We start from the raw sequence: 288,358 nt of genomic DNA, 5'->3' as shown, positions 1-288,358 counted from the left end.
AAAGAATCTGCCTGCAATGTGGGAGACCTGGGTTTGATTCCTGGGTTGGGAAGATTCCCCAGGAGAAAGGAAAGGCTACCCATTCCAGTATTCTGGCCTACAGAATTCCATGGATTGTATAGTCCATGTGGTCGCAAAGAGATGGGCACGACTGAGCAACTTTCACTTTCACTTTCGACCTTTTCATTCTGCTCAGGCCTTCTCCTGACCATGTGAGGCCCTCACACATTGGTGAGGGCAGTCTGCTTTGCCGACATTACTCTGAGACATTACTTTGCCAACAGAGGTCTATGTAGTCAAAGCTATGGTTTTTCCAGTTGTCATGTATGGATGTGAGAGTTGGACTATAAAGAAAGCTGAGTGCTGAAGAATTTATGTTTTTGAACTGTGGTGTTGGAGAAGACTCTTAAGAGTCCCTTGGGCTGAAAGGAGATTCAACCAGTCCATCCTAAAGGAAATTAGCCCTGAATGTTCATTGGAAGGGCCGAAGCTGAAGGTGAAGCTCCAATACTTTGGCCACCTGATGCGAAGAACTGACCCATTGATGCTGGGCAAGATTGAAGGCAGGAGAAGGGGATGACAGAGGATGAGATGTTTGGATGGCATCACTGACTCGATGGACATGAGTCTGAGCAATCTCCGTGAGTTGGTGATGGACAGGGAAGCCTGGCATGCTGCAGTCCATAGGGTTGCAAAGAGTCAACACAACTGAGTGACTGAACTGAATCTACTTTACTCAGCCTAAGGATTCAAATCTTAATCCCACCTAGAAATGGCCTTACAGACACACCCAGAATAATATTTGACCAAATGTCTGAGCACATCCCATGAAATGCTGACACAGAAAACTAACCATCACAGATGCTGCTGCTGCTGGTCTTTGACAAGGCTGACAAGGTTTTGAAACCACTGCTGCAGAGTGTCTGCTTCCTTTGGGGATGGAATTAGACCATTATCCCTCCTTCCAGCCCTACCCTCACAACCTAAAGGGGAGCACCCATGACTCTAGGGCAGGAGTTACAGCAAAGACCAAGCTTGACCTGCTGGCAGGCCATGGGATATAGAGAGTGCTTGGCTGAGTGGCAGGAACCCTGCATTGCCAGGCACAGGGCCCATCCAACCCACTTCACCTGCTTGACCTTGAGCTCTTCTTAGGGGTCACAGATAAAGTATCACACATCATTACACTTAAAAGTATTTTGTTTTTATGAAATTCAAATTTTACTAGGCATCTTCTTTTTGTTGCACTTTATTTTTTGCTAAATTTGGCAATCTCAGTTTCTTTGGGAAGTGGGATGCTGCCAAAGGGGGTGTGAGAAGCCATCAGATGGATGCACAGACAGGATGGGCCACTGCGCCTGCTGGTGGCACGGAGACAGCTTCTGGTCCAGGCCACCAGAGGGGAGCAGACCTGTTCCTCTGGGCTGGAGGGAGCCCAGCCTTCAACCCTGGATCAGGGCTGCCGGGGTGGATGGGGAGGATGCGGGGTATGAGTCAGCCTAAGAGGAGGGTGGGAGAGGTCACAGGTCACATTCACCACAGAAGGAGGTCCCTTCAGACCAGTCCTAACACTGGCAATAACATGAAGTTCCTTCCACCCCTTCTTCTGGTCAGGGTTGAGAAGATTCTAAAACAGGATTCAGAATAGTCGCTGATGCTAGCGCTATGCAACCCCAGCCTCCCAACCCAGTTCAGTTCAGTCTTTCAGTCATGTCCAACTCTTTGCTACCCCATGGACTGTAGCACACCAGGCCTCTTTGTCCATCACCAACTCCCAAGCATCCTCTGTCATCCCCTTCTCCTCCTGCCTTCAATCTTTCCCAGCATCAGGGTCTTTTCAGATGAGTCACTTCTTCACATCAGGTGGCCAAAATATTGGAGTTTCAGCTTCAACATCAGTCCTTCCAATGAATATTCAGGACTAATTTCCTTAAGGATGGACTGGTTGGATCTCCTTGCAGTCCAAGAGCCTCTCAAGAGTCTTCTCCAACACCACAGTTCAAAAGCATCAATTCTTCAGTGCTCAGCTTTCTCTACAGTTCAACTCTCACATCCATACATGACTACTGGAAAAACCATAGTTTTGACTAGACGGACCTTTGTTGGCAAAATAATGTCTCTGCTTTTTAATATGCTGTCTAGGACGGTCATAACTTTTCTTTCAAGGAGCAAGCATCTTTTACTTTCAACCCAGAGGTACATCCAGTTTTCCAGCTCCCAGCCAGAGGAGACCCTTGCACCCAGTTCCCTCCCTGTGCTGGGGCCCAGACTGAAGAGAAAACTCCAAGCCTGGTCTGGCAAGAGGAAGGGTTCCCGCAGGCTGTCGAGGTGCCCAGGAGGACGGGGTCAGGGTGACTGGTGTCCCAGCCCTGGGTGGTCAGCTTGCTGGCAGGTCTCACGGCTGCTGTGCTGTGTGTCAGCATCTCTCTGTCCCATAGGGCCTGGTGAGCCCCAAGGTCATGGGAAGCATGGGGTCTGTCAACAGTCTCCTACTCTGCAGCCCCACTCCCTCTAGACCCCATGTCTAGCAACTGGAGGAATGAATGGAGGCAAAGGCATGGTCAAAGTCTAGGGGCCACTGGGACTTCCCTGGCAGTCCAGTGGTTAAGACTTCATACTTCTACCACAAGGGGTAATGGTTTGATCTTGGGTCAGGAAAATAAGATCCCACATACCGCACAGCCAGAAAAAAAATCTGGGGGCCACTAGCACTGAGGGGGAGACTGGTGGGCTTCTGTCTATGGGGTCGCAGAGAGCTGGACATGACTGAAGCAACTTAGCAGCAGCAGCAGCAGCACTGAAGGAGGTATGGGATCAAGGCACCCCCTCCACTGGGCACCCAGGAGCCCAGGGGGAAAACAAGACAGAAATTTGGCTCCAGGGGCAGACCACTGGCCACTCTGCCCACTTGGTTCCTCACTCACTGCTTGGCAAATCACTTAGCTGCTCCTGATCTCAGCTTCCCTTGTGAGAAGTAAAGAGGTGATACTGACCCTACCTCCTCCTCAGGCTAGTGTAAGAACCAACTATTAGGGAAAGGCCTTCATAAACCATAAAATGCTGAGAACGTAAGAGGTGCAAGTTTGATCCCTGGGTCGGGAAGATCCCCTGGAGAAGGGCGTGGCAACCCACTCCAGTATTCCTGCTTGGAGAATCCTATGGTCAGAGGAGCCTGGCAGGCTACAGTCCATAGGGTTGCAAAGAGTCAGACATGATGGAACAACTTAGCACGCACACACAGAAGGGCTCTTAAAGTCACAAGTGTGAGAAGACCAGCATAAACCAGATGAGGCAAAAGAGGACTCTACTGGTTCAGAGAATCAAGAGCAGAATCAAGGTGATGCTCTCCTCCTCTCACCCCTGCTTCTCTCTGCAAAGCAGCTTCTTTTTCTCTGTCTTCTCCTATAAACCTGGAGCATCTCCCAGTTCTTCACCTGCCATGAGGTGTTCCCTCATCTATTAGTGAAAATGCCAAAGAGGGTTCTCATTAGTCCCACACGGGTCATGTGTCCACCGTGAAAGCAGGGTGTTTTATGTTTAGCACCTTTCCTAGATCTGTATGTTTAGCAATCTGGGCACCTTGGTTCCATAAAAGAAAGGAAATATTATTCCTTCTATTCGGTTCAGTCACTCAGTTGTGTCTGACTCTCTGTGACCTCATGGACTGCAGCACTCCAGGCCTCCCTGTCCATCATCAACTCCCAGAGCTTACTCAAACTCATGTTCATTGAGTTGGTGGCAACATCCAACCATCTCATCCTCTGTTGTCCCCTTCTCCTCCTGCCTTCAATCTTTCCCTGCATCAGGGTCTTTTCAAATAAGTCAGTTCTTTGCATCAGGTGGCCAAAGTATTGGAGCTTCAGCTTCAACATCAGTCCTTCCAATGAATATTCAGGACTGATTTCCTTTAGTATTGACTGGTTTGATCTCCCTGCAGTCCAAGGGACTCTCAAGAGCCTTCTCCAACACCGCAGTTCAAAAGCATCAATTCCTTGGCACTCAGCTTTCTTCACAGTCCAACTCTCACATCCATACGTGACTACTGAAAACCATAGCTTTGACTAGATGGACCTTTGTTGGCAAAGTAGTGTCTCTGCTTTTTAATATGCTGTCTAGGTTGGTCATAACTTTCCTTCCAAGGAGCAAGTGTCTTTTAATTGCATGGCTGCAGTCACCATCTGCAGTGATTTTGGAGCCCCCCAAAATAAAGTCTGACACTGTTTCTACTGTTTCCCCACCTATTTGCCATGAAGTGATGGGACCAGATGCCATGATCTTCATTTTCTGAATGTTGAGTTTTAAGCTAACTTTTTCACTCTACTCTTTCACTTTCATCAAGAGGCTCTTTAGTTCTTCTTTACTTTCTTCCATAAGGGTGGTGTCATCTGCATATCTGAGGTGATTGATATTTCTCCTGGCAATCTCGATTCCAGCTTGTACTTCATCAAGCCCGGCATTTCACATGATGTACTCTGTATATAAGTTAAATAAGCAGGGTGACAATATATAGCCTTGATGTACTCCTTTTCCTATTTGGAACCAGTCTATTGTTTCATGTCCAATTCTAACTGTTGCTTCTTGACCTGCATACCGATTTCTCAGGTGGCAGGTCAGGTGGTCTGATATTCCCATCTCTTTCAGAATTTTCCACAGTTTATTGTGATCCACTCAGTCAAAGGCTCTGGCATAGTCAGTAAAGCAGAAGTAGATATTTTTCTGGAACTCTCTTGCTTTTTCGATGATCCAGCTGATGTTGGCAATTTGATCTCTGGTTCCTCTGCCTTTTCTAAACCCAGCTTGAACATCTGGAAGTTCACGATTCATGTACTGTTGTTGGAGGATTTTGAGCATTACTTTGCTAGCATGTGAAATGAGTGCAATTGTGTGGTAGTTTGAACATTCTTTAACATTGCCTTTCTTTGAGATTGGAATGAAAAAAAAAAAACCTGACATTTTCTAGTCCTGTGGCCATTGCTGTGTGGCCACAGCAAGTTTTCCAAATTTGCTGGCATATTGAGTACAGCACTATCACAGCATCATCTTTTAGGATTTGAAATAGCTCATCACCTCCACTAGCTTTGTTTGTAGTAACGTCTCCTAAGGCCCACTTGACTTAGCATTCCAGGATATCTGGTTCTAGGTGAGTGATCATACCATTGTGGTTATCTGGGTCATGAAGATCTTTTTTTGTACAGTTCTTCTGTGTATTCTTGCCACCTCTTCTTAATATCTTCTGCTTCTGTTAGGTCCATACCATTTCTGTCCTTTATTGTGCCCATCTTGGCATGAAATGTTCCCTTGGTATCTCTGATTTTCTTGAGGAGATCTCTAGTCTTTCCCATTCTATTGTATTCCTCTATTTCTTTGCAGTAATCACTGAGGAAGGCTTTCTTATCTTCCTTGCTAGTCTTTGGAACTCTACATTCAGATGCTTATATCTTTCCTTTTCTCCTTTGCCTTTAGCTTCTCTTCTTTTCTCATTTATTTGGAAGGTCTCCTCAGACAACCATTTTGCCTTTTTGCATTTCTTTTTCTTGGGGATGGTCTTGATCCCTGCCTCCTGTACAATGTCATGAACCTCTGTCCATAGTTCTTCAGGCCCTCTGTCTATCAGATTTAATCCCTTGAATCTATTTGTCACTTCCACTGTATAATTGTAAGGGATTTGATTTAAGTCATACCTGAATGGTCTGATGGTTTTCCCTACTTTCTTCAATTTAAGTCTGAATTTGGCAATATGGAGTTCATGATCTGAGCCATAGTCAGCTCCCGGTCTTGTTTTTGCTGACTGTATAGAGCTTCTCCATCTTTGGCTGCAAAGAATATAATCAATCTGATTTTGGTGTTGACCATCTGGTGATGTCCATGTGTAGAGTCTTCTCTTGTGTTGTTGGAAGAGGGTGTTTGCTATGACCAGTACATTCTCTTGGAAAAACTCTGTTAGCCTTTGCCCTATTTCATTTTGTACTCCAAGGCCAAATTTTCCTGTTCCTCCAGGTATCTCTTGACTTCCTACTTTTGCATTCCAGTCCCCTATAATGAAAAGGACATCTTTTTTGGGTGTTAGTTCTAGAATGTCTTGTAGGTCTTCATAGAACCATTCAACTTCAGCATTACTTGTTGGGGCATAGACCTGGATTACTGTAATACTGAATGGGTTGGCTTAGAACAAACAGAGATCATTCTGTCGTTTTTGAGATTGTACCCAAGTACTGCATTTCGGACTCTTTTATTGACTATGAGGGCTACTCCATTTCTTTTAAGGGATTCTTGCCCACAGTAGTAGATATAATGGTCATCTGGGTTAAATTCACCCATTCCAGTCCGTCTTAGTTCACTGATTCCTAAAATGTCGATATTTACTCTTGCCATCTCCTTTTTGACCACTTCCAATTTACCTTGATTATGGACCTAACATTCCAGGTTCCTATACAATATTGCTCTTTACAGCATCGGACCTTGCTTCTATCACCAGTCACATCCACAACTGGGTGTTGATTTTGCTTTGGCTCTGTCTCTTCATTCTTTCTGGAGTTATTTCTCCACTGATCTCCAGTAGTATATTTGGCACCTATCGACCCGGGGAGTTCATCTTTCAGTGTCCTATCTTTTTGCCTTTTCATACTGTTCATGGGGTTCTCAAGGCAAGAATACTGAAGTGGTTTGCCATTCCCTTCTCCAGCGGACCACATTTTGTCAGAACATCCACCATGATCCGTCCATCTTGGGTGGCCCTACATGGCATAGCTCAGGGTTTCATTGAATTAGACAAGGCTGTGGTCCATGTGATCAGTTTAATTAGTTTTCTGTGACTGTAGTTTTCATTCTATCTGCCCTCTGATGGATAAGGATAAGAGTCTTATGGAAACTTCCTGATGGGAGAGACTGAGGGGGAAACTGGGTCTTGTTCTGATGGGCAGGGCCATGCTCAGTTAATCTTTACTACAATTTTCTATTGATGGGTGGGGCTGTGTTCCCTCCCTGTTGTTTAACCTGAGGCCAATATGGTGGAGGTAGTGAAGATATGATGACCTCCTTCAAAAGATCCCATGCGTGCACTGCTGCACTCAGTGCCCCCGACCCTGCAGCAGGCCACCACGGACCCATGCCTCCACCGGAGACTCCTGGACACTCCTGGACTCCTGGGCAAGCCTGGGTCAGTCTCTTATGGCGTCACTGCTCCTTTCTCATGGGTGCTGGTGCACACAAGGTTTTGTTTGTGCGCTCCAAGAGTCTGTCTCCCCAGTCCTGTGTAAGCTCTGGTGGCTCTATGGTGGGCTTAATGGTGACCTCCTCCAGAAGGGCTTATGCCATATCCAGGTCTGCTGCACCCAGATGCCCTGCCCTTGTGGCAATCCCCTGCTGACTTGTACCTCCACAGGAGACACTCAAACACTCAAAGGCAGGTCTGGCTCAGCCTCTATGGAGTTTCCTCGTGCATACAAGGTTTTGTTTGAGCCCTCCAAGCATCTCTGGCAGGTATAGGTTTTGATTCTAACTGTGATTTCACCTCTCCTACCATCTTGCTGGGGCTTCTTCTTTGCCCCTGGATGTGGGGTATACTATTTTGGTGGGATGCAACATTTCCCTGTCGACGGTTGTTCAGCAGGGAGCTATAATTTTGGAGTTCTCATGGGAGAAGATGAGCACGTGCCCTTCTACTCCGCCATCTTAAATGCCTCCTGTTCCTCCTCCTCCTCCATGGGTATCCTCCGACAGCTTGTCAGATCTGTTCAGAACAGAAAATATGATGGAAAGGTATCCACTATGAAGGTCATATCTTATCAGCAGTCTTATTATCATCATTGGCATCAACTACATAAGCTGGCCACATGTTTCTAATTCCCATCATCCCTGGGCAAAATAGCAGCTAAAGCCACAGTCCCTGGCATTCAGACTTCCTGAATTCAAATTTTAGTCCTACCACTTTCTACCTGTGTGACATGAGGCAAGTTGCTAAACCTCTCTCTGCCTTCGTTCATAAGTTTGTGAAGATTAAATGAGTTAATAGGTGTAGAATGTGAAGAAAAGTGGATGGTACCTGCCAGGTATTCAATCAATGCTATTCATTACTATTGTCAGAGGAAAAAAGTGGCAATGTCTGAGAATCCCAGTTTGGGAGGTAAACAAAACCATCGCTGCTCACTTAGTCCCTAGCTTTCTTCCAGAGAGCGCTTACAACTTCAGAAACTAGAGTTCACCAAGGACCTCCTGAGCTGTGTGATCACCCTGAGGATTTTACAAGTTGACAAAATCCCTCTCATTCAGAGGTAAGGGGACTGACATACAAAGAAGGGGCTTTCCTGCAAGCTTGCTTATGCTCTTCAGAAGTGGATGCAAGTTTCTGTAGGAAACTGGGAGGACACTGGGTCCCGAGGAAGCTTCTGGGAGGAAACCACAGCTGAGCTGAGACCCAGAGGATGGGCAAGAGTTTGTGGAGCAAGGGCAGGTGGGCAGGACAATGTGCTAGTCAGTCCTCAAGCTGTGGTGTCTCCGCTCCAGACCCACATGGATTCTCTGCTTTGTGCCGCTAGCGTTGGAGCCCTGGGATCCTGCCTGTCCCTTATCAGTGGTCCCTGGTAGGTACTGCCAGTCTGTGGCACCAGAAGCAGACTGGCAAGTAGGTGAAGAGAAAGGACTTGCTCCCTCTTGTCTGCTCAATGTCCTGCCAGCTTCTCCCCTCCATGAGTTCTTCAGCCTGAGAGCAGAAGCAGAAGCCTCCAGGTCTCTCCAGTCTCAGTAGCTGAGCAGTTGACAAAAGGCAGGAGACAAGAGGCTGTGCAGAGAGCACCGGGGTAAAGCAATTGGCGTGTAGCATCAGAAGGGATCCCAGAGCAAGATCAAGTGTGCAGATGGCCCTCATACACAGCACTTGATATCAGAAAGGGGCAGCTGGGGACCAGAACCAGCCCCTGAGCAGGTCAGAAACAAACCCCAGGCCTTGGGAAGTGAGGTTGAGAGATAGGCTCTGGGTCAGGGTAGCTATGGTGCCAAGGAGCCCAAACTGCCTTCCAAGCACTGGTGGTTTGTTCAGACATCCCCAAGGCCAGACTTGGGGCCAGGACTCTAAGAGTGGCAGGTCTGGGAGGGACTGCCCTAAAGACAGGGGGCGAGACTGCACCCCCAGACCACAAGGGAGCTGACCATCCTAAGTGCCTTGTTGCCTGCATGGACCAAACCCCCTCCCCCTCTCCCATATTAAGAGGAAAGATCTCTAAGAGCTCCTCTGTGGGACGAACTCCAGGGGGGGCATGAGTGTGGTGACCCATATGCAGAAAGCGTGTACATGTGTTTCTACAATGGAGTGTGGGGGCTACTTTCAGAATAGACCTAATAGATTGCTATGAGGTTGATCATTCACTAAAACATCTTGTTTGTGGCATCAATAACTTCTGTCTTCAGCACTCTTATTCACTCCTATGGCTTCCATTTCCCCCTTTATTTCTAAATATGCATTTCCAGCCTTGACTTGGTTTTTGAGCTCCAGATACACAAAGGCCCTAACCATCTTCACAGGAACCACTCACAGTATTTCAAACTGAACAAAGCAAAACACCTGACCTTCCTTCAATCCTTCCCCTCCTCCCCTCTTCCCAATTTCCAGGAAACATAGCACGCACACCAAGTCACCCAGAGGCAAACCCTGAGTCCTGGCTGACATCTCCACCTCCTCACCCACAACCAAAAGACCAGGCAGTCTTCCTTGCCGTATGCCCCAGGTCCCGCCGCATCCCTCACACCCTCTGCCACCAGCCCAGGTCCCCTCCACAGACAGCGCTCACCCTCAGTTCCTTCCAGCACAGGGAGCCAGATTCATCTTCCAAAGCACCACCCTCCTCCCCAGAGATGCACTCTAACTCCAGCCCGCATACCTCACTCAGGGGTCCCCATTGTCTGAGCCAAACTGTCTCACAGCCTTTCCCTCTCTAGACCAGACAGGCCCCACCACACTCCCAGAGCAGGCCAGCCAGGGGCATGGTCCCATGTTGGAGGAGGAGGCCGGGTGGTACAGACTTTAGCCCTGCCTGGTTGCCCGTAGTAACGGGATGGAATCTCTCTGTGTCTGAGTCTCCCACTCAAGAGGCCCCTCTCTGGGCTGCGATGATTAACAGTTGTGAGTGGCGCCAGGATCCATGAATCACAGACAGAGATGGATGCCTGGAGCAGGGTCAGGGCACAAAGGCAGTAACTCATGTTCCCCCAGGCTCACACAGTCTGCCCTTCACACAGTCCCCAGGCCCCTGTGAGGACCCAGGACATGCCTGTGCCCAGTGAGAAGTGAGGATGAGGCCGGTGCTCTTCTCTGCCAAGGGGCTATCTTGTTTCCGGTTCTTGTCTCACTATCTATTTCTCTGCCTTTTCGTCTCTGTCCAGATCACGTGGCATTGGTGACGCATTGATCAGATCACCTCTAATGGGACACTAACTCTAAAGATGGCCTCTTTAAAATATATAATATCAATTTTCCACCTTAAAAACTGTAAGCATACCTAATTCTAAAATGAAAAGCTGCTGCTGCTACTGCTAAGTCACTTCAGTCGTGTCCAACTCTGTGTGACCCCATAGACGGCAGCCCACCAGGCTCTCCTGTCCCTGGGATTCTCCAGGCAAGAACACTGGAGTGGGTTGCCATTTCCTTCTCCAATGCATGAAAGTGAAAGGTGAAAGGGAAGTCGCTCAGTCGTGTCCTTCTCTTTGTGACCCCATGGACTGCAGCTTACCAGGCTCTTCCGTCCACGGGATTTTCTAAATCTAAGCTTTATTCCCATAATAAAAGCTGTTTCCTAGGGGCATATGCTCAGAGATGGTTAGCAAAATGCTATATTTTTTCTACCTTTTTATTTTGCTGTTTTAATGGTGTATCATTTTATCCCAGGACCCCAGCTAACTGGGCAGCCACTGGAAGACTGCTAATCACCAAAGCAAAGGGAAGTGGAAAGTGCAGGAAATTGCACCCTGGAGCTTGAAAGTTTAGCCTTGAAATGACATGTAACAGTTCAACTCATTTTTGGGGAAGGGGGCTGTGTTCCCCAATCAGAGACTGAATCCAGGCCTTGACAGCGAAAGTGCCGAGTCCTAACCACCGGACTGGCAGGGAATTCCCTCAACTCATGTTTTAGTGATCGAAACAAGTCACATGTTCTCATCTCACTTCAAGTAGGCGGGGAAATGCAATTCTACCATGGACTTAGAAGGAGGGCTAAAAATAGCAAACTGCACAAATGACCAGCAGTGGAGGGCTCAAATCCCTGGCCTGTGGATGGAGGTATGAAGGGACAACTGCTTCCCCTCAACAGGTCGAACTACCTGTTGGTTCCACCTGTTGAAACCAGCTACATGGGTTGTGATTTCCCCAACAAGCAAAACAGCAGTGGACTCCCTTCCATGGTTTACAAGTATGTATAGACACTTTCCAGAAATAAACAAGGAACCTGATTGCTCTGCAAATGGTGGGTGTGGAGCAAGAAATTTTGCCTTTCACTTTATATCCTTTGCGATGTTTGAAATTCTAACCATGACATTCATTTGTGCAGATTTATCTATAGGATGGGTTTCCTTGGTGGCTCGGTGGTAAAGAATCCACCTGCCAATGCAGGAGATGCAAGTTTAATCCCTGGGTTGGGAAGATCCCCTGGAGAAAGAAATGGCAACCCACTCCAGTACTCTTGCCTGGAGAATCCCATGGACAGAGGAGCCTGGACAGCCACAGTCCATGGGGTCATAAAGAGTTGGACAAGACTTAGTAACTAAACAACAACAATAATCTATGAGACTCGTCTTCCCTACTCAGCAGAAGAGAGTGCAAATGGCCAAAGACTGAGTGCTTATGATTTGGAATAACCAAGCTTTGCCCAAAATAGACCATCCATGTGCTGATGAGACTGACCTCGGGTGAAAGAGCACTGCCCTCCCCCCAGGAACCCAGCCAGCTCCAGCCCCAGCTATTTCCTGGTATTTGATGCTTCTCTGGAGGAAACAGTAAGGACTCCAGCCTTTGTCCTCAAGACTCAGAACATTTCTTCTCAGTCCAAATGACACATTATACCATCTCTGGACTTAGAGAAGAAAAGAACAGTGGACACCATGACCATGGCTCAGAGCAAGCAAGTCCAATGTACTAGTTTCTTAATAATTCTCAGATTTTCATCTTGGATTGCTTCCTACTACCATCTTGGAGCCCAAGAAGGGGTCCTGGGCAGGACAGGAGTTCAGGTAAGGTGTGCTGATCAATTGCAGGCAGCAGGAAGCTGTCCTCCCAGAGCCTGGCCCTGGGGACCCTTTGTGTCATCACTGTAGGACTAGGAGTCAAAATGCAATTGGTCATGGGAAGGATGGGAAGATGGGGTCACAAAGTGAGAAACAGCCTACCTGGGGTGCATGACCCAGGGCCAGTGGTGGTCCAAACCCTACTCTGCTTTCCACATCCAAGCATGCATCCACTGCCAGCTAGAGGGGACTGCTCAAGACTCAGAAGATGTCCCTCGTCCTCAGACAACCTTCTCAGAACAGGGCCTCAGAGCCCAGGGCAGAGCAGGGGCAAATGGGTAGAGAGTGCAAGTCATTAAAAATAAAGATGTGATATGTTCCTTTATCATTCAATAAATAGTTCGGTATTTTGATTCACCAGGCATTTTTGATTAGCAAGGAGCCCAGGACCAAGATGGGAACTAAAAGACATGCAAACATGTCTAAGAACTAATCCCCATCCTCACCAAACCCACCACCCAGAGGGGAGTATGACCCAAAACCAGACATTGGGGTGCAGGCTCCAATGAGGCTGACAGAGTCACACACAGAGGAGTCACCTCTCCTGACATTTTCAGGAGCTGCATCTTCAGCATTTCCAGGTATTGAAGTCATTCCTTCCTGTCCCTCATTCCTACCTGGGCAGCCAGATACCTCTCCACTTTAGTCCTAAATCATATTAGTCTTCTGGTATCTCTTCTTTTTTTTTTTTTTTTAACATTTATTTGTTTGTTTGTTTGACTGTACCATATCTTAGTTGTAACATGCAGGATCTTCAGTCTTCATTGTAGTATGTGGGATCTAGTTCCCTGAGCAGGGATCGGAACCTGGGCCCCCTGCATTGGGAGTGTGGAGTCTTAGCCGCTGGACCACCAGAGAAGTCCCCTGGGACCTGTTCTAACTTTTCTTCCTTTCTTTGAGAAATTTGACTGGCCTCCCTTGTACCCAAACCAAATAAAACCCCTCTTTCCCAAGGATATGCCTCTTGCTTCTTTCTCTGTTCAAGCAGGTTATCAGCTTTAAACATTAGCTGAAGAATCAGGACTTCTGGAACAAGGTTTGTCAGAACCAGAGTTTTTCTAGTTGTAATAAATAAGAATCCATTCAAACCCACTTGAGCCAAAATTGATTTATTATAAGTATCAAGTTGTTCCAGACAATCAAAAAGCAGGTTTTCCTAGTTCTTGGGGACCACATAATTTCTGAACACCATCTCACTATGTATCTCCTTCATCCTTCCTTGTTGACCTGGCCACACACATATCATGTGGGATCTTAGTTCTCCAATATCAGGGATCGAACTCATGCCTTCTGCGTTGTTAGTCTTAACCATTGGAATGCCAGGGAAGTCCCATATTCTTCATTCTTCTCTCCATGGTGGCTTTCTCTACTTCTCTACCCACATCATGGAAGATCCCAAGATTTACAATTCCTCAGCTCAAGCAACCATCAGAATTCTAGTCTCAAAATTTCAAAAGAAGGGCACGTGTTTCAAGTTGTCCACCTGAAATATCAAATAACTGTGACCTAGAGAGACAGTCATGTAATTCCAGCACGACTGTGAGATCCACCTGTGAAGATGGAGCAGCTCTTACAGAAGAGAAGAACACTGTCCTGGGCAGATAACCCCAAAGTCCACATCACCTGCATCATGGCACTTTAGGGACTTATTAGGATTATGCATAGTTAACCTACAGAGAAGCTGGCCAGGCCTCTTGTGTGCAGATAGGGGTGTCTACAGCAATGAGGGTAGTGCCAACCTATCCAATCCTTTAGTCAGCATTCTTCGTGGTTGGAGCAACTTCCATGAGTAGCTGGAGATGCAGGGTGACCACCTGCAAACACTCGGGCTGGTACCGGAAGTAGACAAACAGGAAATAGACCAGGAAGCCACTGAGCAGGAACAGGAAGACATACAGGAACTCTGGCTGGGGATGGGCCACGATGGGCACCAGCACCAGGTAGACAGATGCAAAGACCATGGTGACAGGGATGATGATGGGGACCTGCAGGGACAGAGAGACCTGGATGATGAAGACGTGCCTGGGAGGTGGCACAGGGCGCCTGGGCTCTGTCCCTTCTGCCTGCCTGCCTTCCTGCTGCTTCCACCTGCCACCAACTCCTCTCTTCCAGAACCTGCCATAACAACTTGTCAGGCCAAAGGAGACACCTGTTGGGTTACAGAGGCCCCTCCAGGGAGCAGAGTTGGTGCCCAGCCTGATCCTCTCTGTTACGTGAGTCTCGCTGGGTGCGTGCATCCTCTCTCTGTTCAACTCCCACTGTTCTCCCTCTGTGTCCTCTAGAGAAGAAAGGCATCCCCAGCAAGGAGAGTCACTGCCTTGTGCTCCAACTGTCCCTTACCCCCCCAGGACACACAGAAATTCCCTCCCAAATACAACAGTGTTGACCACTTTCTTTCTTTCTCTGGGCCCCAAGTGAGGCCGTGGTACAACCATCTGCGTCATGCAACAGCTGATAGTTGAAAAACAAGCCCATGTAGGTCCTGAAATCTACCTTGTAAGGTCAGGGAAGATTCTTCTTTACCCGCAAGTACAGGAGACAGCTGAAGGTGATTCTATAGGTGGGCCAGCCAAGGAAGCTGAAAGGCAAACGTGAGCCACTTGTTAACAGCCCCCACCACGGTGGGGCTGGCAAGAGGGGCCGGCCTACTAAGTGCAAACCTAGAGTAGAGCTGCAAGCACATCGGGACCTCTCAGCCACCCCCAGCTCCCCTGATCCATGCGGCCGAAGGAAAGAAGAATTCAAGGCTGGGGCACTGAGGACAGGGTGTGCTGGAGGGCCCAGCTGGAGCTTTGTCTTCAGGCACAAAGGGGCACACGCACAAGCCCACCCATCCACGAGGCTCCAGATCAGGCCTCCTTTGACTGCCCCTGGCTGGCTGGAAGAGGACAATTTCAAAGGAAGGAGGACTATCGTGTTTCCCAAAGAAAGAATCTGGTGGAACCTCAAGGAAGGCTGTGTTCCCCTCAAGGGCTGCACACTCATAGCAGACTGCGCCCCCTGGAGTTGGTGATGGGCACCCGAAAAGCCTCTGGCCCCTGTGTCTGATGTAGGTCTGATGTAAACTCCACACAACTTGGGAGGCCATCTCTTGAGGTTGTCCAGATGGGGAGATATGGGGCCCTGGCTGACATGAATCATCCTTGAGTTCTCATCTGGGCCAGGACATTTCTCTGTCACTCTTCCCCTATCTCAGGCTGAACACCCTTAAGAGACACCACGGATTTGATTTTATCTTCACCCTACAATGAGTTTTTTCTTTCTCACGGGAAAAAGATGAAAAGAAAAACAATGTCTGTTACTTAATGTTCTGAAGAAAGGGACATCGAGTACTATATATCCTGTTCCAAAAGATTAGTTACTCTTAGGACAACAGAGGAAGAGAACATGTGAGGCTTGCAAAATTACTCTGAGAAGTCCTCTGCCCCAGACATCATGCCTGCCTGGTGGGTTAAGAGTCTGCTTGTTGAGAGAAGTTTAAAAATGACAACTGGATATCACAACAGCCCATCATTTCTGCCCCAGAGCAGGCAATAAAGGGGGTCAGAACATCTCCCCACTTTAATGCGATTCCGGAGTGTGCCCACACAGCTTGGCTGTGGGTCTGCCCTGAGTTCAGCAGAGCTCTGGTGGGTCAGATCCAGAACAAAGACCAGACTACAAAGGAAAAATGACACCAAGCCAAAGGCTGTGAGTCATGTGAGTGAAGCCTGAGTATCTTTTCACATTGTCCTGGAGACAGAGTAAAGGGACAAGAAAAAAGAAAGAAAATAACAAAGACAACACAAGACTTTATTTCTTGGTGAAAATTGGTCTCATTGAATTTATGGAAGCAGTGCAAGAGAGGAGGGCGCTATGTTTAATTTTGGAAACTTAATTGGGAGAGAATGGTTAAAACAGTGTGTGTGTGTGTGTGTGTGTGTGTGTGTGTATGCAGGCGCTCTGAGCCTGAGCTTCCAGAAGTGTGTGCATGTGTTTCTGCGTGTGTGTGTGTGTGTGTGTGTGTGTGTATCATAGGGGCTTCTGGAAATGTGCATGCACATAGGAGTATATACGTGTGCATAGACATGAAGGGGTACACATAGGGGCCATGAGATACTCAGCCTGAGGGGGCAGTCTCACTTGCCTCAAGAAGTTCATGGTGGTGTTGAAGTTTCCAGAGATGACCAGGATCAAAGCCATTGCTGTGGTGAACATCAGAGCTGGAGCTAGAGTGAGGCGATGCACGTGAACCATGGACAGAAGTTGGGGCTGGGGAGCAAAGTCAGGTGTCAGGTAACCTCCAGTGGAGCCGCACTGGGGGTCTGTCCCCAGAAATTCCCATCCTCTTCTCCTGCCAAACTCCCTCAGGACACCAGGGTACCCAACCAGATAGTCCCCAATTCCCTTGGCTTCCTTCCAGATGTAGGTCACTGGGGAGTGATCAGACTCAGGGGGGCAGGTTGGAGGGGGGCCCATCCTTTTAGACCATCCAAGACCCTGTAGCTTAGGATGTGGGGTTGCAATGTGGAGAGCTGTAGCCAACCAAATCTTTTGACTTTCTATTGCTCCCCCTGAAGACAGAAAGAGGGCCCAGGAAGGGAAGACTGAGGAGGAGAGGGGAGAGGAAGGGCCAGGTATGGGTGGAGCATGGAGAGGGATACTGGGTTACAGTGTAGACTGTGTTATCCTTCAGCAAATACTTAGTCCCCTGCTCTCCACCTCTGTGGAAGAAATATATTAATAGTTTCCATCCACTGATTTGAGCTTGCCAATGAACTGTGAGCAGGAGAGACCCACCAGAAGTTCTAAATACGTGTGTGTGGTTTGGCTTGGTCTCTTGAACCCCTGCCACCTGCCATGGCAAAAACATGCCCCAGGAGCCCCTATGGCTTGGGTCCCAGGATTAGAACAGACCTGCAGTTAGAGTGAGAAGATGTGAACACAAGCCCTGGCCTGCAGCCGAGCCACTCTGACCCTTTAACTCATGAGCAACATGGAATGTCTGTTGTCCTAAGCCTCTGGAATTAGGGGCTGTCTCCCGCACAGCATTACTGCAGCAAAAACTGACAGAGTGACAGAGAGTCCCCCAGGCACGGGGGGCCCAGAGGGTACACACTGGCTCCTGGGGCTCCTCCCCACTGCCCCGGCACCACTGTTGCACAAAGATGTCCCTGTCACCCACAAACCTCTACAGCGTGACCCAGCATGGCAATCTCCCAGAACCTGGAGGTAAAAGGATTGGAGTATAAGCGGAGAGGTAGGGAATACGTGAGCGCTACTCTCAGCAGAAAAGAGGGCTATGTCTTTCGAGGAAGCCCTGCTGCTAAGTCACTTCAGTCGTGTCCGACTCTGTGAGACCCCACAGACAGCAGCCCACCAGGCTCCGCCATCCCTGGGATTCTCCAGGCAAGAACACTGGAGTGGGTTGCTGCCGGGGGCCAGCGTGAGGAATTCCGCCCATGGCAAAGGTCATGAGGAAGGAGGCTTGGCATACGCAAAGGCGTGATCAAGCCTCAGGAAACCCCCTGTTCCCGAGCATCTAACCCCAAAACCAGAGTCTGTTTTATGCTCTCACCTACACCTCTGACTTTACGGGGGGCTCTCCCCCATAACCATTTCTCTCGGAGAAGGAGTAAACGTGCAGCTCCAAGGCAATAAAAATTCTTGGGCGTGACAAGAGTGTTTCAGCTTACGGACTCCTCTGAAGGTTATCTAGCCCACCTGTATAGGTTTGTCCGGCCACATGTGATTGCTTACAGCCTCCCAACCTGAGAGGCACGAGATGTTTTAGACTTACTAAAGGCAAATTATTTTGGGGAGTTAAAATTATTAGTATAGTTGGTTAGGAATTATATTGGTGAAGGGTCTTTTCATTTGTTGTGTCAATAATTGCTGCTAATTCCCTGCTCTGCGTGGGACAAGGATGTCTCAGGTCAAACCTCTCTGCTGACAGACTAGCTTGTGTGACAGGATTATCCTTACTGCCGCCACTAGGCACATGACTGTTTACTACCTCTCAACCATAAACAGCACAGAGAGTTTTGGAGTATTTTGAGAGTCTTAATTAGCGTAGGACTTTCTCTTCTTGTTGAGTCAATGATTGCCGCCAGGCCTCCATATCCTTAGGCACCTGGGAATATATTAATCAATGTATTTGGAATATAGCAAAGGAAATATGGTAGTTTTTGATGTTAGCAATACTAGACTTTTTGAGTTAATGGATTTTCTCTTTTGTAATAGATCACTGTACTTTGTTATATATCACTGTGTCCTTGCTGTGTAAGAATGTAACTTTATCATATCTTAAGACTAAATAGATCTTAAGGGGAGCATTGGTGAAAGGATTTGCATTTGTTGGGTTGATGTTTGCTGCTAAATCTCCATGTTCCCTACCCTTATAATGAATATAACTAGCATATAGGAAGAAATAAGTATTAACCTTTAAGCATATAGGAGAAATAAGAATTAACCTTTAAGACTAATCATGTTAACCTTGGGTTGAATAAATTCCTTTCTTGATTGTAACTCACTACACCCTCACCCTATAGGAATGTAACTTTATTTGGAGGGTGGTGCCTGGTTTAAGAAAAAACACCCTTGGAAGAAATAAGTTTTTTTGGTTATCAGAAAGAAAGGATCATAAAATGTCAGCAGGTCTCACTCATGGCCAGAAGATGATGTAATATCCCTAAGACCTTTTTTAAATATATTTATGTGAAGCACCTGATTTTGATAAAGGTCAGGACTGCTGACCCCCACGTGACTCTGTATTCATCCCTATGTGTAACAAAAGGTATATAAGCAAACCCAAAAATAAAGAAATCGGATCAGTTTCCGGAAAGACTGATTCCCCCATGTCGCTTCTTTCTTGCTCCCGTTTTTCTGGCTGAATTCCCATCTGGAGCATGGATGCTATTCCACGTAATCCAAGTTATTCAGCCTCTTTTTCTCCACTAATCTTCCTACTACACTATCCATTTCTAATCTCTCTCTATCTGTGATTAAATATGTATTTTTCCAAAGACGCCGACTCCGTCCCCACCTTCGAATCACCCTGGATCCACCGGGGCTGGACCCCGGCAGGTTGCCATTTCCTTCTCCAGTGCGTGAAAGTGAAGTCGCTCAGTCGTGTCCGACTCTTGGAGACCCCATGGACTGCAGCCCACCAGGCTCCTCTGTCCAGGGGATTTTCCAGGCAAGAGTACTGGAGTGGGTTGCCATTGCCTTCTCCGGTCGAGGAAGCCCTGGTTGGGGCTAAATGCTGAGCTCCGGGAGGAGAAAGCTTAGCTGGCTGTCCTGAGAGGTATGTCCCCCAACAGTTCCTTAGTTCCTGCCTCACTGTTGTCCATATGAGATCAACAGTTTTTAAAAGGCAAATGTTTTAAACTCTGTACTCTGTATTCTCCTGCTGCCCCCATCACCTTGCCCAGCGTGCACCCCATGTCTCACCAGGTGGCCCTCTCTGGCAGCCACATAGGACACACGGCTTCCGCTGAAGAACGACCCATTGACAGAGCTGAACGACGAGAGGGCGACAGCCAAGGGCACCAGCCAGGCCCAGGCCCGCAGAACCTGGCTCCTAGGACAACAGAGGAATCGAGGGAAAGATCTCCAGCAGCAACCTGGAAGACAGCCTCAAGGCCACATCAGAAACAGAGCGAGCAAGTTCAGTTCAGTTCAGTCGCTCAGTCGTGTCCGACTCTTTGCGACTCCATGAATTGCAGCACGCCAGGCCTCCCTGTCCATCACCATCTCCCGGAGTTCACTCAGACTCATGTCCATTGAGTCCGTGATGCCATTCAGCCATCTCATCCTCGGTCGTCCCCCTCTCCTCCTGCCCCAATCCCTCCCAGCATCAGAATCTTTTCCAATGAGTCAACTCTTCGCATGAGGTGGCCAAAGTACTGGAGTTTCAGCTTTAGCATCATTCCTTCCAAAGAAATCCCAGGGTTGATCTCCTTCAGAATGGACTGGTTGGATCTCCTCGCAGTCCAAGGGACTCTCAAGAGTCTTCTCCAACACCACAGTTCAAAAGCATCAATTCTTCGGCTCTCAGCCTTCTTCACAGTCCACCTCTCACATCCATACATGACCAGAGGAAAAACCATAGCCTTGACTAGACGGACCTTAGTTGGCAAAGTAATATCTCTGCTTTTGAATATACTATCTAGGTTGGTCATAACTTTTCTTCCAAGGAGTAAGCATCTTTTAATTTCATGGCTGCATTCACCATCTGCAGTGATTTTGGAGCCCAAAAAAATAAAGTCTGACACTGTTTCTACTGTTTCCCCATCTATTTCCCATGAAGTGATGGGACCGGAGCAAACCCAGGGGCAATTTGGAATACTTATGGGGGACTTTACTTCCCCAGGGCGGGGCTGTGAACAGGTCACATGACTGACTCACTCACCCCCAGCTCACAGCCATCACATCGGTGGAAAGGATTTCACTGGGCGAGAGCACTAGCAGGTAACTGACGTTGGCCAGGATGTACAGGCCAGTGACTGGGAGATGGAGATCATCAGTGCCCACACCAGGTTCTGCTGCAGAGTTGGGAAGAAGAGGCCACGTGTTAGCCCATGAGGTCCTTCCCAGGATCTCCGAGCAAGCTCAGGAGTGCAGCACAGAGCTGATCCTATCCCCAGGGTCCACACCAGGCCAGGGGGCACTGTCTGTGTGTACCTCCTCCTTGAACTTAGAGTCCCACGGCATGGACAGGCCAACCAACAGGTGTGCTAGGAGGCCATGAGGAGGACTCACAGTCAGAGCAGTGGAGGTACAGTGGAGGGTGGGGACCCGGAGAGGGGGGAGCCATCATCAGAGTTTCCGGAACAAGCAGGGCCTTATGCTGGGTTCTCCTTGCAGAGTGGAGGAGATTCCGGCAGGTGGGAAGCAGGGAGGGGCGTTCCCAGCAGGGGCACCTGCAGAGCAGGGGCACCTGCAGAGCAGGGGCACCTGCAGAGCAGGGGCACCTGCAGAGCAGGGGCACCTGCAGAGAAGAGGCAGGAAAGTTAGAGATCTCCACGGTCATATGGTCCCTCCAGCCTGTATTCCAGGACCCACAGTGCCAACTCTGCCTAGTGTCTGGGTCCCCAGGACACAGGCCCAGACTGAGGGCCATTCCATCCAGGGGTTCTCTTCTGACCCTCAGTCTCCTAGAGAAGAAATTGGGAATCACTGGGGATCTGTGAACTGTGATTCCCCACTGTCCCGCCTCTCTGCAGGGTGTGAGGATCAGCAAAGCGGAAGGGAAAGGAAGGGCCTGGACACAGGGACTGTGGGCACTGAGACTGGTTTGCATTGTAAGAGCCTCAGCACCTAGCTGACCCGGGCCACCCCCAAAAATATATTCAGCAAGCATGCAATAAAAATTGAGGAATGCATGAAGTAGGTGAAATCAGAGTGTGGACTGCTCCCTCCCACTCCATACCCCTAGTTCTGGACATCATTCTGGAGCCAGGAGCAAATGGAGGGAAAGGGCCTCCCTCAAACTTGACCCAGCATTTCCCTAGGCTCAGACTAGCCCTGCATAAACATATTTAGACTCCACAGTAAGAACACACTTCAGAGTGGGAGAAGCATGTCCAGGGCACTCCCAGGTCTCCTGGAGGGCTTTCTCTAGAGGTCTTTTGGTTGACCTTGGGAAGAGCAGGCAAGCACTGAAGAATGTACAACCCCTCCCTTCATTACCAAACGGTACAACAGAACATGGCATTGCTATTCCTGACATGTGAAACAATACAGAGAAGCCACCCTTCCTCACTAAGACACAAGGAGCTCTCTTTCAGGCTTGGGATGGTGCTGTCCCTGTGTGGGCTGCACCAGTGTTCCAGGCAGACCTCCTCCCCACCCCTAGAAAGGACACTCTCTCATGTAAGCATCTACCCCTGATGCACATATCTTCTGTTCTCCAATATGACATAAAAGGCAGTTTCTATGGGGCTCTGTAATAACCTAGAGGAAAGGATGAGACGTGGGAGGGAGACTCAAGGGGGAGGGGACATATGTACATTTATGGTTAATTCAGATTGATGTATGACAGAAATCAAACCAATATTGTAAAGCAATCATCAATTAAAAATAAATAAAAGAAATATTTAAGACTTTAAAAAGCAGTTTCTAGAGCTTTCTGCCAGAGCTGTGATCTGCCTGCAGAAAAGTTTGGAAGTGGGTTTGGGAGGAAGGGCAGGGGGCATGGAAGATGAAGAAATAATCTCGGAGCCCACTTCTGGTCCTTGGGGTCAGCCTGGGTGCTGAGCCGGTCCTCAGATATCACCCCAGACCCCTTGTAAAGTCCAAAGCTTCCCACTCCCTCCCAAGAGCCCTGCAGACCAAGCCCCTCCCAAAGCAATGACTAGCCAGCCCCAGGTTCACAGGTGGAGTGAGACAGGCAGGACTGGCTCGTTCTTCTGTCCCAGCCTGAAGCTATGTCCTGTAGTGGCCTCCCATGCTTCAGCAAATATGACTTATGTATCTACTGCAATGTTCCAGAGAGAACAATCCAGGAGAGAGAAACCTGAGTCATCAAGCACAGCTTCTTACAAGGGGTCTGACATCCAAGTCACTCCCCCTTTCTAAATCTCAGTTATCCCACATGAAAAATGGGATGATAATATCTACCTTCCAGGAAAGCAAAATGAGCCCATGGATAGGAAACAATAAAGCTCCCCCCTTACTTGAGAAGCTAGAATTCATATAATTACATAAACTAATCAGAAAATACGTTGGGCTGGCACTTTAGTCCCATGAGTACAGAAAGAGAGCCCCTCTTTTCAGCTGATTTCTCAGAGTCTTTGCACAAATAACAATTATCGGATCTATTACCGTTTGGAGATTTCAGCCCCTAAAGCAGTGTCGTGGACTCACCTTTGAATTCTTGAGTTCCTCCATCACCTGGCTGAGGCTATTCCAGCCATCAAAGGACCACAAGCACTGGTAGAAGGCCATGCTGATGTGCCCGGCCTGCTGGGACGTGTTGTGGAAGGCGGCCAGGAGGGCTTCCATGCAGCCTCGGCCCTCGCCCAGCACCACGGCGCCACCCACCACGATGACCAGCAAGAACACTTGGGCGGTCGTGCACACGTTCATCAGCAGGGCAGCCATCTGCGAGCTCCAGCAGTTGAACAACATCAGCAGCAGGATGCAGGTGGCAGCCACAACCTTGAGCATGGCCTGGGGCAGCGAGGAGCAGCCTGGGTAAAAGGGGACTAGGACATACTCGGCAAAGCTCAGCGAGATGGCTGCAATGGTGACCGGTCTTCCCACCAGCACAAACATGTAGGTGACCAGGAAGGTGGGTAAGCAGCCAAAAGTTCGTAGGATGCAGGTATATTCCCCTCCAGATTCGGGAACCAGAGCCCCCAGTTCAGCATAGCACCGGGCACCCAGTGTGGCCAGAAGGCCACAGACTGCCCAGACCAAGAGGCTGGCCCCGGGGCTGCCCATGTAGACCAAGACGCCCTGTGGTGACATGAAGATGCTGGAGCCACAGGCCCATGTCCCTCCTCAGCCTCAGCCCCTCATCCCCTGCCTCCTGCTCAGCCATCCTCTCATCGCCATCTCCTTGCTGACTTCTCTTCATCCCAGAGCTTCAACAGTCATTGCAGCTAACTGAGCAGAAGCAGATGCTCTGATACCTATCAGGCTCATGGGCTTCCTGCAGGAGTTAATGATTACAGAGCCTGGAGGAATCTGAGCCAGGGGCCAGAGAGCCAGAACACAGCATTCAGAGGGGACCACGCCTCTCCTGATCTCCCAGTCCTTGTCCAGCCAGCCAGGACAGGGAGACTGCAGGAGCTGTTCAGTGATGCAGCTCAGGAAAAGTTAAGGAAAGGTTTTAGGAGGAATCCCTGGTGCCCAATTCCACAGCAGCATGTCTGTGGAATCACAGTTGGCTGAATGCTCCGTGCCAACAGTATGACTGCTGAGTTACTGCACATTAGGACCCTAAGAAACTTCTGGAATACTTTTATCAGCTTTATTCAGATTCAGTATAATCCCAGCTTTATTCAGATTCCAAGAAAAATGACATGAGTCCTGTTCTAAAGCAGAATGAAAATGTTTAAAGAAGAGGATCCAAATAGTTTGAGAGAGAACTTGTTCCCCCTGCAGGAAGGGAATAGGTGGTTAAACATACAGGGTCTAGAGTGGAACCATCTTCGTTCAAATCCCAGCTCTAGTTCCTCACAGCTGTGTGACCTGCGACAAGGCCTCTGAACCTCACCCTATTCACCAGTAAGCTGATTACAATACCCACTATATAGGGTTACTCTAAGTACCAAATAACTTAAAACCCATTGAAAGTAGCTAGAATAGCAAGTGACATATAGTAAGATTTCCTTATGTATTAGCCATCACATCAGCTAAGAGTTTCATTAGTTTCCTAAAGATAGATAGACAGATTGATATTTAATTTAACATAATTTTATTGACATATGGACGATCATTTCAAGATATGGTATATAACTTTTTAATTGATCTTCCCTTATATTTTTCAAATCTTGACTTATGAATGTCACTGATATTGTTATGCAGAGTCAATGGAACTCAGTGGTATTTGGGGTCAAGTTGCTGGCATCCAAAGTGGGCAGAGGGGTACTTGCAGTCACCTGAACAGACTGGCCTGGCTCAAGCCAGCCATATGGACTGCTTGGATCTCATGTGCATGTGTAATCAATAAAACTCAGGACGGATGCAAAGGGCGTTGCTGTCACCGATTCCTGGGGTATCCATCCTGCTTCCTCCCCTTGCTATACCGAAGCCCAAAGGGCAGCAGTCTTCAAAAACTACAGGGCCATCTTCTTCAGAATTAACTCTGGAGAAGGGGCCCTCCAAGATTCAAAAGGAGGTCCTCCAACATCCTTACTCAGTAGGAAGAGAAAGAAGAGGAAAAAGAAGCAGATAAGAAAGAAAGTAGATAGAAGAATTAATGGAAAGAAGTTAGGAAAGAAGAGAGTACTGGAGGCTTGGGAAGGGAAACCAGCTGCCTTTCTGGTCATAGCTAAAGAGTAACCAAGACACTCAGACTTGCCTTTCTCCAGGCACTGCTGCTGGTGGGTATTGTAAAGGTCAGCCAAGTGCAGAGGGTGAGAATAGTCCTCAAGGTCAGGGTCACCTCTCACACCACTGGCAGCTCTCAGGGTTTCCAAGAACACCCTTGGACTCAATAACTTGGTAGAAGGACTCACAGAATTCACCAAAAACTTTTTTACGCAAGTTATGTTTTATTACACCTAAAAGTAACAGATTAAAGTCAGCCATGGAGAGGAGGACAAAGCCCAGAAACCGAGGGTCCAAACACAGAGCTGCCAGCCCTCCTCACCCAGTGGAACAGGACATTGGTATTCTCCTGCCATCAGTGTTGACAACACACACATCACACTGCCAACCAGGGAGGCTCTCCATGTCCACTCTACTGGGGTCCCATCACTTAGACATGGCTGGCTGCTCCTGTGGCTGACCTCAGTTTCTAGCCCCTCAGGAGGTCAAGGTGACATTTCATGACCCAAAGATCCCATCCAAAATCACACCGTTAATACTATCTGGTTGGCCCAAGACTGCCAGGCAATTCTGATCAAGCATGACATTCAAGGGCTTAGAGATTACCTGCCAGAAGCTGAAAGTAAGGTTCAGACCTCTGTTGGAGCAAGGTTAAATTCTTTGCCACACAGATATGGTATTTGTGAGCTGAAGAACATTATGAGCACATAAATATCGGGTTGTGTGCGTGCGTGTGTGCGTGTGTGTGTGTGTGTGTGTGTGTGTGTTTGGCTGCACTGCGTCTTTTTTGCAGCCCACAGGTTTCTCTAGTCGCTGCACCAGGATTTAGTTGCCCCAAGGCATGCAGAATCTTAGTCCCCCTACGAGGAATTGAACTCACATCCTTTGCGTTGGAAGATGGATTCTGAACCACGGGACCACGAGGGAAGTCCCTAAATATTGTTTTTAATGACTCACCTCATGTGTCAAGAGAGGAGGCCCTGAATGCCAGACTAAGAGGCTGGGACTAGCCAGGAATGGGAAGGAGACAAGTGGAAGGGAGAGTGGGGAAGAGCCCACTGCAGGGTCTTTCTGAGATGGGAGAACTGGAGACTCCAGGGCTCTGTGGGCTTCAGTTAGCAATTTCTGCAGTCTTTCCAGAATCTGACACAGCGTGGTCTTTAGCTCCAGGTCAGGGTCTGCCTATGAGCAGGGACCACCCCCCCCCCGAAGCAGAGCCAAGCTCAGACGGCATCCCTGTGCTGCCACCACAGGTGGAAGTGGTGGCCGATGTGACCCAATTTGAGGCTCAGCAGAACAGATGCAGCGAGAAGAAATTCAGCATCTGAGAACCAGAGCGCTGTCTTCTCCATCACTGTGTTCTCAACAAGATCTTCATTAACTCAACTTTCCATCACTAAAATGAGGATGATCCTCCCACAAAAGTGCTCATGAGAATAAGCCAGAATCCCTTGTATCCCACCATCCAGGGGAGATGAATGGAGTTATATTATCAAAAACTCAATTTTGGAACTTCCCTGATGGTCCAGTGGCTAAGATACCACGCTCCCAGTGCAGGGGGCCCAGGTTTGATCCCTGCTCAAGGAACTGGATCCCCTATGCCACAACTAAAGATGCCACATGCTGTAATGAAGATCAAAGTTCCCATGGGCTGCATATTCTCTAGGCCAGAATACTGGAGTGGGCAGCCTTTCCCTTCTCCAGGGGAATCTTCCCAACCCAGGGATTGAACCCAGGTTTCCCACATTGCAGGTGGATTCTTTACCAGCTGAGCCACAAGAGAAGCCAAAGAGTACTGGAGTGGGTAGCCCATCCCTTCTCCAGCGGGTCTTCCTGACCCAGGAATCAAACCGGGGTGTCCTGCATTCCAGGTGGATTCTTTACCCACTGAGCTACCAAGGAAGCCCAACTAAGACACAGCACAGTCAAATAAATACATAAAAATACTTTAAAAAAAAGAACCTCACATTTCCTGCTCTTGCCCTCAATCATGCCTGATCTCAAGGCTCCTGCCATGTCTCCTCAAGTATATCTGAGACATCACTAGAAATCTCACCTGTGCTCAAAACCAGCCTGCTAGCCTCCATCCATACGTGGCATCCACTCCGCTCCCCGTCCTGCTCTAATCTAGCCTGTCAGTGCCTGATATCAGGGATCAGCAGCTCTTTCTGTAAAGGACCAGATAGTAAGGTATTTGGGGCTTAAACAAGAAAAAAAAAAAAAAAAAAAGCTGAATCCTGGTCAGAACAGGAAGCTTTGTGAACTAACTGGCTAACCACTAGTGTGCCCCTAGTACATACACAGAGTCCATCTGCAAAGACTAAGAGATATTGTTGATATCAGCCGTTGAAGAAACTCTCCTTCTGATCACTGGCTGCCTACTAAGCTAATAGAACAGAGAACTTAGGGGCCACACACAACCATATAGATATTATAAAATAGTTCATGCTGCTATGCTGCTGCTATGTCACTTCAGTTGTGTCCGACTCTGTGCCACCCCATAGACGGCAGCCCATCAGGCTCCCCCGTCCCTGGGATTCTCCAGGCAAGAACACTGGAGTGGGTTGCCATTTCCTTCTCCAATGCATGAAAGTGAAAAGTCAAAGGGAAGTCGCTCAGTTGTGTCCGACTCTTAGCGACACCATGGACTGTAGCCTACCAGGCTCCTCTGTCCATGCGATTTTCCAGGCAAGAGTACTGGAGTGGGTTGCCATTGTCTTCTCCAAAATAGTTCATAAAAGTCACTAAACAAAGAGCAACTTCTACAAGCAGCACCAAAAAACCCTTGGAAGGCAATCGTATCTCCAGATTTGCCATATTATAGTATTTAAAATGTCCAGTTTTCAACAACAGCAAATAATGGGGCATGCAAAAAAAAAAAAAAAAAAAGAAAATACAGCCCATGGATGAAGGCAGCAAAGGCAAGTCATCAATGGAAATTATCCCTGAGGAAGCTCAGATATTGGACTTACTAGACAAAGATGTACATCAGATGTTACATTTTGAGTACATGTCAAGAGCTAAAGGAAACCATACCTAAATAATTAAAAGAAATTACAAGATAATGTCTCATGAAACGGAATATCAATAAAGAGAGAGAAATCATAAAAAAGTAGACCTTCAGGCCAAAATGAAAGGTCACTAGCTAGTAACGCAAATACCCGTGAAGAAATAAAGAACACTGGTAAAAGTAATAACACAGATAAATATTAAAAAATTAATGTTTTTTTTGTCTTTACATCTTCCTTTTTCCTACCTAATTTAAAAGACAATCACACACACACACACACAAAAGACAATCACAAGTGGTGCTGGGGCACTGGATAGCTACATGAAAAAGAATAAATTTGAACTTGCATTTCATACCATATACAAAAACATAACCCAAAATGGATCAAACACCTAAATGTAGGAGCTAAAAATATAAAACTCTTAGACGGGAACATACTTGTAAATCTTCATGAACGTGGATTAAGCAATGGTTTCTTAAATATGCCACCAAAAGTACAAGCTACAAAAGAAAAAAAAATAGGATTTGATCAAAATTTGTGCATCAAAGGACACTATCTTGAAAGTGAAAAGACAACCCACAGAAAGAGAGAAAATATTTGCAAACAGTATATCCAATAAGAGTCCAGATCCAAAATACATAAAGAACTCTTACAATCCAACAACAAAAGACAACCCATTGTAAAAATGGATGAAGGATGTGAATATACATTTCTTCAAAGAGGACATTCAAAGAGGACATTCAAATGGCCATCAAGTACATAAAAGATGTCCATCATCACTAGTCATTAGAAATGCAAATCAAAGCCACAAGGAGACACCTGCTCACATCTACTAGGACGGCTGCAATTAAAAAAACAAAAATAAGGAATATTGAGGAGGATGCAAGAAATTCACACACTCAATACGACTGAATCGTCACACGTTCCTCACATAGGAATATAAAATGGTACAGCCTCTGTGGAAACCAGTTTGAAGTTCCTCAAAAATTTAAAGATTAAGTTACCACATGACCCACAAAGTCCATTTCTAGATACATAACCAATAGAATTAAAAAATTATATTCACACAAAAACTTATATATGAATTTTTATAGCAGATTATCCTTTTAGCCAAACAGAAAAACCAACTCAAATGTCTATCAACTGATGAATGGATAAATGAAGTGTGGTATATCCATGTAGTAGAATATGATTCAGCCAAAGAAAGAATGAAATACTAATACATGTTAGTATATCGATAAACCCTGAGAGTATTATGCTAAGTGAAAGAAGCCAGACACAAAGGGCCACAAAAGGAGCCAGACATAAATGCCACGGCAACTGCATTTATATAAATCATCCAGAATAGGTAAATAAGTGGATTACTAGTTGCCAGGGGCTGAGAAATAACTGCTTTAATATGAATGGGGCTTCTTTGAGGTACAATGAGGATATTTTAGAGTTAGATAGCACTGATGACTGTACAATATTATGACTATACTAAACTGTTAAAATAGTTAAAATGGTAAATTTTATTTATGAATTTTATCTCAAATTTTTTTTTAATTAAAAACAAAATTAGCTGCTGAGCTTTGGAAGGGGAATATGCAAGTTCAGGGTCCCAAAGCCTGAGTTCTGTTAGCTTTAAGGAAAATCTACCCTGTCTCTCCAACGCCAAGGTAGCCGGAGGTCCAGTCTTCTCCTGTGGCTCTCCTCATCAGCTACCCACTACGACCCCGGCTTTTTGCTGCTGTCAGCCTCCTTGTCCATCAGCCACTCTGCTGGGAGAGTGGAAAAGCAGACCTGCCCCCTGTGGTCAGATGCTGCAGCCAGCGCAGCAGGTAGGAATCGACACACAGTTTGGGAAAAAGAGACTAGGGACAGAATGAAAGCTTTAAAGATGGGCCTGGGGGACTCAAGACCTCTTGGATCTAGTGCCCTGTTCCTCAGAGCCACATCACTTTTATTTAGTGTCTTGGCAAGCAGAAAGTATCTGTTGTGCTACGATGAAGTCAGCCTCCCGTGTCCCCGGTCATGTCTCCCATTCTATTGATTACTTCAAACTATCTTTGTTCTTTTCTTGTACAAGGGGTATCACCGAGCTGGAGGTCATAGACCTGCATATGCCTTAGGAAAACACCTTGGCGTGTACACAAGAAGCATTCTGAACTTGCGCTGACCCGGTGTTCCAAGGTTCACCCTGTGTTTTTCCTTAGCTTAGGAGGGCATGACAATGCCAACTGATCAACCCGATGTACTTTTATTTGGGTTATGCTGTATTGGTATATTTTGCTTTTATTCTTTTCCCGTGGTGATTTTCTCATGGTTTAGCCAGAGCAACAGGCAGCTGACTATTAACCCCTGCGGTCAGACCTCACAATTACTACAGAGAGCCCTGTCTGCATAACGTACCCGCAAGTACCCAGAAAATGCAGTGCTGTGGATACATGAGTGTTTATAAATGCAAACTTTGTATCTAAAACGAACTAAATATTAACCTGTCCTCTAGGAGGCACTATCCTAACCCCCTCATGAGCTATGGGAAGTACAATTTTGGCAGGGCCCTGGAGGTGAGCTGACCCAATAACATCCTGTTTACTGGTGCTGACACTACAGTGCAAAGTAGGGCAATACAGAGTCCAGGTCCGGAGCCAGCCAGAGCCTCCAGCCGTGCTGGGTGGAGTGACTGCAGACTCCATGCACATTAGTGAACTCTGGTCTCAACAGAACAGATCAAGACCAAAGTGGCCATGTCAGATGGCCCTTCCAGAGATTTCTCCCTCTTCTGAATTCCAGTATTCTTGCCTAGAAAATCCCATGGATGGAGGAGGCTGGTAGGCTAGAGTCCATGGGGTCGCAAAGAGTCAGACATGACTGAGAGACTTCACTTTCACTTTCTTTCACTTTTCGAACTTCAGTAGCTTCTGTATACCTCCTATGGCACTCCTCCTATGTTTCATTTTCTAAGTATTTGCCTCTTCTTTTAGCTTCTCCTCTCAGACCCTGATGCTGGGAAAGGTTGAAGGTGGGAGGAGAAGGGGACAAGAGAGGATGAGATGGCTGGATGGCATCACCGACTCAATGGACATGAGTTTGAGTACACTCCAGGAGTTGGTGATGGACAGGGAGGCCTCGAATGCTGCAGTCCACAGGGTTGCAAACAGTCAAACACGACTGAGCGACTGGACTGAATTGAACTCACCAGATGAGCTCTTGAAGATGGAAATAGGTCTCATTTGTTTCTCTATCTCTTACAGTTGAGCCCAGCAAGAGGGATCATGAAACATTTCCTAGAGGGGTGAGAGAATGAATGAGCTGATGAGAGAATGAATGAATGAGTGAGCAAGTAAAGAAATAGATTAGAGCTAAGTGAATGAGTCAAAGTATGAATAAGAGCTTGTGTGAATGCACAACCTCCCCACTAAGCTCTGAATTCAGGGATCAGTCTGAGAACCAAGTGATGGTGTCCATGGGCTCTCTGAGATTTTACTAATACTACTTGGGTTGCCTGCATGAGGTGGGAAGGAGCTTGGAAAGAGCTATCAGCACTACACAGCCTTGGGGAAGTGGCCCTGAGAAGCTCAGTGTAAGGAGACAGTAGAACGTACCCCTGGGCAGAGCCCCCAAAGATGCTACCTGGAACAGACCAGAAGAGGTTTGGCTGGTCCTTCTCATTGCTGACCGGACAGACCCCAGGCTCTCAGCACAGGCTTATCTGTGTGGTCTCTGATCTATGAAGGGTGATTTAACCTCCTCCCCTCCCATGAGCTTGGAAGTGCCCACACCTGATGAGAAGTTTAAACAAGGCTCCTGCTAGGTCCTTGTGCATAAGTACATGCCTCTCTCACTCCCTGACATCAAGGATCCTGACCCCTGTGTCCCTCAGTCTCCAGATGGTCAGCCCCATGCCCTTTCTTCTTCCATACCTGACCCTGGCTATATAGAAACCCTGGGCTGACATGGCTTATGGAACCAGTCCTCACCCCTCTGCCTGCTCAGCCCTTTGTCCATCAATTCTACCTTCAACTTGACTCCTTTGCCCAGCTATGGCTTGTGCTTTGGGCCTTCCCAGAAGGAACATAAGGAGCAGATAAGTGAGATGTTAAAGACGTTCTATCTCTTCTACTTGATCAGAGAAAAGGAAGACCAGGGTGGGTGTTTATGGAGGGAGCTGGTTCTTCACTTACCAAGAAACTCCACAGTGGGTGGAGGGAGGGCGGAGAAGAACCTATATAAAGATAAGAGGGTCTGAGAACCTGGGACAGACAACACCTTGGGCTCAGAGGGAAGGAAGGACGAAAAGAAAAAGCACCTGTAATTCCAGTACCCAGCATGCTGTCACGTGTGGACATGCGTTCCTGAAGTCTTTTTCCCCTGCATATATGTTCTGTTAATTTATAAATACCAGATTATACTGGATATGCTATTTTTTTATTGTGGCAAATATACATCACATAAAATTTACCATTTCAAGCATTTTAAGTGTACAATTCAGTGGCATTGTGTATGTGCTAAATTGCTTCAGTTTTGTCCAACTTTTTGCAACGTATGAACTATAGCCTGCCAGGCTCCTCTGTTCATGGGATTCTCCAGGCAAGAATCCTGGATTGGGTTGCCATGCCTTCCTCCAGAGGTTCTTCCCTGACCCAGGGATCAAACCCACATCTCTTATATCTCCTGCCTTGACAGGTGTACTCTTTACCCCTAGTGCCACCTGGGAAGCCCCTCAGTGGCTTTGATTAAGTCCATTCAAACTGTTGTGAAACCATTACCATCACCCATCTCCAGAATGTTTTTATCTTCCCAGACCAAATCTCTGTCCCTTAAACACTAACTCCCCCTTCCCCGCCTCTGCACACTGTTGTTTAACCTTTTGTTTTGTTTTCACTTAAAAATACCTTAAGAATTGTCTTCAGTGGCTTTCCCATGACTATTCTCAAAAACAAAACAGAACTTTCTTTCTCTGGGTCTCAGCCCGTGTGACAGGTTGGATCAGCCATGGTGCCATCTTGGTAGAAGATGTCAGCACGAGTTAACCAGCCAGCGTTAAGGGAAACTAAACTTTTAATCAACAGAGTCTTCCGGGAGCATATCCATCAAACACATCTTCCATCTGGCCTGAAGCTTAGCCTGGCCATCCCTCACCACTTTGGTGACACCACATTGCCTCCCCTCAGTGGCAACCTACTGATTTCCCACACAAGGACCAAGGGCATCCTGCTGCAGAGCATGCAAGAACGTCCAGATCTTTTCCATTCTATATGGGGATTTGGGAGAGCACTAGCTCGGGTTCTGCCCCTAACAACTATACATGTGGACATTTGCAGAGTCTGTCCCCATTTGCCAAGGTCACTGTGCACACCTTTCTCCTCCCAGAGTTCCAAACAAGGAGGAGGGTAGAAAACCCTTCTGTTTTCAGTTTTTCTTTTAATCTGTGTACCTATATAGCTCCCAGACTCTTTTGTTGACCACGATGGCTACTCCATTTCTTCTAAGGGATTCCTGCCCGCAGTAATAGATATAATGGTCATCTGAGTTAAATTCACCCATTCCAGTCCATTTTAGTTCGCTGAATCCTAGAATGTTGACGTTCACTCTTGCCATCTCTTGTTTGACCACTTCCAATTTGCCTTGATTCATGGACCTGACATTCCAGGTTCCTATGCAATATTGCTCTTTACAGCATCGGACCTTGCTTCTATCACCAGTCACATGCACAGCTGGGTATTATTTTCGCTTTGGCTCCATCCCTTCATTCTTTCTGGAGTTATTTCTCCACTGATCTCCAGTAGCATATAGGGTACCTACTGACCTGGGGAGTTCCTTTTTCAGTATTCTATCATTTTGCCTTTTCATACTGTTCATGGCGTTCTCAAGGCAAGAACACTGAAGTGGTCTGCCATTCCCTTCTCCAGTGGACCACATTCTGTCAGACCTCTCCACCATGACCCGCCTGTCTTGGGTGGCCTCACAGGCATGGCTTAGTTTCATGGAGTTAGACAAGACTGTGATCCTAGTGTGGTTACAATGACTAGTTTTCTGTGAGTATGGTTTCAGTGTGTCTGCCCTCTGATGCCCTCTTGCAACACCTACCATCTTACTTGGGTTTCTCTTGCCTTGGGCATGGGGTATCTCTTCACGTTTGCTCCAGCAAAGCGCAGCCACTGATCTTTACCCTGGACGAGGGGTATCTCCTCACCACCACCCCTCCTGACCCTGAACGTGAAATAGCTCCGTTAGGCCCTCCTGTGCCCGAGAAGCCACCACTCCTTGGACGTGCGGTATCTCCTCCCGGCCACTGCCCCGACCTCGGACGTGGGGTAGCTCCTCTCGGCCGTGCTACGTGCGCCATCACAGCTGCCCTCGCTTTATGTGCTATGTGAACAGAATGATCTCTGTTTGTTTCTAAGACAAACCATTCAATATCACAGTTATCCAAGTCTATGCCCCAACCAGTAACGCTGAAGAAGCTGAAGTTGAGCGGTTTTATGAAGCCCTACAAAACCTTTTAGAACTAACACCCAAAAAAGATGTCCTTTTCATTATAGGGGACTGGAATGCAAAAGTAGGAAGTCAAAAAACACCTGGAGTAACAGGCAAATTTGGCCTTGGAATGCAGAATGAAGCAGGACAAAGACTAATAGAGTTTTGCCAAGACAATGCACTGGTCATAGCAAACACCCTCTTCCAACAACACAAGAGAAGACTCTACACATGGACATCACCAGATGGTCAACACCGAAATCAGATTGATTATATTCTTTGCAGCCAAAGATGGAGAAGCTCTATACAGTCAACAAAAACAAGACCAGGAGCTGACTGTGGCTCAGATCATGAACTCCTTATTGCCAAATTCAGACTTAAATTGAAGAAAGTAGGGAAAACCACTAGACCATTCAGGTATGACCTAAATCAAATCCCTTATGATTATACAGTGGAAGTGAGAAATAGATTTAAGGGCCTAGATCTGATAGATAGAGTGCCTGATGAACTATGGAATGAGGTTCGTGACATTGTACAGGAGACAGGGATCAAGATCATCCCCATGGAAAAGAAATGCAAAAAAGCAAAATGGCTGTCTGGGGAGGCCTTACAGATAGCTGTGAAAAGAAGAGACGCAAAAGGCAAAGAAGAAAAGCAAAGATATAAGCATCTGAATGCAGAGTTCCAAAGAAGAGCAAGAAGAGATAAGAAAGCCTTCTTCAGCGATCAATGCAAAGAAATAGAGGAAAACACCAGAATGGGAAAGACTAGAGATCTCTTCAAGAAAATTAGAGATACCAAGGGAACATTTCATGCAAAGATGGGCTTGATAAAGGACAGAAATGGTATGGACCTAACAGAAGCAGAAGATATTAAGAAGAGGTGGCAAGAATACACAGAAGAACTGTACAAAAAAGATCTTCACGACCAAGATAATCATGATGGTGTGATCACTCACCTAGAGCCAGACATCCTGGAATGTGAAGTCAAGTGGGCCTTAGAAAGCATCACTACAAACAAAGCTAGTGGAGGTGATGGAATTCCAGTGGAGCTGTTTCAAATCCTGAAAGATAATGCTGTGAAAGTGCTGCACTCAATATGCCAGCAAATTTGGAAAACTCAGCAGTGGCCACAGGACTGGAAAAGGTCAGTTTTCATTCCAATCTCAAAGAAAGGCAATGCCAAAGAATGCTCAAACTACCGCACAATTGCACTCATCTCACACATTGGTAAAGTAATGCTCAAAATTCTCCAAGCCAGGCTTCAGCAATATGTGAACTGTGAACTTCCAGATGTTCAAGCTGGGTTTAGAAAAGGCAGAGGAACCAGAGATCAAATTGACAACATCTGCTGGATCATCGAAAAAGCAAGAGTTCCAGAAAAATATCTATTTCTGCTTTATTGCTATGCCAAAGCCTTTGACTGTGTGGATCACAATAAACTGTGGAAAATTCTGAAAGAGATGGGAATATCAGACCACCTGACCTGCCTCTTGAGAAATCTGTATGCAGGTCAGGAAGCAACAGTTAGAACTGGACATGGAACAACAGACTGGTTCCATATAGGAGAAGGAGTACGTCAAGGCTATATATTGTCACCCTGCTTATTTAACTTATATGCAGAGTTCATCATGAGAAATGTTGGGCTGGAAGAAGCACAAGCTGGACTCAAGATTGCTGGGAGAAATGTCAATAACCTCAGACATGCACGTGACACCACTCTTATGGCAGAAAGTGAAGAGGAACTAAAGAGCCTCTTGATGAAAGTGAAAGAGGAGAGTGAAAAAGTTGGCTTAAAGCTCAACATTCAGAAAACGAAGATCATGGCATCTGGTCCCATCACTTCATGGGAAATCGATGGGGAAACAGTAGAAACAGTGTCAGACTTTATTTTTTTGTGCTCCAAAATCACTGCAGATGGTGAATGCAACCATGAAATCAAAAGACGCTTACTCCTTGGAAGAAAAGTTATGACCAACCTAGATAGTATATTCAAAACCAGAGACATTACTTTGCTGACTGAGGTTCGTCTAGTCAAGGCTATGGTTTTTCAGTGGTCATGTATGAATGTGAGAGTTGGACTGTGAAGAAAGCTGAGTGCCGAAGAATTGATGCTTTTGAACTGTGGTGTTGGAGAAGACTCTTGAGAGTCCCTTGGACTGCAAGGAGATCCAACCAGTCCATTCTGAAGGAGATCAGCCCTGGGATTTCTTTGGAAGGAATGATGCTAAAGCTGAAGCTCCAGTACTTTGGCCACCTCATGCGAAGAGCTGACTCATTGGAAAAGACTCTGATGCTGGGAGGGATTGGGGGCAGGAGAGAAGGGGACAACAGAGGATGAGATGGCTGGATGGCATCGCTGACTGGATGGACATGGGTCTGAGTGAACTCTGGGAGTTGGTGATGGACAGGGAGGCCTGGCATGCTGCAATTCATGGTGTTGCAAGGAGTTGGACACGACTGAATGACTGAACTGAACTGAACTGATATAGTTCCCGCATCTGATATGGAGATAGGAAGAGGAAGTCCAGACACACATACCCAACCTCTTGTTTCTGTTATCCTCCCTATATACTTCTGGGCCAGAGAGCTCAGCTCTCCACCTCCAGTCCGGATGGAACATCCTGTCCTTCTTCGTCCCTCTGGCTAGAAGCCTTGTGGAAGCAGCAGCCATGGACTGAATGGAAGCTTTCCTTCTTTGAGCGAGAAGCTCTGTGGTGAGTATATCAAGCTTATTCTTGAAATGAGAGCTAGAGAACATTCAGAAAGCTTGTGCGTTTGTGCTCAGTCGTTCAGTCGTGTTAGACTCTTTGCAACCCCACGGACCGTAGCCTACCAGGCTCCTACCAGGCTCCTCCATGGGATTTTCCAGGCAAAAATATTGCAGTGAGCTGCCATGCCCTACTCCAGAGGATCTTCCAGACCCAGGGATTAAACCCACATCTCTTGCTTCTTCTACATTGGCAGGCGGATTGTTTACCACTAGCGCCACCTGGGAAATCCAGAAAGTTTGAGGTTACCAAAGACATTGCTTTAAGATCTGCAAGTGCTACCCTCACCGCTGACAAACAAGCAGGATCTCAGCAGGCCAGGGGGCCCCTATTCTGTGCTACTTTAAGGGGAAGATGGCAGAGTCTGATGAAGGGTGGGCCAGCTACTAGAGAAACAAACACTTATTCTGTTTTGGCAAATTTAAAGAAAAAAGAAAAACCAAAATGAGACAAATTTTTGAAAAATGAAGAGAGAGAGAAATTTGGTGAAACCAGATGCCCACAAAACCTCAGGGCTCAACTCTCCATCAGGGACATCATGGCTGTTGCTGAAATGAAAGCAGTCGGGCTTGTGGAATCGTGGATGAGAGGGGCTAGCCTTGCATTGGCCCACGTGCGCAGTTATGCCGAGGCCAGCCACCGGAAGCTCCATTGCTGGCCTTCCCACGCTCCAGCCAGGGAAGTGGTATGTCTTCTGTGAGTGGTGTTTCTTAGACCTTGCCTCTTGCTGGGCTTCCACCTTCTTTTGGAAGGAATAGGAGCTACAGAGCCAGCCATGTCAGCTCAGCTAAAGCAGGAGGAATGGACTAGTTCTGCAGATTGGTGTGGCTGAGCCCAGAAAAAGTGACCCCAGGATCCAGGGATCTGCAGGATGCTGGTCAGGGGCCGTGACTTGCTACCAAAGGCCCTGGCCTCCCAGACCCGGGTCCTCAAACTCCTCTTGACGAGGGCTGTTCTCAGAGCCCAGAGGAGCTGAGGTGCCCCTGGGTGGTCACAGCTTTGAAGCTGGCCTATGTGTGCACGTGTGTGTACATGTGTGTGTGCATGCATGTGTACGTGTGTGTGTGCATGTATGTCTGCATGTATGGATGTGTGCATGAATATAAGTATGGTATAGGCGAGTTGAGGGAGGGGCATGGGTTGCAATTGGGGCCTGACCCCAAGTAAGTGCTCTGTTGCAGGGGTTTCCTCCCAGGACGCCCCCTCTCCCCCCATAGCATTCCATATTTTCCCCTTCATCTGGAAAAACTTAGTTTCTCTTGGCCAGACCATGCTCAGACGCAGCCTCTCTGATCTGTGACCACAAGGAGACTTTGAGGGTCTCAAACATGGGGTCTCACACACCCAGGCAATCAGGCCCAGGTGAGGCTTCCAGGTGGGGTGGGATGGAGCAGCCTGGGGTCCAGCCTGGGCTTTTGACACCCTGGACAATCTGAGAGCCTGCATTTCCTGGAAGAATCCTTTCAAAAACGCCCTGGGACATGAGCACTGGGGATAAGGCCCAGTTCCAATTTCTAAGGCTCTGGAGCCCTTGAGAGAGCATGGGAAAGGGACTGTCAACTCAGAGATCTTGAGGAGGCCCTGGCTCTTCTCTGAGCCTGAAACAGCCCATCTGTCCAAGGTCGTTCAGTGGGCTGCTCTGTCTCTCTGCTTTAGTAAAGCAGTGAAGGAGGAGTAGTCCCTGCCCCCTCTACTGAGCATGGCGTTCCTACCTCACCCCATCTATCCTACCCTCAACCTCACCCCTAGACAGAGGCAGAGCACTGGCAGAGGCTGGGAGGGTGGACACTGGGTCTGGACTGTGAGTTGCTGCCCTCTAGTGGGCCCAGAGGGAGGGAGGGAGAGAGAACTAGATAGAAAGGAGAGAGTTGTGAGAGGGAAGGGACAGGGAAAGGGAGACAGAAAGCCCTCAAGCAAAGGAGGGTAGAGGAGGTTGGGGTGGGGGAGGACACAGGAGATGGAGCAAGCTGAAGAGGAGAGGTCTCCATGTGGGCATCTCCGCCCCTGGGCAGCGCTCTTTCCCACCACATGGTCCATGTTCCCACCTGACTTGTACACCAGCCACCAAGAGCTCTTATCTGGTTGAGTGCAACCAGGGCTCTCACTCAGCTCCAAGAGCTCCAACCAAGATGGGAATTCCTGAACCCACTGGGGTTTCTGCTGGGTTGGTCCAGGTGTTTCCTCTTGAGAGGCCCCCTCTGAAGGGCAGCAGCCAGACAGATCAGCTTGGGTTTCATCTCTCCATGCCTCCAACTGCCCCATTGATCCCTCTGATTCCCACTCCACATTTATGTTTCTGCTAAATCTGTATTTCTGTCCTTGAGATTCCTCCAGAACTTCAGATCTATACACCCAGCTGTCTACTGGATTCTCCATCTACCTCTCCCTTAAACACCTCAAAACTCAACACATCTGAAACCGAACTCATCACCTTCCCCAGGCCCTCTTTTCCTAGCAGCCCTGCCAGGATTCCTTGATCATTCTCCATTTTTTCTAAGAGGTGTACCCTCTCGTGGCCACCAAGCTCTCCCTCAGGAAGGACAGGTTTAATCCCCAAATGCTAGGAGTGCCGCTGGCAGAAAGCCCTCAGCTGTCCATCTGCCTCAGGGATATCATCAGCAGCAGGGACCCATCTTAGCTATGCCCACTTCTTTCCCAGTGAGGTCTACATCCAAAGAACCATCACTGTGGGAATCGAAGGCCCCGCCCCATTGCTGGGGTTGGCGCAGTTCTGCAGGGTCATCCACGTATGGTCAGCTGGGCTTGCTGTTGAGGCTGCATTGTGGCTCACTTGTCCATCTTCCCATCATGCTTCCTTTCCTTCCCTCCTCCGGGTACTGATGGCAAGAGAGCTACCTAATCAACCTGTGGAACTGGAATCTGTCTCAGAACCCCCTTTCCAGGAAATGCATTCTGGGCACAAACCTGAGTCCTGGCTGATGTCTCCTCCTCCCCACCCACAATCAAAAAAAAGCAGGCCAGTCTTCCTTGCCATATGCCCCAGGTACCACCACATCCCTCACACCCTCTGCCACCAGCCCAGGTCCCCTCCACAGACAGTGCTCACCCTCAGTTCCTTCCAGCACAGGGAGCCAGATTCATCTTCCAAAGCACCACCCTCCTCCCCAGAGATGCATTTTAACTCCAGCCCGCGTACCTCACTCAGGGGTCCCTATTGTCTGAGCCAAACTGTCTCACAGCCTTTCCCTCTCTAGACTAGATAGGCCCCACCACACTCCCAGAGCAGGCCAGCCAGGGGCATGGTCCCATGTTGGAGGAGGAGGCCGGATGGTACAGACTTTAGCCCTGCCTGGTTGCCCGTAGTAACGGGATGGAATCTCTCTGTGTCTGAGGCTCCCACTCAAGAGGCCCCTCTCTGGGCTGCGATGATTAACAGTTGTGAGCGGCACCAGGATCCATGAATCACAGACAGAGATGGACGCCTGGAGCAGGGTCAGGGCACAAAGGCAGTAACTCATGTTCCCCCAGGCTCACATAGTCTGCCCCTCACACAGTCCCCAGGCCCCTGTGAGGACCCGGGACATGCCTGTGCCCAGTGAGAAGTGAGGATGAGGCCGGTGCCCTTCTCTGACAAACGACTCCATTTTTTCTTTTCTCATCATCTAGACTTTTCTTTCTCTTACAGCACTGAACTTTATAGAGTCAGCTCCTGTGGCACTGATTGCTCTTACTATCTCATACGTAAAATCAAGCCCTTAAAAGTCACTCACTCTGAGATTCAGAATTCTTTTTCTTTCTATATTTTTGCGGGTTTTCGTTTCTAACTTTGGCGGGTATATAAAAATTGTTTTAATTTTTGCTCTTTCAGTTCATTTCAATTCAGTTCAGTCGCTCAGTCATGTCCAGCTCTTTGTGATCCCGTGAATCACAGCACGCCAGGCCTCCCTGTCCATCACCAATTCTTGGAGTTTACTCAAACTCATGTCCATCAGGTCGGAGATGCCATCTAGCCATCTCATCCTCTGTCATCCCCTTCTCCTCCTGCCTCCAATCCCTCCCAGCATCAGGGTCTTTTCCAATGAGTCAACTCTTCGCATGAGGTGGCCAAAGTATTGGAGTTTCAGCTTTAGCATCACTGTGTTTTTGAAAGAATAATGTATTTGTTCTTTGCTCTGTACATTTTGAAGTGGAATTTAGACAAAACTATAAAATTCTGCTCTTTTAAAAATTAATGTACATTTTCACCTTCATAAATTATAGAAGCATTTTGCTTTTAAATGAAAAAGATGTGTATATACAAATCCAAACTTTTAAAACAACACTTCATTTTGATGTGATTTTCAAAGAGTTTTGTGTCTCTTCCATTATTTAATTGATTCTTAATGTTCTTCCTAAATATTTTATCTTTATTTCCAAAGTTTCTGGTTCCACGTTAAAATTAGGGCTCAGAGTGACCTGCTTAAAAAACTCAGTTATATTCTTTACTTAGAAAAGACATCCAAATAAAGGTCCTTTAAATCAATTATAACATATATGTTTACATGTATGTTTATGTACGTTTGAAAAATTTATGGAGGGATACAGAAGAAAATGTTAACTATTGTTGCCTCTAAGGAGTGAGATTGAGGAGTGAATATACGGTTCTGTGGTTGCTGGCATTTCTGCTGGCAAGGATGGTCAAGGGGATATTTTTTTATATCCACCTTATTTATAACTTTATTTATCCATTCATTTATTTTTGGCCATGCTGGGTCTTTGTTGCTGCTTGGGCTTTTTTCTAGTTGTGGCAAGTGGGGGGTACTCTCCAGCTGCAACGTGCAGGTTTCTCATTAGGCTGGCTTTCCTGGTTGCAGAGCAAGTGTCCTAGGGAGCTCGGGCTTCAGCAGTTGCAGCACGTGGGCTCAGTAGTTGCAGCTCCCGGGTTCTAGAGCACAGGCTCAATAGTTGTAGTACATGGGCTTAGCTGCTCCATGGCACGTGGAATCTTCCCAGACCAGGGATCGAATCCTGTGTCTCCAGCACTGAAAGGTGGATACTTTACCACTGAGCCACCAAGGAAGCCCCAGTATTTGTTTTTCATGTGGTTACTAAAGCAGAAATCTCCTTGGCTGGTATAACTTTGTAGTTGCAAAGAGACAGAGTACAGCGCATTCAATTTTTTATGTGAATTGCAGTGAAGATGATATATCCTTAAGCCAGGAGCTGGAACAATGACTTCCTTAGCAGGCCAGTTCTGTGGTGTGAGGGGAGCCATACCCAGAAGCTCAGCCCCCAGTCTGCCCCTCCTGCCCTTCCAATAATTTTGTAATCACCTAACTCCCCTGTAATAAGTCTCTTTCTATTTCAGTTGTTTGGAGTCATTTTCATTATCTGCATCCATTCCTTAAACTGACATAGTGGGTAGAGAGGAGAGTTACAGGTGTCAGAGGCGCCCTTCAGATGATATTACCAGTGTCAATACCAATGGATATGTTTGCATGATTTACCCCCCAAGAATGGACAAGATGCCCTGACCCAGATTCTGTCTTTGCACAGCAATACTGGTCCCTTCCTTTTCTTAGTTTCTCAGCCACTTCAACAAGCTATCGCTGCTCATGTATTAGTCAGGACTGTTTAGTTGTGAATGACAGAAACTGTTAATTCAGTATACTACAGGCCAAAAAACAAAACAACAACAACAACAACAAAATATATATATATAACGTTAGACACAACCAAACAGCAAGAAGGGTCAGGATAGATCCATCTTTTCCTCTTCCCCTTAACTTTCTTTCTCTCACTGTTTTCCTGTCTCTCTGTCACATAAATCTGTATATGTTAGCTTTTTCTCTCCCAGGCTGGCTGTCACCTACAAAAATGTCATTATGACTGCTGGCAGCTCTTGGCTCATAGCAGCATAATTTGTAAGAGAAAGGAGAGGGACCTTCCTCCCTCGACTTCAGTTTGAAAAAGCGCCAGGGAATAATTCTGACTGAATTAATTTGGTTCACATGCTTGTCCTTTGGATAAGTCACTATATCATGAGAGTGGCCTAGCCTGGTTCAAGCAGGGTCTGTAACTGGAAAACATGAAACTATGCAAATGACCACAATAACGTGAACTACTGGCCGCTCAACACTCAAACAATCCTATCTTGATATATATATAAAGATATATATATATATATATATATAAGGGCTTCCCTGGTGGCTCAGAGGTTAAAGCATCTGCCTGGAATGCGGGAGACCCAGGTTCGATCCCTGGGTCGGGAAGATCCCCTGGAGAAGGAAATGGCAACCCACTCGAGTACTCTTGCCTGGAGAATTCCATGGAGGGAGGAGCCTGGTAGGCTACAGTCCACAGTGTCATAAAGAGTCAGACATGACTGAGTGACTTCACACACACATATATATAAATTTATATATATATATAAATCCTATCTTTATATATATATATATATGCAATTCTAACAATGGTGATGCTTAGAAATACATTCAGTACGATAGATTGTTTCAAAAACAGCTGCAATAATTTCTTCCCATGTGCCCATGTCTTCAGACAGTCCTAGTGACATGCTGGTAAATTGGTTCTCTGGATAAAAAAAAAAAAAAAAGCCCTGGTTGGTAGCATTTGCCAATTTCTGTGGTATAAATGTTCCTACTGTGGGCGATTTCAAGCTACAAGCTGTTTAACAACTAGTGTGAAAAACTCCTGGAAATTTAACAATCAGTTCTCAAACTCACATCGCTCCATCCCCTCCCATAATAACTTAGGGTTTGGCTGTATGTCACTTTGGGTGATAACAGCAAACTTGAAACCAGCAGGGGCTTAATAAGTGCTTGCATGTTGAAGCTCACCCTCTCTCACTCCCCTGGGAACCCTGACATCAACCACACGAATGAAGTAGGTGATTGAGAGGGGCAGTGAGAGACACAAAACTAATCATCTTATTCTCCTAGCCAACAGCTAGAAATGTGAGAAGGAGTTATTGGCCTCCAGAACTGGAGGGAAAGCCATAGAAGCTTATGTGAGCCCAGCGAAGGCTCATGGAACTATCCACTTAACCCAGCCTAAATTGCTGACCCACAGAATCATTGATTAATCACTGTTGAAAAGCATCTATTTCTGCTTTATTGACTATTCCAAAGCCTTTGACTGTGTGGATCACAATAAACTGTGGAAAATTCTGAAAGAGATGGGAATACCAGACCACCTGACCTGCCTCTTGAGAAATCTGTATGCAGGTCAGGAAGCAACAGTTAGAACTGGACATGGAACAACAGACTGGTTCCAAATAGGAAAAGGAGTACATCAAGGCTGTATATTGTCACCCTGCTTATTTAACTTATATGCAGAGTACATCATAAGAAATGCTGGACTGGAAGAAACACAAGCTGGAATCAAGATTGCAGGGAGAAATATCAAGAACCTCAGATATGCAGATGACACCACCCTTATGGCAGAAAGTGAAGAGGAGCTAAAAAGCCTCTTGATGAAAGTGAAAGAGGAGAGTGAAAAAGTTGGCTTAAAGCTCAACATTCAGAAAACGAAGATCATAGCATCTGGTCCCATCACTTCATGGGAAATACATGGGGAAACAGTGGAAACAGTGTCAGACTTTATTTTTGGGGGCTCCAGAATCACTGCAGATGGTGACTTCAGCCATGAAATTAAAAGACACTTACTCCTTGGAAGAAAAGTTATGACCAACCTAGATAGTATATTCAAAAGCAGAGACATTACTTTGCCGACTGAGGTCCGTCTAGTCAAGTCTATGGTTTTTCCTGTGGTCATGTATGGATGGATGTGAGAGGTGGACTGTGAAAAAGGCTGAGCACCGAAGAATTGATGCTTTTGAACTGTGGTGTTGGAGAAGACTCTTGAGAGTCCCTTGGACTGCAAGAAGATCCAACCAGTCCATTCTGAAGGAGATCAGCCCTGGGATTTCTTTGGAAGGAATGATGCTAAAGCTGAAACTCCAGTACTTTGGCCACCTCATGCGAAGAGCTGACTCATTGGAAAAGACTCTGATGCTGGGAGGGATTGGGGGCAGGAGGGGTGGGGGACGACCGAGGATGAGATGGCTGGATGGCATCACGGACTCGATGGACGTGAGCCTGAGTGAACTCCAGGAGATGGTGATGGACAGGGAGGCCTGGTGTGCTGCGATTCATGGGGTCGCAAAGAGTTGGACACGACTGAGCGACTGAACTGAACTGAACTGTTGTTGATTCGTCTCTAAGTCATGTCCGACTCTTTTGTGACCCCATGTACTGTAACTTGCCAGACTCCTCTGTCAATGGGATTTCCCAGGCAACAGTACTAGAGTGGGTTGCCATTTCCTTTTTTCAAGGGATCGTCCCTGACCCAGGGATCAAACCCCTCTCTCCTACACTGGCAGGCAGATTCTTTACCACTGAGCCACCTGGGAAGTCCATATATCCTGCTATAGAAGCTAAAAAATATTCCCCAAACTCCCTTCCAGCTTGGGTGTGGGCATATGATCTTGGTTCTGCCAAACAGATGCATTTACCTTTTGAATCGGAGAACTGTGACGTAAAGAAGTAGGAAACCCATTTGGTTTATTAGTGGTGACATTTCTAGGGACAGTGTCAGTATCACTGGTGTGGGCAATGCAAACTTCAGGGTTTCTCCCAGAATCTTCATCACATAATTTCTGTGTAATGATTTGGAATATTGTCCCTGTCTTCATAGCCTCCAAGCCTAGTTTTTCAGTCTTCTTTCCTTCCTAACACACAATACTCCTACCATGTTCTATAGAGTTTGATGGGAAACAGAGAAGCTCTGTGGTCCAACTGTCTGGGTTTAAACCCTAACTTTATCACTAATTGGCTGTGTGACCTTAAGAAAGTTCCCTAACCTCTCTATGCAATTTTTCCATCATAATGTGCAGTTAACTTTAGTATCATAGTATCAACTGTAGTATCATAGTATCAACTGTAGTATCATGGTATCAACCGTAGTATCACAGTATCAACCATAGTATCAATCACATACTATCAATGTGGGGTTAACCATAGAATGGTAATACTATGGTAATGGATATATTACCATAAAATACATAGTAATAGATACTATGACAACAGCTATTGTTGTTGTCATAAAGGTTGTGGTAAGGATTACATTGGTTTCATACAAGCAAAGAATTTCAAATGATAGTTGGCAAAGTTTAAATGCTTAACAAATGCTGTGTATGTGCTCAAGTCACTCAGTGGTGTCCAACTCTTTGCAACCCCATGGACTGTAGCCCACCAGGCTCCTCTGTTCATAGGATTTTCCAGGCAAGAATACTGGAGTTGCTATTAATAAATGTTAATAAAATTAATAAAAGTTGCCATGAATAAATGTTAGTACTGTTTTATTACTTAATGTCATAGTAATAAGTCTTTTTATGCATAAATCAGTTTCTGTTGCTTACAACTAAGAATGCTGCCAAAAGCAATGTCACCAATAGAGAGTTTATAGCATACCTTGCTAAACAAGAGTCGTAAGATGCAGCTACTTATTAAGTTTCAAGTGAGCCACTTGGCTGCTAAATGCTCTATTGACAGGGGGGATTCACTTTGTCCAGGTCCTCCGCAGCCCTTGTTGGGATCTGCTCTGTCTTAACAGCTCACTTGTTATTGCTGCAAGTGTAAGAAGCATGGGGAAGGCTTTGATACTCCAGCACTACTCTGGAGCCACAGGGCACCAGAGAAGATGTCTTGAGGCATTTTGCCTAAATGTGTCATGCTGGCATTTCTACATTTCTACGCTGAATCAAGTGCTGTCTGCACGATGGGAGGATTCTATGACTTGATGTGCTTTCATGAGCCTTCCCCATGGAAGTAAACACAAGTTCCTCCACCCTCAGATCCCCAAACATACCTGGAGTTCTCCTGTCTCCACATGACTCTGGTCCCAATATGTGCATGAATGTGTTACTGCAGGTCCTCCAAGGAACAGATACCAAGATGAAATGTACAGAAAACTCATCAGAAGAAATTTCAGTGAAAGAAAATGAGGAGGAAGTCAGAAAAGGTGGGAAGAGATGTCAATCCATGGTATATGTCTGACCTGCAGTGAAGGAGAAAGTCAAGGAAGGAAGAAAAGTTGGGAGGAAGCTTGCTGTTCAGTTAGAAAGAAAGTTGAGTGGGTATTTCTCAGGCCACAGTCACTCTTTCAAGAGTCCTCTCTCTCCCAGGAATGGGCCTGAGTACCCCAGCTTACTCAGTAATTGGCTGGGAGAAGCTGTGAGAAGCATAGCTCCACGGACCTGCAGAAATGGATATTAGAGGAAGGGAGAACTTTTCAATATAACATCCTGCTACAATTTCCAGTACTCTTGCCTGGAAAATCCCATGGGCAGAGAAGCATGGTAGGCTACAGACTTCACTTTGACTTTTCACTTTCATGCATTGGAGAAGGAAATGGCAACCCACTCTAGTGTTCTTGCCTGGAGAATCCCAGGGATGGCGGAGCCTGGTGGGCTGCCATCTATGGGGTCTCACAGAGTCAGACACGACTGAAGCGGCTTAGCAGCAGCAGCAGCTATAATTTGCTAGACATAATGAGAAAAAAAGCTAGTTCCTTTACTATATGTGGGGCTTTCCTGGTAACTCAGGTGGTAAAGAATCTGCCTGCAATTTCAGGAGACCCCAGTTTGAGTCCTGGGTCGGGAAGATCCCCTGGAAAAGGGATAGGCTACCCACTCTAGTATTCCCAGGCTTCCCTTGTGGCTCAGCTGGTAAAGAATCCGCCTGCAATGTGAGAGACCTGGGTTTGATCCCTGGGTTGGGAAGATTCCCTGGAGAAGGGAAAAAGTGCCTACTCCAGTATTCTGGCCTAAAGAATTCTAGAGTTGGACATGACTGAGCGACTTCACACTTACTTTACTATATGTAACTTTTAAAATATCCAGATGGATTAAAGATAATGCAAAAATGCTATAAAAGAATGTGAAGAAAATTTGGAAGAATTAAAAGACAGAAATATATGGGAAAAAGATGTCTGAAGTCTAAATAGAAAAAAGAAGATATAGCTATCAGAGTCAAAAGTGATTCTCTCTGGGACAGAAGTGAGAGGAGTGGGAAGGAGTGGAACCAAGATCTGTAATATTTTGACTTTTTTAAACAATTAAATAAAAATAAAGTTAATTCATGGACTTCCCTGGTGATCCAGTGGTAACTCTAGGGTTTCAGTGCAAGGGGCACAGGTTTGATCCCTGGTCAGGGAACTAAGATCCCGCAAGCTGCACAGCAGAGCCAAAAAATTTTTTTTCATTTAAAAACTAAAGTTAATTTTAAAAAAGAGACTAAGAGGACATTACATACTACTTTTTCAACAGATTTTAAATTTAGGGAAAATAGATGACTTATATGCTAAACCATTAAATAAATTAAAGTGGAAGTTTAAAAAATTATAAGAAAAAAAAGGTCTAGGTGACTTTATAGGAACATTCTGTCAAATTTCAAAGCATAGAGCATTCTAATACAAAGTATCAGAGAAAAGGGAAAACTGGAAACATTGCCCAAATTATGTGATGAGATGTAAGATTATCTTATCTTACCACTACCAGATGAGAACAGGTCAAGAAAGAAAAATTTTAAAGTTAATCCCATCTGTGAACACAGACGGAAATTTTCTGAAAGTAACGTTAGAGAATTGAATCCAACATGTGCCTTTTTTTTTTTTTTGGTTTATCATGATAAAAAATGGTTTATCTCACCAACACAAAGATGTCTAAATTTCAGAAAACTTATTATAATTAATTTACTATATTAACTCATTAAGTGAGAAAAAAATACTGTCTCAACATACTAAACCAACATTTGCTAGAGTTTAATACTGTAAACCGGGGCTTCTCACAACCCCTCCTCGAGTCTGACAATTTGCTTTTATAGGTCACAGAAAGCAGGGAAGCACTAGTTTACCGGTTTATAATTATGAACATAACAAAGGATGTGGATGAACAGTCAGATGAAGAGGTACATAGGCAAGGTCTGGAAGAGTTCCCAGTACTAGAGCTTCTGTCTCCATGGAGTTGGGGTGCACCTCCCTGTCCCAACCCATGAGCTCCCTGAAGCCAGTACCTTAGGGATTGTTTTGGAGGCTTTATCACCTAGGCATGATGGATAGTTCACTCAGTCTCTAGACCCTATCCCCTCCCTGGAGAATAAGGTTTGGGGCTGAGTTTCAAGCTTCTGATCATGCTTAGTCTTTCTAGTGACCAGTTCCCACCCAGAAGCTCACCCAGAGTTCACTGCATTAAAACAAAAGATGCTCCCATCACCCAGGAAATTCCAAGGGATTTGGAAGGCTGGACTCTGCTAAGAGGCTCTTATCAACCCCCATCACTTAGGAAATTGCAAGGATTTTAAGAGCTCTGTGTCAAGAATGGGGTCAGAGAGCAAATAACAGCATAAAAGATGGTCTTCACATCTTTATCACTCAGGGAATGACAAGGGTTTTAGGAACTTTGTGGAACGGGATCAAAGACCAAAGGCTGAGACCAACACATGTTTTTCTTAGTATTTCACATATACCATTCTTCTTTCGTCCTTTCAGTGATTTTATGTAGTTGACAATCCTCCATATTTACTTTCTAATTATTTTTACTTTATTTTATTATGAATTATAGTTATTTATTATGAATTATGTCTTTCTATTTATCTCTAGTTACTGTTAATAAAATTGCTGTGTGTTTTCTGTCACCTGATTAGACTGTGACAGACCATCTGGGACTTCCAAATGATAGCTGGAATGGGAGGCAGTCTTATGGAACTGAGCCCTTAGCCTGTGGAGTCTGTTAGCATCAGAATTAAATCAAAGGACACCCAGTTGGTGTCCACCAAAAACTGGAGAATTGCTTGGTGTGGAAAATCCCTCACCTTTGGTGTCAGAGGTAGTGTGAGTAGTAGTAAGGGAAACAGGAATTTTTTTAGCATAAAAAAGTTTATTTCCATTATGAAATTTCATATTCAGCCAAACTAAGAGACATAAAATCCACAACTCAAAAATGCATAAATGCTACCAAAAGCTGCTAAATTTACTTCATAATCTCTATGAAGGTAATACACTGTGAAAGCCTCTAGAGTATGGAAGTGAAATGCAAACCAGCCCCAGGGTAACAGATCCCAGAAACCCCAGCATGAAGACTTCCTTTAGGTAAAAGGCTCAACCTGAGGTGATGAACTGGTATCCCTCACATACAAGAGCTGTGATACTTACAGGCTTCCCAGGTGGTGCTAATGATAAGGAATCTGTCTGCCAAAGCAGGAGACATGGATTCAAAATCTGAGTTGGAAAGACCCCCTAGAGAAGGAAATGGCAACCCACTCCAGTATTCCTGACTGGAAAATTCCATGGACAGAGGAGCCTGGCGGGTTATAGTCCATGAGGTCGAATAGAGTCGGAACAACTGAGCATGCACGCATGCATGGTAGTAAATGAGGACGGGAGAGAAACTTCTTTGAGAAAAGTTAAACAACCTGGTAACAACTAACATAAGAAAAACATAAACTTTGTCCCTTGAAACAAACTCCAACAAATAGGTCAACAAGGGAAGCTCAAAGGCAGCCAGTATTAATTCAAAGGACCAAAAAAAAAAAAAAAAGACAGGAAATTGCTGCTAAATTTACCAGCTACAAGGAATCACCTGTTTGCCAAGAAACAGGTGAAAATTTTGACTGAACATGTGGCCATTACTTTCAAAGACTTAACAAAGAAATAGACTCAATAAGGAAGAATGAATAAAATAAATATGTAGTCCCAGAGAAGAAATGGTCAGAAGAGAAAACAATCTTGCACATTTGCAGAACTCAGAAAAGAGGTACAAGAAAAAAAATCACAGAAATCAAAACAAAAGTAGAGAAGTAGTAGGGGAGTGGGGGTAAAAATACAGAAAAAGTGCTTGAGGATAGAGAGCAAACAAGCATAGAAAATGCGAAGAAATAATTTCTAGATAAATCCTAAAGACATTGACACACAGAGAAGACAGTGGAGATGCAACAAGCACAGTCCCCAGAGAAGGAAAACAATATCATAGAGCTGGACAAATTGTGCAAGAAGTTCCTGAAATAAAAGGCAACTTGACACACTGTGCACCAGGGGAAGTAGACACAAAGTGGTCAGTAAGTGCTGGGACATATTACATATTAAAAATAAAGTAACAATCCCTCTTCCTCTTTCTTTTCCCTTTCCCTTCCCATCAATTCAGCCCAGAAGTCATTTGGTGGCACCAAGCAAAACAGGCATGCACGGGTGGTTGGGGGTGGTGGGCTAGGCTACTGTAGCAGCAGCATTGGAGCATCAGCTGAGTAAGGAGGACATGTGAGTGGAAGACTGCAGTGGACAGAATGTGTCCTCCCAAATTCATATGTGGAAATCCCACTCACAATGTGATGGTATTAGGAGTTGGAGCTTTGGGAGGTGATTAGGTCATGAGGGTGATGCCTTCATGCGTGGGGTTAGTGCCCTTGAAAACAAAAGGGACTCCAGAGAGCTCCCTCCCTGTGTTTCCATGACACAGTGAGAAGCAGGCAGTCTGCAATCTGGCAGAAAGTCTGCACCAGAACCAACTCTGCTGGTACTCTGATCTCAGACATCCAGTTTCCAGAACTATGAGAAACTCGTGTCTGTTGTTTACATGCCACCCAGTCCAAGGCACTGTGGATTTCAAAAAAAAAAAAAAAATATTCACAGCCTAGAAGTTGAGAGTTATATTGCATTCAGTGGAAATTTTTAGGACTTTAGCCCAGGAAGTAGCATCTCAAGCAACCCTGAGAAACCTGTTCTGAGGAGGTGAAGGGGGGACCTAGGTTATTTAGAAGGTTTGCAACAAAGGGCAGGTAGTCTGAACATCAAAAGATTATTGCTAATGAAAGAAAATGGGATATCCCAGGTTAAGGAAATTAGCACTTTTGTACGTATGGAAAAAGATGCAAGAGTCTGGGCTCACTGAAATCATTCCTCTGATATGCACTTCACTTGTCTGAGGCCTCTATCCTGTGTTTTCACATCCTGAGCTTCCTCAGGGCTCACCATAGAGAGTGACTGCAATCTTATGGCTGCTGCTGCTGCTGCTGCTGCTGCTAAGTCACTTCAGTCGTGTCCGACTCTGTGAGACCCCATAGACGCAGCCCACCAGGCTCCCCATCCCTGGGATTCTCCAGGCAAGAACACTGGAGTGGGTTGCCATTTCCTTCTCCAATGCATGAAAGTGAAAAGTGAAAGTGAAGTCGCTCAGTCATGTCCGACTCTCAGTGACCCCATGGACTGCAGCCTACCAGGCTCCTCCTCCCATGGGATTTTCTAGGCAAGAGTACTAGAGTGACGTGCCATTGCCTTCTTTGTTGATGGCTGCTAGATAGCAAGTATTCTGTTCCTTCTTGAGTGTCCTCAGGGCTCACTGGCTTACATTCAGTTCAGTTCAGTTACTCAGTCGTGTCCAACTCTTTGTGACCCCATGGACTGCAGCACGCCAGGCCTCCCTGTTCATCACCAACTCCTGGAATTTACCCAAACTCATGTTCATTGAATGGGTGATACCATCCAACCATCTCATCCTCTGTTGTCCCCTTCTCCTCCCGCCTTCAATCTTTCCCAGTATCAGGGTCTTTTCCACTGAGTCAGCTCTTCGCCTGATAGGTGCTTACACTGGAGGGTTACAATCACTGATGACTGTGATATCCTGTTTACCAATATGGCAGGTAATATTGCATTTCTCAGCACTTTGTTATAGCAGCCTGAACTAAGACCAAAAGTAACTAGTCCTAGGAGGCTGGAGCCTAAGGAAGGAGCCACATGGGGAACAGCTGGCTTGCAAAGGGTCTCACAGCCCGAGTGGAGTAAGGTGAGGGTCCTTGTTGGAGCGTAAGTGGATGAGGAGGACTTCCTTGTGGTGGGACAGCTCAGCACTGGGTGTTGAGCCCAAACAGCATGAGAATGGCCTCAGCACAGATAAGAGGCAGACAAATATCGTATGTCCTGCCCGGGGCCTGGGGCTATGAGGCACAGGCAGGGTTAAAGGGCTGTGCATGCTCAGCAAAGTGCACACATGGCAGCGCCAGCGTGTAGGTGACAAGAAAGGCAGACGTGGAGCCATGGATAGGGGAGGTGTAAATGGACATCACCTCTGGCCCCTGGACTCGGGAACCCGGGTGCCTAGCTCAGCACAGCACACAGTGCCCAGCATGACCAGGAGACCACAGACTGCTCAGACCATGGGGCTGGCCCCATGGCTGTCTGTGGGGACCAACACAAACACGGAGACGTGAAGTTGCCAGAGCTGATCAGGAACGCTGCGCTGCAGGCCAATTTCCATCCCGCCTCAGGGCCCCACCCCCAGGCTCTTGTCTGCCACCCTCTCACTTTGATTTCTCCTCCCCATCCCAGGACTTCAGTAGAAGCTGCCTTGGGTTGATCAGAAGCAGATGATTTGAACCACCTGCAAGAGAATGACCAGACCACAACAGCCCAAGGGCATTTGAATCAGAGATAAGCAGGTGACTCTGAAGACTCTGGTTCCTGCTCTAGGCTCTGTGTCTGGCACCTCACTGACTCAGACTTGTGTAAACTCAGCACACCGGTTCCCAAGACATCTCAGCCAAGTTCCAGAAAGGAGAGGTTTTTATACAAGCTCCCAGGATTCACTCTCTATAATGCCATTGGTGAAGAGCTCATTGAAGAGGATTTTGAACTTAAAATGTAAACTCCAAACAATCGCAGATGGAAGGACAGAGTTCTTTGTAAGGGCAAATCAGCAAAGATATTAGGAGGCACTCCTTCCGGGTCAGATGGCATGGGATGAGGGTCACAGGTGAGAAAGCTACAGAATCAGTGATGAGGAAGAAATGGACAGGACTGGAAAGGGATGTTTTCATCAGTCACACTTGGATGGGGTTTCAGCCATTTCAGAGGTTGGAGGATTCTAGAACAGAGTGGTAATAAATTTTCTCTGCAATGGTGGAAATGTTCTCTGTCTGCACTAATACAGCAACACTAGGAACACGTAGCTAATGAGCACTTGAAATGTGACTGGTGCAGCTGAGGATCTGTATTTTTAAATTTTATTTAACTTTCATTCATGAAAATATTTAAATAGGCCCATGTGGCTAGTGGCAACCACAGCAGACAGCTCAGTTCTACAGAACTGGTGACTATTGTATAATTGACTGCTGGTGTACTGGGTGAATTATGGTTATTTTCAATTGTCTCAGATAATAATAATTTTAAAAAGTATTTCAGATACAATTTTTAGTTAAAGAATCCTTAATTCGTGTAAGTCGAGTCTGCAGAGCTCTGGAGTCACCTGTAGGCAAGTTAAGTGAAGTCATCTGCTGCTTGTGGTCCAGACAGTGGTGTCCAGAGAGGGGGGAGGAAATGAGGAAGTGCTCCCCAATGGGCATTACTGGAGCACAATGATGAACAGTCCCTGTCTTGTGTAATAGCTTGGTGAATAGGTAAAGTGCCACAGACACTCCCCAGTGGAGTAGAATTCCCCAGGGACCCTGTCCCCACCTACACATGCAGCGAGGGTACCACTCCCTGGCCTCAGTTCCAGCACCCCTCATGCAAAGGCCACAGCTCCCAAGAATGTTCTCCATGTCCAAAGCTGCTGCCTGAGGTGTTGGAGGAGCTAGGTTCCAGGTACAAACATTCTTGATTTTGTGAAATACTTTACCACCCCAGCCCTGGAGCAACACTACTTGTTTCACCCAAATGCTCAGACTTCTGCAACATCTGGTTGCCATAAGAGGTTATTAAAAAAAAAATCAAACTAATTTTTAACAATCATGAGATCTTCCTCTACCTCTTGCCTCCCTCCCTCTCTTTGAGGTGGAAGCCCTTTGGGTAAGCCTCCCTTCAGATATTTTGAGGCCCTCTGGAATGCCTTATTGTCCGTAGTTTACCCTTCCTATCACTTACTAGCTTCCCCCACTTGGAGCACTGAGGTTCAGGCACATCCCCAGTGCCCAGATTCTGCAAATGCCAACCTCTGGCCAGGCCTGCTACGGATCTGGGTTCTTGCTGAAGAATCATATATAAATATTGCTTTAAAAAAAGGAAAGTGCTATGCCCAGAGCTCAGAGTGTTCTTAAAGAGAAACGGAAAAGGCCAAAAGCCCAGTAGATGCCTCTCTCCTCTCTGAAGTCAGAGAACAGCAGGGCTGGAAGCGTCCCCAGAGATGACCCAAAGTAATGCCATAGTTCTCCTTGTGAGGACAGCCTCAGACTCACTGGGCTAGTCATTGCCAGAACTCAGGAAGAGTCGCATGGGCCCGGCAGGCAGTGCCATATTCTGGAAACCAGATCCCATCAGCCATGGCGTGTTCTTAGCCTCACCGTCCGGTTTCAGACATCCACCCAAGTGTTTACACCTCCTCTCAGCTACCAGGGAGAAGACAGTTATTACACAAGTGCTCTCACTCCCAAAGTCCTACAGAAGTCCAGGCTGATTCTGAGGCCCCGTGCCTGAGGGTGAATGAGTGAGGCCAGCCTGTGATACCTCAGGTGGTCACACCCTGCTGGAGACTCTGCGGATCTCCCACTGCCTTCCAGGCCTGAGTTCTGGGTGTCAGCAGCTAGGCACCATTCTAAACTCCCAGCACCACTGACTGGAGAAGGCGTCACCCATGACCAGCACCCTGAAACCCCCTGCCCTGAAGAAACACATCTTGTTCCATTGTCTGCACTCCCCCCCGCTCCATGCACATGCACATGCATGCGTGTTTAGTCGCTCAGTCATGCCCGACTCTTGCGACCCCATAGACTGTAGCCTGCCATGGGATTCTGTCCATGAGAATCCCCCAGGCGAGGATACTGGAGTGGGTTGCCATTTCCTTCTCCAAGGGATCTTTCCAACCCAGGGATCAAACCCAGGTCTCCTGCATTGCAGTCAGACTCTTTACCGACTGAGCTACGAGGGAAGCCAGCAAACCACAAGCCAATGCCCAGGCCAGGCTCCAGGGCAGTGAGGGGAGAGTCTGTCAGCAGGTGGAGCTCTGGGTACAACACACAGGGCAGCAGGTGATGGAGCCGACCCTCCGGCATTCAGGGGGTGAGCAGCAGTTAGGGAGAGGGGCCGAGGGGTCCTCCTGGTGAGGAGCACTGGTAGGAATCTCCAGAGGCTGCGTGGTGCCTCCTTGGGTCAGCAGAGCCTCATTGACCCAGGCAGCGCCGATCCCTGCTGGAGGAGGGGAGGCAGCCATGATACCTCAGCTGCTTCCCTCACAGAGAAAAGGGAGACTGAGGGGGTCTGAAACATGAAGGGGTTCTGGGCACTTTCTTGAGCCAACTTGGGTCCCTCCCTGTGGTCCATATCCCAGAATCTTCAGCTCCTAGAACAATCCTCCAAGGCAATGGTCCCCCACCGTGTTGGCACCAGGAACCGGTTTCATGGAAGACAACTTTTCCACGGATGGGGTGGGGTAGGGATGGCTTGGGGATGATTCAAGTGCATGGACTACAGCTCTCCAGGCTCCTTTGTCCATGGAATTCTCCAAGTAATAATACTGGAGTGAGTGGCTATCCCTTCTCAGGGGATCTTCCTGACCTAGAGATCGAACCCTGGTCTTCTGCATTGCAGGAAGATTTTATTTTATTTTATTTTATTTTTTACTGTCTGAGCCACCAGGGAAGCCCCTATTATTACATCAGCTCCACCTCAGATCATTAGGCATTAGATCCTGGAGGTTGGGGGCGTCTGCTCTAAGGCCTAAAATCGTGCTTGGCACATAGCACATACTCAGGAAATATTTGCCCAGTGAATGGGTGACTCTGAAAGTTAGACTCTACTTGCCTGCTGCTGCTGATTTCCTGGCAAAACTAGGTTGTAGCTTCTATCTTTGTGTGTTGGGACAAGGTCTTGTCCCCTCATTGTCTCAGTTCCCGGTCCCTGGCCCTTTGCAAGAACTCTGGGACCATCACAGTGCCCTCTCTGCAAGTCTCACTTGGCATGGACAGAATTGGGACTTGGGAAGCCGCCAAGATTCTCTAGCGTGGGCGGAATTTTGACAAGTCTGGGCAGAATCCTGGCGTCACTCCTGTCAGACAGGTTTAGATGGCTCTGTTTCACAGCGCCTGCACTCCTAAAGAGTGGCATAAACATCTCAAAGCCCTCCCTCATCTCAAATGCCCTTTATGGGACAGCTGCCAGCTGCAGTGAGGTCAAAAGTAGAGCCAGACAGCACCCTCCTTGATGGCTTCCCTTCAGAGGGTTGGGAGGAAATCCCCATAAAAGCATTCTCCTCTGAGACGTTTAGGTGAACATGAGCAGACACTGCTTACGATGAATTCATCCATTCACTCCACACACCTTGCTCATGAGCCTTCATGTCAGGCACTATCTCAGAATCTGGGGTCCAGCTCTGAAGACAACAAAGTCCCCACCCTCATGGAGCTTACATTCTCGTGCGGGAAGACCAATGATGAATAATTTTTGGGACGGTGCCGTGCTGCATGCCAAGAAGAAAAATCAATCACAGTAAGGAGATACAGAATGGCTGCGTGGGAAGTGTGTGTGTGTGTGTGTGTGTGTGTGTGTGTGTGTGTGTGTGATCTAAGGAAGTGTCTTCAGAGATCTTCCAGAGAAAAGTGAATTTGAACAGAGACCTGGAGAAAGTGAGGAAGTGAGCTATGAGTGTATCTGGGGAGAAATGGTCCAGGCAGAGGAGTTAAAAACACAAAGACCCTGAAGCAAGAGTGTCTGGTGTGTTTTAGGACCAGCCCAGCATCCAGCGTGGATTAAGTGAGGGTGAAAGGAGTAGGTCTGAGACATAGCTGGGAGCCAGATTACGAATGGCATGGTAAAGATTTTGGATTTATTCCAAGTGACACAGGCAGCTATTGAAGGGTTCTGAGTGGAGGAGAGACATGATCCGGCTTGAGTTATAAAAGGGACACATTTGCTGCTGGGTGCAGAATAGACTAGGGTAGGGCAAGGGTAAGGTTAGGGAGATGAGGTTTTGCAATAATCCAGCTGAGGGATGATGGTAGCCCAGACCATGATGGTCAGTGGTCATGATGGAAAGAGTAAAAAATGGGTGGAACTGAATATATTTCAAAGGCAAACCAACAGGATTTTTCTGATGGATTGCGTGTGTGATATTAGAGAAAGATAAAGATGACTCCAGGGATGACTCAGACTGTTGATCTGAACAAAGAGGAAGAGGGAAGCTGCCGCGAGGAACTGCCTTGCACCCTGGGATCTTGTATTTCTCTGAGAAGGAAATGAAAATCAGGACATGCCAAGGGTCTCGACTTAGCGATTTTAGCCCACTGGAGGTGGTGACCCTGCAAAGGCGTTGATGAGCATGTAAGTGCAATAGCGGCACAGTGAAGACAGGACACTGCTGGCGGGCATATGGGTGCAGACGCAGGCTAGCACATGCACACGGGTGTGTATCATGACATGCATGTACCGCAAGGCACACTCAGAATCTCATTAAAGCGGGCGCCTGAAAGAGCATCTGCTCATCTTAATTTTAACCAATGTATGCACTAGCCTTTGACTTGAACAGTCCAATAAGATTCACCCAGCTCTGTATTATCCATAGAGAAATCTTGAGATTATGTGGAACTGTGTGTAGACACTAAAAGGATTAGTTGCAAATGAGGAGCACAACCTGCGGAATGAGAACCACAATCCATTTACTCTAGATTCCCATGGACATTGAATTATAAATACTGGCCAGAAGGTTCTGATCTTTGCCCACAGTTTCTCCTCGCTTGGAAGCTGGTAAAAATGTGTAACTAATGTGGCCAAGAGATTAATTTCTTCCCCTCAGGATTCCTCCATGTCCAACTTTGGGGCCCACACTGAGATTGTCCCCCCTGATGTAGTTTGCTCCAGAGTGTTTTGCCTGTGTTTTTTTTTTTTCCCCCACACTGCATGGCATGTGGGATCTTAGTTCCTGGACCAGGGAGTGTCTGGTGTCTGGACCAGGGATCCAACCCATTCCCCACCCCACCTTCCACTCCCCCTGTGCAATGGAAGGGTGGAGTCTTTAACCTCTGGATTGTCAGAAAAGTCCCTGGGACATTAACTTCTTGCTTCAAACCATTTGTTATTATTCATGGCCAAGGATTCTTACTTTTTGCTTATGTCTGTATTTCAAAGGAGAATTTGTTTCTTTCTAATATGTTCTACGAAATGCTGAATGTTGGCTGTATTTATTGACCAGGCAAGACAATACAACAGGATAATTTGGTATTGGATAAGCTCTCTAGGATCAGCCCTCTCTGTGAGGATCAGCGATGTGGGTGGGTGCAGGGGGAACTTAAAGCCCCTTTGACACAGGCAGCACACAGGGGACCATGAACACTGAAGGTGAGTGAATAGGAAAAACTCTTGTTTCCTCTGCGTGTGTGCTAATTCACTTCAGTTATATCCAACTCTTTATGACCCTATGGACCGTAGCCTGCCAGGCTCCTGTCCATGGGATTCTTCAGGCAAGAATACTGAAGTGGGTTGCCATGCACTCTGCCAGGGGATCTTCCCAAACCAGGGATTGAACCTGCATCTCTTATGTCTCCTGCATTGACAGGCAGGTTCTTTATCACTAGAGCCATCTGGGAAGCCTTTGTTTCCTTTCAGTTCGGTTCAGTTGCTCAGTCATGTCCGACTCTTTGCAACCCCGTGAATCTCAGCACACCAGGCCTCCCTGTCCATCACCAACTCCCGGAGTTCACTCAAACTCATGTCCATCGAGTTGGTGATGCCATCCAGCCATCTCATCCTCTGTCGTCCTCTTCTCCTCCTGCCCCCAATCCCTCCCAGCATCAGAGTCTTTTCCAATGAGTCAACTCTTCCCATGAGGTGGCCAAAGTACTGGAGTTTCAGCTTTAGCATCAGTCCTTCCAATGAACACTCAGGACTGATCTCCTTTAGAATGGACTGGTTGGATCTCCTTGCAGTCCAAGGGACTCTCAAGAGTCTCCTCCAGCACCACAGTTCAAAAGCATCAATTCTTCGGTGCTCAGCTTTCTTCACAGTCCAACTCTCACATCCATTCATGACCACTGGAAAAATCATACCCTTGACTAGACGGACCTTTAATGGCAAAGTAATGTCTCTGCTTTTTAATATGCTGTCTAGGTTGGTCATAACTTTCCTTCCTTTATGTACCAACTAATGAAAAAAAACTATTTTCTCCCTCTGTTATTCTTAATATTTCACTTCTTGTCACCAAATATGTGTGTAGGGGGCGAGGGGTGTAGTTCTCACACCAAGCAATTCTCCAGTTCTCTCTGGATGTTAACTGGTGTCCTATTAACATAATTCATTCAATTCTGACACTCTCTACCCAGTGTTAGGGCAGACTTTGCAGGTTAAGGGCCAGTTCCAGAAGACTTGCTCCACCCTCCCCGACTTTAGGTGTCAATCGCAGGTCCAGGTTGTCATGTGTGCTTCTGACCTGCTGCTGCTGCTGCTCCTAAGTCGCTTCAGTCGTGTCCGACTCTGTGCGAACCCATAGACAGCAGCCCACCAGGCTCCCCGTCCCTGGGATTCTCCAGGCAAGAACACTGGAGTGGGTTGCCATTTCCTTCTCCAATGCATGAAAGTGAAAAGTGAAAGTGAAGTCGCTCAGTCGTGTCCAACATGTCCACGTGGACTGCAGCCTTCCAGGCTCCTCCGTCCATGGGATTTTCCAGGCAAGAGTACTGGAGTGGGTTGCCATTGCCTTCTCCGGCTTCTGACCTACTGGCTACAAATCAGAGGTTCCCAGGTTTCCATAATGATCTCCTTGGCTTTGATAATTTGCTGGAGAGGCTCACAAAAGTCAGAAAAATAGTTTACTAGTTTTACTAGTTATTACTGATAAATAGATTACCAGTTTATTTGTAAAGGAATACTTCTCAGAAAGCCAGATGGCAGAGATGCCTAGGATGGGGCACAGGGAAAGGGGTGCAGAGTTTCCACACCCTCTCCACATGTGCCATCCTCTGCCACCCCAACATCTTCACCAACCCGGAATTTCCCCAAACTCCAGTTGTTTAGGGCTTTTGGAGGCTTCATTTGTAGACAAGATTGCTTAAATCATTGGAGTTGGTGATTGAATTCAATCTTCAGTCTCTCCTAGTTCTGCTGGAAATCAAGGGGTGAGGTTGAAAGTTTCAATCTTTTATCTTGATTACCCAGTCAGTTGCCCTGGCAACCAGCCAAACTCCACCCTTAGAAGTTTTCCAAAGTCACTTTCATAAATGTAAACTCACGTGTGGTTGAAAGAGACTTGTTATGAATAGCCAAAGAAACCTTTATTTCTCTTTTCATGTAGAAAATTCCAAGGGTTTTAGGAGCTCTATGCCAGGAATGCAGCCTACAAGCAAATATATATTTCTTATTATAAATCACAATTTCACAATGATCCTGGTATACTACTAGAATGTTCTCAGTAATATTCTGTATATGTTTTTTTCTCATGGAAATGCATCTCTCGTTTAATGACAAAATGAGAAAATACAATCTATTTTCAAAATCTCCATCCCTGGCAGTCTACAAAGCAGAAGATTCTAGTAGATTTTCATAGACACTAAGGACAGATGGTTATTTATTTTTGAATTTATGAGCATAGTTTGACTCCCTGACTCACCTCACTGCCTCAGAAATCACCCCAATGGAATGCAAGTCAGACTCTGGGAATTATGGAAGTCTGAGATAGTACAAGGTTTCTTGTTCCAGTTCTGCCCTTGTCTTGGTCAGAGACACTGGATAAAGTTATAGGTTTCACAGTCTCTAGGATCTACCCTTCTTATTTCAAGCCAAGAAGACTGTTGCTCTCCATGATGCCCAAATGGCCAGGATTGCCCTCCGAAAAACCATAAAAAGCTGGGAGAACCCCACCCTATCCAGGCATGTTTATATTCAGGGATATGCCTCTGGCTCTCCTTCTAATATTCAGTTGGCCTCTCCTTCAAGGGCAACAGAATGCATGAGATCACAACAGCCTTGGCTTTAGGCATAAACATTTAGAGAACACAAGCGAATAAACCCATAGCCACCACAGCTTATCCAAGCTAGAACAAGTGTTCACAGAACCCCAAACATACCACAATCCAGATCTCCACTGTTTAATTGCCTGTCATGGAAGAGCAGTGGGCAGTCAAGTTTTAGTTGACAGCAGCAGTGGGAGGGGTGGGGTGCAGTTGGGGGGTTGAGAGGGGGGAGCATGGAGTGTCTTTATTTATTTTGTACCGGCTTTAGAGCAAGGAGTGGAATTCAAGCCATGTGTCCCTTAGAATACCACTGTGGAAACTACTTTGAGATTGGAAATAAAAGCTTTGGAGAAATGCTATGCTTGAGACTGGAGGCTTCCCTTTGAGAGCAAGGGATTATTCCATGCTATGGAAATTCACCAGATAAAGAACATCTAAGAAAAATTTCTCCTCATAATTTTAAAAATAAGAAAACGTTGTAAACTACGCCTCTTGCTTGTGTGCTTATGCTTAGTCACTCAGTTGTGTCCCACTCTTTGTGACCCCACGGACTGTAGTCTGCTGGGCTCTTCTGTCCACGGAATTTTTCAGGCACGGATACTGGAGTGGGTTGCCATTTCCTTCTCTGGGGGATTTTCCCGACACAGGGATTCAACATATGTCTTCTACATTGGCACGCAGATTCTTTACCACTGAGCCACCAGGGAAGCCCAAACCCACACCTCTACAACTATACAATTCCTTAAGAAATTGGGCTCTGTCCTGGAAGGGGAAGGTGGCTTATTTCAGCTGTGCATAGGCTAGTCAGGGTCTTGCTCCACTTTAGTGGTGAGACAGGACTCTAATAGATGAGGCTGCAATGATGGGGCAAGCCAGGAAGCAAAGTGGTTGTCACCATAGGTCACCATCTTCAGGACACTCTTAATTGACAGAATAAGCTGAAGCCCAGGGGAGCGGAATAGACCTTTCACCCAGTATCACTGGCCTTGGCAGAGAACATTCAAGAGACTCTCTACTGAGTAACCAGAATCTAGATCATGCAGCAAGAAAAAAAAAAAAAAAATCACTTTAGTGCTGACTAAGCTCTTTCCCTCGCCCATCATGGTTTCCTGGGGCTATAGAAAAGTGGCTTCAAACTATAGGGAAAGGGAAAGGGAAGTCACTCAGTTGTGTCTGACTCTTAGCGACCCCATGGACTTCAGCCCACCAGGCTCCTCCATCCATGGGATTTTCCAGGCAAGAATACTGGAGTGGGGTGCCATTTCCTTCTCCAGGAGCTCTTCCCAATCCAGGGATTGAACCTGGGTCTCCTGAACTGTAGGCAGATGCTTTTACTGTCTGAGCCACCAGGGAAGTACCAGTACTCAAACTACGGTTTTGAAGGGAAGACATATTAGTCCCAGATGAGTGAGAACAGTATCATAGATTTTACTGGCAGTCACTCAAAGCAACAGAGAGCCTGCCAGGTCTGCCCAGGGTGAGAGTGAATAGCAAGAAAATAAAAGTGGTCTTTCCATTAAGCAAATGTACCACAAGGGGGCAAGGCAGGGAGGAATACATCACACAAAAGATAGCAAATCTTTCTGAGAGTAACCATAATCAAAGAACAGAAGCATTACTTAATAAAAACTTGTACATGAACGTTCACAGCTGTGTATTGATAAAAGGTGGAAACAACCCAGATGTCTATTAACTGAATGGGTAAATAAAATGTGGTATATCTGTACAATGGAATATTATTTGGCCATAAAAAGGAATGAAGTATTTACACAGGCCACAGCATAGATGAACCTTGAAACATTATGCTCAGTGAAAGAAGCCAGCCACACACACACAAAAACACCCCACATCCATTTATATAAAATGTCCAGAACAGGCAAACTATATACACAGATAAAAAGTGAGTTAGTGGTTGCTTAGGGCTAGGAGGTATGAGGGTGTGTAGAGTGGTAGCCTAAGAGTATGTTTTATTTTTAAAGTGAAGTAAATATCCTAAAATTGACTGTGCTGATGATTGCAAGTAGACCTATTGAATTGTACACGTTAAACAGGCAAACTGTACGGCCTGTGAGTCGTAGCTTAATAAAACTGCTTTAAAAATAAGAGCCAGCAAAGTTTCTAAGAAGAGACCCATTAAAACAAAAAATAAGATTCAGAAAAAAACTGACAATGAAGGCATGAGAAAAGAGTGTTAGAAAAGAAACAGCCACATTTTCTGTAAATGTGTATGTTATATTTTAATACCATGACTTCAAGAAAATAAGTTCCAGATGATGTATCAACTCAGGCCCAGTCAGGAAAATAGAGACCACATTAATTACTTTAACAGAGGGAATTTAATACAGGGAATTGGTTAAACTGGCATTCAAGAGCTGAAAGGGTGAGTGAGGTAGTACACAGTTATAAATACCAGGGGACTTGGACCTGCTTGGAGGGTGCACCCCAGTTACTCCTACTCAGGAGTTTATAAAAGAGGCCCCGGGAACTGGGCCTTAGACCTCTGTCTGAAGCGGGGCCCTGACCAGCTGCTGTGTACAACTTTGAAGGGTAAACTGGCCAGTTCCAGGAGTGTGCAAAGGAGTTAGAAACTAGAACCAACTTCTATCGTTGAGCTGAAGTGCTCTTTTGAGATCATTCTGACAGGAATAACATGAGAACTAGAAGGGGCAAGAAGCCTCTTTCACTGACCTTCTAATCTCTCTCCAAGTGCCCACAATTGGCAATGTCTACCTGGGGGAGCCAGCTGGTAAAGAAGTGCTGTTTGCAGGATCCCAGCCTAAGCATCACAAAGTTTGGAGCTGAAATACAATAGATGAACACTCAATATAGATGAGGATAACAATCTAAAATGAGATGAAAAGGAAGACCATAGGGTTAAGGAAACCCTGAAACCAAAACAACACTGCAACACTGCACCATTGTACCATTTGACTGAAAGCTGAATTAATAATTTGATGAAAAGACTTGATTTAAATATAATGAATTCTCAAGAAAAAGACAAAGATATTAAAGAAATTAGTAAGGAGATGACACATGTGGAGGACAAAGTTTTTGTCTGTCAAAAATTCTTTTTAGGGAATTCCCTGGCAGTTCAGCGGTTAAGATTCAGGGCTTTCACTGCTGGGGGCCCATGTTCAATTCTGGTTGGGAAACTAAGATCCTGCAACCACATAAATTTTTTTTAATAGTATCTTTACATTAGCTCTACAATAGTAGTGGTACAAAATATTTCAAATAAGAATAATCATTGTCCCTGAAGCAGAGAATCCATCAAAGATCACAGAAATAATATTCAGAGCTACTACACACAAAAAATTCCCTGAAATGATTTAAAAACTGCAACTTCCAAATATCAAGGTTATGTTTTAATATCAGGAAAATATGTTAGAGACTGACTGACAGTGAGACACATTGTTGTTAAGACACTGAAGTTCAAAACTACAGAAAAAATTCTTAAGTAGGTTAAAATCAAATCAGCCTCAGGTTTTCCACTTTTCACTAAAAGCCATGTTTGTAAAGTCCTGAGGGGAAAAACAGCAAGACCCAAGAATAGTTGTTGCTTGAGTTTAAATAAAACAGGAAGACATTTTCAAGCATGAAATAACTTAGGGAATAGGAAACTATCATGAAAGATTGCAAATGGACACAAATTCTTTGAAGCTTTTCTCATCAAAAGGTAAAGTCTGTTTCTTTATCTTTTAAATCCATGCTGACGTATAATTTGCTTTGACCAATGATTTGGAAGGGACACTATATAAGGTCCAAGCCTAAGCCTCAGGGGACAGTGCCACCTCCGAACTCCCTCTCCGAGAGATGAACAGGTCTGAGCAAGCCTGTGGGAGGGGCTACAAAGGACCTTGGCTGACCGCCGGATCAGAGGCCAGGCTCCCTGGTCAGCCGCTGCTGCTGAGTTGCTTTAGTTGTGTCCAACTCTGTGCAACCCCATAGACGGCAGCCCACCAGGCTCCCCGTCCCTGGGATTCTCCAGGCAAGAACACTGGAGTGGGTTGCCATTTCCTTCTCCAGTGCATGAAAGTGAAAAGTGAAAGTGAAGTTGCTCAGTCTTATATGACTCTTAGCGACCCCATGGACTGCAGCCTACCAGGCTCCTCCATCCATGGGATTTTCCAGGAAGGAGTACTGGAGTGGGGTGCCATTGCCTTCTCTGTGGTCAGTCACTAGCCAACCACAATCACATAAGTGAGTCCAGGAGACATCAGCTGAAACTCCCAGTTGAATGCAGCCCATCCGACTAACCCACAGAACTGGGATATAGGAAAGATATTTGAGGGTGGTTTATAACCCAAGTAGAGGCTGATAAGGGCTTCCAAGGTGGCTCAGTGGTAAAGAACCTGCCTGCAATGCAGGAGACATGGGTTTGATCGCTGGGTTTGGAAGATCCCCTGGAGAAGGAAATGGCAACCCACTCCAGTATTCTTGCCTGGGAAATTCCTTGGACAGAGGAGCCTGGCAGGCTACAGTCCATGGGGTCGCAAAAGAGTCAGACATGACTTGGAGACTAAACAACAACAGCAACAAGAGGCTGATCCATGACAAAATCCATACTACTAAATCAAAATGAAGTCAGAAATGAAGAAGCAATAAACAATAAATACATTTAACTGAAAAGGGTGTAGAAACAAGGGAGCCCTCTTAGACTGTAGGTGGGAAGGTAAATTGGTGTGGCCACTAAGGAGAATATGTAGATTCATCAAAAAACTAAAAATAGAGTTAGCATATGATCCAGCAATCCTGCTCCTGGGCATATATATCCAGAGAAAACACTAATTAAAAAACATACATGCACCCCAATGCTCATAGTAGCGCTACTTACAATAGCCAAGATATAGAAGCAGCCTAAGTGTCCATCGACAAATGAATGGGTAAAGAAGATGTGGTATATACGTACAGTGGAATATAACTCAGCCGTGAAAAAGGGCAAAATAATGCCATCTGCAGCAACATGGATGGACCTACAGATTATCATACTAAAGTAAGTCTGACAGAGAAAGACAAATATCATGTGCTATCACTCATATGTACAATCTAAAAAAAAAGAGATACAAATGAACTTATTTACAAAGCAGAAACAGACTCACAGACATAGAAACAAACTTACAGTTACCAAAAGAGGAAGGGGTGGGGGGGAGAATAAATTATGAGTTTGGGATTAGCAGATACATACTACTATATAAACTAGATAACAACAGGATCCTACTATATAGCACAGGGAACTATACCCAGTATCTTGTAATATACTATGAGGGAAATGAATCTGAAAAAAAAACCCCACAACATATATATATATATAAAACTGAGTCACTTTCTATACATCAGAAACTAACACAATATTGTAAATCAACTATACTTTAAAAAATTAAAGAAAAATATATTTAAATGCTGAAATTAAGACAAATCAGTATGGAAATCACGGATTAAAATAGCATGTCAATGTTATAAACCCTGACAAAGTGAAAAATCATAAAAGCAAAAAATTAGGAAGTACAGGACAGGGGTAGAAGGAACTGAAAATGTGCAGATCTATCTTTCATAGTAGGGAACTCAGTAGTGACCAATATTGAAGCATGTAGTTTGAAAAAGTTGCTCTGTCCTATTAATGATGGATCTGTTAGCTACTCAAGAAGAGGAGAATGAACACTCTGAGTAGGCTACTTGACCCCAGTGTGGGTTCCTTTGTGGTCGTAAGATGCCTGACAGCAGGAACTGAGGGAACATGCTTTCTTGCTGTCTTTTTTACATTCAGGAGGGAATGGCTCCTTACAGAGCCCTCCCCGCAAAGCTCTGAGTTGGCACGTTTGTGCCTCACTGGCTTTAAATGGATGACATACCCATTGCAGAAACAGTTCCTATTGAGATGGAATTGTGATTGGATCTCCAATGCTTCTTCAACTTCATTGTGTAGAGGAATTGCCTGGGAATCTTGTTACAATGCAGATTTTGATTCACTAATTTCTGGAGTGGGGCTAAGACTCTGCATTTCTAATAAGCTTCCAGATGATTAAAATGTCTGTCAGGCATCACTGTCAGTGACACGTACAATGACCAACTTAAATATCAAGCACACCTGATATTTACAGCAGCTGAGGCTGAACACAGGAAAGCTAATAAACGAGCCTGCTACAGAAATCCAGACGTGGGAAGCAGCCGCGAGAGAGAATCCCTGGCCTAGCAGAACATCCGAGTTTCCTTTGTGTTTACTGGGCGAAGCACAGAGGTTACAGTGGTGGGGGGCAGCCCCCCACATAAGTCCACTTAAGGGGCTCACTTTTCCACACTTGTGTCCCCGCCCACCGTCTTCCTTCGGGGTGAGGATAAGGCTGAAACCTAAAGGCCTGGATTACTGGTCCGGGTCTTGCGGGTGCCGGCACGCCGAAAGACGAACTGAGGACTACAGCGTGGTGGGGAGGGCGCTGACACCCTTACAGGCAGCCGGGGTGTGGAGGGGAGAACAATGAACTACGGGACAGGAAGCGCAAGGCCAGCGAGTTCGGAAGACTAGGCCCCACGCGGGAAGACGGACACGAGAGCAGCGTTCGAAAACACCACGCCTGCGCGCCCAGGACCGGCACGCGCTCCCGCCCGGCGCCTCAGCCAAGCTCAGGCCCAGCCGCGAGCCCGCAAGGTGAGGGCGGGGACGCAGACGCCGGAGGGACAGCCGAAACGCGCGAGCGCGGAGAGCGTGCGCAAGCGCAGAGCTGCCGTCGGCGGGCGCCTGGAGCGCGGGAGAAGCGTCGGAAGCCACTGAGAGGAGCGGCACCTTGGTGAGCACTCCCCCCCCGCCCCCGCCGGCCACCGCCGCCCTCCCTTCCCTTTTCTCCCGGAGTGCTTTGCGCGCGCCCGGTGGGCGGGGGGGAGGGGAGGGGAGGCGGCGGTGGCAGCCATGTTGTTGTGAGTCTCTGTGTCTCACCCTCGGTACTTCGGTGGTTCGGAGGAGGAGGAGGGGGAGGAGAAGGAGGAGGTGGGGTGGGGGGGAGGGAGGTAGGTGGAGAAAGAAGATCTTGCCGCCACCGAAGGCGGAGGAGGGGGAGGACGGCCAAGAGCGACGCCGCCGTGTGCCCAACGGTCGGTGTCCCCGGCTGAGGCAGCGCGGTCGCAGCAGCCCCGTAAGTCAGTCGCGCTTGCACCCCTCTCCCCGTGCTCTGGCGCCGCAGGGCGGTTCCCCGGGCTTTGTGTGGCGGTCTCGGTTGCGGGCAACCCGCCGGCGGGAGGGCTGACGGGGCCCGCGGGCAACCCAGGACGGCCGCGGCCTGCGGCCCGCTCGCACAATGCAGGGGGAGGAGGGGTGCCGGAAGGGGGTGTGCGCCCGGCGTGTGTGTGTAGGGAGGTGCTCACGCCTTTCCCGCTTCCTTTCCTCCCGGCGTCTGAGCCTCGCGGAGCTTGCGGGGGGCCCTCCCGGCTCGCTCTTGGTCCTGGCGCGCTTGGGGTTAGAGATCGAGCTGTCCGCCTGCCCAGCCCTTAAAGGCTCGGAACGTGCGGGGGGAGAGAGGCCGGGTGGATCCCGAGAAGCATGCGAGTTGGAAGTGGGCGAAGAGGAAGGAGCGGGTTTATGTAAACAAGTGTGGGGATGAATGCTTGAGGTCCCGAGCGTGTCCAGGAAAAGCTTCCGGTAGACAGGTGTAGGGACGAAAGAGACGGCGGCTTGGGTTCGTTGTGTTAGGTGCCATTGGTGAGGATTGTTGTGTTTTTGTTAACTGTAACCGATTTCGAGACTCAGGGAAATGTGTAAACATTAAAATCAAAGAAGAGATGATAAGTTCACACATTGTAGTCATCCTTTTGTATCTGACCTGGGCCAAGTTTGGGAAACATGTTAATATTTTTTTTGCCCGAACACACGTGTAAAAGTTAGTGTTAACTTCTGAGACCACAGCTAGGGAAAGCCAACTTTTCTTAGCTTTTCATTCTGACACATTTAAACGTTTAAATGGGATGGGAATTGCGGGGTTAATCATGTATAATAAAACCGTGTTAAAATCTGGACTTAGTACTTTTGTGAGATTTTAGCTTAAAAATTGGTGACAGACTTAGGGGCAGAGGTTTTTTTGTGGGGAGGGGGAAGCTGTGTTAGAAAAAAGCTTTTAAGTGTTTGAGAGAAATGTAGCACTTGGAAAGGTATTGTATATCAAGAAAATTTTAATAAAGGGTGTTACCTAAGAATTTCAGAAGACTTGTTTACTGCTTAGATTCGTGTTTAATAGGTGACTCTTTCACCATGTGACCTCGAGCACTGGAGGATGATTTAAGGATTTTTGGCTAGGAATCCGGTTAAAAACACAAACATAAATAGTTTTAATTGGCTAAGTGTCTATTCTTAGTTTTTTAATTCCCTGCTTTTAAAAAAATGGTTTGCTTTATCTGCACAGTCCTCCTTATATCGTTACAGGTATTTACCTTATTTCAAGCATGTCTTTCAAAAGTCCAATTTCTGGTGACATTGAATTGTTTAGAATTGTCTTTTGGTGTACCGGAGGGCGGGTTTTGTATGAAATAAGCCTTTTTTTTAAAAAAAATTAAAGTGATATTTCAGAATCCTGGTTCTTCAGGTTTTAAAGTTCATTTTTGTTATTTGCACAGTAACTCTTCAAGTTACATTTGCAATTAACAAATATCTTCAAACAATTTAAACTTTAATTTTAATACATAATTTTCTTATTTTGAGTCTAAAGTTCTCTTAGATGTTTGATACTAATAAAATTTCAGCTTTTTAAAGTCTAAATACTGCCATATTTAAATTGGTCATGCAAGGTTGTTACTTTAATAGGTCAATTTTTTTAGGCATTACAAGTATATAATAAGCCAAATAAGCAATCTTAACACAGATACTAATATTAGGATTTTGTTTCTCTCAAACCTTCCATACTTGTTTATAAATCTTTCCGGTGTTGAAAGATAATTTATCTTCTATGTAGTTACTTCCTGTGTAGGTACTATCCAAGTTAACAGAAGTCATTACTTTCAGAGATTAAGGCCAGGTGTGGCATCCAAAGCCAGTCTTCTCTGTGACCAGACTGCCTCCTTTTTATTGATACTGATAGGGTCTTCATAGTTTTAAGTGGAGGTTGGTTCTGTTTCCTGGACTCAAGTTCTTTGTACTTTGTAATTCAGCCACCTTTGAATTTGTTGGGTTTCTAAGACAAGGAAGACACTCTGTATTTTTTCATGTTTTTCAAACTTGTGGATACATACTTGAAATATCTGAATGGTTGTACCTCATGGCTTTGTTCAGCTTGCATTCACAGTTTGAGGCCATTTTACTGACAGGTATGATTAAGATAATAATTGTACCTGTAACAGGTACACATGTTACATACTAGATTGTTACACACTAGATTTTTTGCTGTTTTTAAGAAAGCATAAAAATAGTCTGACTTGCTCCTATTGTTCCATCTTCTCACTCTTCCTTTGGATGAGTTTGTAAGAAGGAACTGATCAAGTATGGCTCAGCCCCTTTCCTCTTTCTCTTTGGGAGCCTGCCCCTCACAGAAAGCACTTTGCTTCTTCCTGAGGCCACCAGTGATAGACTCTGTTCCTTTCTGGAGGAGGACTGTGATTGTCCAGTGCTACCTGTGACTGGGTTAGGATAATTATGGAGTGTGGTTGTTAGGACGCTGTCTTGGTCTAGGTTTAGATTTTGCTTTTCAGAAATAAAGGAGCCATTTGGATTACCATCAGTCTTAACTCCTATGTCTCTCACTCCTGAATTCTGATGTGGCGGGAAAAAGGTTTCTTCAAACCCTATTATTTAGAAACTAATACTTAAATAGTGATTTTTATATTTAGCAATACAGATAGAAGACATTTTTATTTTAAAGTTGTTGCTTTTGTAGTAGAAAAAGTAAATTTACAGAGAAATAATATTTTCACACTTTTCCAGTGAAATGCTGTATAGAATTATTACATAGGTAGGTGCATGATACATGCTGCTGCTTCTCAGATTTCACATAGCAGTATGCTTAGAGACATATCACCGATATTCAGTTATTCTCTTACCATTATCTTGTGAAGAGGTAAAAGATCTTACAGTACTGGAAAACATCCAGATTGTGTCCACCTTACATACATATTCCAGAATTTTAACATAGCTGCTAGATACAAAAGTGGGTAAGAACTGTGAAGGGAAAGGGGATAGTTAGGGTTTCAGAACACTTTAACTGGAAATGGGACAGAAAAGAAAAAAAGGCAGTCATTTTCACCTACCTAGGATGATATGTGTATTTGGATCGAAAAATTCTGCTTCCTGGAGGAGTTCTGGTGAAATTGACTATAAAGTGACAGTACGAAACCATCTACTCAGTGCCTGCCTAGGAAAATAAAATCTGTAGCTGACTTCCAGAGTACGTTAAAAAAAAAGTGTGAGAAGGGGTTGTTTTTTTTTTTTTAACTCCCCCCAAAAAAGTATGTGAGACTTAATTTTAGAGATGTCTTTGTGGTTTCTGTTTGTGGGACAATTTATGTCAAGAGTAGTAAGTTCTAGATCTCTTAAGTAGTGATCTCTGATTTTACGCACTGTTTCTGAAAGGCTTACTAGGGAATCAGTGGGAGATAATCTTTAACTGTATAAAATGGTTTTCTTCATTCTGACATCAGAAGAAAGTAAATGAAAAGCTTCCTGGGTGGCTTAGTGGTTTAAAAAAAAAAAATCTGCCTGCCAATGCAGAAGACATGGGTTTGATCCCTGGGTGGGGAAGATCCCTTGGAGAAGGAAATGGCAACCCACTCCAGTATTCTTGCCTAGAGAATTGCAGGGACAGAGAGGAGCCTGGTGGGCTACAGTCCATGAGGTCGCAAAGAGTTGGACACGACTGAGTGACTAAGACACATACACATAGTATTTTATTAGCACTTTTAGCGTGATTAAATGCAAAAACATTACACTTTCCATGGCAAAACCTGAGTCATAAAAACTGATTCAACATAACCAGAATTAAGATTTGAAATGTAGAGAATTTAGAAATTCAAGTTTTCCTACAATGTTTTCTTGGCCTACCTTTTAATAGAAATATAATTGATTGCTTTTCATCCAGTTTGTGTTTGTGCATGCTAAGTCTTTATTTAAACTCTAAATTATGTGGTGCCTATACAAGCAAAAATAGGAGTACTCAAAGATAAATCATTTGCTAATTTTTATCCTAAGTCTGGTTAAGAAGGTACTCATGGCGTATTAGTTCCCATTCAGTCCATTTCTTACTCTGGATATTCTAAGTTGTATCATTTCATCAAGCTGCTGCTACTGCTAAGTCACTTCAGTTGTGTCCGACTCTGTGTGACCCCATAGACGGCAGCCCACCAGGCTCCCCCGTCCCTGGGATTCTCCAGGCAGCAGTACTGGAGTGGGTTGCCATTTCCTTCTCCAATGCATAAAAGTGAAAGTGAAGTCACTCAGTCGTGTCCGACCCTCAGCGACCCCATGGACTGCAGCCCACCAGGCTCCTCCGTCCATGGGATTTTCCAGGCAGGAGTACTGGAGTAGGGTGCCATTCCCTTCTCCGTTCATCAAGCTAGAGTATCAGAAACTTGCATTCATTTTTTGAGGTTTGCAGGCCTGTCATGTGCCACAGTGTTTTGATGTTGGTTGGGGCCGTGATCTCTGTCCTTACTGTTTTACTGCAACTGTAAGGTTATGTTTATAGTAGAGAGGAAGTTGATAAATCTCATTTACACAGTGCAGTACACTAAGTGCCACCCTAGGTGGTGTTGCAGAAGTGCTGTGGACTCAGGTAGGTAGACAATGCAGGGGGTCAGAAAAAGCTTTCCAGAAGAGGTAAAATGGACTGTAAAAAGACTTAGAAATGTTAATTTAGTCAAGAGATGGGTGAAATGGCATTTAGTCAGAGGGATTAGTATGTGTAGTGACCTAGATAAGGAGAATGGCAGAGCTAGAAGGGGAGGTAGGGAGGAGAATTGAAAAGATTTGACTGCAGATATAGGTAGAGACCCACTGGATTTAAGGGCCATTTTAAATTTGAACAATTCTGCTGTGAAGACTTTGGAGATAATATCTTGGAAAGATTTAGACCATTATTGTCCAGGAACTCTTAACATAATTACTGTGAGTCGCTTTCCCTGGATTGTGTTAGAGGAGTTAGACACATGACTTTCCTTGAAGGATTGACTAAAAAATGAGATTATGAAACCTTGCATCTGCTAAGCAAGTCATTGAGTATATTTTTGATTACAACTCTTGAGTTCTCTATAATACTGTATATAAGAATTTTCTTTTAAAACTTAGTGTTAGAAATAAGGTTATCTTTAAAAAAAAAAAAAGGAAATAAGGTTGTCTCCAAGGAATTGGATACTGAGAATTTCATTATATAATATAGTGTCCCCCCCATCTTTATGACTTTAGAAGTTAAACTTGAGTTTAACTTACTATTTTTGATATTTAATATTTGCTTAGGTATTTTCCTAAGATTAGTTTTTGTTGTGTGCATTTCCTATGAGTCACTTGGTGTATCTTCCAAAATTTTTTATTTTGTATAGGGTGAATTTCATTTAGATTATACTTGATTATTTCTACTACAGGCATTTTTTTTTGGTGTGTACCTTCATAGTCCTTGAAACTAACATACATTTGGTTTCTCTTTTCAGACACTGCAGTGTAGGTGTTTTTGAGTTTTTGTTGTTTGCTAAGTGAGAGCTTCGGTTTTTTGTTTTGTTTTTTAACTTCTGTATCTTTAGGAAATCAGTATGATCATCTCAATTTAAAGTGATTGGGAAGCAGATCACCAGTTCAAGGCTTGTTCTTGAATATTTGAGGAACCTGTTTTAAAAAATCACAATTCATACTCATCACCTAAAAGATTTCCTTATATTTAGTTCAAAAATGTGTACTGCTTATATTTTTCTTACACTATTCATGATAGTCATAGTAAACTAAACATTTTAAAAACTTAACTGTCACAGGTTATGACTTTTCCTAGAGAAAAATTAAGAAAATTGAAATAGATAACTCGTTCATTTTTCTTTTTTTTTTTTGGACTAGACTAGAATGACTGCATCTCAAAATACCATCTTTTGGATTAACATGTTTATAGAAAATTACAGTCATACTAGGTTAAAGTGAAGCAGATTTATTTATTTATGCATGTGTACATGCACACTTCAGGGCTTGTAGAATCTTAGTTCCCCAACCAGGGATGAAACCTAGGCCCTCAGCAGATGAAGTACGGAGTTCTAACCACTGGACTGCTAGGGGATTCCCAATTAAGCAGTTTTAATTGTGGGACATCTCAGAGCCTTTACTATGCTAATATCACAGAGAATGGATTCCAGAATGACCGTGTGCTAAACTTGCAAAAGAACAAATGGGTGCTGGGAAGCAGCGAGTTCTAAGTGTATTGGACAAGGAACCTCTTATTTTAAAGAATGCTGTGCGTTGGTGATTAAGAAACACACTTTGGAAAATTTTTGTCTGAAGAAGAAAATCTTTTAAAAGTTGGACTAAAATCTGCTGCTTAAAATGGTTTTTCCTTTTTCCAGTTGTCTCATACCATGAATTCAAATGATTTCCTTTAATTCTCTGTTACAACCTAATTAAGATTTTTTGAGTTATTTCCACTTGGTGCTATGTCGCTTCTAATTGATAATGTGTAACAATCGAAAATTTCTAGATCACCATTGGAGACAGGTCTTCATTTGTTGGGCATTCAACCTAGTACTAAAATGAATTGAAAATAGCACAAGATTGCTTGTACTCTGTTTTGTGATAAAGTTTCTAAACTGTAATAGATTTAAACTGTGTTAATACAGAATCTATTTTTTAAAAAAACAATTTATTTCGCTAACAAGCCTTAGAACACAGAAATAAAAAAGCATGAAGCCAGCAGTACCCAGTCTCCTACCAAACTTGGGTGTTTATTTTTTCATACTCCACACAAACATATACATTGCCCCTCTTTTGTTAAACAAAACTTGGATCAGATTATACACCTCAGGCAACTTGGTGTTTTTATTTAATATCATGGATATTTTATTAGTACATGTAACTTTAATTTTAATAACCTGTAATAGTACATGATTTTTTATTTTTGCTAACCCTTTTTTTTGTTTGTTTCTTTAGGTTCTATTTTTGAACTACTGCAAGCAAATGTTGCAGTAAATAACCATTATTCAGTTCATCCTTTTATGTTGTTTGTGTAAGTTAAATTACCACAAGAGAAATAACTGTGTCAAAGGATTGTATATTGATTCTCAAACGGAAAAAAAATATGTTCACTCATTATGATGAGTTAATACACGAGAGAGGACTTATATTGCAATTTTACATGTTATCTAGTCTCTACAATAACCTTATGAGGGAAACATTGTTACTCTCATTTGCAAATGGGGAAAGAGAAACAGAGTTCAAGTGCTTTGAGTTCATTTAGCTACTTAGACCAAGAAGGCAATGGCACCCCACTCCAGTACTCTTGCCTGGAAAATCCTATGGACGGAAGAGCCTGGAAGGCTGCAGTCCGTAGGGTTACTAAGAGTCAGACACGACTGAGTGACTTCACTTTCATGCATTGGAGAAGTAAACGGCAACCCACTCCAGTGTTCTTGCCTGGAGAATCCCAGGGACGGGGGAGTCTGGTGGGCTGCTGTCTATGAGGTCACACATAGTTGGGCACAACTGAAGTGACTTAGCAGTAGCAGCAGCTACTTAGAGGCAAACATGGTGCCATATTCTAGATCTTTTAGTTCTGGTTTCTGTTTCTGTTATGCCATGATGAATGATACAAAACTTTTAGTTGGAAAATCATTAGGGTCCTTGTGAATTAAACCCTTGTACAAAAAAGATCTTCATGACCCAGATAATCATGATGGTGTGATCACTCACCTAGAGCCAAACATCCTGGAATATGAAGTCAGGTGGGCCTTAGGAAGCATCACTACGAACAAAGCTAGTGGAGGTGATGGAATTCCAGTGGAGCTGTTTCAAATCCTGAAAGATAATGCTGTGAAAGTGCTGCACTCAATATGCCAGCAAATTTGGAAAACTCAGCAGTGGCCACAGGACTGGAAAAGGTCAGTTTTCATTCTAATCCCAAAGAAAGGCGATGCCAAAGAATGCTCAAACTACTGCACAGTTGTACTCATCTCACATGCTAGTATAGTAATGCTCAAAATTCTCCAAGCCAGGCTTCAGCAGTATGTGAACCGTGAACTTCCAGATGTTCAAGCTGGTTTTAGAAAAGGCAGAGGAGCAAGAGATCAAATGGCCAACATCCACTGGATCATTGAAAAAGCAAGAGAGTTCCAGAAAAACATCTATTTCTGCTTTATTGACTATGCCAAAGCCTTTGACTGAGTGGATCACAATAAACTGTGGAAAATTCTGAGAGATGGGAATACCAGACCACCTGACCTGCCTCTTGGGAAACCTATATGCAGGTCAGGGAGCAACAGTTAGAACTGGACATGGAACAGCAGACTGGTTCTAAATAGGAAAAGGAGTATGTCAAGGCTGTATATTGTCACCCTGCTTATTTAACTATGCAGAGTACGTCATGGGAAACACTGGGCTGGGTGAAGCACAAGCTGGAAGCGAGATTGCCAGGAGAAATATTGATAACCTCAGATATGCAAATGACACCACTCTTACGGCAGAAAGTGAAGAACTAAAGGGCCTCTTGATGAAAGTGAAAGAGGAGAGTGAAAAAGTTGGCTTAAAGTTCAACATTCAGAAAACTAAGTTCATGGCATCTGGTCCCATCACTTATGTGGAAACAGTGGCTGACTTTATTTTGGGGGGCTCCAAAATCACTGCAGATGGTGATTGTAGCCATGAAATTAAAAGATGCTTACTTTTGGAAGGAAAGTTATGACCAACCTAGACAGCATGTTAAAAAGCAGGGACATTACTTTGTCAACAAAGGTCCGTCCAGTGGTCATGTATCGATGTGAGAATTGGACTATAAAGCAAGCTGAGTGTCGAAGAATTGATGCTTTTGAACTGTGGTGTTGGAGAAGACTCTTGAGAGTCCTTTGGATTGCAAGGAGATCCAGCCAGTCCATCCTAAAGGAGATCAGTCCTGGGTGTTCATTGGTAGGACTGATGTTGAAGCTGAAACTCCAATACTTTGGCCACCTGATGCGAAGAGCTGACTCATTTGAAAAGACCCTGATGCTGAAGAAAGTGAAGTTGCTCAGTCGTGTCTGACTCTTTGCGATCCCATGGACTGTAGCCTACCAGGCTCTTCCATCCATGGGATTCTCCAGGCAAGAATATTGGAGTGGGTTCCCATACCCTTCTCCAGGAGATCTTCTCAACCCAGGGATCAAACCCAGGTCTCCTGCACTGCAGGCAGACGCTTTACCCTCTGAGCCACCAGGAAAGCCCCCGCACATCTGTGCCTGTCTCCCTCTAGGACTAATTCAGATAAGTCTTAGATAGGTGGGATGTTTTAGTTTTCAAACCTTTTTAATCTAGATTCTCATGCAGTATCCGGATTTGATAACCAGTGACCTTAACATTCAGATGCTCATATCCCTGAGAGGTACATGTAGAATTTTCAAAATGTTAGCACATTTAGTTTTCTGAGGGTCAGTTAACAGGTCCTCACTGTATGTACCGAAAAAAGCACATCTTTGATCCACCCCACATCTTAATGTGGTGTATTTTACCCCAGGTGGGCCAGATGGTAAAGAATCTGCCTGCAGTGCAGGAGACGTGGGTTCGATCGATGGGTTGGGAAGATCCCCTGGAGAAGGGAATGGCAGCCCACTCCAGTATGCTTGCCTAAAGAATCCCATGGACAGAGGAGCCTGGTGGGCTACAGTCCATGGGATTGCAGACAGTAGGACACAAGTGAATGATTAACACCTCAGGTAATTATGCCTTTGAGACCCCAAACTTAGAGGTTGCTTCCTGTAGTGATTAACCTTATTGATTCACATTGATGATAGAATGAGATAATAGCCAAGAACTGGAGTGTTTTGATTTTCTCTGGGAATTTCTGAATTAGATCAATGATAGTCTTGAGTGGTAGGAGTAATTGTGAGTTTTTTTTAAGCCAGTTCCCCTCTTCTTCCCTAAGAACAATACTGTGAAATGTTTTGCAAACTAGAAATATGTAAATCAGACTGTAAAATATGTTGAATTTAAATGTTGGATTTTTTTGCTCCATTTTTTTGAACACTTTGGAGGAGTATATAGAAGAATTAGGGTAAAAAATTAAGTGCTAACCACAAGTGTAATTTCTTTTAATCAGATGATAGAATATTTAGATTTACAAGTTGGATTTCCTTTTTTTTTTTTTTAACCCAAAATGTCAAGAAGGTATGTCTAGAGGTAATTACTATAGTAGGTATGGTTATACATGTAAAGTGCATCATAACATCTTAAAAACCCTTAGAGGTTTACAGATAAGGGGCAGGATTGAACTTGGACCCCAGAGCAGTGAAAGCACCAGGTCATAACCATTGGTTCTTCAGGGAATCCTGGAGAATATTTTAAGTGATACTCAATCTACTGAAAAGATGTTTTTCTGTTACGTTTCTTTATAACTCATGATACCTTTTTCATGTATATATGTATGTATATTTGAGTTCTACCATATAAAGCCATTGATTTCCAAGCTAACTTGCCTAGTGATTTTTAACATGTATATATTTTAAACATTTTTAAAATATAAGTATTCAAAGAGTGTAGAACTGTAAAATAAAAATCATGCATATCTGTTTCCTGACAGATAGCGGTTGTATCACTCTGCCATGTATACATACGTATGCGTGTGTCCTGCTTTTACAGAAGTGGAATGATGGTATCACTGGTTTTTACCTTGCCTTTTCACTTAATAGTCTAAAATTTTTTCCATGTATGCATAAATATACCCATCTCATGCTTTTAGTGGGTGTATAGTTGGTAATTTTATTTTCTTTGCCTCCTTATTACAGTGTTTAGTATCCTTTTGCTCTCCTCCCTCATGACTGTTCACATTTCACAGAACACTGGCACAACTAGAACAGTATGCAAAATTTTGGTACATAATTCTGATGAGGTTTTAAATTCTCATGGATAAGATGAAACTAATATATTGAAAAATACAAATTAAATGTCGGGAGAATTGAGAAAAAGATTATTTGGAGGAGGTTTTAATGGAGAAAGTGGCATTTGAGCCAGACAGATCCAAAGAGATACGTAGGATTTTCACATGAAGTTGGAATAGTTCAGCAAAAGGAAAGTTGGGGAAGAGAGTGATGGTTTATGCTTGGTTGGTGTGGAAAATAGCATGGAGCATTCGGAATCTTCGTATTATTGACTCCTCTGCCATTTTAGTAGCTTTGTCTGCTAGGGTAGGGAAGTTGAGCAGTTTCCTTGTTTGTAATTAATACAATACTTACGTTGCTGGATTGTAGTGAAAATTAAATATAACATGCCTACTGTGATCACTGACATAAAATCAAGTGCTCAGTAAATCCTGTTTTCTGTTTAAGGGATGGTGTCTGATAGAAATTAGTCCAGAGAGGTTATGCTCATTTGGAAATAGTTCTTTGTTGTTGTTTTTAATTTCGTATACTCCTTGTCAAAACTACGCTGAGGAAATAGGTGATATTAGGTTTAAACAACAGCTTGGATAAGTCAGTTAACCTTATAGAGCGTAACCCTCTTTACAAGCTGCAGTTGATAAATGTTTTGTTTCAAGATGTGTGGGCGGGTGTCTAAAACTTGCCCATCCCTCAGAGCCCAGCTTAAATACTTAACAAGGCTTTAAATGCTTCACAAGGCTGCTGGTCATATTGTTATCTTGTTAAACTTACTATGGAGATTTTCAAACTCAAGTAGAATAGTATAGTACACGTTGGAGTACTAGATCATCCATGTTCAACATTGTGTGAAATCTTTATACCTATATTTTACTTTTTTAAAGTATTTCAAAGGCAATCCCAGACAATAGCTAGTTTAAGCATAAATTCTCATGCTTATGAGAACTTAGTAAAAAATACAATCTTACTATTATTACTGCTAACAAAATTCCTTAATATCATCTAATACCCATTCTATATCTAGATTTCTCTGATTTTCTCAGAAGTCTTTTTTTATAGTTGGTTTGTTAGAATCAGAATTCAAGCAAGGTTTATACAGTATATTTGACTTTTAAGCCTATAGTTTATATAATAGTCCTTCCTCTCTTCCCTCCTCATAGCAAAATTTCACAGATAGTGAAATGAGGTGAATTTTTTTCTTTTTTCCATATTCCTGGATTGGGCAGTTGTGTCCTTGTGTTATTTATTGATTTTGTGTGTTCTCTTTCTCGTATCTCTAATAAATCAGTATTTAGATCTAGCAGCTTTCTTAGATTGATGTTTACTGATTTACTTTTTTTAAAAAAGCAGTTTTCTTCATTGGTGGTGGTGCTGTTTCTTATTACATATATCATGAGGTGTATAAATGCTTGTTCCACTTTCAGAATTTATATATAAAAATGTTAACTTAGAAATACTGCTTTTTGAGGGGACTCATTTAATAATTTGCATCGGACATTTCACATGTGTCTTCGACTGATTAGAACCACTTTGAGTTATCTAATAGTTATCTCCATTTTCCATCTAAGTTATTTGACCTACTGCTCTCGGGTGATATGTAAAAGCATCAAAAACTAGCATTGAGGTTGTTTTAGTGGGTAGATTTTCTCTGAGCAGTATTCTGTTTTTTGAAAAGAAATTTCAGTAATCAGTGTTTCATTTCTTAACCAATTGAGAGAATGCCTTGTAATATAAGAAACTTTGTAAGGACTATATATAGTGATTCTCCTTTGGGAGAATTCTAAGGAAAAAATACCTCGCCCTACAGCTGCAAGTATGTAAGTATGTATTTATCCCCATTATGTCTCCTTGAGAGTATAACTGAGATTGCGCATCAAAGAGCTAAAAGTATTTTTGCACATAAATATTTGGTAAATTTTTATTTACTGTCTTAATGCTTGTGCTGGAACAATCTTAATTTCTAATCTTAGAATATTTAAGCTAGGGTCTTTGAAGATTTCTAGTTTCTGGGAATCTGTATATTGATAAGGGGCTTCCCTGGTGGCTTAGAGGTTAAAGCATCTGCCTGCAATGCGGGAGACATCCCTGGGTTGGGAAGATCCCCTAGAGAAGGAAATGGCAACCCACTCCAGTATTCTTGCCTGGAAAATCTCATGGACAGAGGAGCCTGATGGGCTATACTCCACGGGGTAGCAAAGAGTCAGACACGACTGAGTGGGCCAGGTTTTATTCAGAATGTAAAATTTGACTTTTCCTTAATATCGTTGAGTCAGTTATACAGTGCTGTTCTTAATGGTAGTAAAACAGGTATATCATTCCCCCATGAAGTACATGGACAAATGAATAGCATATATCAAGAAAAATTTGTGGCTTTTGGTTCAACCACCACCTAAGTGACTTGTTCAACACCACTAGAAAAATGTATGGTTCAGTTTGTTCCCCCAGATAAATAACAAATGACTAGATGTTGATGGTGATTCCTAGAGACTTCAAATGTTAAGTTGGTGAAAGCTAATAGTCTACCACAAATAAACACAAACCTGGATTTAGTTTACCTTTGTCATATGGATAAGAGGCATTGCTAAACAAATTAATTTTGTTGGAAAATTTGCAAAAGTGATTTCCTGTGCTGAAGAGACTAAGGTATTCTTAAGGACTTTGAAAGTGAAAGTGAAGTTGCTCAGTCGTGTCTGACTCTTTGCAACCCCATAGACTGTAGCCTACCAGGCTTCTCTGTCCATGGGATTTTCCAGGCAATAGTACTGGAGTGGATTGCCATTTCCTTCTCCAGGGGATCTTCCCAAACCAGGGATTGAACCTGGGTCTCCCACATTGTAGACAGACACTTTACTGTCTGAGCCACCAGGGAAGTCCTTAAAGACTTTAGTACCTGTTTTCAATGCTCAGAAGCTCAGCTGTATCCAACTCTTTGTGAATCCATGAACTGTATAGCCCACCAGGCTCCCCTGTCCATAGGATTCTCCAGGCAAGAATACTGGAGTGGGCTGCCATTTCTTTCTCCCCTGTTTTCACTGAATACTACTAATTAATGCTCAATGATTATGTTTGTTAAAATCAGTCCAAGGAGTTTGACTACTATAGGAATTTTTATAAGCCCCTTAAGTTACTCTTTGTGTATATTGACTTATGTCAATCAGTTAAGTTTTCATGTACTTTGTTCTTGTAGTTGATTCTTGGGGTAGCAGCAGCCTCTCCGTATTAGAGGACCAATTTGGAGAAGTAATGCCAATGGGAAGTTGCACTCATTTTATGTTGGTAAATGTTTTCAGTTGTTCATAAAGTCTGAGGAAGAGCTTTGTTCATGTCTGTTAAAATGAACATTGTGTATAAATGAAGGCACATATAAACAGTCACTATCCAGATATTAGATGATTTCATGGTCTGAATTTTGGGCTTCCCAGGTGGCGCTTTATTTTTTGGGCTCCGAAATCCCTGCAAATGGTGACTGCAGCCATGAAATTAAAAGACGCTTACTCTTTGGAAGAAAAGTTATGACCAACTTCGACAGTATATTAAAAAGCAAAGACATTACTTTGTCAGCAAAGGTCCGTCTAGTCAAGGCTGTGGTTTTTCCAGTAGTCAGGTATAGATGTGAGAGTTGGACTGTAAAGAAAGCTGAGCAGAGAGGAATTGATGCTTTTGAACTGTGGTGTTGGAAGAGACTCTTGAGAGTCCCTTGGACAGCAAGGAAATCCAGCCAGTCCATCCTAAAGGAAATCAGTCTTGAATCTTTATTGGAAGAACTGATGTTGAAGCTGAAACTTCAACACTTTGGCCACCTGATGTGAAGAAGTGACTCATTGGAAAATACCCTGATGCTGGGAAAGATGGAAGGCAGGAGGAGAAGGGGACAACAGAGTATGAGATGGTTGGATGGCATCACTGACTCAATGGACATGAGTTTGAATAAACTCCAGGAATTGATGATGGACAGAGAGGCCTGGCGTGCCGCAGTCCATGGGGTCTGAAAGAGTCAGACACGACTGAGCAACCAAACTGAACTGAGGTGACACTAGTGGTAGTGAACCCGCCTGTCAATGCAGGATACAGAAGAGATGTGGGTTAGATTCCTGGGTCAGGAAGATACCCTGGAGAAGGGCATGGCAACCCACTCTGGTATTGTTGTCTGGAGAATCACATGGACAGAGGAGCCTGGTGTGCTGTGGTCATTGGGGTCACACAGAGTCAGACATACTGAAGCAGTTGAGCATGCATGCATGATCTGAATTTACATTTCCTAAAATGATCTTTTCATGCAATATATAGTGAGCATTTTGGTGGCAAAAATAGTTCATCACCCCTTTAACTGCAGAGTTTAATAACTACTATGGCTTTAAAATAGACCTAATTATAATGCTGTGAAAATGTGATTAGTATGATATGCTGGTGCTTTAATACCTAAAAAGCCTCTTGATGAACATGAAAGAGGAGAGTGAAAAAGTTGGCTTAAAGTTCAACATTCAGAAAAAGAAGATCATAGCATCTGGTCCCATCACTTCATGGGAAATCGATGGGGAAACAGTGGAAACAGTGTCAGACTTTATTTTTTTGGGCTCCAAAATCGCTGCAGATGGTGACTGCAGCCATGAAATTAAAAGACGCTTACCTCCTTGGAAGAAAAGTTATGACCAACCTAGACAGCATATTCAAAAGCAGAGACATTACTTTGCCAACTAAGGTCTGTCTAGTCAAGGCTATGGTTTTTCCTGTGGTCATGTATGGATGTGAGAGTCGGACTGTGAAGAAGGCTGAGCGTCGAAGAATTGATGCTTTTGAACTGTGGTGTTGGAGAAGACTCTTGAGAGTCCCTTGGACTGCAAGGAGATCCAAACCAGTCCATTCTGAAGGAGATCAACCCTGGGATTTCTTTGGAAGGAATGATGCTAAAGCTGAAGTTTCAGTACTTTGGCCACCTCATGCGAAGAGTTGACTCATTGGAAAAGACTCTGATGCTGGGAGGGATCGGGGGCAGGAGGAGAAGGGGACGACAGAGGATGAGGTGGCTGGATGGCATCATGGACTCGAATGTGAGTCTGAGTGAACTCCAGGAAATGGTGATGGACAGGGCGGTCTGGCATGCTACAATTCATGGGGTCGCAAAGAGTTGGACACGATTGAGCAACTGAACTGAACTGAAATGGTTTTTGCCCCCCAACCTATTTTTTATGCTGTGCTCAGTCTCTCAGTTGTATCTGACTCTTTGTGACCCTATGCACTGTAGCCCACCAGGTTCTCCTGTTTATGGAATTTTCCACGCAGGGATACTGGAGTGGGTTGCCATTTCCTATTCCACTTTTTTATGGTAGGCCTATGGGAAGGAATTGGATCACATGTTCCCTGAGAAAATAATGTATATTCTTGGTTCAGTATACAGACTGTTTGTAAACTTTGGTTTGTGCATTAGTACATAGGAAAACTCAAAAAATTTAACCAAGTTGTTATTTGTGGTACTTTGTCTGTTTTTCTTACATAATTAGTAATAATGCTTTCCACAGAAAAATTAGTTAAAACTGTTCACTTTTAAAACCTAATAAGACATTCTTTTGTGACAGTTGTGTTAAAGATTAATAACTAACTGAGAGCCTGCTACTCCATTGCTTGTTGGAATAAAGGGGTTGTTTTCTTTCTCCCTTACATCTAACCATGCAGGGAAGAGTTGTTACATTATATCCAGATTGTTTTCCCTTGCCCTCAGTTGACTCGAGCAGACATAGTGGTTCGACATAACAGTTTGGTGTTTTGCAAAAATTTTAGTCCTTCTTGGTGGCATATGTATGACCTGCTGCTCCTGCAGCTTCATTTTAATATGGAGTTTATTGCAGAAGAATTGAAACAGTGTTTATTTTCTTTCTGTCCCATTATTTTGCTCACTTTCTCATCTATTCTCTTTCTCATGATTGAAATAAATAACACCCTAAACTGAAAAGCTGAGCTTGAGTCTTGTTTTGTGGGTTTTGTTTTAAAGTCTTTTCCCTGTAACCTACCCATATTATTGAAAGGAAATGATAACACCACCTACATTTAAATGTAATCTGAAATCCTTATTCATTATTAAAATAAAAATGTTCATGGGGATAGTATAAATGGAAAGGTTGAAAACAAAGCTCTGATGCTTAACTTTGGGTTTGCTTGAATTTGAGAGTGGATTGTCTGCATTTGATGTTTTGTGGAGCAATCAAGAGTAAATGCAGTAAAGCTCAGGTCAGCAAAGCTTGGCCTACACGTCAGATCTGGCCCAGCACCTGTTTTTGTTTGAACTGCTCTCCAGGATTGACTTTTAGAATTTTTAATTGTTGGGGGGGAATAAGATTTTGTCACACATCAAAAAATACGATATTCAGACTTCACTGTTCGTAAATAAAGTTTTATTAGGACACATCTGTGCTCATTCATTTTCTTATTGTCCATGGCTGCTTTTGTGCTACAAATGCATTTGAGAAGCTGAGGGACTGTGTGACCTGTAAAGCCTAAAATGTATATATACTGTCCATCAGTTTCTTTACAGAAAAAATTAGTTGACCTCTGCACTAGGGCATGATTCACCACAAAAGTATGTGGATCCGTAGAACTAAGAGACATCTCTCAGTCTAGAGTCTCTTTAACTTACGACCTCATATATTTGGACCACGACGAAAACTTAGAAGTAAAAGTAAGTGAAAAGGGGACTTCGGTAAAGGTCTGATGCTTTTACTTCTGAGAATATGTAAGTCTCTTCCTATTTTTCCTTAATAAAAGTCTTCTCTCATTTGTATTTTGTACAGGTTTATTGTAATAAAATAAAAATAGATGGAAAAATTGGTGTGCTCTGTCTGATCACTTAAGGACTGTACAGATATTGGTATATTTCCTTTTGCTCTTTCTTAACGTTGCTATAATTAACATAAGCATTTCCTTACAAACTCAGATATTAACAGCTACACAATACTTTATTTATACTTGCGTTTTGTCACTTACTGAGACAATTATGCAGTTTATACTTTTAGGATCTGTAAGCAACACTACTACAAACATTTTTCTACATAAAACCTTTTTATATTTAGGTTTTATTCTTCAGATTGATTTTCAAATTAAGGGAGACTGATTCAGGAGATAAGAACCTATATATATATATATATATGATACCAAATTGCTTTCCTAAGAAAGCATTGAAACTTTAGAATGTGTGTTTGTTAGAGGTAGTTTCCTTCTTAGAGCTTAATTGACTCTTAAAAATCTGCCATAGTTATCTGAGGCTACAGTTTACTGCAGATTAAAGGCAACCTAAGTAGAAAGGTCGGAAGTAATATGTTCCAAGTCAAGTAGTATTGAACCTGAAAACAAGGCAGGAGGCTGAAATACTAACAGAAGCCTTCCTACCAGAGACACAAACATTGAGCAGCCTAAGAGTTTCAGAAATAGTATGTATGACGCTTTTAATAATAACAACTAGTTACTTGTTGAGCGCTTTTTATTGATCACTCACAAAACACTTTTGGATACATTTGATCTTCACAACAGATAAGATTTAGAGGTTAGGCAGAATTTAAGACTCAAAAAACTCTGTATTCTGAATCTAAATCACGTATTATTTGTACTCTACCACATCATCTTAGGAGCTTCCCTGGTGGCTCAGCGGTAAAGAATCTGCCTTCAGTGCAGGAGGCTCACGAGACATGGGTTTGATCCCTGGGTCAGGAAGATACCCTGGAGAAGGAAATGGCAACCTACTCCAGTATTCTTGCCTGGAGAATCCCACGGACAGAGGAGCCTGGCGGGCTACAGTCCATGGGGTTGCAAGGAGTCGGACACGACTGAAGCCACTTAGCATGCACACACATTGTCTTACATGTAAAATTTATTCATAATGGTTTCCTCAGGATTGCAGAATAATGAATCCATTTTTTATAACTATTTCCATCCTAAGAAACAAGCATCTTATATTTTTTGGCCCTAGCGGAATAATTAATCTTAATAAGGACGGTCTGTTCTCAGAGGATACAGATAAGTAAGATGTCACATGGAAGTTTTTTTTTTTTTAATACCTGCAACTGGTATGGTATTTGTGTATTGAGCCCAGACTTCAGGGCTTAATATCATTTAATGTATGTTCATAAATTATGTAGTCAGAGTTATATGGCTGCATTGTCAAATTGGTGGGATTTAAATGGAAGCATTTCTAAGAAATTAGAACACCTCTTTAAGGTGATGAAAATACTTGATTTCTGATAGTATGTTAGCAGTATCCCGAAGCTTTCAGATGATTGGCCATTAGGTTTGGGAAACAGTTAATGCTTGGAAGAAGTTGAGGCTGTAATGGGATGGGAGATCTGAAAATACAAAGTCTGTAACATACATGGTGTAGGAGAAAGTAAAATCACAAATATAAAACAGATTATAAAGGACACTGAGTTTAGTGCTGTATGGAGTTCTTAAGAAGCACTTGCAAAAAAAATAAAATGGACCCTTCCCCAATTTAAGAAATTTTAAAGAAACAGTGGAAGTCAAAGATGATTTGAGCAGACCATACTAGACATTAGAGTGAATTGTTCACGGTTAGATGTAGAACTTTGATTGCATGACAGAAATGTAGGACACAATATGGTCCAAGAGTCCCTTTACTTATCAGATAATTGTGGTCCCTCCAAAATATATTTATGAATGTTCAGTTGTTCATCAGTATCTGCAGGGCATTGTTGCAGGGGCCTCCCCAGCCCAATACCAACATCTGAAGATGCTCAAGTTGCTTATGCAAAGTGGTGTGGTATTTGCATATAATCTTTGTGCACACTGGAGTGTACTTTAAATCATCTCTAGATTACTTACAATATCGGTTACAATGTCAATGTTATGTAAATAGGTGCCAGCCCTCAGGGAATTTGATTTTGGAAACTCTGGAATTTTTTTCATACTTTTGATCCCTGGTTGGTGAAACATGCAGATGTGGATGGATATTGAGGGCCAGCTGTAGAAGTTGGGTGATAAAAGAGTGCTTTGATCTTGAACTTCTGTTTTAAATCCATGTCATGATGGTGTGGCTAGAGATATTTATTATAGTTAGGTATTGGATGTGTGTGTAAATAGTTCATCTAACTATTATGTTATCAAACCCATAATGAAATTTTTGCCTTAAGTGGGGATATATATTTTGAAGAGATAAAGAGGAAAAAAATAGTCCTCTGTACTTACGCACGTACCTAGCATTTCTGGTGCTCTTCCTTCCTGATGATCTGAATTTCCATCTGATATCCTTTCCCTTTAGCTTAAGAAGTTTTAAAGGACTTTCTGAGGTGGAAATCTGTTTAGCAGTTTTTTTTCCTTTTTATCTATAAATGTCTTTTAGCCTTTATTCTTAAAGGATATTTTCACCAGAGAAAAATTCTAGGTTAGCATTTTTTCTTCTTTCAGCCCTCTAAAGTCTGATCCTTTTTATTCTGGTTCCCATTGCTTCTAGTGTGAAATCAGTGGTCATTCATCATTTTTCCCCATTTTGTAATTTTTTTCTCTGTCTGCCTTCAGGATTTTCTCTTTGTTCATTACTTTTCAGTGCATAGGGGCCAGGTTTTGTTTTTATTTTTCCTGTTTATTTTGCGTGGAGTTCATTGAACATCATGAATCTGTAAATTTTGCTTTCATCATATATGAGGGGATTTCTGGCCATTATTTCTTCAAATAATTTTTCCACTTCATTAATTGTTTCTCTTTCCTTTTTTCCCCCCTTCTTGTCAGATTGGAAATCACTATTGATGTGTTCAAATTCACTTTTTATTTTCAACTTACTATTAAGTTATCAACTATCAGTCCTAAAGGAAATCAACCCTGAATATTCACTGGAAGGACTGATGCTGAAGCTCTAGTTCTTTAGCCACCTGATATGAAGAACTGACTCACTGGAAAAGACCCTGATGCTGTGAACGGTTGAGGGCAGCAGGAGAAGGGGGTGACAGAAGATGAGATGGATAGCATGGTTGAATAGCATCACCAACTTAATGGACCTGAGTTTAAGCAAACTGTGGGAGATAGTGCAGGACAGGGAAGCCTGGTGTGCTGCAGTCTATGGGGTCACACAGAGTTGGACACAACTTAGCAACTGAACAACAGCAACTGTTAAGTGCATCCAGTGAAATTTTTAAAAGATATTTTTCAGTTTTAGAAGGTCCATTTGATTGTTTATAGTTTTGCTTTTTTCTTTATGCTGGAATTTATTTTCTCATTTATTAGTGTGTTTTTCCTTTCATCTTTGAGCACAGTTATAATAGTTATTTTAAGATCTTTGCTAATTCTAACCTCTAGGTCATCTTGGGGTTGGTCTTTTATTAGTTGACTTTTTCCTTAGTCAAGGTCACACATTCCTGTTTTTTTAGGTGTCTAGTGATTTTGGATTGTGTTTTAGTCTTTATGATTTTTTTTGTTCTCATGGAACTCAAACCCCAAATTTCCATAACTTCTGTGGACATCAGCAACAGACGTTTCTCCTTAGTCCTTTTATCCATAATTGGGCTGCTTGTGTGGGCAGCCCCACACAAATGCAGTCCAGGGATTGCTTAAACATCTGAGTTGAATTTATGCACAAAATTCAGTTCTAGACTATCCTCCAGTTTGTTATTTTCCATTGCCTTCAATTTGTTTTTATATTTTTTTCAGTTGTTGTTTATTTACTAAGTCGCGTCCAACTCTTGTGACCCCATGGAGTATAGCCTGCCAGGCTCCTCTGTGGGATTTCCCAGGCAAGAACACTGGAGTGGATTACCCTTTCCTTTTCCAGGAGATTTCTGACCCAGAGATTGAACCCACGTCTCCTGCATTGGCAAGTGGCTTCTTTACCACTGCTACCAGGAAAGCCCATTTGTCCAGAGTTAAAAGCAGGAGGGTTTGGCCTGATAGGAGCTACTCTTCCAATTACCAGAAACTGTGACTGACTCAAATTCGTTGAGGACAGTGACCATATTTTAATTCATTCTTTTCTCTATAAAATCTTGCACATTGAATATGCCCAGTAAAAGCTTATTAATGGAAGGATGAATAAAGTTATCACTTTCTAAGAACTGTTAATGAATCCAGCTCTTTTAGCACGTTGAGAAAAAAGGATGGCTTATTTGCTATCCATATATCTTCTATGTATCTTCTTTGATGTAATACCTGTTTAGATCTGCCCATTTTTTAATTGGGTTGTTTGTTCTCTTCTCTTAAAGAGTTTTAAGTATATCTTGGACACAAATCCTGTATCTGACATGATTTGCAGATATTTTCCTCCTATCTGTAGTTTGTTTTTTCTTTCTCTTTATCACTGTCTTTTGTAGAACTTTTTTTTTTATTGCTGACGTCAAGTTTTTAGACATAGCCTTTTCTGTTGTGGACTCTGCTTTTGATATTGATCTAAAAACTCACTACCAAATGCAGGATCACACAGCCTTGCTGTTTTCCTAGAAGTTTGATAATGTTAAGTGTTGCAGTTAGGTGTATGATCCATTTTGAGTTAATTTTTATATCATGGTGTGTGTTGAAGTTCATATTTTTGCATATGGGCATCCCGTTGTTCACATACCATTTGACGAAACAATTGAAGAATTAACTAATAGCTAACTTTTGAATGCTTACGTAACCAGACTTTTGTTTTATGTTACCTAATTAACTTTTCACAGCGTGCTTTGTGGAAGCTGCTGCTGCTATTTTTCCATGCAGAAATTGAGAAAAAATAATTAGGTTAGTTGTTTAGAGTTACAGAACTACTACCTGTCAGAACTATAATTTGAATCCAGTTCTCTCTCCTTTTAAGCCACATTAAGGAGAAGTTAAGGATTAAAATATGAGATTCATATGGTCAGAGTACAATTTAGAAAAATGGTAGCTTATAACATTTTGGAGATTAGATTGTAGGGTGGGAAGATAGAATATTGCAAGAGATGGTGGTGGTCTGACCAACCAGACAACTGAAAATTAGATTTAAATAAGGAGGTTGACTTTAGTGATTAGATATTGGTGTAAGAAAGGAAATAATTTATAAGTGCAGAATACAGAAGAGTAAGATTGGAATTTCCTATGGTACCTCCAGGGAATGGAAGAAAGGAAATACTTGGAAATGCTGAAGAGGAGAGTGATTTGGTTTATAAATACAAACTGGGAGTGAAGTCCTGTGCATATATCATTTAAGTATCAAAGCACTTAGAGTGGATGAGATTGCTTGGGCTAAAGAATAGAATTTTGAGGAACACTGACATTTTTGAGTTGAGTAGACAAATAGGAGTTTGTGAAGAAGCCTGAGAAGAAGTAACTAGACACATAAGAAAGTAAAAAGAATTCTAAGAGAATGCCTAACATGAGAACAGCCTTATCTTGTAAGGAGAGGAAGTGCACTGTAATATCAAATACTTTGGAATTATAAAGAGAGAGAACTGACTGGGAAAAATACTAAATAGGATTACATTGTAAGGCTCCAAAGTTGGAAGGCTGTGAATTTGTAGTGGCTTCAGTTTTGAATTGTTTTCTCCAGCGGTACTTAACATTAGGAGGCAAAGAGACTGACTTAAGAACACATTGTCACATGAATGGTAAAAAGCAGTTTAAACTGTTAGAAATGGAAAAAGAAAAATATGCTGTAGTTTTAGTTTGAGGAGAAGGGAGAAGAGTTATTGTTTTAAATTATGGTTGATTTACATTATTATTTTCAGGTGTACAGCATAGTGATTGATTATTTTTATAAATTATACTCCATTGAAAGTTATTACAAAATAATGACTGATTGCCTGTGCTGTATAGTATATCCTTGTTGCTTATCTATTTTATACATAGTAGTTTGTATCTCTTAATCTTTTACCCCTGATTTGCATCCCCCCCCTTTCCTTTGGTAACCAATAGTTTGTATCTGTGAGCTTGTTTCTGCTTTGCATATATATTCATTTGTATTATTTTTTAAATTTCACATATAAGTGATATCATGCAATACTTTCTGTGACTTATTTCACTAAGCATAATACTCTCAGGTTCATCTACATTGCTGCAAATGGCAGAATTTTGTTCTTTTTATGATTGAGTAATATTCCATTGTGTCTGAACACTACATGTTTTTAATCCATTTGTGTGTTGATAGGCATTTGGGTTGCTTCCATGTTTTGGCTGTTGTAAATAGTGCTTCTGTGAACATTGGGATACCTGTATCTTTTCAAATTAGTATTTTCTAGTTAGATACCCAGGAGTGGAATTGCTGGATCATATGGTGGTTCTATTTTTAGTGTTTTGAGGAACCAACATACTGTTTTCCCTAGTGGCAGCTGTACCAGTTTACGTTTCCACCAACAGTGTACAAAGCTTCCCTTTTCTCCATATCCTCTCCAACATTTGTTATTTGTAGATTTTTTGATGACAGCCATTCTGATAATTGTGAGGTGATATCTCATTTTGATTTGCATTTTTCTAATAATTGGTGGTATTGAGAATCTCTTCATGTGCCTGTTAACCATCTGTATTTCTTCTTTGGAAAAATGTCTGTTCAGGTCTCCTGCCCATTATTTGATTTGAGGTGTAGGTTTCTTTTTTTTTTTTGCAGGGGGTGAGTTTTGGTGTTTTTTTATGTGTGGTTTATGAGCTGTTTGTTTTGGATATTAACCCCTTGTTAGTCATATTATTTGCAAATATTTTTCTCCCATTCTGTTGGTTGTCTTTTCAGTTTGTCGATTTTCCTGTACAAAAAGCTTTAAATTAGATCCCATTTGTTTATTTCTGCTTTTATTTTGTCTTAGGAGACAGATCGAAAAAATACTGCTGTGATTTATGTCAGAGTGTTCTGCCAATGTTCTCTTCCAAGAGTTTTATGGTTTCAAGTCTTACATTTAGGTCTTTAATCCATTTTTAGCTCATTTTTTATGTGATGTGAGATAATATTCTAACCTCATTGTTTCATGTGTAACTAACTGTCCAGTTTTCCCAGCTTGTTAAAGAGACTGTCTTCTTTCTATTGTGTACTCTTGCCTCCTTTGTTGAAGATTAATTGGCTATAAGTGCATTAATTTATTTCTGGGCTCTTTATTCTGTTCCATTCATCTCTGTTTTTATTTTTGTGCCATTTCCATGCTGTTTTGCTAATTGTAGGGAAAGGAATTGTTTTTAAGGGAACTTTTGAATATTAAAAAACATCAAAGCTGATTAATTTTTTATCATTGGTATAAGATCTATAAATAATAAAATTCTGAGAAATTTTGAAAACTGATAAAAGCAGTACAAAGTAATAATTTTTTAATAGGAACTACAACATTTTTTAAAAAAGAAGATAACTGTTGGGACTTCCCTGATGGTGCAGGGAAGATTCTGGGCTGGTTAAGACTCTGCTTCCACTGCAGGGGCTCAGGGTTCAATCCCTGATCTGGAAACTAAGATCCCACATGCCTCATGGCACAGCCACACACAAAAAAGATAACTGTATTGTAGTACTTGAGCTCACTTTTTCTGTTCTTTACTTCCCATGTATTCCTTTGCTTAAGAAACTAGTAGCGATTTCTTTTGGCACCCAGAATAATCCAAGAACCCTTGAACCTCCTGGTTTTCCCACAGATTTTAGTGTTGATTGCTATGGTGCTCTATTTAGGAAAACCTGTCTTTATAGAGAAGCGTATTCTTGTCCATCTCAGCTCATCCTGTAACATCAGTAATAGCAGAATATAATATAAAAATAGTTGATGCAGTCTAAGATTTTTTTTTTCTAATTTTGTTTTTGTTATTCAACAGGTTTGATCTGTGGATGAAATGAATCATGATTTTCAAGCTCTTGCATTAGAATCTCGGGGAATGGGAGAGGTAAATATTTATGAATACTAAGGATGTGTATCTTACTTTGAGTCTTTGAGCCATTGAAACTTGTTTATTAACTGTAAATCTTTTGAAAATAGTGGCGATATCTTCCAAATGATGTGGGCTTTTAAAATCTATAGTTGTGGAAATCTCAGCCTTTTTTTTTTTAACTTTTAGCAGTAATGTTAGTGGGATTATTGTGTCTAGTTGATTTGATTGACCTGGTTAGATAATGTCATATTTTAGTAATGGACCGTAATAACTTTGATCAGAAAAGAGCTCTCCTTGATCTTTGTCCTGCTGTTTTATATATGTATGCTATGTTTGCTTTAGTCACACTTAATTGTTCACTATTCTCTCACAAAAATTTCTCCTTGTTCATTGTTTGCTTAATAAACTTCTAATCCTCTGCAGGACTCTACTGAAAAAAGGCTCTTTATCTGTTTGCTGTTTGCAGTAAAATTAATTACTTCATCTGACTTCTCATGGATCTTTATACATACTTTTATTATAATACTGGTTACAGTTTATTCATTTTATATTAGTCTTCTCTGTAGATTGTTAGCTTTGAATGACTAGCACACAGTGAGCACTCCTAATACTTTGGATTTTATCAGTCCTGTTTTATGATTTCCATTGGGGCATCCCATTTAACCTCATCATTACATAATTTAAGGCGTCAAAAATACTTAGTTTTCCATATACCTAAATGAATATTTAGAAAACTTTAATTGATTATGAAAACTCTTGTCACATTTTTGATTTGTCATGTTCTGTAGTACTAACGTAGTGTGGACTTTAATAATAGAAAATAACCATGAACAGACCTAAGATGTGTAATTAACTGCTTGCTCCTGGAGATTATTTTACTTTGGTAGACCTTCATGAGACTCACTCCATCCAATGCTGTGCTCTTCAGATGCAGAAAAAGAGTCCAGTCACTCCTCTGGGCCACAAGAGGGCACCCTGCAGCTAGCTAACCCTCCCCTTCTTCAGAACAGCGTTTTCCAAAGAGTTTGTCATTTTCAGAGGACTGATTTAAGGGTGAGTTAAGGTGCTTAAGCATAAGTATTGCCAAAGTAAACTTGTTAGTCCAGTGCTTAAGGTAAAACTCTGGGCCCTAAGAAAATCTGAGAGAGGAAATAATTTTTTAGTTAAAAATAGACCTTGTAGCCTCACTGCAGTGCAGTGGCTACTTAGGCCTTGTTTACACTCTGAGTGAACAGAAAGAAACAGTTCAAAGGGCTTTTGTTTTTTTCCTTGTTACTTGTTTTCTTTGGTCTTCAGAAAGTAGGATAACATATCTTAAAAGCAAGTTTGAACAGTGTTTCAGCCTAGTCTGTAATAGACTTGAACTTTTTTTTTTAATACCAAATGTAGTCACACCCTTACCTTAATTCTGTTTAGACCCCACAACACTTTACTTTCCAGATTACATTGAGTATGTATTTACAACTTGACTGTTTTCCTCCTTTTCTAAATAGTAGTTGATAAACCCAAAGACATCCTTGCAGTTTTAAAAAGGGTGTCATGATCAGAAGTAGTACAGAGAGTTCAGTTGTTTGGGGGGTAAGTGGAGGGGTATTTGAGGTTTCTGGGAAAAAGAGGCTGGGTTTTTAAATGACCTAAAGCTTAAATCCAGGCTTTTCTTAGTGGAGATGTCAGATATACAGAGTAAAAGTGGTTAGGGTTAGGCTGTCTGATTTTTTGGCAGGTAGTTAGAAGGTCATGCTTCTGTGCCCATCTAGTAAAAATGTATTTTTTTTAATAAGCTGTTATTCACTAATTAAGTTTTTTTCTTAACAGTTTACCAGCTAATTCTGTTACTCTAAGAGATAGTGAGAAACCTTTTGAGGTTTCTGTCTCTGGGTTCCCTCTCCCACAAGCCTCTCTATCTTTCCTCATCTCACAGGCAGCAGGGAACCTTCTGGGATTTCCTTCTTTGCCTGTCTCTCTCTCACCAGTCTTCTCCTTTCCTGACAGGTGAGGCTTGTTGTTTTATCCCAGAATTTATTCGTTTTAATAAACTAAAAGCAGGCTTGAGTTTTTTAGAATTGCTTATTTATTTTTTCAATGCAATGTCTTAAGTTGTAAATCTAATGTACAAAGCACTGCATTGCACATAGGGTTATTTCCAAATGTATTGGGTTATGTAGATCATGATAGCTTTTACTGACTCATCATCAGAAGGACAGTTTCTTCTGGTTGTTTATCCAAAATAGGAATAGATTTGTAATCATCCATTCATAAACTCATCCTTTCCAATTTTTTCCATAGCACATTTCTGCCAGAAGGCCCAATTTGTATTATGTCACATGGCTTAAAAAGAGCAAAGCTAACCCATAGGAGGTTGAACTCATTTTCATTAGTATGTTGTTTTAAAACTATACTGCTGCTGCTACTGCTAAGTCACTTCAGTTGTGTCTGACTCTGTGCGACCTCATAGACGGCAGCCCACCAGGCTCCCCGTCCCTGGGATTCTCCAGGCGAGAACACTGGAGTGGGGTGCCATTTGCTTCTGCAGCGCAGGAAGGTGAAAAGTGAAAGTGAGACACATACCTACGTATTTTTATATATAAAAGTTAACAGGAATTCAGTGTGTGGGTGCGTATATATACATACACTTTTAAATAAGAAAAAGAGGCTCCTGCCTGAAATTCTTTAGGGAACCCAAAATTTAACTTTAAATCATTGAGTTAATGTGTTTTTGTGGAGTATTTCATAACTTAGTATGGCAAAACTTCTTTCTTTCCTGACACAGTAATATTTAAAGAAAACATTAAAGAAAATTTGTGTAGTAATAAGATCCCAGGTAGTATGGTGAAGTGGAAAACATAGCGGAGAGAAAATGAAGGAGACTGCTGTTTTCTCTCAGGTCTATCACTAGTGCTATATGACCTTGAAAAAGATTGACTCTTTGAAGGTAATAATAAATATAGTATTTGTATGAGTCACATATATCTCTCAAATGCTCTGATCTGAGATGTTAGGGATAACTGGAGTGGAAACCAGCTGATTATAGTTATGTCTGTAAATTCCTATCTTAGCCATTCTGTCTTAAACTTTATCCACTCTAATGAATACCTACATTATATGCTCTGAATATCATCATAATATCTTAAGCTTTTATTTTTTTTCATTATGGTTATTGTGGCCTAATAACTGGATATTTTTAGAAATACTGATAAATTAGACTATTATTGGAAAGAAACATCTTCTGTGGTAGTTAAGTTTAAAGAATATGGGCTTTGTAATTAAGCAGTTATGGATGGATTCAACTCCTAATGCTGCCCAACTAGCTATACATGTGTGTAATATTATATGTAATTCTGGACAGTTTACTTAACCTCTGATTCTGTGTCCTTATGCAAAATATAACTATTAGGCAACTGTTTTTTATAAATGTAGTTTCATGGTCCCCCTAGGATACTCAAACTAAAAGAAGGCAAACAGCTATAGACAAGATATTTGTGATGAATGTTATTATAATCATTTAAAATAATCAGCCAGTTAAATGTTACTGGACAGCATGTTATTCATGTTTGGTAATATTAAGATTCATACTTATGGTCGTGAAGATATTTACTACTTATTTTGGCATATGCTCAATGCTGTTCTAAATAGTTTATTAATGTTCTTGTATTCTAACCTCATAGAAACTCTAAAACAGTAGCTTTATTATTATCCTTACTTTTCAGATGAAGAAACTGAGGCTGAGTTAATTATCTGGCCCAATACAATGTAATAATGCTTGAACAACAGGTTGAACTCTTGAGTGCCTTGACTGTTTACAGTACTGCTTCCCATTGGAAGTGATGACATCTAGTAATAATTGCTGTGATATTAAAGGGTATTGAGAATGTAAAAGATTTGAGAGTACTGTGATTTGAAAACATTAAGTATCGTATCTTTTATTAACAGAGAGGACTAAAGTCTGGAAAAGCACCATTCTGCAGTTCTAGAGAACTCCCTTGTGGCTTTTGTTTTCTACATGCCTAATTGTTAGCATCTGTACCTTTTATTAACTTCCATTGTAAATAGAGTCACCTTATATCCTGATTTGTTCAGACAGTCCAGATACGTGTTTTCATGGCATAATTGTTATTAGTACTCTCTTTCTCAAACTGCCCCAGTTTGAATGTTATATGAACACTATAATGTAGACATAGAGCCTTCAAGTTCTCTTAATTCTCAGAATTATATTAATTTTTTTGGTTTGGTGATTTTACCTGACAATTTATATTAGAAAAATCTAAAGTGTAAGTTTAACTCATAAATTCTAGCAAGAATTTTATTTATTACTTATTTTGAAGTAGTATAGTAGTTTACTAGACTGTTGACTGATTTCTTTGGAGATGAAAAGAGCAAGGCATAAGTGCTTCTTTAAAGAAAGAACTAATGAAATGGTGGATAGTGGGGATTTGAATCTGTATGTCCACCTAATCATTTCTGAGTTGGAAGGACAGGGGAGTATCTTCTTAACAAGAAATACCAAGTTGTTTGACTTTGGTTTAGAGCTTTTGAGAATTAGGGAAGTAATATGAAGCAGTATTGGATAATGTATTTTACAGATCTTCAAGATCTCAGCATTTTCTGTAATGTGCTTTCCCATTTCTGCTACAGTAAAAGAGTCTCCAGGGGCAAAACACTATTTTTGTTGCTATTCCAACCACTGTACCCCTTAATTTTTTTCTTTTTTTTTTAAGCTGTTCTCGTTATTGCCTTCCCCTATATTTAGTGCATTTTAACTTAATTCTTGGCTAGTAGTTTCTCTAAAAATATTTGAAATCAGTGTCTGCATTGTCACAGTTGTCTCTGGAACAGTGATAAAGGCCTTTGTTAGGAGAAGTGTTAATTTTATTAACTACTAAATTGTTTGTCCATGATAATTTATAAATGCTTGCAAAATGAAGAGATAGTCATAGCACAGTGGTTGGCAGAAAGTAGGCACACTGAATAAGTCCTTGGCGTAGACTCCCCTCTAGGTTTTATAGTTTGGGTGTCAAAGCAGTGATCTGTGAACTATCAACAGCACTACATGGAATCTTACCCCAAAAGACTGGAATAGTCTCCTCAAAAAATTCTTATTTCTACTACCTCACAAGATCAGATTAGTTTGTTTCAGCCGCTTCTATGTTTAATAAATGCGTCTAATTAACTTATTATGACTTCATTTTTGATTGTTATCCTTATTTTATTAAAACACTTTATGAAATATAGGATAAAAGTCTTATTCTTTCAGGAATCATTTTCTTCTGCCTGAAATGGCTTATTTATACAGTACTTTAAAGGGATTAACTTGGGTTTCACTGTGAATAAATTGTTCAGTAATTTAAGTATATCAAGAGCAGTGTTTTAGTATTATATTATCATTTTAACATTTTGTTTGAATATTTGCATGAAACTTTATAGTGAGATTTTTTAAAAAATCAGAACAACCAAGGTTATATTTTACTGGAATCTTTGTTAGTATAGATTATTGTTTAAAATGCCTATACCTTAGGGAATTCCCTGGTGGTCCACTGTGTAGGGCTCTTACCTGACCTCGGTAGGGTTCAATCCCTGGTCAGGGAACTGGGATTGTAGTATCCCACAAGCCACGTAGTTGTGGCCAAAATACATCAAGAAAATTTCTTTAAAATAATAATAGAAATAAAATGTCTGTACTTTAAATACAAATCATTTGCAGCTCAGGAAGACCTTAACGTGCAAACGTTTTTTTCTTTTTTTTTTAAATAGAGAACTTAGTTAAAGTTTAAAATTAACAGTATTTAGTTTAGCAAAAGATCCATAGATTAGGCATACACCCAAATTGAATCCACCCTGCTCCCCGCAAAAGCTGCTTTTCCTGTTTTTGTGTTTGTTTTGGTCGGTAGTACTATCATTTACCTTGTTATTGTAAAGTTTTATTCTTTTTAATCAGCCTCTTATTTTTGTTTGTATCCTATTGACTGTCCTGAATGTCTCTGAAATCCATTTTCTCAGTGTTTTCTGTCAGTGCCCTGTTTCAGTTCTTGTCGTCTTGACTCTGTTGTAATTCTCCTGAGTGATTTCCTTGCCTCTGGAAGGAATATCTAGAGTATCCATTATTCTTAGAACTTTGAGGTTCCTCATAATCGCCTAGATAGCTTTCACAGCATCAGCTCCCACATCTGTTCGTCCATCTCACACCCTGTTCTACAAACTATGCGTTTTCTCAAGTTGTGCCTTTGTTCATCACTTCTTATGTCCTCCCCACCTTCCATTCACACTTTAAACCCCTGACACACACACACAGTCTTCTCTCTTAAGACCCCATATCAGTTTCACTAAGTTCGTTTTATTATGGGTGTTATATATTTGTGAGCTCTGTGAAGATAAGGTCACCATGCCCTTATGGAGGCAAATACAGGTAATTTAGTATTTTAAGTGTAGCAATAGAAGTATATACAAGCTTAATTATGAGGATCTAATAATTATGGGCTGAGAGGGATGAGTGTTTTACAGATGCTTACTTAAATGTCACATGCATGGTTTAGAAAACCAGTCTGTTCTTTTCAAACAAACATATCCTCAGTCTGGTTCTTCTGAGTGTCAGGAAGGGTAGACAGGAGAGACCTGGATGAACACAATAAAGTCTCATTAGGAATTGACCAAATGTACATTTTTATTAATCATCAAATGATTATACCAACACAATTTTTATATTCTTGTGTGTGTTACAACATAGGATTGGACACAGGGCTTTGAGATTATCTCAAAAAGTATTTAAAGGTCTTCTTAATGTATTTCTTCCACCATCCTGCTTCCTGCTATAGGATCAGTAGATTGCTACTGTTGAGAATATACGAAGAATTGTGAAGTTCACCTCCATTGAATTGTTAAGTAAGAAGAAGAATTGTCTGTCATTGAAGCTGTAGGATAGGAGATATTCCAAGGGCAGTACTTGGAAGTAAAGAGAAAACTTTAATCATTTGTATAAATATTTTTATTGTATTATCTGTTTTAAGAAATTTAGTAAGTCTTTTGAAAGAATTCATTAAAAATACCACATGACAGTAAAACCACTTGAAAAATGCAGAAGTATGAAGTTGACTTTTCAGGTCTAGAGTTATTAGAACCAGTATCTAAGCATAAATGGGGAGTTATTATTAACTAGACAAATTAGGAAACAGGGCACTCTTGAATTTTCGTTAGCATTGAAAACTAACTTGTACCTATTGATGGTAAGTTTGCTTTCTGCTGTGTTTTCACTTTTTGTAATTAGGATGAAATTTAAATGTAATAATTTTTTTCCTTCCAAATAGCTTTTGCCTACCAAAAAATTTTGGGAACCTGATGATTCAACAAAAGATGGACAAAAAGGCATATTTCTTGGGGATGATGAATGGAGAGAGACTGCATGGGGAACTTCTCGTAAGTTATTGGTGTATGTGTGAGAGTTCTGGATTTGTTGAATACTTGAATTTTTTTTAAACCCTACTGCCCCCAAACAATATGTGGAGAAACTTTGTGGTATATTTGAGGATTTCATGTGTCCTCGTAATACACATTTTCTTATGTAAAGTAAGCCATACTTAATGGTCCACTTATTGATTAGAAATGTTTGTCACAGTAAGATTTTATTAAGTTTTATTTGGGGTTAAACTCTGATTATAAAATTCTGAATTTCCATTAAAATACAGGACACAATTTAACCGTAGGAATTTTTAAGCTTGAATTGTATCAGTGGATAGTGACCTAATAACTGCAGCTCAGACTGGCTTTATTAAATATTAGCCACACCCATAAAGAAAATAAACCCCCATAGTAAGATAGAATTCCCAGAAAGGGAGCAGACTTTGAATGTTTTTGATATCCATAGGTAACAAAGACTGAGGTCCAAGAAATTCTTAAGGGAAAAGGAAAACTGGAATGTAAGGAGTATAACTCATGGGGGTGACAGTATTTATTGGTAAATTACAGAGCATACTTATATTCTTAAAATACTACTGATTATATTTTTAAATGTTTCTCAGTAAGATTTGAGATGTACATGTGAAACTTTCAACATGTATTTAACAAATAAGTTTCCGCTTTATAACTAAAAGCAGCTTACTAAAAGTACACAAGATGATCAAAGTAATAAGTTTCTGGAATTAACTTTCTATTTTGAGTATAAATTGCCAGGTACTTTTTTTTCTCTTTAAATCATTAAGATTTTTAAGTTCTTTACGGTTTTAAATTTTGTTCTTAAAGGTAATTGTTAAAAAGGAGAAGCTGAAAATTTTTAGTACTATTTATAATCAAAATGGAAACAGATTGAAAACTTTGCTAAATACTAAATTAGACTAAACTATTGGAAATTTTATTTGCGTTCAACCAATATGTAATATAATGTGCCAGATTTGGAGAATACAAAGATAAATGAGATATGTGATCCCTGACTTCAAGGAATTTTTTTTCTAGATTTGTATTAACCTGTATAGATTGAACTTATATAATTTAAGTTATTCAGTTATTTGGGCCAGGATACATTTTCTACACAAAAGACACTTTCTTTGCTAAAACAACATGCTTGAAAATTTGGTTCATAAGCATGTTTTGATTTTTGTTTTGAAAGGTAAATGGTTAATTGCTTTATTTATCAGAACCAAGTATTTTTAAAAGCATTCCAAAGCAAAACTTCTTGAGCACAACATGGTAATGAGAGATACTTTCAAGATGAATGTTAGGGAGATATTTCTGGTATGTTGTATTTGGAAGACAACTGGTACCAAAAGTAAAACATTTAAGCAACTATTTATATATTCCTGATATATCTTTTTGGTGTCAAGTTTATAATTTTAGTTAATTCCTTGTATCACTCCCTCTCCCAACTTTTTTTTGTTGTATGGATAAAATTTTGAAGACGAATATAAGTTTTTACCAGGAGACATGAGAAAATTAGAAATGGATGGATTATTGTGTTTACTAAGTAAACATTTATTGAGTGCCAAGCATGTACAAATATGAACATGACATTCCTTGTCCTAAAAGAATTGTCATTCTACAGTTCTTTCCATGGCCACAGGAGATTTTACCATACACATATTTCCTTCTCAGCTGAACTGAATTGTTTGTGATTATTAATTTCATTGTGTTCTCTTGGCACTTTTAGGCCTTTGAGCATACTGGTTTCTCTAACCAGAGTGCTTTCCACCCCCATTTTCGCCTATTTTTTGCTCTCTGTCCTTCATATCATTTCCTTTGGGATTCACTCTAAGACTGGGAAAAAGTGATGAATACGCTTTCTCTTCCCCATAGTATCCTGGATTGTTTTTATTGAAGTGCTTTCACTCTTGATTATGATCGCTTCCTGTTAAACCTATAATCTCTTAGAGTACAAGGACTGTTGTGTTCTTAAATTCCACCTACATACCACAATGCTTAGCATATTGGTTCAAAATTTTTTTCTGTAAATCTAGGTAAGTCTTGCCTCAAATGTTTTTATGTTTGTATTTGCTTTCAGATCTTAAGTATTGCCTTTTTTTTTTTTATCACAAAATACGTAGAAAAGGTATTTGTACCAGATGGATAATTTTTTTTGTTAAAAATAAATGGAAAACTTAGACGAGAAGGATTTTTTTTTTAATTAAAAAAATTTTTTAAATCTTTTAAAAAAGGAATCTTTTTAATAAAACTAAGTGATACTTAGTCTTTTCACCAAGAATAGAAAATTCTGTGATATTACTGGCTTTTTTGAGTGAACTTAGTCATCTATGTTTATAGCAGTACAGCCATGTATTCTGAATCTGTCCAATACATGACTATAAGCCTGAGAAGTGCCTCCATCAATTTAAGAGGAGTTATTTTTATTTCAGATTTTATCTCTAAAGTTTTTTGGTTTGAGTTGTTCTGAATTGACAATAGAACTTTTTCATAAGAGGCTTGAAGGCAGTGGAGACTTCAAATTGTTTCTGTTGCCAGTGACTTTTGAATTTGATTATTCTTTAGATAGCCTTTTACCTGCTCTTTACCAAATGACTTTCTTAATCTGTATTCTCAAGAAATGTCCAAAGGGCAGTGAGTCTAAACAGATTAAAGATGTTTTAATAAAGATTATAGTAACATTCAAAACAAAACGATATGCTGATTTTTCTTTAGTATATTAATTGATGTGAATACATTTTGGTTAGCTTAGAAGTACAAATTTGTAATTGTTTTCTTTTTTCCAAACAGACCATTCAATGTCCCAGCCTATTATGGTACAGAGAAGATCTGGACAGGGTTTTCATGGAAACAGTGAAGTAAATGCAATATTGTCTCCGCGATCAGAAAGTGGAGGCCTTGGTGTGAGCATGGTAGAATATGTATTAAGTTCTTCTCCTGCTGATAAATTGGATTCTCGATTTAGGAAGGGAACTTTTGTAAGTATTTTGAATGAAGAAATGTTTTTAAGTTGCTAGATGGTTATTCGGTTGTCTTTAAGTCAGTTTCTTATTCTGGCCCTTCCTAGAATTAAAGGTAATTTTATAGCTATTGGTGCTCTTGTGTCTTCCTGGCCGCTGCTTGAAATACACGAAATGGTAGAACCACTGGGAATATTTATAATCTTAATCATGTTACCAAAAAAATCATATTAATTTAAAAAGTTTGTAAGATTTAAATTGCTTATTCGTGGTAGTACTTGATATGACAGTTAAAAAAACAAAATCATCTTTCATTAAGAAGAGTTTTAATTTCACTTGTGGTGTTACTGCTTTTCTAGCACCGCTATAGTTAAGGTTGCCTTAGCCCTTCTGTTATAAATCACTGGTTTGTACTCAATTTTTTTGGCCTTCGATAAATTCGTTGACTACAAAATTAAAATAAGATTCAATGTTTTTATTGTTTACATGCACTATAGTGTAGTTTTAGGTCACCTTGTGGTGCCTTTTTTTGTGTTCTATTAAATATTCAGAATCAAACAGACTCTTTTTCCTCAGGGCACTAGAGATGCTGAAACAGATGGACCTGAGAAAGGAGATCAAAAAGGCAAGGCTTCTCCATTTGAGGAGGACCAAAACAGAGATCTTAAGCAAGGAGATGATGATGATTCTAAAATAAATGGCAGAGGTTTGCCAAATGGAATGGATGCCGATTGCAAAGATTTTAAGTAAGATTTTCACTTTCTCAAGAAGAAAATCATATCTCTTTAGGGATTATTGCTACTAGCTGATATGACTGATTTAGGTATTTTTCCAACTTTTATTGGTTTTTTAATTTCCCTTTGTACCTTGTATTAATCTGGAGGAAGATTTAAAATTTTTTATAAGGACTATTAGTTAATGATTATGTGCCATTTTTAAAAAAGATAAGTCTTCAAAAATCTCTAAAACAATGCATCCTATTAAGTAATGTTAGAAATTGCTATTACCTTTCTACTAATATGGTAGTCTAAATTTTAACTGTTTTCTCCCTGCTAAAGTTTAGTGAATTTAAGGTTTAATCTGTGATTTTTCTTGGCAAACTCTTCTTGAGTTTGTTCTTCAGCACCTTTCTGTAGAGTTTTCTCTTCCTTCTATCTCTGTATTGTATCCTATCTCCCTTTTCTGAGTTTGTGCTGATACTTAATCATATTCCTGAAATTAGGATAGGAAGAACATATCAGACTTCTAAAAATTAGTGTTAAGTTCAGAATTTAAGTTCAGTTGTAGATTTTTTGTTGTCTGTTTATGGCAAGTATTTCTTTTGTTCTAACCTTTGGACTTAGATTAGGCAGTGCACATTCATCTAAATATTAGGGAGTTGTTTCTTCATATCCTGAACTTTATACTTCAGTAATCAGATGCTTTGGGGCCTATCCTGAAAATAGTTGTTTCTTTGCGATCTTATGAACCATGAAATATCAGTTAGTTGTTAGGTACATGTTTATGTTTATTACCTTTAATTATCAAAAAACAGAGTAACAATACTTCTTAAAAACAGTGCCATTTAAATCTGTTCTAAATGCAAAAAAGCATCCAAAACCAGTAAACCTCTTTTGACAAGAAATAAATTTAATGCTACTCAGTTTGTTTTAGAACCTTATTCTGATTTTGCTCTTCTGCTATTACCTAATCTGTGTTTCAAGGGCATGCATTTAAAACTGAGTTGATTATAAACCCTGTAGAACATACATTTATAATTGAAGTGTTAATACACCATTAACTATAGCAAGAAAATAGCACCACTCATAGCATAATGACTTTTCCTTTTGAATCCTCTACTTTTTTTTTTTGCTGTATTAGAGTTGTTTTGTATGAAAGACTATATTTCTCCATATTAATATGAACTTTACATTCAATAGCATTCTAATTCTGTTAAGTTTGTAGTAGGTTTTTTAAATTGCTTATAAAGTATTTCTGATGCAATATTGTCTTCAACAGTATAAAAATATTTCAAAGTAATAGCTGTGGTCATATGGTCACTATGGTAGCACATCATTATTACATACATTAACTGATACATCATCTGTTGGAATAGAACTGAAAGGAATGAAAGAAATATAGCAGGCTTTCATTTTTTTGTTGTTGTTGTAGTATAATTGCTTTACAATGTTGTGTTAGTTTCTGCTATACAGTGAAGTGGATCGGTTATATATATACACACACACACACACACACACATACCTTCTCTCTTGGACCTTCCTCCCACCTCTTTCTTTTTTTCAATGGACTGATTAAGATCCTTTCAGTTTTATTTTTTCTTCCCATATATTCTGAATGAAAAGCCTTTGGATTATTCACATGAAAATTTTAATTGTGGATAAAGGGGAAAGGAGTTTGAAATTTCTTCTGATGTTGCAAGGACAGTGGTTAATTTTGAAATAAAATGTAAGTCCACAAACCTAAAGTATCTGGAAAACAATTATTGTAATTAATCAATTGCTTTGTGAAATGTTCTGTACATGTTAGCAGATTTATTCCATTGTAAAGTACCTAAAGGTGGGGCAGTTACATACGGATAACCGTTGACATTGAAAGACCGGTTAATAATAGTTACTACCATTTATTTAGCATACTTATATTTGAATATACTATGAAATGATAGTTCCTCAGAACAAATTTACTTCTTGTGAAGGAAAAGATCTTACATAAATTATTTCCACAGAAGGAAGGAGACTGTTAATAAGGATCAATTATGTCCAGAAATAAAGTGAAAATAGTTCAGACTGTAAAGGATGTTGATAAAAAGAGAAGAGGCAGTGCTTAAAATTTAGTGTTAATAAATTTCTTCAGAAAATTAAGACTAATCGGTAGAGGAAGTTGCTCTTTTGTATATAGAATTATACTTTTCATTGATATGCATGCTTAACTTTTGATAAATATTAATTTTTATTTATTTTGATTTAAACTGAAACAATTTGGCGTGATAAAGATCGTTTTTGGAGAGCTCATAGAGGGTTTTTACAAGTAGTCTTTTTGCTTTTGTTATTATAGGATTCCAGTGTCACCTCCTCTGTCTCAAGGAAACTGAGACCTGGGTGTTGAAATGATTTACTTAGAATAATGTTTTAGAGTCAGGAGTCAGCTTTCTGTCTTGGTTCACTGCCCTTTTCTTTTGTATTCTGTATTATACAGCCTTCAGTTGTGAAGGCCATATGATCCTTTCTGGCCAGTTCCGTACCACCCCCACCACCACCACCCCCCTGAAGTATTAGGCAAGATGTTAGGACAGCTATGCTGGTAGACAGGATGGGAGTATGGTGGATAGGTTTTGGTTTAGAGTTTTCTCGTATTTGTTGCATGATAGTCTGCTGTCCATACCTACTGCTCATTTTGTCTGTGATCTGAGACAAAAGTTTTGAGTACCCTAGGCCTAAATCGTGATACTGGACAATTTCCTTATCTGTAAAATTGAATTATATCTTTATGCTATTAAAATTGGGGACAGTTGTCACTAATAATAATTAAAAAATGAAACATGTCAGCTTTTAAGTGTAAGCTGGATTAAACAGAAAAAAATAGTGATAAAGAGCAATGTTCAGTGACCTAGGGTCCCTAATTTGCCTTTTGTGTTTTACTACCATTGTTTTCCATGATTTTCCTTCTTTCTGATTTCACCTTTTGACATACTTGTTACTTTTACTCATTTCTATTTTCTTTACATAGTCGTACTCCTGGAAGTCGTCAAGCCTCTCCAACTGAAGTAGTTGAGCGCCTGGGCCCCAATACTAATCCCCCAGAAGGATTGGGGCCTCTTCCTAATCCTACAACTAATAAACCACTTGTTGAAGAATTTTCAAATCCTGAAACACAGAATCTGGATGCCATGGAACAAGTTGGTCTGGATTCTTTACAGTTTGACTATCCTGGTAATCAGGTACCAATGGACTCTTCAGGAGCTACTGTAGGCCTTTTTGACTACAATTCCCAGCAGCAGGTAAAGAATACTCCTTCTTTAGCAACGTTCCTCTTAGCTAGTAGTAGTATAGCCTGAAGTGCTATGAGATGTTGACATAAGTAATAGGGGTATTTTTAAACACTTTAATGTTTTATTGAATAAAATGTCCTTATAGTTGAGAAAGTGAGTTTTATTGAATAAAATGTCCTTATAGTTGAGAAAGTGATCACAATATGTATTTGTAATATTCCATTCTTAGCTTTCTAAACAAAAATGAAATGCTATGAGACTAATCTCTGTATTCAATATTTTTCTTAATAGCTCTTTCAGAGGACTAATGCACTAACAGTTCAGCAGTTAACTGCAGCTCAGCAGCAGCAGTATGCATTAGCCACAGCTCAGCAGCCACATATAGGTGAGTCTTTATAAGTTACCATTTTAATTACAGTGTTAGAAAATCTTGTGTTAAAGTGTTTAGATCTTATTTAATGGTGTTATTTCATTACTTCCTGAGACATCTCATTGAGATAAAACAGTAGTAGATTACATGGCAAGAGTAAAGATTAGGAAAGAACAGTTTGGCTTTTACTTGTATTCTTGGTGAAATAAAAGTCTGTAACTTGATGACAGCTGTCAGCACAGAAGTTTTTTTTCTTAGTGTGAAATGGAGAGCATTTGGAAACACTTGGAAATTCAAGCATCGTTTTGGGTGTTCATATTAAGTCAGAGTGTTTGTTTTTAAAATGGGTTGGAAGTAAGAATCCCGAGAAAATTTTTTTAAATTGTTTCTTCCTTACTTCATTAGGCTATTTAATCTTTGAGCTTTGTAGTTAAGACTATAATGTGAAATACTATGATTACATATGTCTTACTGCTAGACTGCAGGCATTAGTACCTGTTTTCTGTTGAGGTTGTTGGTATTTTTTTTTTTAACTTATTTTGAAATAATTACTGATTCACATGAGGTTGCAAAGAGAGTACACAGATTCCCCACCTAGTTTTCCCTAAATGACTACATGTTAAAATAATTACAGTATAGTACCACAGCAGTTGCTAAATGTGTGTGTATAGATGTGTGTCGTTTTATCATGTGTATAGATTTGTGGGAACCATTCTTACACCTAATTTTGGCTGATCTTGATTTATTTCCACTCTCAACATCAGGATGTTTGGAGACTGGGGATGAGATATACTAAGTTAGTTCTATTCCCTTAACTGTGTATTGCTTTGGGTCAATCCAAGAAGTCTTTCCAGGTCCAAAATTTTATTTTTGGTTTTAATCAAAGGTGACCACATATTTCTAGATGACTTCTAATAGCAGCATGCACTCTGGACCTGTTTTTTTATACTTTTCCCCAGCTGCCTTTATCCCTGCATATAGTGCTTTTTCATTCATTGTTAGAAACATTGATTCCTGTCTACTCATGGGCCATTACAACACTTTTTATTTCTTGACACTTCATCATATGATTTATATGTGGTAGGCTGGGATACCCATTATTGCTCTACCTTTTGGTAGTTTTAAATTTTCAGCTCTTGCCTTTTCTTTCGTATGAGCTTTAAAATTCTCTTATTTACTTCCATATGCATGTGTGCTCAATGTTTGACTCTTTGCAATCCCATGGACTGTGCCCACCAGGCTCCTCTGTCCATGGAATTCTCCAGGCAAGAATACTGCAATGTGTTGCCATTACCTCCTCCAGGGTATCATCCCGACCCAGGGATCAAACCCATGTCTCCTACATTGCCAGGTGGATTTTTTACCACTGAGCCATCTGGAAAGCCACTGTTTACTTTCAGATCAGGTTAAAATCTTATTAACTTATGAAAACTAACATCTTTATGACAGTAAGTATTCTTCTAGAACCTAGTGTGTCTTTAACTCTGTTGAAGTCTGCTTTTGTGGTGTTAATGAGTGCTTTAAATTTTTCTCATATAAGTTTGCATATTTTTCAGTAGGTTTGTTCTTTGGTATTTAATCTTTTGCTGTCATTGTAAATGACTTCCTGTCTTTCATTATAACTTTTAACTCATATCTGTGAAAGCTCCTGATTCAGTTCAGTTCAGTCAGTCATGTCCGACTCCTTGCGACCCCATGAATTGTAGCACGCCAGGCCTGCCTGTCCATCACCAACTCCCGGAGTTCACCCAGATTCATGTCCATCGAGTTGGTGATGCCATCCAGCCATCTCATCCTCTGTCGTCCCCTTCTCCTCCTGTCCCCAATCCCTCCCAGCATCAGAGTCTTTTCCAATGAGTCAACTCTTCACATGAGGTGGCCAAAGTACTGGAGTTTCAGCTTTAGCATCATTCCTTCCAAAGAACACCCATGACTGATCTCCTTTTGAATGGACTGGTTGGATCTCCTTGCAGTCCGAGGGACTCTCAAGAGTCTTCTCCAACACCACAGTTCAAAAGCATCAATTCTTTGGTGCTCAGCTTTCTTCACGATCCAACTTTCACATCCATACATGACCACTGGAAAAACCATAGCCGTGACTAGACGGACCTTTGTTGGCAATGTCTCTGCTTCTGAATATGCTGTCTAGGTTGGTCATAACTTTCCTTCCAAGGAATAAGCATCTTTTAATTTCATCCCTCAATCACCATCTGCAGTGATTTTGGAGCCCAAAAAAATAAAGTCAACCACTGTTTCCCCTGTTTCCCATCTATTTGCCATGAAGTGATGGGACCAGATGCCATGATCTTGGTATTCTGAATGTTGAGCTTTAAGCCAACTTTTTCACTCTCCTCTTTCACTTTCCTCAAGAGGCTTTTTAGTTCCTCTTCACTATCTCCTTTTTCATGTTCCTCAAGAGGCTTTTTATTTAGTTTCTCTTCACTATCTTCACTTACTCCTTGGAAGAAAAGTTATGATCAACCTAGATAGCATGTTGAAAAGCAGAGACATTACTTTACCAACAAAGGGTCCATCTAGTCAAGGCTATGGTTTTTCCAGTGGTCATGAATGGATGTGAGAGTTGGACTGTGAAGAAAGCTGAGCGCCAAAGAATTGATGCTTTTGAACTGTGGTGTTGGAGAAGACTCTTGAGAGTTCCTTGGACTGCAAGGAGATCCAACCAGTCCATTCTGAAGGAGATCAGCCCTGGAATTTCTTTGGAAGGAATGATGCTAAAGCTGAAACTCCAGTACTTTGGCCACCTCATGTGAAGAGTTGACTCACTGGAAAAGATTCTGATGCTGGGAGGGATTGGGGGCAGGAGGAGAAGGGGACGACAGAGGATGAGATGGCTGGATGGCATCACTGACTCGATGGACGTGAGTCTGACGAAACTCCGGGAGTTGGTGATGGACAGGGAGGCCTGGCGTGCTGCGATTCATGGGGTCACAGAGAGTCAGACACAACTGAGTGACTGAACTGAACTGAACTCATTATCTGCCATAAGCGTGGTGTCATCTGCATATCTGAGGTTATTGATATTTCTCTGAGCAACCTGGCTTCCCTGGTGGCTCAGAGGTTAAAGCGTCTGCCTCCAATGTGGGAGACCCAGGTTCGATCCCTGGGTTGGGAAGATCGCCTGGAGATGGAAATGGCAATCCACTCCAGTATTCTTGCCTGGAGAATCCCATGGACTGAGGAGCCTAGTGGGCTGCAGTCCATGGGGTCACAGAGTCAGACACGACTGAGTGACTTTACTTACTTACTTAATTTTGATTCCAGCTTGTGCTTCTTCCAGCCCAGCGTGTCTCATGATGTACTCTGCATATAAGTTAAATAAGCAGGGTGACAGTATACAGCCTTGATGTACTCCTTTTCCTATTTGGAACCAGTCTGGAACATGTCTAGTTCTAACTGTTGCTTCCTCACCTGCGTATAGGTTTCTCAATAGGCAGGTCAGGTGCTCTGGTATTCCCATCTCTTTCAGATTTTTCCCCAGTTTATTGTGATCCACACAGTCAAAGGCTTTGGCATAGTCAATAAAGCAGAAATAGATGTTTTTCTGGAACTCTCTTGCTTTTTCCATGATCCAGCACATGTTGGCAATTTGATCTCTGATTCTTCTGCCTTTTCTAAAACCAGCTTGAACATCTGGAAGTTCATGGTTCACATATTGCTGAAGCCTGGCTTGGAAAATTTTGAGCATTACATTACTAGCATGTGAGATGAGTGCAGTTGTGCGGTAGTTTGAGCATTCTTTGGCATTGCCTTTCTTTGGGATTGGAATGAAAACTGACCTTTTCCAGTCCTGTGGCCACTGCTGAGTTTTCCAAATTTGCTGGCATATTGAGTGTAGCACTTTCACAGCATCATCTTCCAGGATTTGAAATAGCTCAACTGGAATTCCATCACCTCCACCAGTAACGCTGAAGAAGCTGAACGATTCTATGAAGATCTACAAGGCCTTTTAGAACTAACACCCCAAAAAGATGTCCTTTTCATTATACAGGAGTGGAATGCTAAAGTAAGAAGTCAAGAAACACCTGGGGTAACAGGCAAATTTGGCCTTGGAATACGGAATGAAACAGGGCAAAGGCTAATAGAGTTTTGCCAAGAGAACACACTGGTCCTAGCAAACACCCTCTTCTAACAACACAAGAGAAAACTCTACACATGGACATCACCAGATGGTCAACTCCGAAATCAGATTGATTACATTCTTTGCAGCCAAAGATGGAGAAGCTCTGTACAGTCAACAAAAACTAGACTGGGAGCTGACTGTGGCTCAGATCATGAACTCCATATTGCCAAATTCAGACTTAAATTGAAGAAAGCAGAGAAAACCACTAGACCATATAAGTATGACCTAAATCAAATTCCTAATGGTTATACACTGGAAGTGAGAAACAGATTTAAGGGACTAGATGTGATAGATAGAGTGCCTAATGAACTGTGGACGGAGGTTCATGACATTGTAGAGGAGACAGGGATCAAGACCATCTCCGTGGACAAGAAATGCAAAAAAGCAAAATGGCTGTCTGGGGAGGCCTTACAAATAGCTGTGAAAAGAAGAGACGCGAAAGGCAAAGAAGAAAAGCAAAGATATAAGTATTTGAATGTAGAATTACAAAGAATAGCAAGAAGAGATAAGAAAGCCTTCCTCAGCAATCAGTGCAAAGAAATAGAGGAAAACAACAGAATGGGAAAGACTAGAGATTGCTTCAAGAAAATTAGAGATACCAAGGGAACATTCCATACAAAGATGGACTCAATAAAGGACAGAAATGGTATGGACCTAACAGAAGCAGAAGATATTAAGAAGAGGTGGCAAGAATGCACAGAAGAACTGTACGAAAAAGATCTTCACGACCAAGATAATCATGATGGTGTGATCACTCACCTAGAGCCAGACATCCTGGAGTGTGAATCAAGTGGGCCTTAGAAATCATCACTGTGAACAAAGCTCTTGTTTAGTGTTTATTAAATTTTATTAATGCTGTTTTCTAATAACTGAATCATTCCTGTGCTTAGAGTTTAAAATAATTGTATATAAATTTGAGCTCTTTTAATTTGCTAACGTTTTATTTAGGATTTTGGTCAACATATAAATAAACTTAGCCTGTGTGTGTATATCCATTTTTTTGTTAGATTTTGATATCAATATACTTGCTTTCTAAAAATAGTTTAAAAGTGTTTCTTTTTTTAATGCCTTGGAGTATTTTCAATTACATTTGACCTTATAAAAGATTTGGCATAAGTTAGAACTTCTTTGTGAAACCAGGGAAACAATGCAAATAAATCTGAAAACTTGAATGGAAATTTCCAAGAAAGCATAACTTACCAGAATGGATCCCATCTTTGTTCCGTTGTTAAATAGAGAAGAGTTGATCATTAGTCCTGTTATCCAGGTTTGCTGAGTCATCTCTTAGCTGGCTGATAGTTATTTAGATTCAGTTCGGTTCAGTCTCTCAGTTGTGTTTGACTCTTTGCAACCACATGGACTGCAGCACCCAGGTCTCCCTGTCCATCACCAACTCCCGGAGTTTACTCAGACTCATGTCCATTGAGTCCCTGATGCCATCCAACCATCTCATCCTCTGTCATGCCCTTCTCCTCCTGCCTTCAATATTTCCCAGCTTCAGTGTCTTTTCCAATGAGTCAGTTCTTCGCCTCAGGTGGCCAAAGTATGAGGTGGCTCAAGGTGGAACTTGAGCTTCAGCATCAGTCCTTCCAATGAGTATTCAGGACTGATTTCCTTTAGGATTGGCTGGTTTGATATCCCTGCAGTCCAAGGGACTCTCAAGAGTCTTCTCCAACTCCACAGTTCAAAAGCATCAATTCTTCTGCACTCAGCTTTCCTTATAGTCCATTCTGTCGTTTTGAGATTACATCAAAGTACTGCATTTTGGACTCTTTTGTTGTTGGCTATGATGACTACTCCATTTCTTCCAAGGGATTCTTGCCCACAGTAGTAGATATAATGGTCATCTGAGTTAAATTCACCCATTCCAGTCCATTTTAGTTCACTGATTCTTAAATTGTCTATGTTCACTCTTGCCATCTCCTGTTTGACCACTTCTAATTTACCTTGATTCATGGACCTATCATTCCAGGTTCCTATGCAGTATTGCTCTTGACAGCATCGGACTTTACTTCTATCACCAGTCACATCCACAACTTTGTATTGTTTTTGCTTTGGCTCCAACTCTTCATTCTTTCTGGAGTTATTTCCCCACTGGATCTCCACTAGCATATTGGGCACCTACCGACCTGGGGAGTTCATCTTTCTTTATCCACGTTTTGTCAGAACTCTACCATGACATTGTACCAATAGGAATATGTGCTCCATAGAATTTAAAATTCTATAGTAGCCACATTTTAAAAAGTAAAAAGATGTGAAATTAGTTTGAATAATATTTTATTTATCCCATTATATTGAAGATATCTCAAATGTAGTAAATATAAAACTTAGTAATAAATTCTTTTTTATATATAGTCTTTGAAATTAAGTGTGCATATTCCCACTTGCAGCAAATCTCACTTTAGACTAGTCTCATTGTAAACGTTCAGTAGCTGTATATGGTAGTAACTACCATAGCAGACAGTGCATATTCTAGAATGGAGGTTGACAAACTTTTTTCTATAAAGTTCCAAAAAGCAAATATTTAAAAATTTTACATGCCGTATGTTTTCTGTCACAACTACTTGACCTTCCTCTTATAGAACAAGTCAGCCATAGACAGTACATAAATGAGTACAGCTGTGTTCTCTTCAACTTTACTGTGGGCATTGTTACTTGTATTTTGTATAATTTTCATTTGTTACAAATTACTATTTTCAACCATTTAAAAATGTTTAAATCATTCCTAGCTAATTTATACAAAAATAGGTAGTAGGGTAAAACTTGTCCCGTGGACTGGACCAGAAAGAGGTGATAGATACAGCATATATTATGTTTTAAAATGTACATCCACACTGAAAAGAGGGAGAGAAAGAGAAAAGAAAAAGATGGGGTTGTTTTAATGGCTGGGTTCTGTAGGGTGGGAAATTGAGATGTGATCCATAGGAGTAAACTGGAAATAAACTATGATGCCTGCAGAGGGCTGCAAGAGGGATAAATAAAATGGCCTGCTCATCCCAGGACTGAGGTTGAGGGGGTTAGATCCCCAAACCACTAATAAAGACTTGATTTGGAGACTTCACCCTAAAGTGTGTATTTATCAATTGGGATGAATAAATGTAAGAGAATCTCTCATATAAGATAGTATCTAAAACAGAAATTACAATGCAGACAACAAAGAGTAGTCATATAATAGAGTTTATACCCATGATGTAGAAATAAGAGAACTTTAAAGTTCTGAAAAGAATTTTTAAATGTTTGTATAGAATATTAAGAGATAAAGGACATACGTCATCAAAGATCAGAGGTCTTAAAATGTCATAGTGATATGAAAACAAACCATTTCAGAACCTTGTAAATAAAAACACATGGGGAGAGGCGGGTCTAAGATGGAGGAGGAATAGGACGGGGAGACTACTTTCTCCCCCACAAATTCATCAAAAGAACATTTGAATGCTGAGTAAATTCCACAAAACAACTTCCGAATGCCGGCAGAAGATATCAGGCACCCAGAAAAACAGCCCATTGTCTTCAAAAAGAGGTAGGAAAAAATATAAAAGATAAAAAGAGAGACAAAAGAGGTAGGGACGGAACTCCGTTCCGGGAAGGGAGTCTTAAAAAAGAAGTTTCCAAACACCAGGAGACACTGTGGCGAGCCTTGGAACCACAGAGGGCAACATAACTGGGAGGAAAAATAAATAAATAATTAAAACTCACAGATTACCTGTTCAACGGTAACTCCTCCAAGTGGAGAAGCAGCGCAGACGCCTGCACCCACCACTAGCAAGCGGGGGCTGGGCAGGGAGGCGCAGCTGCATTGCTTAGAGTAAGGACCCAGCCTGAATGCTGAGGGCAATCTGAGGGAAATAACTTGGGATAGCAAACCAGACTGTGGGATAGCTACCATGCGAAAAGCTCTAACCTAAGACACCATCAGGCCCGCTCACAGAACAAAGGACTGAGCAAAGCTAGCCGGCTGCAGACCATCCCCCTCCAGTGACAGGCAGCCAGAGTGAGAACGGGGCAGTCGTGGCCCCAGAAAGGCATTGTCTACCAAACTGGAAGCAGGCTTCGTTGCTTCTTGGGATTGTGGATGGGCAACATCCTCCTGAACAAGTGTGCCGGTTGTACACCCAGGAAACCGAGTGGCAGGGACGGGGGAGGCGATGAGTTGCAGTGACCGCGCTTGCCAGTCACCTGGTCACCTGAGTAGCTCAGAGCTCGGAAGGGCAGAAAACGCAGGCCCACCGAATCTGCGCCTCTGAGGACTTCCTGAGGGCCTGAACATGAATGGCTTAGACCTGGGAGGTGCATGCAGCCCAGGGCCAGCCTCAGACATTCCCTGGCAGAGCAACCTAGAGCCTAAGCAGCGTAGACGGGGAAAGCACACATGCTGTGAGTGGGGGCAAACCCAGTGTGGCTGAGTCACTGCAAGCACACGCCCATGTTGTTTGCAGTGTTCCTCCCTCCCCGCAGCACGACTGAACAAGTGAGCCTAAAAAAGTGTCCTCCACCACCCCCTTGTATCGGCGGAAATTAGACACTGAAGAGACAAGCAAACAGAAGAAGCTAAAACAGAGGGAACCTCCTTGGAAGTGACAGGTGCAATAGATTAAAACCCTGTAGTTAGTACCTACTACATAGGAAGGGGCCCATAGATTTTGAGAAATTTAAGCCGGATCAAAGAATTATCTGAAACTGAATTGGCCACACACTGCCCACAACACCACCAGAGAAAGTCCTAGATATATTTTTACTACCATTCCTTAATTTTTTAAAATTTTAAGTTCTCTATTACTCCTTTAATTTTCATTTTTATAACCTATTACTTTGCAAAAAAAAAAAGGACCCTATTTTTTAAAGCAAACTTCATATATATATATTTTATAATTTTTGTGACTTTTTTTTCCTTTTAATATTGTATTTTTAAAAATCCAGCCTCTACTCTAGATTTTTAATCTTTGCTTTTTGGTATTTGTTATCAATTTTGTACCTTTAAGAAGCCAATCTTCAGTACCCATTTTTACTTGGGAGTGAGATTACTGGCTTGACTGCTCTCTTCCCCTTTGGACTCTCCTTCTTCTCCACCATGTCGCCTGTGTCTCCTCCCTACCCCCTCTCTTCTCTACCCAATGCTGTGAATCTCTTTTTGTGTTCTGGACGGTGGAGAACACTTAGGGAACTGATTACTGGCTGGATCTGTCTCTCTCCTTTTGGTTCCCCCCTGTATCCTCCTGGCCACCTCTGTCTCCTTCCTCCCTCTTCTCTTCTCTGTATAACTCTGAACATCTGTGAGTGGTCCAGACTATGGAGAGCACATAAGGAAGTGATTATTAGCTAACTTGCTCTCTCCTCTTTTGATTCCACCTCATCTCATCCTGGTCACCTCTATCTCCCTCCTCCCTCTTCTCTTCTCCATGTAACTCTGTGAACCTCTCTGGGTGTCCCTCATTGTGGAGAAACTTGTCATCATTTACCTAGATCTTTTATCAATGGTACTGTATAGATGGAGAACTCTTGAGGCTACCGTAAAAATAAGACTGAAAACCAGAAGCAGAAGGCTTAAGTCCAAATCCTGAGAACACCAGAGAACTCATGACTCCAGGGAACATTAATGGACAGGAGCTCATCAAACGCCTCCATACCTACACTGAAACCAAGCACCACCCAAGGGCCAACAAGTTCCAGAGCAAGACATACCATGCAAATTCTCCAGCAACACAGGAACATAACCTTGAGCTTCAATATACAGGCTGCCCAAAGCCACTCCAAACCTATTGACATCTTATAACTCATTACTGGACACTTCACTGCACTCCAGAGAGAAGAAATCCAGCTCCACCCACCAGAACACTGACACAAGCTTCCCTCACCAGGAAACCTTGACAAGCCACCTGTACAACCCCACCCACAGCGAAGAAACTCCACAATAAAGGGAACTCCACAAACTGCCAGAATACAGAAAGGCCACCCCAAACACAGCAATATAAACAAGATGAAGAGACAGAGGAATTCCCAGGAGGTAAAGGAACAAGATAAATGCCCACCAAAAAACAAAAGAGGAAGAGATAGGGAATCTACCTGATAAAGAATTCCAAATAATGATAGTGAAAATCATCCAAAATCTTGAAAACAAAACGGAATCATAGATAAATAGCCTGGAGACAGGATTGAAAAGATGCAAGAAAGGTTTCACAAGGACCTAGAAGAAATAAAAAAAGTCCATATATAATGAATAATGCCATAAATGATATCAAAAACACTCTGGAGGGAAGCAACAGTAGAATAACAGAGGCAGAAGATAGGATTAGTGAGGTAGAAGATAGAATGGTAGAAATAAATGAATTAGAAAAAAAGAAAAATGAATTAAAAGGAATGAGGACAGTCTCAGAGACTTCTGGGACAATGTTAAATGCCCCAACATTCGAATCATAGGAGTCCCAGAAGAAGAAAACAAAAAGAAAGACCATGAGAAAATACTTGAGGAGATAATAGTTGAAAACTTCCCTAAAATGGGGAGGGAAATAATCACCCAAGTCCAGGAAACTAAGAGAGTGCCAAACAGGAAAACCCAAGGCAAAACACTGCAAGACACATATTAATCAAATTCAGTTCAGTTCAGTCGCTCAGTCGTGTCCGACTCTTTGCGACCCCACGAATGGTAACACGCCAGGCCTCCCTGTCTATCACCATCTCCTGGAGTTCACTCAAACTCACATCCGTTGAGTCGGTGATGCCATCCAGCCATCTCATCCTCTGTCGTCCCCTTCTCCTCCTACCCCCAATCCCTCCCAGCATCAGAGTCTTTTCCAATGAGTCAACTCTTCGCATGAGGTGGCCAAAGTACTGGAATTTTCAGCTTTAGTATCATTCCTTCCAAAGAAATCCCAAGGCTGATCTCCTTCAGAATGGACTGGTTGAATCTCCTTGCAGTCCAAGGGACTCTCGAGTCTTCTCCAACACCACAGTTCAGAAGCATCAATTCTTCGGCGCTCATCTTTCTTCACAGTCCAACTCTCACATCCATACATGACCACTGGAAAAACCATAGCCTTGTCTAGATGGACCTTACTCGGCAAAGTACTGTCTCTGCTTTTCAACATGCTATCTAGGTTGGTCATAACTTTTCTTCCAAGGAGTAAGCGTCTTTTGATTTCTTGGCTGCAGTCACCATCTGCAGTGATTTTGGAGCACAAAAAAATAAAGTCTGACATTGTTTCCACTGTTTCCCCATCTATTTCCCATGAAGTGATGGGACCAGATGCCATGATCTTCATTTTCTGAATGTTGAGCTTTAAGCCAACTTTTTCACTCTCCACTTTACTTTTATCAAGAGGCTTTTTAGTTCCTCTTCACTTTCTGCCATAAGGGTGGTGTCATCTGCATATCTGAGGTTATTGATATTTCTCCCAGCAATCTTAATTCCAGCTTGTGCTTCTTCCATCCCAGCGTTTCTCATGATGTACTCTGCATATAAGTTAAATAAGCAAGGTGACAATATATAGCCTTGACGTACTCCTTTTCCTATTTGGAACCAGTCTGTTGTTCCATGTCCAGTTCTAACTGTTGCTTCCTGACCTGCATATAGGTTTCTCAAGAGGCAGGTCAGGTGGTCTGGTATTGCCATCTCTTTCAGAATTTTCCACAGTTTATTGTCATCCACACAGTCAAAGGCTTTGGAATAGTCAATAAAGCAGAAATAGATGTTTTTCTGGAACTCTCTTGCTTTTTCCATGATCCAGCGGATGTTGGCAATTTGATCTCTGGTTCTTCTGCCTTTTCTAAACCCAGCTTGAACATCTGGAAGTTCATGGTTCATGTATTGCTGAAGCCTGGCTTGGAGAATTTTGAGCATTACTTTACTAGCATGTGAGATGAGTGCAATTGTGCAGTTGTTTGAGCATTCTTTGGCATTGCCTTTCTTTGAGATTGGAATGAAAACTGACCTTTTCCAGTCCTGTGGCCACTGCTGAGTTTTCCAAATTTGTTGGCATATTAGTGCAGCACTTGCACAGCATCATCTTTCAGGCTTTGAAACAGCTCCACTGGAATTCCATCACCTCCACTAGCTTTGTTTGTAGTGATGCTTTCTAAGGCCCACTTGACTTCACATTCCAGGATGTCTGGCTCTAGGTGAGTGATCACACCATCATGATTATCTTGGTCGTGAAGATCTTTTTTGTACAGTTCTTCTGTGTATTCTTGCCACCTCTTCTTAATATCTTCTGCTTCTGTTAGGTCCATACCATTTCTGTCCTTTATCGAGCCCATCTTTGCATGGAATGTTCCCTTGGTATCTCTAATTTTCTTGAAGAGATCTCTAGTCTTTCCCATTCTGTTGTTTTCCTCTATTTCTTTGCATTGATCGCTGAAGAAGGCTTTCTTATCTCTTCTTGCTATTCTTTGTAATTCTACATCCAGATGCTTATGTCTTTCCTTTTCTCCTTTGCTTTTCATTTCTCTTTTTTTCACAGTTATTTGTAAGGCCTCCCCAGACAGCCATTTTGCTTTTTTGCATTTCTTTTCCATGGAGATGGTCTTGATCCCTATCTCCTCTACAGTGTCACGATCCTCTGTCCATAGTTCATCAGGCACACTATCTTATCACATCTAGTCCCTTAAATCTATTTCTCACTCCCACTGTATAATCATTAGGAATTTGATTTAGGTCATACTTGAATGGTCTAGTGGTTTTCTCTGTTTTCTTCAATTTAAGTCTGAATTTGGTAATAAGGAGTTCATGATCTGAGCCACAGTCAGCTCCCCGTCTAGTTTTTGTTGACTGTATAGAGCTTCTCCATCTTTGGCTGCAAAGAATATAATCAATCTGATTTCAGAGTTGACCATCTGGTGATGTCCATGTGTAGAGTCTTCTCTTGTGTTGGTGGAAGAGGGTGTTTGCTTTGACCAGTGCATTTTCTTGGCAAATCTCTATTAGTCTTTGCCCTGCTTCATTCCATATTATTAAGACCAAATTCGCACGTTAATCCTTGTGTTTCTTCCTAATTTTGCATTCCAGTCCCCTATAATGAAAAGGACATCTTTTTTGGGTGTTAGTTGTAAAAGGTCTTGTAGATCTTCATAAAACCGCTCAACTTCAGCTTCTTCAGCGTTACTGGTAGGGACATAGACTTGGATTACTGTGATATTGAATGGTTTGCCTTGGCAATGAACAGAGATTCTGTTGTTTTTGAGATTGCATCCAAGTACTGCATTTTGGACTCTTTCATTGAACATGATGGCTACTCCATTTCTTCTAAGGGATTCCTGCCGCAGTAATAGATATAATGGTCATCGGAGTTAAATTCACCCATTCCAGTCCATTGTAGTTCGCTGATTCCTAGAATGTCGACGTTCATTCTTGCCATCTCCTGTTTGACCACTTCCAATTTGCCTTGATTCATGGACCTGACATGCCAGGTTCCCATGCAATATTGCTCTTTACAGCATCGGACCTTGCTTCTATCACCAGTCACATCCACAACTGGGTATTGTTTTCGCTTTTGCTCCATCCCTTCATTCTTTCTGGAGTTATTTCTCCACTGATCTCCAGTAGCATATTGCGCAGCTACTGACCTGGGGAGTTCCTCTTTCAGTATCCTATGATTTTCCTTTTCATACTGTTCATGGGGTTCTCAAGGGAAGCATACTGAAGTGGTTTGCCATTCCCTTCTCCAGTGGACCACATTCTGTCAGACCTCTCCACCATGACCTGTTCGTCTTGGGTGGTCCCACAAGCATGGCTTAGTTTCATTGAGTTAGACAAGGCTGTGGTCCTAATGTGATTAGATTGACTAGTTTTCTGTGATTATAGTTTCAGTGTGTCTGCCCTCTGATGCCCTCTTGCAAGACCTACCATCTTACTTGTGTTTCTCTTACCTTGGATGTGAGGTATCTGTTCATGGCTGTTCCAGCAAAGCACAACCGCTGCTGCTTACCTTGGATGAGGGATATCTCCTCACCACCACCCCTCCTGACCTTGAACATGGAATAGCTTCTCTAGGCACTCCTGCGCCTGCGCAGCCACCGCTCCTTGGATGTGGGGTTGCTCCTCGGATGTGGGGTTGCTCTTCCCAGCTGCCGCCTCAGGCCTCGGGTGTGGGGTAGCTCCTCCCAGCCACTGCCCCAGGCTTCGGATGTAGGGTAGCTCCTCTCAGCTGCTCCTGTGCTGTTGCAGTCTGGCACTCTTGGCTGCTGCCCCTGATCTCGGATGCAGGATAGCTCCTCCCGGCCGCTGCCCCTGACTTCGGATGTGGGGTAGCTCTCCTCGGCCGTTTCTGCGCCATCGCAGCCTGGTACTCTTGGCTTCTGCACCTGACCTCAGACGTGGGGTAGCTCCTTTAGGCCGCTGCATGCACCAGTTGTAGCCGCCCTCGCCTACCTCCTCAGCCCCTAGTAAATATTCCTCCTTTGTTAATTAATCAAATTAACAAAAGATCAAACACAAAGAACAGATATTAAAAGCAGCAAGGGAAAAATAACAAATAACACACAAGGGGCTTCTCATAAGGATGACAGCTGATCTTTCAATAGAAACTCCTCGAGCCAGGAGGGAATGGCAGGACATACTTAAAGTGATGAAAGAAAATAACCTACAGCCCAGAACATTCAAATATGAAGGAGAAATCAAAAGCTTTACATACAAACAAAAGCTGAGAGAATTCAGCACCACCAAACCAGCTCTCCAACAAATGCTAAAGGATCTTCTCTAGACAGGAAACACAAAAAGGGTGTATGAACTCAATCCCAAAACAATAACATAAATGGCAACGGGATCATACTTATCAATAATTACCTTAAGTATAAATGAGTTGAATGCCCCAACCAAAAGACAAAGACTGGCTGAATGGATACAAAAACAAGACCCCTATATATGTTCTGTAGAAGATCAGTTCAGTTCAGTTCAGTCACTCAGTCGTGTCTGACTCTTTGCAACCCCATGAATCACAGCACGCCAGGCCCCCCTGTCCATCACCATCTCATGGAGTTCACTCAGACTCAACGTCCATCGAGTCCGTGATGCCATACCCACCTCAAAACAAGGGACACATACAGACTGAAAGTGAAGGGCTGGAAAAAGATATTCCACACAAATAGAGACCAAAAGCAGGATTAGCAGTACTCATATCAGATAAAATAGACTTTAAAACAAAGGCTGTGAAAAGAGATACAGAAGGACACAACATAATGATCAAAGGATCAATCCAAGAAGAAGATATAGCAATTATAAATATATATCCACCCAACATAGGAGCACCACAGTATGTAAGACAAATGCTAACAAGTATGAAAAAGGAAATTAACAATAACACAATAATAGTGGGAGACTTTAATACCCCACTCACACCTATGGATAGATCAACTAAACAGAAAATTAACAAGGAAACACAAACTTATACAATAGACCAGTTAGACCTTATTGATATCTATAGGACATTTCACCCCAAAACAGTGAATTTCACCTTTTTCTCAAGCGCACACAGAACCTTCTCCAGGATAGATCACATCCTGGGCCATAAATCTAGCCTTGGTAAATTGGAAAAAAATTGAAATCATTCCAAGCATCTTTTCTGACTACAATGCAGTAAGATTAGATCTCAATTATAGGAGAAAAACTATTAAAAGCATATGGAGGCTGAAAAACATGCTGCTCAATAACCAACAAATCACAGAAAAAATTAAAATATGCATAGAAACGAATGAAAACACAACAACCCAAAACCTGTGGGACACTGTAAAAGTGGTTGTAAGGGGAAGGTACATAGCAATACAGGCATACCTCAAGAAACAAGAAAAGTCAAATAAACAACATAACTCTACACCTAAAGCAACTAGAAAAGGAAGAAATGAAGAACCCCAGGGTTAGAAGGAAAGAATCTTAAAAATTAGGGCAGAAATAAATGCAAAAGAAACAAAAGAGACCACAGCAAAAATCAACAAAGCCAAAAGCTGGTTCTTTGAGAGGATAAATAAAATTGACAGATCATTAGCCAGACTCATCAAGAAACAAAGGGAGAAAAATCAAATCAATGGAGAGATCACAACAGACAACATAAAAGTACAAAGGATCATAAGAGACTATCAGCAATTATATGCCAATAAAATGGACAACTTGGAAGAAATGCACAAATTCTTAGAAAAGTACAACTTTCCAAAACTGAACCAGGAAGGAATAGAAAATCTTAACAGACCCATCACAAGCATGGAAATTGAAACTGTAATCAGAAATCTTCTAGCAAACCAAAGTCCAGGTCCAGACAGTTTCACAGCTGAATTCTACCAAAAATTTAGAGAAGAGCTAACAACTATCCTACTCAAACTCTTCAAGAAAATTGCAGAGGAAGGTAAACTTCCAAACTCATTCTATGAGGCCATTGTCACCCTAATACCAAAACCTGACAACGATGCCACAAGACAAGAAAACTACAGGCCAGTATCACTGATGAACATAGATGCAGAAATCCTTAACAAAATTCTAGCAGTCAGAATCCAACAACACATTAAAAAGATAACATCATGACCAAGTGGGCTTTATCCCAGGGATGCAAGGATTCTTCAATATCCACAAATCAATCAGTGTAATACACCACATTAACAAATTGAAAAGTAAAAGCCATATGATTATCTTAATAGATTCAGAGAAAGCCTTAGACAAAATTCAACATCCATTTATGATTTTAAAAAAACCCAGAAGGCAGAAATAGAAGGAGCATACCTCAACATAATCAAAGCTATGTATGACAAACCCACAGCAAACATTATCCTCAATGCTGAAAAATTGAAAGCATTTCCCCTAAAGTCAGGAACAAGACAAGGGTGCCCACTCTCACCACTACTTTTCAACATAATTTGGAAGTTTTGGCCACAGCAATCAGCAGAAAAAGAAATGAATCCAAATTGGAAAAGAAGAAGTAAAACTCCTCACTCTTTGCAGATGACATGATCCTCTACATAGAAAACCCTGAAGACTCCACCAGAAAATTACTAGAGCTAATCAATGAATATAGTATAGTAAAGTTGCAGGATATGAAACCAACACACAGAAATCCCTTGCATTCCTATGCACTCATAATGAGAAAATAGAGAAATTAAGGAAACAATTCCATTCACCATTGCAATGAAAAGAATAAAATACTTAGGAATATATCTACCTAAAGAAACTAAAGACCTATATATAGAAAACTAAAACACTGGTGAAAGAAAGAGGACACTAATAGATGGAGAAATATACCATGTTCATGGATAGGAAGATTCAATATAGTGAAAATGAGTATACTACACAAAGCAGTCTATAGATTCAATGGAATCCCTATCAAGCTACCAATGGTATTTTTCACAGAACTAGAACAAATAATTTCACAATTTGTATGGAAATACAAAAAACCTCGAATAGCCAAAGCAATCTTGAGAAAGAAGAGTGGAACTGGAGGAATCAACCTGCCTGACAGGCTCTACTACAAAGCCACAGTCATCAAGACAATATGGTACTGGCACAAAGACAGAAATATAGATCAATGGAACAATATAGAAAGCCCAGAGATAAATACATGCACCTATGGACACCTTATCTTTGACAAAGGAGGCAAGAATATACAATGGATTAAAGACAATCTCTTTAACAAGTGGTGCTGGGAAAACTGGTCAACCACTTGTAAAAGAATGAAACTAGAACACTTTTTAACACCACACACAAAAATAAAGTCCAATGGGTTAAAGATCTAAATACAAGACCAGAAACTATAAAACTCCTAGAGGAGAACATAGGCAAACACTCTCCGACATAAATCACAGCTGGATCCTCTATGACCCACCTCTCAGAATACTGGAAATAAAAGCAAAAATAAACAAATAGGACCTAATTAAAATTAAAAGCTTCTGCACGACAAAGGAAACTATAAGCAAGGTGAAAAGACAGCCTTCAGAATGGGAGAAAAAAATAGCAAATGAAGCAACTGACAAAGAATTAACCTCAAAAATATACAAGCAGCTCCTGCAGCTCAATTCCAGGAAAATGAACAACCCAATAAAAAAAATGGGCCACAGAACTAAACAGACATTTCTCCAAAGAAGACATACAAATGGCTAACAATCACATAAAAATATGCTCAACATTATTCATTATCAGAGAAATGCAAATCAAAACCACAATGAGGTACCACTTGATGCCAGTCAGAATGGCTGCTATCCGAAAGTCTACAAGCAATAAATGCTGGAGAGGGTGTGGAGAAAAGGGAACCCTCTTACACTGTTGGGAATGCAAACTAGTACAGTCACTATGGAGAGCAGTGTAGAGATTCCCTAAAAAACTGGAAATAGAATTGCCTTATGACCCAGCAATCCCACTGCTGGGCATACACACTGAGGAAACCTGAATTGAAAGAGACACGTGTACCCCAGTGTTCATTGCAGCACTGTTTATAATAGCCAGGACATAAAAGCATCCTAGATGTCCATCAGCAGAGGAATGGATAAGAAAGCTGTGGTATATATATATACAATGGAGTATTACTCAGCCATTAAAAAGAATACATTTGAATCAGTTCTAATGAGGTGGATGAAATTGTAGCCTATTATACAGAGTGAAGTAAGCCAGAAAGAAAAATACCAATATGGTATGCTGCTGCTGCTAAGTTGCTTCAGTCGTGTCACACTCGTCAATACAGTATACTAACGCATATATATGGAATTTAGAAAGATGGTAACAATAACCCTGTTAGCGAGACAGCAAAAGACACAGATGTATAGAATGGTATTTTGGACTCTGTGGGAGAGGGAGAGGGTGGGATGATTTGGGAGAATTGCATTGAAACATGTATAATATCATATGTGAAATGGATCGCCAGTTCAGGTTTGATGCGTGATACAGGATGCTCGAGGATGGTGCACTGGGATGACCCAGATGGTTCGGGGAGGGAGGTGGGGGGGGTCGCTTCAGGATGAGGAACACGTGTATACCCGTGGCGGATTCAACACGTGTACACCCTTGGTTGATGTATGGCAAAACCAATACAATATTGTAAAGTAATTAGCCTCCAATTAAAATAAATAAATTTATATTAAATAAAACACATGAGGTGGACTGCATAATTAACTAGCTATCATCTAGGAGGAAATAGACCCGAAGATAAAACTTAGGAAATCTCTCAGAACACTGAAAAGTTACACATAGTAATCAGGATGTGGGATGGAGTAAGGAGTAACTAAACTAGTGCAAGGCTTTTTCTGAAGGCTTGAATAAATGGGGATGCATGCCCTTTGGGGGAAACTCAATACCTTAAAGATGTCAATTCTCCTAAAATTGTGAATTTAATATATTGATTGGAATCCCAACAGGACCTTTTTTCTTTTTTGAAACTTAAAACTTTGCTTTTGATGTTTATCTCAAAAAAGTGGAACCAGAAACTTAATAGAACACCTAAGTGAGAGATGGACTTAGCCATATTTCAAAGTAATTATTATCTTCAGTGGTTAAAACATTGTGGCACTGGCTTAGAAATATATAACTAGATCAGTAAAGAAGAATACTCTGAAGTGAAGGTGTGTGTTTGGGGTGTAGGGATAGTGTGACTTTTAAACTTAACATTGCAAATTAATTTTACAAAAGAGTATTTTTGGAGAATGACTTGGAGATAATTGGGTCATATCCCGATGGAAAAGAATTTTAATGAAAAAAGTATACAAGTTTTGATATAGTTTCTCTTTGATAGCCAAAGAACCATGGATTAAAACCAACAAATTTTAATACTTTCTTTTACTTCTCACTTTGTCAAGTTTTAAAAAATGCGATAATACCTTATTTCATCTGAGTGTAGGTGGTATTCTTGTATATTCATGGCAGTAGTGTAAATTGATAAAACTTTCCTGGAGGGTAATATGGACAGGCGGATTGAGATTAAATACATATGGTTGTCCATTTAAGTGAATTTTCATAAGGATATGATGATAATGTAGTATACTTAATAACAGCATTATTAATAGCAATAAGTGAATCATCTGTATATCTGTAGTAGATGAGTTAAATCATGTTCCTTTTACGTAGTGGGATCCAGAACTCTGTAGCTATAAATACTACTAGGAAATTCTCCAGCTGTCTAGTGGTTAGGATGCTCGCTTTCACTGCCAAGGGCCAGAGTTCAATCCCTGGTTCTGAGAAACAATCCTGCAAGCCAGGTGGCATGCAGCAGCCCCCTACACACACACACACACACACACACACACAAATAAATAGGTATCCCTTGACATGGAAAGGGATCTGTGTTTAACTGGCAAGTGAGAAAAGCATATTAATGTACCGTTATACCCTATAATATAAAACATATCAATATTCATTTAAAAATTTAGACGGGCATGTATTTATACATATGCATATATAAACAGACTCAAACACATGTATGTGTATACATGCAAACATAGGCATTTATGTGTACACACTCAGTAGGCTTCCCTGTGGCTCAGCAATAAAGAATCTGCCTATAGTGCAGGAGATGCAGGTTTAATCCCTAGGTGGGTGAAGATCTTCTGGAGAATGAAATGGCAACCCACTGCAGTATTCTTGCCTGGGAAATCCACGGACAGAGAGCTTAGCAGATTACAGTCATGGGGTCGCAGAAGAGTCAAACATGACTTAGTGACTAAACAACAGGAACACACACAAACATATGGCTTGAGACCTCATATGTTGTAAATATTTCTAAGTAAATCATGTGAGCTTAAAATCAGTTTTCCCTTTTTTAGCCTAAGTTTCAGTATGTATACATTGTGCTAAGTTGCTTTCAGCCATGTCTGACTCTTTGTAACCTGATGGACCATAGGTCACCAGGCTCCTTTGTCCATGGGATTCTCCAGGCAAGCATGCTGGAGTGGGTCGCCATTCCCTCCTCCAGGGGATCTCCCCAACCCAGGGATCAAACCCACATCTCCTACTATTTCTGCATTGGCGGGGGGGGGGGTTCTATACCACTGGCACCACCTAGGAAGCCCTAATAAATCCACAGATCAAACTAATTCCTTCTTTTTCAAATATTTGAAACCTTCCTGCTTTTTGTCAGCTTTGTAGTATAAATATGGAGAGAGCTATATTAAAATCATTTCTGGAGTCAAAAAAGAAAATTGAGAAGGCTATAAACTAATGGTCATTAAGGTTACATGAAGACTTTGGCATTCCAATTTATATACTTAAATGTTAATAGTATTTTGAGTTTTTAAAAGCAGTTTTTTAATCATAAAAATATAGAATATAAAGTTAGGTTCTGACTTTTCAGTTTGTAGTTACAGGAGTAGAACATGTATATCAAAACATCTTTATTCTTGTCGTGATCATCGAAAAGGCAAGAGAGTTCCAGAAAACATCTATTTCTGCTTTGCTGACTATGCCCAAGTCTTTGAATATGTGGATCACAATAAACTGGAAAATTCTGAAAGAGATGGGAATACCAGAGCACCTAACCTGCCTCTTGAAAAACCTATATGCAGGTCAGGAAGCAACAGTTAGAACTGGACATGGAACAACAGACTGGTTCCAAATAGGAAAAGGAGTATGTCAAGGCTGTATATTATCACCCTTCTTATTTAACTTCTATGGAGAGTACATCATGAGAAACGCTGGACTGGATGAAGCACAAGCTGGAATCAAGATTGCTGGGAGAAATATCAATAACCTCAGATATGCAGATGACACAACCCTTATGGCAGAAAATGAAGAAGAACTAAAGGGCCTTTTGATTAAAGTGAAAGAGGAGAGTGAAAAAGTTGGCTTAAAGCTCAACATTCAGAAAACGAAGATCATGGCATCCGGTCCCATCACTTCATGGGGAAAAATGGGGAAACAGTGGAAACTGGCTGACTTTATTTTTCCGGGCTCCAAAGTCACTGCAGACGGTGATTGCAGCCATGAAATTAAAAGACACTTCCTCCTTGGAAGGAAAGTTATGACCAACCTAGATAGCATATTCAAAAGCAGAGACATCACTTTGTCAACAAAGGTCCATCTAGTCAAGGCTATGGTTTTTCCAGTGGTCATGTATGGATGTGAGAGTTGGACTGTGAAGAAAGCTGAGTGCCGAAGAATTGATGCTTTTGAACTATGGTGTTGGAGAAGACTCTTGAGAGTCCCTTGGACTGCAATGAGATCCAACCAGTCCATTCTAAAGGAGATCAGCCCTGGGTGTTCATTGGAAGGACTGATGCTGAAGGTGAAACTCCAATACTTTGGCCACCTGATGCGAAGAGCTGACTCATTTGCAAAGACCCTGATGCTGGGAAAGATTGAGGGCAGAAGGGGACGACAGAGGATGAGATGGCTGGATGGCATTACCAACTCAATGGACATGGGTTTGGGTGGACTCCAGGCGTTGGTGATGGACAAGAAGGCCTGGCGAGCTGTGGTTCACGGGGTTGCAAAGAGTCGGATATGACTGAGTGACCAAACTGAACTGAGCTGAATCACAGTAGAGGCACTAGAGGGAAATCTTGAAAGCCTTTGATACAGGACATAACTAAGAATGCAACTTTGAACAAATGATCTTTTAAATAGTGCAAGGATTTAAGTGAACCCTCTGTTTTATTCAAATGGCCATGTGTTGCCTGGGCATGAAATCGCTATTGTAGGTTGTAGCCATTATTTCTTAAAATTGGCAGTTTAGTTTAGAGTACATTGAAATTTCATAACATTTTTTTGAGGTTTTCGTTTGTGGCATTTGCGTGTGTGGATGTTAGGTTCATGAGAAATAATATTCACATTGTGCGTCACAGTCCAGAACATGAAAATCACTATAATATAGTAACCATAAAAGTTATTTTATGTCCACTTGCTTTTTATGTCTGTATCCACCCCCTACCATCTTTTTCAACTTGAACCTCTTTGAGCTCCTTTAACTTTAAACATGTTCTCTTTAGCTATTTCCTACCTTGTACTTTTCACATTTACTTTCCAGAAGAGGAAATTCTAGCATAAATCTTCCTTAGCCTCCTTTCAGTTCAGTTCAGTCACTCAGTCGTTTCCGACTCTTTGCGACCCCATGAATTGCAGCACGCCAGGACTCCCTGTCCATCACCATCTCCCGGAGTTCACTCGGACTCACGTCCATTGAGTCAGTGATGCCATCCAGCCATCTCATCCTCTGTTGTCCCCTTCTCCTCCTGTCCCCAATCCCTCCCAGCATCAGAGTCTTTTCCAATGAGTCAACTCTTCGCATGAGGTGGCCAAAGTACTGGAGCTTCAGCTTTAGCATCATTCCTTCCAAAGAAATCCCAGGGCTGATCTCCTTCAGAATGGACTGGTTGGATCTCCTTGCAGTCCAAGGGACTCTCAAGAGTCTTCTGCATCACCACAGTTCAAAAGCATCAATTCTTCGGCGCTAAGCCTTCTTCACAGTCCAACTCTCACATCCATACATGACCACAGGAAAAACCATAGCCTTGACTAGACAGACCTTAGTCAGCAAAGTAATGTCTCTGCTTTTGAATATACTATCTAGGTTGGTCATAACTTTTCTTCCAAGGAGTAAGCGTCTTTTAATTTCATCGCTGCAGTCACCATCTGCAGTGATTTTGGAGCCCAAAAAAATAAAGTCTGATACTGTTTCCACTGTTTCCCCATCTATTTCCCATGAAGTGATGGGACCAGATGCCATGATCTTCGTTTTCTGAATGTTGAGCTTTAAGCCAACTTTTTCACTCTCCTCTTTCACTTTCATCAAGAGGCTTTTTTGCTCCTCTTCACTTTCTGCCATAAGGGTGGTGTCATCTGCATATCTGAGGTGATTGATATTTCTCCCGGCAATCTTGATTCCAGCTTGTGTTTCTTCCAGTCCAGTGTTTCTCATGATGTACTCTGCATATAAGTTAAATAAGCAGGGTGACACTATACAGCCTTGACGTACTCCTTTTCCTATTTGGAACCAGTCTGTTGTTCCATGTCCAGTTCTAACTGTTGCTTCCTGACCTGCATACAGATATCTCAAGAGGCAGGTTAGGTGGTCTGGTATTCCCATCTCTTTGAGAATTTTCCACATTTTATTGTGATCCACACAGTCAAAGGCTTTGGAATAGTCAATAAAGCAGAAATAGATGTTTTTCTGGAACTCTCTTGCTTTTCCCATGATCCAGCGGATGTTGGCAATTTGATCTCTGGTTCTTCTGCCTTTTCTAAAACCACCTTGAACATCAGGGAGTTCGCGGTTTACGGATTGCTTAAGCCTGGCTTGGAGAATTTTGAGCATTACGTTACTAGCATGTGAGGTGAGTCCAATTGTGCGGTAGTTTGAGCATTCTTTTGCATTGCCTTTCTTTGAGATTGGAATGAAAACTGACCTTTTCCAGTCCTGTGGCCACTGCTGAGTTTTCCAAATTTGTTGGCATATTAGTGCAGCACTTGCACAGCATCATCTTTCAGGCTTTGAAACAGCTCCACTGGAATTCCATCACCTCCACTAGCTTTGTTCGTAGTGATGCTTTCTAAGGCCGACTTGACTTCACATTCCGAGATGTCCGGCTCTAGGTGAGTGATCACATCATCATGAGTATCTGGGTCGTGAAGATCTTTTTTGTACAGTTCTTCCGTGTATTCTTGCCACCTCTTCTTAATATCTTCTGCTTCTGTTAGGTCCATACCATTTCTGTCCTTTATCGAGCCCATCTTTGCATGGAATGTTCCCTTGGTATCTCTAATTTTCTTGAAGAGATTTGTAGTCTTTCCCATTCTGGTGTTTTCCTCTATTTCTTTGCACTGATCGCTGAAGAAGGCTTTCTTAACTCTTGCTATTCTTTGAAACTCTGCAATCAGATGCTTATATCTTTCCTTTTCTCCTTTGCTTTTCGCCTCTCTTCTTTTCACAGCTATTTGTAAGCCCTCCCCAGACAGTCATTTTGCTTTTTTGCATTTCTTTTCCATTGGGATGATCTTGATCCCTGTCTCCTGTACAATGTCACAAACCTCATTCCATAGTTCATCAGGCACTCTATCACATCTAGTCCCTTAAATCTATTTCTCACTTCCACTGTATAATCATAAGGGATTTGATTCAGGTCATACCTGAATGGTCTAGCGGTTTTCCCTACTTTCTTCAATTTAAGTCTGAATTTGGTAGTAAGGAGTTCATGATGTGAGCCACAGTCAGCTTCCAGTCTTGTTTTTGTTGACTGTATAGAGCTTCTCCATCTTTGGCTGCAACGAATGTAATCAATCTGATTTCGGTGTTGACCATCTGGTGATGTCCATGTGTAGAGTCTTCTTTTGTGTTGGTGGAAGAGGGTGTTTGCTTTGACCAGTGCATTTTCTTGGCAAAACTCTATTAGTCTTTGCCCTGCTTCATTCTGCATTCCAAGGCCAAATTTGCCTGTTACTCGAGGTGTTTCTTGACTTCCTACTTTTGCATTCCAGTCCCCTATAATGAAAAGGACATCTTTTTTGGGTGTTAGTTCTAAAGGTCTTGTAGGTCTTCATAAAACCGTTCAACTTCAGCTTCTTCAGTGTTACTGGTTGGGGCATAGACTTGGATAACTGTGATATTGAATGGTTTGCCTTGGAGACGAACAGAGATCATTCTGTTGTTTTTGAGATTGCATCCAAGTACTGCATTTTGGACTCTTTTGCTGACCATGATGGCTACTCCGTTTCTTCTAAGGGATTCCTGCCCACAGTGTAGATATAATGGTCATCTGAGTTAAATTCACCATGTCTTTATTGGCATATATTAGACTCAGAAGTGGGTTTATTCTGTTTTCCTTTTACTTTCGGAGTAGAGTCCCAACTGCTTAACATGACCCAGGAAGCTCTTCATGAGTCTTCATTCTGATTATGGCTGCAGTTTTATGTTACCACAACTCTGTACCATCCTACCAAAAGCTTCTTTGATATCCTGTCTCTCTGCGCTCGCAGCACTTACACTGTATTCTACTTGTTTTTCTGACTAGATTGTGATTTGTGAGGGCAGATCATATCTGTCCTCCTCAGTGTTTAATCCCTAGCTCATAGTTGACTTAATAAAGATTGAATGAAAAACCACTATTGAACGATAGTAGTTCTAACTGCTCTGAACATTTATTGTGTGCCTGTTATGTGCTAGTAGTGTATAGTCATTTATATTTAATTTGAACAGAAATTACTGATTATATACCTGTTTTATACATGAAGAACCTTAGAACCAGGTTGCGTTACATGCTCAAAGTCACTTAGGTAGTAAGAGTTAGGATTATCATATACTCTCTCCTCCCCAACCCCAATTTCAGAATAGAATTTTTTTTCCCAATGAAGAAAATCATGCACATGTTTTTATTATTTCTCTCTCTTTCAAATACAGCTGGTGTATTTTCAGCAGGCCTTGCTCCAGCTGCATTTGTGCCAAATCCATATATTATTAGTGCTGCTCCTCCAGGGACTGATCCGTATACTGCAGCAGGATTGGCTGCAGCAGCTACATTAGCAGGTAACTTACTGTTCATACTTGTTTCTTGTTCTGGATTTAGTTTTAATTTTGGGGTAAGCTTTACTTTGGTCTGTTGGGGCAATTTGAAGTTCCTAGTGAAAAGTGAAACATATATCCAGAATGAAATGAAGTTTGCAGAATTAGTTTATTTTTCAACTGTAAAGCTGCAGGAGAAAACCTAAGTCTAGTAACTCTTTTCCTCCTGTGCATAGTTGGTTTACATTTTAGTTTTATAGTTTCAAAAATTTTACATTAGTAAATCTTTATTCTTGTAAGTGATCCCATTTACGCACAGAGACAATGCAAATAAAGTTACTTCTCAGAAAATAAGCTGGACACTCACAGGAGTCTCTTAATGCAACTACCCCTAGGTCAGGAATAGTAAACACCCAGGTCAGGAATAACACAAGGTAAAGAGGTTCAGTCTTGAGTAAATTAGTATCTAAAAAGTAAAGTTTAATTAGCAATATCAGAATAAACAGGCAAGCTGAGGGTGGAAAAGGTGGGATTGAGTTGGAAAGAATATATTAGTAAATGTCAAAGCCTGATAACTACCAGTCAAAATCTGGACTAAAAAGCAAAAGTATACAGTGTCATGTATCAATTGTATTGCACTAAAGCTGGAAAAAAACCTTTTTATTTTTTTAAAAACCAAATTGTATTTCCTGTTTAAGTAAGGAAGATTTGTGTACTGGTTTGGCACATTATTGAATAAAGTGATTTGTTGTCTAGGGTTTAGAGGGAGAAGTTGGTTTACATTGAGTCAGTTATAGAGACAGGAATGAATTGGTCTTAAGCATGATTTATGTTGGTTACCAAGACAGGAGCAGGGAGATATCAACCATGGAAGTGTGTTTCCTTGTTTGAAGCTGTCGATTGACTAACTTTTCATAACTTGAAGCTGTCAGTGATAAACTCGCTGAATTACCACTGATCAATTAATGTTAAATCCGCTTCTAGTAGTTATTTATTATCAGGCCTGCAGAACAGGTATTTTTTTCTTAGGCATTTGTGGGTTTCTTAGGTATCTGTGGATTTTTTTTTTTTTAATACACAAGAATTTTAAGATGTGGGGGGAAAAATGTTAATTTCAAATTCCTGCTGGATCCGTTAGTTAGCCAACTGAAACTAACCTGTCACAATGAATACTTTTGGTGTAGATCTGCCTGTGATTCCATAAGGATGTGAGCTTTCCTGGTACCATTTAACTGGATGTTAATACGTAAAGTGCTGGTATATCTTAAATACAGAGAATCATTAATCTGTGAATCTGTGGAACCTGAAAGAAGCAACTTTAAGTGATCATTAGTTTTGAGATACGGATTCTTGGCATTCTGGACTTACTTAGACTTTCTGAGATCAGTACTGTCCAGTAGAAATAGAACAGGAGCCAGATTGTAACTTAGATTTTTTTTTCCCCTCTAGTAACCATATTATAAAAGTAATAAACATGAACTTAATTTCAGTGATCTGTTTAACTATTGATTATTGATAATTTTTATTGATAGATACCTTTTTTTTAATGCTAAGTCTTCAAAATCCCTATAGTAAGTATGTATTACGTACTTAGAACACATCTCAGTTCAGGCTATTCAACTTTCAACTGTATAGCCACAGGTGACTTCTGTCTCCTTTTGGACAGAGAAGTTCTAGCTGGATGTCTGATTCTTTTGTTTTGTTGTGACAGTGTATCCTTTCTTCATAAATCCTTTTCTTATGTTTTAAGAGTCTTTATTGTAGATTTTGTTTAAACTGTCTTTAGAATTATTTATTTTTTTTTTCTGAAGCTTTTCATGTTAGTGGTTCAGTTACACTGGGCTTTATTTTCTTCTAAAACAGAGTGAAACCAAGAGTTTGACTTTCTAAAATACGTGTTAGATACACTAATATGTAATGCTTCCCTCGTAGCTCAGTTGGTAAAGAATCTGCCTCCAATGCAGGAGACCCAGATTCAGTTCCTGGGTTGGGAAGGTCCTGTGGACAGAGAAGCCTGGCAGGCTACAGTATATGGGGTCTCAAGAGTCGGACACAACTTAGTGACTACACCATCACCACCACCAGATACACTAAAATCATATCAGTGGAATTTAGGACATGTTTGTTTTATCAGCCAGGAAACATGACATGTTAATTATTAATTTAATGGTAGGTCTTATTTTGTGTGATACTACATACTGACCAGAAATTAAATTTTATCTTGGATAAAGTAGATAGAGCAAGAATTTACTCTGTTTTTCCTGGGTTGCTTTCTTATGTCTGTGTCCCTTTATGATTATATTATATAGTTCGTTCTTGTTTTAACTCACTGGTTCCAGTTTCCTAACCACATAAGCACTGTTTCATTTATTTTTATGTGATTTTCAATTGCTTTGTGAGAATTGTAACTAATTTTGTTTCAGATATGAAAAATATTTTAAAATTGTTTACAAATAAAATATACTTTTAGCAAGCTTAGTACCAAAATGTTCCCTAGTTTTTTGTTATAGTTTACAAATTAAAAGCCAAAAATGCTTTCAGTTAAAAAAATTCCTTTTTAAAAAGAGTGATGAATTGAATATAGGAAATCTTTATGTTGTCTAATGTTCCTGTTTGCCAGTGTCAAGTGCATAAACTAGTATTCAGTAGATATTGAAAAGGTGATTAAGTGTCCTGTCAGTTCATTTGTCCCTCTTGAGTTTAGTTCCATATCTCTTCATTAATACCACTGTTGTCACCTCTGAATACTTTCTTTTTTTAATAATCCATGCCTCAGTAGACTTTGTCTCTAGTAGAATTGTGAAAGGGGAAAGCAATTCCATGTGGATATAGGATTGTAAGGACATCTACTCTTAAGTCTTATACACTGTTCCTTTTTTATGATCTAATGGTAACTGACCAACCTTACTCTATAAAATGTAGTGACTTTTTTTTTTTAAATTTTTTTGGGGGGGCGAAATGTGGGGTTTAGGTCCGGCAGTGGTTCCACCTCAGTATTATGGTGTTCCGTGGGGGGTGTATCCAGCCAATTTATTTCAGCAACAAGCTGCAGCTGCGGCAAACAACACGGCAAATCAACAAGCAGCATCACAAGCTCAGCCTGGACAGCAACAGGTATAGTGTAGGCTTGCCTTCATTAAATAAAACTTTATAAAGAATCTTTGAAGTTGTATGAGCCCCTTGTGTTCAAGATCTGTGTTCTTTCTCTGTTTATTTTTCCCAGTGTGTTTAGCACAGTACCTATCATATAGTTGATACACAAGTAATACGGGGGTTTTTTCCCCTCTAGTTGTAATTATATGAATTTGAATATTTGGTTGTATTCCACTTCTACATTTCCGTTTTTGAAACTGTCCTGAAATCTCTTAACAGTTTTTAATTTTTTCTTCACTTCTTAAAGTGTACTCACAGTGTTTCTATTAAAGTGATTGTCAGTTCATTTTCTTCTGGGTATTGAAATTACTGTTTCAAATATTAACTTTATATATTTCTGACCAGAAAAAGGAGGTTACTGGGTACTTTGTGTTTAAGCAAGCAAAGAGGAAATATTTTCAGTAAAGGTTAGATTTAATTTCTTAAAACAGAAAATGTTTATCTTGAAGATTTTTTCCCGGTTTCTGCTTTCCTGAAGCTATTTTTGTAAGTAAATGTCAAGAAAAATTCTGATAAAAATACTAGAATTCTGGTTGTCAAATTTATCATACTTATACCAAAGAAGCAACTTCAATGACAAGTACAGTGTTTGTTACTTGGCAGTTGAATTTTCTTTTTAAACTATGTTGATGTTCTGTTAAAGCTGTCCTTTGACTCAGTCCTTGTAGATTATGCCATAGCACCATTTAATACTCTTAAAATCTGTCTTCTTCAGCTAAATAAAAAAAATCACTTTGCCTAAACATTATCCATACTTGTGGCATGATGCTTGCTTACATGGTTGGACTTGAGATGAATCCCCCTTGTCCTGAACTGTTGAAGTATTTACCTTTGTGAAATTAATGTGTATCATGGTTGTTTATTATCACTGCAAGAAGAGCTGTGTATTATGAAGTAGTAAAGTTTGACCATTTTTAAGAGTTTTCACATTTTTTTATGAAATCTTTGTTCTTATTTTCATGCTAAGATTTTACAGTAAAAAGCAGCTTTTTGCTCACTTTATTAAAGCTTCTAAATCCTAAAAACTTGGTTAAATTTGAAGTTTTCACTCTGCATCACAGTCTTGTGAGAGACTAATTGAGTGATATTTACTTTATAGTTTTCAGTCTTAGAAAATAACAAAATTTAAACTTTTTTCTTCATCTGAAATTTTGCCCTTCCCCCCAAATATCTCTCTCATTTTAATGCTACTTTGGTAAGTTAAAAAGCACAAATACTAGAAATAATTTTTTGTGAAGACCTTCTAAAATCTCCATGTTGCTTAATAGATTATGTTCTTGAATTACATAATTTGTACTTTTTAATAGTAAACTGACATTTCTTTGAATGTAAATAAGTTCAAAGACTACCCAAAGGCTATCTGCAATATAAAGTTGTCTAAGATAAATTAATTTGTTATTTTCTAGTATCGTTTCTAAGGAAATCATTTGTCCTTTGTAGGTTCTCCGTGCTGGGGCAGGTCAGCGCCCTCTTACTCCCAATCAGGGCCAGCAAGGGCAGCAAGCTGAATCACTTGCAGCAGCAAATCCAACTTTGGCTTTTGGTCAGGGTCTTGCTACCGGCATGCCAGGTATATAGTTGGTTAATTGTGGAAATTTGGATAGATTTAAAAGGTTTAAAGTAGATTGTCATACCAAGGAGTGAGAAAAATCAACACGCCTTCAGATCTTTCACTGTAATAAATTATTTAGAACTCAGGTGCCAATAGGTGAAATCAGTATCTTTTGTGAGACTTAATGACAGGGATGACAAATGTGCATTAGAATTCTCAAAAACATTTTTTCTTAGTCTGTTTATAGTGTGACTCATAGCATCTTTCTAATGGAGCATAGCCCAGAATTCTTAATGCAGTGCTTTAAGAAATAAAACCATTTGTTAGCATGTAAGACAAAACCTATTTGCCATTCCTGCCTTACAAGGTTAGTCATTTAATTAGTTAATGTTGAGAAATGTACAGCTAACATTTTCCACTTAGGACTTAGTTCAGCGTTATTTAGTACATTTATAGTATTTTAATCTATTGCTATTTAAAACCTAATGGCATCAGTATATAGTAAATTTCTGCCCGTTGCTGCAGTACAACTTTTAGAAAAGACCAGCAAACTACATTTTTTGTAAAGTTAAGTTGTGTAAAAATTACTTTCAATAGTAGTGAAAGATGGAAGGTATTTTTCTTAAGTTAATAAAGTAGCACTTGTTACGTTTTTAAAGTGAAATTTAAAGGTTACGTTTGAATGTCTGTAGATAATACATCACCTCCTGTTCTATTCCTTCATATTTCCAAACTCCTAAAGACACACTTTTAAGCATGCTGTTTTTTCACTTTTAGTATAAGAGTATTCCTTTAACCATGAAGAGTGCAGCTGACCCTTGGACAATCACCAGTTTAAACTGTGTGGGTCCACTTGTACTTGAATCTTTTCCAATCAAGATGTACTATAGCACTACATAGTCTGTGGTTGATTGAGTCCTGCAGGTGCAGAATAGTGGGTGTGTAGGGTTGACTGTAAAGTTACATGCAGATTTTTAGTTGCACAGAAGGTCAGTGCCCCTAATACCTGTGCTGTTCAAGAGTCAGCTGTACTTATTAATGCAATACATGTTCCAGTTTCATTTAATTGTGCTGTAGATAAATTTTTTCTTCAGATCATGTAGGATATATGTTTAATGCATTGGAGAAGGTCCCAACTTACATGATGAGGGTTTTTTAACATGCTGCTAGGTATTTCTTTATATTGTTTTGAGGAATTCTGTATCAATTACATTCATTCTGTTCTCTCTGAAATTCTGAGGTCAGAATTTGTCGACTTGTTTACCCTACTGAATGAAAAAGAATGTTAATACTGTCTCTGAAGTACAAATGATAGTAGAACAGGGCTATTCTCGTTATCTTCCTTTTTTTATCTCAGCTTTATCCTTGCTTCATGGAAGCTACTGTCCCAGAGCTGCTGTAGATTAGAGACCTGGCAAAAGCAGCCCTTTGTGAAATGGACTGTGAAGCTGAAATTATAGGCCCATGGAGGGATGGAACAAAGCTAAAAAGAACTGAACTGGGAGTTTATGAAAGCCCCTGCTGAGACTATTCTGGGTCCCTCTTGAAGAGTCACAGAGTACCATAGTCCTGCCTTACTAGATTCTAAGTAGGACTGTGATTTAAGAGAATGCTTCTGGACTGTGTATATTTGCTACTCCCTTTTTCTGTTACTTATTTTTTTTAGACTTTTGATGCTGGTCCTATTATTTACTTCCTATAAATGCCTTTGCTCCAGTTCCTCATGTTCTTGTTGACTTTAAAACATCAAGGTATTTTGCTATTAATTTTATCAACTTTGATCTTCTCAAAATTTATTTTTATGTTCACTTCCATTCTATAAGAAAGCAATTTTTTGCTTTTTTGTTTTGCTTTGTTCACCAGTGAACTCTATGTTGGTAATCCTAACAGAAAACCACATTTTACAGTATATTTGTCTATAAAGAATTGACTGTCTTTGGAGTGATGAGAAGTCTAAAAGCAGGTAAAACTTTTAGGAAGAAATCAGGTCATTTTACCTAATATTCTGAGCCACAACATTTAGTTCCTTTAGACTATAAATGTAAAAATCACTCTCATAAAAAGGGCTTTACTAGAATTAATATTGGTGTTCCTAAGTGACGTGTTGATTGTGTATATCATTCTCTCACTATGAAACTTTTCTCTGTCTTCTGCACTTCATTCTTCCCGGACCATGATGAAATAATTCTCCTTTATTCAAATAGTTAACATAGTTACAAAAGTTTATGTGCTAATAGAAGAGCTTGCTTAAAAAAATTGATGTTTGTTTCTTCAAATCTCATAGAGTTCTTAGCTTTTCCACATTCTGTGTCTCACTTCTCACCCATTAAATCCCTATTGTACTGTGTTGATTACAGACTTTCAGTCCTTCTGCATGACTATATATGCCATCCATTGTTTCTTAGTCTTATATTTTCAGTCATTCTCCCTCTGCCACCTCCTTTTCTATAACCACTATGATACTAGTCTGCCTCTTCATCCTAAAAGACTTTCTCTCTTGTGCTCCTCTCTTACTCTGTTGATCCCTTTCAGAATTTATATTCTATCTCACACTGCTCCATGATTTTTCAGTAGTTCTTATGTAACTCAGTGCCAGAGTATGACTTCCTCTCCATCCTTATTTTTCTTCATTCTTCAATTCTTTGTTGTATGTCTATCTTTCTGAAACTCCTCTCCCCTACATTTGTATGATATTTTACTCTCCTGGCTTTCTCATTGCTTTTTGTCAGTCTCCTTTTCCTCGGTGTATCAGTGAAACGTAAATGACAGTCTAGTTTAGTGATTAGATGCTTTTGGAGTCAGATCTGCCATATTACTCTACCACTTGATTGTGTGACCTTGACCAATTTGCTTTCCTCTTTGAACCTCAGTTTCTATACTGGAAAAATAGAGATGTTTTATATACCTTCTGTGGGAGAATCTTAACTGGTTTCACTTTTCACCTATTGTTCCTGTGCCAGTACACCAAGTGAGTTTACATCTGCATCTTGGATTCTTTTCTGAACATGTAACACATTACTGCCTTTGTACAAAATATTACCATGTGTATGTTCCTGCTATTCCTTAAACTGAAAATGTCCCCAAAATGAGCTCACTTCTCCCAGATTTGCTTCAGTTCAGTTCAGTCGCTCAGTCGTTTCTGACTCTTTGCGACCCCATGAATCGCAGCACGCCAGGCCTCCCTGTCCATCACCAACTCCCAGAGTTCACTCAGACTCAGATCCATCGAGTCAGTGATGCCATCCAGCCATCTCATCCTCAGTCATCCCCTTCTCCTCCTGCCCCCAATGCCTCCCAGCATCAGAGTCTTTTCCAATGAGTCAGCTCTTCGCATGAGGTGGCCAAAGTACTGAAGTTTCAGCTTTAGCATCATTCCTTCCAAAGAAATCCCAGGGCTGATCTCCTTCAGAATGGACTGATTGGATCTCCTTGCAGTCTAAGGGACTCTCAAGAGTCTTCTCCAACACCACAGTTCAAAAGCATCAATTCTTGGGCACTCAGCCTTCTTCACAGTCCAACTCTCACATCCATACATGACCACAGGAAAAACCATAGCAGATTTGCCTATCTTGCTTTTTACCCTATTTCACTATTAACTTCCTTCTCTACTTGAGCTAGAAATTTTTTACTTCATCCTCAGAGTCATCTTTAAGTCTTAATTTTTTCTTTGCCCACTTTCAGTGACTTGCCAATTCTTGGTTATTCTATCTCATGTTCACTTCTTTTCATCTCCGCTATTCTTGTTCAGCCTCTCCTGTGTCCTCCTACTAACTCTGTAAGCCTCTAGTCTCTTCAATTTATTTCTTTTTATTCTTTTGGTTACCTTTCAAAATTCCAGGTTAGTTTATACCATTCTGGTTGCTAGTGAAGTTACTCAGTCATGTCCAACTCTTTGCGACCCCATGGACTTTAGCCCACCAGGCTCCTCCATCCATGGAATTTTCCAAGCAAGAGTACTGGAGTGGGTTGCCATTTCCTTCTCCATGGGATCTTCCCTACCTAGGGATGGAACCTGGGTCTCCTGCATTGCAGGCAGATGCTTTACCATCTGAGCCACCAGAGAAGCCCCATTTCCATTAATCTAGCTCCAAACTACTTTTCAAACTCATCAACAGTGTCCCGGTTCTATACTTTAATGTACTAGACCACAGACTGTTCCACAAACATCCTTTTATGTTTTTAGCCCTAGCCAACATTTTTCCTTAGAATACCTTTTATAAATTTTAAGCAAAATTGGGATATATAGTTTTGCATTTTCCTTTTTAAAGCCTTGCTTTATACTTGTGATTAACTTTCCTTTTCGTCTTTTAATATGGTCCTTTTCATGAAGCCTTTCTGAATCTTTGCAGTGCTTGTTCATGAATAATTATTCCTTTTGGGACTTCCCTAGTTGTCCAGTGATTTAAAACTCAGTGTTTCCAATGCAGGGGGCGTCGGTTCAACCCCTGGTTGGGGAACTAAAATTCTGCCTGCCATGCGGCATGGCCAAAAAAGGGAACAAAATAATAATCATTTCTGCTTTTGTCATTCTTATGGCACATAACTTGCTCCTTTCTTTAGTACTTCTGCCTGCCTTGTGTTTCATTTAGCTATTTGTGATTTGTTAATTATTTTAGTATGTTTGGAGGTGGAAAGTGTCTTAAAATTAAAGTGAAAGAGTTATTTCTCCCTAAGGGAAGTTATTTGATCAATGTCAGGTCTGCAAATAAGTGGCATTTTAGGATTAAGAATATAGTACGTTACCTTCTCTATGAATTGTGTAATTCTTGAGTGTGGGGAGTGTGTCTTTTTTAATCTCTTGTGTTTTATCAAGCTCTTTAAGTAGCAAAGATAATGTAATAGAAATTAGAAACTTTTGAACTGATTGATTATGAAAATGTTGCATATTTGAACTTGTTTACTACACCTAAAAACAAAACATAGAAGAGGAGTATATTGGCCTTTTCTTTTTAATTGAAGTACAGATGATTTACAGTGTTTGTTAGTTTCCGATGTACAGCAGAATGGTTCAGTTATATGTGTATATTCCTTTTCAGATTCTTAAAGGCTGTTACAAAATACTGAGTCTAGTTTCTGTGCAACACAGTCAGTCCTTGTTAGTTATCTTTTTTGTTTGTGGTATATATGTTAATCTAAAACTTCTCTGTTCCCTCCTTTCCCTTTTGTAACTGTAAGTTTGTTCTCTGTGTCTGTGGATCTGTTTTTGTTTTGTACATAAATTCACTTGTATCTTTTTTTTGTTTTTAAGATTCCTTGTCTTTCTCTATCTGGCTTACTTCACTTAGTATGATAATCTCTAGGTCCATCCATGTTTCTGCAAATGGCTGGAATATATAGGCTTGAATACATACATCAGAAAATAAGTTTCTATCTGGGAACCATAAAATGAAGAGAATAAATTCTAAGAATTATAGAAGGAAATGAAATAATAAAGATCGAAACTAATGTAGATGAAATAGATGACAAACATACAATTAAAAAGGTCAAGTTATCCCAAAAGTTGCTTCTTTAAAAAGACTAATAAAATTGATAAACCTCTTAGAGGTTCATTTAAAAAAAGATAAGACATAAATAACCAATATCAGAAAAATTGAATAATCATAATAGGATATTAGAAATCAGTCTCATGTTAGGAAATTGGAAATTGTAAACAAAATAGACAAATAATGAGAAAAATATTATCAAAAAGATTCAATGATATATAAAAAGTCTAAAGTTCATTACTGTTAAGTCAATTGAGTAATCAAGAAGTCTTACAAGAAAATTCCAGGCTAACACAGCTTTTGTGGTGAATGATACTAGGCAGTCAAGGAAGAAGTAGTTTTTAAATTTTCAAAACTGTAGAGTATAGAAAAAGACTGGTCTTCCCATGCCATTTTATGGTGCTAGCTTAATCTTGATATTAAAAAAAACCTATCATACGTGCAGAAAAGGAAAATTGTAGGCTAATCAGACTTATGAACATGGATTTAGAAATCCTGAAACACTAGCAAACCAGATCTCGCAATATAAAGCAGGGTGACACATCATGAACAAGTTGGATTTTATCCCAAGAATGCAAGATGAGCATCAGTAACTCACACGGTATAATTTTCCACATTAAAAGATTAAAATAGGAGATACAAATCATAAGAATTTATCAAAAGATGCAGGAACATTATAATAAATTTATATATTGACTTACAGATAAGAATCAGAAGATATAATATGCTGGGAAGTCAAAGAGAATTAAACAACCCACCCCACCTCCAAAGGATGACAGACTTCCTATTTATACTCAGTATTTGAAAGTTTTCCATCTAGGATTTAGAAAAAGACAAGGAGTTCTGCTAACGATACTTCTCTTAAATGTTGTATTAAAGATCCTAGCCAGTGCTATATAATATAAGAGAAATTTGAATAAAATGAAAAAGCTCTATAAAGAGAAATAATTGTCATTTGCAGAAAATATGATTATAGTAACTGAATCTGCACATAAAATATTAGAATTTAATGTGTTTTTGCTAAGGTTGTCAGATGTAAAAATCAAGCATAAAATCTTTATTGTCAGCCAACAGCAGTGGTTTGTTTTTTTTTTTTTTTTTTCCGGTCAGGTTAGTTCCCCACCAGGGATTGAACTAGGCCCATAGCAATGAAAACACAAGTAGACAGCCAGGGAACTCCCAACACTATAATGTTTTGAAATGTAAAATTTGAAGATTATTTACAGTAGTAAGTACGTAGGAATAAGTCTTTTAAAATGTACAGTTTCTTTGGGAAAACAGCTTTGTTTAGACATTAAGTTCAGTTGAGTTCAGTCGCCCAGTGGTGTCTGACTCTTTGCGACCCCATGGACTGCAGCATGCTGGGCTTCCCTGTCCATCACCAACTCCTGGAGCTTCCATTGAGTTGGTGATGCCATCCAGCCATCTATCTCATCCTGTCGTCAGTTCTTTGCATCAGGTAGCCAAAGTATTGGAGTTTCAGCTTCAGCATCAGTCCTTCCAATGAATATTCAGTACTGATTTCCTTTAGGATGAACTGGTTGGATCTCCTTGCAGTCCAAGGGACTCTCAAGAGTCTTCTCCAATACCACAGTTCAAAAGCATTTGGTGCTCAGCTTTCTTTATAGTCCAACTCTCATATCTATACATGACTACTGGAAAAACCATAGCTTTGAAGATGGACCTTTGTTGGCAAAGTAATATCTCTGCCTTTTAATATGCTATCTAGGTTGGTAATAACTTGCCTTACAAGGAGCAGGCGTCTTTTAATTGCATGGTTGAAGTCACCATCTGCAGTGATTTTGGAGTCCAGAACAATAAAGTCTGTTACTGTTGCCATTGTTTCCCCATCTGTTTGCCCTGAAATAATGGGACCGGATGCCATGGTCTTAGTTTTCTGAATGTTGAATTTTAAGCCAACTTTTTCGCTCTCCTCTTTCACTTTCATCAAGACGCTTTTTGGTTCCTCTTTACTTTCTGCCATAAGGGTGATATCATCTGTGTATCTGAGGTTATTGATATTTCTTCCGGCAGTCTTGATTCCAGTTTGTGTTTCTTCCAGGCCAGCATTTCGTATGATGTACTCTGTTTATAAGTTAAATAAGCAGGGTGACAGTTTATAGTCTTAACATACTCTTTTCCCAGTTTGGAACCAGTCTGTTGTTCCATGTCCAGTTCTAACTGGTGTTTTTTGACCTCCATACAGATTTCTCAGGAGAAATTTCCCTTTCAGAGTTCTCCACAGTTTATTGTGATCCACACAGTCAAAGGCTTTGGCGTAGTCAATAAAGCAGAAGTAGATGTTTTTCTGGAACTCTCGCTTTTTAGATGATCTAACAGATGCTGGCAATTTGATCTCTGGTTCTTCTGCCTTTTCTAAATCCAGCTTGACTATCTGAAAGTTCATGGTTCACATACTGTTGAAGCATGGCTTGGAGAATTTTGAGCATTACTTTGCTAGTGTGTGAAATGAGCACAGTTGTGCAGTAGTTTGAACATTCTTCGGCATTGCCCTTCTTTGGGACTGGAATGAAAACTGACATTTTCCAGTCCTGTGGCCACTTCTGAGATTTCCAAATTTGCTGGCATATTGAGTGCAGCACTTTCATAGCATCATCTTTTTAGGATTTGAAGTAGCTCAACTGGAATTCCATCACCTCCACTAGCTTTGCTCAAGGAGACCTAAATACCATTGGGCAACTCAATGTTTTAAACATGCCAGTTCTTCCTTTATTAACCTACAGTTTCAATACATTTCCAATCAGAACCCAATGGGTTCTTACTGTGGGCTTTTTTGACAGCTGATAGTAAAATTTAACGAAAATGCAGAGTCAAGATTAGCCACAGTACTCTTATTAAAGGACAAAAATGAGTAAAAGGACTTGGTCTATTGTGACTTATACTCTAGGGTAAAATTCAGAAAACTAAGATACAGTTGAATTACTGCACGGAGAGACAGAGACCCCAAAAATGAGATCCCAAAAGGACTGGACACCTGCCTAATTAATAGCAAAGAAAAAAAAAAACAGCAAAAAGCGTAGGGAGGAAGAACTTGTTTTATAAATAAGGTGAAATAAAGAAAATTGATTCTTTGAGCAACAAATTGTTCAAATTGGGATCCGTGACTTACCCTGTGTTCATTAATCATTTACGTTTTAAATTTTAGACCTGTGTGGGAAAGTGGAATTTTAAAGGTTATTAGAAGATAATATAGGGAAATTTTGTTATGAAAATAAAGGAAATAATACATTTGAACCCGTTACTTCAGAAGTCACCAGAAAGAGAATGACAGGTCAGGCTAGGAATGGAAGAAGAAACTGTGGAACACTTGAATACAGCATGCATACATACATACATACATACGTGTATAATTCTTTATTAATCAGTAAGAGAGCTTCCCTGGTGTCTCAGTGGTAAACAGTCTGCCTGCCAGTGTAAGAGACACCGGTTCAATCCCTGATCCGGGAAGATCCCATATGCCACGGAGCGCTTCAACTCCGTGAACCACAGCTGTTGAGCCTGTGTTGTAGAAACAGGGAGCCACAGCTATTGAGCCCTTGAGCTGCAACTACTGCCGTAGAGCTCATGCTCCTCAACAGAAGCCACTGCAAAGAATAACCCTCACACCACTAGAGAAAAGCCCTTGCAGCAACAAAGACCGAGTACAGCCAAAAATAAAATAATTTTACAGAATAAATAAAATAAATCAATAACAAAATACAGCCAGTAGGAAAATGGGTGAGAGAAACTTTGAGCAAGTATTTTTAAAGTCATGGAGCAATGGGAACTCTTAATACCAAGGTGTGTAAATTTGTACAACCACTTTGAAGGCAGTTTGGCATTACTACCAAAGTTTGAAAATACGCATACCCTTTAACTCAGGGTGTCAGCTGCTATACATCTTAGGTTAGAGAAATGTGTACTCATAAAACACCACCATACACATATGAAAATGTGTATGGCAGTACTGTTGGCAATGGCCCCAAACTGGGAACAGTGTAAATGCAGAATGGATAAATTTATCATGGTGTTTGTTTAGTGAGGTGCTACACAATAGTGAAAATGGAAACAAAGTCTACATATAACAACATGGATGAATTATATGTAAAATTTTTAAAATAATTCAAACCAAATGATTGTTTAGAGAGAGACCATTTATGGAAAGTAGGATGTTGTATAACTCTGAAGATCCCCTGGAGAAGTGGAGAAGGAAATAGCAACCCACTCCAGTATTCTTGCCTGGGAAATCCCATGGACAGAGGAGCCTGGCGGGCTACAAGTCCATGGGCTCACAAAGAGTCGGACATCACTTAGTGATTAAACAACAAAGGGAAAGAGAAGATTGTGGTAAAGCAGGGACTTACAAGAGGTGGGTGCCAGGCAGTTTTCTATTTCTATTCTTGACTTGCATGGAGGTTATACTTTTTTGTGTTGTAATCATTATAATGTACTTTTGATTTTTGCACTTTTTATGTTTTATTTCACAATAATAAATGTTTTAAACACTTAAGTATCATGCTGTGCTAAACAAGAACATTTTCTGGTTAAGAAAAAATTTATTCTCAGCCCCTTTTCTATAGCTCCCCTCTGGTCCTTTTTACAGCAAAATTCAAAAGCATTTCTGTACTTGCTACAGTTCTTCCATTCTTTACTAAACTCACCACACTGACTATCATCCTTACCAGAATGACTTCCATATTGTTAAATTCATTAGTCTGGTTCTCAACTCTTAATGCCTTTTAGCAGCATTTTGCATTGTTAATCGCTCAGTCTTCATTCAAATTCTTTTTTCTTTGGCCTCCAGGAGACCCTTGTGTTCCGATTTGGTTTATTTCTTCCTGGCTGTTTACTCTCAGTCTCTTCCTTGGTTCCTCCTCTCTCCAGCCTCTTAATGTGAAGTACCCTCCAGGCCATTGGCCCTACCCATTTATTTTCTTGGTGGTTGGATTATTTTTAGCAGCTAATACCATGCTAATATTGACCACTCCCTTATTTGTAAATCCAACCTGAACCTCTCTATTAAACTCTAGACTTGCATATTCTATATGACAGTTACAGTTGGATATCTGATAATCTTCTCAAATTATCATGTTCATTCTATGAGGAGAGGTCTTTGAAAATTATTACCAATTAGTTCTCCTGAGAGGAAAGGTCATTCCCTCCTAGATTTTGCCCTGTGCAGCCCTTCATTTGGCTGGTCCTCCTAATTCATATCCATTGTAATAAAGATGCAATTGTGAATCAGAGTTACTGCAGTTTATTAAAACAGCCTATACATGTGAAAGTTTTGGTCCTAGTTTAGAAGGTGGTGTTTAAATTTAAAAATATCCGAGGTTGCTAGTACATTTTTGCAAGTGGTCCTCATACTTTTGAGCCTGAGTCTTTGTTACTATATAAGACAGCCTTTCTCAACCTGAGTCCTGCGAGAGAATAAACCTGTTGCCTTAAAGTATCCACTGTATGTATGTATGTATATCTATATATAGAGAGAGATAGATATATAGAGATACAACTTCTCTCCCTTGCATCTTGAGTGGTTTTTGTTCTTTTGGATCATCTTTGAGAAAATTGGCAAAAAAGTCACTTTTCTGTTTGAAATAATCATTTTCTGTTCTGTGGTTCAGATGAGGAACTGAGAAAGTCTGTGAAGAGAGAAACTACTCTTCCTATAGTTCTGAACAGTGCAAATTGTCACCTGCCTTGTGGTCAAGGCTGTAATACAACTAATGCCTATGTGATTTTTATTCAGACTTTAGCTTTTGAGACCCTTTACAAATTGACTGTTAAACTTCATGATTTTAAGTTACCTGTTTATATCATGATTTTACCTTTAGAGGATTGCTTGCAAATGAAAATCTAAGGGAATGCTATCAATGAGGCACTTGGTTTAGAAACTTACTAAAATTGCCTAATGAATCTTACACTGTTTTCCTTCAGTTCCCTTAGTCTTTATCCATTCTTCTCTCAGGAGAACTAATTGGTGGTAATAATTATCAAGCATCAGCCCTTGATTACTTACAGTTTCAAAAGCAAAGACTATATCTCATCATTCTGTGGTCCATAAGCAAGAGGCATTGCTGTCAAAATTTAGGGAAAACATTTATTTAGGCTTTGTTAGATTTTCTTTTATTTAGTAATACCCTCTCAGATGTGTTTGCTTTTTACATAGTAACTAATGGTTTTATATTCACAATAAAAATACCTGTGTTTGCTGGTTGATAAAAACAACTGTGGGAGAAAGTAAATAACATGCTTTCTATATTAATGTTTTCATTGGTAATCTAGGCTATCAAGTACTAGCTCCAACTGCCTATTATGATCAGACTGGTGCCTTAGTGGTTGGCCCTGGAGCAAGAACTGGCCTTGGAGCTCCAGTTCGATTAATGGCTCCAACACCTGTTTTAATTAGTTCAGCAGCAGCACAAGCTGGTAAGTGTAACTGACATTTTCTGGGGTAATAATTTTCTGGTGGTGGTTGAGATATTTTAATAATAGAAAATGGTTTTCTGGGTAGTTTTAAGAAGTGTTTGAAATTTATTTTATAGCGGCAGCAGCAGCAGCTGGAGGAACTGCGAATAGTCTCACAGGCAGCACAAATGGTCTGTTCCGGCCAATTGGCACTCAGCCACCACCGCAGCAGCAGCAGCAGCAGCAGCCAAGCACTAATCTGCAGTCTAATTCATTTTATGGGAGCACTTCTCTGACTAATAGCTCCCAGAGCAGTTCTTTATTTTCTCACGGACCTGGCCAACCTGGAAGTACATCTCTTGGCTTTGGAAGCAGTAGCTCTTTGGGTGCTGCTATAGGCTCAGCCCTCAGTGGATTTGGTTCATCAGGTAAGTTTCTTTTTAAGATGAGTGTACTCTGCTAAGTGGACATGAGGTACATGTATTTGTTTTTAATATTAATATGAACAATAGCTAGTAGTGTAGAAAGGACAGGAATAAGACACTGGTTTATTGGTTTATTTTGTAGACAGAAAGAAACCTTTTGCAGTGTTTATGAATGTTTAACCCATTTCAAGCAGCCCATTCTTTACTCAAATATATTTTCCCCTGGCCTTAAGAACTATACTACTGTAATTTTTATTTTAGTAAGATTTGTTTGGGCTAATATATATTATGCTTGTTACTAGCTCTTCCCTTTTCCCTATAATATTAATGTTTGAGGCAGTAAAAACTCTGCCATCTTAAGTTTCTGATATTTTAAAATAATAATTATCTGTGTGCTCATCAGATGATTTATTCTTATTAAATATTAATGAGTATTTATGGTCCCTATTTGGTATAATATATAAAAATAAAATATAATGAAATGTTCTAAACAGAAGCCCCTACGATAAGAATGCCTGTCTTTATTTTAGGTTAAACGACTTAGCCTTTATCACTAAAAATACATTTAAAAAGACTCCCCCACCTCGTATCCTAGTTTTATACATAATACTTAAGAAATCCAAATTTTAAATAGCTTCACAAAATAAATAATGTACCCGTAGAAACTGATTTTGTAACTGAGAAAGAGCTGAAATTGAAGAGGCCCACCTTGACACCCTGTTGACACATGTATTATCAGTCTCTGGTGTTTCCAGAGTGCTCAGGAAACATTAGGGGAAAAACAGCTTACTCTCATTCTCTTGGTATAATTGACAGCCTTTTCTTTATAAGGGACATTTATTCACACCTCAAGAAATGTTTTATTTCTCTGGTGTCCTTGAGTCTTAAAATCTGCTCGTCTGTTTTCCTACCACATGAAATTATATTCTTTTCTGGTGTGAAAAAATGGCCAAACTAACACATGCCAGTCATTACTATTTTTGCCAGTTTTCTAAGAAAGTATCTTCTTAACTCCTTGAATGTTTTTATTAGGGATGGTCCAGAACACCTATTAACTTTGAAGTGCGTAGTTCTTTTTTGATATAATGAGATCAAAAAGGAAATATCATATTTGCCTAATAAAAAGATTGCCTAAAGAATGGGCATGGGAACTTCTCAGGAAAAATCTAGTGAACATAGAGACTGTTCAGTCTTTTAATTTTCCTATTTGATTTGTTTTATTACTTTTGGAGCTTACTATTTTAATATGTAGCCCAGGCACTCTCATAGACTCATTTTTTGTTTCTTACAGTTGACAAGCAGTTGTCCCAGATAATCCTAGATTGCTGAAGAAAATCAAAAGAACAGATAACTTAAAAAAAAAAAAAACTTCTGTGGAAATAACTAGTTTCTGTAGATTTGTAGGCCCTAAATAATATAGGAAAAATAGAGAAAAGATAAATATCCTGTTCCCTTTGTAATAATAAAATGTCACTGATAGTCTTGTATACTCCCAAATTCCCGTTTCTTTGTTTGTTAAGACCCTTCCTGCTGTATTCAGGAACTGATTAGTCGTCAACATTTTGTTCTCTATAGTTGTCCCCGGCAGATGCCTCGGCCAAAAAATTATCATGTTCATTCTCCCTTATTTATGAGCATTGCTTTACTCCATTCTGATTTCCAGCTTGGGGTACCTCTGTTTTACCTTGCTTCAGAGGACATTAACGATTGCTATCCCTAAATACCAGTAAAGAACCTATCGTCTCCCTCCTCTTGGACATTTTGTAAACATTCGTTCAAGTGCTGCACTTGTGTACCCTTCAAAATCTACCCATTACCGTTTTCACATTATGGCAATTCCATACCTATATGAAATCTGAAATATGCTTATATGCACATGTACATATACAGTACCATGTACACAGTCGTTCTCTTACCCATATGGTGAAATTATTAATGCTTAACAGTGTTAAATACCCCAGTTTATAACTCAGATTGCCAGGAAGCTTAGCCATTGTAATATAGAGATTAAATCACCATTTCTACGACCTGTTATTTAGAATGTTCTTTTACAGTTGAAAGTTCGTGATTTAACATTTTATCCACAATTGATATTTGATTAGTGACTCCATTGTTGTTGTCTAGCTTCTTAAATATTTTAGGTATATTTTGTTTTATATTTTATAGTCATACTGTTGCAGATAATTTAGGCAGATAGTAAAATTTAAGAAGCCAGCTTGTTTACGTTTAAAGCTACTTCTGAATTACTTTTAAATGTTTTGCTTGGCTTTTTCTTTTTAGAGGAAAATGATATTGCATGTGTCAAAACTATGGTTTCTTTGATGATTTGCCAGGGGAATGATAGTGCTGCTGCTCTCATTTCGAGGGCTTTTGTCTTTTTCCTTGTCAGTTAAATGTTTTCTGAAATAAATAGAAATTACAAATGTAGCCATGTTTTAGAAAAATCACTTTGACAGTGTCCTTTTAAATTAGCATAGTTAATATACCATACATTGACAATTTTGCCAAAATCATTCTTACGGTACTATTTATTTGTTATATTAAAAATGCATATAGTTACTTAGTAATTCCCTATAATATATCTTAAAAAGTGAGAATTTCGTTAAAACTTGATCAGTCCTTCAGAAACCGCATTCACTGGTTTAAAAGGTTGAATACTGTTTATTTAATATTTTGCTTAATACAGTAGTATGAGCCTGGTATTTTTCCTTTATAGGATTTTTGTTTTAGTAAAACCAGTGTAATTAAGTTTTCTGTCTGTATTAATAAGCTTACTTTGGTCTACCATCATGTGCTCTGCTTAATTTTTCTCTTTAATCTATACCCTTATGACCTATTTATAATTGACCTCTTAAAATTTTCTTTAAAAGAATTAACCATATTGGTCCGAATATAGAGCTTGTCCTTTAAAAATTTCACAGGTTAAAAAATGTAATATGATATTTTGAATATGAAAGGATTTAGTTTAAAAGGCTTAGAGACAGTTTTTTAAAAAAAGCGTACTTGAAAATACAGGCTAAGAGTGCGACTTGAGAATTGAGAGTTTTGGACAACCCTTTTAAAAACACTTTGTAAAGAATTTGATTATCCAAATATATGTTGATTAATAGCCAGATCTCGGGTTGCGTGGTAATGTGAACCTACCATTCTTTTATGATTTTATAAAATATAAAGGGAAAAAAAGGACTAGAAGGTTAATAGTTGAATTGGGAATTAAGTGAAAAACCTAAAAATTGTTATGTAGTACAGTAAGGGATATAATATCTTTACCTGAGTAAGCAGTTCACGAGGCCAGACTATCATCTTAAGAATGGAAGATCTCAAGGGGTAAGTGAATGCATGTCTTTGGTTGAAAACAGAGAGCTAGCAGTTAAAGTTTGGTTTTTCCATATGTATTTTGTAATTTAGCTGTTGAAGAATCAGGAGAATGTGTAGTGTGAAAAGTACTGAGGAATAAGCTGCCACTGTATTTCACAGCTGACTAATATTCGGGCCAATATGGACTTGACTGTGGTTTAAACACAAGCTGGAACCCAAATCAAATGTGAATGGCAAGGGAAATGTATTAATATTCTGTTTATCAGTATAATCTTTTCTTGGCATTGGGTTGAAGTCTAAGAACTTGGTTCCAAAGGTTAGGATACTACCAAAATATAACCTTATTGGAATTTAATCTCTAGCATAGCAGACAACTTAAAATTTCAGGGTTTATAAATCATACCAGGGTATTAAAGCACAGTAATCATATGTGTCAGTGGTAAATATATGTGAAATAATGAACATATGACTGCTCTTAAATATTTGGTCATTTTCCTGGGGTGCATTTATACCCTTTTATGATTAATAAGTTAGTATATATAGTTATCACAGTATATATAGTTATCACAGTAATTATCTTCTCTGTTATGTTTCTAAAAATAATTATTGTGATCACTCTGTTATTTCCCAGCAAGAGTTGGGGACAGGTTTTATTCAGTTAACACTGTATGTAATTAGGGTTTTTTTTATTTCTTCTTCAGTTGGCAGTTCTGCAAGTAGTAGTGCCACAAGGAGAGAGTCTCTATCTACTAGCTCTGACTTGTACAAAAGATCTAGTAGCAGCCTAGCACCCATAGGGCAGCCATTTTACAATAGTCTGGGATTTTCCTCCTCTCCAAGTCCAATAGGCATGCCTCTGCCAAGCCAAACTCCAGGACATTCACTTACGCCACCGCCATCACTTTCATCACATGGATCCTCATCCAGTTTGCATTTAGGTAAAAAAAAAAACCAAAACCCTTTTTATTCGTATGTATACATGTAAGTGTGTTTGTGTGTATGTTTTATGATATGTGTAAAATATTTAATGTTGGATAAAACATGCCAAATTGCTTTTGCTTTTAGATATTATCCTTTTGAAAAAGTCTACTTTTGTGAAAATTCAAAGTGAGGGTCTGATATACAGTAAGGTAAAGACCCCTATTGTATTTTTTATTCCTTTTATGAAATACAGTGGTGTGTTTTTTCTCGTCTGTGCTTTTGATTTGTGTGTGTTTTAGTTCATCTGAAAAGTCAGTTATTTATATGTGATAGTGAAATAAATTTCACCATCAAAAGTTTGTGCACACCAAAAGCAAAATGTTAGTCACATAGTTATTGAACTTTAAATAATCTAGTTTAGTATGATTGTCTTTGCTTTGGCCTTTTACCAAAGGGTTATTTCAGGGTATATGAATTGAGTATGTTTGTGAGTTAGAGAATCTTACAATGTATGGGTTTGGTCCATGTACTTCTGTTACTTTTGAATATGTTGTTTAAGAAAAAATGTTCTAGGCTTTTTGTACCCTTGTAGTTGGGACATTTAGAACTTTGGTTTATATCTGTATATTAAAATTGCCCCCAAACCAGGATTATTTGAATTGGTGGTTACATTTTTCCTGCTCCAAGAAGTATTTAACCATGTAGTTAACAGGATATTTTGAGGGGTTTTTGGATATCAGAGGCTGTGTATGAATCCCTGTCTTTTCAAAGTATTTTATTAAAATTAGGCTTTGGATATTTCTGATTCTAGTCATTTCAACTTAAAATTGAGGAGTTCTATTACTGATTTTTATATATGCTTGGAAAGATATTAATCAGCTTGTGAGTTAAAAAGTAATGCTTGCTTTTGTAAGCAAATATGTTAGTGATTATGTTTGAGCCCCTCCCCCAGTCATAAGGCTATAGCTGTTTTCTCTGAAAGCTCAGTAATGTAGTTAAGTGTCCATGTAACAAAGGAATCTTTAACAGTGATCATCATTTTAGGTTTATGTTATTACAAAGTGGGCTAGATTTCTTTTTTAAAAAGACTTGTCCTCTACCCCAGTCTGAGCCTTTGCTCTTTTGGGGATATTAACTATATGCAACCAATTGATTTATTTGACTGGGTTCCTCAGACCTGCTTTGTAGCACTGTTTGTGTAAACTTAACCAGTTTTTAGTCTTCCGCCTTCCTTTATTTATCTTTTCTCAGTCATAGGAACTGTTCAGTCCTTGATTTTTATTATTTCTATTCAGACCCAGCCCTACTACTCCCATTTAAAACATGCCTTTAAGACTTTGAAATTAATACCAAAATTTGGAGCAAAACATTCCTAAGAATAGACATTTTATAATAGTTTTGTGTTTTATTCGTTAAGATTATATTTGTCATGTCCTGTCATTTTTTTCATAGGTAAGTTTCAGATCAGGTTTCTGTCAACTGTTAACTGCTTATGTTGTGCTTTAGTGCCTGTGTAAATGGCATTATTATTCTACATAACTTGCTTAGAAAATGGATTATAATGACCTTTTAGATGTCTCTACTTAAATCACAATCTAGATTTTTTTGTCTATAAAGAATCCAGGCATATAAATGCTTATGGAATGAATTCTAGTCAGTTATGAGAAATAATCGTGTGGGCCAGGAGTTCTACATTGTACTCTGATACTTTTGTACCCACAGTATAAGCTTAACTACTTAGGTTAGCTTCACCTTGAAATCTGGTATTTTAATATACCTGTAATTGAAATTGTCTGTAGATTATTTTCTTTTGAGATTCCCTAGTTTCTTTTAGCTTTAGTCATATAACTAGCAACCTTGTTTGGTAACAAGGAATAGACCCTGCCAAGTTGAAATAATTCAGTAGATATCATAAATTTGCTCTTCACATAGTGTTTATGAAAATAATCTGTCCTTCACTTTCATATCATTGACTCATGATGCAAGACTTACGTGCTCTCTGGTCTAAAAAGTATATTTTAATTGTGTGTTCCTAAAGTGGATTATGCCATAAATTAGGCTATCAAGGCTACTGATTTATAAAATACCTAAGGAAATGAATTTGCATAGCCATTTAAAAAATAATCTTACTGTGGTCACACACTAAGAATATAATACTATAAAATAGAGATAAATTTTCCATTTCATTAAAATTGACTGTAGTTATTTAGTTCCAGTTGATTTTCTTATGAGATGTTAAGACATGTGACCATTATAGTTACTGGTATGTCTAGATATCTACAGTCTTAAAATACTGGATGAAACATCTTTTTTTTCTTTTTTAAGCCACGTATCCTATGCCTTTGCTCATGCTAGCTACTTGATTCACAGAAAAAGCTAATAACAACATTGTGTGCTTATGGTTTTCCAGGAGATGTTTCATTTTTTAAAAATAGTTATAATTTCATCAACATAAATATTTTTAGTAGGATGACTAGTAGTCACTTTGTGATTGAAGAATCAGTATTTCAACTGATAGATTTTGGTTGTTCCATATTTTTATAACCTAAAACATTTTTGTTAAGATTTGAAGCCTTTTTAAATATGCTGAAGTTAGAAGCATGAAAAAGTAATTTTATATTCCATATTATAATGTGAAATTTCTAAGAGATTCCTTTTTTAAAAACATTTATAGCCACAATATCAAAATCATACCTTTTAACATTTATAATTCTCATTACTCTAATTTCCCTAATTGACTTAAATGTCTTTTTACAGTTGTTGTGTTTACATCAAGGTCCAAATAAGGTCCATTATTTGTTTGATATGTCTTTTGATATGAAACCATTTTTCCATCCTCTTTTTTTTTTCCTTCTTCTTCTTTACATGTATTTGTGGAAGAAACTTTGTCCTATTGAAAATCCCACATTCTTGACTTTGATGAATTCTTCCTCATGGTATTTAGTGTGTTCCTCTGTTCTGTGAATTTTCTATAAAATGGAATTAAATTTAGTGGTTTGATCTTGTTGTTTGTTTGTTTTGTTGTTTGGTTATATAGTTCTGCTACACCATATCAGGAGATACATATCTGGTTGTTCCCATGTGAGGTTGTTTCCATGATCTGGTTGTTTCCATCAGCCAGATCCACTTAACAGCTTAGCAGCCTTTCATCATCACCTGAATATTTCTTCAGAGATTGCAAAATAGTGATTTTCTAACTCTGTCATTCCTTTTGCATAGGTTAGCTGGAATTTTTCTGTGGAAAAGAACTTTCATTGATTGTGAGGTTACCCTGAAATACATAGTTCATATAGGAATCAGGATAATGCTTAATTTTTTTCCCTATATTTTGTAACTTTATTAAGTTGATGCCTTAGCAACTTCTAAAGGTGACTTGTAGGGGATTTTTGTTTTTGTGTTAAAATCATCATACACTATACCTGTAGTGTAAATTGATAGCTTTTAGGATTGTGGATATGTTTCAGTCCGTTGTAGTCTGGAAGATAACACCTTTTATACCTTTTTTTGATCCTATATTACTGTCTTTAGCCATTGGAGTCCCTTCAGATTGGTACCTGCTTGACCATAACTTGTTAAAAGCACTTAAAACCCTGGTCAGAGAAGCAAGTAGAAAAGAACAAGCAAAGAGAACAACTTTAAGATTAATGGTTTTTATTTTGAAATGCAAAGAGCCATGTCAAATTCTGGACTTTTATGTTCAGCATTGAATATTAAATAAATAATTTTCTCATGTTACATTGATTTATAGAGTTGAGGAAAGAATCTTCTACCAGTAGTTGTGTTTTAAATTATTCTCTAAGATAGAAGTCAGTCTTATTTTGAGATAGTTCACTCCCAGTAAAAGAAGATGAAATATTTCCAGTCTTACTTTGTTCGTCTACCTGGAGCTAGCTAACTAGTTGTTTCCTTTCTTGTTTCCTTTCTTTTTCTTCTTTGAGTAAATGTTTACAATATGTTAATGATTTCTTATTTAGTCTTTATTCTCATAATATTTAGATTGATATGGAACTTCTTGGGTATAAAGTAGTATTCTGTATTTTTATTAGGGTTTGACGAACAAATGGCTTTCTTCTCTGTACCTCTTCACTTTTGAACTGGCTTATTTTTTTCCTTAAGAAAAGGGTGCCAAAAAGTCTAATGACAGCTATGAGCTCAGAGAAATTAGTTACTTCGAAGGTAGCTATTAAAGTTTTGTTAATATCATGTATTCAGTAATCAAATAGTGTATTCAGCTGTCAAATAGTGCAGTAGATTTAAAAACTTTGTAACCTGTCTTCTAATCACAGAAAATTTTATATGAAATGTAGACAGGGTAATATTAACTTCTAAGGTCATTTTTCCTGCTTAGTGGTAGTTTATTTGTTGAAATTGCTGAACTTTAGCAAATTTGATCATCTGCTTTTCTCAGAATGAGATGTTTAAGAGTTAAACAAGAATGGCCAAATTGGTTGTTAAGGCTATGTGCAATTTTGCTGAGTTTCATATATGGTCCTTGAAGCAGAAAACAATATGAATTATTTTGAAGTTTTCATTGAAAGTAATCTTTAAGTAGCAAGTTCGCTGTAACTGAAAAGCTACTTGCTGCTAAGTTGCTTCAGTCGTGTCCAACTCTGTGCGACCCCATAGACGGCAGCCCATCAGGCTCCACTGTCCCTGGGATTCTCCAGGCAAGAACACTGGAGTGGGTTGCCATTGCCTTCTCCGGACTGAATAGCATTTGGTAGTTTTCTAAAGCACCTTCGTATTCATGATTTCATTTCATTCTAATTGTTAACATAGAGTGGCTGAATAATAATGCCCATTAAAGAGACAGCTATAGGTCATATGAGCCCCAAAAGCTTGACCAAACCCATAAATGACAGAACTGAAGCTGGAACATTGTTCTAACTCCTGTTACTATTTTTTCTATTCTGCTGTTCTATAATCAACTGAACAGTTTTACAAAGTATGCCAAAACAGGATTCTAATCAGCCTCTCAAATTATATTTAACACTGGCATAAGTTATGTGTTTTTTAAATGTCTATAAAAGATTACTAGGCTTTTAGATCCCTTTCATTTTTCAGTCATTCTTGGGATTTATAGAAGAATTCTTATCTAGACATTTTTAAAGTCCAGATATTATTTCAGTTCAGTTAAGTCGCTCAGTCGTGTCCGACTCTTTGCAACCCCGTGAATCGCAGCACGCCAGGCCTCCCTGTCCATCACCAACTCCTGGGGTTCACCCAAACTCATGTGTATCGAGTTGGTGATGTCATCCAGCCATCTCATCTTCTGTTGTCCCCTTCTCTTCCTGCCCCTAATCCCTCCCAGCATCAGGGTCTTTTCCAATGAGTCAGCTCTTCGCATCAGGTGGCCAAAGTATTGGAGTTTCAGCTTTAGCATCAGTCCTTCCAAAGAAATCCCAGGACTGATCTCCTTTAGGATGGACTGGTTGGATCTCCTTGCAGTCCAAGGGACTCTCAAGGGTCTCCTCCAGCACCACAGTTCAAAAGCATCAATTCTTCGGCACTCAGCTTTCTTCACAGTCCCAACTCTCACATCCATACATGACGACTGGAAAAACCATAGCCTTGACTAGATGGACCTTTGTTGGCAAAGTAATGTCTCTGCTTTTTAATATGCTATCTAGGTTGGTCATAACTTTCCTTCCAAGTAAGCGTCTTTTAATTTCATGGCTGCAATCACCATCTGCAGTGATTTTGGAGCCAAAAAAAATAAAGTCTGACACTTTTCCCCATCTATTTCCCATGAAGTGATGAGACCAGATGCCATGATCTTTGTTTTCTGAATGTTGAGCTTTAAGCCAACTTTTTGACTCTCCTCTTTTCACTTTCATCAAGAGGCTTTCTAGTTCTTCTTCACTTTCTGCCATAAGGGTGATGTCATCTGCATATCTGAGGTGATTGATATTTCTCCGGCAGTTTTGATTCCAGCTTGTGCTTCATCTAGCCCAGCGTTTCTCATGATGTACTCTGCATATAAGTTAAATAAGCAGGGTGACAATATACAGCCTTGACGTACTCTTTTTCCTATTTGGAACCAGCCTGTTGTTCCATGTCCAGTTCTAACTGTTGCTTCCTGATCTGCATATAGGTTTCTCAAGAGGCAGGTCAGGATTATCTACTCTCTGAAAAAGAATATGTGTTACTCATAAGGCAGGTGACTCAGGAACTGAATATATTGTATGATATAGGACTGAATAGATAATACAGCATATTCAGCTTGGAATGTTATTTACAGGTTCTCATGGTAGTTTAAATGAACGCACTGCTTCAACCCATTGGTGTGTCTACAAGTCATTTATTTGTTTATGAGTATGAAATATATTGTGAAGAAATTCTATTAATTATTATGTAGAAGAATTTATTATTTTATGTATACAAATTCATTAGTCTGAGTTCTGGTTTGGGGTCCCAGTGATTAAGTTTTGGCCTTATATTTTGTTCATTATCCTTTAATTATGTTATCTGTGACTTTGTGCTTCTAATGACTGAAAAATGTTTTCACCAGTTAATTCAGTTAAGATAATGTCAGATTTGAGACTAGAAAATACTTGATGATTCTATTCAGTGGTTTACCATGTCAGAATCACTTGGGCCTGTTTAAAATACTTCCAATGAGGAGGTAATTGATTTGGAATTGTATGACAGCAGTTTTTGCTTGTCATGATGATTATGGGGATTTTATTGACATTAAATAACCTAGCAGCCAGATGCTAAACTCTTCATTTTAAAATGATTATCCCACTGAAACATCCAGTAGTACTCACCTGGAGAGAGAGACCACTTTGGAACAATTCATAGTTTACATTATGGGTTAGTCCAATTCACACATTTTTTTGACTCATAATTCCTGGATATGGGTTATATGAGCCTTTGATATTGTCTCCTGTCATCTCACTAATGGATTTTTTTTCTTCCTTCCTTTTTTTCTTTCCATTTACCTGAAGTCTGCTTACCATTGCATGCTTTAAATTTTTTAATTTGGGGGGGAAAAAAAAAAGCTTATGGAATGAGAGAAAATAGAAAATTCTGATCTCTTGTTGTATATATTTTAAAATACTCTTTCCCTTGATTTGTATTTTGCAAATTGGAGCCTTTTCTTTAATTTTGTTGGCTATAATTCTGTATATCATTATTTACTATCATTTGGTTGTTTTACTTTTTATTTATTGCCTCTAGCTTTCCTTCATATTTGCATTTCATCTCACTCAATTGTTTCTCTACCTTTCCTTCTTACTGATATCAAATAAGTCTTTATGTGTCTTAAAAATTATTGTAGTTTATCAAAAATTTGCCAAGAACTTATATTATTTCACTGTTTATACCCTAAATAATGTACTTTAAGTAAACATAGGATCAGGAAACTAACTCTTAAAATATAGGCAGATGTGCTTTGTGAGAAACCTGTATCTTTATTAGCCAAATAAACTTTGAAAATGAAAGTAGTATGGATCGCATAGGGTGATACGGAGAATTGACTTAATGTTTAGGGTATTATTATATAAGACTGTTTCCTTAACTAGAAATAAATCCATTGGAAGAAGGGCAAGATCTTTGCACTGTAAACTATAAAGCACTGACTGAAGTTGAAGAAGGCAAATAAGAGAACATGTCATGTTTGTGGTTTGAAAGACTCAGTATTGTAAAGATAGCAACTGTCTTATAATTGGTATACAGATTTAGCACACTCTCAGTAAGTTTTTCAGCTTTTTAAAGAACTGACAAGGTAATTTATTTAATGTAGATAGAAAAATAAAGCCAAAAATAATCAAGACAGTCTCTAAGAACAGATTTAAAATTTAATAAATTTGCTAGATATCAAACTTATTAAAACTACAATAACTAAAATTGTGGTATTGGCACAAGGGTTGAGAAAATAGATTCGTGAAATTAAGGACCCAGAAATAGACCTGCTTGTTTGGTTACCTGATTTGTGGCCATGGTGCCATTCTAGTGTGTTTGGGAAGGATGGTCTTTTCAATAAGTTGAACTGGAGCAATTTAGTACCCAGACAGGGAGAGATTAACTTTGACTTCTCTTTTATACTACACACACAAATAAAACTTCATTGTCAAAGCGCTCAAATAACTTGCTTGTAGTTGTCAAGGGATCTTCCCAGGTGGCTCAAATTGTAGGCTCTGCCTACAATGCGGGAGACCTGGATTCAATCCCTGGGTTGGGAAGATCTCCTGGAGAAGGAAATGGCAACCCACTCCAGTATTCTTGCCTGGAAAATCCCATGGATGGAGGAACCTGGTTAGGCTACAGTCCATGAGGTCGCAAAGAGTAGTTGTCAAGTTAGTAAGGAAAAAAATTTTGAGCCCAGGTCTATCTGGTTTATTCCAAGATATGACACTGCTCCTTGAAGAATGCTTTTATTTCTGTCTGCTACTTCTCTGACTAAATAAAGGATCTTTTCCTGTTCCCTGAGTTTAGAATTTTTATGAACTTCTTATAAAATTGTGGTAAAATATAACTTAGCCTATTATGAGTTGGTGGTGAAAGTGACTTTGAATGTCAGTATATTGGCATTTTTTACTTGCTTGCAATTGACTTTTAATCTCAATTAAATGCTTTTTACTTCAAGGATCTCTTAATATATTTTATTACTAATTTTAAATTTAAACTGATCAGATGCTATTTTAATTAATAGAATAGTAATAAGTTTAATTATTATACTGAAACTAATACCTATTTTATGTTTCTCTTTTATGTGTAGTTTTGTTTTGTTTTGTTTCTGGCCACCATTTAAGAATTCTGAGGTCTGATCAAAATTTTTACCTAATTTATTTTACTTAATTCACTTAATAAATTTATTCAACCAGTGTCAAATACCTACATGGAATACTGTACTTGAGTTTAGAGACACTGGTGAAGAAAACATTCTGCCCAACATCATCAAATTTGACTTTTTTGTGTGGTAAATACAGACAAGTAAACCAGTGATTGCAGTATAATGATTGTAATGCTGTTGACTGACTGACTTTATTTAACATAGTGATTCTCTCCCTTAGAATTATTATCTTTCCTTTATGGGTTTTTTGGTACCAAGTTAACCAAAGACTAGATTATATTAGAGTTGTTTGGGATTTTTTCTTCTCTCTAATAAGTTAGAAATAAGAAAGCTGAGACCGTGCTCCACAGCTTTGAAGAGTACAGTTGACCCTTGAAAAACACAGGTTTGAGCTGCCCAGGTTCGCTTATACATGGATTGTTTCTGTTCAAATCCTAAAAGATGATGTTGTGAAAGTGCTGCACTCGGTATGCCAGCAAATTTGGAAAACTCAGCAGTAGCCACAGAACTGGAAAAGGTCAGTTTCCATTCCAGTCCCCAAAAGAGGCAATGCCAAAGAATGCTCGCACTACCACACAGTTGCACTCATCTCACACACTAGCAAAGTAATGCACAGAATTCTCCAAGCCAGGGTTCAGCAGTACATGAACGGTGAACTTCCAGATGTTCAAGCTGGATTTAGAAAAGGCAGAGGAACCAGAGATCAAATTGTCAATATCCATTGCATCATCGAAAAAGCAAGAGAGTTCCAGAAAAAATATACTTTTCCTTTATTGACTGCACCAAAGCCTTTGACTGTATGGATCACAATAAACTGTGGAAAATTCTTCAGGCAATGGGAAAACCAGACTACCTTACCTGCCTCCAGAGGTCTCTGTATGCAGTTCAAGAAGCAGCAGTTAGAACCAGACATGAAACAATGGAATGGTTCCAAATTGGGAAAGGAATATGACAAGGCTGTATTTTGTCACCCTGGGCCTGGAAGAAGCACAGGCTGGAATCAAGATTACTGGGAGCAATATCAATATCCTCAGATATGCAGATGACACCACCCTTATGGTAGAAAGTGAAGAGTAACTAAAGAGCTTCTTGATGAAACTGAAAGAGGAGAGTGAAAAAGCTGGCTTAAAACTCAACGTTTGGAAAACTAAGATCATGGCATCTGGCCCCATCACTTGATACAAATAAATAGGTGGGGGAAAAGTTGAAGCAGTGACAGATTTTATTTTCTTGGGCTCCAAAATCACTGCAAATAGTGACTGCAGCCATGAAATTAAGGGACTCTTGCTCCTTGGAAGAAAAGCTATGACAGACCTAGACACTGTATTAAAAAGAAGAGACATCACTGGGCTGACAAAGGTTTGTTGTCAAAGCTATAGTTTTTCCAGTAATCATGTACAGATGCAAGAGTTGGACTATAAATAAGGTTGAGCAGCAAAGAGATGCCTTTGAGGTGTGGTGCTGCAAAGGACTCTTTGAGAGTCCCTTGGACAGCAAGGAAGTCAAACCAGTCAATCCTAAAGGAAATCAGCCTGGAATATTCATTGGAAGGACTGAAGCTGAAGCTCCAATACTTTGGCCACCTGATGGAGAAAGCCAGCTCATTGGAAAAGACCCTGATGCTGCAAAAGATTGAGGGCAAGAGGAGAAACGGGTGACAGAGGATGAGATGCTTGGATGGCATCACTGACTCAATGGACATGAGTTTGAGCCAACCTAGGGAGATAGTGAAGGACAGGGTAACCTAGCATGCTATAGTCCATGGAGTCCCAAAGAGTCAGACACAACTCAGCGACCAAACAGCAAAAAAATATACCTGTGTACATGTGTCTGTTACCTCTTTATGTTACTGTTAAGGCTTCTGGTCAACAGCAGTATGACTATTAGTAATTAAGTTTGAGGAAAGTCAGAATTTATACATACGTTTTTGGTGGTGTCAGTGCTTCTAGCCTCTGTGTTGGTCAAGGGTCAGCTGTATTCCAATCTCAACAAAATGAATAATTTAATTTGAGTGGCTTTGTTTCTTTCTGTTTTATAGATAAATTTATTTTTGAATACTAGCTACTTTCTTGTTTAAAAAAATTTTTTTAACATCCTACATTTCTACATTAAAGCATTATTTAACTGTACTGTATTGTCTGAGGAGTGTTTCAAGATCATACTCTGTAGAATACTGTACTTCAAAAAGTTTTATGACGGTTGTGAGTTCTTATTTTTGCATGTGTGTGTTTTGTTGGGGTAGGGGTAGGTTTTAAGAGTGTCCTCATGTTCAGTAATCACAGAGATAATTTAGTTTTCACTAAAGATGTAAGATTCAGGCAGTCTTGAAATCATATAGGGCTTTTTGATGAAATAATGGATATTGGCAAGTTGAGTAGAGATAGGAATGAGATATAATACTGGTATGAACTGCATAGTTAAAAACAGGCCCTTTGACTAGTGAAGATAGATGCTAAAAGGGAATTACTTAGTTGCTTTTAGAAAAAAATTAAAGGTAGTAGAAGTGGAAGCAGCAGATATTTATTTTGGTTTATAGTTGTTCCTTATATTGTTTGCATACTTATTGTCATAAAATGTATAAATTTAAGATAGCACATTTGACAGTTAGGCATTTTGCCTTTTATGTTAGTCAGTCTGTTAAGATGATGTGGAAGATTATATTTCAACTAGAATTATGTTGGTTTTAAATTCATTGAAGCCTTGATTTTTTTTCCCCAGTAAAAATTCTATATATGGTAAATACATAGTTAAAATTTTATAGGTAAAAAATTTGCATGGTTTATTTCCCCATGTAACCTCAAACATATCCTAGATTTATGAATGGTATATGGCATTAAACATTCTTCATGAGGCAGAATATTACTGAAAGCTTTAAGTGAATTATTCAGATATAATAGTTTATTTATAGTTTGTAGCAGAATTAATATTTATATATAAGTATAAATATTATAATAGTTTCTAGCAGAATATAACTGAAAGCTTTAAGTGAACTACTCAAATGTAGTTTTAAAAAACTCAGTCTAATTATTAGCTGTGCATCCTTGAATAGGGATTTAGCTTCTCTAAGCCTATTGTTTCACAAGTAAAATGGAGACAATATGTTTGTCTTGGAGAGTTGTTAGGATAACATATTTTTGTTCTGAGGCTGCAAACTACTGCAGCTAAGTTGCTTAAAATGGCTGCGCTTTGCTGGAGCAGCCGTGAAGAGATACCCCACATGAAGGTAAGAGAAACTCCAGCAAGACGGTAGCTGTTAGAGGCATCAGAGGGCAGACAGACTGAAACCATAATCACAGAAAACTAGTCGATCTAATCATACGGACCACAGCCTTGTCTAACTCAGTGAAACTAAGCCATGCTGTGTGGGGCCACCCAAGACGAATAGGTCATGGTGGAGAGGTCTAACAGAATGTGGTCCACTGGAGAAGGGAATGGCAAACCACTTCAGTATTCTTGCCTTGAGAACCCCATGAACAGTATGAAAAGGCAAAATGATAGGGTACTGAAGGGGGAACTCCCCGGATCAGTAGGGGCCCAATATACTACAGGAGATCAGTGGAGAAATAACTCCAGAAAGAATGAAGGGATGGAGCCAAAGCAAAATCAGTACCCAGTGGTGCATGGCACTGGTGATAGAAGTAAGGTCCGATGCTGTAAAGAGCAATATTGCATAGGAACCTGGATCAAGGCAAATTGGAAGTGGTCAAACAGGAGATGGCAAGAGTGAATGTCAACATTCTAGGAATCAGCAAACTAAAATGGACTGCAATGGGTGAATTTAACTCATTATATATCTACTACTGTGGGCAGGAATCCCTTAGAAGAAATGGAGTAGCCATCATGGTCAACAGAAGAGTCTGAAATGCAGTACTTGAATGCAAGCTCAAAAACGACAGACCAAGGCAAACCGTTCAGTATCACAGTGATCCAAGGCTGTGCCCCAACCAGTAATGCTGAAGAAGCTGAAGTTGAACGGTTCTATGAAGACCTACAAGACATTCTTGAACTAACACCCAAAAAAGATGTCCTTTTCAATATAGGGGACTGGAATGCAAAAGTAGGAAGTCAAGAAACACCTGGGGTAACAGGCAAATTTGGCCTTGGAATACGGAATGAAGCAGGGCAAAGGCTAATATAGTTTTGCCAAGAGACCACACTGGTCATAGCAAACACCCTCTTCCAACAACACAAGAGAAGACTCTACACATGGACATCACCAGATGGTCAACACCAAAATCAGATTGATTATATTCTTTGCAGCCAAAGATGGAGAAGCTCCATATAGTCAGCAAAAACAAGACCAGGAGCTGACTGTGGCTCAGATCATGAATTCCATATTGCCAAATTCAGACTTAAATTGAAGAAAGTAGGGAAAACCACTAGACCATTCAGGTATGACCTAAATCAAATTCCTAATGATTATACAGTGGAAGTGAGAAATAGATTTAAGGGACTAGATCTGATAGATAGAGTGCCTGATGAACTATGGACGGAAGTTCGTGACATTGTAGAGGAGACAGGGATCAAGACCATCCCCATGGAAAAGAAATGCAAAAAAGCAAAATGGTTGCCTGAGGAGGCTTTACAAATAGCTGTGAAAAGAAAAGAAGCGAAAAGCAAAGGAGAAAAGGAAAGATACAAGCATCTGAATGCAGAGTTCCAAAGAATAGCAAGGAGAGATAAGAAAGCCTTCCTCAGTGATCAGTACAAAGAAATAGAGGAAAACAACAGAATGGGAAAGACTAGAGATCTTTTCAAGAAAATCAGAGATACCAAGGGGACATTTCATGCAAAAATGGGCTCGATAAAGGACAGAAATGGTATGGACCTAACAGAAGCAGAAGATACTAAGAAGAGGTGGCAAGAATATACAGAAGAACTGTACAAAAAAGATCTTCATGACCCAGATAATCTCTATGGTGTGATCACTCACCTAGAGCCAGACATCCTGGAGTGTGAAGTCAAGTGGGCCTTGGAAAACATCACTACGAACAAAGCTAGTGGAGGTGATGGAATTCCAGTGGAGCTGTTTCAGATCCTTAAAGATGATGCTGTGCAAGTGCTGCACTCAATATGCCAGCAAATTTGGAAAACTCAGCAGTGGCCACAGGACTAGAAAAGGTCAGTTTTCATTCCATTCCCAAAGAAAGGCAATGCCAAAGAATGTTCAAACTACCGCACAATTGCACTCATCTCACACACTAGTAAAGTAATACTCAAAATTCTCCAAGCCAGGCTTCAGCAATATGTGAACCATGAACTTCCAGATGTTCAAGCTGGTTTTAGAAAAGGCAGAAGAACCAGAGATCAAATTGCCAACATCCGCTGGATCATGGAAAAAGCAAGAGAGTTCCAGAAAACCATCTATTTCTGCGTTATTGACTAAGCCAAAGCCTTTGACTGTGTGGATGACAATAAACTGTGGAAAAATCTGAAAGAGATGGGAATACCAGAGCACCTGATCTGCCTATTGAGAAACCTATATGCAGGTCAGGAAGCAACAGTTAGAACTGGACATGGAACAACAGACTGGTTCCAAATAGGAAAAGGAGTACGTCAAGGCTGTATATTGTCACCCTGCTTATTTAACTTATATGCAGAGTACATCATGAGAAATGCTGGTCTGGAAGAAGCACAAGCTGGAATCAAGATTGCTGGGAGAAATATCAATAACCTCAGATATGCAGATGACACCACCCTTATGACAGAAAATGAAAAGGAACTAAAAAGCCTCTTGATGAAAGTGAAAGTGGAGAGTGAAAAAGTCGGCTTAAAGCTCAACATTCAGAAAACGAAGATCATGGCATCTGGTCTCATCACTTCATGAGAAATAGAAGGGGAAACAGTGTCAGACTTTTAGTTTTTTTGTTGTTTTTTTTTTTTTTTGCTCCAAAATCACTGCAGATGGTGACTGCAGCCATGAAATTAAAAGACGCTTACTCCTTGAAAGTTGTGACCAATCTAGACAGCATATTCAAAAGCAGAGGCATTACTTTGCCAACAAAGGTCTGTCTAGTCAAGGCCATGGTTTTTCCTGTGGTCATGTATGGATGTGAGAGTTGGACTATAAAGAAAGCTGAGCACCGAAGAATTGATGCTTTTGAACTATGGTGTTGGAGAAGACTCTTGAGAGTCCCTTGGACTGCAAGGAGATCCAACTAGTCCATTCTAAAGGAGATCAGTCCTCGGTGTTCTTTGGAAGAAATGATGCTAAAGCTGAAACTCCAGTACTCTGGCCACCTGATGCAAAGAGTTGACTCATTGGAAAAGACTGATGCTGGGAGGGATTGGGGGCAGGAAAAGAAGGGGATGACAGAGGATGAGATGGCTGGATGGCATCACCAACTCGATGGACGTGAGTTTGGGTGAACTCTCAGAGTTGGTGATGGACAGGGAGGTCTGGCGTGCTGCAATTCATGGGGTTGCAAAGAGTCGGACACGACTGTGCAACTGGACTGAACTGAACTGAAGTTGCTTAAAACAAAAGAGGACAAGCTGTGGCAAATAGAGTTCAATATGATATAGCATTTTATGTACAGTCTACTTTCTCAGTGTCCAGTTAAGAATGCTCAACAAGAGTTTACTACTTCTCTAAAAGAGTTACTGTGTACAGGACAATAATAAGTCTATATTAATGTGCAAATCCAGGTTGAATGGGGCTCACAAATAGGTGCCTTTTTGTTTCTCAACAAAATAATACTCCATGTCTTGGATCCTTACGATCTAGTGTGTAATATCAACTCTGAATATGAAATCATTAAATGGGCTTTCTAAAGTAGGTGAAAAAGCTGATTATATTGAACATAGAAAACCTGTTTAAGACAGTATGCCAGAACACAGGATAAAGGTCTAACTGATATGTATTATTAGAAATGTGTAGCCAGTATTCTGAAGTGATTTATGTGCATATTGAGAAGCTCTACTCTGAAATCTTTTTCCTGCTGAAGTCTAGTAAAGTATTAAGTGGATAAGCTGTGGGTTAGAAGTAATTATAAGTAATACCTTAAAGTGAAATAGACATCCTCATTGTAGAGTTTTTCCAGCTATGCATTCTTTATTGTTTACCTGTTCCAACTAACTAGTTATCTTTCATTATCATCTTATCCTTCTTGAGCTTTCCAGAGCCTTACCTTCTGAAACAGACCCTGCCTAGTAAGCCTATATGCAGCTGTACCCTTTTCAGGGCCCCGAATCTTGTAGTTGGATTAGCTTTTTCTTTTTCTTTTTTTTTCCAAAATTAATAGTTGACAGCCTGAATCCAAGATGAAACCTTAATTTATCTTGATTCTAATCCATTAGCCTCCAAACTTCTATCAGAATAATCAAGTAGACCTTTTTTCTTTTTTGAAATAAAAACTATCTACTGAGAAAGATTTGAGAATCTATGTTTTTAAAAAACAGAAAAAAATATTAGGTTCAGGAGCTGCCTTTTCAGATCCTAGGGAGGTAGAAAATGAGATGTATTTTGTTACAGTTTCAGTTGTGTATTTCTCTCCCCTGTATTTTTCTCAGTATCTTAAGATCTTTTTAATGTCTGATATTTAATAGGGAAGGATTTTAAAACAGTGGACTTCTCAAGGAAATTAATGAAAACTTATCATATTACTTCTGCTAGTATATTTATTAGGTGTTTGTCTTCATTCAGTTGTCATGAATGAGCTTGATAGATACCTGTGTAAATAGCATATAAAGGGCAGCATACAGCTGTGTGATAACCTCTGGCCTAAGCGTCTTGGCTGACTAGCTGCATGTCACATCACTTTTGGACCATAGTGACTTTATCTGTGAAATTAATAGCACAGCTCTCCATGCCCTGTATGTCTTATTAAGCTAGTGATTAAGGATTCATAAATGTTAGGGGTGAGGTCCGTGATAAATTGAAGGGAGTGTTATCCCTTTAACACATTTGGTGGAGAACACATCTGCTTTTAGATGACCAGTAGCAATAGTATGGTGGGCTTTCCCAAATGATTCAGTGGTAAAGAATCCACCTACCCAGCAGGAGACTTTTGAGTTCAGTCCCTAGGTCAGGAAGATCCCCTGGAGAAGGAAATGGCAACCCATTCCAGTGTGCTTGTCTGGGAAATCCCATGGACAGAGGAGCCTGGCAGGCTACAGTCCATCATGGTACAAAAGAACTGGACATGACTTAGTGAAAACAGGAGCAGCAGCAATGGTGTGAATATAAATGACCAGTTTGTTTGCTTTTAATAATTTTGAAATGATTTCAGACTTAAAGTCATTAACAGTTTTTAAAAAATCTAGTTTATCCCAAGTTTTCCAAATATTAAGTGAATTTGCTTTATTGTTCTTTCCCTCTGCTCTATCCCCCTCTGTATTAGGTGTCCCTTCACACCCATTTTTTTTTCCTGATATTTTGAAAAGGAAGTTGCAGACACAATATCCCTTACTCATAAACATGTCAGTGTATGTGTGTGTGTCCTGAAAATTTAATCTTGAACTGTTTCTCAGCCTTTTATGACCTCAACATTTTTTAAAGGTATAGGTGAATATTGTAAACTGTCCCTAAATTTCATATTGTTTTTGATGATATGCTTTCAGTGTTTAACTCGCCCCTGCCCCATCTTTTTTTTACTTTTATTTTTTTTTTTGATTGCATGGTTTATGGGATCTTAGTTCCCTGATCAGGGATTGAACCCTGACCCTTGGCAGTGAAAAGTGTGGAATCCTAACCACTGGATCAGCAGGGAATTCCCTAAAAGCAACCACATTTTAAATGTTTAACATATATTTTAAATTGAGTTTAAATGCTTATATTTAATTACTTTGTAAGGAATCAAAGGCATCTTGACCCTTTGTGCAATTAATTTTTCAACTTTATGTATGAAAATGCTAATTATAATTAGTCTTCTAGAACTGAAATTCCAAGATTTTAAAATCTCAGAGCAGTTTGGCATTGTTAGACATTTTATGTTGTCAAAGAGTACATCAGGAGTTTGATGTATTAGGAGCTGATAGATTATAATCAAGAAATAAATAGACACGGGAGAAATTTGTGTTGTATATTGATAGGACTACTTAGAAGGTACTAAATAAAATTATCATTTTCTGGGATAAGTATGTATTTTGAATTTGCTATTGAAATCTTTAGTTCATTAAAAATAAAGAGGTAGGATTAGGCCTTATGTTTCAGATAATGATAAGCAGTGGTACAGACATAGTAATGAGTAAGAAGGAGAGAATTGAACATTAGGGTACTGTTAGGAAATTTATGTGAAAAATAGGTCTGGAATACAGGTTTGAAAAGTAAGCTGAAGAATGTAGAGCAGGTACTGTAGCAGGATGCTGTAGGATTTTAGTATAAAATGACATCATCACTGTAGTCTTTGAATGGGAAGACATAATCATTGTTTATAAAAACAAATTGGAGTGATAAGCAGAGTACCGTTTCCCTATGAAAAGGTTAAAGAATTGTTAGAGACTCAAATGGGCTAATGATCAGTTATTGCTGTGAACAACTGATAGTACTATAAACAGATTAAAATAGGAAACTAGAAGGATTAATAGTAGTGAAAAGATCATGACAGTATTTACAACACTGAATTCTTTTTAGAATTTTTATATATGAGCACAAATTTATGGTAGAACTGGAATGAACCTGAGAATTTGATGTTAATGACTTTGGTGTATAAAATTACACACTTCTAAGGTATTGCAGAACTAGACCATAGGCAGTTGATACTACATTAAATATTTACAAATATGTGTGTACTCACCGTGCATCAGATGCTGTTTTAGGCACTAGGTATCTAGCGTGTAGGTGAATATAGCCCTGTGGCATTTAAAAATAGGGCCAAGGATTCAAATAAATAATGAATGTGTATAATATCCTGGATGATGGGAAATTTAATGAAGAAAAATAAAGCTAGGATAGTGGGAACTGAAAGTTAGAGAGCAATTTTCTAACCCACTTCACTCTCCAGGATTATAACTCTTTTACTGCTCCTTATCCCTATAAATCTTTTTGGCCTTCAATGCCTCTCTATAACTTTGCACTGACAGTGTGTCCTTGGCACCATCTGTACTCTGGCCTGGATTGTACATAACAGCAGTACTCTAAATAGAAGTAAATTGCAGTAGTATAAAGCTGACAGTGGATTTTGTTCATCTGAACTACTAAGTATGCATTTTCCAGTTTTCTATACATTTTTCTTTTTTAAAAGGACACTGTCAAGTACTTTTAAGTGTTTATTTGTCATAAGAACAGTTACCTGCTTCTATTACTAATTTTTGTTTTTATCGACTGCCCTTTAGTATTCTTTGGAATGGGATATAAAGAGGTTTTTTTATTCATTTGTTTTAAATGACCGACGTTAAAACTCTAGAAATAATAAATATGTTTACTGCTCCTATTTTTCGTCTGTAAAACAGTAGTGTTTTATGGAGAGTGTTTAAAATTTTTAATAATTAGCTTGTGATTTAGCTTTATTATGTTGTGGGTTTTTTAAGTTTGAAGTTTAATTAGGTTAACTGAGAAATCATTTTTCTTTACATACAAGTGTATATGACTTAATGAATTTTTATATATTCCAAAAAAGTAGATTTAGTTGTTGGTATTCCATTAACATTGTGGATAAATTTCAATCAGCCTTTATTTTTAGTGACTTGAAATCTAAGTGGCTATAGCTATTTGTAACCTGTTTGTTAATATAACTGAAAATTTTGTTAGTGGTTTCAATATTCTGGTATTGATACTACTATGTATAACATTAGTTGTTGTAATTATGTTTTAAATTAAGCTTCTAAAAACAAATACAGGTTTTGTGTATGATGTTAGATGTTTTTAAACTAAACTTCCAAGATCAAATACAGGGTTGGGTTGGTTTTTTTTTTTTTTTTTTTTCATGTTTTCTAGTTTCTTTTTTCCCCCATATATTATAGCCACACACATAAGTAAATGTGTGAGAGTTCCTGTTCAACTTTAATTTTATGTTATACCATATAGGAATTAGTAGGATGAATATTTTTTATTGACTGCCTTTTTAGTTTAAGTGACTTACTTGAGGAGTGACTTTGTAGAAAATATTTGCTGACCATAGTTGCTTTGTTGTAGGAGGACTGACAAATGGTAGTGGTCGATATATCTCTGCAGCACCTGGAGCAGAAGCAAAATACCGAAGTGCTTCAGGCACTTCCAGTCTATTTAGCTCCAGCAGCCAGCTCTTTCCTCCTTCTCGGCTTCGGTATAATAGGTCTGATATTATGCCTTCTGGCCGAAGTAGATTATTAGAAGATTTCAGAAACAACCGCTTCCCAAACCTTCAACTTAGAGACTTGATTGGACACATAGTTGAGTTTTCTCAAGACCAGCATGGTTCTAGGTAGGTGATTATGATTTATGGTACTTTCCACTGCATTTTTGCTTTGAAAGAGCCAAGATTTTTCTTGACCGGGATTATTTAACCTGTATAAAAATTGGAATTGTTTAAAAAATAAATATCCAATATGGATTTTTCTTTCACATGAGGATAAACTATAAAAATACAGATATTTATTTTTTATGGTTCTTGAGTTTTCTATAATAAAAAATAGTAATGCTCTTTTGTTGGACTATTTTTATTATATTGACCAAATACATTTAACTTCTTTAAACTTCCTTTTGAAAATAGTGCTCTGAATTACATTTATGGACTTGTGTCCCTGATGTGTATAGTTGTCTAAAAAAATGTTTAAAACAAAGTTAAATGCTTTGTGTTCCTTTAAACAGGATTTGTGTGTACTATAATATTTGAAGTACATGCAATTTAGTGTTCTCAAGATAATACACAGAAACGAAAATAGTATTCAAATTCTAACACATTTGCTAAATTTGAGATATCTCAGTAATAATATAATTATTAATAATGAATAACCAGTAATATCATTTTAGTCTTTTTATTGATTACAATACAACCAGAACTAACCCATGCATTAAACATCCATATGTCCAGATTTTTGCCAGTCTAAAAGTTTTAAATTAAGGTGTTAACAAAGATATGCTTCATAACTTTTGTTCTTTTTATTTTAAACGTATAGGATGTATTAATACTGTTTCTGGAAATAACTTTATGTGGATATATGTTGGGGTGTGTTATATTCAAATCAGACACGGATTTTGTAGGAGTTTATTGTTAATATACTGTCATGACATTAAAATGTTTCTCACATAGATTCATACAGCAAAAGCTAGAGAGAGCTACTCCAGCTGAGCGACAGATGGTTTTTAATGAAATTCTACAAGCAGCCTATCAATTAATGACAGATGTTTTTGGCAACTATGTCATACAGAAATTTTTTGAGGTAAGCACGCATTCATGTTTGTTCATGCTGAATGCTTAGAAAAGCTCTGAAAGTTTATTCTTCATATAAAGTTTATTTTCATATAAAAATATATACTTGGGAGAAAATATGTACAGATTCTATATCCAGAATGCATGAAACTCAACAACAGAAAGACAGCTCAGTTTTAAAAAGGGACAAAGGACTTGAACCCACATTTCTCCAAGAAAGATACTCAAATGTGCACATGAAAAAAAGCTCAACACCCTTAGTCATTCAGTTCAGTTCAGTCGCTCAGTCGTGTCCAACTCTTTGCAACCCCATGAATCGCAGCACGCCAGGCCTCCCTGTCCATTACCAACTCCCGGAGTTCACTCAGACTCCTGTCCATCGAGTTGGTGATGCCATCCAGCCATCTCATCCTCTGTCATCCCCTTCTCCTCCTGCCCCCAATCCCTCCCAGCATCAGAGTCTTTTCCAATGAGTCAACTCTTCGCATGAGGTGGCCAAAGTACTGGAGTTTCAGCTCTAGCATCATTCCTTCCAAAGAAATCCCAGGGTTGATCTCCTTCAGAATGGACTGGTTGGATCTCCTTGCAGTCCAAGGGACTCTCAAGAGTCTTCTCCAACACCACAGTTCAAAAGCATCAATTCTTCGACGCTCAGCCTTCTTCACAGTCCAACTCTCACATCCATATATGACCACAGGAAAAACCATAGCCTTGACTAGACGGACCTTAGTCGGCAAAGTAATGTCTCTGCTTTTGAATATACTATCTAGGTTGGTCGTAACTTTTCTTCCAAGGAGTAAGCGTCTTTTAATTTCATGGCTGCAGTCACCATCTGCAGTGATTTTGGAGCCCCCAAAAATAAAGTCTGGCACTGTTTCCACTGTTTCCCCATCTGTTTCCCATGAAGTATGGGACCGGATGTCATGATCTTCGTTTTCTGAATGTTGAGCTTTAGGCCAACTTTTTCACTCTCCACTTTCACTTTCATCAAGAGGCTTTTTAGTTAGTCATTAGGGAGATGCAAATCAAAAACCATAGTTAGCTCCTTTTTATGTCTACTAGGATGGCTGTATTTTAAAATATAGAGAACAGTAAATGTTGGTGAAGATGAAGAGAAATTAGAACTCTCATACATTGTTGATGGGAATGTAAAATGGTGCAGCCACTCTGCAAGACAGTTTGGCAGTTCCTTAAAAAACTAAACATAAAATTATGATATAGCCCAGCAATTCCATTCTAGATATATACCCAAAAGTATTGAAAACAAGCACTTAAGTCAACTAGTATTCATTTCAGCATTATTTACGGTAGCCTAAACATGGAAACAGTCAAAAATGCCTGACAGATGAATGTATAAACAAAATGTGGTATATACACACGGTAGAATATTGTTCAACCATAAGAAGGAATGAAGCATTTCATACATGCTTACTCGTGGATGAAATTAAGTGAAATAAGCCAGGTACAGAAGGACAGACATTATAAGGTTCCATTTATGTGAAATACCTAGAATAGACAAATTCATAGAGACACAAAGTCGACTAGGGCTTACTAGTCTACTAGTCGACCGGTCGGGGAAAGAGTGGGGTTATTGTTTATGAGTATAGTGTTTGTGTTTGAGGTAATGGAAAAGATTTGGAATCAAATTGTGATGACTGTTGCACATGGTGAGAATATAGTCAATACCACTGAAGTAAAAATGTTGTATTTTATGGTTAAAATGTTACATTTTGTGGTATATATTTATTTTTTAAGTGTATGGTCTTTGTACTAAATGAGGAGTTTAATACCTAAATGCTTTCTCTGTACCTACATGCCAAATGTAATATTTAATAGACTGAAAACAGTGAGTTATTCAAGTTAACAAAGTAATAATCTTTTTTTTTTCTATCAGTTCGGGAGTTTGGATCAAAAATTAGCCCTAGCTACTCGTATCCGTGGTCATGTTCTACCCTTAGCATTGCAGATGTATGGCTGCCGTGTTATTCAGAAAGCATTAGAGTCTATTTCGTCTGACCAGCAGGTAATTGTAAGTTAAGACAAAATTTTTGTATTATTTTATCCAGTTTTTAGGTTTTATCTTACAGTAATCTTGGAGTGAAATGTTAACTATTTCCACACAGTGACTAACGTATTTTTAAAAAGCTATCTTAAACAATACATTCTTAATTAAAAGTTATACAACAGATCTTTGACCTGTCTTCTATTTAGTTCTTCAGCATCTGTTCTAAATGAAAATATTTAAGTACCTACTGTGTGTCAAGTACTAGGTAGTAGATGTTTCTGCTACCATTTATTCATTTGATTTTCTATAGTATAAGGGGTACATTTTACTATTTCCAGTGTTTATTTGGGTTACATTTATATTTCTGTTAATAAGAATAAATATTTTAACAACCAGCTGCATTTCTATAGGCCAGTTAAAAAATGTATTTGCAGAAAATTGCCTGGTGGTACAGTGGTTAGAACTCTGTGCTTTCCCTGCGAAGGGTGCAGATTCAGTCCCTGGTTGAGGAATCAAGGTCCCAGAAGCCACGCACCACTGCCAAAAGAAAAAAAAAGTATATACAAACTTTTAAATGTTTCACTCAACAGGAAAAGTAGCCTAAGCATCCTTTTAACAAGATTTACAGTTCTTAAAGAGAAGGAGAACACATATACATTAATTAAATAGGAAATATACCATATTCTAGGATGGAAAGATCTAAGTATTTTAAGTTTAAAGAGTTAAGTAGTTTAAGTTTAAAAAGGATTAGTGCAATTCCAATTATGTGTACTCATACAAATTTTTTTGTAAATGATCAAAATAAGTTAAAAAAATTTTTGATGTGAAGTATTTTTAAAGTCTTTCTTGAATTTGTTGCAATATTGTTTCTGTTTTATGTTTTGGATTTTTTTGGCCATGAGTCATGTGTGATCTTAGCTCACCAATGAGGGATCGAACTCACTCCCTGCATTGGAAGGCAGTCTTAACCACTGGACTACCAGGGAAGTCCCCAAAATAAATGTTTTAATTATTTTAAATAGACAAGGATATTAAGGAGAGAAGGGGATGAGGAGAACTGCTAACCCACTAGATTTTTTACATTGTGTAGTATCACTAATTAATTAATATGGTTTATGCATTAAAACAGACTTTAAAAATAAAATTCATAACCTCCCATAGATACTGTTTTGTATGTAACTGGTTTATGTATTATAGTGAAATACAGTGAGTGAAGAAAACAATTAGTTCTTAAAAGGTATTGGTAATTAGTAAGTTTAGAAAGAGATTGACTTTGACTCTCAAGCTACACACATACAATAAATTCCAGAATTAAAAACAATAACATATATGTATATATGTATGTAATCACAGCAGTGAACATCTGTGAGAAAATAACATTATTCCTCTTGAGGAAATCCCAAGCTTTAGAAGTCATTGAAATTGTGTCATAATGGAGAAAGATCAGTAGTTTGTATAGATACTTAGAGCTTCTCTGCTCTTAACTCTCAGACTGATAAAGATATTTTGGAAACAGTTTGAGAGCTTTCTGAGATGCTCTTCCCAGGTTATAATCTTCAAGTTTGCCTTGAATAAAATTTTTGAATTTTTTCTTTAAAAAATTATATTTTCTGTCTCTTTAATTTGAAAATATAAAGCATTGGGAGTAAACTTTAGATGAACCAGTTCATGTTTGGATTTTTTTTGGGGGGGGGGTCCACTCTGCATGGTTTGCAGGATTGTAAGTCCCCAGCAAGGGATCCACTCCAGTACTCTTGCCTGGAAAATCCCATGGATGGAGGAGCCTAGTAGGCTGCAGTCCATGGGGTTGCTAAGAGTCGGGCACGACTGAGTGACTTCACTTTGACTTTTCACTTTCATGCATTGGAGAAGGAAATGGCAGCCCACTCCAGTGTTCTTGTCTGGAGAATCCCAGGGACGGGGCAACCTGGTGGGCTGCCGTGTATGAGGTCGCACAGTCAGACACGACAGAAGTGACTTAGCAGCAGCAGCAAGGGATTAAACCGAAGCCCCCGGCAGTGAGAGTGCAGAGTCCTAACCTCTGGACCGCCAGAGAATTCCCTCCTGTTTGGATTCTTTAGTACGTTTGCTTTTGTAATTTAGTCCTCTTATAACTAAACATTTGTGTAATACCTTGAGTTCAAGGATTCCTGTCAGAATACAACTGAGACTTTTTTGGGGTGAGAGAAATTTTAAATATAAATACTGGAAATTCCCTGGTGGTTCAGTGTTTAGGACTCTGTGCTTCAGCTGCAGGGAACAGTTCAGTGCTGGGTAGCTGAAAACTCACTTGCCATGCAGCATGTCAAAAGAAAAAAAAATGAATACTTTTATACTAGTTGTACTCCATTTCTTCACAATCCTATTTCCTATTACACTGATTAGGTACACAGATTATTGTGTACTTACATTTTTTACCTAAGGATTAAGATGTGTGTTAGTGAAGTCTTAGAATTTTATGGGAAAAATAGTTAAAAGAAAATGCACTGTAAGTAAGTTTAACCTTATTATTGAAAAGTGCAAGTGAAGTCACTCAGTCGTGTCCAACTCTTTGCAACCCCATGAACTGTAGCCCACCAGGCTTCTCCATCCATGGAATTTTCCAGGCAAGAGTACTAGAGTAGATTGCCATTTCCTTCTCCAGGGGATCTTCCTAACCCAGGGATCAAACCCGGGCCTCCCGCATTGCAGGCAGATGCTTTACCATCTGAGCTTATTAATCAAATATAAATTGAAAAATGTCATCTTTGCCCGTTAAATGAGCAAAGATCTAAAATCTCCTGAGAATCTGTCCCTGAAGAAGGTCTAAAATGTTAAAGGAAAATATTGAATCAAGTTGTGGCTGGTCCTGTGCCCACCCATTTCGTGTGCATGCACCACCGCTGCCCCCCCAACCCCTCTCCCCCACCACCCAGAATTGTGTAGCTTGAAGGGTCTTAGTTCCCCACTAGGGAGAGTCTGGGCCCCCAGCAGCAGAAGAGTCCTAAAAACTGGACCACCAGGGAATTCCCTGAATCAAGTTCTTTATTATTATAAGATTATTAAAAAGAATAAAAGTGCTCAATAATAATTTTTCATAATTGATATATTACATGAAAACTACACGGCTCTTCAGGGCTCACTCAGCTCTTTACCCTTTTCTGTGTGCTTGATAATCTCAAATACCCATCAATAATAACTACTTGGGGGAATTCCCTGGCAGTTCAGTGGTTAGAACGCCAGGCTTCCACTGCAGGGGGCACAGGTTTGTCCCTGGTTGAGGAACTAAGATCCTGAATGCTGCACAGCACGGCCAAAAAAATGATGATGATGATGATTTGGGGGAAGGGGTATGCTTAGTAGAGAAAAGTATAGAATTCTGACATTATATTAGTTGTCAGCTGAGAAAGATGAGTGGAAGATAGATACAGTGAAGACAGTTTAAATATAGCAAATTGAGTATCACTAGGTTATATTTTAGCAAATATCATTTACATTATAATCCAAAATAGTTTAGTAATTCTCACCTTCAGTGGCTTCTGCTTATTAACACTTTGGGGAATTTTAAACTTTGATATATAAAAAATTGGAAACAAATTTTTGAATATACTTTTGTTCCCAACTCAGTGCTTTTACTCCTTTTATGTTGTTTGGTAAAGTAATTTAAATGTCTTCTCTTGCAGAGTGAAATGGTAAAGGAGCTTGATGGTCATGTACTCAAATGTGTGAAAGATCAAAATGGAAACCATGTTGTACAAAAGTGTATTGAATGTGTTCAGCCACAGTCACTACAGTTCATCATTGATGCTTTCAAAGGACAAGTAAGATTGACTTTTGTCTTCTACTTAGAATTTGTTAACACATTGTTTTTTATAAATCACAGGATAATACCTAGTACTTTCATACAAGGAGATAAATACCGAATGTGTGTTAATTTCTGCCTCTTTCATAGAGAGTAAAAGTGAGTCAATAGATAGCTTCATTTTTGCAGCTGGAAAATATAGATGAGTTTAATTATATTATTCTAAGAAATAAAGATAACTGCTGTTAGCGTTATAAGCCCGACAGTGTTTTCCAAATTTCCTGGGAGAGGGGGAAGGAGAGAAGAAGACTTAAGATTGTATAATAAAAGACAGAAAAATAAATATAAATTAGTAACTAATACATAATAATTAATAGTGTCTGATTACAGTGTGCATTATCACTACCCCACAATTCATTCTTTGTCATTATTACATGTCTTCCTTCTTCTAGTTAGATTCCTTTTGATCAAAATATCTGTTAGCTCCTAAACTGAGTACCCTGTTTCCCAGTCTTTGCCAACGTGGCAGTTGATGTATTAAATGTAAATTCCCTGTTCTTGTATGTTAAATTAACTCAACATGTTATCAAAAACGTGTAGAAACCAGTTGTTCCAAAAATGCCACAGATTGGAAGTTTATTTCTTCTAATTGTTTTAAGGTATTTGTACTTTCAACTCATCCTTATGGCTGCAGAGTAATCCAGCGCATCCTGGAGCATTGCACTGCAGAGCAGACCTTACCTATCTTAGAAGAACTCCACCAACATACGGAGCAGTTGGTACAGGTATAAAATCCCTACAATTTGAAATGTTTATATACTTTTGCAAATGGTTCTGATTTTTTTAAAGGAAATATAATTTATTGTTAACACACTATAGAGTTAACACACAATGAAACAAAAGCTTTTTGTATTCTCTTGATTGTACTATTGGATTTTTAGAAAAATAATGCATATCTTTTTTAAGAATTACTGTTATTCCTGAATGACTTTAAGGAAATCAATTTTTAAATGTCTGCACTCAGGATCAGTATGGCAATTACGTTATTCAGCATGTACTGGAGCATGGTCGACCTGAAGACAAGAGCAAAATTGTTTCTGAAATCCGAGGAAAGGTCTTAGCCTTGAGTCAACACAAATTTGCCAGGTATTGCATTATTTTCTCTTTCCAAGGGAAAAAGGTCTTTTAACACTCTGGCTTTTTAAGCACAGAAATGCATATAGACTATAACATTGGAATATAATCTCTCTCTAATTGTTTTTAGTAGAGGCAAAAGGTACATCTAGAGTGTTGCTTTTTGTTAAAGAATCTATGTGACAAATTGGTTTGCCCACATATATTCCATTTTTGAAATCTGTGTTTGGAAAACTATTTCTTCCCAAGATGTGTGGATAATTGCACATTTAATTTATTTAGTTCATGCTCATGAAAGCCTCAGACCTTATTAATGACCTAGTTTCACCCCCAGCCCCAATCCCCCCTCCTTGAATTATGGGTCTTTGGTTTGTTTTTGTTTGGCCATACCACATGGCCTGTGGGTTCTTAGTTCCCCAACTAGGGATCAAGCTCATGCCCCCTGCATTGGAAATTCAGGGTCTTAACCACTGGACTGCCAGGGAAGTCCCGATAGTTTAATTATTATTTAGTTATAATTTTAAGAGGCCTGCCATTAAACTTGGGGATGTCCCATATGGATTCTTCCATGATATTAATTTCTGTTTTATAAGTAACTGGAGAATTACAAGAGAATCCTATTTTTACTCTTCTGCCTTCCAGTACACTGAACAACTTTCAAAAGCTAGTGAAAGTTTTCTGTAAAAAAATTACAAAATAATTTTCTGTTTATGTACTTTAATTTTTTAGCAATGTAGTAGAAAAGTGTGTTACTCATGCCTCCCGTGCTGAGAGAGCTTTACTGATTGACGAAGTTTGCTGCCAGAATGATGGTCCTCACAGTGCCTTATACACCATGATGAAGGACCAGTATGCCAATTATGTCGTTCAGAAGATGATTGATATGGCTGAGCCTGCTCAGAGAAAGATAATCATGCACAAGGTAATACTATTTGTAGCACTTAAAATAGATGATTCAGTTTGTTCAGGCTACTCTTTTAACTTCCTCAGAATGTCTGAACTACAGAAAAAGTTTAAAATCAGTGGAAAACTTTTGGCAGATGTAGGTATGCTGTACCCTTTTGTTAAGTTCTTAAGGTAATCACAGCTCTAAAATCACGTTCATTTCTCATATTTACCTACCATTTACCTAATCAGTTAAGCTGGTTTCTCTATATCCTTTTTCTACAGTCTAATGATTCTGAAATCATTACTTTCCACAGGAAAACTTACTGTTAAAATGAACACTGGTGGTATTTTTGCCTTCTTGATTTTGTTTTTAGACATCCCTGGTGACCCAGGCAGTAAAGCATCTGCCTATAATGCAGGACACCCGGGTTCGATCCCTGGGTCGGGAAGATCCTCTGGAGAAGGAAATGGCAACCCACTCCAGTACTCTTGCCTGGAAAATCCCATGGACGGAGGAGCCTGGCAAGCTACAGTCCGTGGGATTGCAATGACTCAGACACAACTGAGCGACTTCACTTTCACTTTCACTTTTACTCGGTTTAAGAATATATACCTGTAACACTTTTTTCAGTCTTATTTTTAACTGCATTATTTATTTACCAATTTCATATTTAGGGCATTTCAATTACTTGTTTTTTAGTAACTATTCTTGGCAGTGTTTTATATCAACATCTTTGTATAATTAGGTGTTTTTGTAAGGTATGTTACAAGTTTGCTTATCTGTCTGATATTTACCTGTTTATCATTATCTCATCAATGCCAGTTATTGCTTATAAAATCTTTTCCAGTCTGGATGGAAAGATAATGATATGATTCTTCTCATAGGTGTTTTTAAAACCATTAGGGAGATATTGAATATCTTAAATGTATTAGCTCTCACACATCTTGCTTATTCATGTCTTTTGCTCCATTTTGTATTGAATTTTTGTCTAGTTGCTTAGAGTTACAGAATTCTGCCCTCATAAACTTTGTAAGAATATACTACCTCATTAGTGATACTTCTCTGCTATATTTGGAGTTTCTCTGTTATTTGCATGCATAATAGTTTATGGGAATAGTGGCTTGTTTTATTCATTAGACAATTTTGAAAGTAGAAGTTTGGAGAGACTGAGAGGAACAGAACTGCTTTTGCAAACAACTTTAATTGGATTTGAATTTTAAAATGTCAGTTATTTCTTCCAAATCACCCAGATTTGGGGGCAGCTTTTTTAGGAATCAAACTAAAATAACTTAGATTTCCTAAGCAGATTATTTATTTTTCAGATTCGACCTCACATTACTACTTTGCGCAAATATACATATGGGAAGCATATACTGGCCAAGTTGGAAAAATATTATTTGAAAAATAGCCCAGATCTAGGGCCTATTGGAGGACCACCAAATGGAATGCTGTAAAAGAAAAAAAGAAGATAATGTAACCATGTGAGAGGAACGTTTCTTTTGTGAATTATCAAAACACAACTCAACTATGAATCTTCAAATTTTTTTTAAAGCAAAACTATTTATTGACTTTATTCATCCATTTGTAAATTTTTTAAGGTTCTTGTGTATATTTGGGGGTGGGGGGGTGAATAAATTATATTCAGCCCTGAGTGGAGACCTATCAGATTGAATTGCTGGCAAAGCACAGAATGCCTGTATATGATGTAACTGTATCAAAAAATGCTGTCACATATTTTGTAAATTTTTACCTTGTAAAGTCACAAAAATAGTTTTTAAAGGAAAAAGTACAGTATTCTTTTAATAAACTGGCTTGCAGTCTGGTAGGTCTACGGACCCCATAGCACAACAGGTTTATAGAGATGTATATAGAAATATAGTCCTTATTTTTTTTTTGTCCTTTGTGTGAAGCCTTTTATAACAGATTAACAATCAACTGCATAAATATTATTAATATTTTAAAAAGAAAGTTAAGTTGTATTTTGGTAATTCACAAACTATCATGCAAATAAAAACTCAATTAAGATAAGAATTAAGTGATTTGAAAGGAAAAGAACTTGTAGTATTTACAGTGGATGTGGTTTTAATCCAAATACTGCCCTAAAATGTCTCTGGCAATGTACAGAAGTATTGTATATACTTACATATGTAATTGTTATAAGAGGTAGAAAAAACAGAATCATGGTGACACTTCCATCAAGTTAAGTATGCTGAACGAGAAGTTAAGTTCCATTTTAACTTTTCAGTTTGGTTTGTGATGAGAAAGAGTGGAAATTTGTATATTGTTTTGCTTATAGAACTACAAGGACATGTTGAGAAAGTGTTGAGCTTTATTTTGCTTTTTCATAGTAGATTCAGAAAGTAGGAACCTGATAGAGGTGAAAAGGGGCCACTGAAAAGTGAATTTGATAGCTCAACATTTAAGCATGATTACATATTCAGATAGCTTTTTTTGCTTCCTATAAATATATGCATTGTGTGTGTAGTAATAGATGTAAGTTTACACTTTGAAAGCAAATCTTGTTTCAATGTTTATTATAAAAGCCTTGCTAATTTGGTAGTGATGCTTTCTTTGGTTGTACAGGTGTATATTTGTAAACCTCAATGCTGTAAATGGAATTTGTTTTATCTCTTTGGGAAACATTTGCATTTTGGTGTACATTTATGTCCCTGCCCCCTGACCTGGCATATAGTGTTGTATAATGTAAATTGATTTCTCCAAATTGAGAGTGATTTTTTAAAATTTTTTATCTTTATATGGTTTCAGAAGTATGAACCAGCTTTCTTTTTATTATTGTGAAAAACATTTTGTTTTATAACATAGTTGTTGACTCTGTTAATATGGACATGCTAGGATTTGGATCACTTTCAAGAAGTCAGGGTATTGTGCATAATAGAAAGTATTGGACTGAGATATTTGATTACCATGGAGGCCAATGCTTTTTCCATCTTATTAAATGTGATGTGACTTTTTTTCTTTGTACAGAAGAGTACTGTATTTTTGAATAGCCTACTCCCAAGTAATAGCAAATCTGTATGATAACATTTTTTCTCTGGACATAAGACATAACAGTAACATGATGTACATTTACAAGCGGCCTTATGTACATTTCCCAACAATCTTTTTAAGGCAAAATTGTGACCATATGTGTATAATTAAAATCGTTTTTAATCCTTTGCCTATGAAAATATTTTGGAAAAAACTTGCTTTGTATATTCAGTTTCTGAAAGATAAAGAAAGTGCTTTGTATTTTGTTGAAGTCAGTATTTTGTATAAAACTTTTATGTTGACCCACTTATGTTTAGTGCTAAAAACTAATGAACCATGCTATCTCTTTCAATTGAATATGTAAGGGATTTTTTTATTGGAAGTCTGCAGAAGAATACCAGTCTTCTGAGCACAATAGTGAACATAAAGGTTTGTCACATAGCTGTTCATATCATGAACCTAAGAATAACGGCATGAAGTTTGGGGTGCCAGGCATAGTTTTTCATGTTTGATGTTGAGTTATTCTAGTTTTCTAACCCAACATTCCTTGTTGAGGCCATTAAATTTAACCGCTTGTTCACTGTCCCTTCTCACAGTCGCACTTGTTCATCAGCGTGTCCCAGCCATAGTGACAGAGCTTTTTTCCCTCCATACAGGGCTGCTCCCTGCTGCCCTTCCTGCTTTGTTTTGCCAGCCTCAGAATGTCTTGGCCCTGTGTTGAACTTTTGTTCCCAGTATCAGCTCGTGGTTTCAGGATCAAAGTTGTCCTTGTTGGAGATTGGTGGTGACTTTCCTGGATTTGCACAGTTAAATTCCTGGTTTTCCTTTATCTTCCGTTCACACAGACAAATCATTTCTGCAGATTTAGAAAGTCCTAGAGAACAGCACATTGGGAAACTGGACCATTGTCTTGGATTCCTGATGTTCTTGTATGTCCCTTTATGAACAACCCAGTCTTCCCAGTATTTTAGGGCTTATTGTAGAAAAATATCTATTACTCTAGAAATTTTGGTCTGCCACTTTTGATGCCCACCTCTCTGATTCCACCTTTTAATAAATTGGCATGAGGTTTTGGTATAATCTGAAAATGACATTTTAGAATAAACTTAATTGGGCAGAACCACTTAGGCTTTACTCTTGGTTGTCTTTTGATATGAATTGTTTCTGGACCAGTTTGTTTAAGTCCTGGCTCTTATTGGTTCATATGAAATAATGTTATCTTCACTTCTTTGTATATTATGTATAAATTAGAAAATGAAAAATGTGTGAATAACATTGTATGAAATAAATCTGGTCTTGTGTTTTTCTCTACATAAAATATCCCACTGTACCTCAATTACAATTCCCATTGACCATTCAAGTTTACTCTGATTTAAGGAAAATGAAAATATCTTTATCACATGGATGCTAGTCTGGGGCCAGTGATTGCATTGATGGTATGAATCCTGTCTTACAATATTCATAATTTCTATCTAACTACATAGCCTCATGACACACTTCTTATGATGAAACTTTAACCCTGTTTCTTTATTGATAAAATGACACTTGAAAGTTGTTTTTGAGGATTAAATTAAATCACATATCTTTACCCACAGGTGTTTGTTCCCTTAGCATATACATGCACTTTGGGAGACTATGTTGTCTAAAAGTACAGTCTGGGTTCAGGCCTGTATTTAAAGTTAACCTCATTGTTCACAAACTGTGTGAATTTGATTGTGTTATCTCAGCCTTAGTACCTTCATTTTTAGTATGAAGTGAAAGTCACTCAGTCATGTCCAACTCTTTGTGAACCCATGGATAGTCCATGGAGTTCTCCAGGCCAGAATACTGGAGTGGGTAGCCTTTCCCTTCTCCAGGGGATCTTCCCAACCCAGGGATCAAACCCAGGTCTCCCACATTGCAGGTGGATTCTTTACCTGAGCCACAGGGGCAGCCCTCATCTTTAGTATGTGAAAGTGAAGTTGCTCAGTTGTATCCGACTCTGCGATCCCGTGGTCTGTAGCCCACCAGGCTCCTTGGTCCATGGGATTCTCCAGGCAAGAATACTGGAGTGGGTTGCCGTTTCCTTCTCCAGGGGATCTTGCGAACCCAGGGATCGAACCCAGGTCTCCCACATTGCAGGCAGATGCTTTAACCTCTGGGCCACCAGGAAAGCCCTTAGTATGGGATGGAGCTATTTTTAAATCCTCAGTCATTTTAAGAATTGATACATATATATATGTATATAGAGAGAGAGAGACCTAGAACCTAATTCTCAACCAGTGCTAATACTGGTTTCATTTTCCTGTCCCTTCTATAGCTGATTTTTTAAATCTATATAGATTATTTGGTAGAATTCAAAATGGATATCTTCATAAAACTAAGTGGGAAAGGAATTTTTCTCACACATTGTTTATCCTCCACTTTAGTTTTATCCTGATTTAGTTCTATTCTAAACTGTTAGCCCTTCAGCAGTGTTTCACCTACCACATTATAGTGATGAAATTAAAGTTCCTACAAGGGAAAAACATGTCACATCCTCCCACCCTAGTTTATCAACATCACAAAAGTGTTTTCCTAAAGTAACCTGGGTAGTAGTCTACCCAGTTAGTAGCCCTCCTAACTGGTTTCTCCAAAGCAGGTGGGGGAGTAGTTTTCACTGTCTACCTTACCCATCTGACTAGATCAACATATGGGATTTGAATGTGCAGCCATTTGGTAAATTCATCTCTAGACACAGTGAGAAGGAATAGAGCTCTTGGTAGAGGCTCCAGTGTGCCTCTGGAAGGCACTGCGAAGGGAAAGGAAGGGGTTGGGCCCTGAGGTGTGTGATCTCTGTGGTTACCCTTTAGGCCTCTTAAGTTACCTGCCTGTAAGTGCAAAGAGTTGACTCATTGGAAAAGACTGACGCTGGGAGGGATTGGAGGCAGGAGGAGAAGGGGACGACAGAGGATGAGATGGTTGGATGGCATCACCAACTCAATGGATATGAGTTTGAGTCAACTCCAGGAGTTGATGGACAGGGAGGCCTGGAGTGCTGCAGTCCATGGGATTGCAGAGTCAGACACGACTGAACGACTGAACTGAACTGATGGGATTAACAGATACAAACTACTGCACATAAAATAGATAAACAATAAGGATTTACTGTACAGCATACAAGATACTACAAAATGTAATAACCTGTCATGGAAAGGAATCTGATATATATATATATACACACACATCTGAATCGCTTTGCTAACAATATTGTGAATCAATTATATGTCTAAAAGAATTGATTTAAGAAAAATAAACTTGAATAGACCAGTAATCATAAAAGAAATTAAGGTAGTCAAAGGAACAAAGTTGAAGGAAGGGCTCATGTGTCCTAATTTCAAAACTTTTAAATCAAGCTACAGTAATAAGTGTTTAACTGGTGATTATTTTGAAGTATATACAAATATCAAATCATCATGTTGTACACCTGAAACATACATTATATGTCAATTATATCTTTAAAAAATCAAAATTAAAAAAATGTAGGATTCTCATAAAGACAAACATGTAAACCAATAGAAGAGAGGGCACAGAAATAAACCACACATGATCAAATTAGTCTTCAACATGAGTACCAAAAACATTCAAATGAGGGAAAGCACTGTTTTCAACAAACGATGTGAGAAAACAGGATATCCTCATGCTAAATAATGAAGTTAGACCTTTGCCTTACTGCATACACAAAAATTAACTCAATGGATTAGAGACCTAAAATTATAAAGCTTGTAAAAGAAAACATGGGAAAGCTTCATGATACTGGATTTAGCAATGATTTCCTACATGTAGGGCTTTGTTGGTGTCTCAGATGGTAAAGAATCTGCCTGCAATACAGGAGACTCTGGTTTGATCCCTAGGTCAGGAAGATTCCCTGGAGGAAGGAATGGCAACCCACTCCAGTATTCTTGCCCTGAGAATTCCATGGACAGAGAAGCCGAGCAGACTACAGTTCATGGGCTCACAAAAAAGAGTTGGATACCAGTGAGTGACTAACACTTTTACTTCATGCATCTACACCAAAAGTACATGCACCCAAAGCAAAAATAGATAAATGGGACTGTATTAAACTTCAAAATGTCTGCATCAATGGACGCAATCAGCAGAGTGAAAAGAATGGGAGAAAATAATTACAAACCATGTGTCTGATGAGGGGTTAATATCCAAAATATATAAAGAATTACAACTCAAGAAGAAAAAAGCAGTCTTATTTTTTTAAAAACTGGGTGAAGGACATTAAGAAACATTTCTCCAAAGATGGTATATGAATAGTCAACAAGCATATGTTCAGTTTAGTTCAGTCGCTCAATCGTGCGACCCCATGAATTACAGCACGCCAGGCCTCCCTGTCCATCACCAACTCCCGGAGTTCACTCAAACTCACATCCATTGAGCTGGTGATGCCATCCAGCCATCTCATCCTCTGTCGTCCCCTTCTGTCCCCAGTCCCTCCCAGCATCAGAGTCTTTTCCAATGAGTCAGCTCTTCGCATCAGGTGGCCAAGGTATTGGAGTTTCAGCTTTAGCATCAGTCCTTCCAAAGAATACCCAGGACTGATCTCCTGTAGAATGGACTGATTGGATCTGCTTGCAGTCCAAGGGACTCTCAAGAGTCTTCTCCAACACCACAGCTCAAAAGCATCAATTCTTCCACGCTCAGCTTTCTTCACAGTCCAACACTCACATCCATACATACATAACTACTGGAAAAACCATAGCCTTGACCTTTGTTGACAAAGTAATGTCTCTACTTTTGAATATGCTATCTAGGTTGGTCATAACTTTCCTCCCAAGGAGTAAGTGTCTTTTAATTTCATGGCTGCAATCACCATCTGCAGTGATTTTGGAGCCAAAAAAAATAAAGTCTGACACTGTTTCCACTGTTTCCCCATCTATTTCCCATGAAGTGATGGGACCGGATGTCATGATCTTCGTTTTCTGAATGTTGAGCTTTAAGCCAACTTTTTCACTCTCACTTTCATCAAGAGGCTTTTTAGTTCCTCTTCACTTTCTGCCATAAGGGTGGTGTCATCTGCATGTCTGAGGTTATTAATATTTCTCCCGGCAATCTTGATTCCAGCTTGTGCTTCTTCCAGCCCAGCGTGTCTCATGATGTACTCTGCATATAAGTTAAATAAGCAGGGTGACAATATACAGCCTTGATATACTCCTTTTCCTATTTGGAACCAGTCTGTTCCACGTCCAGTTCTAACTGTTGCTTCCTGACCTGCATATAGATTTCTCAAGAGGCAGGTCAGGTGCTCTGGTATTCCCATCTCTTTCAGAATTTTCCACAGTTTATTGTGATCCGCACATGAGGTAACTGCAAATCAAAATCACAGTGAGATATTACCCCCTCCCATTAGGATGGCTACTATCAAACAGAAAATAGCAAGTGTTAAGTGAGGATGTACAGAAACAAGCCCTATGCCCTGCTGGTAGGAATGTAAAAAGGTGCAACTGCTATGGAAAATAGTATGGCAGCTCCTCAAAAAGTTATAAACTAGGATTAGCTTATGATCCAGCAATCCTATTTCTGGGTATATATCCAAAAGTACCAGTCAATCCTAAAGGAAATCAACCCTAGGTATCCATTGGAAGGACTGATGCTGAAGCTGAAGCTCCAATACTTTGGCCACATGGTGCAAACAGGCGACTCATTGAAAAAGACCCTGATGCAGCAAAAGATTGAAGGCAGAAGGAGAAGGGGAAGACAGAGTATGAGATGGTTGGATGACATCAGCAACGTAATGAACATGACTTTGGGCAAACTCCGGGAGATGGTGAAGGACAGGGAAGCCTGGAATGCTACAGTCCATGGGATCGGAAAGAGCCAGACATGACTGAGCAACTGAACAAAGAAATAAACATCCGAAAGAAAGTAGGATCTCAAAGAGATATTTACATACGCATGTTTATAGCAGTATTATTCACAATAGCCAAAAGAGAGAAATCCAGTGTCCATTGATGGATGAATGGATTAAAAATTATGTTATATACATACTGCTGCTAAGTCACTTCAGTCGTGTCCAACTCTGTGCGACCCTATAGACGGCAGCCCACTCGTCCCTGGGGTTCTCCAGGCAAGAACACTGGAGTGGGTTGCCATTTCCTTCTCCAATGCATGAAAGTGAAAAGTGAAAGTGAAGTCGCTCAGTCGTGTCTAGCGACCCCATGGACTTCAGCCGACCAGGCTCCTCCCTCCATGGGATATACATACAATAGAGTGTTATTCAGCCTCTAAAGAAGGAAACTTTGACGCATGCTATAACATGAATAAACCTTGAGGACATTATGCTAAGTGAAATAAGCTAGTTACAAAAAGACAAACTGTGTGATTCTGCTTAAAGGAGGAATTTAAAATAGTTAGATCCTAAAAGCAGAATAGTGGTTGCCAAGAATGGGGGTGAGGGACAGGAAGTAGGATAGGAAGGGGAAATTAGTCGTTTAATGAATGTAGAGTTTTAGTTTTTCGAGATAAAAATATTCTAGACATCTGTTGCACGACAACATGAGTATATATAATACTACGAACTGTACACTTAAAATGTTTAAATGCTCACTTCAGCAGCACATATACTAAAATTGGAGCAATACAGATAAATTAGCATGGCCCCTTAAGCAAGGGATTTTTCCAGTAGTCATGTATGGATGTGAAAGTTGTACCATAAAGGTAGCTGAGCGGCAAAGAATTGATGCTTTTGAACTGTGGTGTTAGAGAAGACTCTTGAGAGTCCCTTGAACTGCAAGCAGATCAAACCAGACAATCCTAAAGGAAATCAGTCCGGAATATTCATTGGAAAAACTGATGCTGAAGCTGGAACTCCAATACTTTGGCCACCTCATGCGAAGAACTGACTCATTGGAAAAGCCTCTGATACTGGGAAAGACTGAAGGAGGAAGGAGAAGGGAACAACGGAGGATGAGATGGTTGGATGGCACCACTGACTTGATGGACATGAGTTTAAGCAAGCTCAGGGAGTTGGTGATGGACAGGGAAGCCTGGCATGCTGCAGGCATGGGGTCACAAAGAGTCAGACACGATTGAGCAACTGAACTAAGCAAGGATACATACAAATTCATGAAGTGGTCTATATTTTTAATTTTTATAAATATTCTGTGTGGAGGGAAGAGAATTGGATTCTGCAGTTAAAGTGAAAGTGAAAATGTTTATAAAAATAAACAATTTTTACAATTTGTTCTTCAAATAAATTTATATCTTTTATCTATTGAGAGTAATATGTGTGTGCTAAGTCACTTCATTCTTGTCCGACTCTTCACAACCCATGGACTGTAGACCACCAGGCCCATGGGATTTCCCAGTCATGAATACTAGAACAAGTTGCCGTTTCCTACTCCCAGGGATCTTCCTGACCCACAGATCAAATCATGTCTCTTTTTAAGTTTCCTACATTGGCAGGTGAGTTTTTACCACTAGCACCATCCGGGAAGTCCATTGAGAGGAGAGTGTTGAAAATATCCCATCATAATTAATTTTTTACTGTTTTTGCCCTGTATATTTTAAGGACATGCTATTAAGTACATGCAAATATACAGTTGTATTTTCCCAATAATCTATCCGATAAAAGAATATTTTGTTTAAGAAGGAAGGAAAGTAAAAAGAAGAAGTTATCAAAAATATCCTTAAAATAAAGGCACAAAGCCCAGACTGTTTTGGGGGGTAAGTCTACTGTAAACCTTCAAAGAGCATATAATTCCTAGTTTATATAAAATTTTACAGAGCGTGGAAAACAATGAAAAGTTCCCAAGTTATTCTACAAAACTAATAAACCTGAAAATGAAACAAAATGATAGTACACACACAAACAATAACCATGGGTTATTTTCATTTACACATATAGATACAAAACTCCTAAGTAATATGTGACTCTACCAAACCCAGTGGAATCATCCTTCATGACCCAGCAGAATTTTATTGCAGAAATTCAGGAGAGTTGAACATCAGAAATTTTATTAATTAATTTTAGTGCATTAACACATAAGCAGGGAAAATATATCAAATAATAAGAAAGGCAACAGATAAATTTCAATACTCATTTCTTTTTAAAAAAATTTTATTGAAATATAGTTGATTTATAATGTAGTATTAGTTTCGGGCATACAGCTGGATATTCATTTCTGATAAAAACTCATTACAAGCTAACAATGTTGAGAAGTTTCCTTCAGCTAAAAAGTTATATCTATCACACATTTAAAGCAAATAGCAAATTTAATGTTGAAACATTAGAAGTAATCCCATTAAAGACAGAAGCAAATAAGAATGTCCACAATCATCACTGCTATTCAACATAAAGCTGGGGTCCCTAGACAGTGCATTAAGAAAAGCATAAGAGATTTAAGTATTAAAAAGGAAAAAATGGTAGAATGATTTACCTAAAAAATCCAAGAGGATACACTGAGAAAAGTTTTAGAACTATTAAGAGTTCAAGAAATTGGATAGACATAAGATTCATATACAAAAACTAATCAACTGTAGCTACAGCTGTCTAGACACCAAAAAACTAATTTTTTTTTCAAAAAACTTATTTTAAAAAAATCATCATAGTAAAAAAAAAAGCTTTAAAATAACCGTGGGGGGGAAAAAAAAACAAATAAATTCATGATGTGAAGAGAATAATTTTCACTGAAAGATGGTAAAGAAAAATGGATTAAGTAGTGATGGCATATTCCCAGATAGGAAGAGTCAATGCTACGAACTGTTATTTCTCCCCAATTTAATCAGTTCATCCAAAGAGTTCAGACTGAGGTCTTCAAGTTCCATTTCTTATTGGCTAATTGCAGATCTAGGGTAGGAGGTACCCAGGATGAGCCTGGAACATTGTGTCCTCTTCTAATGTGTCTTACCTGTCTTTTGCTGTGAAATAAACCACCCCTGGATCCAGTGGCAGAAGCTTCATCTTGCTCTTCCCCTTCCTTTTTTTCAAACTCATACATTAGTAGTGTGGGCCAGGATCAGAAGGCACCGTGTCTACCCTCGGTGTCAGCTGGGGTGGCCTGAAGGCCGGGAGCTGGAATCACAAGACGGAGAATTCACTCACATGCCTGGCACTTGACGCCAGCTGTCAAGACAGCTGACACCCCCAGAACACCCACATGCGGAAGCCTCTTCCCGTAGCCTGGGTTTTCTCACTTTGTGATGACTGGGTTCTAAAAGGAACATTGAGGGGAAGGAGGCTGGGAAGGGAAGGGGATAAATCCCACCACCACCATCACTGGTCACCCTCACACCTACAGTCAGGCCAATATTCTTGACTCTCTTCCAAGGGCCCATAGGACTTGTGTGTTTTCCACAGCTTCCTGCTGTGGACTCCAGAACAAGTCACTTACATCCTAGTGACACACTTTCCTCATTTGTAAAATAAGGTATGCCCAGGATTAGGCTGCAACATTCGTGTTCTATGTAGTGTGTGCATGGTACTCGCTCAGTCGTGTCTGACTCTTTGTGACCCCATGGGGTGTAGCCCACCAGGCTCCTCCATCCATGTGATTTTCCAGGCAAGAATACTGGAGTGGGTTGCCATTTCCTTCTCTGTTCTATGTAGTATTGCTTGATTTTTTATGATGTGCCTTTATTCATGTATTATGAAATTGAGTCTTACCATATGATCCAGTAATTGTGCCCCTAGATATTTACCCAAATGAGTTGAAAATGTATGTCCATGGGAAAAACAGCACACAGATATTGACAGCAGCTTTATTCATAATTGCCAGAATTTGGAAGCTGCCAAGATGTCATTCAGGAGGTGAGTGGATACACAAATTAATGCATCCAGACAATGGAATATTATTCAGAGATAAAGAGAAATGAGCCATCCAGTAATGAAAAGACAGAGAAGAACCTGAAATGCATGTTACTCAGTGAAGTCAGTATGAAAAGGCCATGTGCTATGTGATTCCAACTGTATGACATTCTGGAAAAGGCCAACCTATGGAGACAGTAATAAGATCAGGGGTTACCAGAGGATGAGGGTGGTGGGGAGGGATGAACAGCCAGAATGGAAGGGATTTTTATGGCAGTGGAACTACCTTCTGGGATATTATAATGGTGTGTACATGACCATATAGCTTCGTCAGAGCTCACAGAATGTACAAGGCCAAGAGTGAATCCTCATGCAAACTGCAGACTTTGGTAATAATCATGTATCAATATTGGTTCATTGGTTGTAACAGACGCACACCCCCTAATGCAAGGTGTTAATAATGGGGAAACTGGGGGTGGATGACTAGGATATGGGAACTCTCTGTACTTTCTCTTCAATTTTCCTGTAACTTAAACCTGCTCTTAAAATCTATTAATTAGAAAAAAAGGAAGGAAGGAGGGCAGGAAAGAAGGAAGAAAGGCAAAGGAAGAAGGCCCTTCACACAGGGCCTGCTTCATGGTGGGCTCTTAGCTGATGGGAGTTGATGCCTCTTCCCCTTCCCACCCTCCTGGATCAGCCTTGACTAAGTGCTTGTGGGTGAGAGAGAGGTCAAGCATCTCTGCTTAACCCCTTGTGTGACCATCCTCAGGTGACAGTCACTCTCCTAGCTTGGCATCACCTCCTGCCACTCACATCCCCCATGGCCCTGAGCACTAAGGGGACAGCGGTGCTCACCAGGGCATGGCTGGCTTTGGCCCTCTTCCACTTGCTGCTCTGCCCAGCAAAACTGTGCTCCTGGAAGCCCTCCTTGCTCCCCTCTGTCCCCAGTCCTGGGCCCCCATGGCTCACCCCATCATAGGATCCTAAGACTGCATCCCTGGCTCCCTCTCCTACCAGCCAAGAGCTGTGCCAGGACCTGGCTCAGAATAGGGGCTCGGGGCCATTTGAGAGCCCTGGACAGGAATGTGGAAGCCCAGCCTGGAGGGGCACAGTTCAGCAGGGTTCTCAGACTCTTGGGCCGCCCCTCCACTTTTATCCCAGGCAAGGTTTATTCCCTCCATGAAGAAGCCCAGGCGAGGATATTCAGTGGCATTCTGATAGCAAAATTTTAACAAAAACACCCATCAGAAGGGAGATGGTTAAAAATCAACGTAGAGCCAAACTACGGAATCCCCACACAAGACTGAGTCTGGTTATAGATACTGACATTTCTAAGACGTATTAAGTCAAAACGGTGAGCTGCAGATGTTAGTATAAGTACTACTTACGTGCGTAAAGGCAAAGGAAAAGGTCTGAATAAACCTCTCCCTTCTTGTATTGCTAGAATTCATTTGAATTTTTTAAGTCTATTGATTGTTACAATATTGTTCTACTTTTTTTTTTAATTGTTAGGGGTTTTTTTGGCTGACAGACATGAGGGATCCTAGCTCCCTAGACTGGGGATAGAACCTGCATCCGCTGCATTGGAAAGCAAAGTCTTAACCACAGGATCTCCAGGGTTAAATTATGCAGTTAAGGTCACGCAGCTAAAGTAGGGCTAAGAATCTGTCAGAGGAAATTGCAGTTTTTAGCTGGGAGGAAGTGGTGGTGGGGGTGGTGGTGGGTGGGAGAATGAGCTTGGCCTGCCTCTTCCTGGCTCCCCAGCCCTCCACTACTCCACTGATGAGCAGCATCAGTGCCCCTTCCCCACCTGGGGCTGAGTCAGAGACAGCCAGACACACAGGGAGGGTGGGGAGGGACTGGTGAGGGCCGGGGGCAAGTGGCCCCACCCTAAGAAGTAGCTCAGGATGAATCCGCACCAGGCAGCACCTGGGCAGGCATGGCTGGCATTGGCACACCTGCCTGCTGGAGAACTTCCTGTCCAAGCCTCCAACAAAGGCTGCACCCTCCCAGGTGGCCCAGAACTGAGTAAAGAGCCACATCAGGGTTCAGTGCATGACCTCAGTGGCAGCGCCCACTTCACACAGTGACTTAGGCTATTTACAGAAACCAAGTGGAATGATGCCCACCACTGATTTTCAGAATCACCTACTTCCCTCTCCCCCATCCATCACACCGCAGTCTATCTATTTCCTCCTAGTTTTCCATCCTGCCCCTTCCCTCTCTTCAATGTCACCTTCTCCAGACAAGTCGGTCCTCTCTCTCTGTTGTCTTTCCCTGTGTCCCAAGCAGCAGTCTCCTTCCCTTCAGCCTGTCCTTCCATGCAGGAGTCAGAGGATCTTTCTAACACGCAACCCCATTGAGTCCCTCCTCTGCTCGGTGGCTCCTCTGGCCTAAGCATGACTGGGGAAACTTTTCCTGCTCTGACTTCTGACCCAACTCTTCAGGGGGCCTGTGCTCTGGCCAGTCCAGACGCCTTCCAGGTCCAGAACACTCTAAACCTCTGTTTTGCTTCCCTGCCTGTTCTTTGTTGGGTTTCCCCACTTGGAACCAGGTTGGGAATGTCCTCTCTCTATCAAAATTGCTGGAACTTGTGAATATTACTTTACCTGGCCAAGGGAAAAAAAAAAAATCGGAGAGACGTCTTTTGCGGATTTTGGAGATGTGATTCAGTTAAGCTTTTTGAGATGGGAGCTTATCCTGGATCATCCACGTAGGCCCTAAAGGCAATCAGACACTTGTATCCTTGTTGTTAAGTCACTAAGTCATGTCCGACTCTGCTACCCTGTGAAGAGCAGCACACCAGGCTTCCTTGTCATTCACTAGCTCCCAACGTTTGTGCAAACACATGTCCATTGAATCGGTGATACCATTCAACCATCTCATCCTCTGCTGCCTCTTCTCTTGCCTTCAGTCTTTCCCAGCACCGGGATCTTTTCCAGTGAGTCAGCCAAAGTATTGGGAGTTTCAGCTTCAGAATCAGCCCTTCCAATGAATGTTCAGGGTTGATTTCCTTTAGGATGTAAGAAGGAAGCGGAAGGCAATTTTATGATACTCAGATGAGAAGATAATGTTAAGACAGAGTGGAGAGAGCCCTGAAGACTGGAGTGAGGCAGACACAAGCCAAGTGATGCTGGCAAACACCCCTTTCTTGGAAGAGAAAAGGAACATGTTCCCTTAGAGCCTCTGGAGGGAGCTCGGACCTGCTCTGAGCTGGGAGCAGCAATTGGGAGATTCAGCTCAAAGAAACTGAATTGGGGTTTTTGGCTTCCAGCATTGTAAGAAAATAAATATGTGCTATTTTAAGGTGCCTTTGCCTTCTCCGTACACCAACCACAGGTTGGTTGAAAAACCCTCTTTTCATCTAAAGACAGGTTCTAATGGCTTCCCCAACCCCCAGTCCTCAACCATGAAACTTTTGAGAACCGCTTCTCTGCATTCCAAATTGATGTTTCCCTTAAGATATCAATTGGAGAAGGAAATGGCAACCCACTCCAGTATTCTTGCCTAGAGCATCCCATGCACGGAGGAGCTTGGTGGGCTACAGTCCACAGGTTGCAAAGAGTCAGACAGGACTGAGCGACTTCACTTTCACTTTAAGCTATCAATAAACAGGCTGACAGGATAGTTCTTTGCTTTACAATGATTGTTTATATCTGTTTCTTCCCCCAAACTAGGACCCCCTGGAACTTGAGAACCTTATTTGGGGGCTGGTTCCAGCAGGCACTCTGCAGCTGTTGCAGTGCTATGCTGCCCAGTCCTAGGGGGCACCATTCAGGCCAGGTGCTATGGGACCTGAATCCTCAGGGACCCTGTTTACCTGGGAGGCACTGGGGATGGTATTTCCTGGGAGATGGGCAACATTGCTACTTTGAACACATGTATCAAGTGCATGAAGTATTACACTCCACCCTCCTCCAAAAAAAAGCTATTCTCTTAGACAGAGTCTTTAGGCCTCCCTGGGGTGATGGGATGGGTAACAGGGTAGCAACAGCATCAGGTGATAAGCAGGGTCTCTGGAGGGGACTGCTTTGGGGAAGTAATACTCTGATTTGGATGGGTAAATTCCAATGATATTTACATATGATGTATTTAGTCTCTCTCTTCCCTGCTGACATTCTATCAAATATTACAGGCAACTCAGAAGGCAAGGGATTCCCCATCAAGGGATATACATAACAATGTCTTTGAGCTGTTTTGCAGATACTAAACCTCCAACAAGTGGGAGAAGTTAATTGTATGCTGCCCATAAGCAGGTAGACCCCACACTGGTTGGAACCTGAAAGTCAGTGATGCTGACTCCCACTTACCTCACCACAGAAGGTAAGCAGAAGAATGTTCAACCAATCAGAAGAATGTCTACCAACCGATCACATCTTCTTTGAATTATTTTACTATAGAATCCCTCACTACCTGCTCCAGGTCAGGACGCATAGTTTTGAGGGCATTAGCCCCCCGTGACCCCCTTTACCTGGCAAAGCAATAAAGCTGTTCTTTCCTACTTCACCCTCCTCACCCCCGCAAAAAAAGAATGCAAGGGAGACTATAAATTAGAGATAGACAGGTAGTGAGCTAGGCGTGAGGATGGTACCAGAGAAGCAGGGTGTCAAGTCCAATATACTTGTAATAACCCAGTCACCCGTTGTTCTGTTTCAGTAAAAACAGAACACACGCAGTCTCACACAGTCCTCACTCTCTATGAGAAGAAGCACACCAGTTGCTTAGAAGAAACAAAAATGTCCCAAGGTTTTTATTCTTCGTGTCTCCCAAAGGACTCAAGCCCAGCCCCACAGCAGGTGTGGGCAAGGAGTTACACGCTGAGCCTCCGTGGAGGTCAGAGTCTGCCTGCCACCTCCTGAGACCACCCTCCAGGAGCAGTTCCCTTGAAAGGCAGAGAAGGCCGCACAGACTTCAGACTCTGAAAGCACCGCCTCACTCTAAAATGGTTTTTCTCGTTTAGACATCTTCTAGGGAAGGATGTTAGGTGACTCAAGTCACGTCCAGAGTTTAACTCACAGTCCAGGCCTGGGAAACTGACCGGGTTGCCCTCTATAGGGATGTATTGGTGCTTCCTCAGAACCACTCCTTTCTCAGTCCTCCCCAGACACACACGTGTCCTCCCTTGGGTGGTGTGCATAAGACTGAACTGATCAGTGTATTGTTAGGATTGGATTCCTGGTGAGAGATAGAAAATATAGGGTAGCAGTGTCTGAAGCAAAGCAGAAGTCTCTTTCTCCATCATGAGTATGTCTGGGTGGGCAGTCCAGGGCTGGTGCAGTGATTCATGGTCATGGGTCCACCCAGGCTCGTTCCTTCTAACCGGTTCCTCTGCCTCTCATGCTTTGGTTTCCAAGTTCACTTCATCGTCCAAGATAACTGCTCCAGCTGCAGCCATCATATCTGCATTCCAGCTGAAAGGAAAGAAGAAGGCAAGAAGGGCATGCCTCCTCCCTTTGACACGTCCCTGAAGGTGCACAGCCTCTGTTCAGTCTAATCAGCGAAACACTAATCACTTGGCTATACATAGTTGTAAGAGATGATGGGAAGGGTGGTCTTTATTACAGGAGGCCATAAGCCCAACTGAAATTTAGGTGTTTGTCTTTTTTTTTTTTTTAAGGGAAAAGCAGAGTAAAACAGCTGTGGGGAGCAAACAGTACCATCTGCCCAAACAGTCAGCAACAAAAGGGCTAAGCAAAATGTTTCATAACAAGAGAGCCATTCAAAATCAAAATGACAATGAGATATCATTTTACCTGCATCAGATTGGCACAATACAAAGGGTCCAATGAATGTCAAGTCACAGAATGTAGAAAAATGGGAACTTTCATAATTGCCGCTGGAAGTGTAAATTGCTGTAAGCCCTGAGGAGAGCTTTGGAGATTTGTTTAGAAAAATTGCTTAGAGCAATTCCTAAGAAAGTCAAAGATACTTATACCTACTGCCCAGGATCTCTATCTATTTATCCTTCTAGAGAAAACGTCATGTGCACTTACAGAGAAAAATACAAGAATTGACTGCTGCCCTGTGAGTAATATTGAAAAACTGAAAACAACCTCATGTCCATGGATAAATAAATTGTGGCATATGCATGAGTTACAATACAGCAATTAAGATAAATGACACAGAACCACATGTATCAACACAGATAAATCTCAAAATATAAATTGAGAAGATCCAGTTAAATCTATAATCTTTTGTTTCATTAAAAAGGAGAGGAAAAAAGACATCATGTGAAGATTTGATAAACTAAGTGTTCATTATATTATTCTTTTTTCAAGATTAAGTTGAAGGATTTTTTTGCATTCTTTTTTTCACTGTAAAATATACATAACAAAATTTACCATTTTAACTCTTTTTCTTTGTCGAGAAGGGTGCAGGATTTTCAGTTCCCTGGAAAGGGATGGGACCTGTGCCCCCTGCAGTGGAAGCAGAAGTCTTAACCACTGGACTGCCAGGGAAGTCCCCCATTTTAACCTTCTCAAGGGCACAGTTCAGAGGCATTAAGTACATTCACATTGTTGTGCAACCATCAACAACTATAGAACCTCTTTCATCTTCCTAGAATGAAACTCTGTATCCACCAAGCAATAATGCCTTGGACTTCCCTGGTGGTTCAGTAGTTAAGACTCAGCACTTCCACTTCAGCGGGTATAGGTTCCATTCCTAGTTGGGGAACTGAGATCCCATGTGCCACATGGTGTCACCAAAAACAACAATAATGTCTCATTCTCCGCTCTCTCCAACCCCTAGGAACCACCACTCGACTTTCTGTCTCTAAGAATTTGACTACTCTCGGAACTCCACACACATGGAATCATACAGTATTTGTCCTTTGGTGACTGTCTTATTTAACTGAGCAGAAAATCTTCCAGGTTCATCAATGTTGTTGCCTGTAACAGAAATTCCTTCCTTTTAGGGCTGAATAGTACTCCTCTCTCTCTCTCTCTCTCTATATATATATATATATATATATATGCACTTCCTTTTATTTATCCATTCATCTATCAGTGGACACTTGTGTTGCTTTCACCTTTTGGTTATTGGGAATAATGCTGCCATGAATGTGGGTGTACAAACATCTGTTCTAGTCCCTGCTTTTCCTTCTTATGGTTATATATCTAGAAGTGGAAATGCTAGATTATATGGTAATTCTATTTTTAATTTTTGAGGAACATTATTTTTATAATTTGTTTCAAATGCTTCACGATAAAATGATTAATGGTCTTTTTAAATGCTTCAGGATAGGAAGAAGTTACTATGAAAAATGTTTTATCATCTTGAAAAATGCCCTTACACACATCTGAGACACTTTAAGGAGTCAAAATATTTAGTGGATATGGCATCAATTTCCTCAGATCCAAGCCCTTGAAAGGTTAATCTATCCCATGCTGGTATGGAAGCTCGCCTTGCAGTGCTGGCTTCACGAAGGCATGGGGCTCACTTCAGGCCAGTGAGATGGGAAAAGAAGCTATGTGTCCCAGGGGTGTGGGGGATGGGGTTAATTCAGAAAACTATTACCTTATTCCTAAGAAAAGCATCAGGAGAAGGCGGCCTTGTTTCTGGGCATGGCTGTGTTAGCTCTGATGGCTAGAAACAATGCTGCCATCTTGCCTTCATACAGAGTGGGGAGTCACAAAGGAGATGGCCGAGCCAAAGGGCAGAAGAGGCTTAAATTTCCATATTGTGGAGTTTTTACTTCTTGAGTGGATAATACAGGTATCAGTTCAGTTCAGTAGCTCAGTCGTGTGCGACTCTTTGTGACCCCATGAATCGCGGCACGCCAGGCCTCCCTGTCCATCACCAACTCCTGAAGTTCACTCAGATTCATGTCCATTGAGTCAGTAATGCCATCCAGCCATCTCATCCTCTGTTGTCTTCTTCTCCTCTTGCCCCCAATCCCTCCCAGCATCAAAGTCTTTTCCAATGAGTCAACTCTTCGCATGAGGTGGCCAAAGTACTGGAGTTTCAGCTTTAGCATCATTCCTTCCAAAGAAATCCCAGGGTTGATTTCCTTCAGAATGGACTGGTTGGATCTCCTTGCAGTCCAAGGGATGCTCAAGAGTCCTCTCCAACACCACAGTTCAAAAGCATCAATTCTTCGGTGCTCAACTTTCTTCACAGTCCAACTCTCACATCCATACATGATTACTGGAAAAACCATAGCCTTGACTAGACAGACCTTTTTTACCAAAGTAATGTCTCTGCTTTTGAATATACTATCTAGGTTGGTCATAACTTTTCTTCCAAGGAGTAAGCGTCTTTTAATTTCGTGGCTGCAGTCACCATCTGCAGTGATTTCGGAGCCCCCAAAAATAAAGTCTGACACTGTTTCCACTGTTTCCCCATCTATTTCCCATGAAGTGATGGGACTGGATGCCATGGTCTTCGTTTTCTGAATGTTGAGCTTTAAGCCAACTTTTTCACTCTCCTCTTTCACTTTCATCAAGAGGCTTTTTAGCTCCTCTTCACTTTCTGCCATAAGGGTAGTGTCATCTGCATATCTGCTGCTGCTGCTGCTAAGTCGCTTCAGTCGTGTCCGACTCTGTGTGACCCCAGAGACAGCAGCCCACCACCAGGCTCCCTTGTCCCTGGTATTCTCCAGGGAAGAACACTGGAGTGGGTTGCCATTTCCTTCTCCAATGCATGAAAGTGAAAAGTGAAAGTGAAGTCGCTCAGTCATGTCTGACTCTTCACGACCCCATGGACTGCAGCCTACCAGGCTCCTCTGTCCATGGGATTTTCCAGGCAAGAGTGCTGGAGTGGGCTGCCATTGCCTTCTCCGTCTGCATATCTGAGGTTATTGATATTTCTCCCGGCAATCTTGATTCCAGTTTGTGCTTCATCCAGCCCAGCGTTTCTCATGATGTACTTTGCATATAAGTTAAATAAGCAGGGTGACTATATACAGCCTTGATGTACTCCTTTCCCTATTTGGAACTAGTCTGTTCCATGTCCACTTCTAACTGTTGCTTCCTGATCTGCATACAGATTTCTCAAGAGTCAGTTTAAGAAATTAGACAAGTTATATATATATAATCTAATTATAAGCACTTTAAGAATATAGAGCAAACTTAAAATTTCCCCTTCACTTTCCCCATCAAAATTTCCTCCCCTAGACCTTTTTTTTTATCATATATATATATATATACACACATATATAATCTATGCTTAAACACGTTTTTATTTTTATTTTTTATGAAACTTTTGGCCACACTACATGCAGACCACTCTTTTTATCTAAAAGTAGGTTTTGAAAAATATTCCAGGCCAGGAGTTTTCCATCTTCTTAATTTTAAAAAGTGTTGTATAATATTTCATGGTGTGGGAATACCCACATTTATTCTACTTTTCCTTTATCAGTGAACACTTACACACACCTCTTTGGGCACTGAAATCCTTATGGAGAGTGGATGCACTGAAGGAGAATTCCTGAGTTAACGGATAGCTGTCTTTAAAGTTCTAGTCGTGGTGAGTAGGGGCTAGTCTTTGTTGCGGTGCTCGAGCTTCACTGAGGTGCCTTCTCTTGTTGTGAAGCACAGACTCTAGGTGCACGAGCTTCAGTAATTGCAACACGCAGGTTCAGTAGTTGTGGCCTGTGGGTTTAGTTGCCGTGTGACAGGTGGAATCTTCCCGGACCAGTGATCAAACCCATGTCCCCTGCGTTGGCTGGCACATTCTGATCCACTGTATCACCAGGGAAATCTGCATTTTAAGTTTTGATAGATATCGACTTGTCCAGAGAATACTTGTGCCAGTGGAGGTGCCTAATGCATAAAAATGGCAACCCTGCGTCCAGGGTCTCTGCCCCCTCCCCTCTATCCACCCCAGTCTGCTGCTGGTCTCTTCCTACCAGCTCCTCTCCAGCTGCCACCTCCCCCTCAGTGGCAACAGCATGCATTTCTCCAGAACGAAGCCCAGTGTGTTCCTGGGAAGAATGAAAGAAACTAGGGGAGAAATGAGAAATGAAAGAAATGAGAGAGAAACAAGGGGAGGAGACACTGGCCTTGCCTTCCAGGAACTTTCTCTTACGGGAAAAGGAAGCAACATCCAAGGTGGTTAATGATTCAACAGGGATGCTATTAAAAATATTTAACAACCTGTATTAGGAACAGAGGGACAGAGGCCTTGCCTAAAAAATTTTAATTGAGGGCTAATTACTTTACAATATTGTAGTGGTTTTTGCCATACATTCACATGAATCAGCCATGGGTGTACATGCGTTCCCCATCCTGAACCCCCCTCTCACCTCCCTCTCCATCCCATCCTTCAGGGTCATCTCAGTGTACCAGCCCTGAGCACCCTGTTTCATGCATCGAACCTGGACTGGCGATCTATTTCACATATTTTTTTTCTATAGAAAGACACCGAAAAGTCCTTTTTAAAAAAATTTCCCCCCTCGGCAGGCAGAGGTGATTGGTTGTTCTTAAAAAAAAAAATTTTTTTTTTTTAGCAGCCCCTCCTGTGCCTGTCCATTGGGTGAGGGAGGGCGTGCAGCGCCCCCATCCGCAGGCAGGGAAGGGTCCCTCGGTTTCAGGCCCCATCACCCCGGGGGCCCCCCCGCACAGTTTCCGAAAGTGTTCCTGCCTGGGAGTCCTACGCACCTGGAGGGCGCTCGGTCTCCGCTCCCAGAGGGCGCTGCAGACTGGAGCCCAGAGTCGACGACCAACGACCGCCCCTCCCGCCACTCTCCCGGGCAGAGCCTCCAAACCCTGGGCCAGGGAGCCAAGGACTGCGCCCAGCCCCCACCACCGGGGAACCGGGGAGCCGCGGAGCTGAAAGGCTGGGGAGCCACGGCCCGCGGGATACCAGGGCTCCGCAGGTAGGCGAGGCTCGGGCCCCGAGTCGCGGGCCGGGAGTGGGGCTGGGGTGCAGTGGTTGGGGCGTTCCTCGTCGGGGGGGACGGGCCTCGTGGCTCAGGGGGCGGGGCCCTAGGGGGCGGGGTCCTAGGGGTGGGGACGAAGGCTGGCCCCGAGACCTGGAGAGCTGGGGGTGGGGGGCTAGTTTTTGCAACGGCTAAGGGCCTGCGGGTTTATTATAAGGCGGAGCTCGGCGAGAGAGGTGCAGGCGGGAGCAGAGTTGAGCCGAGAGGAATCCAGTCGTAAGGGGAGCGGAGAGCAGCCGGCGGATCCGTAGACCTCTCCTAGGACGGCCGCGCGCTGGGCATTGCTCGAGGGAGCTGCGCGCAGCGCAACCGGCGGCGCCGACCCGGAGCCCCGCGCAGTCCGCGCAGCGCGGCGCAGCCCTGACCCGCGCAGCTCGCCGCTCTCCTCCAGCCGCCGGTTCGGGCAGCATGAGGCGCGCGGCGCTCTGGCTGTGGCTCTGCGCGATGGCGCTGCGCCTGCAGCCGGCCCTCCCGGTGAGTGCGGCCCGGGGCCGGGCTGCTAGGCGGCGGGAAGCCGGGGCTGGCAGACCCGCCGATGCCGGCTGTTGCACACGTGGAGGGGGAGGGGAAGCGGGGACTTCCCCTCTTCCCGCGCTAGCCCGGCGGGGCCCGGGACCCGGAGTCTCGAAATCAGGACTCCTTCTCCAATTGCCTCTTGCCATCGGGGGGCGCCGTGAGGGTTTCGCCTCTCCGGGCGGGGGCCTGGGGAGCCCTGCGGAGCGGAACCTGCGTGGGAGCTCCGCAGTTATATAGGAACGACTCCACGGGCGAAGGCGCCTGGGGTCGCCGGCTCCCAACCGGTCTCTCAGGGCACCGCGGCGGCCGGGCCCCCCGCCGGTGACCCGGGAGGATGCGGTGATCGCGGCAATTGCACCCGGCCCGAGGACCCGAATTCAAACCAGACCCGCCGAGCCCCGGCTCCTGGCCCCTCGGCGGAGGCAAGTTTGGGCGCCGCGAACTCGGTGCGGGAGCAAGCGGGCGTGTTCGCTCCGGAGCCCCAGTCAAGGTTGCGCGGCGAACCACGGCGGGCGGGCGGAGGTGGGGTCCTCTGCTATCCGTTGGCCGCCGGAGAGAAGCCGGGCCGAGCTGGTAGCGGGAGATTCCGGGAAGTTGGCCCCGGCATTCTAGAGACCCGCAAGAACCCAACTTCTGGGCTGCTGAAGTGCTGCCCGCCGAGGGGCGCGAGCCGGAGCTGGGCACCGCTAGGGCGCCCGGGCGGCTTCCACGCTAGTGGACCCTGGAATGGCTCTTCCCCTCCCCCGACCTGGCTTTGTGCTGGAGCCGCGCGGAGGGAAGGCGGGTCCCTTGGCCCGCCCAGCGGAGCTGGAGGAAAAGGGGGACAAATGTGGAGCCCGGAGCTGGAGGGGAGGCCTTTGGGTAGGACTCCAGCATCCACCTTTGGCGAGGGGTGGGTCCCCTCTCTGAGAGGAACCTAGCCGACAAAGAGCATCCTGAGGGTCCCCAGAAAGTGGTCTCCCGCCCCAGCCGCCGTCCGCTGGCCCGCCTTCCCCAAAGGGGGCGCTTTGTTCTCGGCCCCTGTAACCCTTTCCTGGGAACCGCCCCGCAGCGCCGGCCCGAAAGTGGGCTGGGACCTGGGTTGCCGCCAGGTGTCAGCGCTGGCCGCGGGGTGCTCGCGTCCACCCCCCACCCCACACCCGTTGCTGGAGTCCTGGGGTCCTCCCCGCGGGCCGTGTCGGCCATCCCTAAGGGGGATGGAGCGGGGAGGTGCGGACCGAGGGGGTTTTGCCGTTCCGGAAGTGGCGGCCTCTGGCCACCACGTCTGGACGGCTCGACTTCCCTAGCTCTGGAGCTCTGGCAAAAGGAGGCGCGTGGGAGGGGAAGGAGCGGACCCCGGGGCGCGGGTACCCCGATCCTCTCCTTATAATGCATTATCTGGACAAGTCTCTGGGCAACGCCAAAACCCTCCATAAGCGTGTCCTTCCATAATAATGGTAGCTCCCAGCTCTTGAGAGCCTTGGTGTATTTTTCTCAGGGTCTGGCTCAGGTGAGGTGTATTTTCAGATGGATCTGAGAAGTGCCTTCTTGCTTTGCTTGGAAACATTCTGGAGTCGAGGAACAGGTCCCTAATGCCTCTTGGATAGCTGATGAGTTGGAGCGTGTGCCTGTGGGTTGCCCTCTCTGGGGGAGCCATGGGGACAGATAAGATTTCTGAGTGGAGTGTCCAGAGCACTTCTGGCTCTTAGGCCCAAGAAGTTGGCATCTGGCTTCTTCTCCTTCACTCGTGAAGTGCCCTGGCTTCTTAGGGATTCAGACTGCACCTTGAACCCACAGCTAAAACTCTGGAGAAGAGGGTGGAGGTATTTGGCTCACCTCCCTGGCCCACCTGGCCTTGCCTGGCTGCTCCACACTCTCTCCAGGCTGAAGACGGGCCTTGGCAGGACTCCACCTATTTCCAGCCAGAGTCAGGAGTGGCAGCAGCGGTTTCTTTGCTAGCCTAGGTGAAGCTGGCATTCATACTTCTGACCAGGGATCCCAGAGCGCCCTTTAACACTGGGAGGCAGATGGGGTTAGAGATCCTCTGAGGACCACTTTCCCAGAGTTGCCCTGTGTCCTGGGAAGGAGCAGACAGCTGCTTTTTTTTCTTTTTCTTTTTCTCTGCTAGAAACTGAACCATTGTGGAAAGGCAGAGCAGAGCCAGAGGCAGTTGAGTTTGGAGCCGGAAAGATGGGTGGGAGGGAGGGAGACTCATTAGAGCTGTGGTGGTGGGAGGGCTTCCTGGAGGGAGTGGTTGAGCTGAACCTGAAAGCACTAATCTTTGGGGTCAGACTCTGGCTCAGAATTTAGGGTTTGGTTTTTCCCCCCTATTTACAAAGTTTAGTCTGTTTTCTCTTTCCCAGTCCTGTTCTCTCCCTTTTATAGTGGCTGTCCGTATTTGGTTCAGAGTGGGGGCATGAAGTAGAGCCCTCTTCTGCCCTCTTCCTGAAATAAATATGGCAGTGGGATTTGCCAGGATAGAGAAGGTGTCCACCAGTTTCAGAGGTCTGGCCTCTCCCAGGGTTCACTTTGGTCCCAGTGGGAAGCAAGTCAGAACCCCCTGGGGACCAGGGAGGTGGGGTGTGACCCTGGGCGCCTGACTTTGGAGAAGGGAAGGCTGCTGGGGTAGGAGGTTGCTCAAAACCACTCCCAAGAGACGAGAACAGGTTTGTCTAAAAAGGTTTCTGTGTGTGGTTTTGCCTTTGTGAGATCCCCGTGGTCTTTTGTTTCTGCCATGCAAGAAAAATTGCTTGTTCTGGAAAGTTATTTGCTGTTCCCTCTCTTTCTCTCTTCCTTTTCTTGAAAGGCATAAAATCCCTTTTTGCCTTAATTATGGGGGCTAGTAGAGACATTTCCCTTCGGCATGGAGGAGTGGGTGGGGGCAGGGGGAGGCAGAGGGAGGCGCTGACTGCTTCTGCCTGGGCTCCAAGCCTCCTAGAGGTGATGTCACTCCTGGCTTCAACTCCACAGGGAGGGTGGGGCTGGTTTAAGTCTCTACCTGTGGCTCATGGTGGGTTCCAGTAAAATCTCATTAACCCAGATCGGTGGGGAGAGGGATAAGAAGGGAGAGGAGCCTGGAAAGAATTAATGAAAAGCTTGAATTTTGGAGGCATATTTATGGAGGAATCTTTTCTTATTGCAGCAGAATCTTGAATTCTGAAATCCCTTGGGAATTAGGTATCCTTGGTATCCAGGTTTTCTCAGGAAGCTGAGAATCCGCATTACCCTAAAAAATATTCTTACTTTGGGCAGGACTCTCTGAAATATTTACTTCTCTTCCTTTATTAACAAAACAGTACTAAGCATAGTTTGATCTCTGGATGCCAGGGGCCTCAAAGCTGTCACCATGTTAGGTTACGGCATTCACCTCCTGGGTTTATTGAGCTCTGAAGAGCACTTTGCCCCTGGGCCTGGTGCCCTCATGTTGGTACCCTTGGAATTCTAGTTTGCTCTTTATCCTCTCCCATCCCTGTCTGATAGCAGCCAAAAGTGCCATTTGTAGACCTAACGTGTAGCCGGCAGCTTTTCAGTTCAGTTCTAATTGGCACTTTTCTCCAGCAGCACTAAGGAATTTGTTGGATTTGTTAGAATTATTTCTAAGATAAGAGTTCGCAGTGCTGAGTGAGGGTCTTACCTGTAACACTCATGATCTGTGACACATGGATTTTGTGCCTTCAGAGGCCCAGCTGGGACTTCTGTGTCATTCCGATACTACCTAGAATAACCTAGAGGCTGTCAAGGGAGGTTCTTGCGGGACTCAGATGTCAATGACCTCTGAAACAAGCACCTGCCAATGACCCCACGTTCTCGGTTCTTCCATTTGGCTGAAGTTGTAAGTGACTTGCCAGTCACAGGTAGCCTGGACCTGGTGAGACTAGCTCACTCTAAATCCTGGTTGACAAGGGCCCTCATTCTTAGCTTGGGTCCTGTCTCCCTTTTCTCACCATGTTTTATTTGGGTGACATTGTATGCATACTGTTTGACAGGCCAGAAACAAGTTTGGGTAAGGTAGAGCTTTGGGATTGGGTCTCTGCTTTGCCACTAATTTACCATGTAATCTCAGATGAGTCACTTCACTGCTGAGTCTTGATGTCCCGTGTAAAGCTTATTCTGTCATTTGCATATTCATTTCATAATGAAGGTGTGAAAGTGTTTGGTAATGAAAATGCCAGAAGAAGGTTGGCTGTTGATAGAATTAGGGTCATTTTTTTTTTTTTTTTTTTTTTTTTTGCCTAAAGCCATGTAGGATCTTAGTTCCCCTACCAGGGATTGAACCTGTGCTCATCGCATAAGTGTAGAGTCCCAACCACTGGACCAGCAGAGAAGTCCCTAGGGTCATCTTTGAGTGCCTGCTATTGAGTGCTATATGCTTTTCCTGCATCCTAATTTCATATTTAACCCAAACCTTTTCATGTATGTCACTGTCCCCATTTTGTGGATTAGGCCTGCAGAGGTGAGCCCCTACAAGGGGCCAGTGTGGAAGAACCAGGATCTGTACGTACGCCTGTGCACATGTGTATGGCGTGAAGAAATGGAAGGACTGGCAAGTCTCCCCCGTGAACCTAGCGTAGGAGGCTGGCTGAAACCTACCAGGCTTTCCCTTGTGCTTGCCCCCAGGGCAGCAGCCAGCCTGCGCGGACTTTCATTGTGGGCACTGGAGAGACGTTTGTTGGATTAGTAGATGCTTTACAAGCCTAGAAAGTGGGCACCGTGGCTCCCGTGGGGCGACCAGAACCGAGGACTCCTGCCTCCTGTGCTGGGCACACCTCCTGGCCTTTTCAGGGCTGCTGTGAAAACAGCCGCATGAGGAGTTGGTCATTAAATGATTTCTAGTCCCAGAATCCTGGGATTTTTACAGAACAAATGATTTCCTGATTTCCTCCTTCTTTTCAACAACGACTTTTGGAGGCTTGGGTTGAAAGCCACTCCTTGAGGGCCTGCGTAAATGTGTCTGGAGAGAAGGAATGGGATTAACGGAGTCTGTGGAAAGAGGGCTTTTGGCGCCAGGATCCTGTACCCTGGAACAGTTTCAGTGCGGTGTCATTTCCCTCTCAGCTGTTCCAGCAGAGGTTAGGCTTTGGATGGGAGGGTACGTTCTGGAACCTCTCTGAGCTGCCGTGAGTGCCCTGGCAGCGCCAAGGGGCAGCAAGCATGTGGGCATCCCCCTGCTCAAGGAGCCACGACCCTGTGCTCGGGGGTCACTTTAGCAACTATGCAACTTCCAGCTCTAGGTAGACATGAGAGCCCCCTCCACTGTCCCCCAGAGGGGTTTTGTGAGATCTTACCACCTCTTCCTGTCTTCAGGATGCTGGCCTTGGGTGGGGTGTCAGCACTGGAAAGTCCCCTCCATGCCCAGGTCTAAGACAGGGACACCTGGTCAGCTCCCCAGGACTTGGTACCCAGAGGGAGCACCTGGGATAGGGTGGTCTAAGCTTTCTCTGAAAAGTCCTTTTGTCTGTCATATCATGCTGGTTTGGGGAGCCAAGACAGGTCTAGCGGGGTCGTCGGGTCAGGAGAGAGAAGCCTTGAGGGTCTCTCTCCTGTGTCTATGGCTCGGTGGTTCTGCCTAATTATATGGAGAGGCTGCTCCCTTCTTGGCCTTCAGCCCTGGGAAAAACTCCTCTTCCCAGTGACTCACCTGAGGCTTGCAGCCCCACGAGAGACCGTGTGTGTGTGTGTGTGTGTGTGTGTGTGTGTGTGCATGCTCACGCAGGTGTGGAGTGGTGGCTCTACTGCATGGGTTGCAGCTACGGCTTGGCCTTGCCTGGCCCGTCTTGACTTGATTTCTCCATTGAGCTTGCCTGTAGGTTAGGCTGCAGTCTGAGATTTGGGAAAACCTGCTCACCACCTGTCTGCAACTTCCTCCTCAAAAAGCAGGAAACCGTCTTTTTCCTTCCCGTTCAACAGTCTTTTCCCTTTTAACTGCAGCTTTAGAAGTCCGTGGAAGTTATTCCTACAGACAAGGGTGGCCAGGACACCAGGTCCCTCCTGGTCTCAGTTTAACCCTCTCCTGTATGACCGGGCAGGTCACTGCCCCTCTGCATCTCAGTTCCCCCAGGCACTCAAGGGCCCTCCGCTTCCCTGCCTCAGCTCTGACAGCCATGTCCTTGGCCTGGGGAGGGTGAAGGTAGCACGGGGGGGAGGGGACCTAGCAAGGGCTCAAGCCCACTTTATTCCTCCAGGGACTTGAGGGAGCACGAGCTGACTGAGGGGTCATCTGTGGGGCGGAAATCAGGGCAGGCTGCTTGGAGGGGGTGGACTTAGGGCTCAGTGTGGAAACTGGAGGTGGACGGAGGCCCCCGGGCAAGGGCGGGCTGGGGGTGGGGGCTGGGTGGTGTTCCCTGCACACACCCAGGCCCCTGGCTACCTGCCCCCCAGTCCGCTCATCGGCAGGAGCGGAAGCCATGTTGGGCAGGTTGGGGCAGTGGGGAAGGCGGGAGTGCTTATCGCTCCACTCATCAGCTGAGTCACTGTGCCAGGCCCATGAGTCCTCCCCGGAGACTCATCCAACAAGTCTTGTCCGTGAGCCCACTGTGCGCAAGGCCGGCTAGGGCTCGGGGGCCTGGCTTCCTGCCCTGACCCTCTGCACCGCTGAGCGACACTGCATAGGCCTCTCTTGGCCTCAGTGAGCCCACGTGTGAAATGGGAGGGGGCTCGGTCACGCACTGGGGTGTTGGCGACATCTGGTGCCTGTGTCGCGGGCCTGGTGGGCATCTGGGTGGGGCCTGCTCCTGCTGCCTCAGAATTCTGCCTCGAGCATGCGGGTTGTGAAGCCTCCCTGGCTTGACCAGACCTGAAGCCCGGAGCCTGGGTGCCTGCTGTGTGCACAACCTTGAGCGAGTAGAGAACGGTCCACGCCTGGTCCAGGGGCACATGTTGAGAGAGGGGAGCCAATACTGAGACCAGACTGGACGGTCAGTTGATCTGTGCAGACAGACCAGAGGGACAGTGATAGCCAAAGGCCATTCACCCTGAGAAAGGGGTCCATCCCGGAGCCCCTCCAATCAGGAGAGCAGGCTGTGAGGTGGGACGCTTTCCGCATTAGGGCAGGGGGTCCCCAGTGAAGGCAGCAGGACTTGGGGAGGCTGCCAGTCCTGCTCTGGGTGACTCTTGGGCTCCATCCATCTCCAGAGGTGTACAGAGACTTGTCGCACCATGGGACGTTGGAGTCACAGTCTTGCCTGGCTACCTGGCACTTCTTGTGGCCATGCTGGCCCTCGTTGGGTGCTGTCTGCCCCACCTTCTCACAGCAGGCTTAGGAGATGGGGTTCTGGGGCCTGGTCCAGGGTGGATGGGACGTAGGGAGGTGGGAGGGAACTTCTGAAGGGCCCAGGTGGCTTGGCCACCCCAACTCCTAGTATGTGCTGGGCCCCAGGAGGCCTCAGGAGGACGTGAGGCCTTCCCCTGTGGTTTCCACACCACATCTGATGCCCTGGCTGCGTCTGACCTGGTTGGGGACTTGACTGGCAGTCCCGTGGCAGGGGCACAGAGTTTGCGTTGGCTTTAATTTTCAGCAGCTTCTCAGCACCTCTGCTACCTATGGCATGAGCCGGGACTCAGAGTCCCGTTTCCAGGGAGTATCTGGATGGACAGCGGTCAGGTTTGGGCTCGCAGGGTGTGTCGGGAGCCTCTGAGACTGTGGTGGAGGCTGACGTCGCTCCAGCTTCTTCCAGAGAAAAGCGTTGAGGGACGCTGCTGTCTGTGGTGGGCGCCTTCCTCCCAGGAGAGGGTGGGTAGCTCCTTGGCAACCCGACCTCCTGGCTGACTGGGGCTCACTGCGCTGTGAGCCAGGCCAGGAGAATGGGTCCATAGAGGCTGAGCAGAGACCCCCAGATTTTGCCCCTGCCTCCTCTCCCACCTACCTGCTCCCCAGGCCCTGGGGAGCAGGGTACAGGGGTCTGAGGGGTAAGGGTAGGTGCAGAGTGTCCCTGGAGCAGCAGGCCTGGTTGTTGTGAAATTCTGGGAAGGCTCAGGCCAGGAAGCTGGCCCTGAGGTCTTCATGGTGAGCGTGAAGCAGTAACTGAGGCCCCCCTGGGTTCTGTGAATTGTGTGAGAAATGAGGAACCCCCAACTTCACCCCTCTCCCTGCACAACCCCCACCCCCACCCCCAGGGAACAGGATCACCCTTCCGGAGCCTTGTCTAGGGGCTGGGTATCTGGTGGATGCCCTGGGCCAGCTCTCCTTGCAGTGCAGTGGCAGCAGCTGAGCCTGAATATCTGAGTCTGCCTACCTTTGAGGTAGGTCTGGGGCCCCATCTGGGGTCCTGAAGCCTTCGAGCTGGGAAGGCAAGGTGGGACCCAGAACTGGCTGGCTGGTCCGCCTCGGTTATTCTCTCCCAGGTGTTGGAGAAGAGAGAGGTGTTGTGTGGAGGCCAGAAGAGCACAGGCCACAGAGTGTGGCCAGCCCCGACCATCACCAGGCTCATCGCCTCCTCCCCATAGCATCTTGTTCATGATTCTTCACCTGCCGCGAAGCCTCAGTTTCCTCCTGCGTAAAACCAGGATTGTTCAAGTCCTGCTTTGGAGGGCTTCAGGAAAGATCCTGTGAAATACCGTGTATGGCGGGATTGGAGCGTCTTCCTCATCTGGCCTCCGAGGAGCAAGTCTGGGAGAGCTTTGGGACTGACACTGCTTAGGGAGTCCCCTGGAGAGAGCCCCCATGGCTCTGACCTGGGGGAGGGGTGCAGTCTGAGCTGGCCCGGGTGTGGGATCGGCACTCAGCATGAATGGCCGGCTGGTCTTACCCCAGTGCTGACGAAGCAGGGCCTGCAAACATGGCTTTTGCCCCTTCTCAGAAATATGAGCCTTGCTTGGCAGGCCAGACTTTGCTCACTTCTGCCTGAGCCTCTGCCAGGGGCCGGCTCCTGCCCCGGGAAGGTGTGGGCTGGGTTGGCAGGCAGTGGCAGGAGATCTGGCAAACCTGGACCCCAGGGCACCAGGGTGGGGTCTCAGGCCAGTTGAGCAGGGCTCTGTGGCTGTGGGGCACCGTAGCCTGTGGGCAGAACTATGGACTGTGGGGTGCTTTGGACTGGGAGCAAGGCTGGGCTGCAGGGTGGACGGGGAAGGCCCCACGCCAGGGTCTTCTTTCCTTCTGCACTTTCTCCTGTGCTGCTTCCAGTGGAAATGATGGCTGTTTTCTTCCTGAGAGTCAGAGAGCCCTTGGTCTTGCCTGTGACGGGGTGGTTAACTACGTGTCTGCTGGAGCAAGACTGTGTGTGTTTGTCGGTCAGTTGTGTCCTGACTCTTTGCAATAGCAAAGAGCCCACCAGACTCCTCTGTCCATGGGGATTTCCCATGGACTGTAGCCCACCAGGCTCCTCTGTCCATGGGAATTTCCCAGGCAAGAATACTGGAGTAGGTTGCCATTTCCTTCTCCAAGGGAATCTTCCTGACCCAGGAATTAAACCTGGGTCTCCTGCCTTGCAGGCAGATTCTTCACCGTCTGAGCCACCAGGGAAGCCCTAAGCAAGACTGCCTGGCCCCAGACCCTCTTTCTAAGCCCTTCAGTGGCTGTATGCCTTGGGACAGATGACTTGACCCCTTTGCCTTAGTTTTCTCATCTGTAAGATGGGTATGGACTAGAATCTAAGGTCATCCTGAGGTATAAGTATATTCATTCAGGTAAAGTGCTTAGACTAGTACCTGGCACATAGTACTCAAGACATATTAGCTGTGATTACTGTTCCCCCTGCCAACTCCCCACCTCTGCCCCAAGGCCTAAGTCAGATCTTGCTATTTTTCAAGTGACCCCAAAAGCCCAGGTCAGATCCTTGGGTTCTTCCTTCTGCCCTATTAATGTTTTGAGCCCTGAGCAGATATTATGACTTCCTGGGGTTTCTCCGAGCTCCTAGACTGGGGCTACAGTCCACTGTCCTCCTTTAAAACTTTTAATTTACTAAAAAAAAATTTTTTTAAATTTTTTGGCTGTACTTCCCAGCATGTGGAATCTTAGTTCCCCCAACAAGGGATCAAATCTGGGCCCTCTGCTTCAGAAGCGTGAAGTCTTAACCACTGGACTACGAGGGAAGTCCCGCAGTCCTCCTTTTAACCAACTTAGCACTTACCTTGTGCAGAGGCTGCCAGGGCCTGGGATTTCAGTGCCAGGCATTTGAAGCTGTGTGCACCTTCCAGCCATCAAGAGCCTCTGGAAGAGGGCAGGCTGACAGTGAAGGGGCTCCGGCTGCTTTGCTGTCGGTTAGGGGAGGGTTCTACCAGTAGTCTGGGGAAAGGGCCCAACCTATTGGCACCTGGCTTTCACTAAAAATTCTTCTTTCCATCATTCAGGCCAGAAAGTACTGGCTCCACTCTGCCGTAAGACATCCTTCAAGGACACTCTGACCTTCCTGTGTCTCTGGGCTTCGAGTAGCCTTAGTGCCTACTTGGTCTGCCTCCTACTTGATCCCGGAGGCAGGTTCCCAGAACTGGCCCATTCTTCTTCTGGACGTGGGAGGAGAAGCCATGTACACCTGTGACTTCAGCAGGAGCAAAGGGAATTTCATCGTCCTTTCTTGGGTGTGGGGTTGGCGGGCAACAGCGTTCTGACACAGGTTAAAAAATGTGCTCTTGGCATCTTTTAGCCTCCTTTCTGCAATCCCTTCACATCTTCCAAAGTGCCTGCCCATCCCCAGTGCCCTAGTGCCAGACTGCCCTTCCCCCTAGAGCTGATTTCTGCTCTCCTGTGAGTCACTAGCACCCTTCAGCCCTCCTAGAGGCATTTGCATCTTAAATGGGATGGTCTACAACTGCACACTGGGGAGATCTGGGGGATAAAGTGCTCCCCCCCAACCCGCCCACCCCACCTCGTCCCCACAGCTGGAGCCCTGTCTGGCTGCAGGTGTGTCAAAAGCTGCAAGTTTCTGCCTCCTTGAAACCTGAGGACACTTTATTTAGCTGGAGCAGGGGGAGGATGGCTCTCGAAGCCCATATGCCAGAGGTGTCAGGTCCCCAGGCCAGGCTCAGTTTGGGGATTAATCAACCAGAGGGCAGTTTGACGGGCCTTCATGGGGGGGTGGGGGGAGGGGCGGTGGGCACGACTAGGGGATCCTGCGAGCTTTCTGCCCTTAGCTGTCTCACTGAGACAGCCTGGGCCGAGGAGGGAGGAGGCTGTGGGAGTCTGGACTGCTCCCTCTGAACCTGTGGGTTGACAGTTACCATCTCAGAGTCACTTTGGTTTGGGACATCTCCAGCCTCCTGTCTAGGCCGTCACCCTCTGGGGCAGTGGAGAGGGGTGACCCTGGATCACTCTGATCAAGCGCCCCTCACTACTGAGTCCCTCTTGGGGGTTGGCTGCCCCTCCAGGGTGGGCCTTGGCTCCCTAGCCACAGACCTGGGTCTCGGAGCCCTCTTGCTGCCTTTCGGCCAAGCCGCTGCTCTGCAGAGGGGCTGCCTGAGACAAGATGTCTCTTCAAGGTCACCCAGTGAGTTGGGAGAAGAGCCCAGCTTTTCCAGCTCCGGGTCTGGTCCCTTTCCTCTGCCCACCTCCTTGTCTGGATCCCGGGGCAGCAGCAGGCATAGATGCAGGCTGGGCCAGGCTGGCCTTGCTCAACTCCCGAGTGGAATCCTACCCTGCCTGGCCCAGGTTCTGGCAGGTGGAGGAAAGCCGAGGAACTGGTCTCCCAGCTCCATGGCCCCACACCCAGCCGTCAGCGGGGCCTGTTCTAAGACGAGTCTCAGCACGCGGCAGCAAGACAGGCGCCAGCCCTCTGGAAGGGTGGCTATGGGAGTTGCTGGTGACAGCTCTGACCTGGCTTGGGCATTGGGGCTGGCTCTGGCTGCCAGGAAACACCCCCTCCCTCAACACATCCCTGGCCCCAGGTACTCCTAGGGAGGAGGGCTCTCTGACTGACCTTAGGTCCCCCTTCTGAAAGCCCTGACACGCAGTGCCCTGCAGGACATGCTACTGCAGAGGGGCTCTTTAAGCCAAATACGGGTGGTACCCTGCACCCTGGCCCTGCCCTGGAATCCCCCAGAGGACTGAGGTCTGTCTCCTAGTGGCAGGGTGGGAACGGCTGAGCTGGGGTTGTTGGGGGGATGGTGGTGAGGGGTGCATGGCCAGGAGGTCCCCTGTAAGGCACTCCTCGGGGCTCTGTTGGTGCCCTAACAGAAGCACGATCTCAGGGTGAGAGCGGCAGGAGCCCCCTCTTCCCGCCTGTCTGTTCCGGGCGCCCCTCCTGTCTTGGGCCATACCCATCACCCCTCTGCAGGTCCCAGCTTGACTTGGTTCCTGGTGAGTTGATAAATCGCCGTGCCTGTCAGGCTGGAAATGCTGATGCTGTCGCGAGGCACCGATGGGGCTCCTCCCTCCTGGAAGTGGAGAGGGTGGGGGGAAGGTTTCAGGGTCTTGAGGCCAAAGCTGGGAGATCTGAATCCCTTCGATGCCTAAGCACACGTCCCCTGCAGCACAGCTCCCAAGTTAGGGAAGAAGCCTTCAGAGAGGAAGTAATTTATCCACCACTGTGTCATCCCGGGCAGGGGGAGCGCTAGGCTGCAGGCCTGCCCCTCTAACCCACTCCCGCATGGCTGGCTGTGGCCAGCTTATCACCCCCCGCCCCCTCTCTGGCCTCACTCATGATGAATTGGGGCTGCGGATCCCAGCCTAGCCTGTCAGAACCCTAAGAAGGTTTAGGGTTTTTCAAGCTCTGAACCCCTTCTGTTATCCGGATGGGAATGAGGTCCAGAGAGGCGGCAGAGGCCCAGGTCACTCAGCAAAGGAATCTCAGCCTGGGGTGGCTCCAGGATCGGGGCTCTTTCCCTTCTGACATCCTTTGCTGTGGTCGTTTCTCTGGGAGCCTTGATTCAAGATGCTCTGGGTTTGGCCTGCGTGGTCTATGCATAGGCTGTGTGAGCATGGGCTAACAGAAGGGGTGCAAATGATCCCTCTGATGAGGGAAAGCAGAGTCACAAACTGCACTGCTGGTTTCAGCCTGCATCTGGCAGCTGACCGGATGAGAGCTGCCTGGAGAGGCAGGCAGGCAGGACCGAGCCCCAGCCCAGCTTCAGGACAGAAGAGTCTGGCTTGTCTTTGCTTCCTACTTCTTGCACTCCTGGGATTGAAGGGGTCCTCTCAACTCTGTGGTGAAGCTTCTTCTGCAGACCAAGCAGGTGCCATGGTGTACTGACTACAGAGAATGGGTGTATCAGAGGTGTAGGGAGAACGTTCTAGAGCTTTCTCAGATCACTTTGCCCCTAGGGCGTGTTTTGGGGGCTACTTGGTACCTCTTCCTTGAACCCTGGCCCTGAGTGGGGGGTCTTATCTCCTCCAGCCCACTCCCAGTGAGAGCTTTTCCTGTCCAGGCTATTGCTCTCCACGTGCAGTCAGCAGACCGCTTACAGCAGCTGGAGCTTGCAACATGCAGAGTCCTAGGCCTTGCCCCCAACCCCTGAATCCACCTTAGGGATGGAGCTAGAAGACTTCCTCTCCAGCAGTCTCCTGGTAATTCTTAGGGACCTTAAAGAAGAGAGCCCCCAGCCTGAATGCTGGTGATGGTGTGACTGTCCCCTCTGACCACTTTAGCATCCTACTACACAAGTCAGGGGTGAGAGCTGGGATTCTATAGCTTAGACAGTTCGGCCCCCGAGAATTGTGTGGGGTTGGAAAAATCAGCTTTTTTCCCCCACTTAGATCCATAGATTTGACCAAGAAACTGGTAAAAAAGACTTAAAAAACCCATGAAACTCATTTAAGCCTCTCGAGAATGCCTGCTGTTGTGTGGGATTTTGATGGGATGGAACGAGGAGTGTTTATCCCAGCGTGATTGTAGGGCCGCCTCATGAGAAAAGTACATTTTCTCATGAAATGTACGTTCATTCTCATGAAATGTAAGAAAAGTACGTTTCTTACCCTCTCTTCCCCCTTCAACCTGGGCTTATGGAACCAGTTGGGCCCCCCACCCCCTGTCCTCAGCCCTGGCCCTGGCACTGAGGCTGGCTGCTTGGGGAAGTCCGTGACCTGGGCCCTGTGACAAGGGGCAGTACTTGGACCTTGTGGACTCAGGGACTGGGCTCCTACCACAGCAGCCAAAGCTCTGTCACCACACAGAGCATTCCAACCAACAGACACCTAACCCCCCCTTTCCCACTTGGCTGCACAGTCTGCCATACCAGTGAGGGTGCAGTGTTGCTGAAGTTGTGACTTAGAGCTAAGTGCTGACCTCTCTGGGGTCTGGCTGTGGACTTCACCATCCTCCCCTATAGCCCTCAGCACGATGACCTTCTGTGCCCCAGCCTGGGCAACTCCCCCTTCCAGAAGCCTCCTGGAGTGGGGGCTGTAACCTGGGAGCTCACCAGGGTCAAAGATCATACTGTTTCTTACCCTCTCTTCTCCCCCAAACGCCTGGATGGTGGTCCCTGAGTTTTGAATTTGAAACCCTCTTTACTGTCAAAATCTGTGACCTTGCATGATATTGTACTTTTCTCATGTGACCTCAGCTTTTAAAGGATTTGCGTTTATCCATCACTCAAATCAAGTAGTGGGTGACGTGTTAGTGAGTCAGGGTGTGGGTTGGAAACCATAATCTTTGGCCCTGGTGGCTATGGGTTGATGGGGTGGCAAGGGTCAGGGGCCAGAATGGGCAACCTCTCTGGTCAGCCTGGAAGTAGAAGCCCCTCACCTGAACATTTGATATGCCCACTTGGTATTCCGATGTATGATTGTCCCAAGGAACTTTTATGCACATGCCCAGGGTGTCTTGGAGGAATGCTGTCACACGGCCCCAGGCCCTCCTATGGCCAGTTGCAGGTGAGAGATGGCAGGAGTGGGCTTGAGGGAACCAGTGCCTCCTATAGTGGAAGCACGGAGTCCCAACCACTGGACCAGAAGGGAATTCCCCTTGAGGCTGCCTTCTTGAAGCTTCTCTGCCAGCCCTCTGCCTACAGACTCCTGACATGCTCTTGGGAATGGCAGGCAGCCTGGTGATGAAGACCCTCAACCTCTGATGAACCTGACCCTTGCTTGGCCATGCCATCCCCTCTGCACCTCTGAAGTTGGACCAGCACCTGGGTCTCAGCTGCTAGGCAGGGGTTGGGAACCCTTATTCGGTGAGGAATACGTGTGCATCCCAGGACTCCTGGGGCCTGCGGAACATTGTAGAAACTTGGGCAAGTGAAGTGAAAGTTGCTCAGTCATGTCCAACTCTTGGCGACCCCATGGACTGTAGCTGTCCAGGCCCCTGTCCATGGAATGCTCCAGGCAAGAATACTGGAGTGGGTTGCCATTCCTTTCTCCAAGGGATCTTCCCAACCCAGGGATCAAATTCAGAGGTCTCCCGCGTTACAGGCAGATTCTTTACCATCTGAGCCACCAGGGAAGAGACTTAGGCAAGTTTCCCTTAAAACAGCTGAGCTATCAGGGAATATGGTCCTTTGGGGCAGGGCAGAGGGAGAGAGATGGCAGACGAGGGGTGTAAGCACTGCCTGTGAGTGTGCAGACAGTTCACTGCCTGGTGGCCTTGGGCAAGACCCCACCTTAGTTCAGTTCAGTTCAGTTGCTCAGTTATGTCCGACTCTTTGCGACCCCATGAATCGTGGCACACCAGGCCTCCCTGTCCATCTCCAACTCCCGGAGTTCATTCAGACTCAGGTCCATCGAGTCAGTGATGCCATCCAGCCATCTCATCCTCTGTCGTCCCCTTATCTCAGGAGAGGCCTGCCTGCCTCAAATCAAAGGCTAACAGGAAGAAAGGGATGGCAAATATTTCTAGTGTCAAGAGACCAGGTTCTCCTTTCACACTCCCTGTCCTGCTCTCCCAGACCCCAACCCCAAATCCTCTCTTGGGAGGCGGCAGGAGGGGGCCTCCTCTCACAGCCTCGGTGTGGCCTGAAGACCAGCATGGCCGAGATGAGGTGGGCTGGCTATTCCTCTCGGGCTTCCTGTGCCCTAGCCTCTGTGTATCTATCTGCTGCAGATGCCCAGCCACACCTGGCTTTGGCCTCTCAGGCCCTGGGCTTCCAGGGTCTGTGCTGGTGGTGGGAAGGACCAGATTCAGCAGACCAAGTTTGCCTTTGAGTAGACTAAGTATGTGACCATCTAGACCTACTCATAGGGCTTTTGATTTGTTGTATGAAAAACTGGTTTTCTGGGCCTTACAGAGGCTAAAGGCTTCCTTAGAGGTTTGGTTGGCTCTCTTTTGTCTTCCCAGGCTGCTTGAGGTGGGTTCCAAACTGGGCCGACCTGCCCCTGGCATACCTACGTTTTGGCCAAGTGGTCTCAGGTCAGTGTCAAGAGGCCGTGCCCAGGAGAGCCCTATTTTGGGCCCTGGAGGCAGCTGACCACAGGCTCATAGCATGGCCTGGCCGCTGAGTGAAACCGGAAGTCTCCCAACCTCCAGCATCAGCCGGCACCTGGTGAGGCAAGATCAACCTCAGCAGTTTCTGCTGATTTCCTCCCCAGGGAGCTGCAGCTGTCATGGGGAGGCTCACGCCGCGGGAGATCTGGGAGGTCACTGAGGCCCATCCCCTCAGTGGAGACCCAGCCCCAAAAGGGGAGAGGCTTCCCTGAGGCCTGGGAGCAGGTTTCAGGGGAGAAAGTGTTTGCTTAAGAGCTTGTTGTGTAAACAAGATCGCAGCGGGATAAGCCCAGCCAAGATGAAGAAACAAATTGTTTTTAGGGACTGGGCCAATCCAAAGTCTTATCTCGTCCTGAGAGAAACCCTTCTCTTGGGAAACTGCTAACCTGTCGGGGCCTCTGTGTAGGTGAGAGGCTGGGCCTCCTTGGCTTTGCCTGCGTCTCAAGTGGCGCCTCCGGGGTGGATGGGCTCTCAGTGTTCTCTGCGGGTTTCAGAGGCCCCGTCCATGAAACAGGGCCTGCCTGGCCCCGGGGATGCTGCCTTCTGCTTCACGTCATGTGGTCCAGGCTGGTGTGGCTGCAGCCCTGACCCCCAGCTCCAGCTCCAGCTTTCTCTCCAAGGGTGGGAAATAGAGCGTTACCACCTAGGGTCTCCTCCAGATCTTCGAGGGTGTTGGGTGAAGTGAAGGTGGGGGTCTCAGTGAGTGAGTGTGGGTGGGTGGGGTCCCCTGAATGCTTGTCCACCTCAAGCTTTCCTGTCAGAAGCGTCTGCTGGGGGCCTGGGGCAGCAGTAGGTCAGGATGGGGATACCCACTCTGCACCTGCCTTAGGGGCAGGGTTCTTTGTTACTGAAGCAGGGTAGCCTTCCAGGAGCCCAGGGCAGCTTTAAAGCTCCGTGGAGGCAGGGCAGGTGTTTGAAGCACCCCAGGGGACAATACAGACAGGATGTGGCTCAGGGTGCAGGTGGAATCTATGCAGTGTGAATGGGCCATGGCAGCTCAGACAGAGTGACCAAAATCTTTTTCTTGAGGGGCTGCGGAGAGGGAAGGAAGTTCAGTGTGGGTTTTGTACTTTCAAAGGAAGCTCAGTGGTATTTCTAGCCTCATCATTTCTACACGTGTCTGAAGCTTCCCTCGGACCTGGGCCCCTGGATGGAGCCTCCACCTGGTTTAGCTCTGCCTCAGGAGGCCAAAGGTCTTGTCTGTCCCTTCCTGCTCTGCCCCACTGAAGAGGGCAGCCCCTGGCCCGTGGCTAGGACCTGGTGAGGCCTCTTGGGCTGAGGAGGCCAGTTCCCTGGATCCCAGCCTTGGGCGGAGCCTGCCCTCTAACAAGTCTGCACAGAGCTGCCTATGTACTGGCTCCCTTCTGCCCCCTCTTCTCCTAAAACCCTACCCACCTCCAGCCCTCCTCTTCCTGGACAGGCCCCAGGATCCTCTTTCCCATGCCGAGTGGCTCTTGCTCCCCAAGTTAGAGCACAGAGCAAGTTAGAGACACTGTTGGTGGGATGCTTGGGTGGTGGGTTCACCACTGTGAACCAGGCTCTGTTAGGTTCTTTTTTGTGCATAACCTTATTGAACTTGTGCAACAATCTGGGCATGTAGAAAGGCTCCCCAGTGGCTCAGTGGTAGAGAATCCACATGCAGTGCAGGAACCACAGGAGATATGTGTTTGACCCCAGGGTTGGGAAGATCCTCTGGAGAAGGGCATGGTAACCCACTCCAGTATTCTTGTCTGGAGAATCCCATGCACAGAGGAACCTGGTGGGCTACAGTCCAAAAAGTCACAAAGAGTTGGACACAAGTGAAGCGACTTAGCATGCACGTGTGGGATTTTGATATTACTGCTGTTCCTGTTTTACAAATGGGAAGACTAAGGCTGTAAGAGGTTTACTGTGTCCTCAGGCCCATTCAGCTAGTAAGGGGCAGAGGTCAGGGGGTTTGCAAAAGCCCATGTGCTCTGAACTACACTGTCCCACTTCTTCATTTATTCTTTGTTCTGGCCGCTCATATATTGGGACTGCCACACAGGGTCATTTGGGTCAAAGCCTTGTTGCTGCACAGGATACTTAAGGCTGCTCTTCCTGCCACCCGGCTGCTGGGTCCTCCTTTCCTCACCTGTTCTCCTGGAGCCAGTGTTAGGGGTGGGCGTGGTCCCCTCATGACTGGGTTTCTGCCCCGGCCAGTTCAACGTCCCCACTACCTGGTCTTGCCGGACCGGCCCCTTGCCTCAGGGCCTGGGTCTGAGTGTTCACTTTGACACCTGCAGCCTGTTGGGCTTGGCCCCAGGCAGGCAGCTTCCCTGGGGTGGCTGTTTGCCCACAGGACCCACCCCAGGCCCACGGCCCATTTGCCTCCTTAGCCCAGGGCCCCTTCTAGATCAGCCTCGTCTGTCCTCAGCTTGATGGATGCTCTGTCCTTCCTTCCCCAAGAGGGAGGGACCCAGTGTCTCCTGTGAATGAGAAAATGGGCTGAGTGTGTGACCAAGCATCGAGGCCAGGCCTAGGGGCTGACTTGGGTGGGCAGGCCTGTCTCAGCACAGACGACTCACTCCATGCCCATCCTTGCTGCCCCCACCCCCTGCCCCCGTGGGGCCCTCGGGGTCTGCACCTTGATGCTGAGCATGCCTGGGGATGGCCTCCCTGGAGCCAGGTGGTTGTGATGTTGTTTCCAGGGGCCCCTTGAAAGCCCCACTCTTGAAACCTGAAGCCCCCTGGCCAGTGGCCCCCAGGACCTGATCCTCAGAGTAGGGTGGGCTGTGGTCCCACAGAGGCCACCGCCTGGGTTTCCAGTAATGGTGTTGTCTGTCTGCTCCTCGGTTCTGGGGCTCCCTCGGTAGACTGAGCTTCTTGGGGCAAGGGCCTTACCCCCAGTACCTGCCCAGGGCTGTGTCGTCATAGGAGTGGAGGGTGTGGGGGGGAACCAGGGGACTGCCCTCTAGAGCTGAGGGCTTCGTTCTGTGCTGGGTGTGGGGTGTGTGTTCGGGTGCAGCACTCAGCTGCCTAGGATGGGGCCCCGGAATAGCAGGCCCCAGTGAAGACTCCACTCTTATCCTTCCCTGATCTCTTTCCAGCACAGTGTGCCCATAAACATGCCCCCCGAAGATCAGGACGGCTCTGGGGACGACAATGACAACTTCTCTGGCTCGGGTGCAGGTGAGTGGACATGAGGGCCCCCTCCAGGATGTCAGCAGGCCGTGGGCTGAGGGTGGTGGTCAGGCTGGGCCTGAAGGGTTATGCCAGGAATGAGAACTGGGTCCATGCTGCAAGGAGAAAACACGTGTGGGTTGGGGAGGGCAGGGTGTAGATTCCTGCGGGGGCTGCCTGCCGCAGACAGACTTGGGCTCATGTTCTCCTTTTTAACTCACTGGGAAACCTTTGAAAGGATTTTTTTTTTTAACTTCTTCAAGCCTCTATTTTCTCATCTGTACAATGGGAATAACATCTTGACTTTATAAGGTTGTTGGGAGCCATGAGACTACACAGATCTTGGTGGGAGTGCAGATTGTCCACAAATGTTCCTTTATCTTCCCTCTTTTCCCATTTCCCTGAGGGAGTGAAATCCTTGAACTGGAGGTAGTAAGGGAGGCCTCCCAGAGGAGGTGCTCTTGAACTTGACCTCAGAAGGGGGGGCTACAGTCATCCTTGGGGTAAGTGGCCTAGGCAAGGGGGCCTTGGAGTTGGGAGGTAAGACACAGGCCTCTGTTCTTGGGAACCTGGACCTTTCTGGAGGGAGAGTGAGTGGAGCAGGGAGGGGCCAAGTGGTATGTGTGAGGATAAGGTGTTCAGGGCCCTGAGGATGTGCCCCCAACCCCTCCGCCCAGGGAGCATGCTTTAGCAGTGGCAGGAAAACCCCTTCCAGATGCAGCAGAAAAGGGCAGCTTTCCTAGCCCTAGCTAGTCCATAGGATTGCACAGAGTCAGACACAACCAAAGCAACTTAGCACACACACACAGCTCTGCCCCACAGCTTCTCATGGGAAGAAAACTTTGCTGTGCTGGCCTGGGAGTCACAGCCGGGGTCTGAGCTTGGCTGCTCTTGATGTTCGGGGGCCTTCCTGACCCCACAAGCTCTGTTTCTGGCCCTGCAGGTGCTTTGCCGGATATCACTTCATCACAGATGCCCTCCACCTGGAAGGACCTGGGGCCCGTGACGACCACAGCCACGGCTCCAGAGCCCACCAGCCCAGATGCAATCGCCACCTCCACCACCATCCTGCCAACTGGAGAGCAGCCTGAGGGGGGTGGGGCGGTGCTCCTGGCAGAGGTGGAGCCTGGCCTTACCGCCCAGGAGAAGGAGGCCACCCACCCACCCAGTAAGACCACGCTGCACCCGACCACTCACAGCGTGTCCACAGCCAGAGCCACCATGGCCCCGGGACCCACCACCTCCCATCCCCACAGGGACGTGCAGCCCGACCACCATGAGACCTCTGCTCCCACAGGCCGGGGCCGTCTGGAGCCGCACACGCCCCCCACAGAGGATGGAGGTCCTCCTGCCACTGAGAAGGTGGCTGAGGAGGACCCCTCCACCCAGATCCCAGTAGGAGAGGGCTCTGGGGAGCAGGTGGGTGTCGGGCCCGCTGTCATCCTCTGCGTTTCCTGGGGCATTGGGTGGCCCTAGTGCCTTGTAGGGCATAGTGCGCTGGGTGCAGGGTGCTGGCCTGGTCCCCTGGTACACCCGACCCTTTGTACTCTATGAGCATGTTGTCGTCCCCACCGTGAAGACAAGATCCCAAGGTCCCATCCTCCGCCTGCCCACAGGGCTGAGCCTGCGGTGGCACAGACTAAGTAGACCAGAGCTAAAGGGCCCTTCACAGCCCTTCAAGAGGGCTTCCCCCCCATACGCTCCTGGGACAAGAGGGAAAGCTCTCCCAGGTCTTGCTTTTCATCTTGGAGCATCATGGCAGTGTTACATATTACGCTGAAATGAGCCTATTTATTTTCATATAAAACATGCTTTGCATCACTGGACGTGGTGCCTTGGCCACAGTCCGGTAGGGTCCAGTGTGAAGTGGCCAGAGGGACCTGACCTCGGGGTCTAGGGAGGTCTGGGTTCGGGTGTGTGTGTCTAGAGCTGGTGGCAGGGGTGACCAGGGAAGCTGGAACTGGACCTGGGTGCAGCTTTGGCTGTGGCCACCCACCTGGCCCTTTCCCTGCCCTCCCCTAGGACTTCACCTTCGACTTGTCCGGGGAGAATGCAGCCGGGGCCAACGCAGCTGGGGCTGCAGTGGAACCTGGCTCACGGAACGTAGCCCCGGGGGATCCTGAGGCCACAGGGGCTACCGGGGCCTCGCAGGGTCTTCTGGACCGGAAGGAAGTGCTGGGAGGTGAGTTTTCTCTCCAGGGGGTGAGGTGGTGGAGGTTGGGGGAGGGGAATGCTGTCTTTATCACTGGCAGGGCTGCCACTCAGCCCCCAGGAGCAGCTGAGCTGAGCCGGCCTCTGTCCTCCTCCCCACCCATCCAGGGGTCATTGCTGGAGGCCTCGTGGGGCTCATCTTTGCCGTGTGCCTGGTGGGTTTCATGCTGTACCGGATGAAGAAGAAGGATGAAGGCAGCTACTCCTTGGAGGAGCCCAAACAAGCCAACGGCGGGGCCTACCAGAAGCCCACTAAGCAGGAGGAGTTCTATGCCTGATGGGGGGGGGACGCCTCTCCCCTCCCTCTGCCACTTGCTAGACACCCCCCACTCGCCTCTTCTGTGAAGAACTACAGACCTGCATCTCTGCCACCATGCCACCTCCCTGGAGCGCCCAGCCCCGCTGGCATCTCCCCTTGCCCACGGAGTCCTGGGCCCACCGGGGAGGGGACCTCACCTCTGCTTCTCTGACTTCTGCCTGGAGACTTGGGCACAAGGGCTTTTTCGCGAACGACTGACCTTTCCACCGCAGACGGCACCTGGCATCCTGCCACACTGACTCAGTTTCTCCAAGCTGAAGCAGGCCCAGCTCTGGAGAGAAGGGGACCCCACTGCTTTGGACAAAGATGCTGTGGCTGAGGGTGGGCACGTCTGTAGCACTTACTGGTAGACACCAGCAGGCCTGGGGGCGTGTCCCGCCGAGTAGCAGGGCCAGGAGGTCAGGGCTCCGTCAGAATTCACTTTGTTTCGTGGGGAGGTCTAACTTAGATGTCAACTTGTTTTTGCACATGATTTTCCTCTAGTTTCTTTGTTCATAGCCCAGTAGTAGGCTTTGTTACTTCTGAGCTAAGTTAAGTAAATCAATTTGGTTATTCCCTATCTTTCTTCCCTAATCTACAGTCAGGAGACAGCATCAGGGTTATTAAGAAGACTTTTTCTTTTTTTTTTTTTTTTTTGACTAGGAGAACCAAATCCAGGAGCCAATGTCTAGGTTTAGGTTGTATGTTGTCTGAGTTTCTCACTCACGTGTGCAACAGGGTATGGAATGTCTGTTGGGTGGCCTCATTGGTGGGCTGGCCCATCCCGGCTCCCATGGGTGGTCACCTCTTGGAGCAGTCCTGCCTGTGTCCATGAACTTGGGGCCAGGACCATGGCCTGGGTGACTACAATATGGGGAGGCCCCTGTAAAATTGAATCCTGGTGTCTCAGGCTGGGGAGGATCAAGGAGAGACGACTCTAGGGTGGCAAAGATGGCGCTGGGCCCAGAGAATCTCCCATAGACCAAGCCCTTCCTCTGATGCCATCTGTTGGGGACACTTTCTCCTGTAAAGTGACAAGAGACGTCTTGGGTGCACCTGGCACTGAGCTGCCCCACGGATGGACCAGGCTCACTTTTGATTAGCTCCTGTGGTCTGACTGTGGGCCGGAATCAGGAATATTCCAAAGAGTAATAGTCTTTTGCTTTTGGCAAAACTCTACTTAATCCAATGGGTTTTTCCCTGTACAGTAGATTTTCCAAATGTAATAAACTTTAATATAAAGTAGTCATGTGAACTCCACTGCCTTCGCTTCTTTCTATGCTGGTTGTGTGTTTGACCAGCCTTTTCTCTAAATGCCAACGATATTGGGAAACTTGGCGAAAAGCTCTGTGCTTCATCTTTCCCATGGGGAGGGATTCGGAGGCCAGAGCACCTCTGGTTTGTTTGGTTTTTTTGTGCTGTTGTTTTTTCTGAACTTCTTCTGGACCTTGGCTAGATTCTGCCAAGGTTGTACAAGGCCTGATGTAAATTTCTGTGTTGCCAATTTCGAAAGAACATCTCCTAAATGGTGACAAAGCTGTGTTGGCCCCAGTCCAGCTTGATCGGAGGCCATGGGCCCCACGGAGGCCTGGAGCCAAGGCCTGCCTCTCAGACACCTTGGATGTTCCTTTTCTCACACCTTTGCTGGGACCAGAGACAAACTCCCCCCGCTCCCCGCCCCGACTCCCCCTGCCTCAGCCCCGGCTCCTGGGAACTCCTGTGCTTGCTTATTTAATTTGACAATGTTCCAGCTGCTCTGTTGGTTTCTCCAAGAGGGGACCGTCCAAGACTTGGAGAGACACCCCTGCCCGACGAAGGAGACCCGTGCCTTGTGTTCTGTACGGGGACTTTCTGCCTGGAGTGTATGACTGGACATGACTCGGGGATGGGAAAGGGGTTGTGACTGTGCTCATCTCTATGGGCCCATGGGATGGCACTCGGCTGGTGACTGGGCCCATTCATGTAACTGTAATAAACGGTACTTGTCATTCTGGCTGCGGTGGTGATTGAATCTCCTCTTGGCCTGGCAAGGTCCTTGCCTGTCCCCTTCTTATGGGGAGCCTGGCTCTGTGCTGTGGAGGGGTGAGCACCGGCCCCCTTTGCTGTGAGGGAAGTCACGTCCACCTCTGCCCTCTTCCCCCCGAGCCCTGCAGCAGGCCGAGCCTTCCCTTCGCCTCCTCCCAGGCCTTTCTCTCTGCCTTCCTCTCTCCAGCTTCTCCTGGATCATTCCATTCTCCAAGGACACAAAGCTTCCTCCTGACTCAAAGTTCGCTGCCTGCTCTGTTTGCTCATTGTCGCACAACTCTTGGAAGCTCACCAGCAAACGGTCTCAGTGCCAAAGGTCTAGAAGAGTTGGGGAAAAACTACAGGAGAGACCTGGGGAGTTGGAACAACGCAGCACACTGCAGGAGCCCTAGTATCGTAAAGGCATCGAGCCACCCACCCACCCGTTACTCAGTGTCCCCCAGGTGCTGACGCCCACTCAGCCCCTCAGGTGCCCTTCTGCAGCAGGTCTCCCCGCCTGCACCTGACCTGCTCTCTGGCTCCAGGTGCTGACCCTGAACCCCAGAGCCCGGGTGTGTCCTGGGGACACAGGGAGTCAGGGAAGCCGTTGCTCCCGGGGCCCTGCACCTGCGGGCGGGGCAGGGACTGCAGACTCACGGCGGCTTTGCAGAGAGAATTTCTACTCTGCTTGAAGGATTTAGAGGTGGAAACAAAGTCCTCATTCATTCAACAGACACCAAGGACACCAAGTGCCTATTTTCTGCCTGTCCCTAGGCTGGATGGTGAGGGCACAGGAACAGAACTGGCCACCTGGATGTTAGTACTTTTAACTGAGGGCCGGACACTGCTGGCCCTAGCAGCTGGGTGATTTCATCCACCAGGGTCAGCCCTTCAACCATCTTGGAGACGCACTTCTATGGATGACCCTCACTTTGCAGACAGAACCTGCTGTGTGGAGAGGAAGCTCCTGCCCACAACTGCCTGCTGGTGAGCAGTGAACTCAGGTTTAGTTGCTGGTGACCCAGCTCCTGAGCCCACAGTGGTGACCTGGGTGACAGTCCGGTGGGGGAGGACGAGTTCCGCCACTCCCTCCATGTGGGATCAGCAGGGTTCCAAGACTCCAGTCTCCCAAGCCACCTGCTTCCATCATATTCAAATGGGCTAAACTGCACCCCCCACCCCGGGCACTCCGTCTTGCTCTGCAGATTCCCTTTGGGCGCTGTGCTTGCCCTGGGTAACCCCCACCCCAGGGCACTTCCAGGAGGGGGTGGTGCTATCAAACAGGCTTTACTGGGTGCTTGAGAGGAACAGTGAAGAAAGGAAATTGTGAAGTGGTTCCTTTAGTGTCCCAACCTCAAGCAGTTTCTCTGCCCATCTATCCTCAGACGTCTTTTCTGCTTTCCCGAGATTCCTCACCCTGCCCCTCATACCTGAGAACAGAGTGGTTGAGCCCTATTTCATTTTCCCCTCACCTTTAGATCACGTCCATGCGGCCCAGGTGTGTGTGTGTGTGTGTGTGTTGTGTGGAGACGGGGGACCCACTGCATTTTCACTGAGTTCTTTCAAGCTATTTTCTAAACTAATGAGCCATCTTCTCTTAGATGGCTTGCATCGCCTTCTTAATTTGCAGCCGGTTTCTGCTTGGAATTGCATTTTCTGCCTTGCTTGCCTCTTGGGTCTTGTCCTGAGAGTGCTGTGTTTTCACTTATGGAACAAAGATGCACAGCCCTGCTCTCAGGGAGGTTGGGGCTTGGGGGGAGACAGAGGACACTGAGGGGGCTCGTTGTGGGCTGGTGGGGTAGTCAGGGCATTGCTCCTGGCTTGGCATTGGAGGGGAGGTGCCCGGAGGTGGCGCTTGACCTGCGTCTTGAAGGACAGACTCAAGTCAGCCTCTCAAACAAGAGGGAGGAGGCATTCCAGGCAGAAGGCCCAGCTTCAGCAAAAATCAGGACTCAAGAGGCTCTGTGCTAGATGTGGAGAGAAAGCAGGTGTGAGAAGAGGGGAGGCTGGAATGTGGTAGGAAAGTGGCGGTCACCTGCCTTGTGACCTTGCCAAGGGCTGCCAGAGAGCCCCGGAGCAAATGTGGAAAAGGTTAGGGATTGCATAGGGATGTGGGGGTGGAGGCCCGGGGACAGGGGAGGGCTGTGGAGGGGAGGCTGGAGTGGAGAGCTTGTTAAGAAGTTAAGCTGGCAGGACCTGTACGGCGTGTCACCACCTCACTGGGCATCACCTCAGTCTCCCACAAGCACACTTTCACACAGAGCCCGAGGGAAAAGGCGCCCATGATGAGGTGGTCAAGGGTGGGGCCTAACAGGGGCAGAAGGGACAGTGGTCCCAGAGCTGGGTGTGGGTGACCCTCCCAGGTTAGACACGGACGGTAGGCGGATCCCAGAGCAGCATTCGGAAGAGAAAGCAGCTCTACACAGGTGCAGGGAACTCCTACGAAGAAAGCTGGGCGCCGAAGAATTGATGCTTTTGAACTGTGGTGCTGGAGAAGACTCTTGAGAGTCCCTTGGACTGCAAGGAGATCCAACCAGTCCATCCTAAAGGAAATCAGTCCTGAATGTTCATTGGAAGGACTGATGCTGAAGCTGAAACTCCAATACTTTGACCACCTGATGCGAAGAGCTGACTCATTTGAAAAGACCCTGATGGCTGGGGAAGATTTAAGGCAGGAGGAGAAGGGGATGACAGAGGATGAGATGGTTGGGTGGCATCATCGACTCAATGAACATGAGTTTAAGTAAGCTCCGGGAGTTGGTGATGGACAGGAAGTCCTGGCATGCTGCAGTCCATGCGGTCACAAAGAGTCAGACACAACTGAGGGACTAAACTGAACTGAGGGCACTCCTGTCCAGAGAGGTGTCCCGGGGCCAGCCTTCCACCTCTCTCCCCATCATCCCCAGCCACACGCCCTGGCCCTGGAGCCTGGCTGAAGAGCTAGTCAGGCTCGGGAGGTGGGTAACTCCTGGTTCCTGGAGCTGCAAGAGCTGGGGGAGGCCCCAGCCCAGCAAGCCCAGAGGGGTGTGGGGTCTTGCCAGCTGTGCTTGCCATGGGCACAGCCCTCGCCTGGCTTCCTCCCTTCCTGCCCCTTGCCCCCAGTACTGATCCTTGAGCCAGCTTTGCACCCACTTGTGGTGTGTGGGTGTGAGAGTGAGTGTACCACCAAGTCAGGGCCTCGTCAGTGCTGCCACAGCACCCACTCGACTTCCAGTCTTGGTGCAATGTTCCTCTGAGGTGAGGCCCTGAGTCCTCTGTGTCTCCATCACTTCTGGATCACTGCTCCCGGCACCTCTCGCCCCATTACTGCAGCTGTCTCTTTCCACACTGGCTTCCTGCGACCTTGGGTGCTTCTTAAGGGTAAATGCTTCATTATGAGGCCAGAACCAGGCGTGGCACATGGGGGATGGCTGCAGATATGGGAGCCTCTGTCTTTGGGAGCTTTTTGTGGCTGTCTGGTGCTTCTGTTGTGCTCTGCAAAGTCACGAGGTCATGAAAAGTTTATTAACGGTGTGAGACACCACCACATACTCACCAGAAAGGCTGACGTTAAACTTGGACAATTGTTCAAGGGCATGTGGGGCCACCGGAAAGCTCCCACGCTATTGGAAAATGTGCCAATCGTATGAGCAATTGGGAGGCTAAAATCAAAACTATGTCTATGTCTATGTTAGAATCCAGGCAGAAGAAGAGCACATGTCTGCAGAAGGGTATGTGGGAGAATGTCTACATTACAGCTCAATCATGGAATCAACTCAAGCGTCCACCAACAGGAAAACAGATAAATAAATTGTGCTATAATGCCACAGTAGAATACTACTCAGCACTAAAAAAGAACCAGCGATGGCTACCCGTCCAGCATAGATGACATCACAGGCAATATGTTAAGTATAAGAAGCCAGGTACAAAAGAGACCAGAGCGCATGATTCCATTTCTCTAAAGTTCAGCAACAGGCAAAATTGATTGGTGATAGAAGCCTGTGATACTTCTGCTGGGGGTGTGGTATGGACAAGGTAGGGGCATGAGGATGTTTCTCTGAAAGGTTTTCTGGAATGTTCTCTGGCTTGACATAGGTGGTGATTACAGGAGTATTGTTCTTCAGTTGCTAAGTTGTGTCTGACTTTCCGCGACCCTATGGACTGCAGCCCGCTAGGCTTCCCTGTCCTTCACCATCTCCTGGAGTGTGCTCAAACTCGTGTCCATTGAGTCAGTGATGCCATCCAAGGCATCAAGGGTGTATGTATCTGTAAATAAATCATCAAGTTATACACTGAAGATGAGTATCGTCTGTGTATTTTATTCTGCAATAAGAAAGTTAGAGGGAGGGGGAAAAACAGCTTATAAAAGGCTTCTGAGATTCTAATTAGTTTTTTTTAAACCCCACTGTGGCTTTTGCAGCAAAAATGAGTGAGGCCCGCATGGCCCACGTTTTCTTCAGGATCCCAGAGTATTCTCATTTATGGGTGGAGAGGCCCAGGGCTGCTGGTGAACAGAGGACCCGGCCGCCAGCCAGGAGGGTGGGCATGGCCCAGAGGGTAGCCCTGTTGACCCCCTCTTCCCGACCCCCTCCTCCCCCGCTGTAGCCAGACCCCTCTCTTCCTCTGGTTCCTGGAAACTACCCGACCCGAAGGTGTTTCCAGCACTTAAGGCTGGGAGCTAAGCCGCTCCTCCACTCCAGGAAAATATTTGTTCAGGGACTTGGCACCCGCAGAAGAGGAAATAAAAGCCACCTTGGAGTTGAATGGGCGGCGCTGCTGCGGGTTGCTTTGTCTGCCCCTCCAGATTGCCTCTGCAGGCCCTGGGGCCCGTCGTCTGGGGCCAGGCCCAGGGATCCCATGCCACAGACGGGCCTGTATCAGGGATGAGCCTGGAGTGCCAGCTGCCCCTGCGTTCCTCATTTGATTCAGGCAGTCAGCTGTCAGTCTAGATGGCAGACGGTTATGAAACCTACTATGTATCCTGCACGGCGCTGGCCCTGGACGCCAGCAATGTCCTTGCCTTTGAGGGTGTTGAGAGCTAGCGAGGCAGGATAGTGGGACGGCCATTCCGGCCTAGTGGAAGCTGTGGTGTGATGGGAGGTGGGGCCAGGGTGCTGGGCAGGGCAGCAGGGCAGGGCTAGGCTTGCCAGTCAGGGGACGATGGGCCAGGACCTGGTGTCAGGGCTGAGGGCTGAGGAAGCAAACGTTAGGGGTTGATCAGAGTGGGCAGAGTGTGCCAGGGAGACAAGCAGTGTGGCCAGAGGCCCAGAGACGAGGGAGAGCCAGGGTCTTTGGGATGTGAAAGGTGGATGGGTTCGGCTATGGTTGAGACCCACAAGTCAGGAGACCAAAACGGGGAAGCGCCTGCCACAGGTGCCGTGAGGCTTTCCAGCGTGAGTTCAGAGGTGTGGACTTTATCCCCTGGGCACTGAAAGTTTTTGTTTGCTTTGCAACATTTAAACACATTGACTGATTCTTTTTGATATAGGAAAGTAGAGAGAAGAAAATGAAATTGGCCTCAAATCCGCCCCCCGCCCCCGCTTCCCACTCCAGATCTTGCCTGATGACATTTCAAAAATTAAAACGCTCTGTGCATATGAATTTGAAATCCAAGCAGAACAGAAAAGTAAACAAAGAAAAGTGAAAGCCTCCTATTCCCCACCTGTCTCGCCAAAGGCAATTTCGCTTAGCAGGTTTTCAGTGTGTGCTTCCAGAAATTTTTTCCATCATACACTTGTGAGGGTAAGCCTACGTTTTCAAGAGTTACACCAAAGGGATGGCGCTACATGCCTAGATCTGCAGCTTCCTTTTCCTGACCTGGTTTCATTTCAGCACGTGTATTCGGTCCTACGCCATTGTTCTTTTTTTTTTATTTTTAATTCTTTTGTCCCAGCCGCATGGTGCACATGTGGGACCTTACTTTCTCAATGGGGGATTGAACCCTTGCCCTCTGCATCGGAAGCACAGAGTGTTAACCACTGGACAGCCAGGAAATTCCTTACCCCGTTGCATTTATTTATTTTAATTGATTAATTTATGGCTGTGCTGGATCTTCGTTGCTGGGAGGACTTTCCTCTAGTTGTGATAAGCAGGGTCTTCCCTCTAGCTGCGGTGCACTGCTGACTTCTCTTGTTGCGGAGCACAAGCTCTAAGGTGCGAGGCCTTCAGTAATTGCGGCACACGAGCTCAGTAGTTGCAGCTTGCAGGTTCTAGAGCACAGGCTTCGTTGCTCTGTGGCATGCGGAATCTGCCCGGATCAGGGATCGAACCCGTGTCTCCTGCACTGGCAGGCAGATTCTTTATCACTGAGTCACCAGGGAAGCCCCAGCCCTCCTGTGTTTAATGTTTGCAGAGCACTTGGTTGTACAGTGGAGCAGATGCACGTTACTGACATGATTCTTCCCACTGGATGGGCATCTCGTTTCCAGGCGTTTGCAGTTATAAACCTTGCTGGGGAACACCTTCCCAGACAGCCATCCTAGAGTATCACATGGTACAGACCCAGGGGAGAGTTGGGAGGTTGCACCCTGGACACCTCTCTAGGAGACTGGCTTCTAGACGGAGGGGGAAGTTCTTTATGATCATCTTCCAAAAGTTCCACCAGTTCTGCACCTGTCGCCACACCCAGACTTCCTGGGACAGGCCCCAAGACAGCCCTCTCCCGTATCACCATACGTGTCATCAAATGGTTCCATTTTCTTTTCTCCACTGGGGTGGAGGATATGAAAATGGTATTCCATGGTTGTTTTGATTTTCATATATTTAACTATAGATGAAGTTAGGAATCTTTTCATGTGTTTTTGCCATTTGCATTTTTTTTTTCCATAGGGGAACTGCTTCTTCATATTATTTGGCCCATTTTTCTCATGGATTGGCATGGGTTCCATGTGCACTGATGATATGCAAAATACCCCTCTGGCTGAGGTGTGAGGGGAATAGAGGGGAGCTGATCCGCTGGGAGGACCATTCAGGGGTCCCTGTGAGAGGTGCCTTGCCTGGTGCAAGCGAGGGCCTTGGGGAGGGGAACTGGGAAGACATTTGGGAAGGATCACCGGCAGGACTGGCTAGTGGATTGGTTTTTCTTTTGCACAATAATCCAGTCACTTTTGGGTCAGTGAAAGAAAAAAAAAAAACACCGCCGGCTGCCCCTCTAATGTTGTCACACAGGATTCGTGTTGACAGGACGCAGTTGGGCTAGAGCCCCTGCCTGGCAGTCTGTGCCACCCAGGCCCGACCTTCTGTACAGGGCACCGGGGGTGGGGGTGGCAAGGAGGAGGGAGGTGTGGAGGACGGTTCCCAGGTTCCCACTTCAAATATTATGGTCCCATAAACCATGGAAACGTCTCAGAAATTCCAGTGTTTCAGCACATAGTTACCGATTGACCCACATTAGGCAGAAGTGATCCAGAGTGCACCCGCCCCCAAAAGGGAAATAGGGGTGCACTGGGCCTGAGCACGTACATTGGGAGATGAAGGGGGTGGCACGGGCTGACGACACAGTACAGCTGAGAAGGGACGGGGGTCCCCACTGCCATCTCCGCCCATAATAGAGGACCTGGAATGTAGGAGGTACTTTGGAAATATCCACTAAGTGAAATTACGTTAATGTTCAAATTTATCTTAAGGTCAAAATGAATGGGAAAGGGACTGAAAAGGAAATGTAATTTTTTCCTGTTTTTTAAAAAATGAAGGATGTGGATGGACCTAGAGACTGTCATACAGACTAAGCCAGAAAGAGAAAAACAAATGTCATTTATTAACGCATATACGTGGAATCTAGAAAAATGGTACAGATGAACTTATCTGCAAAGCAGAAACAGAGACACAGATGTAGAGAACAAATGTATGGATACCGAGGGGGGGAAGGGGAGAATGGGAAAAATTGGGAGATTGGGGTCAACATATACACACTACTGTGTGTAAAATAATGAGAACCGACTGTATTCAGTTCACAGCACAGGGAACTCTGCTTAGTGCTCTATGGTGATCTAAATGGGAAGGAAATCCAGAAAAGAGGGGATATATATATATACAGCTGATTCCCTTGGCTATATAGTAGAAGCTAACACAACTTTGCAAAGCAATTATACTCCAATAAAAAAATTAAAGTCTCTTTTTTTGTGCAATAATTCATTCTTGTTTCATTAAAAAAATCAAAATCCAGTGGTTTTATTTGGCTTCTTTAAATTGAACTATAGTTGACTTACAATCAGTAATTCATTCTTATTGCTGTATAGTTCTTTCGCATACAGTCATGTAACCACCACCACAGTTACGATATAGACAGTCTCAGCACCCCCAAAACTCCCTCTGTCCCTTTGCAATCGACCCCCGACTCCAGTCCCCAACCCTAGCAACCACTGATCTGTTTCTGTCTTGGTAGTTTTTCCTTTTCCAGACATCCTGTAAATGGAATCGTAGAGCATGGAGCCTTCTGAGTCTGGCTTTTTTCGTTTAGGAGACTGCATTTGAGCTACATCAGAGCTGCTTTTAATTGCTGAGTATCATTCCATGTACCCATATGGGAACTTTGTTTGTAATCACCCCAAAACTAGAAGAACCCAAGTGCCGTTCAACTATATGGATCTCCTTATTTCTAGATTCACAAATCAGAATGCTTCCTTTGTCCAAGTACAAACCCTGATTTAGGATCCTTATTACTTGAGGGTGAGAAGTTAATTTCGAGGCCCTGTAGAAATTAACAGACTCCTGGTGAAGAGAGGGACCAAGGCCGAGGTGAGGACAGGACACCGGCTCCTGGACTCTGGGACTAACTGCCCCATCTCCTTTAGATCAGGCCCACACCCAGCCTGTACAATGCATCTGGTGAAGTGGACAATACTCCCTGTTTGGGGCCAGCTCAGCTGGCGGATGGTGCTCAGCTGGGCTCTGCCTGGACTATCAGTCACTTCAGTTCAGCTGCCCAGTCGTGTCCAACTCTTTGCGACCCCATGGACTTCAGCATGCCAGGCTTCCCTGTCCATCACCAACTCCCAGAGCTTACTCAAACTCATGTCCATTGAGTTGGTGATGCAGTCCAACCATCTCATCCTCTCTTGTCTCCTTCTCCTCCCACCTTCAATCTTTCCCAGCATCAGGGTCACTTCAAATGAATCACTTTTTCACATCAGGTGGGCAAAGTATTGGAGTTTCAGCTTCAACATCAGTCCTTCCAGTGAATATTCAGGACTGATTTTCTTTAAGGATAGACTGGTTGGATCTCCTTGCTGTCCAAGGGACTCTCAAGAGTCTTCTCCAACAGCATAGTTCAAAAGCATCAATTCTTCAGTGCTCAGCTTTCTTTACAGTCCAACTCTCACATCCATATACGACCACTGGAAAAACCATAGCTTTGACTAGACGGACCTTTGTTGGCAAAGTAATGTCTCTGTGTTTTAATATGCTGTCTAGGTTGATCATAACTTTTCTTCCAAGGAGCAAGTGTCTTTTGATTTCATGGCTGCAGTCACCATCCATCTGCAGTGATTTTGGAGCCCGAGAAAATAGTCTGCCACTGTTCCCACTGTTTCCCCATCTATTTGCCATGAAGTGGTGGGAACGGATATCATGATCTTCATTTCCTGAATGTTGTTTTAAGCCAACTTTTTCGCTCTCCTCTTTCACTTTCATCAAGAGGCTCTTTAGTTCTTCTTCGCTTTTTGCCATAAATGTGTTGTCATCTTCAGATCTGAGGTTACTGATATTTCTCCCAGAAATCTTGATTCTAGCTTGTGCTTCATCCAGTCCAGCATTTCTCCTGATGTACTCTGCATATCAGTTAAATAAGCAGAGTGACAATATACAGCCTTGATGTACTCCTTTCCCAATTTGAAACCAGTCTGTTTTCTATGTCCTATCTGTTCTAATTGTTGCCTCTTGATCTGCATACAGATTTCTCAGAAGGCAGGTCAGGTGGTCTGGTATTCCCGTCTCTTGAAGAGTTTTCCACAGTTTGTTGTGATCCACACAGTCAAAGGCTTTGGCATAGTCAATAAAGCAGAAGTTCTTATAACTCGGTTTCCTCTCTTGAAAACCAGGAAAGCTGATGCTTACCTTAAGGTTCTGGTTCAGAGACACTGGAAGAGATTTTTTAAAAATTCCATTTCCTAATACATGCCAGAAAGCAGGATTTGCAATAATTACTAATAATATATATTGCCTACTTTGTGATAGGGCTTCCCCCGTAGCTCAGTTGGTAAAGAATATGCCTGCAATGCAGGAGACCCCAGTTCTATCCTTCGGTCAGGAAGATCCCATGGAGAAGGAAATGGCAACCTACTCCAGTATTCTTGCCTGGAGAATCCCCATGGACAGAGGTGCCTGGTGGGCTACAGTCCATGGGGTCAGAAACAGTCGGACACAACTGAGTGGCTAAGCACATTACATCACCATATGATTAGAATCTGTCAGGCCTGATACACACCTGCCCTCTAAATTCAGGGGCTTTGCATTTTGACTCCCTTTTTCTTGTTATGTGACTATAAACTCCTTAGAACCTCGATTTTCTGGTCTGTGAAATGGGGCTAACAGGTCTTTCTTCATAGTGCTGTGCAGGAATTAAAGAAGATAACGTGAGTAAACCACATCACAGAAACTGCGTTTTGCATGGGACTTTGCAAGCACTCCATACATAGTGGCCATTAGTCTTATGTGGACAAAACCTCTGAGAAACAGGCATTACTACCCCATTTTATGGATGAGGAAAATGAGGCCCCAAGCCACGACTTCATACAGCTGCTAAGTGGCCACACTGACAAGCAACTCAGGTCTTTTTCGCTCAGAAGCACATAGCAGTCCCCTGAACACGGCTGCTCCCTGTTTCATCTATTTTGGCCCCACAGGACCACCTGGACAGGGTGTGCGGGAAGCTCTTTGGGGCTGGGGTTGCTCCAGGCACAGGATACGATGGCCTCCCCGAAATGTCTGGGTGCTTCTGCCAGGGTCAGCAATGATAACCTGTGGTGCAGGAAGCCACGGTCACAAGAATACAAACAGCAGGGTGAGGGTGGCCACTCCCTTCTGCCCCAGCCCTGCCAGCTCTGTGCTCCTGGGGCTGGACTGGGGGTAACACCTGGCATGTCTCAGATCTAGGAGTTAAGGGATGGCCCTGTCCCCCCTCCCTGTCATGCGTCTCCTAGGAAGCTGGACAAGCAGGTGGACCTGGGATCTGCTGAGAAAGGTCCAAGATTGTGACGTGGGCCCCTGTGGCAGCTCTCCCCCTGGAGCCCTGAGCAGGCCGCTTCATGCATCTCACGCCCTCAACAGAATCACAGAGGCTTTCCTGGGTCAGAGCCTCTGCAGAACCCATGGTTTCGTGGGAAGGACAGACCCGCATGACTGTACAATGCAAACAGTCAAGGCAGTATCCTAGGGACACAGATGAAGGGCATCTTGTCCAGCCTGGGGAGTCTGAGAGCCTAAAGGGGGGGAACATCTGAACAGAATATTAAAAAATATATATTCATTTATTTATTCAGCTGCACTGGGTCTTAGTTGCTGCATGTAGAATCTAGGTCCCCAACCAGGGATCGAACCCAGCACTCCCAGCATTGGGAGTACGGAGTCTTAGCCAAAGGACCACCAGGGAAGTCCTTGAATGGGGTTATTATTAAAGGAGCCAGCCAGGCCAAGCAGGAGAGGGATGTTTGGGGCATGTGCTAGGTGAACTCAGGGACTAGCAAATCAGATCTAGTAGGCGGTGTCTGTGGGGGAGTGGGCGGGGACAGGAAGGCAGTGGCAGAGGAGGCAAGAGGGACAAGAGGAGCCTTAAAGGAGGGCTTGCATCCTGGGTTTGAGTGAAGGGAAGAGGTGGCCGTGGTGTGTGGAGTCAGCTGCTCTCGGCCTACGGAAGCTGACTGCACAAGTTCAGTGGCCTCACACTGGCTGTTTGAAACTGGCCACAGTGGGAATTGGCAAGTGCTACAAATTAGAGCCAGCCGTTGAAAAAATAAAAAAGGGCAGGCTCTGGTGGATTTAAAAGTCAGGGCGCGGGATGATTAACTTTATTCCTCAGGAGGATACTCCGTCTGGTGTGAAGGGTGGGCGGAAGGCAGTGCACTCCGAGGCTGGAGCTCGGCAGCTTTGGGTGACTTCCTGGCAAGGGTAAGGGACCAGGAATGGAGAGGACCGCCCCGCCGGTCACCCGACCCCGCTGTGTGGGCGCAGCCTGGGGGTGGGGCGGAGGCTTGGGGAGCCCCTCAACCTTCCACAGCCAGAGCCTGAGAATCCGCAATAAAACCCTTAACGAGAAACACCTGGGCTCTGCCCCAGCCCAAGCTGGGAGCTGGGACGGGAGGGGATTAGGGCATTGCAAGTGGGGTGGAGAAGGAGCTGGTATTTCAGGCAGTTATTTGCTGGTTCATCATCAGCTCCCCTGAGCCCCTGGTTGGGTGGGGAGAATGGGGCGCTGAGGGAAGAGGGGAAAGAAGTCACAGTGATGGCACCACCACACGTGGCCCCTGGGGACCCCCCGAGCCAAGGCTCTGGTTGTGTGAGTGCTGGCTCTCTGGAAGCTTCTGGTCTAGGTCACAGTGTGTCAGAGCCACATCAGGCAGGGCCCTGCGTATCCCGCGACTTCCCAGGGAGTCCTGTGTGGGGGAGGGGCCTAAGTGGTAAGAGTGCTGGAAGGATGAAGACTGAGTGCCTCTCCCCACCCTATCCCATCCCACCCTCGCCAGGCGGATGCACTAAGGAAGGAGCGTCTGAAACCCCAAAGAGGAGGCTTGGCTCATCCCAGAGCCCACTGGGGCTCTTGGCCTGGTCCAGCCTGGCCTCCAGATCCAAACTGCTCCCTGGACTTGGGCGTCTGGGGAACCGAGGTGGCCACTGGGGAGGCTAGGCCCCAGGCTTCCGCCTACCCTTCTCTTGAAGGGTGCGCTGGCAGGGCAGGACATGTCTTGAGTGGGAGGGCGCTCCCAACTGGGCAGCGGTTCTCTTGACTTCTCAAGACTATCCAGGGCTGGCGCAGAAGCAGCCGTGGGGCTCCCAAGCTCTGTGCCCACCAGCAGAGCTGGGGTTCCCTGTCGGAAGTGCCAGTGGTCATCAACCGGGTGGGTCAGGACTTGGGAAAAGGCTGTTGGGCACTGGGCAGGGGTATGCCAGTGTGTGTACTGAGTCCCACCTGTTGTGCCCCTTCAGGGCCCCCGCCTCACCCAAAGTCTGCCTGGTGCCGGGTGACCCCAAGGCACAGTCTCAGGGCCTCAGGGGGCCACCCAGCACCCCTCTGTGTATGTAGAAAAAGCGCCTTCTCTGGGCAGACCCAGCCCTGTGTGCACACAGCTTGGTGAGGAGACACAGCCTTGATCGCAGCTAAGAAGGAGGACACTTCCTTTAAAGCAGATGCAGCCTTTGAGAAGTGACCAGCAGGCACGCCGTGGCCCCGAGCACACCCTCCAGCAGCTGGAGCAGAGGTTCTGTCTGCCCATCCACAACTGGGGCTGCCCTGCCCCCTCTGCCCTGCCACCCCAGCCCTTGCCATAAACAGCCCTGACAAGGACGGGAGGGACTTGCACTGTGGGGAGGGTGCCATGAACCGGAGCCTCACACACTTCAAGGGCTGTGGGAGGCACCGCCTGCTCTGCACCCCACTCTGACCACCCTCCCGCTTCTGACAGTTCTGCTCCAGAACCCAGGAGAGGAAGGCCCGCACTCCTTCTGGGCGCCATGTGGGGAGGGAGGCTGGGGCATCTGGAGATGAAAGAACCAGGACCGGCTGCGGCCCCAGCCACCACCCGGGAGGCGGCCCCGCCACCCCTCCAGGGCTTCCCTCTGGTGCATGTGGTCCCATCTGGCCCCCACTCCACCTCCGGACACGAGGCATCAGGGGTGGAGCCCCAGACCCTCCTGGGGAGAGGAACTGGTCTTGCCAGCTCAGCTCTGAGAGGTGGCCGCCTCCAACTCAGCCTTTGAAAGCTGAACACCCCTCCCAGCACTCTGACCTCTCTTCAACTGTCCACCCTTTAGGGTCGGTCCACTGGGAAAAGAGAGGTAGGACACAGAGCTGCAAGCTGGCAGGGCCGGGGACTGGCCCTAGATCGTGGGCACATTTCTTCCATCAGGAGGGGCTCAGGTCTCCCATCTGTAAAATGGGGTCAGAAAGTTACATAATGTGCAAGTGAGAGGCAGAGTTGGGATCAGAACCCAAAACTGCCAGCTTCAAAGCTTCCTGGCATCACTGCAGGGTCCCTTTGTCAGCCAGGGTACATGGTACCAGCTGGGACATGGCACTCACAGGTTTCTTTAGGACATGGCCTGCCCAGCAGCACTTCTCCTTAGACATGGGCTGCTGGAAATCACACAATTGTGAAGATTCTTAGGGTTCTTGCAGCCATATCCTGGACATTGAGGTTCAGAGAAATAATGTGACTTGCCAGGTAGAAGGGGAACCAATGTGAAGGGCTGACTCATTGGAAAAGATCCTGATGCTGGGAAAGATTGAGGGCAGGAGGAGAAGGGGACGACAGAGGATGAGATGGTAGGACGGCATCACTGACTCAATGGACATGAGTTTAAGCAGACTCTGGGAGATAGTGGAGGACAGGTAAGCCTGGCATGCTTCGGTCCATGCGGTCACAAAGAGTTTGACACAACTAAGCGACTGAACAACAACAGGGAACCAAGACTCCCTGGATCTCCTTGCTCCCTGCCCAGTGCTCTTTCACTGCTCAGGGTGGAGTCTAGAAGCCCAGGCTGGTTAGACTGCACATACATGGAGCCCATATTGTTCCTAGGGACCTCCTTCCCATGGGAGGAGCCATCCCCTGGGAGAAGCAGAAGCAACATACCTCCCTCTATGACTGTAACTGTCACATGAGACCACCCTCGGCCTTTGCCTCCAGCTCCTGACTCACAGAAGGGCAGTTAGTTCCCCGAAGAGAAAGGAGGAGAGGCCGGTGACTGGCAGAAAGAAATTGCTGAGAGTTCCCTGGGTGGGTCAGGGACCAGGCCCCAGGTTTGTGCAGGCTGCAAGAAGCTGGGTTGCCGCCCCGCATTCCTGGAGCAGGGCTGAGCCTGCAGGCAGGAATTCTGGTGGCTCTTACAGGCAGGCAGGCCAGCTTTCTGAGGCCAACAGAGCATGGGGAGTGGCGAGAGGGTGGAGACCAGAGGGGCTGAAGCTGGGGAATCGGCCCATCAGAGCCCGTACTGAGCACCCACAGGTACCCACACGGGCTCCCCTCTGGGACAGGTACCCTGTCCTTACGGACCCCATGATCCTGCTGGGAAAGCACACGGTGTGGGACTTGGCCACCTTTGAGCTGTAGGAGGGCAGGAAGGAGGGAGAAACTTGCTGAGGGTGGGGGAGTCAGGGAGGGTTCCTCAAGCTGGCCTGGAAGGATAGGTAGGATTTCCCATGGGAAAAGTCTAAGAGACACGAAATAATAGGAAACCAAAGTGTGGGTGAGGGAAGTGAGTTGGCTTGGACCCCAGCCTCTCTGAGTGTTGGTGAGGGTACCGGACAGGGCACCACTCTTCCAAAAGCTGCTCCCTACAGCAGGTCTCCCACATTGCAAGGCAGATTCTTTACCAGCTGAGCCACCAGGGAAGCCCAAGTGTAGCCTGTCCCTTCTTCAGCAGATCTTCCCGACCCAGGAATCGAACCAGGATCTCCTGCATTGCAGGCAGATTCTTTATCAGCTGAGCTACCAGGGAAGCTGTATAGCAGCCACAGCAGTGGCCAGAGCATCCACTCGCACCCCCGAGGGGCACGATGTCTCTCTTGGGACCCTGATGACGTGGGCTCTGGTCAGGCAGGGGGCCGCCCCCTTGGCCCACTTCCCAGCACTCCCTCCCCGCTCAAGAACCACTTCCTGTGCAGGTTAGTCAGCTCTGTGGGTGCCCCCAGCAGGGAGTTCAGATACAGCTCAGTGTGTCCCCCCTACCTCCGCCACCACCGCCCCACGCCTCCTCTTAAGGGCAGGGTCCTCCTGGACCTCTGGGTGCTCCCTTTGTCCTGTCCAGAAGAGCGTCCCTCTCCTCACTGCCTGCCCTCTGCAGCCCCCCTGCGCCATGGGCAGCCACCCGGAAGGAGGGGTCTCCTTGGGAGCTGGGTCCCCGACCCCGAGAGCCAGCCTCCCCACCCCCGGGGGAGCAAGAGTCCAGAGTGGATTGTGCGCCCCCTCCTCCCCTTGCCCAACCCCTCCCCCACCCCGTGTGCTCCCCTGTCCTCTGCCTTTTTCCTATTCCTTTCTCAGCAGCTGCTCTAACACCATGCCCATTCACAAGGGAGACAGGAGGAGGTGGTCACTCAGCCAGGTCCTCTGCAAGGACCATCTGTCTGGGACTTCAGAAACTTCCCGGAGTTTCTAGGAGCTTCCAGGAGGAGGGCTGGGGCTGTGAGTGGAAGCAGCTGGGCTCCTCACTCCCCCCCACCCCACCATGACCTGCAGATTCTCTTCAAGCACTAGTGGAGGTGGGGTAGGGGTTTAAGCAGCCAGGAGAAGGCAGGACTAGACTGAAGTGTCCTCAGCCAATTCTGCCTGCCTGGTGGGGCCTGCCTGGGGACACAGCAGGATTTAGAACCAAGAGAGAGAGAGGAATGAATGGGTGGAGAGGAGCGGGTAAGGTTGTCTCCTCTCAGTGGCCCTTCATCCAGAATACAGGAGCGCTCCTGGCACTCCCATCAGGGTCTTGGCATCTCTGTTGCCAGGCGCCCCTTCCTCAGCTCTTCCCTGGCACCCTGGGTGATCTTAGGATGGTTCTGTGGTGCCCGTACCCAAAAGGGCCCTTCTCCCCATGCTCTGCTGTTGTGGGAGCTGTTGCAGAGTCCAGCCTGGGTGCCCAGGGCAGAGAGCCCATGTTTTAGCCAGGTGTGCTGACCCAAGGGTGGCTGGATGCTGGACTCGTGACGGTTACAAGACCACGTCCCTCCCCCACCCTGCCGCGGAGACTGATGACTTCCTGAAAAGGGGTTAAATGAGGAGGGGTGGGTTGTGACATGGAACATCTGATGTGACCTGAGAACTTCCTGTTCAAGTGACCCCTGGGGGCTCCTGAGCTCCTAAACCATCCCATGCACAGTCAGAACAAGCCCTGAAAGTCTTGCTTCTTTAAGCTGAGAGATGCTTGCAAACTGGGCTTGCCCCGGTGTGCAGTGGAATCCAAGTCCCCGATCCCTGCAGGCTCATCTGAGCTGCTGCCACAGGGGCCTTGAGACTTGGAAAGTCAACCGGGGAATCCCCAGGAGGAAGAGGATATCACATTCCATCCTCCACCCCCACCGCTGGAACCCTGGAATTCCAGTTTAATTCCTTCATGCCCAGTAAGGCATAGGTTCGCTAGCTGATCGCCTAAATGGGTCTTCTGGAAAGCCCAAGTCCTCATGAGGCTCTGGTATGTCAGAGAAGGAAGATTCAGAAGGAAGGAAGATTACTTAGTGCTTAGCTGTACGCAGACCAGGGCAGGAGAGACTGCTAGCCTGCTCTAAGGAGAGGTCCCAGCCAGGCCTGATGGCAGAGCTGGGAAGACTCTCTGGGGAAAAAAAGTCTTCCTGAGGTTTTCAAAGTTTCAGCATCACTTGGTGAGTCAGGGCCAGGCACTGTTCTGTAGGCCTCCTGTCTCAGCCTCCCAAAGCTGAAGTCTGCCCAGCTATTGCTGTGAGCTGCACCGACCAGCAGCTGTTCAGACCCGGGTTGCCCACAACATCAGCTGTCTGCCCACTGGGCAGCCTGTGTAGCAATGCGGCTGAATCAGGCCTTGACTAGACTTAATAGATACCAGATCTGGGGGCTGGGATTTGAAGTCGTGATGGTGGGGGCTTGAAGGCAAGCCAGCCTCTCAGAAGAAGGAGATGTGGTAATTCGTTGCGGGCCAGGGAGAGAAACATTGTGCAAACTCCCGCCCCCTCGGAGGCAGTGAGTGTAAGATACAGACTCTTAACTGCTTGATGTTCTGTGGGTGAGAGCCAGCAGAGAAGCCTGGAAGCTGGTCCCAGGAGACGTTGAAGCGTGAGGGTGGTCAGCATGATGGGGAGGCAAAACCAGAATGTTTGATTTCCTGGGAGAGGGCAAACTGAGCAGTGACTCAGTTGAGAAATATTCAATCAAATCTTTGTTTTTGGAAGGACGATGTAATCAGAAGTCAGCCAGGCTGTGAAGGGCTTGAAGCCCTGGGGAGATCTGATGGAATTATTCCCACCCACCCTCACCCCATGTGGTTTTGCCCCAACACCAGGATCCGCCCTGGAGGAAAGCCTGACCTCCTGCCTCCTGCAAGCTGCAAAAGATGAGAGGTTAGATGGAAGATTTAAACCAGATATCCCCCACATGGAGGTGCCTCTTTGCGTTTGGTATCCCTGGCTGGTGGGCAGAATAGTAGCACTTGTCAGTGTCTTTGGCTGGCTTATTGTTGTCGTTCAGTTGCTAAGTCATGTCTGACTCTTTGTGACCTCGTGGACTATAGCCTGCCAGGATCCTCTGTTCATGGGATTTTTCAGGCAAGCATACTGGAACGGGTTGCCATTTCCTTCTCCAGGGGATCTTCCCAACCCAGGGATCAAACCCATACCTTCTGCTTGGAAGACGGATCCTTTATCTCTGTGCCACCAGGGAAGCCCCACTGGTGGACTGCTCTGGCTTTACTGAACTCAGCCCCTCTGGCCAACAGAGTCCCCTTAGACCTCTCCTGGGCACCCCAGCATTCCACACCCCTCTTGCCCGGTCACTCCTTCCAGCTAAGTTCATGCATCTGAGAGCGTTTTCCCTGCATCAGAAAGGAAAGAAGTTCAGCAACCATTTCTGCACGGACTGTGCTCCAAGGCTCCCAAGCCGTTCCGTGTGGTGGCTTTTCTGCGGGAACAGAGCGGGTCATGGCTAAAGGTCAGACCGAGAATCAGGGCTGCAGGCAGGGGTACACCAGTGCATTCAGCCACCTGAAAGTCCTTCAGGCACTACCACAAACTCATCATCTCCATTCCAGACCCCTGCCTGTCTCCCTGCGGGGTCTCTCTCTGCACTCTGTCCGCCCAGCTTCCCCAGCAAGGTACCCCATTCATCCTGGAGCTCCTTCCCGCTCCCTCAGGCTCCTCCTTCAGTCTGTTTATCTTCTAAATATGTCTCCAATCCAGCTCTTCCTTCCTCTCACCATCACTGTCCCACTTTACTGCTCCATCTTCCTTCATGGGCTTCCCTCATAGCTCAGTTGGTAAAGAATCTGCCTGCCATGTAGGAGACCCCAGTTCGATTCCTGGATTGGGAAGATCCACTAGAGAAAGGGTAGGCTACCCACTCCAGTATTCTTGGGCTTCCCTTGTGGCTCAGCTAGTAAAGAATCCTCCTGCAACGCAGGTTCGATCCCTGGGTTGGGAAGATCCCCTGGAGAAGGGAAAGGCTACCCACTTCAGTATTCTGGCATGGAGAGTTTCATGGACTGTAGAGTCCATGGGGTCAGAAAGAGTTGGACACAACTGATCAACTTATACTTTCTATCTTCATCAAAATCACAGGGACAGTCTCTTAACAGGTGTCTCTTTCCAGTCTCACTCTTTGAATCAGTCAGCCAGGTTGCACTCAGGATAGCCTGAGAAGAGTTTACAAAGATGTGGGCAAGGGGTAGGGAGACCCTAGGACAGCTGGCCTTGTGCTGTGGTGTCCCCCAAGGGAGGCGGCCAGCTTGCAGGAGCGCCGCCGGGAAGGGGTGGGGAGTTAACCTCACTGTCTCCTCTCCCTCAGTTCCTGCTGGGCTCCCTATTGTCTGAGCCCATTGAGCAGAGGGAGGGCCACGGGGGAGTCTGTGATGCTGTCCACACAGGCTGGTCTCCCCAGCCCTGGGCCGCGGGGAGGACGGTGGGGGAGGAATCTGGAGGGAAACAGGCTCACCCAGATGCTCACCTCTTCTCCACGCGGCCACCAGAGAGACGTTGCCAAAACCCGTATCTGAGCAGGTTCCTGCCTAAGACTTTGAGAGTAACCCAGACAAGCATATGGAGTAAAATAACAGTCACCCCCTCACCCCAGGTGGCCCCTTGGAGCCAGTGGAGCCCAGGTCTACGTGAAGCTTTGGCCAGCATCTCCCATTCACCACACTTTCAAGCCCATTTTACAGCTGAAGCTCAAAGGTGCAGACACTGGGGTCTCACGGTCAGGGCCTGGTGACACTGGAGCTGGAGCCTAGGCCCACCCTGCTGTGACAACACGTCCTCTCAGGCTCCTCAAGGCCCCACCTCCAATCTTGGCCAGCCCTGCTCCTCACTCCTGGGGCTCCTGGAACCCAGGCAATCTGTGTAACTCATTCTCTGAAGCCTCCTTGGCTCTCCCTTCTCTGAGTCTGTAGCGCCGGGAGGCCAGCAAACTGTGGTCTTGCCCCCATCACTCCTCCAGGCCTGCTTTTGAACAGCCCAGGAGCTAAAAACACTCTCTACATTTTAAACATTTGAGAATGTAAAAGAATAATGTTTTGTGGCATGTGAGAATCAGATGACATCCCATACCTATTAAATAAAGCTTTAAAACAATATTCATTTATCTATTCATGGCTGGACCCGGGTCCTCATTGCTTTGTGGGCTTTCTTCTAGTTGCAGCAAGCAGGGGCTACTCCCTAGCTGCAGTGGGTGGAGTGGCTTCTCTTGTTGCAGAGCGTGAGCTCTAGGGCAACAGGCTGAATTGTGAGGCCCGAGCTTAGTTGCTTCACGGCACGTGGACTCTCCCAGATCAAGGATTGAACCCTTGTCTCCTGCATTAGCAGGTGGATTCTCTACCACTGAGCCACCAGGGAAGGCCCTGTTAATAAAGTTTTATTGGCGCACAGCCATGCCACATACCCTCTGGGGCTATTCTGGGGCTTCATGGGCTGAGTTGAGTAGTTGTGACAGGAAAGGCCTGGCCTGCGAAACCTCAGATCGTTACCATCTGGCCCTTTACAGGGAAGCTTTGCCAACCCCTGCGTTCAGAGCATTGCTACTGAATCTTCGCCATGTTTTCGTGTGTGTTCACATTGCATCGGTAATCCAGACCTGGCTCTGTCACCATCCGTCTGGCAAGCCAGCCTGGCCCTCCCTTTTCTCATCTACCTTGCTTTGAAGGCAGCATAGCATCGAGGCTTAGAGCACAGGCGCGTGGGTTTGAATCTGAGTCCTGCTACTTAGATTCTCGGGCAACTTACCTTCTCTGTGCCTTGGTTTTTCTCTGACCCTGCAAAGAGGGTCATGAGTTTATCTGCTTCACATCTTGCCATGAAGCTCATGTGATAAAAACAAGTAAAAACCTGTGACCTGCTTCAAACAGGGCCTGGTATACAGAAGGTGCTGCTTAGGAGTCAAGGATCACGGATCATCGCAGCATGGGGGCTGGTCCCCGACACCGACTTCCCACCTGATCTCTGCTATTTCTTCACATGCCCTGAGGGCTGTGAGTATAGACTGTTCTCTTCAAACCCAGAGTGGGTGCTCAGGGAGCACATGGATTTGCTGTAAGGAGGCAGGTGGGAGGAGTCTGGGCAGGGGGGTCTCAGGTAGCCCCAAGAGGTTGAGACCCAGGTTGGGTGGGTGGGGGTGGGTGGTCCTCCAATGAGAGAAAAAAACAGCATATGGTGCTCCAAGTACATAGCTCAGAAATCGGGGACCCCGAGGCTGGGCAGGTGAATTGGGGGCATAACAGGGCCCAACTTGCCAGTCAGGAGGTGCCCAGAGTTAGTGGCTGCAAAGTTTTTGGAAGCCCTGGAGGTCACAATGTTCCTGGGCAGCCCAGTCAGGCCCGGACTCCTGGGCTCCATGGGGAGTGGGGTGGTTTGCTGAGGGGCACCCAGTAAAGCGAACTGAACCCCTCATCAGACCAGTAGGAACTGGCCTTTGTGGAATACTGAGGCGTCCAAGTGGTGTGGGGGAGGGAGAGGGTCGTCCCTGTCTGCAGCACCCTCCTCCACCCATCTTCAGAGAAAATTACCTTTCACTCCCCACCCCCTCAGCTCCCACCCACGCATCCCAGTCGTCTCCAGACTCGAGCGGGGAAGCTGGACCCAAACCGCGTACAGAGTTTACTGAGGACAAAGGACTTCAGTGCTTCTTCGTTCAACAAACAAATGAGGCCCAGCTTCGGGCCAGTGTGTGGGCACGGCGCTGAGTCTGGAGACAGATTTGGCCTAACTGGAGTGTGAGTTCACTCCTACCAGCCCTCTGGGAACAGGGTGCTCCCAGGGGAGGGGTCCTGGGGGCTGGAGCGAGTGTGGGTGCCCCAGGCCTGGGACTGCATGCGCCTATGTCCTCGGAATAGCAAGGAGTGGGGAGGGAGGCACAGAGGAGCTGCCTGGGGGCTCCCTGTCTGCCCTGGGCCTGGAGCCGGGTAGGCAGACAGGTTGAGAGGCCGGGGCATGCTCCTGCTTCCTCCAGTTCAACCTGGCACTTGCTGCCCTGTGGCTGGAGCCAAGGGGGCAGTTTCAGACGACACTATTTGAAGATCTTCAGCAAGGTTGACCCCACTGGGTGCTGGGTCTGGAGTCTGCTGCCGTGGTGATTGGGAGCCCCCAGAAGAGGCTCCAAGAGCTGGGGGCAGGGTGGGTGTCTTGGGAGCGGCGGAATGTGGCGGTGGTCACATCTTCACGTCCATCCAGACTGTCCCTTGTCCTTCCCAAGGCCATTTCCCCAACTTCTGAGAGGCTGCCGGCCCTGCACCCTGGGTCACCCCTGAGCTGGGCAGGTGGGTGCGGTATCTGTTGTGCAAGGGGTGAGCTCACCTGCCGCACCCGCGCCGGCCTGCACCAGCCTGCCTGCTGCAGTTAATCATTGTTCAAATGCCCTGGCAGGCAAGTGGGCTGAGAAAGAGGACCTGAAGGGCAGGGCCACTTCTGCCAGCTCTCAGCAAGGCACCCGCAGCAGGCTGCGGCCACAGACACTCCCCAGGACCCCCACACTGAGCATCCTATAGTGGAGCTGAGAACACCTCTCCTAATTCTCCAAGCAACTCTGAAAATATTTTTGATTCCCATCAGAGAGCACCCCCTTGTCGATTTCCTCTCTTGGGGTGAACTCAGGGCATTCAGTGGTAAAGCTAGGAGGGTGGCATCAACACCCAAATGCCATGGTTCAAACCACAGTTCTGCCATTTGCCAGCTGTGTGACGTTGGCCAAGAATCATAGCTCCCTGTGCCTCAGTTTCCTGAGCTATAAAAAGCTGTTGTTGATGAGGATGCTTTTCTCAAAGGACCATTGTGAGGACTACGGTACATATACGGTGCTTCCCATCCCAGTGCCTGGAAACAAGACTAATACACCCTTTGCTGGGCTCCGATAATTCTCAAGAGGAAGCCAAGGTGCTGGGCTGGGCTGTTGGTTCAAGTTGTGTAATAACCTTTCATGTGGGTCCTTGTGAGTCAGGTACAACAGTCCCCATCTCCCTGGCACAGACACCTGGGCTCTGGGAATGAAGTGACTGCCCGTGGTCACATGGTATAAGTGACCAAGCCGCGATTCAAGCCCGGGTCCGTCTGTGCCCAGTTCTCTCCACTACTCAGCACTGCCAGGCCTACAGATCAAAGATGCGAATCTGAACTTGTCAGGCAATTAAATTCTGCCCACACTCATTGACGTCCTTGGAGCGTGGGGGCGGGGGTGGGGAATGGGGTGAGGGGTTCTGGGCCGAGTTCTATTGTGAGAAAGACGGATGAACAACGCCCAGCCTGGTCCGTATGCTCAGAGAACCCCAGACGGGTAAGGAGACCGGAAGAGCCATGCACAGGCCCTGCAGAACCCCAGCCCCACTGTGGGCTGGAAACTTGGGGCCCCAGGACCCCGAGATAGGCAGGGACTGGGTGGGTAGTGGAGGGACAGGGGCCTGGAGGCAGCACGCTGGGGTTTTTGGCAGCATGTGTTGAAGTGGCACAGCTTGGGGAAGGGGAACCATGGGAGGGGACTGAGAAAGGCCTAGAACCCCCTCCTCCCTCCCACCTCAACCTCCCCATGGCGCCGCTGCTTGCTGAGCTGAAGGCAAAGATAGTCGCAATGGAATTGTGCCAGAGGCGCAACTAAATGACCCTGGCACCTCCAGGGAGGGTCCTCTGTCCCTCTTGAGTCCTGGGACTCAGGTAGCCTGCCCCTGGGCCAGAGGGAGCACTGAAGCGTGGAATTGACCTTGACCCCATGGATGCCAGCACATCATGGAGTCAGCAGCTAGGAAAACCCCTGTCAGCCGTGTGATCTGAGACCCTGGGAAAGAAAGGGCCATGACAGCAACGAAAGCAGCCCAAGGACCTCAGACATGTGTGCATATGTGTGTGTTTGGCGCTGTCTCCTCTCCTTGTCAAGCACTTGCATGAAAAGTTCAGTGCCCCCAGAATAAGCCTATGTTCTGTCATTAGGATGAGCCAGCCTTCTAGGTGGACTAAGAAACTGAGACTTTTATCAGAGTTGGGGTGGTTGAGTGTGCAGAGGGAGACCCAGAATTAAATGGAAATAGACCCAGAGCACTAGGGGGTCAGGCATCCAGAGCTACTGGATTCTTCTCTGTTTTTTGGCAGTGCTGCGGGGCACGCAGGATCTTAGTTCCCGGATCAGGGATTGAACCTGTGCGCTCTGCAGTGGAGTCTTAACCTCTGGACCACTAGGGATTCTTCTCTCTTGTATAAGCAAAGACATAGCTGCTTGTACCATCTTTCCAGCCAATATATTTCTTGAATGTCACTCACTTCATCAATAACAATTTGTCCAGAACACCTTTTATGCTAATGAATTCTGGAGATCAGATTTAGAGAACTACATTTGAAGACCTGCCTAGCCACTCCAAGAGTGTGAATTCCTTTCCATGTTAAGCAATTACCCCTAAAGGATTCGTTGCCATGAACTCACTCATGCATACACATTCTTCCTGTTCATAAGGGATGCTTTAAGGTGAATTGCAGGCAATGCCACAGGCCCAGATTCCTCAGTCTCAGCACCATGGACACTTTGGGCCGGGTAATCCTTTCTTGTGGGGGGCTGCCCGTGAACTCCGCAGCATCCCTGGCCTGTACCCTCAAGATGACAGAAGCACACACCCCACCCTAGCTGTGACAACCCCAGAATGTCTCCAGACACTGCCAATTGCCTCCTGGGGACAAAAGCCCTCCTGATGATTGAATTGGAGTGACCATATTTGTGTTCAACTTAGGACACTTTTTAAAGACATTTTATATGAGAAAATTTGAAGCAAATTTAAAAAATTGACTAATTAATGAAACCCCACGTAGTCCCACCACCAAGTGAATAAATGAATGAAACACCAAGTCCCAACAAGGATTAGCTCAGCCAATTTTATCTCTGCTCCTATCTACTCCCCTGCTGCCATTCCTCCCCTCGAATTATTTGGAAGCAAATCTCAGACAGCATTCATCTATAAATGCATGCATGCGTGCTCAGTCGTGTCCAGCTGTTTGCAATCCTGTGGATTATAGCCCACCAGCTTCTTCCGTCCATGGGATCTTCCAGGCAGGAATACTGGAGTGGGTTGCCATTTCCTTATCTAGGTCATCTTCCTGACTCAGGGATCGAACCCGCGTCTCCTGCTCTCCTGCGTTGGCAAGTGGATTCTTTACCACTGTGCCAGCTGGGAAGCCCATCCATAAATGTTGAGGGATATGTCTTTAAAAGATAAGAACTCTTCTTTTTAACATAACTGCAATGCTCTTATCCAATCTTTAAAAAACTAAAATGAATTCCTTAATGTCATAAAATATCCAATAAATGAAACCAGGATTCTTCTGAGAGCTTCGTGGGGAGTGGACAGGGATGCAGGTATAAGTCAGGACTGTCCAGGAGAGCCAGGACTGGGCCAAGTCCACTGGAACATTTCGTTTTCCTAACAGAACCCTCCCAATGCATGTGTCTTAAGAGTCATTTCCCAGCTCAAAAACCTCCTAAGGCTCTCAGGTACCAAAACACAAAGTCAGACTCAAGCTAACCCTCAAGGCCCTCTACGATGTGGTCCCAGTGGCTTCTGCCTTGTCCTCTGACGGTCCCTCTCCTGCTACTGCTGAGGTTGCATCTGGTGACCAAATCTCCCAAGGAGGCCATCCCCCTGCTTCCTGCTGCCCAAAGGCCATGCTGGTGCATGGGGCAGGGGGCTGTGCATGCAGAAAGCATGGGAAGCGCCCTGGCTGTGGTGTCTTCTTTCACTGAAGTTCTAGATGTCCCTTCTAGGCACATGAATTTGAATGCTGGCGGAAGTAGCATGGCTGATGTTTGCTGTAAAAGACATGTTTTGGTGGCTGGTCTTTTTGTCTTTTTGCTCCCTGCTTTCTTTTTTTCAAAGGTACATCCAGGACCTACTTTGCTTTTTCACGACTGAAAAACTTACTCAGTCCATTCTGAAGGAGATCAACCCTGGGATTTTTTTGCAAGGAATGATGCTAAATCTGAAGCTCCAGTACTTTGGCCTCCTCATGCGAAGAGTTGACTCATTGGAAAAGACTCTGATGCCGGGAGGGATTGGGGGCAGGAGGAGAAGGGGGCGACCGAGAATGAGATGGCTGGATGGCATCACGGACTCGATGGATGTGAGTCTGAGTGAACTCCGGGAGATGGTGATGGACAGGGAGGCCTGGCTTTCTGCGATTCATGGGGTCTCAAAGAGTCGGACACAACTGAGCGACTAAACTGAACTGAACTGAAAGGTGGGCTCTAGTCCATCCTCAGTCACGCCTGTGGAAGGGTGCAGAGCTAAGGCTCGGCCAAGGTGGGTAGAGAAAGCTGCTGACGATAGAGGCACCCCCTCCACACGGATGGACAGACAGACACACACATCCCGGCTTCAACTTGTTTGAACAGAGTCAGTCCTGCTGCTTCCCAGGGGTGGCTCCTTGGAGCCCAGGGCTCCCTATGAAGGAGTCTTGCCCTTCTGTCTCTCGCCTCTGTGGCCACCCCAGCTCTGCAGCCAGGCTCACGGGGAGAGCCCCTGTCTCCACACATCTCTACAAACTTCCTGATCTAGAGAAGCACAGTTCTGAAGAATGAAAGCAAGCGATACTACTTGAGATGAAGTTTAAAAATAACCAGAACATTCTTGCAGACCGCACCAGGCCAGCTCTGTCTCACCCCTCCGGCCCAGGACAGGCTGGAGACTGGCCTGTCCAGGTTCTGGCAACCTACCACCAGGATGCCATCAAGATAGACCTTGCCCCAGTGCTTCCAGAACCCCATTCCTTAGCTTTCCCCACTCTAAATAGGTCTCCCTCCTCTTACCCAGTAGGGGGACCTCATTCTCCCAGATCCCCAGCCAGTCCACTGTAACGCCCAGTGTCTGGCCCAGGCCTTGCGTCGGCCTCATGTTTGCCCTGTCTTCCTTATGGGTGTCCTTCTGAGCCCTTAGAATCCTTTCTGCTAGCACAGCTTCATTCATTTAGTCATGAAACAAGCATGGAGGAATTACTATTCGCCAGGCCCAGGACTGAGTGCTGGGACACATAGAAGCAACATGAACTAATCCTGCCTTGCGGGGCTCTAGTCTAGGGGCCACTGCACCCAGGTCACCATGGCACATTTTTATACAGCAGTTGGAGTCCCTTCTCCGGAAGCCCTGGGATTCTTATGCAAATGATTCTCCTCTTCCCAAGGGACCATGTCTGCAGCCCCAAGACCTGGGAGGTGGTCTGCCCTGGTCAGGCCACGAAATGTCACAGTACCCTCTAACCCCAGACAGTGGGGGACTCCAGCCCTACCTGTACAAAAGAGATCTGTCAAGTGGACTCTCTCTAAGGAAAGACAGTGCAATTCAGGGTGACTTACTCCTTCCCTTGGAGAAACAGGAGTGTGTGTGTGTGTGTGTGTGTGTGTGTGTGTGTGTGTGTGAGGAGGGATTCAGAATACAAGAAGCAGTCTGGTGAATTCTATGTGGATTTTTTAATGTGGCTTCTAAAATGATTCTGCGAATTTTCTACATGGATTCCATTAAGATCGCATGAGGATTTTAGGTTCATCCACAAGCAGTCTCTAAGACTCTGGAAAGATTCTCAGAGATTTCACCAAGTGGAGAGCTGAAGCCCTGTAGTGTGAGCTGGATGGGCAGTTTCTGCTCTCCGCTGCGTCACGCCCACCACAAATGGGCTCCCACCCCCCACCCTTCCCCTATAAACTATATAGCATTTCTTTTCCGCTGGGCTCCTTCTTTCGCCCTTTACAGAACTAATTTAACGAGATGAGTTTAAAAACAAATAAAAGGAAAACCCCAGAGCAAACAGCACATGGCTGGCTTGGCTAGGACCATCCTCCAACATCAAAGGCTCCCAGGAGCATCAAAGATGCCGCAAAGCAAACACGCAGTGCCCACCCCCTCCTGGGGTCTCTCGTCAGGACCAAGACTAGTGGCCTCCAAATGGAAGGGGCTCCCTTCCCAGCTCTGGGTTTCTGTCCGTCAAAGCTGGGGTGCAGGCAGGTGGGCAGTGGCCCTGGCAGGCCCCAGCCCTCAGGGCACAGTCCCCTGTGGAGGGAGGCTCAGTGGCTCCTGCGATGGCTGGCTCCTGGTCAGCTCCCTGCAGGTCCCCACAGGCCCCGTTCCCCGCCCACAGGTGGTGCGGACAGCAGCAGACAGGCTTCCGGTTGGGTCAGGCAGCCTGAGAGAGGTGCTCAGGCCTGGGGTGGAGGCTGGGGCCAGGGCAGGAGGGAGGGCCTGGCCCAGGGTGGGGCCCTGCCCCAGCTAGTTGGTCCTTCAAGGTCTTTTTCCTCCAAGAACCACACCTCCACCTCTGGCTCAATTCCAGCAGTTTTTCCATTTCAAGTGACTTCCTTCTAGGGCCAACGCTGTCAGTAGAATTTTCTGTAACAGTGGAAATATCTGACTATCCAACATGATAACCTCTAAACAAATGTGCTCTTGGACCTAAGGAAATGAATTTTAAGTTTTATTTAATTTAATTAAAAAAATTTTTTTGGCCATGTCACACTGCATGTGGAATCTTAGTTCCTTGACCTGGGCTTGAACCTGTGCCCCACTGCATTGAGAGTGTGGAGTCTTAACCACCAGACCACCAAAGAAGTCCCATAAATTTTACTTAATTTTAATTAATTTAAACATAAAGTGTCAAATGTGGCTACAGGCAGTGCAACTGAACAGTTCAGCCCCGGGCAGGAGCTCTCCCTACCCTATATCCAAATGTCTCTTGCACCCGAGGTTCCTTCCTTCTTTATCACCACCCCCACCAAAACAAATGAAATGGCAAGAGAAAACCTGTGGGTACATCTACCTCCTTCCAAGGATGCCCAGGACACTCCCTCAGTCTTACCAGCTCATCTGCTTAGGTGGGCCCGTCCCTCCCCCACCCTGCACACACGGGTCCCAGGTCACTCCAACTCTAGGACCAAATCAGGGGCCCAAAGTGGGACTTGCTGGAAGTGCCAGCGAGTGTACCCCACTTTTCCCCTTAAAATCCTCTCCATCTTCCTCTCACATGCTCTCTCGACCTCAAGGATGGGCGGGTGTCATTTATGCCAGTCATTTAAAGAACTTTTCAGTCCCCCTCCCTCCTGCAGAGTCTGATGCACCTGTTCCTCCCTCTGGTGCAAGCAGAAGGAAGGGAGAATGGGGACCCGCCGTGCTATCCCTCATGATGTCAAACGCAGAACTCGAAATCTCCCCTACGAAGCCTCTTCTTCTTGCTGTGTAGCTGTCTGGAGGCTGCCAAGAGGAGAGTCTGGTTTCTGGTTCCTTCCTTCTAGGCCCCTGGAGTCTGCCTGTTGCCGGGAGAGGGACCCCTTCCAGGGCCTGAGAGTGGGCTCTTGTCTAGCACTCAGAAATGAATGGTCTAAGGAGACACACAGGCTGACAAGGGAAGAGACTTTATAGGGAAGGATGCCAGGGTGGACAGCAGTAGGGTCAGGGACCCCAGGCCTGCTCAGGCACGTGGCTCGCAGTCTAGGGTTTTATGGTAACTGGGTTAGTTTTCAGGTTGTCTCTGGCCAATCGTTCTGACTTGGGATCCTTCCTGGTAGAGCATCCCTCAGCCAAGACGGAGTCCAGTGAGAAACACTCCAGGAGGTTGGTAGGACATATAGACTGGCAACTCCTTTTTTTGACCTTTCCCAAATTATTCCAGTATTGGTGGTAGCTTGTCAGTTCCATGTTCCTTACTGGGATCTCCTGTTGTAAGACAACACACACAAGTGGTTACTATCATGCCTGGCCAGGGCAGGCAGTTTCAATGGTTCCCCTAACACACCCACATCAGAAGCGGGAAGGGACACCTGGTTTTCCTCCACGTGGTGTGTACAGAGAGGAGGTCTTGGCTGACACAGCACTCTAGCAGCACTTGCACAGCAAAGCCCCAGGGCTTGATCACAAGCAAGGCTTCCCCAGACCCCAGGGCTAGGCTCTAGGAGATGCCCCCAGTCTGCCAGACAGGGGTAGGGACAAGAACTTGCCCCTGTGCTGCCTGCCATTGTGTGGCGGCTGTACTGGAAGCAGGCTGAGGTCAGAACTGTTTCACCCAGCCTTATATTTTTGGATGCTGTTTTGCATCCCCACAGATTTCCTGAGATAACCTCAAGCTCAGGGATTCCTCACTCGCCCATGTCCAGTCTAAGCCCATCAAAGGCATTCCTCACTTTTGTTAGTGTTTTTGATCTCTAGCATATTTCTTTTGGTTCTTTCTTAAAATTTCCATTTCCCTGCTTCCATAGCCCCTCTGTTCTTGCATGTTTGCTACTTTATCCATTAGAGTCTTTAGCATGTCAATCATAGTTGTTTGAAATTTCTGATCTGAAAATTCCAACATCCCAGACATGTCTGGTTCTGATGCTTGCACTGTCTCTTCAAACTGGCTTTTTTTTTTTTTTTACCCTTTAAAATGTCTTATAATCTTTCTTGATAGCCAGGCATGATGGAGTGGGTAAAAGGAATCACTATGAGTAGGTGTGTAGTGATGTGGTGAGGTGTGGATGGAGAAGCATTCTGTAGACCTGTGTCATGAGTGTGTCTTTTAGAGAGCCTAGGCCTCTGGACCCTGTTTCATTCTCTTTGTCTCCTCCCTTAAGTGGGGCAGGACCGCTAGAGTGGACTGGAGATCGGTGGTTCCCTTCCCATGGGTCAGTTTTTGTCGTTTCGTTGCTGGGTCATGTTAAAAATTCAGCAAGTTAGGCTCTGGTTAACTAGTTTCCCCTAAGTGCCAGCCTTGTTAAGAACCTTCAGAATGGTTCTCTTTTCTGCTGGAAGCCTGAGGGGACTTTTCTCTGCTCATTGGAAGGACTGATGTTGAAGCTGAAGCTCCAATACTTTGGGTACCTGATGCAAGGAGCCGATTCACTAGAAAAGACCCTGATGCTGGGAAAGATTGAAGGTGGGAGGAGAAGAGAATGAGTTAGTTGGATGGCATCATCAGTTCAATGGACATAAGTCTGAGCAAATTGTGGTAGATGGTGAAAGACAGGGAAGCCTGGAATGCTGCAGTCCTTGGGGTCACAAAGAATCAGACACGATTGAACAACTGAATAACAACAATTTACCTGGGAGCTGTCAGAGACAAATCTGACAAAACTGTGCCCCTGCCCCCATGACTGGCCACCCTGCAAGTTTTTCCTCTCTCCGCCTTGTCCTCGCTGAGCCTCTAGCAATCTGTCAATTATAATTCAGTTTCCCTACTCAGCCCAGGGGAGGGTTCTGCTCCGGTTCCTACATTTGTAGTGAATGCGCTCATCAGTCTCTCCAATTCTGGGGAAGGTGGCTTATGAAGTGACCTGTTGCCCTGAAAAATCTAAGAGTTAATTTTTCAGTTTGTCCAGTTTTTCACTTGTTGTTATGATGAAGTGGAAATTTCTTTAGATTCTTGTGTTCTTGACAGGCAACAAGGAGGTGTACCCCACAAATTTATAGACACACCTTTTTGTGTATGCACATTTTTTTTTTCTGGGAAAAGTGTCTGTAGATTTTGTCAGATGCTCCAAAGGACTCTGAGCCCTTTGTCACTGAGCCAGGTGGTGGATAAAAGGGGTAGGGGTTGTGCTTGGAGCGTAGAGATGCGGCTTTAGAGGTCCTCACCTGGTTTCAGATTACTTCGTGAACTTGATCACTTTATCCCAGGCCCTCTGTAAAATGGGACGATAACCCTTGTCTTGCATGGTGAATTTAAAACACACCCCATGGTCATGTTCACACATCTTTGACAGGCTTTCAATCAGAAGGTGGAATCTAATCTTCTTCCCCTTCAGGCTGGGCCAGCTTTGATGGGGGGGGGGGTTTCTAATTAATAGGAGCAGGAATGAGGCTGTGTGGCTCTAGAGTCTAGGTTAGAAGAGGGGATACAGTGTCTGCCTGGCTTTCTCTCACCCAGGATACATGTTCCAGGAGCCATGAGCCCGCCTGTAAGAAGTCTGGCTGTCCAGAAGTGGCCGCGCTGGGGAGATGGGAGGCATGGCTCTGGGTGAGGAGCCCCAGCTGTCCTGCCCCCAGCCATCAGGTCTTCCTGGGCTGGGAGCCAGGCAGGTGAGTGAGCAGCTGCAGAGGACTGTTCCCCGTGGCCTTGGAGCTGCCCTAGCTGATGCCGAGTGGACGAGAGACAGGCTAGCCCTACTGAGCCCTGTTCACCTTGCACATTCACGGGCAAAATACATGTCGCTGTCACTTTAAGTCACCAAGTTTTGGCTAGTTATGTAATGTTAGATGATCACCTAATGCCCTGACTACCTTCAAAGGAAGTCCTAAGCCTCCCTTAGCAGGACGCTTTCCACGTGGAAGACCGAACACATGTGACCTAAAATCAAGCCGGTACGAGCAACTGTTAGTCATCTTGCAGGATAACCTAGTTACTACCACAGCTGTTTAGCTAAGCTAAGTCACTCAGGGTGTCTGAAGGTGCAAAAGGTTAGTCACCCCAGGTCCGCCAATTAGCTGGTTCCTTGGGTGGGAGGTGTGTCTCCAGGCCAGACACAAGCCCTGTGGGGGAAGCACCTAGAGAGAGGGTGTTCTTTTTCCTGTTGGCTGTTGGCCACCACAGGGTTTCAGGAAGGGGTTTCAGGAAGAGGAGGGCCTGGGACCAGTATGCTGAGGCTGGGCTGGGTGACGGTGGTCCCTGCAGAATCCACAGCTCGTCCTTCCACCATGTGGGGTCTGTGCCCTCACCCCGAGCCCAGGGGCCTCCCCTGGGTGCCTCCAGCACCAGCTGTGTATCCCGTTATCCCTGTACCATCACTTGCCTCCTTCTGCTGCTGCGCTCTCATAACCGAGAAGTCCTTCAGGGACGGCCCTGTACGTTATTTGTTCCCCCAGAACATAACACCCGGGCTGGCACCAGTTAAGTGGCCAATAAATGTGGGTTGAAGGTCTCTGAGCCTCTCACTGAGTAGTGAGAACCAGGGCAGGGAGGGGCAGTGAGGTGAATGGCCCCACCAACACTTGCTGTGCTGGTGGCTGAAGGGCCAGGGTGGGAGCACCCCCTCTCCTGCCCTCCCTGTTGGCAGAGGAGACAAGAGGAAGGGGCTTACCCCCTCTCCCACCCCCACCCCTCCCCCTGCCTCCCAGGCCAAGCTTGGCGGTCCCATCCTGCTTTGTGCCCCCATCCATGACCAAAACCCCTGGCAATGACCTAGGATGGAGGTCCCAGGGCTGGGGCTCCAGCCAGCTCCCCACCCATTGCCTCTTCAGCCTCCCGCAGTCCCTACCCTGTCACAGCTTGTGGGTGAGGTTCTCCGTCTTCCTGCCCAGCTGGTCGTACAAGCCACAGTCTGATACCAGCTCTGACTGCCCTTTTCCCAGAAGAGGGTTTGCCCAGACCCAGAACTTAAGACTCCATGTGAAGACGCTACCCAAGAAAAGGCTGAGTCCGCCGAGACTCTCAGACCGTAAAGGAAGCAACCCAGGCTGCCCCAAGCCCCACCCCCAGCCTGCGTTTCCTATTAGACACAGAGCTTTACAGCAGGAAGGCCTGCCTGCCAGAGCCTCAGGGCCCGGCCGCTCCATCCGCCTGCCTGCCCTGGGCCTGGACGTCTGCCCGAGCAGATGCGATTTCACTTGCTGCAGGAGAAATATCTATAAAATGTTAACTCTCAACATAAAAGCAGCCCGTCAGACCCAGGGCTGGGCTGCTGGAGGGGCGCCCAGAAGTCAGGGCCATCCCCACCGTGGAGGCCATGACTCCCTCACACACACACACACCCGTGTCGTTCTTGATCCTCCTAATTCCTGACACAAGAAGGTGTCTTAACCCCTGGTACCATGGAGCTACCCCGATAGAAAGGCAGGTCGGCCTGCGGCTGGGTGTTACGGCCAAGTCTCAGTGTCCACAGCCACGCTAGAAGGGACCTGGAGCCCTGCTCTCCAGACCGGGACCACATCTCCATGGGAACAGGGTGTGGTCCTGGTGCAAGCCCAAGTGCACGTCGATGGCCTGAAATCAGTCTTCACTTGCGTCTTTTTGCTGCAAAGAAAAGAAAGTGAAAGTGAAGTCGCTCAGTCATGTCCGACTCTTTGCGACCTGTGAACTGTAGCCCACCAAGCTCCTCCATCCATGGGATTCTCCAGGCAAAGAAAAGAATCAAGACAGAAAGGAAGATGACGTCACCTGGCAGGATGGCTGATGGTGCTCCCAGGACCCTCCTTCACGCTGGTGTGCCCAGAGACTGTGGACACCCTAGCCGAGGGATGGTGGAAATGGGGGAAGGGATGTGCATCTCAGGGAAACAGCTCTCTACGGGTCTTCTGGGTTCCTCTGGTCTCTTCCTTCCTGGCCCTCAGGCTGCCTGGAATTGCCATTGCACTTTCAGCGGGGAGAGGGGGCTTTACAAGCTGGGAAGGCTTTAGCTCACACAGCATAGTGCTCCTGCCTCCCTCCTCCCTCCACAGAGCTGGGTGTGAGTGCCCTTAGAGCAGCCCCTGACCGCTTAGCTGGAACAATAACTCAAGCTCAGACCCAGGAGACCAGGCAAGAGAAGCTGGTGGGGCCCATGTGTCCCCGCATCATGAGATGGGAGTCTTTCTTCCTTCCCACACTTCCCACATCCCCCTTTCTGGCCCTGGCAGACACCTGTATCCTTGGCACATAGCAACATCAGGGGAATAAGTAAGACACTGAATTCAAGGCAAAGAGAGAGACTCTGAGTATAATTCCACATTGGCTGTACGCTGATAGGTGGCCCATCGTGGCAAGGTGAGTGGACATTTATCTTGGAGACCCACGTCTGTGGGATCTGAAGTCAACTCCCTCCCTCTGGGCACATCTGAGTGAGAACAGAGCATAACAGGCTTCCCAGGTGGTGCTAGTGGTAAAGAACCCACCTGCCAATGTAGGAGACTTAAGAGACAAGATGCAGGTTCAATCCCTAAGTTGGGAAGACCCCCCCCCCGTCCCGGGAGGAGGGCATGGCAATTCACTCCAGTATTCTGGTCCATTCCAGTCCATGGGGTCGCAGAGTCGGACAAGACTGAAGTGACTTAGCACGCATGGATCAGAATAGCTGACAACACAAGCCAGTGGTCTGGGGACAAAGGGTCAGTGTCTGGCCCAGAAGGGAGTAGGACCTCAGTGATATCTGGAGGGTTCAGAAGAGAGGGGCCAAGGAGTAGAGGCTTGCTCTCTGTGACCTGCAAGAATAGGGTCCAGGGAGGCACCCCCAGAACAAGGGAGTGAATGCAACGGAGTAGCGCCACCCCAGCAGAACTCCTTTCCACTGGGGCCTCTGCCTGGACTGGTAGATGTGACCTGAAAATAAAGGGCTGCTTGGGTTTGCTCCCTCCATGAGCCTAAGAGTAAGGGATGCAATAACAGTAAGACCACTGACAGCAGATGGAGGGGCTAGACATGGGAGTGTGCATATATATGCATGCGTGAGTGCACACACACACACACAGACACATGTGCACACGTAGGATTGAGGTGTGCAGAGACAGAAGCTCCAAGCAGAGCACGTAGGCAGCTGCCACTGGGCACACCGACTGGGTCTCCACCAAGGAAGAAGAGGAGCTCTCTGTGAGAGAGGGGTTCCAATCTGTCTGGGATTGGGCCTGCCCCACCCCCACCCCAGACACCGAGGGGATAAGCTGGGTGTGAGTAAGCACTAGACAGTGGCTGTGTCACCCTGGTCTGCGGTGTGAGTAATGAGGCTAAGCCCTGCCATGGGACACACAGAAGACACAACAGGCTCATGAATCTCTGCCTTCTTGCCTTGGTGTGAATCATAGCTGCCATGTGCCAGACGTGAGCAGCCCCAGATTGTGGAGGCTTTTGTTCCTGGAGATTGTGATATTCTCCGGCCGTCCAGAGCGAATCCCGCCTCAAGCCAACCCTCTCTCACAGTAACTGGCAGGCAGTGTCAGGAGATCTGGCGAGTTTGAGATCTGCTGTGAAGTATGGGGGCCCTGGACTCACATACCCAGGCTCCTGTGTAGATGACAGCGTCCCTGCCCTGCTGCTGGGAGATGATCTGTGTTTCTGAGAACAATCAATGAGCTGACCTGTTAACTCAAGAGATGCAGACGATTGCTTGAAACTTTGGGGTTGAGGCCCACCCCGCCAAAAAAGAACTGAGACAGCAAATGGAGGTGATGAGGCAGGTTTTGTGTAGTTGCCTGTGTGTGTGTGCATGCGCTTGCCCGTGTGTGCAATCCTGCTCTGCATGGCCAGAAAGGATGGAGAAAGGATGGGACATAACCAGAGCGCCCCGGGCTTCCAGAGCATAAGCATCAGGCTCTGGCCCTTCCAAGGACAGAAGAGGCACTGACCAGGAGAGCAGAGGAGGTGGTAGGCAGGGGGCAGCCTCAACACTCATAAAACCTCTTCATCTGAGTGTTTATGAGCTCAGGTCCCTGCGGTAAGCCTTTAAAGTCACAAAGCAGACTCCTGTGTGTTCAGGAGATCCTTTCTGTCTGTGATATGCCGCCCGGCCGGGCTGCGCTTGCTGGTCTCCTCCCATAGGTCAGCTACCGGGAGGTGGAAAAGCAGGTGGGGTGGAGGTTGGGGGGAATGGGAGGATGGATGTGGCCTGGGGTGGGGGCGTGTACAGAGTCCAGGTGGCCTTCACGGGGTTAGGGGGAGAGTGGAGGCTGCCTCCCGGCATGGCTTCTCCATCCTCCCACAGAACTATCACCTTCCCTGGTTAGCTTCTGCCCAACTCCCTGATGTAGGGGGTCCCAGGGCCCCCAAGCTGTGTCCTGGCCCTTCCTCAATCCAGGGAAAATATGTGTAAAGTAGAGTTGCCAGATAAAACACAGGTGGCTCTGTTAAATTTGAATTTCCATTAAGCAGCGAGTGATTTTTTTTTTAGTATAATTATGTCCCAAATATTGCATAGGGCAGACTTGTACTAAAAAAAAAAATCCATTGTTTATCTGAAATTCAAATTTAACTTGGCATCCTGTGATTTTATTTGTTGAATCTGGCAGCCTTCACTTGAAGGGAACCACAATTATTGTTGAAAGTCATTGAGAGTCTTTTCTGTGTTCCAGGCGCTGGGCTGAGCCTTTGAATGTGTTCTTTCATTTAAACCTCACCATTACCCAGTATCCCAAACTTGGATGATTTTCCTAATACCTTTAAGATGTTTGCCATACCTTTTGCACAACACCTGTGCTATTTTTACAAGTTTTTATTGGAGTATAGTTGATTTATAGTACCTGTACTATTTTTTAATGCAATTCTTTTCTTTAGTTGATTTACTTAAAAAAAGGGGGGGGACTGCTTAAATCCATTTATTTTTAAAGGAAATTTTGCATCCACTATCACCTGTCATAAATAAATGCAAAATTAAATACAATGTTGTCCTTGTATTCTCTGTTGGAGGCTGAGGTATCCCGAGGTAATTTTAACTACTTGTGGGGGGTTCCAGATGCTCACTGTGGCTACACTGTTATCTTCAGCGCTCTTAGATCTTCTTCCCCACAGGAGGGAAGAGCCCACCCCCTCCTAGAGAGGCTAGATATGCTGTGCCCCCTTTGCCAGCCTCCTTCAGCCAGGATATGGGATTACGGTCCATCTGTGGCCCTTGTGATCTGAATGAAGTTCACTGGAAACTTCTAAGGAAGAGTTGCTTCCCTGTTAATGAAACAAGCTCTGGAAGCAACTGAAATGCTCACTGAAGGATGAATGGATACAGATGTGGTATATACGTATGAAGGGCTTTACCTTCATGGCTAAATGCTAAGAATCCATCTACAGGAGAGTGGGCAAGAGACACGGATTCAATCCCAGGATTGGGAAGATCCCCTGGAGAAGGAAATGGCAACCCATTCCAGTATTGTTGCCCGGAAAGTCCCATGGACAGAGGAGCTTGGCGGACTATGGTTCACAGGATCACAAAAGAGTAGGACACAACAGGGCAACTGAAAAATAGCAACAATATACATGTAATGGAATATTATTCAATCTTAAAAAAGAGGGAAATCCTGTCATATGCTACAATATGGAAAAACCTCAAGAATGTTATGCTAAGTGAAATAAGCCAGCCACAAAAAGACAAATACTGCGAGGTTTCACTTATCTTTATATGAAGCATCTAAGGCAAACTCTTAGAAACAGATGGTAGAGTGGTGGTTGCCAGGGGCTGGGGAGAGGGGAAAATGGAAAGTTGTTCGTTGGTTATAGTGTTTCAGTTTTTAAAAAAAATGTCCTAGAGATTGGTTGTATAACATGTACATAGTTACTATTGTATGGTACATCCAAAAGTGGTTAAGATTATAAATTTTGTGTGGCATATTTTTTACCACAGTAAAGAAACGCTTTGGAATTAGATAGTGCTGGTGGTTGCATAATATTGTGAACTGCTGAATGGTTCACTTTGGTTATTTTATGTGAATTTCACTTAAAGTTTATTTTGTGTTTATGTTAAAATGAGCAAACAAACAAATCCTCATTTGAGCTATTCTTAATGTCTTTAATAAGGTCGTAGATGCATACGAATCCTGGTGCAGGGGCAGCCATTTTGTAACTGTGAGGGAGCACGCCTAAGGACCACGCCAATAAGATGAAAAGGACAAGGAAGGGTGGAAAGGACCTGGGTCTTTGATGACTTCTTTGAGCTGTTGAACTTCCCCGAAAGTGCCCTCCCTGAAAAGTTATGTGAAATAATTCATTTTCCCCGCTGTTTAATTCACTTTTCAGTGTACTCTTATTGCACCCAGAGCATCCCAACTTGTACAAATATCAGAGAAAATATATTTTCTTCTTCTTCAGTTCAGTTATTTCAGTCACTCAATTGTGTCTGACTCTTTGCAACCCCATGGATTGCAGCACACCAGGCTTCCCTGTCCATCACTAACCCCTGGAGCTTGCTCAAACTCATGTCCATCGAGTCAGTGATGCATCTAACCATCTCATCCTCTGTCGTCCCCTTCTCCTCCTGCCTTCAATCTTTCCCAGCATCAGGGTCTTTTCTAATGAGTCAGTTCTTCGCATCAGGTTGGCCAAAGTATTGTAGTTTCAGCTTCAGCATTAGTCCTTCCAATGAATATTCAGGACTGATTTCCTTTAGGATGGACTGGTTTGATCTCCTTGCAGTCCAGAGGATTCTCAAGAGTCTTCAACACCACAGTTCAAAAGCATAAATTCTTTGGCACTCAGCTTTCTTTGTAGTCCAACACTCACATCCATACATTAACTACTAGAAAAATCATAGCTTTGACTATTGAGGAGAAAAGAAGAAAAAGGAATTTCTCACCATGTAATTCATCATCATTTAAGGGTATGCTAACATACTAAGTAAAGCAATCTATTATAGCCTTCAAAATCTCCTTTGATAAGCATTCCACAATTTAGAAAACTTTGTAGAATTATTTCTCCTATTTTTCAGATGAGAAAATAACTATGGTGAGAAAAAAAAAAGCTGAGAAGCTAAGTAATCTTCTTCACTTCCTAATGAAACCCTGAATTTGCATGGTGAAACTGAAACCATGTATTTTAGGGGAGGAAGAGCAGGTAGATTCTAGCCCGAGCCTTCCTTTCCTCTGAGGGATTCTCTTTGCTTCCCACTGACACTTCTACACTGACGCCCCAGGTTGCTGACCCTGCACCCCCCTGGATGCTCCTTCACTTGGCCCCCTGACTCAGCTGAGATAGGCTGGTACTCTCACCGACATCACGATGAGTCCCAACTGAGACATAAACTGAAACAGAGAAGCCAGGGGTCACACACAGCATTAAGCTCCCCCAGCCCACTTCTGAGGCACAGCATTCTTGCTTCCCGAGCTCCAGATCATTCCACCCCGCTCCCCATCTCATACGGTGGCTACTTCACAGAACTGCTGGCCAGGACTCCCCTCAATTCCTGCTGCAGGTCTGCCTCCCTGGAGAAGGTGCCATCCTGCACCCTGATATGCGCAGGCTGGTCTCTTTATTACTGGACCCTTTGCTGCCCAAGCCAGGGATTTGTTTCTAACCTTGCCTATCAGGTTCCTCCATACTCACTTTGAACCTCTCATCCTGTCCCCAGGGACCGCTCAGCTGCAGCACCCCATTATCAGTCTCATGCAGTAACGACCCCTTAACCTTTTAATGCTCATGGCCTTGGTCACAGAGCCAGGTTGGCCTCTGAGAGACAAACTGTGAAGCAACAGGGAATGAGGAGAGAGAGGTGGCGGAGAGGGGACCATGTGCTCCATTTTTGGATACACTCTCTGCTGGGTCCCCCATTCAGGATTGAAAGGGAGACCCTGCGACTACTCTGCCCCATTCCAGAACCTCCTGGGAAGCACCTGGTCCTTAGGGGACAGGAGACCAGCACTTGGCTCCAGGCTTCCCTCTCTGCACTCCAAGTCTCTTCTCCCTTAAAAAGGTTGCTGTATGTATCCTATAGGAGCATCCACATAAAAAGGCTTTGCTTCTATACGATAGCCACAAATTTGGAAACATGTGTGAAAAAAGATCCTCTTCACAACACAATTAAAATTCACAAAAATTTTGAGACTGGTCCTAAAAAGAAATGTAAGGCTGCTGGCGGCTCAGTTGGTAGAGAATCTGCCTGCAATGCAGGAGACCAGGATTTGATCCCTGGGTTGGGAAGATCCCCTGGAGAAGGGAATGGCCAACCACTCCAGTATTCTTGCCTGGGAAATCCCATAGACAGAGGAGCCTGGACAGTTCATGGCATCGCAAAGAGCTGGACACGACTGAGCGACTCTCACTTTCACTTAAAAAGAAATGAGAACCTTGCTAGAAGAAAACCACAAAATTCAATAACATATATAAAAGAGGATCCAATACAGAGGAAAATACACTGTATCAGGAAATCTCAATCTGATAAAGATACCTGTGGTGGAAATTATCTATAAATTCAGCACACAATCCCGATAACCATATCACTAAGATTTCTAATTAAAATTGAAAGTATTGTTATATTATTATTCACAGAGAAGAAAAGTGCATAAGGAAAGACCATTATGCATAATAGTGAAAACCACTGAAGGGGACTTTATCCTTCCAGATTATCAAAACATATTACGAAGTTATAGAATTAAAAACAACATAGGAATAAATAGACTAATAGAATGGAACAGTGAGTACAGAAACAGACCCTTGAATACGTAAAAATTTAGTGTATGAATAAGTTGGTATTTCAAAGGAGTGAAAAACATTTAATTTAAAATGTTGGGAGAAAGAAATGAGTGCAAAAAATGAAAATCATTTCACTCCTACTTTGTATCATTCACAATAAAAACCCTCAGTGAGTTCAATCCCTCAGTCGTGTCTGACTCTTTGCACCCCCACGGACTGCAGCACACCAGGCCTCCCTGTCCATCACCAACTCCGAAAGCTTGCTCAAACTCATGTCCATTGAGTCAGTGATGCCATCCAACCATCTCATCCTCTGACATTCCCTTTTCCTCCTGCCTTCAATCTTGCCCAGCATCAAGGTCTTTTCTGATGAGTCAGTTCTTTGCATCAGGTAGTCCAAGTATTGGAGCTTCAGCATCAGCATCAGTCCTTCCAGTGAAAATTCAGGACTGATTTCCTTTAGGTTGGATCTCCTTGCAGTCCAAGGGACTCTCAAGAGTCTTCTCCAACACCACAGTTCAAAAGCATCAATTCTTCAGCACTCAGGTTTTTTATAGTCCAACTCTCACAGCCATACATGACTACTGGAAAAACCATAGCTTTGACCTGACAGACCTTTGTTGGCAAAGTAATGTTTCTGCTTTCTAATATGCTGTCTAGGTTGGTCACAGCTTTTCTTACAAGGAGCAAGCATCTTTTAATTTCATGACTGCAATCACCATCTGCAGTGATTTTGGAGCCCAAGAAAATAAAATCTCTCACTGTTTCCACTGCTTCCCCATCTATTTGCCAGGAAGTGATGGAACCAGATGCATGATCTTCGTTTTCTAAATGTTGAGTTTTAAGCCAACTTTTTCACTTTCCACTTTCACTTTCATCAAGAGGCTCTTTAGTTCTTTGCTTTCTGCCATAAGGTTGGTGTCATTTCCATATCTGAGGTTATTGATATTTCTCCTGGCAATCTTGACTCCAGCTTGTGCTTCATCCAGCCCAGCGTTTCTCATGATGTAATTTGCATATAAGTTAAATAAGCAGGGTGACACTATACAGCCTTGACATACTCCTTTCCTGATTTGGAACCAGTCTGCTGTTCCATGTCCAGTTCTAACTGTTGCTTCCTGACCTGCATACAGATTTCTCAAGAGGCAGGTCAGGTGGCCTGGTATTCCCATCTCTTTAAGAATTTTCCATAGTTTATTGTGATCTGCACAGTCAAAGGCTTTGGCATAGTCAATAAAGCAGAAATAGATGTTTTTCTGAAACTCTCTTGCTTTTTTGATGATCCAGCAGATGTTGGCAATTTGATCTCTGGTTCCTCTGCCTTTTCTAAAACCAGCTTGAACATCTGGAAGTTCACGGTTCACATAGTGTTGAAGCCTGGCTTGGAGACTTTTGAGCATTACTTTGCTAGAGTGTGAGATGAGTGCAATTGTGCAATAGCACATTCTTTGGCATTGCCTTTCTTTGGGATTGGAATGAAAACTGACCTTTTCCAGTCCTGGGGCCACTGCTGAGTTTTCCAAATTTGCTGGCATATTGAGTGCAGCACTTTCACAGCATCATCTTTTAGAATTTGAAATAGCTCAATTGGAATTCCATCACCTCCACTAGCTTTGTTTGCAGTGATGCTTGCTAAGGCCCACTTGATTTAGTATTCCAGGATGTCTGGCTCTAGGTGAGTGATCACACCATCGTGATTATTTGGGTAGTGAAGATCTTTTTTGTACAGTTCTTCAGTGTTTTCTTGCCACCTCTTCTTAATATCTTCTCTTTTTGTTAGGTCCATCTCATTTCTGTCCTTTATTGTGCCCATCTAAAACTCTAGGTTACTTAAAGAGCAAAAGATTTTTTTAAAGTACAGGGGCTTCCCTGTTGGCCCCGTGGTTAAGAATCCACCTGCCAATGTAGGGGATGTGGGTTCAACCCCTGATAAGGAAAGATCCCGCATGTGGAGGGCCAGCTAAGCCAGTGAGCAGCAGTTACTGAAGCCCAAGCACCGATAGCCTGTGCCCTGCAACTACACAAGCCATTGCAATGAGAAACCCTTGCCCCGCAGCTAGAGCAGCCAGTGCTTGCCGTAACTAGAGAAAGCCTGTGCCCAGCAACGAGGGTCCTGTGCAGCCAGAAATACAGAAGCAAACAAAACAAATTTTTCAGTACAAAAGAATTAGAAAAAAAATTTGAGATTATTTCTTTGGTTTTGTGACAGAGAAAGCTGTGAAATAAAAAAATTCTGATATAAATTACTAACAAAAAAGTATATTATTCTAAAATTTATGTGGCAATGTAAAGGAACTAGAATAGCTACAACAATTTTATTTTTAAAAAATTAAGTGAGAATTAGCCTACCCAATTTTCAAGACATTATAGAGCAACAGTCATCGTGGCTGTGTGGTATCAGCAAAGGGATAGACACATGGATCAATGGAACAGAACAGAGAATGCAGATACAGACCCACACAAACACACGCAACGGATTTTAACAAAGGTGCAACCCAGTAGAGGAAGGATAGCCTTTGAAACAAATTGTGCCATAGGAGCTAGACATCCATAGACAAAGAAATGAACCTTAACCTAGCCCCCACTCCTTATTCAAAAATTAACTCCAAATGGCTCACAACCTTATATGTGAGACATCAAACTATAAAACGTTTAGGGGAAAAAATGGGAAAAGAGTCTTTGGAATCTTAGGCTAAGCAGAGTTCTTTGTCTTGATACCAAAAGTACTATCAAAAAAAGGAAGAATTGATAACCTAGACTTCATCAAAATTAAGAATTATTGCCTTTTGTGAAAGACCAGTAAAGGGGATGAAAGGATAAGTTAAAGCCTGGGAGAAAATATCTATAAAACACTTATGTCACAAAAGACTAGTATATAGAATATATAAAGACCTCTGAAAACTGAGCAGTAAAAAAACAATGAAATTCAAAAATGGACAAAAGACATAAATAGATATTTCACTGAAGAGAATGCAAACACATGAAAAGATGTTCAACATACTTAGCCATTAGGGAAATGCCTCTTATATCACACAAGGTATCACTACACCCTATCAAAATAGCCACCATGAAAAATAGTGACAACACCAGTTGCTGAACAGGATGTAAAGAAAGTGGATCACTTAAACTTTGCAGGTGGGAATGTAAAATGGGAGAGCCATTAGAATACAGTTTGACAGTTTCTTACAGAATTAAACATGCAACTATCATTCAAAATAACAATTGTACTTTAGAACAGTCTGCATGCAAATGTTCATAACCGCCTTCTTCGTAACAACTCCAAACTAGAAACAACCCAGTTGTCCTCAAAGCAGGGTACATCCACACCAGGAAATACTCCTCAGCAATAAAAAGGAACAAATTCTTGATCCATACAACAGCTTGAATGAATCTCCAGGGAAGTATGCTGAGTGAATAAAGCCGATCTCAAAAGGTTACATAATGTATAATTCCATTCACTGAGCATTCTTGAAAAGATAAAATTATAGAGATGAAGATCAGACTGAAAGTGAAGTGAAAGTCGCTCAGTCGTGTCTGACTCTTTGCAACCCCATGGACTATACAGTCCATGGAATTCTCCAGGCCAGAATACTGGAGTGTGTAGCCTTTCCCTTCTCCAGGGTATCTTCCCAACCCAGGGATTGAACCCAGGTCTCCCGCACTGCAGGCAGATTCTTTACCAGCTGAGCCACCAGGAAGATCAGCCTAGCTGTTGCCAAAGTTAAGGAGACCTTAACTTCTTTCCCCTGCAGAGAGGGGAAAGAAGGGGATATGGCTGTAAAGGGGCAATGGGGGGGCTCTTTGTGGTGAGGGAATTACTCTAATACTTGACTCCTGGTTTTGATATTGTATTATAATTTTAAAGATGTTACCTTTGGAGGAAACCAGGTTTTTTTAAAAAAGAGAGTACACGAAATCTCTCTCTATTATTTCTTTGAACTGCATGTGAATCTACAATTATCTCATGATAAAAAGTTCAATGAAAACAACTACAAAAGAAACAGAAGAAAATACAATATATTATTTTCATGGCTTTATGATGGGGAAAGCTTATGAAATAAGACATTCGATATAGAAGCTGTTAAAGAAGATAACAATAAATTCAACCACACCAAAAGACACCATAAACAAAATGGAAAATGACCAATGAAGAAAAATGTTTGCAGCAAGTTATAGTGTACATGTAATTAATATTCAAAATATGTGTTTTAAATTGATATGAAAAAGTACACAAGGCAGAAGGAAACAGGCTAAATGATGTGAAAGGACAGTTCACCAAAGGAGACATTCAGATGGTCAAGAGACCTATGCCATGCAATATTCCTAATAATCAAATCAAAGTAAATTAAAATGTAAGTTAAAATCTTTTACTCTATCAGACAAACAAAAGAGAAAGTTTGATGAATCTAGGACTGGTGAAGATGAGGGGTCTTCTCACATTTTGTTGGTGGGAGTATAAGTTTGTAGAATCCCTTTGGAGAGCACCTGAAGAATATGTTAAACTTAAATGCACTTACCTTTTGACCCAGTAAGTCTGTTTCTTGATTCATTCCTGGAGAAACAGTCCTGAGTGCTTGAGGCAGCAGGTAAAGGGCTCTTCCTGCAACTTTCCTTATCATAGTCAATTATTGGAAATGACCTAGCTGTTAGCCCCAGAGGGGATGGTTATGTAAACTCTGGTGCCTCGATTCTTTGGAATACTGTGTGTAGAGCACACTGGAACTAGTAAAAGCAAGTTGCTAAATAATACAGAGAGAATTATAGATACCATTCGTGTAAACATACACACAGTTTCTGGAGATAATTTTCATTTTACATTCATGACCACAAACCTCAAATGATCATGCAACACAACCTGGTAATCCTAAAATGTTTCTCTCATAAGTTTATTTTCTTTTTCTAAAATTACTATTTTGTATCTTCTCTCTGCTCGCATTTCCCACAGTCCCTCTCCACTTCACAGCTAGCTGATGACCTTGCTTAATATTTCAACAAAGAAAAACAATTGAAAATAGAACTATCATGACTGCATGCTCAGTCACTTCAGTCATGTCCTACTCTTTGGGACCCCATGGACTGTTCCCCCGCCACACTCCGCTGTCCATGGGATCCTCTAGGCAAGAATACTCGAGTGGGTTGTCTTGCCCTCCTCCAGGGGATCTTCCCGACCTGGGGATTGAACCCATGCCTCCCGAGTCTCCTGCATTGCAGGCAGATTCTTTACCCACTGAGGTACTTGGGAATGCCAGAATTACCAGGGGATCTAGCAATTCCACTTCAGTTTATATACCCCAAAGAATTAAAAGTGGGGTCTCAAAGGCATATTTCCACACCCGTGTTCACAGAAGCATTATTTACAATAGCCAGAGTAGAAACAAATGTCCATTAATACATGAATGGATAAACGAAATGTGGTTTCTCTATATAATGAAATATTATTTAGCTTTAAAAAGGAAGGAAATTCTGATACATGCTACCATATGAATGAACTTTGAAAATATCGCCAAGTCAAATAAGCCAGAAGAACAAATGCTGTATGATTCCATGTATATGAAGTATCTAGAATGGGTGAATTTATACAGACAGATGGTAGAAATAGAGGTTACCAAAGAGGGAGGATTAGGGAGTTTAAAAATTTTTTCTTTTATTTATTTATTATTTTTGGCCATATCATGAGGCTTGTGGGATCTTAGTTCCTTGCCCCACCCCTGCTTGGCAGTGAAAGTTCAGAGTCCTAACCACTGGACCGCCAGGGAATTCCTGAGAAGTTAGTATTTAATGGGCAGAGTTTTGGTTTGGGATGATGAAAGGTTCTGGAAATGGATAGCGGTGATGGTTGCACAACACCGTGAATGGGTTTAATGTCACTCAGATGTCAAAGTAAAGGGGTTAAAGTGATAAATGTAATGTATGTCTTATCCCCGCATGCACACAGAAAAAGGCAGGAGGTTGACTATTAGTCTTTCTTCCTGTTATACAACAAGACCCACACACCCCACTGTGCTGTGCCTAGTCGCCCAGTCATGTCCAACTCTTTGCAACCCCATGGACTGTAACCCATCAGGCTCCTCTGTCCATGGGGATTCTCCAGGGAACAATACTGGAGTGACTTGCCATGTCCTCCTCCAGGGGACCTTCCCAACCCAGGGATCAAACCCAGTTTTCCCACATTGCAAGCAGATTCTTTACTGTCTGAGCCAACAGGGAAGCCCAAGAATACTAGAGTGCGTAGCCTAACCCTTCTCCAGGGGATCTTCCCAACCCAGGAATGGAACCTGAGTCTCCTGCATTGCAGGCAGATTCTTTACCAGCTGAACTATCAGGGAAGCCCAGACAGCCTACCAGTACAGGTTTAAAAAAACAAAAATACCTTCTTTTCAAAGACATTCCTTCCCCTAGTCAGCTCTAAAACAGAGGTCAGAAATAAGATATCTGGTCCAAGGAGCAGGTCGCTGTGTTGAAGAATCGGGTCCTCAGAGGGCTTCAGCCGTCAGCCCCTACAGTCTGGATTCAGCACACTAGGTACCCCAGTGATTTCTGCCCATTTCCAGGAGTTCTGCAGGATTTGGAGGGAGCCACAGAGGACCCATGCCTCCCGTGTCCATCGGCACAGCAACAACCAAGATGGTCCCTGCGTGGGCACAGATGACCAAACTTCTGCCAGCAAGTAAGTCATGGCAGGGCAGTCTGTGGGAGATCTGACAGCTGATGGCTTGTCTCAGACCAGTCTCTGACCTCCACATGTCCAGGTTTCTAGCCTGCCCCACGCAGCTGAGGTTTGCATGAGGATCTGCTGGGCAGCCTCTGCAAAGTAAGTCATGAAAACTAAATGGCCTTTGGCTCCTGAGAAGATTTTATACATCCCCCCAGACTTTCACAGCCCACATCTTCTGCCCGCCAACATATGCTTTAGGAAATGCAAGAGCAGTAAATCAAATTAATCTCATGAAGTTCCCCTCACTTAATGGAGCACATGTACTTCATCAAAAATGGCTACAAGGCGAGAGACTTTTAAGTGAACCTCATTTCCCCACTGATTTTCAGTCTAAAATCAGCAATGTGTTCTTCTGGAGAAAAAAAAAATAATTGGCCATTTAGACATGATTTCAATGCCCCCCCCAGCTTTATTAAGGTATAATTAACAAATAAAATTGTTTATTTTTAAAGTGTACAGCATTGTGACTTGGTATAAATACGCATTGTGAAGTGATTACCACAGTCAAGTTAATTAACACATCCATCATCTCACAGTTGAATTTTTTTAGTAGTGAGAATGCTCAAGATCTATTATCTTAGCAAATTTCATGTATATAGTAGTGTATTATTAACCAGTCACTGTGCTGTACATTAGATCCTTAGAGCTTTTCATCTTATAACTGGAAGTTTATAACATTTGACTTATATCTCCCTCCCTCCTCCCCACCCTCCCCCACAGCCCCAGCCCCTGTCACTGCCAGCCTAGTTTCTTGTTCTATGAGTCCCATCTTTTTTCTCCTACATATAAGTGATACCATAAATTTTGTCTCTGTATGGCTGCTTGTCACTTAGCATAATACCTTCCAGGTTCATTCATGTTTTCACAAATGGCGGGATTTCCTCTTTTTTTATGGTTGAATAATACTCCTTTGTGCATGTATAACATTTTCTTTATCCATTCATCTGTCACCACCAAGGTTATTCTATTTTTTGGCTGTTATAAATAAGGTCGCAATGAAATAGTCGTGCAGATATCTTTCTGAGATACTGATTTTATTTCCTTTGGATATATACTCAGAAGTCCTACCATTAATTTTTTGAACTGCCATACTGGGGAACACAGTGGCTGCACCAATGTACATCCTCACCACTTGTTTACAGATGTTCCCTTTTCTCCATACCCTCCCTAACAGTTGTCACTTGTCCTTTTGGCCACAGCCATCTTGACATGTTTGAAGTGATATCTCATTGTATTTGCATTTTCTTGATGACTGGCCATTTATGTGTTTTCTTTGGAAACGCAGGTCTTGGCCTGTATTAGAATCGGATGACTGCTTTTAAAATAAGATTTCTTTCGTTGATTCCTGACTCTTTTTCTGTCAGTTTTCCTGAGTGTTTTATGATGAAAATAGCAGCTCAGAAAGGCTGGACCTCTCTAAGACTTGCCTGACCATTTGCTCATCCATCACACATTTATTGAACACCTATAATATAATCATCACTAAGCGTGTTATGATGAGCAGACCCAGTATAGTTGTTGCCTTCATGGACCTTATAGTCTGTGGTAAAGGTGGATGTTAGACCAATAATATAAATAAATAAATAAATAGATAGATAGATAGATAGATATACAGAAACACAAGAAAAAGTAGGTTAGAAATTGGACCATTTAGCAAGGGCAATGTGACCCAGAGAAGGTTGAACTGAGGAAGTAAAGTGTGAGCTGAGTTCTGAAATAATGATTCATTAATTTATTCATTCATTCTCTTGACAGACTTTGTTCTCCGTTTTATTTTTTAAATTATGAAAATATGATAACATTTACAGGAGACTTGAAAAATACAGAACAAAGCTACATATAGTTCCAGTATATATTACAATGATTTTTTAAGTAGATAAATTAAGATTTTTAGTTGGGGTTTAAAAATCAAACTCTCAAAAATTAGCAGAATGAATATACAGAAAAGTAGAAGGATACAGTAGACCTGAAAAGCAAAGGACCTGAAAAGACCATGAGCCAATTCAACATAATTAAGATTCAGACAGTTTTCATACAACAGTAGGGTGCAAATTCTATTCAAGTTCCCATAGACTGTAAACTAGGAGACATTGGAACATATCCAGGGACATAAAAAAGGTGCAAAAATGTCATGGTCTTGACAGATATTTATTGACTGTTGGTTATGTTCCAGGCACTGTTCTAGGTTCTGGGGACACAGTGGTGAACCAGCCATCCCAAGTCCTTGCCCTTGTGAGCGTCCCTCCACTCACAGTTACTGAGTGGTGCTGGGGTCATGAGAAAGGCCATCAGAGGGAAAGCAGGAGCCAAGGGCCTGAGACAGAGAGCAACATGGAATCCTCAGGGACAACCATGGCCTGTCTGGCTGGAGCCCTGGGAGGAAGAGAAGGGCAGTTACAGATGAGGCTGGACCAGAAGACAGGGTCCTGGACTAGAGCCTGTGACTTAGGATGCCAGTCATGCAATCATCAGAACACTGCCACGTTAACTGTTTCCTTCCCGAACACAGCCGGATGCTTTTTTAAAAAACTTTTTATTTTCTATTCAGGTATAGCCGATTAACAAAAAAATGTTGTGATAGTTTCAGGTGAATAGCGAAGGGACTCAGCCACACATCTACATCTATCCATTTCCTCCCATACCCGACTCCCATCCAGGCTGCCACATAACACTGAGCAGAGTTCCATGTGCCATACAGCAGGTGCTTGTTGGTTATCCACTTTAAATATAGCAGTGTGTGCATGCCTGCCGCAGACTGCCTAACTATCCCTTCTCCTCAGCCTTCCCTTTAGCAACCATCAGCTCGTTCTCAAGTTCTGTGAGTCTGTTCTGTTTTGTAAGTTCATTTCTATCATTTCTTCTTAGATTCCACACATAAGGGATGTTGTACAATATTTCTCCTTCTCTATCTGACTTATTTTGCTCAGTACGACACTCTCTAGGTCCATCCATGATGCTGCAAACAGCATTGTTTTATTCTTCTTAATGGCTAAGTAGTATTCCATCATGAGCAGTATGTAGTATTCCATCGAACCACATTTTCTTTATCCATTCATCTGTCAATGGACATTCAAGTCGCTTCCATGTCTTGGCTGCTGTGAACAGTGCAGCAATGAACACTGGGGAGCATGTATCCTTTCAGATCTGTTTTTCTCCAGATAGATACCCAGGAATAGGATTGCAAGGTCACATGGTACAGTTTGTTGCTTTAAAATTTTTTTTAATTTTATTTAATTAGTTAATTAATTTATTTGGCTGCATCCAGTCTTAGTTCGGCATATGGGATATTTGTTGCATAATTTGGGATCTTCTGCTTTGTGCTTGGGCCCAGTAGTTGTAGCGCATGGGCTTAGTGGCTCTGCCGCATGTGGGATCTTAGTTCCCATGGACTGAACCCACGTGTCCTGCATTCCAAGGCAGATTCTTAACCACTAGACCACCAGAGACGTCCCCAAACCATTGCTTTTATGCCCATTGGTAATGGTGGCTTGCTGGGCTTGGCAAAGTGCTGATGGCTTCAAGTGTTTTCTGACGAGCCGGGTTTTGCTTTGCCATGTGCTTGTATGACCGATGGCAGCAGCCTCAGCAAACCAGCTGCCACAACATGGACCCTCTGGACACCCAAATTCCCTTGATGCTTTTCCTGTGCTGTTCCTTTGAGACCTTTTACTTGATTTAACAATCCTACTCACTAACCTGTGACCGTGAGAAAGTTACACAACCTCTCTGAGCCTCACATTCTTCACTGTCTTCCAGGGGATAATACCTCTACTGTGAAGTTGTTGGGATGGCTTACTGAATGAAATTTCGAAAATCCATGTAACATTGGCCAGCACAGTACCCGGAACTCAGTAGATGGGCATCGCAAATGTTATTTCCTCTCATTTATCCCTTATTTAATTGGAAGTTTTGTTAAGTGAATTTTCGTTAAGCAAGGGATGTCTGTTCTCAAATTACAGTAACTGCTACTTTCCGGGGCAAGAGCTTATTAACAAGACTTCCTCTTGCAATAGTTCAGGACCAGCCAGAGAAGATGAAGAGGGTCCTTTTTCAGTTATTAGGGTGAGACTCCATCCTGTAACAAAGAAGCAGCAATGATAAAGCCCAGGCCTTTGTCTTCCCTCTTTCATGGGGACCAAAGTCATGTGTGTGTGTGTATGTATGTGGGAGCACGTCACGTGGCCGAGCCAGCACTTTAAAGCCCCTGCCTCTGAACACTGGTCTCAAAACAAAATAATTGCATGCAGACATTCCTTTTGATCACATTCTAATACCGATTTACAACTCTGCTTCCTTGTAACTCCAAAGAAAGCCCTAATCATGGAACACATACCAAAAAGTAGAATTTTGGCTGTGTAGGCGTGGATGTCTCTAAGCGTGTATTTGTAGAGGGGCAGTGAGCAGTGGTTTTCTAGTGTTTAATTCTCCCCCAAATTAAGCTCTCCATGTGGCTAGTGGGATATTTTCAACTGAATGGCTCAGTTGAGCACTGGAGGCAGAAGACAACTTTTTTGTGGTTTGCTCGAGGCCAGGCAGTTTTTCCATTCTGTTCTTTTATTATGATCGTGATTACTTCATTACCTACCCCTGATGGGGTTTCTTTGGGTCCCAGTCTGTTTTTAATAAGAAGCAGGCTAAAAACAAAGTTTCGGTTGTGTTTGAAATCTTCAGCTTTCCCCCCATCCCCCGTCTGAAATAATAGGTTAAAATTTTTATTTGTCTTCTGAGGTTCTGAGGTTGGCTCAGAAATGCTCTAACCCAAGTCCTCTGGGGCACTAAAGACGCCGCCATCCAATGCAGATTCCGGGGCTCTGCCCTCATCTACTGAATCTGAAGCTGCAAGGGGAGGCTCATGGACCTGCACTTCTAGCAGATATTCTGGGTGATTCCTGTGACAATGAACATTTGAGAACAGAGTAAAGGAGGAGAAGCCCATCCGCAGCACTTCTTTTTAATTGTGATTTAATTCAAATGCCATAAACTTCACCGTTTGGAAGAGAACAGTTCAGTGGTTTTTAGCATAGTCACAAGGTTGTGCAACCATTGCCACTATCCAACTTCAGAGCATTTCTAACCTCCCTCAAAGAAACCCCATACCTATTAGCAGTTAGCCCCAGTTTCCTCCTCCCTCCGCCTCTGGCAACCACGAATCTATTTTCTGTTTCTATGAATTTGCCTATTCTGGACATTTCATATAAATGATATCATATGATTTATGGCCTTTTGTGTCTGGCCTCTTTAACTTAGCATAATGTTTTCAAGGTTTATTCATGTTGTAGCTTGTGTTAGCACTTTGGTTCTTTTTGTTGCTGAGTAATATTCCACTATATGGAATATTTTGTTTATCCATTAAGCAACTGATTGTTAATCAATATTTGCCAAGTACCTGTTTATGGGCAAGACAGTCTGCTGGGCTGCCCAGGGGTTGGGGATGAGTTCCCTAGTAGTGCAAGGAATCAAGAAGAGGGGATGGGGACCATAGCACCTGGCACAAAGCAGGATGGATGAATGAATGAATGGAGAGACCACACACAGGAAAAGAAATTAACCTGGGGAGGCAGCACGGTGCCCAGCTGGGTTGTGAAGGTGCTGCCCAAGTTCAGGACCAGCAGTGAGAGTCACTCGGCCAGGTGTGGTGGCCTCTGCTGCAAATTGGGTCTGGGCCCTGGGGTCCCAGAGAAGCATCAGACATGTCCCAGCTCATGAAGCTCATAGACCATGA

General features: G+C 43.6%; 2 protein-coding genes, 2 long non-coding RNA genes, 1 other non-coding gene and 1 pseudogene across 21 annotated transcripts; 3 read left to right on the top strand and 3 right to left on the bottom strand.

The window, feature by feature from the left end:
* Positions 1 to 13,360: 13,360 nt before the first annotated feature.
* Positions 13,361 to 23,913, bottom strand: LOC138436682 (b(0,+)-type amino acid transporter 1-like; annotated as a pseudogene).
* A 19,718-nt stretch (positions 23,914 to 43,631) lies between these two features.
* On the top strand, positions 43,632 to 43,703 carry TRNAS-GGA (transfer RNA serine (anticodon GGA)). The gene has a single exon. It is a non-coding gene; the product is annotated as a tRNA-Ser (tRNA).
* A 25,322-nt stretch (positions 43,704 to 69,025) lies between these two features.
* Positions 69,026 to 190,789, top strand: PUM2 (pumilio RNA binding family member 2). Of its 16 annotated transcripts, none has more exons than XM_069582629.1 (22): positions 69,234 to 69,490; positions 95,070 to 95,138; positions 96,052 to 96,176; positions 102,419 to 102,527; positions 105,312 to 105,499; positions 106,058 to 106,227; positions 109,205 to 109,475; positions 109,758 to 109,851; positions 136,255 to 136,380; positions 139,328 to 139,470; positions 140,950 to 141,079; positions 152,830 to 152,973; positions 153,090 to 153,380; positions 157,397 to 157,633; positions 177,488 to 177,755; positions 178,584 to 178,713; positions 180,598 to 180,726; positions 184,371 to 184,508; positions 185,149 to 185,274; positions 185,514 to 185,635; positions 186,353 to 186,545; positions 187,835 to 190,789. In XM_069582629.1, the coding sequence occupies exons 5-22, from the start codon at positions 105,320 to 105,322 to the stop codon at positions 187,964 to 187,966; spliced, it is 3,024 nt and encodes a 1,007-aa protein (XP_069438730.1). In that variant the 5' UTR covers positions 69,234 to 69,490; positions 95,070 to 95,138; positions 96,052 to 96,176; positions 102,419 to 102,527; positions 105,312 to 105,319; the 3' UTR covers positions 187,967 to 190,789. The 16 variants fall into 16 exon arrangements, with proteins under 16 accessions (XP_069438723.1, XP_069438721.1, XP_069438732.1 ...); XM_069582624.1 differs by having other exon boundaries at positions 180,598 to 180,732; XM_069582622.1 differs by lacking the exons at positions 69,234 to 69,490; positions 96,052 to 96,176 and adding an exon at positions 69,026 to 69,148.
* A 7,699-nt stretch (positions 190,790 to 198,488) lies between these two features.
* LOC138436691 (uncharacterized) lies at positions 198,489 to 201,939 on the bottom strand. Its single transcript, XR_011255530.1, has 2 exons — positions 201,882 to 201,939; positions 198,489 to 198,540 (listed from the first exon to the last, which is right to left on the bottom strand). It is a non-coding gene; the product is annotated as an uncharacterized lncRNA (long non-coding RNA).
* Positions 201,940 to 210,180: 8,241 nt separating this feature from the next.
* On the top strand, positions 210,181 to 234,575 carry SDC1 (syndecan 1). Of its 2 annotated transcripts, none has more exons than XM_069582635.1 (5): positions 210,181 to 210,628; positions 230,001 to 230,082; positions 231,017 to 231,492; positions 232,096 to 232,255; positions 232,393 to 234,575. In XM_069582635.1, exons 1-5 carry the CDS (start codon positions 210,563 to 210,565, stop codon positions 232,560 to 232,562), a joined length of 954 nt encoding a protein of 317 aa, XP_069438736.1. In that variant the 5' UTR covers positions 210,181 to 210,562; the 3' UTR covers positions 232,563 to 234,575. The 2 variants fall into 2 exon arrangements, with proteins under 2 accessions (XP_069438736.1, XP_069438737.1); XM_069582636.1 differs by lacking the exon at positions 210,181 to 210,628 and adding an exon at positions 210,772 to 211,092.
* Positions 234,576 to 263,488: 28,913 nt separating this feature from the next.
* LOC138438072 (uncharacterized) lies at positions 263,489 to 268,286 on the bottom strand. The gene is made up of 2 exons (XR_011256255.1): positions 268,105 to 268,286; positions 263,489 to 264,592 (listed from the first exon to the last, which is right to left on the bottom strand). It is a non-coding gene; the product is annotated as an uncharacterized lncRNA (long non-coding RNA).
* Positions 268,287 to 288,358: the final 20,072 nt, after the last annotated feature.

Source organism: Ovis canadensis, chromosome 3 (assembly GCF_042477335.2).
Source record: "Ovis canadensis isolate MfBH-ARS-UI-01 breed Bighorn chromosome 3, ARS-UI_OviCan_v2, whole genome shotgun sequence".
In the NCBI taxonomy this organism is placed as follows: Eukaryota; Metazoa; Chordata; class Mammalia; order Artiodactyla; family Bovidae; genus Ovis; species Ovis canadensis.
This window is presented reverse-complemented; position numbering and strand designations above follow the sequence as displayed.

Coding starts and splice junctions, on each gene's coding strand:
- PUM2 (XM_069582620.1), top strand. CDS start 95,088: ATGAATCATGATTTTCAAGCTCTTGCATTAGAATCTCGGGGAATGGGA. Junction 109,476..109,757: donor ACTACAATTCCCAGCAGCAG/GTAAAGAATACT, acceptor TTTTCTTAATAG/CTCTTTCAGAGGACTAATGC. Junction 141,080..152,829: donor TCTTGCTACCGGCATGCCAG/GTATATAGTTGG, acceptor TTGGTAATCTAG/GCTATCAAGTACTAGCTCCA.
- SDC1 (XM_069582635.1), top strand. CDS start 210,563: ATGAGGCGCGCGGCGCTCTGGCTGTGGCTCTGCGCGATGGCGCTGCGC. Junction 210,629..230,000: donor GCCTGCAGCCGGCCCTCCCG/GTGAGTGCGGCC, acceptor ATCTCTTTCCAG/CACAGTGTGCCCATAAACAT. Junction 230,083..231,016: donor CTTCTCTGGCTCGGGTGCAG/GTGAGTGGACAT, acceptor CTGGCCCTGCAG/GTGCTTTGCCGGATATCACT.